Raw genomic sequence first — 215,639 nt, 5'->3', positions numbered from 1 at the left:
GATCCTTTCTCTTACATTTAAATTTCAATTTAGTCATATCATATATCTATGACTCACATCTTAAATTTCAATTTAGGCGTGGTTGAAAAATACATTTGAAATTTTTTTATTTTACTTTAGATTAATATGTTTTTGATGTTTTTAAATCATTTTAATATGCTAATATTAAAAATAATTTTTAAAAAATAAAAAAATATTATTTTAATGTATTTTGAAATGAAAAACACTTTGAAAAATAATCGTTACCACACTCCCAAACACCGCTATTACATTTCCAAACATCATTTTGTGTGCAATGAAAGGTTACGAAACTGAGAACGAGAGAAGAGAAAACAGGTCGCCGACACAAAATCCAATATATTTTAGCTAAATGCACCATCCAAGAATGAAAGAGATGCCGTGAGGATTAATATGTCATCGTGAAAGCTGAAGTTTGACTGATTTTCACCTACAACTCACTTTTAAAAATTAAATAACATTTTATATATATCAAAATACTAAATTGTCTTTGATCAAATTCAATAATAACAAAAAAAAAAAACCATATTGAAGAACAATAAAAAAACACCCTTGACCCAAAGTTAAAGATTATTCGATTTTAAAATCTTTGTGGTTATTTTATTTTGCATTCAATATAGAAAAACTAAAAATGCCTCTACCCACCAGTTCATTAATCTTTATTTAAAAGGGTGTATTAATTATTTTACTGAATAAAAAAAGCAAAGAGTCAATTATACCCTCACATCCAAGGATAAATGTGTTTTGTCGATAAAAGTCCCAATAAATAAAAAAGGTTATCCTTTTAGTTTCTTTTGATCCTAGCAAGTTGACCCACAGAAGAACATCCACTAGCCAACTGGGACAATCTTTAATCCAAGCTTGGCGGGACTTGAAGAAGAAATCTAGCTACGGAGCCCCATATTATATGCAGAAAGCCATTCTCTACCAATCATAAACCACCTGCTATTCACCAGCTTGACGCGCACAATGGGTGGCAACTTTTCTCCAATTTGCAGTACATAAATCCTAACATCATTAGCTTAATCTTCAGGACTTGACAATGAACTTGGCCAGGCATGAAATTTGGCTGGCATACTAGCTTCCTAAACCGCCCAGGTCATGAAACAGAAGAGGATAAAGGAAGAAGTTGGCAAAATTATTAGGAACAAGCATTTGAAGATGACATTGATGCCATCCTGCAGATAAAAGATGGTAACAAAATGATCTGGATCTTTAATTTCTTTCTGTAGCCAAGTGTGAAACTACTTCGAAGACTCGAAAGTCTTGAACTACATCGATCCCTTTTCTTAAAGATCTCATCGCCCAGGCACATGACTTGCTCGGATGAAGAAAGCCAACTACATTGAGAGGATGGCCAGCAGAACTAAAAAACGTAAGTAGGAACAGAATAATAGATTTTTAATCGACAAAAACTGGAGTTACATATCGCATCAAGTACCAACAGCTTAAACTTCCTTGGATCTAAGATACAAAACAACATTGTCTAAAGCAACAAACAAAATCAGACACTACGCAAAAAGTTACGGATCTTTGGAGCTCAGGATCACTCCTTGGACTTCTTAGTTCCCCTGCAAACAAACAACAAAGGGAACAGTTAACATATTGTGTTAAAACAAGAATATTTAGTCAAAGTATATACTATTGTAACATATATACTCACTCTGCTGCTTGAGAAGTAGCAGGAGGAGCCGCTACTGGTTTTTCGGTCACAGGGCCCTGTAAAAAATCACAATGAACAACATAAACATCCCATTTTATACAAAACTACCCGGTATCTATGCTAAATTATGGCTAAACGCAGACTTGGTCCAATCTCATATGACACAGAGTATCCTTAAAGCCCTGTTCTGTGGCCGTAAGGACATCCAGGCACCAAACCAGCTTGAGGCACACACCAAACTGACATGGTTCGAAGGACAAGGACAAGAGGTCTAAAGTTTCATCTTACACAATTTATAACGTGGGAGAGTTGCCACTGCTAATCTCTATTTTGCAGCCTGAGCCTTATTCCACGTCAATCTCCGAAATGAGTTGACAACTATGACCAAAGGTCCTTGATTGTTTTAGCACCGATACCAGGACCTTCCAGTATTTTCTGATTTCCACCTAAGAAAGTCTAGCACCAATGCCATTATCATTCTATATCTAACTATTGGATTCAATGTAAACTTGCTTGAAAAAAACAAATTGTGTTGGAAAACGTTATTGCTAGTTGAGATATATAATTGCCATATCTGACAGAGACAAATCAAGGGTTCATTTTCCTTTCAACATAAAGGCATTGCCTTGTATGTCTTTGGAAAAATCCCATGCCACCAAATGCACAGCGGTGGTGGTGACTCTTGTGATCATATTTTTTGAACATCCGGTTGGAGGCCATGAGAGATGTTCTATTGGTGCCTCTGAATTGGAAGGAATTCAAAGACAAAGGAGAAATGATCTTAGAAGAATATCACCTCAATATTCAAAGAAAGTACAGCTTGTTAAACACAAAGCATAAACACACTAAAGATGGATGAACATGGAAAATTAAGGAAAGCCAAACCACAAGATAAGTAAATAACAGACAAGGACTTTCCTCGAAGAAGACTGATGCCGAATGAAATTGTGCATCCAATAAGCCCTATCAAAGGCAAGAGCCCATATTTCCTGCACATAAAAAGGGAAATCATTACCATTACAGTATTGCGGCCTGACACTAATTTAATCCTACACAGGGGGAAGTCTAGAGTGTCAGCATCGTCCCAAAGCCGATGCTGGTTAGATCATTGGTTAAAAGGTATTACCAACGTCAAATCCAATGCTGTTAAAGGCATGACGCAGGCAACGTAGCAATCCCATATATGTGACATGTGGGTATAAAATTCATCAGAATATGCGCACATGCATTGACGGACTGAAATTGATCAGTTAATAACTTATGCGAATCTTGAATGTGACCTACCAATGCGATTTTCACATATTTATGTTTAGGATTTAAGCACATATGACTGGAATTGATTAAAAAAAATTCTACTTTTATCTAAATTTTCAATCAAGACAGAACAAGGTAATCACTGAGAGCAAGAGAGAAAGGGAACAAACCCAATAGTGAGACGGTTTTTAGGGTCCCCAGTGGCATAGCCAGTGAAATAGAAAAACCGAGTGACAGTATAAATGGATCCAAGAGCAACACAAGCACAAGGATGCCTTATCCCTCCTAACACCATCAGTAAAAAGAACACTGGCATCAGTTCCAGGGAATTCTGATGCCCTCTCTGCACCACAGAACCAAAAAAAAAAAAAAAGAGAGGTTAAAATCCAAATTTCAGGAAACAGAAACAAGAAAAGAAAAGCAAGGGCAAGAGGACCTGAATACAGTTGAAGAGGTTGGCATCTTTGTTTTCTGATTCGATAGCATAAAGGGCTGGATATGGGACGTTGTATTTCTTGCGAGCTTTGCCAACCTGGAATCCCATCCAGAAATTGAGAAAGCAATAAGCAACAAGAACAAAAGCTACATTGCCAAATCCTCTAGGGAACATTTCTACTCCTGCCATGATGTCTGGTTTTGGAACTGAAAGAAACGGAACCCACTTCTCTTATACTCTAGTTCTGAGCTGTCGAGGTTGACGTTTTGAGTTTGTGTTTGTGGCTTTGTCGGTTTTTCTGAACTGTTCCTGCCTTTTTCTTCTAGGGAAGCCCACAAGAATAAGCTACGCCATCATAATCTTTTTGAATAATTTGTCAAAACAGTTAACAGGCCAGTTCTGTCCTGGTTTCGAAGCTGTGACACCCCTTTTGTCAAGCACATTGTTTTAAATCCCAAGTATTTTCCCTTTTCATATAATTTTTTTTAATCCGAGGTTTGTTTCTTTCTCAAGTTTTGCAAGTTTATCTAGAATTTTTTTTTGAAAACAAAATTCACTAGTAACTTTTTCTTTCATCTCTTTCTAATTTAAAACCAGGTGGTATTTTCACCAAATCGTAAACTAAACTCACCTTCCAATGGATTGAAGGCAGATAAGTCATAGAATTCGTAAAAGATGGTATTCTAAAGACTTGATCCTAGCAACTTGACCCACAGAGAACATCCACTAGCCAACTGGGACAGTCGTCAAGGACCAAATTAATCAAAGCTTGGCGGCACTCTACAGTACGATCGCTACTGATACGTTTTAAAAATATGTTTAGTATACAAAAGCATTAAATATTAAATAGATATTTTATTTAGACTTGTGACTTGATGTTAAAAATAAAGAAAGTTGAAAAAACATTATATTAACATATTTTAAAGCAAAAATAACTCTTGCACCCACTGTACAAATCATGCAGGCTAAGGATCCTCGTTTCATACAAAAGCCATTCGAAAACAACATGCTGTCCACCAGCTCGCCGTAGGATGGCTGATAACTTTTCTCCAAGTGGGAGTGCAAATTTTAACATCATTAGTGTAATTTTCAAGACATGACAGGAAACTTGGCCAGAAATGAAATTGAGCTGACATACGAGCTTCCCGAACCGTCTAGGTCATGAACCAGAAGAGGAGAAAGGATGAACCTGGCAAAACCATTAGGAACAAGCAATTGCAGATAATATTGATGCCATCTGGTAGACAGAAGACCGTAACAAAAATAATCTGGATACTATTCTGAAGGCGATCTTTAATTTATTTCTATAACCAGGTGTGAAACTACTTCGAAGACTTAAAAATCTCAACTACACTGATACATTTTCTCAAAGATCGATGAGCACACCACCTTCTCGGGGCGAGAAAGCCAAAGAACATGTTCATCGAGTAAACTTAATTTGAAGAAAGAAACACGAAAAATAAAATTCATGATCCTAGAAACAGCTACACCTAGAATTTTTATCTATCTCCTTCTTCAAAGAAAAGCTCTAAGAAATAACGAATAACATAAATTACTCTTTTGGCATCATAAAATTACTCAAAAGCCAACACAGCCTCATATCATCTAAGAAGATAAAAAGGATAAAAAATACATGCCACAGAGAGCTCAACATGGTTGCAGGATATAGGATTTTAATGGCTCATGAAAGAAAAAAAAATATTGATAGGAAGAGGCTCAGCAGAAATAACGAACATCAAAACCGTGGTAAGAACAAAATAATAGATTTTTAATCGACAAAAACAGGAGTTACATATCGCATCAAGTACCAACAGCTTAAACTTCCTTCGATCTAAGATATAAAACAACATTGTCTAAAGCAACAAACAAAATCAGACACTAAGCAAAAAGTTACAAATCGTTGGAGCTCAGGATCACTTCTTGGACTTCTTAGTTCCCCTGCAAACAAAACAACATATGGAACAGTTAACATATTGGATTGAAACAAGAATACTTAGTCAGAGACTCAGAAGTATATACTATTGTAATACATATACTCACTCTGTTGGTTGAGAAGCAGCAGGTGGTGCAGCTACTGGTTTTTCAGCCCCAGGTCCCTGTAAAATAATTACAATGAACACCATCAGCATCCCATTTTACTCAAAATTTCCTGACATCTATGTTAAACTCTGGCTAAAAGCATACTTAGACCAATCTAATATAACAGTATTATTAAAGTCCTGTTCTGTGACTCTATGGACATCCAAGTGCCACACCAGGCTTGAGGCACACACCAAATTGACATGGACATGAAAGACAAGGACAGAAGGTCAAAAGTTTCAACATACACAATTTACAACACCTACTACGTAATTTATAGTTTTAGATGCCGGTTGATAGTGGATAATAATTGCTTTTCATTATGTATTTTTCTTGAAAATGCATCGAAATAATATATTTTTTTATTTTTTAAAATTCATTTTTGATACAAGAATATCAAAACAATCTAAAAATACAATTTTTTTTTCAAAAACACTTTTAAAACACAGAGCTCATCATTATTGAAACTTGATTGATGAGCCGAGAAATTCCACATCATCAACCAACAACAATCAGCTTTTCAAATAAATAATTCAACAATGAAGTGTTCATTAGCAGCAAGCGACTACAAATCTTACCATGGCCAAACGTTCTTCCCTCCTGGCAAATTTCCTCTCCCTGCTAGCCTTGTTCTTTGCCCTCTTGGCCTCAAATTGGTCAGCCAGGGTCTTTTCCCTAGCTTTCTCAGCCTTCGATTTGTGGATGCTCTCCATTAGAACCCTCTTGTTCTTGAACACATTACCCTTCACCTTCATGTACATGTCATGGTACATATGCTTGTCAATCTTTTTAGACTCACGATACTTGCGGAGCAGACGCCTTAGAACACGCATCCTCCTCATCCAGAGAACCTTTGTTGGCAGCCTAGCTTCCCTGGTACCCTTGCGCTTACCTAGAGTGGTTCAAACAGCTTGAAATTTAACGCTTTCTTGGACATAAACAAAATTACATGGAATTAACTACCAGTTCATCCAATTACTCTTGCAAAAACAAAAACAAAAGTGCCCGAGCACAAGTAAACTTGAAAATCGTTCATTCGTAAAATATAGTAATATACCATAGCCAGAGTGTCGTCCCTTCCTCTTTGCTTCATTCATTCGTCGAGCACGAGACCGAGAGTGAATCTTGGTTGGCTTCCTGATAATGAAGCCATCCTTGACAAGCTTCCTTATGTTCTGGCCTGAATTATTGCAAATACCATCAACACAAACTAAATCACTACAACAAAAAAATCAATCACTAACAAATTTTCGAAAACTATTTTCTTTCTATTTTTATTGTTCTTTTTAACAAAATTCCATTTCATAAGAACATCAAAACAGAACTAAACAGAAACACCAAACTAATTATCAAAACTTAAACTTCAAAACCTTCATTTACTACAACTAAAATAAACCAGGACAATTGATACATACTTCAACTTCCATAAGAAAATAGCTTGGAACCTTTTTTTTTTTTTTTGCATAAAAGGGTCCTCAAACACACAAACAACTGACAGCCTTGCATTTCAATTTCATAAAAAAAATTAATAAAACCCCCCAAAAGAATTTGCTAAATTTATATTAAATTTACAACTCATTTTAACATCGCATGAAAAAAAAAACAACCCCACTAAAAACTAAGCAAAATCCAGCAAGAAAAGAACAAAAAAACAAGACGAAATGATAACAGAGAGAAAGGTTATTGTTTTGATTACGTGAATTTGCCATGGAGATCTCATTGCCTTCATTTGGGTCAAGCCAAACTTTGCCTTTGCCACACTTGAGGACACTAGCAGCTAGCCGCTTTTGGAGTTTGAGGGAAACCATCTCCGCGTCTTCTTCGAGAGCTGTTGTGGGAGAGCGGATGAGGGCAGCGCGTGTTTATGTCGGTATTTATACCATGGGAGTTTCTTCTTCTAGGGTTTGCGGGTTGGGCTTTCGGGCTATGCTGGGTTATGGGCTGTGTGTTTGCTGAGACCATAGTCATTAAACCGGTCCGGTTAAAAAAAAAATCAACCCAAAATCAACTTAGTTTATTAAACAACATCGAGTAGTTTAATTTCAATTAAAATGTGATTTAATTTAAAATTTTTAAAATAATATTATTCTGAAATAACATTATTTTAAATTAACCTACATTAATTAATCTGAGTTAAATAGTTTAATCCATGACATATGACTTTAACATGAGTTTAAGACAGTAATATTTTTATCTTTTATACTCATAAAATATTTCAAGTTTTTTTTTTATCATAAAATATTTATATTCATCAAATTTTCTCAAATAAAAAAATAAATAAATAAATGAAACGTAAAATATCAAAGAGATTATTTTACAAAAACATTGTTTACATAAAACAAAAAAACAAACATGAATAAACCATAGCATGCATCATTGGATGGAATGGATAAACATAAACTGTGTTTAAGTTGAAAACATAAAATGAATGATTTGGTCTTTATTTACAGATCAAACTTATCCACCAAGTACTTTAATCTGAATATATATATACCACAGCACAATTCAATTTTTCTTTTTTCTTTTTTACTTTTTACTGAGGAAGAGTGAAAAATCAAAATGAAACAAGAAAGAAAGAAAGAAAAACTGGAAATAAAAATGGTTAATTTGTGAAAGCTGGGGAATGGTTTGGACACTCTGCTGCTTCCTCTTCACATTCATGTGGGTTCAGAATTCACACTTGAAATTGCAGCTTAAGGTTATTTCGGGTGAGGGAATTGTGTACACCTGGGGATGGGACAGAAAATTAGAGGATCATCGTAAAGTACGCAAGCATTCCTGCCCATTCCTCTCCTTCGGTATTTGTCACAATAAAGGAAAATATATTTTTCATATGAATATTTTTAGGTTGTTTAGAAGCGTGGTTGTGGTTGTAGTTGTGGTTGTTTTTTAAAATATTTTTTATTTATAAATACATTAAAATAATATATATTTTTTAAAAAATTATTTTTAATATTAGTGTATTAAAATGATCTGAAAACACTAAAAAAATATTAATTTAAAGTAAAGAAAAAATAAAAATTTTTAATTTTTTTTAAAAGCACTTTTGAAATGCAAAAACAAACAAGATCTTTATCTTACTATTCACAACTAGGAAAAGCAATTTGGCCTCCTAGTATGAAAGCTCCCTTTTCAATTTTCTTATGCTATAAAGGAACACGAGGACTAGTTGACGTATTGAGCCCCCTAAGATTGGGAGGCTCATTACCTCAATTAAGATAATGAAAAACCATTTCATCTTTTTAGTTGGAACTTTAGGCGGTTCTTGAAAAAAGATAGGGAAAAAAATTATTCCTAGAGTCGATACTAAGAGGAATGTATAAACTAATGCTTCTATAGATTTGTTTGTGGTTTACAATTATAGCTTCCATATCTATTTATTTAGAGCGTTCCCAGTTAAAAAAAAAGAGCAAGAGTCAAGACAAAGAAAAGACGACGATTCAAATTAAGATGTCCTCAGTACCCTATGTCAAATTACAAAAAGAAAATAGAGATAACAAATCAGAGATCAATGTTGTATCAAACTACTTGTCTTCTTGTAGTTGGATCTCCAAGTTTTTGGAATGCTTCAAATTCCACCTGAGTGTCTAAATCTGGATCAATACCAGTAAAAACATCTATGAACAAGGTTTGAGAGCCATGCCAAATGTGTCCGAAGAAGAAGAGCAAGGCAAACGAAGCATGTTCAAAAGTAAACCAACCCTTTGAACTACTAAGAAAAACACCATCGGATTTCAAAGTAGCATGATCTAACTCAAAAATTTCACCCAATTATGCGTGTCTAGTATATTTTTTCACAATAGCAGGATCACTATAACTAACTCCATTTAGTTCACCACTATAGAACTCAACAGTTACACCTACTTGTTCAACACTATACTTCAATTCTGCCCTTTGAAAAGGAACATCAGCTCTAACAATTCCATCTCCGTCTACCAAAACAACCGGAAATGTTTTACGAAAAGTAGGCATACGACATACAAAAAGCTCACGCCCTTTTTTATCTTTAAATATAGGATGTCCTAACCACCTAATAGCTATTCCATCCTTGTTATCCGTTAAACCTGCTCTGAACAATCAACCCTTTGCACGACTATTTCCGATGTAATCATAAAAAGCTAATTTTTCAGGAATTTTAGACCAAACTTCGGATAAGCTTTGATTTTCAGCCAGCCCTATACCAACTCTTCGATATATTTCTTGCTAGAAGTATCCTTGATCCCATTGATAACGAGTGGGACCAAATAATTCAATGGGGGTAGTTGCTGAACCATACCACATAGTTCCAGCAACAACAAAAGCTGCAAAAAAAGACAACAGCGATACTACTGAAAAGCACAGTTTCAATATTTCCCATACATAATCCTTTGTATAGACGTTGGGGTGGGCAGACACTAAGATGGAATAGGCTCACCAATATGCCCAATGTCCTTGCTGTAATATGATGAGAAGCTATTCCTTCCGGAATAAAAGGATCAAAACCTTCCACACCCCTACACTAGATTTACAGACTGTACTTTTCTGGTTAGCCTATAAGGATCAGACACCCATATTATAGGACCATACAATCCTGTTACATGTAAAGCACCAAACCCAAAACAAGCCACTTCTGAGAGAAATAAATGAATTCCAAAGATCTTGGGCAAATCTAAAAAAGGTTTTCCTGTATGTTCATCACAAAAGATTTCTAGATCCCAATACACCTAATGCTAGATAGCGGCCAAGAAGCGCAAACTAGAAAACACAATATGTGCCCCAATCACACCTTCATAACTCCAAATACCCGGATTTGTTATAGTTCCTCTTGTAATACTCCAACCACCCCATGAATTGGTTATTCCTAAACGAGTCATTAAGGGTATAATGAACATACAATATCTCCAAATTGGATCGAGAACGGGATCAGAAGGATAAAAAACTGCTAATTTATATAGAGCCATCAGGCCGACCCAACCAGCAACCAAAGTTGTATGCATTATATGGACAACCAGCTAACGACCGGGATCATTCAATATGATGGTATGAATACGATACCAAGGCAAACCCATGGAATACTCCCTTATCAACGAAAGATAGACACTATGTAACTTTATTGCACTCGAAAAAATTATGTTATGGACCTCTCTTTTTCAATGGATTATCTCGGAGAAAGGATTCCAATTTTTTTTTTTTGTATTTTAGTAAGAATGTCACAATTCTATTTATAGGAACAAAGAAAAGCAGATCTATTCTATACAAGAAAAGTACAAATACGCAATGAGAGGTTGACTCCATTTTAGATAGCAAATGCATACGGATTTGTTCATCATTCAAAGAGCCTATTCGTAAGAATTTTACTTTATTTATTTTGTTTTTTTTTTATGTTATGAACTTATCAAATCTGCACAAATAACAAAAAAATAAAAAAAAGAAAATAAAAAAAAATAAAAGCCAATATCCAATATAATATTATTAAGACAATAAATTCATATAATATTATTAAGAAATAAATTCATGAAGTGATTTCTTTGCTGGCAAAGCTTTCGAGTGGCTGGCGGCAATATCCTGAAGAGAGAAACATCGTTGTCCGACATGGAACTTCTTCTGTACAGTTAGAACAATACAGAGTCAATGACCAGCTTCATCTGATTTGGACAGTGGATATAATCGAGGAAAACTCAAACCACACACAAATTCTCAAGGTGTGGGATGTTTTACCATTACCTGATTTACCAAAACTAGCAAGGCATCTCGATGATGTCTTTGGGAATTATACAGTTGATAAGATGAATCGCTGCAAGCACAGATGTATAGAAGGGTATGCATTTCTCTATTTTCATTCTTCTAGATTCTGGTATTATACATCAACGGTTGCTTGAGTTGACTTGATCAGCAGTAGGAATCCATTGACAAACCTCAGATTTTTTTCTGTTTTATGCAACCAGGGCAGGTCTCAAACCTGACCCGAGACCTCTCCCCTTCTTGCTCTGCAAGAAAGAATACCATTAGGCCAAACATCCATTGCTATGGGTAATGATGCTTGAATGAGAAGGGGTATTCTCTACTATACTTGCTCTGTTGGCCTGAATAAAAAAAAAATCAATTATCATTGCATTGTCTTTTTTGAATTGCAGGAATTTGGTTGTTCCAATGAGATGGCCAATGGATTTCGTTGGTGCTGCCGCGCGTAGCATCCCTGAAATTGATCATGTAAAACTTCCGTCACAACCTTTGTCTTCACTTCTGGTGCGGACACCACAAGTGAAGACACAAGGTCCATACCGCAGATTATCCGAATATATAGAAAAAGACGACAAAAGAAATCTCCGCATATCACTTTTTGGATGGGAGCTCATATGCGTCTATTTCATTGTTTTTATTTTGATTATTTGTGTTATTCGGTTTGAATTAATGGAATGAGCATAATAATTGGATGTTTTAGGGCTATGTTATTTTTATATATATATTTTTTCAGTTTGAAAGACAATTTTGATAAATTAATAAAATAACAAACTATTCATCCTCTGAATTTCTTTTTCTTTCTATTTTTTTTCTCAACTTCGAATTCTTAGCTTTTGTCTTTCTTTCTTTGTTTTTAGTTTTCTTTAGTTTTTTGTTTTGCAGAAACATGCTTGATTTATATATATTTTTTTAAAATGTTGTTATATATTTTTTTAAAAACTTTAAAATAATATTATTTTAAATTCACTTGTATCTATATAAGTTAAATGCGTGATATGTGACCCAATATAGATGGTTGAATAACTTTGATTGAGACCATGTTTTTCATAGTACCATATTTTATTAAATTTCACAATCAAGTGTCATTGTTTACAATTTAATTGGATTTTAAAAATAAACACGGGCTCCATGTTGAATGTAAGAATTTATATGCAATTGTTTATGTCTGAATTTATATGATTTTAATAGTGTTGCGGTAATAAAATCGTAATGTAATTTTCAAGTAATTTATATATAATTATTTATGTCTGAACTTATATAATTTTTTTCAAATCATAATCACAAAAATTATTACAATTCCAAATATATCCATATAGTTAAACAACATCAAGAGGTCAATTTCATTTAAAATGTGATTTGATTTAAATTTTTTAAAATAATATTATTTTGAAATACTATTATTTTAAATTGACTTGTATTAATAGGAGTTAAGTAGTTTAATCCATGACATATGACTTTAACATAGCTGAGTTTAAGACAATAATAAATGTTTTTAATATTACAATACTTTATTAAATTTCACAATCAAGTGTCATTGTTTACAATTTAATTGGATTTTAAAAATGATTGGACTCCATGTTGAATATAAGAATTTATATGCAAATGTTTATGTCTGAATTTATATGATTTTAATAGTGTTTGCTAATAAAATTCATGCATGTGGGTTCAGAATTCACACTTGAAATTACACCATAAGGATATAAAACCTTAGTATTTCGGGTGCATGGGACGGGACAGAAAATTAGAGCATCATCGTAAAGTACGCAAGCATTCCTGCTCCTTCCTCTCCTTCGGTATTTGTCACAATAAAGGAAAAATCGTTGGAATATGAACACTTTGTCTTGCTATTCACAACCAGGAAAAGTCCTTTGGCCTCCTCGTGTGGAAGCTCCCTCTCCTTTTTCCTTATGCTATAAATTGAAGTAATGTGCAACTGATGAAGTATGAGACATCTTGATCTTTAATCTTGCTTTAAAAAGTTTGGGGAAAGCAGAATCTACAGTGGGAAACAATTAACAGTACCAAAGCAAACAGGTACACAACAGGAGTCATTCATGTATTTTCCATACAAACCAGCAAGACTTGCAGCAGTGCTTGCTTTAATTACTTTTGATTTACTTGTAGTCAACGTGCGCTTTCCACTTCATTCTTGATTCTTCAGGAATCTCTGGCCCATTTTCATCAAATCATCTGTACGTCCATTTATTTTCATTTATTGGGGTTTTTGGTAGCTATTTAAAAAAGAAGCATTAATTGTCACAAGGTAAATATCTGTAGTGGTCTTACTGTTGGGTTTCTTCACTCATAAGAAATCTGTTGTTGCATCGTTTCTTCATATGTTCAAGACTTTTATTTTCATCTCATTATTGGCTTTGTCAACTGATTTTACAGAAGCTAACTAGAGAGGAGAAATGATGGAGAAGACTACAGCGAAAACTGAAGAAGAAGTTGCTGGTAGAAGCTTATTAGACTTGGTGTTCTCTTGGTCTATCACGGATGTACTTAACAGAGATCTTTACAAAAATCAGGTTTGCATGAATGCCATTTTGTCATGTTTATGTGTACGATCCACTTATGATATGTTTTTTTTTTCCCGGTTAAAATCTGTACAAGTTACATTTCTACTGATTAAATTTGGCAAGTTGAAATCATTTAGAGACTTCTCCTTGCACGACATTAATATTTTGCTGAAACAAGATCAATCTGGCATGAACTTAGACTTGATCCCTCTACTTTTCTTTGGAAAGGCTTAGACCAGTAAGCTGAGCATCCAATGGTTAGCAAAGCAGAACATAAGTTCTTTGAAGATCATTTATAGTAGCAGTTTCTTTTCATGTTTTTGGAATTTTCAGAATTGACGTACGTAAGATTAATTGACAGCAACTGTAAATGCAGTTGACCGATTTCTATTTTCTTGCATTTGATGTCGGTGGCACTAAATTGCTCACTAACAGGTGAAGAAGATACCAGAGACATTCACGTCAACGTCACATTACATGAAGTCATTCATTCCTGCTCTAATCGAGGAAACTCGTGCAGATTTGTGCTCAAACATGATGAAGGTCTCCCAAGCACCTACAAGGGAGATCTTTTCAATTGAAAGATCAAAAGAGTATAAACCTCCCAAAGACGTATTTTATAAGATATGGTTGAATAGAATGAGTAAAACTGGAAATGGGAAAGGAATATACGAGCCCGAGGTTGGACATCTCATTGCTTTGACAGATGCAAGGCCGAAAGACATTGCTGATTTGAACAGTCCTGGGATAAACTATCTTCTTGCTTATGTTCATGAGGTATCTAATGGGCTGGATGATGACAATAATCATGAAACGTTATCAATTCTCACATCCAAACCCATTCAATTTGAACTAGAAAACAAGCAGAATAAAAGGGAGTCTGTCATTGCTGGACAAGAGATTCAAAAGAAAAGCAGAGCCACTGTCTTCGTTGTTTACCTAGCAAACATGACGACGAATGCCCGCATATGGAGATCATTGAACTCAGATCTGCAAGGAGGGAACACGAACGTTATCCAGAATGTGCTTGAAACTAGTTCACCTGTAAGAAGGAGAAATCATTGTTCTTTATGTGTATGGAAGTTCTAGTTCTACTGTAATTATTCAGCTGCTTAACTGACAGTTGCTGTGTCTTCTCCTGCAGGATAGCCAAGATTGTTCTCACTGCTTATCTGAAGTGAATAGAAGTGCTGCACTTTCTGGTATGGAAGAAACCATAATCAGCTCTTCTTATTTAAATGACTCACAGGAAGATGCAATTGTAAGCTGCATTGGTCTGAGTGAATGCCAGCATCAAAGCACTGTCAAACTAATTTGGGGTCCTCCAGGGACTGGAAAGACAAAGACAGTTGGTTTATTACTGTTTTCTCTACTTAAACTGAAGTGCAGGACACTTACATGTGCTCCAACCAATATTGCTGTGTTGCAAGTGACATCGGGACTCCTAAAGCTAGTTACAGACTCTCTTGAATATGACACCTATGGACTTGGAGATATAGTTCTCTTTGGGAATGGGGAGCGAATGAAGATTTCTGAGAATGATGATCTCGAAGATATATTTCTTGACCATCGGGTTGAAGTGCTTTATCATTGCTTTGCCCCGTCAACCGGGTGGAAGCACACTGTAGATTCAATGATAAATTTGCTTGAAGATCCTGGGCATCAGTACCGCAGGTACTTGGAAAACATGAAAAAAGAGAACGAGGGAGGGGATCGGCATGATGGAATGATTGAATTTCAAGAGATGAACAGCAACAAAGAGAAGGATGAAGTGGTCGGTGATCAAAACCAGAAGGGCAGGAACAGCAGGAAAGTTCTGAAGAAAATTCTTTTACAGGCATTGAAAGACAACAAGAAAACTGAAAAAAAGAAACAGAAGGTTTCTTATCATCAAGATAAGCTTCCAAGGTGTTTGGGAAAGGGAGATCAATATGGAAAGGAAAACAAGGAAGATAATATTCTCCCGTTCGAGGAATTTGTAAAGAAAAGGTTCAAAATCCTTAGTGAGAAGCTGGACTTTTTAATTGTAGGTTTGTATACGCATTTGCCAACGTCTGTCATTTCATTAGAAGTTGTGAAGAACATGATAAAAGCTCTTGATTCACTCAGCGGCCTCAAAACATTGTTGAATGGTGTTAGCATAGGAGATGGAGGTTTAGAGCTAGACATCAATGATTTTGAAAACGAAGAAAGCAGTGCCTGTCAATATTCAAGATTGGCCACTAAAAGAAAGGATTGCATTCAGATACTGAATTCACTTCCTCGATCATTTGACGTGCCCAATATTTTTGAAAGGTATCAAGTGAGAAACTTTTGCTTGGAAAATGCATGTCTGATTTTCTGTACCGCTTCAAGCTCTGCCATGTTGCACACAGAAGGAATGAAACCGATAAAATTGTTGGTTGTTGATGAAGCTGCGCAGCTTAAAGAATGTGAATCCACCATTCCATTGCAGCTTTCTGGTCTTCGCCATGCCGTTCTTATAGGTGACGAGCGCCAACTTCCTGCCATGGTTCAGAGTCAGGTGATGAGGTTAAACTTTTTTGCATTCCATTTACTGAGTAATTTATAAGATTTAAGTTCTAATGTTTTGCACATAACTTCATCAGATTTCCGAGAAAGCTGAATTCGGGAGGAGCTTGTTCGAGAGATTGGTCATACTGGGACACGAGAAACACCTACTGAATATGCAGTACAGGATGCATCCATCTATAAGCCTATTCCCAAATAAAGAGTTCTATGGTGGGCTAATTCAGGATGCTTCAACTGTCAAAGAAAGAAACTATCAGAAACAATTTCTTCAAGGCAATATGTATGGGCCTTACTCATTTATTAATGTAGCCAGTGGGAAAGAAGAATTCAATAACGGTGGCAGCAAGAAAAATTTGGTGGAGGTTGCTGTAGTTTCAGAGCTAGTTGCAAGCCTTTTTAAAGGTATGCATTTTAGAAATGGTGTTAGGGAAATCATATATATGACAGAGCTATTGGTTTCAATTACTTTTTTGTTGGCAAGTGGGAAAGCTAAAGCCTTCGTTTTCTTTCCATTGCAGAATTTACAAGGGCAAGAAAGAGGATGAGCGTAGGAGTCATATCACCGTACAACGCTCAAGTTTATGCAATTCAAGAAAAAATTGGAAAGACTTACAGTGCACATAGTGATTTTGCAGTAAATATTCGGTCTGTCGATGGATTTCAAGGAGGCGAGGAGGATGTTATAATTATCTCTACTGTCAGATGTAATGCAAATGGAAAAATAGGTTTCCTTGCCGATCGCCAAAGGGTGAACGTGGCATTGACCCGTGCAAGGTATCATTTCCAAATACCAGAAGTCAGCCACTAGCATTGCAAGTTTTTGCAAGTTAATGTGTGTGTATGCATCATGTACTGATGATTTTGAATAACAATTTTGATGTACTGTCTAATGAAGGCACTGCCTCTGGATATTGGGAAATGGAGCAACTCTTGTCAACAGCGATTCTATTTGGAAGAAATTAGTTACTGATGCCAAGGAACGGGGGTGTTTCTATAATGTCGAAGAGGATAAAGGCTTGTGTAAGGCTATTACGGATGCCTTATTAGAATCGGACCAACTTGATGCTCTGCTGAATGTGAATTCTCCACTGTTCAGAAATGCAAGATGGAAGGTATGTGTGTTTATTTTTCTTGTTTCTTGATTTTTTTGTTAGTTCTTATTGTTCTGTCTCAAACTGAATACTACTCGGTGGACTCATCACCTCAATCCTTTTTCCCATTAAAGTTTTGCTTCAGTAACGATTTTCGGAAATCCATTCTGAAAGTGAGAAATGAGGCTCGTCAGGAAGTGTTTTCTTTGTTGTCAAAGCTTTCGAGTGGCTGGCGGGAATCTCCTGAAGAGAGAATCATCGTTGTCCGACATGGAACTTCTTCTGAACTGTTAGAACATTACAGAGTCAATGATCAGCTTCATCTGATTTGGACAGTGGATATAATCAAGGAAAACTCAAACCACACACAAATTCTCAAGGTGTGGGATGTTTTACCATTACCTGATATACCAAAACTAGCAAGGCATCTCGATGATGTCTTTGGGAATTATACAGTTGATAAGATGAATCGCTGCAAGCACAAATGTATAGAAGGGTAAGCATTTTTCTATTTTCATTCTTCTAGATTCTGGTATTATACATCAACGGTTGCTTGAGTTGACTTGATCAGCAGTAGGAATCCATTGACAAACCTCAGATTTTTTCTGTTTTATGTAACAAGGGCAGGTCTCAAACCTGGCCTGAGACCTCTCCCTTTCTTGCTCTGCAAGAAAGAATACCATTAGGCTAAACATCCATTGCTGTGTTAATGATGCTTGAATGAGAAGGGGTATTCTCTACTATACCTGCTCTGCTGGCCTGAAGCAAAAAAATAAAAAATCAATTATCATTGCATTGTCTTTTTTGAATTGCAGGAATTTGGTTGTTCCAATGAGATGGCCACTGTATTTCGATGGTGCTGCCGAGCGTAGGATCCCTGAAATTGATCCTGTAGAACTTCTGTCGCAACCTTCGGCTTCACTTATGGCGCGGACACCAAAAGCGAAGACACCAAATCCACAACCCAGATTACCCAAGTATACGAAGAAAGACAACAAAAAATATCGCAGCACATCACTTTTTGGATGGGATAATGAACCCATATGGGTCTATTTCATCATTTTTATTTTGATTATTTTGATTATTTATGTTATTCAATTTTAATTGATGGATTAAACCTAATAATTAAATGTTTTAAGATTATATTATTTATATGCTTTTTTTTTTCCAGAGATAATTTTAATGAATTAATAAAATAACAAACTATTCGTCCTCTTAATTTCCTTTTCTTTCGATTTTCTTTCTTTACTTTTAATTCTCTTATCTTTCTTTTTTTTTTGTTGCTTTTAGTTTTTTGTTTTGCATCAACTTTGATATTAGAAACATGTTTGATTTATATATATTTGTTTTAAAATGATGTTGTTATAATTTTTTTTAAAAATTAAAATAATATTATTTTAAATTAATTTGCATAAATATAAGTTAAAATAGTTAAATTCATGATATGTTACCTCAATTGAGTTGAGTAACTTTGATTGAGACCATGTTTTTAATAGTATAATATTTTATTAAATTTCACAATCAAGTGTCATTGTTTACAATTTAATTTAATTTAAAAAAAGAACATTGGACTCCATGTTGAATGTAAGAATTCATATGCAATTGTTTATGTCTGAATTTATATAATTTTAATAGTGTTGCGGTAATAAAATCGTACTGTAATTTTCAAGTAATTTTTGTTCTCCTATATTAATTTTGTTTTGTGTAAAATAACTTGTTTTTGAGAAATGCCTTACATGTAATATATTATTTTTTGCTTGAGCCTGTTAAAAAAATGCTTAAAATAAATTATTTGGGGTTTGATATATAGAAAACAAGTGTTAATAAAAGTAATTAATTAGTGGTGCGTCCATAATTTAAAGAGGAATATAGTTTTGTAAAATATTTTTATCATTTAAAAATTGCAAGTAATTTTTTTTTGTTTCAAGTTTTTTTTATCATAAAATATTTATATTCATCAAGTTTTCTCAAATGAATCAGACGTAAAATATTGAAGAGATTATTTTACAAAAACATCGTGTGCATAAAACAAATAAAAGAAACGTAGATAAACCATGGATAAATTATGTTTAAATTGAAAACATAAAATGAATGATTTGGCTTTATTTATATTTCAAACTTATTTAGGGATGAATAAAAAAATCAAAAAACTGATTAAATTGAGAAAATTAGAAAAAAAATTAACTGAAAAAATTGAACTGTGAAAAAAACAGATTAAAATTTTGAAAAAACAGACCAGTTTGGTTTTAGTTTTATAAGCCTGAAACCGAAAAAACCAAACCGAACCCAAACCGAAAAAAACCAGAAAAAAACGAGCCAAAACAGAAAAAAATTAAGCCAAATCTGAAAAAACCGAGTCAAACTGGTTTGAACTGGTTTTTATCCAAAAAAACTAAATCGAACCGAAACCGGCCGATTGAACCAGTTTCAATTTTTTCTTTTAAAAATTCAATTTAATTATTTTTTAATAAAAACCAAACCAAACAAAAATTAATCAACCTTAAACTTATCCACCAAGTACTTTAATCTTAATATATACCACAGCACAATTCAATTTTTCTTTTTACTTTTTACCGAGGAAGAGTGCGAAATCGAAATGAAACAAGAAAGAAAGAAAAAGGGTCCCACCACCACCCCTTTTTTGACGGGCGTGCTGTAATTTCTCGCGGGAAGTGTTGGTCGTTCTTTCGTTATCTAAGGATATTCGGTACATGTAACAAGCATATCAAGTGTTTTTTTTTAAAACATTGTTATTATTATTTTTTAATATTCTTGATTATTTATTTTAATGTATTAATATAAAAATAAAATTTAAAAAATAAAAAAATTTATTTTTATACATTTTAAAAAAAATTCACAACCACACTCAAATATACTTTGTATTTTTAAGTTTTGAAGGGTGAATTAATGGAGGCGAGAAATTGACCAGGAGACGAGAGATTGTGGTCATCACTTCCCTTGGATCCTCATTTTTATGGTGAAGACTGAAGAGTGTTCCGCTCTCGTGTCTGGTAGTTGAACAGGTGGCTGTTCCTTCTGTCCCTGTTCCCACTTCCCAGATGAAAAAATAAAGTAAAAATCAGCACAACTCATGTCATGGAGAATCCAACATTGAAGCCTAATGTGGCAAGTGTTTCAATTCCTTTTCAGCAATTTTGGAAATTAGGGTGATATCTTGATGAAGATGGCGGTAATAAAGATGGTTAATTAATTTGTAGTTGTTATACGTGAAAACTGGGAAATGCTTTGGACGCTCTGCTTCCTGTTCACATCCATGGGGGCTCAGAATTCAAACTTGAAATTACAGCTTAAGGTTGTAAAACCTTAGAATTTCGGGTGCTTGGGATTTTCTCGTGGGAAGTCTGTGCCTGGAGATGGGACAGAAAATTAAAGCTTCATCGTAACGTACGCAAGCATTCCTGTCCTTATCTCTCCTTCGGTATTTGTCACAATAAAGGAAAATACATAGGAATATGAACAGGAAAAGTCCTTCGGCCTCCTCGCATGAAAGCTCCCTCTCCTTTTTCCATAATAACTTTAAGTAATGCAACTCATTGAAGGAAGAGATATCTTGATCCTTGCGGGAAACAATTAACACTACTAAAGCAAACAGGTATAAAACAGGAGCCATTCATGTATTTTCCATACAAACCAGCAAGACTAGCAACAGTGCTTGCTTTAATTACTTTTGATTTACTTCTAGTCAACGTGCTCTTTCCACTTCATTCTTCAGGAATCTCTGTCCCATTTTCATTAAATCATCTGTACGTCCATTTCTTTTCGTTTATTGGGGTTTTTGGTAGCTATTAAAAAAAGAAGCTTTGTCACAAGGTAAATATCTGTACTGGTCTTGCTGTTGGGTTTCTTCACTCATAAGAAATCTGCTGTTGCATCGTTTCTTCATACGGTCAAGACTTTTATTTTCATCTCATTATTGGCTTTGTCAACTGATTTTACAGAAGCTAACTAGAGAGGAGAAATGATGGAGAAGACTACAGCGAAAACTCAAGAAGAAGTTGCTGGTAGAAGCTTATTAGACTTGGTGTTCTCCTGGTCTATCACGGATGTACTTAACAGAGATCTTTACAAAAATCAGGTTTGCATGAATGCCATTTTGTCATGTTTATGTGTACGATCCACTTATGATATGATTTTTTTTTCCGGTTAAAATCTGTTGAATTTACATTTCTACTGATTAAATTTGGCAAGTTGAAATCATTTAGAGACTTCTCCTTGCACGACCTTAAGATTTTGCTGAAACCAGATCAATCTGGCATGAACTTAGACTTGATCCCTCTACTTTTCTTTGGAAAGGCTTAGACCAGTAAGCTAAGAATCCAATGGTTAGTAAAGCAGAACATAAGTTCTTTGAAGATCATTTGTAGTAGCGGTTTCTTTTCATGTTTTTGGAATTTTCAGAATTGACGTAAGATTAATTGACAGCAACTGTAAATGCAGTTGACCGATTTCTATTTTCTTGCATTTGATGTCTGTGGCACTAAATTACTCACCAACAGGTGAAGAAGATACCAGAGACATTCACGTCAACGTCAAATTACATGAAGTCATTCATTCCTGCTCTAATCGAGGAAACTCGTGCAGATTTGTGCTCAAACATGATGAAGGTCTCCCAAGCACCTACAAGGGAGATCTTTTCAATTGAAAGATCAAAAGAGTATAAACCTCCCAAAGACTTGTTTTATAAGATGTGGTTGAATAGAATGAGAAAAACTGGAAATGTGAAAGGAATATACGAGCCTGAGGTTGGAGATCTCATTGCTTTGACAGATGCAAGACCCAAAGACATTGCTGATTTGAACAGGCCTGGGATAAACTATCTTCTTGCTTATGTTCATAGGCTATCTAATGGGCTGGATGATGACGATAATCATGAAACGTTATGGCTGGATGATGACGATAATAATGAAACGTTATCAATTCTCACATCCAAACCCATTCAATTTGAACTAGAAAACAAGCACAATAAAAGGGAGTCTGTCTTTGCTGGACAAGAGATTCAAAAGAAAAGGAGAGCCACTTTCTTCGTTGTTTACCTAGCAAACATGACGACAAATGTCCGTATATGGAGATCATTGAACTCAGATCTGCAAGGAGGGAACACGAACGTTATCCAGAATGTGCTTGAAACTAGTTCAACTGTAAGAAGGAGAAATCATTCTTCTTTATGTGTATGGAAGTTCTAGTTCTACTGTAATTATTCAGCTGCTTAACTGACAGTTGCTGTGTCTTCTCCTGCAGGATAGCCAAGATTGTTCTCACTGCTTATCTGAAGTGAATAGAAGTGCTGCACTTTCTGTTATGCAAGAAACCATAATCAGCTCTTCTAATTTAAATGACTCACAGGAAGATGCAATTGTAAGCTGCATTGGTCTGAGTGAATGCCAGCATCAAAGCACTGTCAAACTAATTTGGGGTCCTCCAGGGACTGGAAAGACAAAGACAGGTGGTTTATTACTGTTTTCTCTACTTAAATTGAAGTGCAGGACACTTACATGTGCTCCAACCAATATTGCTGTGTTGCAAGTGACATCGGGACTCCTAAAGCTAGTTACAGACTCTCTTGAATATGACACCTATGGACTTGGAGATATAGTTCTCTTTGGGAATGGGGAGCGAATGAAGATTTCTGAGAATGATGATCTCGAAGATATATTTCTTGACCATCGGGTTGAAGTGCTTTATCATTGCTTTGCCCCGTCAACCGGGTGGAAGCACACTGTAGATTCAATGATAAATTTGCTTGAAGATCCTGGGCATCAGTACCGCAGGTACTTGGAAAACATGAAAAAAGAGAACGAGGGAGGGGATCGGGATGATGGAATGACTGAATTTCAAGAGATGAACAGCAACAAAGAGAAGGATGAAGTGGTCGGTGATCAAAACCAGAAGGGCAGGAACAGCAGGAAAGTTCTGAAGAAAATTCTTTTACAGGCATTGAAAGACAACAAGAAAACTGAAAAAAAGAAACAGAAGGTTTCTTATCATCAAGATAAGCTTCCAAGGTGTTTGGGAAAGGGAGATCAATATGGAAAGGAAAACAAGGAAGATAATATTCTCCCGTTCGAGGAATTTGTAAAGAAAAGGTTCAAAATCCTTAGTGAGAAGCTGGACGTTTTAATTGTAGGTTTGTATACGCATTTGCCAACGTCTGTCATTTCATTAGAAGTTGTGAAGAACATGATAAAAGCTCTTGATTCACTCAGCGGCCTCAAAACATTGTTGAATGGTGTTAGCATAGGAGATGGAGGTTTAGAGCTAGACATCAATGATTTTGAAAACGAAGAAAGCAGTGCCTGTCAATATTCAAGATTGGCCACTAAAAGAAAGGATTGCATTCAGATACTGAATTCACTTCCTCGATCATTTGACGTGCCCAATATTTTTGAAAGGTATCAAGTGAGAAACTTTTGCTTGGAAAATGCATGTCTGATTTTCTGTACCGCTTCAAGCTCTGCCATGTTGCACACAGAAGGAATGAAACCGATAAAATTGTTGGTTGTTGATGAAGCTGCGCAGCTTAAAGAATGTGAATCGACCATTCCATTGCAGCTTTCTGGTCTTCGCCATGCCGTTCTTATAGGTGACGAGCGCCAACTTCCTGCCATGGTTCAGAGTCAGGTGATGAGGTTAAACTTTTTTGCATTCCATTTACTGAGTAATTTATAAGATTTAAGTTCTAATGTTTTGCACATAACTTCATCAGATTTCCGAGAAAGCTGAATTCGGGAGGAGCTTGTTCGAGAGATTGGTCATACTGGGACACGAGAAACACCTACTGAATATGCAGTACAGGATGCATCAAGAGAAAGCTGAATTCGGGAGGAGCTTGTTCGAGAGATTGGCCTTACTCATTTATTAATGTAGCCAGTGGGAAAGAAGAATTCGATAACGGTGGCAGCAAGAAAAATTTGGTGGAGGTTGCTGTAGTTTCAGAGCTAGTTGCAAGCCTTTTTAAAGGTATGCATTTTAGAAATGGTGTTAGGGAAATCATATATATGACAGAGCTATTGGTTTCAATTACTTTTTTGTTGGCTAGTGGGAAAGCTAAAGCCTTCCTTTTCTTTCCATTGCAGAATTTACAAGGGCAAGAAAGAGGATGAGCGTAGGAGTCATATCACCGTACAACGCTCAAGTTTATGCAATTCAAGAAAAAATTGGAAAGACTTACAGTGCACATAGTGATTTTGCAGTAAATATTCGGTCTGTCGATGGATTTCAAGGAGGCGAGGAGGATGTTATAATTATCTCTACTGTCAGATGTAATGCAAATGGAAAAATAGGTTTCCTTGCCAATCGCCAAAGGGTGAACGTGGCATTGACCCGTGCAAGGTATCATTTCCAAATACCAGAAGTCAGCCACTAGCATTGCAAGTTTTTGCAAGTTAATGTGTGTGTATGCATCATGTACTGATGATTTTGAATAACAATTTTGATGTACTTTCTAATGAAGGCACTGCCTCTGGATATTGGGAAATGGAGCAACTCTTGTCAACAGCGATTCTATTTGGAAGAAATTAGTTACTGATGCCAAGGAACGGGGTTGTTTCTATAATGCCGAAGAGGATAAAAGCTTGTCTAAGGCTATTACGGATGCCTTCTTAGAATCGGACCAACTTGATGCTCTGCTGAATGTGAATTCTCCACTGTTCAGAAATGCAAGATGGAAGGTATGTGTGTTTATTTTTCTTGTTTCTCGATTTTTTTGTTAGTTCTGATTGTGCTGTCTCAAGCTGAATACTACTCGGTGGACTCATCACCTCAATCCTTTTTCCATTAAAGTTTTGCTTCAGTAACGATTTTCGGAAATCCATTCTGAAAGTTAGAAATGAAGCTCGTCAGGAAGTGTTTTCTTTGTTGTCAAAGCTTTCGAGTGGCTGGCGGGAATCTCCTGAAGAGAGAATCATCGTTGTCCGACATGGAACTTCTTCTGAACTGTTAGAACATTACAGAGTCAATGATCAGCTTCATCTGATTTGGACAGTGGATATAATCAAGGAAAACTCAAACCACACACAAATTCTCAAGGTGTGGGATGTTTTACCATTACCTGATTTACCAAAACTAGCAAGGCATCTCGATGATGTCTTTGGGAATTATACAGTTGATAAGATGAATCGCTGCAAGCACAAATGTATAGAAGGGTAAGCATTTTTCTATTTTCATTCTTCTAGATTCTGGTATTATACATCAACGGTTGCTTGAGTTGACTTGATCAGCAGTAGGAATCCATTGACAAACCTCGGATTTTTTCTGTTTTATGCAACAAGGGCAGGTCTCAAACCTGACCTGAGACCTCTCCCTTTCTTGCTCTGCAAGAAAGAATACCATTGGGCTAAACATCCATTGCTGTGGTAATGATGCTTGAATGAGAAGGGGTATTCTCCACTATACTTGCTCTGCTGGCCTGAAGCAAAAAAATAAAAAATCAATTTTCATTGCATTGTCTTTTTTGAATTGCAGGAATTTGGTTGTTCCAATGAGATGGCCACTGTATTTCGATGGTGCTGCCGAGCGTAGCATCCCTGAAATTGATCCTGTAGAGCTTCTGTCGCAACCTTCGGCTTCACTTATGGCGCGGACACCAAAAGCAAAGACACCAAATCCACATCGCAGATTACCTAAGTACATGAATGAAGAGAACAAGAAATATCGCAGCACATCACTTTTTGGATGGGATAATGAACCTATATGGGTCTATTTCATTGTTTTTATTTTGATTATTTTGATTATTTGTGTTATTCAATTTTAATTAATGGATTAAACCCAATAGATACATGTTTTAAGATTATATTATTTATATACTTTTTTTTTTATTTCCAGTTTGAGAGATAATTTTAATGAATTGATAAAATAACAAACTATTCCTCATTTTAATTTCGTTTTCTTTTTATTTTTTTTCTTTATTTTTAATTCTTATCTTTTTATTTAGTTTTTTTTTGTTTTTTGTTTTGCATCAACTTTGATATTAGAAACATGTTTGATTTATATATATATTTTTAAATTAAAATAACATGATTTTAAATTAATTTGCATTAATATAAGTTAAGTAGTTAAATCTATGATATGTGAACTCAATTGAGTTGAATAACTTTGTTTGAGATCATGTTTTTAATAGTACAATATTTTATTAAATTTCAGGATCAAGTGTCATTGTTTATAATTTAATTAGATTTTAATAATAAGCATTAGACTCCATGTTGAATGTAAGAATTTATATGCAATTATTTATGTTTTAGTTTATATGATTTTAATAGTGTTGCGATAGTAAAATCATACTGTAATTTTCAAGTAAATTGTTTTCTTGTATATTAATTTTTTTTGTGTGTAAAATATTTTGTTTTTGAGAAATGCCTTACATGTAATATTTTTTTTTTCTTGAGCGTGTTAAAAAATGCTTAAAATAAATTATTTGGGGTTTGATATATAGAAAACAAGTGTTAATAAAAGTAATTAATTAGTGGTGCGTCCATAATTTAAAGAGGAATATAGTTTTGTAAAATGTTTTTATCTTTCAAAAATTGCAAGTAATTATTTTTCTTGTTTCAATTTTTTTTTCATAATATATTTATATTCATCAAGTTTTCTCAAATGAATCAGACGTAAAATATTAAAGAAATTATTTTACAAAAACATTGCGTACATAAAACAAATGTAGATAAACCATGGATAAAACATAATTATATATCAAAACTATCCAGCAAGTATTTTAATCTTAATATTTACCACAGCACAATTCAATGTTTCTTTTTTCTTTTTTACTTTTTACCGAGGAAGAGTGAAAAATCAAAATGAAACAAGAAAGAAAAAAAGGGTCCCACCACCACCCCTTTTTTAACGGGCATGCTGTAATTTCTCGCGGGAAGTGTCGGTCGTTGGCTACATGGAACAAATATATCAAGTTTATTGTTTATTTTTTTAATAGTCTTGAGTTTTTTTAATGTATTAATATAAAAAATAAATTTTAAAAAATAAAAAAATTATTATTATCATACCTTTTTTAAAAAAAATTAAAAAGTATTCAAAACCACAGTTCCGAACATTTAACTTTTGAGTTTTGAAGGGTGAAAGGAGGAGAGAGATTGTGGTCATCACTTCCCTTGGATCCTCATTTTTAAGGTGAAGACTGAAGAGTGTTCCACTCTCGTGTCTGGTAGTTGAACAGGTGGCTGTTCCTTCTGTCCCTGTTCCCACTTCCCAGATGAAAAAATAAAGTAAAAATCAGCACAACTCATGTCATGGAGAATCCAACATTGAAGCCTAATGTGGCAAGTGTTTCAATTCCTTTTCAGCAATTTTGGAAATTAGGGTGATATCTTGATGAAGATGGCGGTAATAAAGATGGTTAATTAATTTGTAGTTGTTATACGTGAAAACTGGGAAATGCTTTGGACGCTCTGCTTCCTGTTCACATCCATGGGGGCTCAGAATTCAAACTTGAAATTACAGCTTAAGGTTGTAAAACCTTAGTATTTCGGGTGCTTGGGATTTTCTCGTGGGAAGTCTGTGCCTGGGGATGGGACAGAAAATTAAAGCTTCATCGTAACGTACGCAAGCATTCCTGTCCTTTCGAGAGATTGGCCTTACTCATTTATTAATGTAGCCAGTGGGAAAGAAGAATTCGATAACGGTGGCAGCAAGAAAAATTTGGTGGAGGTTGCTGTAGTTTCAGAGCTAGTTGCAAGCCTTTTTAAAGGTATGCATTTTAGAAATGGTGTTAGGGAAATCATATATATGACATAGCTATTGGTTTCAATTACTTTTTTGTTGGCTAGTGGGAAAGCTAAAGCCTTCCTTTTCTTTCCGTTGCAGAATTTACAAGGGCAAGAAAGAGGATGAGCGTAGGAGTCATATCACCGTACAACGCTCAAGTTTATGCAATTCAAGAAAAAATTGGAAAGACTTACAGTGCACATAGTGATTTTGCAGTAAATATTCGGTCTGTCGATGGATTTCAAGGAGGCGAGGAGGATGTTATAATTATCTCTACTGTCAGATGTAATGCAAATGGAAAAATAGGTTTCCTTGCCAATCGCCAAAGGGTGAACGTGGCATTGACCCGTGCAAGGTATCATTTCCAAATACCAGAAGTCAGCCACTAGCATTGCAAGTTTTTGCAAGTTAATGTGTGTGTATGCATCATGTACTGATGATTTTGAATAACAATTTTGATGTACTGTCTAATGAAGGCACTGCCTCTGGATATTGGGAAATGGAGCAACTCTTGTCAACAGCGATTCTATTTGGAAGAAATTAGTTACTGATGCCAAGGAACGGGGTTGTTTCTATAATGCCGAAGAGGATAAAAGCTTGTCTAAGGCTATTACGGATGCCTTCTTAGAATCGGACCAACTTGATGCTCTGCTGAATGTGAATTCTCCACTGTTCAGAAATGCAAGATGGAAGGTATGTGTGTTTATTTTTCTTGTTTTTCGATTTTTTTGTTAGTTCTGATTGTCATGTCTCAAGCTGAATACTACTCGGTGGACTTATCACCTCAATTCTTTTTCCCATTAAAGTTTTGCTTCAGTAACGATTTTCGGAAATCCATTGTGAAAGTGAGAAATGAGGCTCGTCAGGAAGTGATTTCTTTGCTGGCAAAGCTTTCGAGTGGCTGGCGGGAATCTCCTGAAGAGAGAATCATCGTTTTCCGACATGGAACTTCTTCTGAACTGTTAGAACAATACAGAGTCAATGATCAGCTTAAACTGATGTGGACAGTGGATGTAATCAAGGAAAACTCAAACCACACACAAATTCTCAAGGTGTGGGGTGTTTTACCATTGCCTGATTTACCAAAACTAGCAAGGCATCTCGATGATGTCTTTGGGAATTATACAGTTGATAAGATGAATCGCTGCAAGCACAGATGTATAGAAGGGTATGCATTTCTCTATTTTCATTTTACTAGTTTCTGGTATTATACACCAACAGTTGCTTGAGTTGACTTCAGCAGTAGGAATCTATTGACAAACCTCAGATTTTTTTTCTTTTTTATGCAACCAGGGCAGGTATCAAACCTGACCTGGGATCTCTCCCCTCCTATACTATGACGCTAAACATCCATTGCTGTGTGTAATGATGCTTGAATGAGAAGGGGTATTCTCTACTATACTTGCTGCTGGCCTGAAGCAAAAAAAAATCAATTATCATTGCATTGTCCTTTATGAATTGCAGGAATTTGGTTGTTCCAATGAGATGGCCACTGGGTTTCGGTGGTGCTGCCGAGAGTAGTAACCCTGAAAGTGATCCTGCAGAACTTCTGTCACAACCATTGGCTTCACTTGTTATTAGGGATGAATCAGAAGCATCAGTAACAAGTAGTAGGTACGCAAAACTAAATTTCTGAACAAGTCTCACTATAGTATATCCTCCGAAAGAACAAAAAGAGAAAGATCAATTCTATGTTGTCTTTATGAGCTTCAAATTCTGTCATTGATTCTTGTATGATATCTTGAAATATCAGACAGGCGCCCTGGAGGAACAGGAACAGGAAATATGGATATAGCAGTGGTGGAATGGATTCAAAGCCTAGGTGGTGAAGTGCAAGTACTAATAACTATTGTGGTAAGGACATCTTTACTATAGTCAAATTGATCTTAAAATAAAATCTCTTGTTCTAACGTGTTAAAAAGAAATAAAATTAAGATAGCAACTTGATCACTCCTCAGGCTGTTCAACAAGTTCTTGAATGGAGATTGCAGCCCTCTGACTGAAGGAGGAGGTCATATCCTTGCACGTTGCCTAGCTATATATTTGTTTGACCATGTCAACCTATTCTAAATTTACTACTTGTGTTGCAAAAAGGTTGTCAAAATTAATGATATGATGTTTTTCCTTTCTTGTATCGTCAATTTATTTAATGTTAATGTTTATATTTTATAAATATGAAATGGAATTATGGAATCAAAGATGATCATATCCTTCGGATCATTTTTGTAGCTAAATTATTTGTTATTGAAACGCCTGATTTTTTGCCTGAACTGTTTATTTTTGTGTTTTAAAAATATTTTAAAAAAAATTTAAATTTTTTTTATTTTTTTATTTGCTTCAAATTAATTTTTTTTGGTCTTCTTAGATTATTTTGATATGTTAATATCAAAAATAATTTTTAAAAAATAAAAAAAATATTATTTAAATATATTTCTAAATAAAAAATATTTTAAAAAACAACCATAATTATATTCTTAATTTTTATTTGGGTTGATCAATATACATAAAACAAGTCTACTGGTAATTGAAGCTGAGACAAGCAAGAATATTTGCTACTGCAAAAAGCGCAATAAACAGGGATCAGATCCTAGCCCTTTGCATGTGCTTAATGCTAATGCTAATTTTATCAAATTAATAATCAATTGAGTGATGAAATATTCCTCCATGTATGAAAACAAATTAAATTATCATGATTAATTTTAAATATATAAAAAATTAAAAATTTAAATAAAAAACAAATTGAAGAATCAAAATAAAAAAATAAAACAAAAAAAGCTTTTATTGTGAAAATCCGTAATGAAAGCTGTTGACTTGAATTAAAACAGTGAATCCTTTAAAAAAAATTTTAATTTTAATTAAATGGCTAAGAGATGAAGAAACACCTGTCGAGCATTTATTTTCACTGTCATCTCACTTTCTTAGATATAAGCTTTTCGATGTATAATAAGAACCTGTTTGGTGACGTGGTAGCGTCCACGTTCTGAGCGTTTCTAATTTACAAGCTGTTTGGTTAACAGCTGACCATAATTTTAATTGCCTGGGTCCCACACAAATATGCGTTCGTAATGCAGGAGTAACAAAAGCAACTCTGCCTTACTTTTGCCGTGGCTGATATTCAAAAAACACTGCAAACAATAATATTCATTACCAAAAAAATTAATTAGCTCTTTTTGTTGCCGTGTTCTCCTCTCTCTCACCGACACTGCATAATTTTAATTAACATTGCAAAAATTTCCCGTTGGAGAGCCCATCTTCCTCTCTGTTCCCAATTTGTTCTGATTTCTTTTGCCTCGACGGCGATTCTGTTGAACACCTTATCCTCATCCAAGATCCTTTCCAAACAATTCAAATGGTCTGAGTTCACCATGCGCAATGGGTCCTTTGATTCCATTGGATCCTTTCCAAAAGTTTCCTCTGGTTTTTCTTTTAGCTCGTCGATGCTAAGGAGGCAAACATCTTTTTTTGCCCATTATTCAGTAGCCATCTTTTAATCAACAACAGGTGTGCTCTCTCCTCCAAGTTCTAAGACAACTGCTGTGAGATGCTTTGTTGCACTGGTAATCACATCCTAATCTTGTTTTGTTTTTAGGCCGAGGGAGAAAGAAACAAATGGGAAACTTTAGGGAAGAGAGGATTTGGTGCTCTACGTGGTGGCGGCTGGTTCTGAAAATTTACAGATTTTTATCCGTGATTGAAAATGATGCCCTTTAAAAACAAGTATAAATACAAATTAAACATGCTTGGTTTTCATTGGTTGGTGAAAATTCAAACAAGTTTTAATGTAATAATGGCAACAAAACATATATTACTTATGCTATTATAATTTATTTGTATAAAGTTTTTTTATTGGTTATATTTAGAGGTAATTTGTGTTAGAGAAAAAAAAATATGTTTATTTAAAAAAATTAAATATGTGGATGTTTAGTTGTATCAATGACACTATATAATTATATTAAAAGAAGATCGCAAGATAATGAGGTTTTTTCCGAGTATGGTTGCAATTCTAATTTCATTTCAGATGGTTTTTTACCTGATATTGTACCTCGCTCAGCTATTCAAGGATCGTAGAAGCCTTCACATATTTGTACGCGATAGAATTGCAAATAGTTTGCCATGATATGTGTGTGTGTGTGTGTGTGTGTGTGTGTGTTCTTTTAGGTAATTTTACAATCAAATCTCATACAAAAAGCATATTAACCAAACACAAGAAACTGTTTTTTTTCAATCACAATTTCAACCATAATTTTAACCAAACACATCAAAATTTAAAATGAACCTCACAAAAAACACTTTTTATTAAACTGCTCTTTAAAACCACAACCACAAAAACAACCACAATACCAAACAGACTTTAAATGCATAATGAAAGACTGTTCTTCGTTGGACATAATGATGGAAGGCTTTGGGCTATAAAACCCATGGTTATATGAACAGTGGAAATCCTTGAATAAAGAATTAAGGAAACTATTTAGAATTATACATAAAACTAATTATCCTCAGAGTTTTATTCTGTACGTGAACAGTGCAATTCACAGTACACTAATCATTTTACCCTTCAAAAACCAAATGATTGAACACATACTCAAGGATAAAATAGTATTTTCACACCTTTATTGCATAGTGTAATTACACCCGTACTCTTAAAAACAAACAAGACAACTAATGTCTTAGTGGTGTTTTTAAATTTTCATATTTTTTATATAATAAAATTATCAAAGAGCTGTTAGGATCAACTTTGTTTTATTTTTTTTTACTTAAGGTTAAGGCGTATTTTTGATTTTTTGACATCAATTTTTTTTTTGAAATTATCAAGTGGTATCAAGAGTGTTTTGGTCTTGTTATATATAAAAAAAACGATGGTGCTAGCAAGTGGAAGACACTTGCGTCTTTTGGATGGAGTGTGTGGTGCCTCCTGGTTATCATTGGTCCCTTTCCAGGGTGGCATCCAAAGCATCGCTCCACCCTTTACATGGTGGGTTGGCATGTCATCCACCATGGCATGATGAAGCCCCGATAACAATTTTTCTCCTCCCTTTTTTTTTTCTCTTCCATCTCAAAAGATGTGTTGGCCTTGCAAAATTTCAAAGTGATCCTCAATCTTTTAATTATATCGAATTTGATTTATTTATTTTTTAATTTCATCTATTGACATTTGATTTTTTATGTTTTTTAATCAAATTTAATCTTTATTTTTTTTATTTCTATTTATTTTGCTTTTAATCTTTTTTTTTGTTTTTTTATTTTATTCCTAATTATTTGATTTTAATTTCTTTTGCTGTTGATTTTGATCCTCATTCTTATGATTGTAATTCTTTTTATTTTGAGTTCTCTTCTTGATTACTTTTTTTGGCAATTTCATCCCTCGTTGTTTAATTTTAATGAATTTTCACATTATATTTAATGCTTATTTTTATCATGGCGCTTATGAAACCTGGCATGATAGTCAACCCCCGTCATGTCTTGAGTCACGAGTTGACTAGATTTTTTATTGTACAGGAAAAAAAAAATATTATTTTGATAAAAAATAATAATAAAAAATACTGTTAAAAAATAAAATCAACGGGTTTTTCCTCTTTCAATTCCAAATAGTTATCTACTCGTATACTTTCATATTCTTGCTATGGAACTTGTTCTTCAAAGTTCAAGAAAGTTAACATCTTAAATGAATTGTAGAAAAATGATGTAGCCTGAACTATAAAAATTAAATTTTAAAGGTAAATCGTAAAGGGTAAAAACGGAAAGAATTTGAGAAAGCCTTAAATGTTGTCGCATCCCTAAAATAGTCCACAAGCTGAGCTTAAATAGATGAAAAATTCGGGCTGAAGCGTAGAATCTCTGCAGATATATTTTGGGCTGAAGCGTTCAACTATCTGCCATTGAAGAAAAAAATTCTAACGTCATTCTTGTTTATGTTCATACTTAACCACATTATTATCATCTGCTCTTGTAGTGAAAATAGTGGTGTTTCCTCTTCAGAGCATAAGGGACATATTACCATCTTTTAGTTGAAATGACTCGCAAGAAGCTGCAGGTTTAAGCTGCATTACCAGAACTGGATGCTGTCATCAGAATTGAGAATACTGTCAAATTAATATGGGATCTTCCAGGAACTGGGAAAACAAAGACTCTTGGTTTCTTGTTATATACTCTACTAAGAATGAAATGCAGGACACTTACATGTTCTCTAACCAACATGTCAGCTTGGAAGTGGCAGCCTGTGTCCTGAGATCAGCTGTCGAATTATATGGATATGAACATTTTGAGATATGTTCGTATCTGGGAATCGGGAGAGAATGGAGATTGATGGTCCAAATGAGCTTCTTCACATATTTCTCGGCCGTCATGCTAACAAACTAGTGGAGTGTTTTGGCCCTTCCGGTTGGGTAGCTTCCATGGCATGGTTGCTCGAATATATGAAATAACTTTCACATTTGCTCAAGAAACCAAACCAAAGATCAACAACGAGAGAGCAAACTTCGTGATCAGCAAATAAACTGAATGCAGGTAACATCAAGAACAAATGCGGGAATATCGTAAGCAATAGGCCAGGGCACAAGAATTGGAAATCGTAGCAACAACAAATAATTTACTAGCAGGAACTCCGAGGAAAGCACATAGATAATCGAAATTAATCTCCAGAAAACGTTCTTCATCTTTATTGAAACAAACTAAATTATCAGCAACAACACCGGATACATTGAAGTCTCCGAATGACCATCAGCAAAAACACCAGTGAAAGCTGAAAAATATCAGACATGCATGCACAGAATTTAATAATGATGTAGCAGATTGCTGAATGAATTAGTTAGCTTTTAATTAGAATGCAATATCATGACATACCCTGTCTTGTTCTTTTGCTCTGGGTAAAGCTAAAGGAGTTCCATGTGAATCTCACCCTCCAAAACAAAAGAGGTTTGTGAAATTAATTAGAACAAACATGGCGTTCTTTCTTTTATCCGAAGCTAATATTGTTTCTAGGGAAAATAATTTAAACGAAAAAAGAAATTGAAGAATGGATAGAAATATGAAACAAAATATCAAATTCTCATAATCCTCACCTAATTAGCTGTCATCAAGGTCAACCTCGATTCTAGGGATATGAGCGATCTTCTGCCAATCTTCTCCCGTTCCCCTTTGACACCTTTTGCTTAACCTTGGACAATGTCTGATCTGTAGTTTTTGAAGTTTCTTTAAATTGCTGACGCACTCTGGCAATTCTATAATGCTTGGACAATCTCCGATGATAAATGTTTGTAAGGAGTCCTTAGATCCTTCAAGAAGCTGTTTTGGTAGTGTAATTGTTGTTGTTAACCATCCAAAAAATACAATCCGAAGGGAAAGTGGTTGAATTTTTTTTTCTTTCTCTTCCTCTGTCATCATTAAATTAAGCTTTTCACAATCGCAAATATACAATTCCTCCAGTGCAGTTAGGGATTTCATGCTTTGCGGCAAAGAAATTAGACTTTCACATCCAGCAATAACCAATTTACGAAGACTTCTAAGACCTTGCATATCGTCGCACAAAAATTCTAGATTTTTACATCGAACAATGAATAAAGTTTGAAGACACTCCAAGCACCCAATCCCACCTTCTAGGAACCGCTTCTGATTAGTGACCAGAAATAAGAATCTAAGGTTGATCATGTACCTGATATCTTTGGGCAGCTCTTCTAATCCTTTTGCACCTACAAGCAGAGCTTGCAAATTTTGTAATTTGAAAATGGATTTTGGGAGTCTTTTCATTTTTGAATACCCGGCAAAACTTAGATATCTCAAATGTTTCAAGGCACCAATCTTCTCCGGCAAAGATTCAAATTCAGAACCATCCATCAATTCCAAAGACCGCAAATGCTTAAATTCCGACAAGCACTTCTCAAAGTCTGTTTTGCATCTAGGAGCCTCTAGGCTAGTTGCAAAGAGTATTGACCGCACATGAGGTAATTTATTTGTGAACTTAGGAAGAGTTTGATGAAAAAATGAATCAGAGTCGAGAATTGACAAATGACGGGTGGTTTTGGAAATTTGGTGGTTTTGAGAGCTTATGATTGAATACTCATTTTGAGCCAACGATGATGCAAGATCATGCATTAAATCATGCATTTTAAATAAAGCTCCAAAAATCCAATCCTCGTAATCTTGGAAGAAACATTTTGAGATCAACTCACGCACATAACGCAAGCCAACATCTTCCAAGTTCTCATTTGGATTTGATGATTGAATGAGTCCATGCGCCATCCAAAATTGAACCAATTCAAGATCCGAGAAGAGATGATCTTTTGGAAAAATGGAAGAATAAAGAAAGCATCTTTTCAAGTGAGTCGGCAGTCGTTGATAACTTATCTTCAAAGCAGGTAAAATACCATCTCCCTTCTCCTCCCACTTGTCACTATCTCTCACCGATTCCCACTCTTTTTCATCAGTTTTACCATACAGTTGAGTCCCCAAGTTAATCACTGCCAAAGGAATTTGCTTGCATTTTCCCACTATATCTTTCCCAATTTCAACTAAATTTGGATACAACTCCATTTGCCTTTCCTTGAATGCACACTTGTAAAACAACGACAAACAATCCCTTTGACCCAGAAGAGTTAGGTTGTATGGAGTAACTGTACCCATAATCTCAACAACACGTTGACTGCGGGTGGTTACTAAGATTTTACTTCCAAACGCACCTTTTGATAACAGAGGCTTCAACAACAACCATTTTTGAGGATCTTCATTCCAAACATCATCTAAGACAAGCAAGTATTTCCTACCATCCAAAACTGTTACAAGTTTTTGTCTTAGTTCACCCTCATCCAGATTTGCACATATTTCCCCAGTTGCAGATTTAATGATTTTTGGTATCACTAGTTTTAAGGAAAAACTATCGGAAACGCATGCCTCCATTTTCAGTTCGAAATGAGCTTTTACAATTTCATTATCATACACCGATTTGGCAAGAGCAGTCTTCCCCAAGCCTCCCATTCCAACCATCGGAAGGACAAGGGGATGTGCATCACCATCTCTTAAAGGTTCTACTAAAAGGTTGATGACGCGTTCTGTGTCTCCATCTCTTCCAATAAGACCGAAAAAGCTCTCAAAGGATCGGTTCATCACTATTTCCTCATGCAGGACACTACTATAATCATTAGGATGCTCGTGGAGGTTGAAGTCAGACTTAAGAGATGAAATCTCAGATAGTCTTTCTATGATGCTCTTTATCTTATGACCCATTCTTAAACGGAATGCAATCATATTAGAACTTAGACCAAGAGAGCGTCGTACCTTACTGCTGGTGCTGCCCGTAGTTTTCACCACCTGCCTTCGCAAAGTCTCGCACTCAAATTCATCCAGCACGTCCTCCGCATCATACAAGACTTCTCTGAGCGTTTGGAGCCAGAGCCGAATCTTGTCGTTCCTTGATTGTTGCTTCTCCGCATCAGACAGCACTGCGTTGATGGCTGACAATCTCTCTTCAAGACGTGCAAGGTCAGCTTCAAGTCCCCATGCCAAACAAAATTCCTGGACAGCCAAAGAGCCTAACTTCCCTAAAAGGGATTTTGCAATCTCGGCTGCAAAAGATTCTGCCATGTTTTTTTTGTCAGTGAAGAGAATTGAGTGATAGGAGAATTGATGGGAAGAAAAGAGATTGAGATGAGAGTGAATTCATGTTATACTATATTGAACATTCATGAGAAGTCGACGCCAACTAGCTAATTTTAACTGTAATTATGTTAATACTATATATTTTAGGGCCCATGGGATATATAAAATTACCAAGCTGTCTTGGTTATCATGGTAGTGCAAATTCTAGGTAGTTTCCTTAATTTGGATTCTTAAATTTCCATCGTTCATATCGACGTTGGCTTTGGTACCCCCAAAGTCTTCCATCATTGTGTTCAAACGAATAACACTCTATAACGGTAGGAGATGGAGGAGAGTGTTTCGGCTCACCAGATTTCCGTTGAAAAATGGGTGGCTTGATTGGTGGCGGCGGCGCATGTTATCTTTGACTTGTGACGCTGTTTCCTTCATCATATAGAATATCTTGTCTGCTTCTTAATACTTTTTTTTAGCAGTTCTCTTTTTAGCTGAATGGCTTCTGAAGGTAAGAAGAACTTAAATCTATACCATTACAAAAAATGGAGTACTTGATATGTTATTTGGTGTTGTTTCATATAATTTGTGTTAAGATCTCATGGATTTACACTTAGAAAAAGGAGAATTTGGGGACGCAATTGAAAATTTAGTTTAATTGGTAACGTTATTTGGCGTTATACCAACTGTATTTGAGTTTAGATCTCATTAGTATTGCATTACAAAAAAAAAAAAAAAAATTAGTGTCATTCTTATTTATGTTAATAGTTTTTTTTTCTCTTTTTTTGATAGTATATTTATGTTCATAGTTGATCACCACATTCTTGTACTTTCATGATTAGCATTCAAATCCAGCCCCTGTTTGTGTGTCCTAATTCTTTCTATAATGAGCTCGACCTCATTTGCAACCAATATCTTCTATTTTCTTCATACAACATGGAGAGAATCGTACTATTTACTAATGAAATATCAGACAGCCCCTGGAGGAACATGAAATATGGATTTAGTAATGGAAGAATGGGATCAAAGCCTAGGTGGTGAAGGCCAGTTACTTGACATAATGTGGGAAGAACTTGACCTCTCAGGTTGCTCTACAAGTCGTTGAATGGATGCTGCAGCTGTCCGACTGAAGAAGGAAGGCATCCTTGCATGTTGCATAACTAGCTATATATTTGGTTGACCATGTCAACCTATGCTAAATCTACTGCTTGTGTTGAAGAATGGTAGTCAAAATTAATGATATGATGTTTTTCCTTTCTCGTATCTTGAATCAACTTGTTGTTGAAGCTTGTATTTCAGAAAATATGGAATGGAACCGAAGATGATCATATTCCTCTGATGATTTTTCTAGCTAATTTCATTGTGTTATTGCAATGCCTGATTTTGTACCAGTATTAGAACAAGCATGAGGTGATAACAACTAGATGTTAATCAATTTATTAATGAAAGAAATTATCACAGACAGCTTGCTGAGGAAATCAAGGCAGGAGGAATTAAACAAGGTAGATCAGTCTAGCCTCAGGCTGGTTTTTGCAAGCAACTAAACTGTTTGTAAAAGATCTGAGCTGACGGGACCCTGGTGACAAGAAACCACACCAAAGATCAACAAGAAGAGAGAAAAATTGAAGAATCAAATAAAAATATGAAACTAAATATGATAATATTAAATTCTCATAATTCTTACCTGATTCGACGTTTCTTCTTCGATGTCATCATCGTCAATCTCGATTTTAGGGATATGAGCGATCTTTGGCCAATCTTCTCCTGTTTCCTTTTGGCACCTTTTGCTCAACCTTGGACAATCTATGATCCGAAGATTTTGAAGTTTCTTTAAATTGCCAAAGCACTCTGAAATTACTCTAATGTTTGGACAGTTTCTGATAATAAATATTCGCAAAGAGTTCGTTGATCCTTGAAGAAACTGTGTTGGTAATGCTAGTGTTGCTGGTAATCCTGCCAACAGTACAGTTTGAAGGGAAAGTGTTTGGATCTCTTCCTCTTTCCCTTCTTCTATTGTCATCAAATCAAGGTTTTCACAACCGATAATAAGCAATTTCTCCAATGCGGTTAGGCATTTCATGCTTCGTGGTAAGGAAATCAAGTTATTACATCCGGAAATAAACAATTTTCGAAGACTTTTAAGACCTTGCATATCTTCACAAAAATATTCTAGATTTTCACACAAGACAATGATCAAAGTTTGAAGACACTCCAAGCAACCAATCCCTCCTTGTGGCAACCGATTCTGCTTAGTAAATAGAAATAAAAATCTAAGGCTGATCATGTACCTCACATCTCTGGGCAGCTCTTCTAATCCTTCCCCTACAATCAAAGCTTGCAAATTTTGCAATTTGAAAATAGATTTTGGGAGTCTTTTTATTTTTGTGTTCTTATCGAAACTCAGATATCTCAAATGCTTCAAGGTACCAATCATCTCTGGGAAAGCCTCAAATTCAGAATCATCTAGTAATTCCAAAGACCGCAAATGCTTAGATTTTGACAAACATTTCTCAAAGTCTGTCTTGCATGTAGGCCCCTCTAGACTATCTGCAAAGAGTATTGACTTTATCTGGGAAGTTAGGAAGAGTTGGATGAAAAAAAGACTTGGAGTCAAGAACTGACAGATGACGACTAGATTTGGAAATTTGGTGGTTTTGAGAGCTTATGATTGAAAACTCATTTTGAGCCAATGATGATGCAAGATCATGCATTTTAAAGGTAGCCAAGAAAATTGCTTCCTCATGATCTTGGAAGAAACATCTTGAGATCAACTCGTGCACATAACTCAAGCCAACATCTTCGAAGTTTTCGTTTGGATTTGATGATTGAATGAGTCCATGCGCCATCCAAAATTGCACCAATACGAGATCCGTGAACTGGTAATCTTTTGGAAAAATGGAAGAATAAAGAAAGCATCTTTTCAAGTGAGCCGACAGTCGTTGATAACGTATTTTCAAGGCAGGTAAAATACCATCTCCCTTCTCCTCCCACTTCTCACTATCTCTCACCGATTCCCACTCTTTTTCATCAACTTTACCATACAGTTGAGTCCCCAAATTAATCACCGCCAAAGGAATTTGCTTGCATTTTGCCACTATTTCTTTCCCAATTCCAACCAAATCTGGATACAACTCCATTTGCCTTTCCTTGAATGCACACTTGTAAAACAACGACAGGCAGTGCTCTTGACCAAGAATACTCAAGTTGTATGCAGAAACAGTACCCATAATCTCAGCAACACGTTGACTACGGGTAGTTACTATAACTTTACTTCCAAAAGCACCTTTTGATAATGAAGGCTTCAACAACAACCATTTTTGAGCATCTTCATTCCAAACATCATCCAAAAGAAGCAAGTATTTCCTGCCGTTCAAAATTGCTTCAAGTTTTTTCTTTAGTTCGCCCTCATCCAAATCTGCACATCTATCCCCAGTTGCAGATTTAAGAATTTTTTGTATCACTTGTTTTAAACCAAAACCATCTGAAACACATGCCTCTATTTTCATTTCAAAATTAGTTTTTACAATCTCATCATCATGCACCGATTTGGCAAGAGCAGTCTTCCCCAATCCTCCCATTCCAACTATCGAAAAGACAAGGGGATGAGCATCACCAACCTTAAAAGGTTCTACTAAAAGGTTGATGATGCGTTCTTTGTCTTTATCTCTTCCGATAAGTCCGGAAAAGCTCTCAAAGGATCGGTTCATCACTGTTTCCTCATGTAAGACATGACTATCGATAGTCTGCTCGCTGAGGTTAAACTGAGACTTAAGAGACTCGATTCTAGCAAGTCTCCCGATGATGTTCTTTATTTTATGACCCATTCTTAAACGAAATGCAATCATGTTAGACCTTGAAAAGAAGCGTTGTACCTTTCTGCTGGTGCTCCCTGTAGTTTTCACCACCTTCCTTCGCAAAGTCTCGCACTCAACTTCGTCTAGCACGTCCTCTGCATCGTACAAGACTTCTCGGAGCTTCTGAAGCCACAACCGGATCTTGTCATTTTGTTCCTGTTGCTTCTCGGCATCGTGCAACACTGCATTGATGGCTGACAATATCTCTTCAAGATGGTCTAGGTCAGCATCAAGTCCCCATGCCAAACAAAATTCTTCAGAGGCAAAAGAGCTTAACTTCCCTAAAAGGGATTTTGCGATTTCGGTTGCAAAAGCTTCTTCCATTGTCTTTTTGAGTAGAGAGGAGAAGTGTCTGCTAAGAAAAGTGATTGAGTTGAGAGTGAAGTTATGTTTTTAGGAATGAAAACCTCTTGATCTCTAGCCATGAGTATGCATTAATATTTAACATTCATGTAAAGGCAATGCAAACGCCTGTAATTTTTGTTTGTGACTTTCCCCTATTCTTTCCTTCGCTGGCAATTAATTTATCTCTTACTTTGGAAACAAATTTCCTAAGAATCTATCATTTACTTGGAACTCCCTAAGAAGTAAGCACAATAGTATAGACAACCTTAATTTGTAGAAAAGAAAGTCATGCCTATCTCAGAATCTGAAGTGCATTTGATCAAAGATATTGATCATGGCCTGCACGCGGAAACATGCTGATTTGTTTACTGTAGAGAGATTTCTTCCATTATAAGCTCGAGTTCCCTTTTAAACTCTGAAATTTCGCCTGACAGGTAGAGAAAATACCAGAATAATTCGTGTCAACAAGTCATTACATGAAGTCATTCATTTCCCCTCTACACGCGGAAACATGTCAACAAGTATAGAATCTCTGCAAATATCTTTTGGGCTGAAGTGTTGAACTATCTGCCATTGAAGAAAAAATCTGATGTCATTCTTGTTTATCTTCATACTTCACGACATCATTGTACTTTCATTAGCATCCAAATCCAGCCTCAATTTGTGTGTCATAATTGTTTCTATATTGAGCCCAACCTCATTTGCTACCAATGTATCCTATTTTCTTCTGGCAGCATGAAAAGAATCGTACTATTTGTGAAAATAGTGGTGTTTCCTCTTGAGAAAACAAGAAAGAAGCACAAGAGGTGGTTTGAAAGATGACTTGAAGACAGAGCTCAAATCCAATACTTCATTTGAAAATGCGCTGGTACAAAAGCTGTGGATTCTTACATACAATTAACTGGCATGTGCTTGAATCTTTTAGCTTTTTTTTAAAAAAAAAACATACTGCATCATCAACCAAACATCACTTTCACATAGTACAACTAAAAATTCCCAGTTCATCTTTATTTACTTCAAAAGCTCCAATTCTGCCATGGTTAAATACTCGTAAAAGACCAACCTATAGATGGTTTGACTTCACCCAACTCTTCGTGAACTCCTGTGATGTTACGGTTCTGAAACAAAAGGAAAACACTGTATCATGCATAAAACGAAAGGAATAAAAGATTAATCAATTAGTTCTGGAATGGATGTTGCAGCTGTGTGATAGAAGAAGGAAGTCATCCTTGCATGTTGCATAGCTAGCTATATATATTGTTTGACCATGTCAACCAATGCTAAATCTACTACTCATGTTGAAGAATGCTATAATAGTTAATTTTTTAGTTTTAGAATACATGCACTTCATTAAAAATTGAAGGTTCTCATCATCCAAGAATTCATCAAATTCCTCCAAATTAATTATTTGCAAGGCTGAGGAAGGGATGAAGTGCTGTGGATAGCAGGAATAGGCGGCGGCTTTCATGTACTCATCATTGTAAAGCACCAGTGAGGTGCATGGAATCCTGAAAATTGAAGATTGAAAAGAAGTTAACAAATTTAGTTATATGGAAAGCGTTGAGCTTGGAACTAGAAGGGAAGAACACGAAAATTATTAACAAAAGGCTGCAAAGTGATCTCACTATAAGAATTATGATTCTTGTTTTTTGATCAGCATCTCGTATTTGCAATTCCAGCTTTGAAGATGGAAAATTTGTACACTGTGTTCATCTAGTTTTAAAGGATGATGGAAACTGTACTATCTGCTCTTCTAGTGAAAATAGCGGTGCTGTCTTTGCTTGCAATAGGGAAACATTAAAGTCCTCTAATTTAAACAACTCACAAGAAGCTGCGGTTTCAAGTTGTTTTGATACAGAGCATGGCAGACAGATTTTGGATGCATCAAACGTCAAAGGAACGGGCTAGAGGAGACGGTTACGTTTGAATCCTGCCCTTTCATAAATATATCCTGTGGAAATTAAAGAGGATCTGGTTGAACAACAGGGTTTCAAAAATACGTTTGAGACTGCTGCTGTTGCTGATATTCTTGGAATTAATTTTGAACTCTACATTGAAAGTGTTCTTTTGGTTCTTCTAGGTGCATGTATAATTATTAAAGATATGTATATCCTTTCAAGTCTCTTGAATTATCCCTAAACTAGTATAAATATTTGTATTGGGAACAGAGTAATCCAAGTCTAAGTCCCTGGGACTTCCTCTCCTGGGGGAGTAGTATGATGTGAAAGAGTTTTGTCTTCCACCATACTTCCCTTCTCCCTTCAATTATTTCCAATAGATATAGTCGGGGGAGCCTTTTCAAAGGTTGGTTCTAAGAAATATCAGAAGTTTCTGGCATAACATTTGATTTATGGGATTCTTTTCACTTCATTTTGATGTTACAGAAATTAATGGTACTAAGGAGAAGGTTAGCATGCGTATCACCATATCACCATACCAGGCTCAAGTTCATGTAATTCAAGAGAAGATTGGGAAATTCATTTCAAATTCTGACAGAGCCTTTTCTGCAAGTGTTGGCACGGTTGACGGTTTTCAGGGTGGAGAGAGGAGGATTTTATATTTATCTCCACTATTCGAAGCAATGAGAAAGGATCAGTGGGTTTTGTTTCGAATCTTCAACGAGCAAATGTGGCGCTGGCTCGAGCATGGCACTAAATAAGAATTAACATAACATCAGCAGCTCCGAAGTTTTTTTTTTTTATATGTTTTTGTCTCCATTCCTAAATTTTGTGCTGGCACGGTTGACGATTTAATGCACTATCAGCTACAGCTTACTTCCTGTTTTATCATTGTTAAGAAAATGGGGCTGAGCTGCTGAGGTTTTATCAAAATATCAAACAGCAGTGGAGGTTCAGGAAGTATGGTAGGGGACCTGGCGGTGGAGCGACGAGATTAAAAGCAAGGTGGTGGCTAGGACTGGCCATGCAATACATAAAATTTATGTGCCAACAAATATATATATATATATATATATATAGAAAAAATAAATGTAAGATTAATATAGAACAGGAGATCACTTTATTAGCATATATATAGTAATGAAAATTCAAGGTGCCATCATATATGATTATTCAAAACTAAAAGCGTTCTTTCGTATTCATCAAACTGCTACTAATGTCTGCCGCCGGTAGGGGATCACTCCTGCATCATTCCTCTTCAAACAAAGAGGAAATAAAGTTCTTAAGATATAATAATGAAAACTCAACGTGGATATACTGAATGTGTTTCCTTTTTACCTAAACTGCTACTAATCCATCCATTAGCTCCATGACCTCCATTCAAGGCGCCGGTGGGGGGGCGCTCCTGCATCGGAACTCTTTTTCACAACTTCTGCGCCATGGATTCTCAGGCGGGTGTTGACATATGGCAGGATCCTTTTTTGGGTCACATATTTGACTACCACCTTCCCCCATAGTTGGAGGACTAATGTATGTTTCCAATATGCCAAGGCTTTTGTAGGGAAACTTCACTACAGCACTTGTATCATCTCTTAATTCTCTTGCCAGAAAGGGGTTCATCGTCATTAAGAGCATGGAAATCCAAAACCCTAAAATAGCCAGCCTTCTGATCAAGGCCATCGTAAATATTGATGGTAAATCAGAAGGAAAGAATCGTCAAATTTAGATGGAAGATCAGAAGGAAAGGAAGTTTGGCCATACGATATTGAATTGTTTGCTATATATATATATATATAAAAGATGGCATAACCATACTAGGTCAAAGGTTTAAATAGAATCGTAATTAAGGAGTAATTAAAGAATTAAATGATTTTATTTGTATTTCCGTTTTTAAATCATACCGCGACTACCAATGTAATTAAAAACTTAAATGATTTTATTTTTATTTCCATTTGTAAATCATACCACGAGTACCGATCGTTGAATAAATTAATTAAATAATTAGATTTTTAATTATAATTCTTGAGTTCTATAACTTAAAACGGTTGAATCTTGAAAATCTCTTCTGATAAAATCACAAATCATTCTCAGTGAGTGGATTCGAAAATTAAACGGTTGAAATTTTTCGAGTAATTAATCCCATTCTTTCGAGTAATTAATAGTATTAATTTCTACTTTAAATTGATGGATATGACAATTCCATGTGAAACATTTTTTCATAGAAATTATAGCTTGAAATTTAGCTTAATCTTGAAATATCAAAATTCATAGCTTGAAATATTATTAATATTGTGAAATTAATATTAATATCTTGAAATATATTATATGATATTTATAATTGTTCCATCATCTTTTTATTTTGAAATAACATTAATAGCTTGGAATATTATTAATATTTAAAACATCGTTAATATCATTGATATTAATTTTATAATTAATATTATGAAATGTCATTAATTAATATTTCAGAATATTAATGATATTTCAAAATACGGGACAGGTTAATTGCCATATTAGTCATGAATTCCATATATGCATTCAAACATGTTTTCCATACACAAAAAATATATATATATAATAACCAGTCTTTTTTTCTTTCGTTTTTTGCAAGGGCACTAGTGATAACATAACCCGTCAAGTAGAATTTGTTTTTTAATAATTAAAGTATATATATTCATTATTGCTATTAAAAAATTATTTCAGCTTAATAGTTTAAATTCTTAGGTAAAATCTCAAGATATAATTTATATTATTCTCTAATACATCACGTTAATTATTTGTACAAACTCACACTACTTTGTGCTTAATTTTTATCAAATAAATAAGGATACATTGTGAGATTTGAACTCGTGATTACTTAATCATCAAAACTCTAATACCATGTCAAAAAATCATCTCAACCCAATAATTTAAATTATTAAGTGAGATCTAAAATATAATTTATATTATTCTCTAATATTTTTTTTATTAAAAGGGCAAAAGAAAAATTGCATCCAAATGCAAAATTAAGCTATTAATATTAATTCAAGATTAGACATGTTTTTCATATATAAAAAATAAAAATAATAATTTTACAACATATATATATTACTCATTCTCTCCTAAAATCAAGAAAAAAGCTCAACAAAATCCTGAGATGTGGTTTAATTGGTCAGACCTTAGATTTGTTTTTTAATGGCCACAAGTTCGAGTCCTCTCATAGTCATTGAAGACTTACATAATTATTAACTTCATGACCCATAAAATTAATCAAGGTACGCATAAACTGGTTCAAAAATCCACATTAATCTAAAAAAGAAAAGAAAAGAAAGCTCAACAAATATCCATTATAAAGAGTTTGAATTCAATATCATCATCATCATTGTTAAGAAAAAGAAAACGGGTTAAATTATTTTTGAGGATTTTTTACTGCATGAAAAACTATAGGATCACAATCACTGTTACATTTTCGAAGAATAAATAAATAAAACAAGGTTCGGTCGTGCATGTTGGTGTTATAATGTATCTAATCTCTTGCTCACTTTTGAGGTGGTGGCTTTTCATGAAAAAAGAGAGGGTGAGATGGTAGGCTTTGATTCGACGAGAATGAGTTAGTTAAAGTGAGTTATACAGTGTGTTTATTTTTATATTTTAAAAATATTTTTATATTTATATTATTTTGATGTAGTAATATTATATATTATTTTAATATATTAAAAAATAATATAAATTATATGTAACCTAAAAACTTAAATTATTGAATTAAAATGATTCTTTAACATTGTATCAGAGTCCAGCGATCATGAATTTAAATCTTATATATTATATATACATTATGCTATTTGAGAATAAAAATATTTTAAGTTGGAAAGATTGTTTTGGATTAATTTATATTTTTAAAATAAAAAAAATATGAAAACATATCTTTATTTACTCTGTATTTTATATTCCAAAACAATAACTAAATACAATTTTAATCTTTATTTTTGAATTAATAACAATAAAAAGACAGGAATATATTCCTTTGTAATATTAAATCTGTAAATGAGCAACCCTCAGCTTTGATTTGATTTTTCAGTCACATATATGCTTGAAGATGTCCTGCGACCAGACAATACCAAGAATCCAAGGAAACCATCCTAAATAAAGATGTTTCCCATTTTGCCCATACTTTATTTTTGTTTTCCAAAAAAGGGCCTCCTTTTCATCCTTAGCCTTTAACAAAGTCTCCATGTGCAATTCAGTACTCAATGAATAAAAAGGTGAACACTTGCCCTTTTTCTTTTTATTATTATATCTTTTATAAATGTAAAGGTAACTCATCTTCTGTGTACTTATAAATGAAATAAAAAGGAGAAAAACCTGAATTTTATTACTAATACTCAATTTCCTCTCAAACTAATTGAGTTTATTGATTTTTTGCTATCAAATATTTCTCAACTAGATCTTTTCAATCAAGATTATTGTAGTTTTTAACCCAAAAAACACGTAAGTTATTTTTAAAATTGCATTGCTTCATCTATTGTTATGAAACTTGATCTAGTCGTGATTTGATAACTATTGAACTCAATTTTTTTATTAAAATAATGTTGTTTTAATTGATTTTTTTTCAATGAAATTTTATTTAAAAAAGAAACTATTTACTAGGATTAATCCATTAGACCTATTACCTAAACTTTAAACTAAATGTTTGTTTAGTAATATGATGTTGAATGTTTTTGCAAAAATATTTTTTAATTGAAAATATATTAAAATAATATTTTTTTAATTATTTTATATATACACATCAAAATTATTGAAAAACACCTAAAAATATTTGTTACTTTTCAAGTAAAAATCAATTTAGAAAGCATTTTGTAAAACAAATTGAACCACCAAAACATTCTAAATTTCTAGCCGAACCAAGTATCTTAACTCTGACTTCATCAAATAAATAACAAAAAATAAAAACTAAGATAAACAAATATCTTATACATTAAATTCCCAGTTGTTAAAGTTTTAATTTATAAAGATTCTTGGATTTGAATTCAACAAATGATTTATATCATCTTATATCCAAATTCAATTATTCAACTTAGAATATGTTTGAGAATTATATTGGCCACACGTTTTCAAGAATTTTAAATTTTATTAATTACTTTTTTATATTTTAAATTTTTTTAATAAAAAATTAATTTTAAAAAATAAAAAATATTAATTAGATATATTTTTAAATAAAAAACAAATATCACGAAATTAACTGCACTTAACGGTATATTTCTACACTCACCCAATTTCAAATAAAAGATAGATCTTCTTGGGGGCATAAATGTAACAAAAGCAAAAGGAAACTATAGCAGTTAAAGCACACTTCAAGTTTCCACTACTTCTGTAATAAAGGAACAGAGACAAAGACAACCTCAACATCATCAAAGCTTACTCAACAAATCCTTCTCTTTCATGTTCTCCCATAAAAAAGACAACAAGATGCCACCGCCATTACTTCAAGGCCCTATTCACACTCTCCTGAAACCTCTCCTCCTCCTCCTCCTCCTCCTCACTCTCCCCCCCACCACCACCTCCCACACCTCTTCCACCACCACCCCTCCACCTCTGTCCACTTACCTATCCCAATGGCAACCCGCACGCGCTACTTACTACGCAGCATCCGATCCCCGGGACACAGTAGGAGGCGCGTGTGGATATGGGGACTTGGTTAAGGCGGGATATGGAATGTCAACTGTAGCATTGAGTGAATCAATGTTTGAACGTGGACAGATCTGTGGCGCGTGTTTTCAAATCAGATGTGTTGATGATTTGAGGTGGTGTATTCCTGGGACTTCTATTATTGTTTCTGTTACTAATTTTTGTGCTCCAAATTATGGGTTCCCTTCTGATGCTGGTGGAAAATGTAATACTCCAAATAAGCACTTTGTGCTGCCCATTGAATCTTTTGAAAAGATTGCCATTTGGAAGGCTGCTAATATGCCTATTCAGTACAGAAGGTAAAATCCTGAAAACCCTTTTGGATTCTGTTGTTTTGTAAGTTGAGGTTAAGGTTTCATCCTAGCATAGTTAGGCATGCAGTTTGGAACACATTTAGTGCTTTAAAAGTTTGAGTTACGCGAGAGAGGATTTTTTGTTTTTTTGAAGAAATTTTGATGATTTGCTTGCCTAATTCTTTCAAGATTAGAAATTTGAGTGTCTAGTTTGTTAGTTTTCAATGACTTTGTCTGCTTTTACTTCTTTCTTTCTTGCTTAACATGCGTTTAGCCATTGAAAGGAAGAGTGCCAATGGGCTAGATTTAGCAATTCCATGTTAATTGGTTTGTCTTTGTTAGTCTATTTCTTCTTTCAAAACTTGTTTCTCTCAGCCTCGGTTCCTTTGAGGATGAACTAGACTGACCATTTTGAGTTTATTGTATTTAGGTTCATTTTTTACAGCTTCCATTGAAAGATTAAACATTAGAAGTTGTTAATTGTAATTTTAGAAACAGGAAGGTTTCTTGTCATATCAAAAGAAGAACTTGGTGTAATCTTAGTAACTAAGCAAGTAGACTAGGGATGGACAATCTAAATTTATTGCTTTGTGTGTCCTAATCAGTGCTAATGTGCACCCGGTCTCCTGCAAACTTAGTCATGGCATCACTTGTGGGGATTTAATCAAGAGCACCTGTTTTGGCTTTGAAAATTCAAAGGGGTATTTACCCAACACTTTTGGTTAATTACTTGATGGAAGATAAATAAATGCATAATGGGAGACAACCTAATGGTTTGTATCAATCCTGCATCAAAAGAAGTAAAATTTTCACTAACCATAGTATATGTTTTCTTTTGTATATGATACTGACAATTCCTTTGCCAAAACCCCTTTGTAAGTGTCTGAAAGCTTACAGTTAATTGGCATTAACTTAGAAAATATTTCTGTTCTTTTAATTGCTAGAGCAAAAGTAAGCTCAAGAACACAGCATTTATATATACTTGAATTATTCCAGAAATAAGTAGCCTTTACTTTCTTTTACTGATGGTACCGGATATATATCATTTAATCTGAAATCTAAATAAAGGTTCTTGAAGTTTGCTATTGTTGTTTTCAAATAATATTTTTTTCCCTTATCCTTAACTTGGTTGCGTTTGAACAGGATTAAGTGCAGAAAGGAAGGAGGGATTCGGTTTACAATCTCTGGGTCCGGTATCTTCCTTTCTGTGCTGATCAGCAATGTTGCAGGTGCTGGAGACGTAACTTCAGTGAGGATTAAAGGTTCAAGAACGGGTTGGCTTGATATGGGTAGGAACTGGGGCCAAAACTGGCATGTTAATGCTAATTTACAGAATCAAGCTCTCTCATTTGAGGTCACCAGTAGTGATAAGATGACTGTTCTTTCTTACACCGTTGCTCCCAAAGATTGGAGATTTGGACAAACCTTTGAAGGCAAGCAATTTGAGACTTGATGTACTGGCAAGAAAATAAAATGATAAATAGATAAGACCATTCTTTTCTTTTTCTATTTCTATGTTGTGCTCTCCTGGTTGGGGGTGAAGGTGTATGGAGTGAGGGGTTATGTCAATTTTGGTGGAAGATGCATGAATCAGTGGGTTGTCTATGGTCCAAAGGACATAGTTTGAGATGATACTACATTGTTGTATGGTGGGTACACTAGACCCGAGAAACTGTGCACTCATGTGTATGATCGAAGATGATGAAGGATGACCCAACCTGGGTTTAAGTCTATGTTCTTGGACTTAGTTTCAGAAGATACTATGTTGTTGTAACCTGCAACTTAAAACAATGTTAAATGATAAAAGTCTGCTGCTTTCTGCTACTCTGACCAACCCTGCCTATTTCTAGAATTATTTTGTCATTGTGATGGATTTGCCTTTTTATCTTGCTGAATTGGGTTTTATGGAGTAACAAATGGCGAGGTATGGCTAGAATTTGGGGTCTGGTGGGCTGGAAAAGGCCTTGACTTGTAGTGATCAACACTGCGAGGGTGGAGAGCCGAAGACCAGTAGTTTGGTGATGATGCTATTGCAAGTTGGATGACATGTGGTTTGGGTTTGCCTGGGTTGAATAGAAAAAGCTTATGTTATTAAAGGCAAATCTATCTTCTGGTTCCTATGTTTTTAGCAAATAGTTGTCTTACCTCAATGTGTCTTAGATTTGGTCAATTGGCATCAAAATTGAGAAAATGAGTTTACATTTAGACTCTTGATATCCCAGATGAGTTTCATGACTCGTTAGAGCTCTAGGCTTGTGTTTTATGTGGGCGTTGCCTAAAATTATATGACAGGAACCATGTAGTCGAGTGTGTAGACCCCGACCCATCATATGCCAATTTATTTCCTTAAAAAATTTCTTATGGTGTAAGAACATATACTATTTAATAGGAGAATGGTCCTCTTCCCAGATGGGAAAAGAAGGAAGATCGTGGCAGTTGTCACATATCTTTATTGTTAGCAATGCCAGAGCCAGATGATGTTTCTCAAGGTTAGGTGGTTAACGTTACTGCCAATTTTCTTGTGTTTGATGGAATTCTTGATAGATATTTGGTCGTCCAACGTGTATATATGTCCTGGATCAAGAGTTCAATATTTCATAATTTCCCATTTAAAATATTTAGTAACATATCTTTGTATTAAGATGCATATCAGATAGACCAGCGATTTCCTAAGACGAAGATGGAATGGGGATTCATTGAATCTCTTTCCCATGACGCTTTTCGTGACCCTTCGAATGGCTTCCTGGTCAATGATCTTTGCATATTCACAGTGGAGGTTTTTGCTATCAAAAGCTCTGGTAGTGTTGAGTCATTTATTCGTCAACGAACCAGAAACTGGTCTATACACTTAAGAGTGATAACTTTTCAGCTTTGGATAAACATGCCTACTACTCTGAGGTTATTACTGTTGAAGGAAGAAACTGGTACATATCGGACCAGTCATAAGACCTTAGGTAATGGGTCAACTGTGTTCCGCCAGCCTAAAACCTAGATGAGGTCGAGTCAGTAGAAAAGACAGGCTTTTTTTAAAAAAAAATTGTTGATTTGGTTTTTTGAAGAGCTTAGATAAACCTAGTTCATCCACCGAACTCTCTATCTATTTCCTGGACCGGTCACTGCTAGCCTGATCTTTTAACTATGTGTAAGACTACTGTAATCCTAAAGCACTATTCTCTTGCTTAGATCCGTCGTATCTGTCTCCCCTCTCCCTCTAATTTCATACTGAACTTCACCAGGAAGCTGCAGTTATCCCTAGGGAGATTCAAATGCATCAGGGACACACCTTTCTGTTTATCTCAGCTTGGATGATTCAGAAACTCTTCGAAACAGGAGAAACCGTACACTAAATGTTTGCTTGCAGACAATTAAGGATTAAACAAACCGCTATCACAATGAAACAACAGATTTCTGGCAATGGTATATTAACTCACACATTTTCATTTAACTTTCATGCAGTTGGGAATGAAAATTGGTTTAGTTCCAAACGCAAGGGGTGGGCTATCTAGTCAATGACTGTAAGATTATCGAAACAAAGCGCAATCTTGCATATGTGATAAAAGATTTCTCTATATATATATAAAAAAAATGATCTGCATCAACAGAAGTCACCAAGTCCTGTCAAGCTCTGTTAGAAAAATACCGATATGAAGGTTTTAGTGCTTTATGCAATCAAAGCAAATTCCTTTTCTTTGGTGTGGACGCATATGGAGCATTTGAGCTCGTATTTGTTCTGTTTTTCTTATTTCTAGTTTTGTGGCATTGATTTTTGGTTCTATGTAACCTGGTAGAACTTCAGCAGCGTATTAGCACTACCCAGAAAAAAAAATCAGAGATCAAAACTAAAACAAAGGTTGTTCAAATATGGTTCAATGCTTCTTCTTAAAAGAGATGTGTGGTTCGGACTGCAGCAAAACAGAGGCTAGTATAATTTCGAAGAAAAAGTATTTATGTGATGTTGTAACTTCACAAAGTAGATTTCTGGCGTTTTCTACCTGGTTTATAACTTCAGAGGCTAACATATTCCAGTTTCAGCAAATGGGACCATATCATTCATGAAGGAACAGGAGATTGAACCTTTCTTCTACAAGCTCATCACTACTACTCTATCATTGAACTACGAACACTCATGCACATGCATTGAAATTTAAACTTAAACGCCCAGGTAAACACACTCATCAATTGGGCTAAATCTAAGCTTGAGTTGTAGCAACTCTGCCAAATAGAAATACCTTAACCAGAATAATTCAAGGTATAGGTTGTGAGTTTTAGTGAAACAACAAAACAAAGACAGATCGATATAGAGGATAACCTACATCAAGCATATGCTCCGCTAGGAATGCAAAACCCGATTAAACCATATTCAGAACAACCAATAAATGGAGAAGATAGAAGATGGATGCATCAAGCATAGACTTGGCTAAGATTGCCAAACAAGATCAACAATAAATTGGAGCAATAAATAATATAATTGTAACAATTAAGTGTTTTGTTTAAACGGTTTTCTTAATAGCAATCGAGAGAGTAAAATGCTTTAGGTTGAAATCCGACCCTGAAACAGTTAGGTCTGGCTGTTGAATTCAAATAAGTTATAGAGAGGTTGAATTTAAATAGGTAGGCAATCCAAATCACATATTTGGGAGCTGGAATGGGACAAAACAAGTGAACAAAGTGTAGACTACAAAGCTATACAACAACATTTGTTTATTTATTTTTAGTCACTGCAGACATAGCAGTAACCAGTAAAAACTAGGCTCGCATTTGAGTGACCAGATAGGCATTCTTGTAAACTGAAAGCAACTAGTATCTTCTTGTTCTAATTTTAAGAACATTGTCAACTTGTAACGATAAAAATGCAACACAAGGGGGCATTTAGAAAGCCAGCATAAAAGGTTTCTCCAGATAATTGGTAAATGAATAATAAGGGAAAGGAAGAATACCAAATACGTTTATAAGATAGCTCTGAAACCATGTACACAACATACAACTCCATTACTAAGAAAAGCACACTCAAATCAAAGAAGAGTCGGTTAACAGAGCTTTAATTGCTGGTAGAGCCAAAAAAACCATCTATTTACTTTCCATACAAATCTTTCATGTCTGTAATGGCCATAGAATACATGAATTGTGAGTATTCAATATTCATTCACCTTAAAAAGAGAAATAACAAAAAATGAATCTCAACATGTAAGTAATAGTACAAAAACTTACTCCTGAGTTAATCTAAAGGCAAAAGATACAAACCTGGGACAGATTAAAGATGCAATACGAGAAGAAAAATCAGCCTCCTGTGTTTGTTGATCTACTACTTTAGATTAGTTCCGTAAAGTCTTTTTGTCTTTCCAGTGTGGGCTGTTCAGTTTTATTCAAATTCAAAACTATGAAGATCCAAGCTTCTGATGAGATTCAATAAGCAATGCATTTAACAGAATATGAACAGCAGCTTCATAAACAGTTCCATCATAATGCATCCCATCAATTGTACACCGCGGTCCACAATTCCAACTCAACGATTGAATATCCAACAACAGAAGAGGACCACCATATCTGCGCAAGAGCCTACTATTATGCAGTGCACTATCATAAGCACGACACATTTCATCATTCATCTTCTCCCTCTTCTCCTCTGTATTCAACATCCCATTTATCAAAATTGGCATCCCAAGCCAAAACAGATGAGGAGATCTAACAGACACAGAACCTGTCACAGGCCCATCCGTATCCAATTCTGGTGAAAACGGTAACAAGGAAACCACTGAGCTCCTCAAATTCTCCAATGCAACATCATAATCCAATGCGTTATTCACATGAAGCATATGCCACAACCCTGCTCCCATCACCAAAACATCAGGGTAAGTTCTATTCTGCTTAAACCCCATCATCAAACTCGTTAAATTATCAACATACGGAGCCCAAACAAAATCCAATTTCATACCAATCTCATCCACAACAATCTCATAATCACTATGCTTCTTATACAAATCCCCCTTAATCATTCCCATCCTTTTCTCATCTAAAATCAAACTTAACAAAGATTGCACAGTCAACCGCGCTTGCGAATCCCCTGCCACAACAACCCATGACCCATTAAGCAAATCCTTAACATCTCCCCTCCCCAACTTCTCAAAATCACAACCTTTCACCTTCCCATTTTTAGACCAATCCCATATCTTGTCATAATCAACAGTACCATCACCACTACTACTAATAAGACGAGGTTTAACATCCCAAACAACTTCATTAACTAAATTAATACAAGAATCCTCACGATTATCATAAACAACAACAGATTTAACTGAACTAACAAAATCAGAAACAGAAGGAAAATAAGGAGTCAAATGAACACCTACCGCAAGTGTAATGAAAAGGGCACCACTGAAAAACAACATCCTGTTTCTGCTTAAATGATAACCTGCCATTCCCATTGGCACAAATAACACCACACAAGCTGCCAATACTCCAATTTGTATACCACCTAACATAATTAGCATAAAATTTTGGTCTTTTTACTCTCTCTCTCTCTCTCTCTCTCTCTTTCCTCTCAGATCATTGATTCCATGGTTTGCTAAGGATTCTTGAATGGAAAAGGAAATGGAGAAGTGGGTTTTTTCTTTATTGTTTAATGGGTTTGTTTGGGTTTTTGTTGCCGTTGTTGGTGCCTTGGTGGTAAAGACCAAGTGGTTTGGTGTGGGAAGGTTTGTGAATGGTTAATGAAGGGAAAAGCAATGTTTTCTGGTTTCTTGATGTGAATGGGACACCAACAGTCTTATTTAGTTTTTCAGAAAATTTACTTTGGTTGTTATTGATTTTTTTAGTTATTGAATGTGAAGAAGGAATGGTTTATTATTTTAAAAATATTAAATTTCTAAAATATTCACAAAAAAAATTATTTTATTTCTTTATTTATATCTTTTTGAACCAAATATCATACTTGAAACAAATTTATTTTATATTTTTTAAATTAAAAATATTTATAATTTTTCTATGTAGTCAAGAACATTATCCAAACAAGTTAGGGGATTAAGTTAATAGGGGCAAGAAAATCATAATGGGCATTCTTATAATTCAATGACTATATTTTATCCAAATTCATTAATCCTTAATTATGGGAATAATTAGTGTATTTTTTTAATTTAAAAAAGGAAATTCATTGTACCAACTAATTTAATTATACTGGTCAACATCAACAAATTAATGTGTATTTAACAATTAATGAGTGCCCTAGGCTCTTTTTTTTTTGGATTTATCAATAATTATATTTTCTTTTAAAAATTATCTCCAATAATTTAAGAATATCAAATGCCTTGCATTTCATTCACTTATTGAATCACATGTATTAATTAAAAATTAGACTCAATAGCAATACATTGATCTAATTAAAAATAATTTAGTTTAGATTAGGCTAAAATTACCCATAAAAAAAAAATTCTCCTGTAATAATTAAAAAATTATTAAAAACTTGTAATCATACCTTAATAATTACTAAATAACAACAACATCAATTATTCATACTTATAATTATAAATTACAGTTTTATTTTATTTTTATATTAGCATAAAAATAATTTTATAATTTTTATATAGTATAGTTGGTAGATCTAATATAAAACTTAACTCGATTTAAAACTTGAATAATTAGATTATTAAGTTAATATAATTTTATTTTTTTTATAAAAAAAACTATAATTAGTTTATTTTGACTGATAAGATTTGATAAGGTAATGTAATCAATTGGTTGAGTTTGATCCGATCTCATCTGATAAATGTAAAAAATAGTTTAAAATAAATTTTGCATCTTAGATTATTATATTTTTATAAAGTCCAAAATTCGACAGGCCTCGTGATGTAAAAATAAAATAAAATTATATGGCCAAGTTGGGCCTTCAAATAGTTTGGGATAAGAGACGGGCTTTCAAGTTTCAGATAGTTGAAACTTGAAAGAGAAGAACTCGAGTCAGACTCAGAACAACCAAGGAAGCAAGCAGAAACCGAGATGATGGAGGCACAGAAATACGTATGGGAAGGAGCAATTCCATTACAAATTCATCTCCATGAATCAGAAATAACAAGCCTTCCACCACCATCTCCAGCATTAATCTTAGCACCTAGAATTGGTTACTTACCTCTGCTTCTTCCTCTTATTAAGCCTTACTTCTCTTCTACTCTCCCTCCTGGACAAGACACTATTTGGTTTGATTACAAAGGATTGCCTCTAAAATGGTAATTATTATAAGGATTTTGTGTGTTCTTCATTGTTTTTTTTGCTTTTTTCGAGTTGATTGAAGGGTGATAATTGATAAAGAGACCCTTTTGAGAGAAAATGTTTTTTTTTTAATTTAGTTAATATTAGCTCTAACCCATTATTTTGTTTGCTTCTTTTGTTGATTTAAGTGAAATAAAGAGCCCCTTTTGTGAGAAGTTGGTTTTTTTATTGTAGAGATTATTGTAGCTAATGGGTTTGGGAATTGTTCATTGGACTGAAATAAGGAAACTCAATTGGCAGAAAGTTGGTATCTTTTGATTGATTTGGCTAATGGGTGTTTGTGAAATTTTTGCAGGTATATACCAACTGGGGTGCTTTTTGATCTTCTGTGTGCACAACCTGAAAGGCCTTGGAATTTGACGGTATTAGTCTTTTTTTTGTCTTTTTATTTTACTGTTAGTTTGAGTGGGAAATTAGTATTAGTTTGATTGGATTGGCTTTTGTGCTGTTCGAGTTTTAGAAAGTGTGGAACTTTGAAGTTGGGAGAAGTAACTCATTGGTTATTAGCTTGTTTATGAAGAAAATTGTGGTTGATTGAGTTGAGTATTATTGATGGACAATGGGATTTCAACTGTAGTACTTTCACTCAAAGGTTTGAAGTCCTTGGGAAAAAAATAATTAATCTTGCAATTGATTTTCATATATAAATACGTGTTGTTTAGGATTCAGCTTTAGGACCTGCATTGCATTTAGGGGGTTTCAATTATTCTTTGCAATGTGGCCATCCCATGCTGATTCCTGTGTGTTTTTGCCCCTTGCTGTCTCTACTATGATTGAATTTTGAAAACTATTTTTTGTTGAGATGCACTGTGTTTGGTCAGCATGGCTTTGTTAAGGGGATCACATCATCAACTTGTTGCTTCATAGTTTCTTGCCTTGCTTTGGTGTATTTTATTGCTTGGATTTCTATAAAAAAGATGTTCCTCATTATGTGTCTGCCCTTTGCCTCTCTTCATTTTGCTGCAATCTGGCTTCTTTTTTAACAAATTTGGTTTTCTATTTTCCTTTCAAGTGCCACATTTTTGGTCCATGTATCAAATTGTCTGTACATCGTTGGTTGCTTTTGAAGACTTCTTTTGCTGTCATTGGCCCTGATGACTGGTTTAGAATTTATACTGTGGTCTGTTTGGAAGTAGTTTCCTATTGCTAATTGTCTTTGCTATCATAGTTTGGTGTGTGACTAACCATTCTCTCTTTGACCATTTAGTTCTTGTACTGATTTTCTTAATTAATAAAAATGATGATTTTATTCATCAAATAAAAAGAAAAGGTTGCTCGTTTTCCTTTTGTTGTGCGATTATTTTATGAATTATTAATTTTCATTATTTGGTTCTATTTCTGCAGGTACATTTTAGAGGTTATCCTAGTAATTTGTTGATTCCTTGCGAAGGTGAAGAGTCTGTAAAGTGGAGCTTTATTAATTCACTGAAAGAGGTTAGTATACCACTCCGGTATAATGATTTATTTATGAAGCCTGCTATCTATTCATGCAAGTTGCAGTGCCTTCTTCCAAGAAAACAATCGTCATTGGTCACTGAGCGCCAATCACATTTCGTTTCACTAGTTTTTAAATTTTTGAAATTTGAAACTACCTTATAGTTCGGTTTTTAGCTGCTGCTTTTTTGGGATCTGTACTATTAATTAAAACCAAATTGAGTCTATGTCCCTTGTTTGTGTTGAACTAGATACTTCCTCAGATCCTTTTTGTCAAGGTACAGCCATGTTTAAGCTTGGTTTGGTGTCTTCAGAAACTAGTGGAGCTAAACTTATAGACAGGGAAAGCTATAGATTTTTAATAATTATTTTTTATCACTATAATTTGATTCACATGGCCACCAACCATTGTTCGTGGAGTGCCAAGTGTAAATTGTGTTTTGAACTCTTTATTAACCAAAAGATGAGTAGTGTAAATTAACATGTAACCAAGCAAAAAAATCAGAAAAGAAAAGGATTGTATTATTTGTTATTACATCTGTACTGATTTCTGCATGCACAAGAATATATCCATCTTCTTTATTAAGTCGAAGACAAGTTATTATCAAGAAGAAAAGATTTGCAAAAGAAACCACTAGTTTTTTAATCTAGCATATCATCTCTATAAAACCTGAGCTGTATTTAGAATCCTCCTTATTGGATGTATATCTGGTAATGTTTTATATATTTTAATTCATGTTCTTTTTTCTTTGATCATAACTGGTAATATTGTTAGATTTAGGGTCTAGAAGTAAAATTCCTCAACTGTATTTGGTTATGCTACAGGCAGATTACATTATCAATGGAAATTGCAAGAATGTTATGCACATGTCTCAATCTGATCAAGTGGAGCTGTGGCGTTCTGTCATGGATGGTATGTCGGTCTGTTAAGCAGTATGTCTTATACTTTGTAATGCTCTGTCAAGTGGAGTTGTGGCACTCTGTTATGCAATGTGTCTTATACTTTGTAATGGAACAAAGTGGACTTTCTATAAGTTCTTTGGGTTCCTATTAGCTTCATTCTTTCACATTAGTCCTTGTTTATCAATCTTTTGGCCATTGATTACCAGGGCTGCAATTTCAAGTAGTTATAGCCTTTTGTGTTCTTATCTGAAAGCTGCACTTCTTTGCAGGTAATTTGGAGAAATATATGCGTGCATCTTCAAAGCTTAAACTTGGAACAGTCACCACTGATGAGGTAGATATGGTTGGGCAAGTGAAGGCAGGTTAGCAAAATCAATACTTAATTTACAGAGTTCAATGTAGGTATCTGAATTGAGTGGAACTAAGAATATGTAAATAAGCTCTTGATTGTTTTTCATTATTAAGCTTGTGGATAAAGGTGCATTGGGAAGTGGATGGGAATATGAATATCTTCTTGCATACATTATTCTGAGAATTATCTTATCAATTCATCACTTAAACGTAGTGTGCTCTGAAGGCATCGCACCTTGACCATGGCAATTTACTCACATGTAAAATATTTGTATGTTAAAACTTAAAAGAAATGTATTTACAGTCTATTAAACTTACCAGAAAGAAATCAAGCCAAACAATTTTAAGATATGAGAATAAATGGGGAAGGCAATAACTCATTTGTTATGGATGCTGCAAAAGAATTTGCACATCCATCCATGCGTCACATGCATTCCTGGTTTTGAATTCCTGTTTAACTTCAAATCTTGAGACATTTTATAGATGTCGGACAGCAGTCTTGATAATTTTTTTTTTAAGATTTCTTTTTTAACCTCTGATTTCACATTATTGGGTTAAAAAGGTTAAAATTTTACTTTTGAGTTATGCAAATATATTTCTTGTTTCTCTTGCCACTATTGAATTTTGATTGTGTTATTGTCATAACTATTTTCAGGTAAAGTTCCAGTTAGATTGTATGTTTGGAGTGTTAATGAGGATTTTGAAGATCTGGAAGATGCACCAGAAGTTGATAACTGGGATCAAATTTCTTATATAAATCGTCCTCTCGAAATTCACAAAGAAGGTAAGCCATGCTCCCTCGTCTGTTCTGATGATTCTGCTAATTTTGAATTTAATGACTTCTGCTGATTTGTCAGACCTCTTTCCTACTGCATCACAGGATACAACAAGCGTAGAAATATGATGATAGTTAAAAATGATTGATGTCCTTGAACAGTAAGCCTAAACATACAATGAATCTGCAAGAATCAAGCATATGTTAACAGTTCGTCTACATTAACTCCCAGATTATTTTGAGCCCTTATAATTCCATGACTCACTTTCTTGGTTAGTCAACAGCTGAAATAATTTCCAAGAACTGTCATTGTTGATTGAAATGATCAGAAATGACCCCTCTTATAGTGGTCCCTGTATTTCTATGTGATCACTGTTTCCATATGTGTGGCGGGGAGACATTTCTGAGGTCTAAGAATTTCCTGTGAACCATATTAATGTTTAGAAGCTTCAAGCTTGTAAATCCAACTGCACTGTGTCACTCTGTTGCCATGGTTGCTTATTTTTACAATGACCTTGAATCTTCTATTTCATGTGCTGCAAAGAGATGGTGACTTTCAGTGTCTTCTAGACTACATTTTTTTCATTTTTCTTGCACTGCAGGAAAACATTTCACCCTTCACGATGCACTGAAAAATCTCCTGCCAGAATTTTTTGGGGGCAAATCCTTGATCAATGATGAACCATGCATAGAAGAAGGTGAAGATGCACAGAAGGTTTCATCAGAAGATGTAGGCAGCAGCACAGGAGCTGAAGAGGGGAAAGAAATCTTTAACCAACCCGTGGAGTCTTGCTGCAACGATGCTGAAATCAAACTCGTCCGCATCCAAGGGATTGAACCAAAGATGGAAATACCTTTCTCTTGGGTGGTGAACAGCCTAAAGAATCCTGAGCACTTTCTTCATATCTGTGTTTGTGTCAAAGTTCCAAATGTAAATGCTGCATGATAAGAATCCTTGTTTTTCCATTGAACATTTTTATAGCTTGCAATTTGAGCGAGCTCTACTCTTCTAAATTCAACCTCCAAAGAATGCAGTTGTATATAATTGTACAGGCAGTCACATTGGTAAATACGTTATGTCACATTTGCAATTCTTCTTTTAATTCTGTTCTTCATTTCTTTCAAAATTCAATGTCATCGTGGGAGATAAAATCAGAGCTGTGATATATGACAACACAAAGAGAAGAATTAATCAAGAGAGAGAGAGAGAGAGAGAGATTATGGAAGGGGGTAGTGTCACATATCAGGTCCCTGAGAAAGTTTAAATCGATCTCTATCTTTCCACACACCAGATCCCTGAGAAATAAGTTTTTTAACTAATCAGGCAACAAAAACAATCAATTCTAACATGGCCTTGTAAACTAAAATCTAAATGTGACGAAAAAATATGACTATTTCTGCACCCAGTATGAGTAACTATTAAACGATACATGATAACGGTGCACGCTAGAAAATGCAGGTGAATCCGTCAAATGAGAGGAGACAGTTATGGTAATCAATGCCATGGGCATCGTTTGGGGGTTTGGACATGGAAACAACATAATTTTTGTAAGGATTTGGATGAGCTAATCCTAGGAATACCTCTGAGGAAAAGATCGATATCAATGGAGGAAACTTCAATTCAATGGGCACATGGAACCAATAAAAATTGTTTGAGGACCTTCAATCAGCCTTAGCAAAACCTGCTTGGACAAGATGCAAGGACAAGATTGAAGAACCTGGAAAAAAAAAGGCGTCGTTTTCAGGTGTGTTTCTAAAAAATGTTAGAAAACCATCACTCTCATTTTTCTCCCGGGAAAAGAAAGCAGCACCACCAACCACAACCAATGATTATGAACTCAAGACTAATCCATTGCCAACTTTGGAGACCATCCCCTTCGACCCCACAGCATTCACCAACTAAACCTGAACTCATCAGTGAGGTCTGAGTTTAAAACATACATTGACGCAGCCTGAACTTGATAATTAAGATTTAAAGGTAAAAATTAGAAAGACAGAAAAGGAAAAGGGTCTGAGAAACCCTAAACGCTGTCATAAATCTCATTTAAAGAGAACTCATCAGCGAGTTCTGAGTTTAATATATAATTTCGCAGGGCAGGAACAGTAGGTATATTGGCCGCATAACAAAACGGAGTCCTTTGTCCCACTCCAGGCAAAGAGCTGTACATAACCCCAACCTGAGATAATTGTAAACAGCATCTGTGCATTTCACTGCCAAACAATTCCCTTCTGCGCTCCCCCTAGGGTGTGGCAGAGACTCTGCTCAAATATCCTAGCATTGAGGAGAAAAATGGTGGGCAAATAAGTAGTGCTGCGTGCTAATGTTCTTTCCATCTAAAACAAGATGTAGAATAACAATAAACAAAAAAAGGTACCAACAAGGATCGAGCAGAAATACATTGTCAGGCTTGAATTTACAAACAACAAGCCTGTATAGAGCTCTAGTATCATGTTTCGTCACTCTAACACAGATGGAAACAACAGAAAAAAAAGTAACCAATATAAATAACGTTATAAATTTGTTAAGAAGTATCTCAAAAATTTACGGAATTAAATATTTTTTAGTAATATAATATCCCATGTAGCCCAATTCTTGTAATAGACATTTTTTTCTCTCTATATTCTCTGATTTCAACTCTTTTGATAGACTGCAAAATATCCTCTGGTAGAGGGAGATAATTGGCATCAAATGGAATAATGGATGATCAAAGTTGGACAGAGTCATATCAAGTGACAAGTATGAACGAGAGTGATGGTTTTTATTGACATCTGAAAGCAATTTTTTCAACGTAATGTTACGGAGTCAAGTAGCATTCACTGGTGATAGATTAGTCCTTAAAGCAACTAAATTTGGCTTGGTTAGGGAGGAGATGGTGATCCAGCTTGACGACGTCCACATTTGGTTGACCAACTGTATCTATCCATATGTCATCTCTTCCTTACATGCTAGGAGCCTGGACTCATTAGAGGAAAGCACTCAGTGCCAGAATGAATTGTCACGTTCAAAGTATAAAGGGATCTAGCTAGGGCTGCTAGTATATATCAGGGGCCAGATAAAATCATGCCATTTATTGAAGAGACAAGCTCCTGGCAATGGTACCCACCATGGAAGTACCCTTCCAAGATTTCTGAGATTTGAGATTAATGGAGGCGTGTATGGTTGAGGATGAAGCAACTTCATTCGTAGCCTGCCTATACCTGTTCGTCAGGAAGAGCAATGCGATGTTTTGTAGCATCTTCCATTGGCATGTGGACGTGAAGCTTTTGAAGGATATATCGTCCCTTCTCCTTCACATGCCCATTCTATCTATGATCTTAGGGTTGTGAGAAGTTCCATCGGAGAGACCCACATGTCCCTAGCTAGTTGTCCCCTACTCCAACGTTAAAAAAAGTCTCCTCCGTTTCTCACAGAGAGATCATTCGCTTGGTCCAATATTAAATTATTCAAAGACCAATCCAAAGGTTTTAGGATTATGTCCATCCTGCCCAAATGGGCGAACCCCATGACATATTGATTCGTACAAGTCAAGACTTAATTATGTTGTGATAGGGAAACTCTATTTCTAAAAATTTTAATTTTATTTTATTTAAAATAATTTTTTTATATATTTAGATCGTTTTGATATGCTGGTATCAAAAATAATTTTAAAAAAATAAAAAAAAATTATTTTGATGTATTTCTAAGTAAAAAATAATTTAAACCTCCACCGCTATCACAATCTCAAACAGGTCATTAGATGGTATTTGAGAATATAATAAGCAAGCAAGAATTATTGTTTTTTAAAGTATTTTTCGTTCAAAAATATATTAAAATATTAACTAAATACAATTTCAAGCAAAATCCAATCTCGATCACAAGATAAAATTACTGTATAAGAATCTTTCCAACCAAATGCATAAAACAATAAAGAGAGAGAAGGAGGAGCACTAGTACAAGAACTAGAAGACAAGTGTTCATGTGAAGTTGGAAATTAAGGATAACTTTAGCAATCCACGCATGGATCATAATAATAATCTCGACTGGACATGTTCGGTTCTTGTCATGGTGGACGAGCAGCTAATATATATGTTGGTTGGTGTCTAGCTTCCATACACTAACACTCAATAATTGAGCGAGATAATGCTTACTTAACAGTAATTAATTAATCCTTATAATTAGCGTTAAGTGCCCAAATTAAGACGTGGCTTTCCATCTTTATAGTTGTTGGAACCTCGCATCACTTTGTTAGGTGAATACAGCACCAAGCAATTTGAGAAACATATAGAATAAAGCTACTAGATTTGGTTTACTCCATGTCTCGTGACAAGATTTAGATCACGAGTTGGGTAAATTAATTGTTATTTTAATATTTATTTTTTAAAATTAAATTAAAATAATATTACTTTTAAAAAATCAAATGAAATTTTGACTAGATTATAATTAGATCTACTTTTATCAAACTTAATTTAAAACCTTACATGATCTAGGTCCTAAAACGACAAGTTGACTTTTTATATCAAGTTTAATAATAAAAACTATTAAATAGTAATAACTTAATTGGTTAGGTATTGAATTTATTTCATAATAATCATGAGGTTGAGTATTTTCAGAACTATTAGAGGTTTCCATGGTTGTTAACTTTAAGATTCGTGAAATTAGTTGAGATACATATAAGCTAGCCAAACATTCATATTAATAATAATAAAAAAAAACCATTGAATATTATATTAGATCAATCATGAGAATTAATAAAAGAAAAAAAAAAGGAGGAATAATCACCTCACTCTATCCAATGTGAACTGTGAAGAACAGACAGACAGAGGAAGAAAGAACACAAGATTGACAACTGGGAATTGAGGAGGGGAAGACCCTCAGCCATGTATCCCATGATCCATCCGCCTCCCATGGAGGACTAAAGACAAAATGGTAGACAGAGGCCAAGCAGTAGCTCTTGTTTCTCAAGTTTGCTTATCAATGAAGGGTACACAGCCAATTACTTGGGCCTACATCACTTTACTACTCAGATTTCTAAACCTTTTGAGATATTCAATAAAGCCCATCTCCTCCATCATTGCCCTCCTGTGCTCCAATACACTCTTCCTTTTTTACCCTGACCTCAAAGTAGACCCAAAAAGGGGGGAAATAGGAAATAAAAAATAAAAAATAAAAAATAAAAAATAAAAAAACTCCCCTTTAACCATTCTCATAGATAGTCATAGATTCAATGCTTGCTTTGGGCAGGACTTTTGCTGCCAGTACATGACACTCGAATCATAGATTGTAGAAAGATTGTGGCCTCATAGAATTTATAGGGTAATTGTGTTTGTACTTGGCATGGACTTGGCTGAATATAGACTAAAGTCTTTCATCTGTAAAATAGAACGAGACTATTGAAAATAATCAATCAAGTTAAGGGGAAAAAATAATTTTTTTTATTTTTTAATATTAATACATTAAAATTATAAAAAAAAACACTGAAAAAAAAATGACATTTTGATACTTTTGAAGCCAAATATATTTTTAAAATGTACCCAGATATAATTTCAAATGTAAAAACAAACGATGTCTTAGGTTTTTAAACAATAAAATAATGTTTGATTATTTTTATGATAAAATAAATGAAGATAATAAAGACAGAAAAAACATATTTTTTTAGTTTTTTTTAAGAAGAAATTCATTCCAAGGGTTAGAGAATAGTATAAATTATATCCCAGGACCCCACCTAACAGTTTAAGCTATTGGGTTGAGGTGGTTCTTTGACATGGTATTAGAGTCTTGATGACCAAACGGTCACGAGTTCGAATCTCATCATCCTCATTTATTTGATAAAAATTAAGCACAAGGTACTATGAGTTTGTGCAAGTTTCAAGCCCAAAAATCTTTCACTTGAGAAGGTGTGGTAAAGAATAATTTAAATCATTTATTGGGACCTTACCTAACAGTTTAAGCTATCGGGTTGAAATGGTTCTTTGACATGGTATCAGAACTTTGATGGCCAAGTGGTCACGAGTTTGAATCTCATCATTTCTATTTATTTGATAAAAAAAATTAAGTATAAGGTAAAATAAGTATGTACAAGTTTCAAGTTCAAAAGACTTTCACTTGAGGAGGTGTGTTAGAGAATAATATAAATCATATCCCGAAATCTCACCTAATAATTTAAGCTATTGGATTGAAATGGTTTTTTACATAAAAAAATTAATTTATATATTTATCTCTAATACTTTAACGAAATAGTTTTTACCCTTTTACATCTATTCGTTGTTTTATTGGAAGACATTAACCCGACATAATCTAGAGGATTTTGTTTGATTGCATAAGCATACATGTGTACATTAAAAAACTAAATCATAGTTAAATAAATTGACCTCATTTAATCCCACTTTAAATTTGACATCCCATCACCAATCTCTTCTTGATTGAAATGATTAAACCCAGGTGCTCTTTGACTGTTGAGAAGCTAAATTGTCATTATTTTCTAGTAATATAATCTTGGACGCTTGTTTTAGGTTAGACCCACAAACATTTTTAGGGTAAAATCACAGCATGGAAAGGCTAATCATCCATTTTTTTATGTTAATTATTATAACTAAAAGCCAACTAACTTTGATCGGACATAAAAGGTCTCCTTCTTACCGAACTAACTTCATCTACATGTTTGGAATGAAATCCTTAAGATTCTTGTTGACCATGCTATATATGAAAGCATCCAAAGCTCAAATGTACATCGTCTGCATGTATGTGAAATATATTTATAGGATTTATTCTATTTAGAATATGAAATTTACAAAAAAAAATAATAATTTTATATCGATTTTAGAGATGGTGATGTCTGTAATGTCAAAAATATCGGTAACTTTTTAAAGTATTTTTCACTTAAAAAATATATCAAAATAATTTTTAATATTAATATATCAAAACCATTCAAAAATACAAAAAAATTAATCTAAATTATTAAAAAAAAAACTCAAATTGAAACGTTCCCATAGACCCCTTAATATCCTTAGACATCAAGGTGTAATTACTGTTAAAAAATAATATAAATCATGTTTTAAGACCTTACTTAAAAGTTGAAGTTTTTGGGTTGAATTGGTTCTTTGACATGATATCAGAGTTTTGATGATCAAGCGGTCACGAGTTTGAATCTCACCATTCTCATTTATTTGATAAAAATTAAACACAGAGTAGTGTAAGTGTATGCAAGTTTTAAGCTAAAAAATCTTTCACTTGAAGAGATATATTAAAGAATAATATAAATTATATCTTGAAATTTTATTTAAAAATTTAAATTGAATTAATTCTTTAACAATTATAAAGTCATTGCAAGCACTTGCACTGAGATTGAATTTTTAATGTCTTTAGAAATATTAGAAATCCCTTACCATTGAAAGATCAAGTTCACATTTAGGTATGTAAAGGTCCTTACATCGGTAAAGAAAGTGATGGATTTGAGAAAGAAAATTGAAAAAAATAATAATTCTGGGGCTATTTTCTCTAATTTTTTTTAAAAGAAAATACCATTTTTCAAAAAAACTCCAAACCATTTATGTTATAAAAAATGAGTTTTTATTTTTCGAAGAGGCAGGAGAGTATCTACCAGGTGGAATCTCAAAGACTTATTGTCTTCTCTGGATCGAGAAAATACTAAAGTGAACAGTGAGTTAAAAGAAGAAAAAAAAAACATCTGCTTTTGATGAGACGAAATGATTTAACTTCACATGGCAGTGCTTTAGGTTCACCAATATCAAGAAACTTCTTTTTATAGAAGCTTTAGCTGTGTCTATTTCTATGCGTAGCAGCAGACGAATGGCTGCTGCTGCTGCTACTGCTTCTGCTGCTGCGTTTTGCAGCTTTCCTTCGAATTATTTCTGTCCTCAACCCTCGGTAGTTCAAACGTAAGAAGGCAGTGTTTCCTCAAAGTGATGAAATTCGATCCACAGGAGCCATTCGAACTTCTCAGTGCTCTCTCTTTCATCGAGAGCTATGCCATGAGGCTCTAAATGTAGCCATGGAAAGGACATATCTGGGGTTTGATACCTTATCACTTTGAATTGAATGCTAACTTTTGTTTCAAATATTTCGAGGAGGGAATTTCTGCTGCAGATTGTTTTCTTTATGAGAGGTTTTATTTAAGTAGTAGTAATAATAATAATAATAATATAGACACCAATCAATCCCTTTTACTATCCTGTTGCCATTTTATATAAATAATTAGGAAAAGCTAATTATGAGCAAGTAATTTGGTTTAACTATTTGTGTTTGATAGATTCATGAAACGAAACAAAATCTAAATTTAATCATTGAGATTTCTTAGTTAAAATTTATGTAATGGGGTAAGATTAATTCTTATTACACATATAAATCAAGATTCGTTAAGCTTTTTATTAAATAATAATTTAAATACTCAATAAAACCGTTTTATTTTATTTTAATAGTGGAGATATTTTTTTTTAATCTTCACATATAAAAATCAAATTCTTTTTTACTCGTAATTTTCTAATAAAAATTCCTAGAGAAAAATGTCCATAATAAGACTTGGAAATGTCACGTGGGGAATTAGAGGTTTTGGAAAGATCCTTCGATTTAATTATCATAAATAGAGTATTGATAAACAATATTAATGTTGTTTTATTTATTTATCTATTACAAAACTATCTCAAAATTGTTTGTTTTAATATTTAGATTTTTTTTATTTTTATGTTTGAACTATGTTTTAAAAGTGAGTAGCTTCAAAAAATATCAATTTAATATATTAATAATTTTTTAATGTGTTGATATAAAAAATTTAAAATAATTATTTTATTATATCTTCTAATGAAAAACACTTTACACTAATTAAAAATCCTAATAAACAAAAGAGAATAGAGCCATGTTTCATAGCCTTTAATTTTTATTTTATTTTCATCGAAGCCTTTAATTTATTTGGAAACATGCGTATGTAGCAAACCTCTTGCGAGTCATTTCCATGGCAGTTGGTGTTACGCACTTGTAAGCAATACAATAATATGATGTGCTAGGCACATGCAATTTCTCATAAAGTTTGCATTATTAAATTGATAAACCCTAACCCCTAGGTGCAAAGCGTAACATCGACTATATATACTATAGTTTGATTAATTATTTTGGCCTATATACTCAGCCCACAATCTTAATTAATATATAAATAGAAACTACTCCCAATCGTGGAGGTGTGATTATTTTTAATTTCTTCATATATTAAATGTCACATTGTGGGTTATAGCCTATAGATTAAGTTATTTTTTTTTGTAGTGCTCTCCACTCCCCCTCTTTTTATTTAATTGTTAATGCAGATATTGTCTGCTATAACCTATACGATGCTTAATCATGTTGATTGTCATTGGAATATTGGTTTGGATAACTTATATTAAATTATCCCTGGAACAAACATAATTATATTAAATTTCACGCCAATTTAATTAGTAAATACACAAAAAGTAAAAAAATATTTTTTTAAAAATACTTCAAAACTATTATTTTTATCTTCACGATCTCTGTTTCTTCTGGCTTGAAACAATAACTAAATGTTATCTTGATATTTATTTATTTATTTTTATTAATGGAGATGCAATCAACTATATATTCCTCTACAATTGATGGGAAAAAAAACTCTAAATATTTACTTTTTCCTATTGATATTAATCTCCACAGGCATTGGTTAAAAACAATGTCTCTTTCATGTATTTTTTTTCCTGCTGCAAACAAAATATCACAAAATGAGAGAGATGCTTTCTCCAGGCATGTATGATTATCTTATTATTATTGTCTGTGTCCAGAGTGAGTCTCAAATGACACTCTCCCAACTTTTCGGTGCCTATTTTCATAGGGCATTATTCCCGTGGTCTTCTGGAGATCGATCTGAAGGTGGAAAAGTTCAGAGATTCATTTCGAGAAAACGAGAGGCTTTCAAGTAGGTAGGGGCCGTAAGGGCTGCCTCTATTGTTCAAGTGACAATTAATTATATGTTTGCCGTTTTCTTTGAAAATCAAACGGGGCAGGGAGGGAGGAAGACCATGCATGTGCGGTGCTGCATTGTTTTGAAAGAAGCAAACAAAACAAATAAGTAAAACTCAGGCCACTGTGTTAGGTAGTGTTGCAATTGGCATCTTCTGATAGAACTAGTGGCTCAGGGCTCCAAGCTGTTGCAGAACCATAGATAATTTGTTTATGTAATTTTACCTTACCTTTGCTTTTTTTTTTTTTACTTTTTTTTCTTCTTACCTATGAACAGAGCTTTTACCATTTGGTGCCGCCAATTTCTTTGCTAGTCATTCAATTTTTGTTGAAATAGTTTTATCGAATTAATTTTCTGAATAATACAAATATAGTGAAAAGATACAGCATTAAATTAACCCGACCAATATTTGATAGTATCAATACTAGAAGAACCTTAAAATGAACACTCTTGTGTGCTGAAAGCACTTGTTCGTAGCTCATTCAGTGAGATTTTGGGGACCAATTTCTTAGTAAACATTGAATTGGATCAAGAAGAGCACAAAGAGTAAAGCAGCAGTAGATGGTCCTACGTACATTGAAGTTACAACACAGGCGTCAGAGTGCCCAGAGAATAGCTGACTTTTCTTTGTACAACAAACTTTGAAAGTCAGGGAAGGGGAAAACAGGAAGAGTACACAGTTGTTTTTCTTCAGAGATCCCGTAGTGAATACGTTGACATCACAAGCAAATCCCTGGTTTCTCTCTACTTGGGCTGTCTGTCTCTCTACCCTCAGCAACAATGGCTGCCTGCCTGCCTTGCACACAGCCTTTCTCCAGCAAATTTTGGTGCCTATCTCTCCAGTCTCCATGTGACACTGTGCTAGCTGGGGACTTCATGTGTATATTCTCAACGCTTTCATTAATTATGATGGAAATGATGGGAATAATAAAGATTTTACCTCTTTAAACGCTACATTGAATGGCAATTAACCAGAACATAATTTCATGTTAAATCGAAATTTGACCAAAACCAATGCAATTTCCATAAAAAGTAGATAAAGAATTGTTCTTCGTCTTCTTTTTTTCCTTTTCCTTTCTTTTCACCGCTTGGTTTGCAGACTCCTAGTCCTAAAGAGGACATGAAATGTTCAATGTATCTTTTGTTTTTAAAAAATAAATTTAATTTATATTTATATTACTCTAATTAAACACGGTTATATCATTTTCGTAGCTATTTGTTTTTTATATAGTAAGATACCGATCAAAGACAGAGCATACTCCATCATTACTTCGAATTTAGGATTTAATTAAAAGACAAATAAAAATAATTAAGAATTTACAAAGCAAAAAGAGCAACAAGGGAAGAAAGAAAATAGAAAGTGCAAGGGTTACGGTGTACACGTGCAATTAGCATATATATTAAGATATTAAGACCCCATCTCTCTCTCTCTCTCTCTCTGTGTCTCTGTTTCTGTCTCTCTGCACGACTTACAAAGTGAACAAAAACAGTAATGGAAGAAAGAAACAACTGATTGACAGACACTGTAACAAAGCAAAGCAAACTACACTATTATTATTATTTTTATTATTATTTTCTGCTACAGAACAAGAACATCCTTGTAGCATTATCTCTTTGTATATGTCTCTCTTCTTACATTTTCTTACACACACAGAGAGAAGCATTCCTCCTTCCCTTCTTTCTTTTTATAGTAGTTTAAGTTGCTGACTGTGGTGTCTGTGAGTGCAGGCCAGCCAGCTAGTGTTATAGGGACATTCTTCTTCTTGTTCACCCTGTAGTATCTGCTACTTCTTGCTCTTGTCTCTCACTCTGCTTCTCCTGTCTCTTTCTTGATTATTATTCATTCTCTCCGTGTGTTTCTGTGGTTTACTAGTGCATGAAATTCTCTGCCTGAAAATGGGGGAAGAATCCTTAACTACTGTCCCTTTTGACAGAACTGTTGAGCAGGTCTCTCTCTTCTCTATCTATCTTTCTAGGTTTTGTTTGGTTTGGTTACATTTTCTTGATTTTATGTTTCATGTATTTTCTGTTACATTCTATGGTGATTTCCTGAATGGGGTATCATAAAGGAGGCTATTTATGTGTAATTCTTCTGTTATAGATGGAAAGGAGACTAATTTTTGCCTATTTGGCATTCATTTCATTTTTTCTTCTCCTCCTCTTTCTTTGTGTTAGTCACTGTAAAATTTTAAGCAGACACATTGTTTAGATACAAATATTTTTGCAGTTTCTGCAGTGTTTGGCCTTAAGGCTCTCAATGGATTTTGATTATTCACCCTCATTTTCTTTTTTCCACTCAATTCTTGATTTTTTTTTTAATGTGGAGTAGGTGATAGCTTATAATCAATCACCTCGCTATAAAGTTTCAATATTTGTTTTAATTTCGCTCTTTATCAGTGCAAGATTTAGAATTTAGAATCATATATTTCTTTGAATTCACCAAATTATGCAAAAAGGGTGATACCAAAATAATTTTTTAAAAGATTTCCGATACATTATTGAACCGTGTAATTATGAATTTGATAGACACTGACTCGGACTGTAGTGGTTGGTTTCATCCTTTTCCTTTATTTTTTTTGTAACTTTCCTTTCTTTCTTTCTTTCTTTTCTTTTCTTTTCTTTTTTCATTTTTTATTGGGATTCAAGATCGTTAATGATTCTATGCAATGACGTGCAGGCAATCCTGGTTATGAAGAAGGGTGCACATCTCCTGAAGTGTGGAAGAAGAGGGAAGCTCAAATTCTGTCCGTTCAGGCTTTCCACGGTATGTAAGTTTTATGTGGAATAAAGTTGGCAATTAGTGGGAGAATTTGATCAGCTGTATGGATGCATAAATCCAGCGTAATTTGTTATTTTTAATGAATAATTTTGGTTCACTGGATCTCTCTACTTGATCAAACAAATATTCCTCCTTCCTAGCGTTAGAATCACCAATATTCGATTATTATTTCGTTACATGTTGAGGTGCATTGCTGTTTCTGCTCTGGTTTTATGATAAAATGATCGAAAGAATTGTTTTGATTTTGCGTTTCAGGACGAGAAGTATTTGATTTGGTATTCTGGACAGGAGGAGAAACAATTGAGATTAAGCTTAGTTGTAAAGATTGTTACTGGGCAGAGGACTGTACGTATCCAAGGATGCTCTCTGATATCAAGCTGTATCCCTTTATCTGTATCTAGTTGAAGTTGATGCCCTTTTACTGTTTCTATGGATGGTGATTTCACTTCTCACATTTCTATTTTCAGAGGCAGCTTCAACCAGATAAGGAGAATCAATCATTTTCACTTATCTATACAAATGGTGATCGCGCATGCTCGCTTGATCTGGTAACTCCTGAGTTTGAGTTTTGTTATGAACAGATCACTTCTGGTTAAGATTCATGGGTTCATTAATTGTTTTTATCCATTATTTTTCACATAGATATGTAAGGACAAAGCGCAGGCTGATTCTTGGTTTATAGGCTTAAGGGCAGTGATATCCAGGTGTCACCGTTCTAGGCCTATTTGTGTCCTGAAGAACCACAGAGGAGCACAAAGTTGTGTAAATAGCCCAGCTGGGTTTATCAGAAGAAAGCACAATCTAGGAATTCTGGAGGATGACACTGAATTGTCACAGGTTTTAACATCCCTTTTTCTTGTGGTTTCTTACACAAATAAAAGAGCTTTTATATCTTCCAAAATGTTGGTTTCATGAAAATGTCACTAGTGCTCAGAGGATATTGACGATGTTAAATTGCCTAATCAACTGAGCTTCTGTTCTGAAATGTAAGAAAGTTGCAGTGGCCTATGCTGTTGTTTTGGGGTAATTAATGAAAACAAAACTCTCAATGTGAAACAATTGAGATTTGAACATAGACTAGTAATTCTCTGAAGTATTTGATTACTTTTGTCTGTTGGTGGTAATTACTTTGCTTATTGTGTGTTAACCTGTTCTTGTGTCCCCTGCAGTTTCCAAACTCCAAATTTATCATGATATAAAAACCTAATTATGATGCTAATTATATGGTGCTGAAAATTGATTTGGTTTATCCTATTATGAAGGCTAAATACTGCTCTTTCTTTGGAGAAGTTTCATACTCTCATTTTCCTCCTCGTTACAATTGCAACTGAAAATATGAAGATATTACAGTCTTTACTGATAAGTTTCATTTTTGCTCGTGTTTTATGTAAAAAATATTGCAGGTGCGTAGCTTAAGCGGAAGTCCTACGCAGTCACTTTCAGATAGGGGTATTTCCGATGGATTGTCTCTTTCTTCTGATAGCCTTTTTTTCTCAGGATCAAGTCTTCCCCAGATGCAAAATGTGGAGGATTTGTTAGTTTCGTACATACCAAATGTTGAACCACAAAGTCTCAAGAAGAATGGATCTGACACTGCTTTCTCAGAGTTCCAAAAGAATACATGTCATGGACTTACTGGTTTGAATCATGGATCTCCACGAACAGAGAAAAAAGACATCCTAAAGGATGTTCTAATATGGGGAGAAGGAGTAGAAGTAGGAAATATAGGGTGTGTGGACAACCAGTTTGGTTACCACAATACAAAGCAAGTGGATGCTTTATTGCCAAAATTGTTGGAATCCACCGTGATGTTAGACGTAACAAATATATCTTTAGGAAGGAAACATGCTGCCTTAATCACCAAACGAGGGGAAGTTTTCTGCTGGGGTGAAGGAAGTCGCGGGAAGCTTGGGCATAAAGTTGACATGGATGTGAGCTCTCCAAAAATGGTTGAATCCTTAGATGGTGTCCATGTGAAATCTGTTGCTTGTGGTGAATATCAAACTTGTGCTTTGACAGATTCTGGTGAACTGTATGCATGGGGTGAGAATAAATATGGTGCAAATTTGGGGTGCGAGGAGAGAAGTAGAAGCCAGTGGTTACCACGTCGAATTTCAGGTCCTTTGACTGGTGTCTGTATACTGAATGTTGCTTGTGGGGACTGGCATACAGCGATTGTGTCCTCATCAGGGCAGTTATTTACATATGGGGATGGATCTTTTGGGGTTCTTGGTCATGGGAATCTTCTAAGTGTTTCTCAACCCAAAGAAGTTGAATCTCTTAAAGGTTTGTTGGTAAAATCCGTTGCATGTGGATCATGGCACACTGCTGCTATTGTGGACATCATTGTTGACCGGTTCAAGTTTAATGGTGTTGGTGGGAAATTATTTACGTGGGGAGATGGTGATAAAGGGAGGCTGGGGCATGCTGACCTCGAGAAAAAGCTTCTACCAACATGTGTCGCGCAGCTTGTGGAACTTGATTTTGCTCAAGTTTCTTGTGGAAGAATGCTGACCGTTGCACTTACCAATACAGGGAAGGTCTATACAATGGGAAGCTCAGTGCATGGACAGTTGGGGAATCCACAGGCCAAGGATAAATCGATTGCAATTGTTGAAGGAAAGCTTAAAGAGGAGTTTGTTAAGGAGATATCATCAGGGTCATACCATGTTGCTGCATTGACATCGAGTGGAAGTTTATATACATGGGGGAAGGGGACAAATGGACAATTAGGATTAGGCAATGTAGAAGATAGAAACTTTCCAACTTTGGTTGAGGCTCTGAGAGATATGCAGGTTCAAAGCATAGCTTGTGGGTCAAATTTAACTGCCGCAATCTGCTTGCACAAATCTATCTCTGTTAGTGATCAATCAGCCTGTAAGGGCTGTAGAATGCCCTTTGGTTTCACAAGGAAGAAGCATAACTGTTATAATTGTGGTCTTCTGTTCTGCCGAGCATGTAGTAGCAAGAAGGTCATGAATGCATCTTTGGCACCTAACAAAAGCAAGCCTTCTAGAGTCTGTGATTCATGTTTTTACAGTATGCAGAATATCACACATCCAGGTGGAGTGTCAAAACTAGAAAATCTTGGTTCCAAGAAGCTGCTGTCCCAACAGAAGAAGGCCTTATCAGATGAAAAGGAAGAAAGGGGCAGAGCAACCCCTCCAGGGCATCGCTTACAGTTAATGAGCCAGCCATCTCTGGAAATCCGACCTGGTGAAAGGAACACCCCGAGAAACCAAGGGGAAAAGCAGCAACATTTAGAAACTGCCTTTTCTATTTCAGCTGGATTGCCACCATGGGGACAAGTGTCATGTCCTGCTATATTTGAATCATGCTACATAAAGAATTCTGAACTTCCTCTGGAATCAAAATCTTCCATTTCCAGTTCCTTGAATCTAGAAGAAGAATTGAGTGATTCAAAAAAGATGCTAATTGAAGAAGTTAAGAGGCTAAGAGCACAGGTAATGACTGCATTTTAGCTTTAAAATTTAATTGCTTATCTTGATGATGTTTTTTTGCCTTTCATTAGGCCACACTAACTTTCTTCATCACACACATGCATGGAAGCACTTGCGCTTCAACTGGTCTACACATCATTGGATGTGATTGAACTGTTAAGCAAAAATGTTAGCCTTTGCCATCAGCATTACTCCAATTCTTCTTTCCTTGCTGACTGTTTTTGTTTCAGTTAGCAAATGCCTTGAGTTTCTTATCACTTTTTCATGTAAGCATTACCTGTGGTGTGTATCAATATTCGATGTATATATGAATTATGTTAGGAGCTTTCCTTCGTACTCGAGAGTGCTATGCTGCTTTTGTTCTCAATGTCATGATGGCTAAACTGATTTTATTGGTGAAGCAAAAGACTTTTCTGTACGGTCATTTCTATATGCGAACTTCCATAGCATCGATCTTATTAAGAATTAAAACGCTGTCAAAATTGCCTCTACTTCAGTACCATACCTGTGACGTGGGACTCATCAAATGCTTAAGCATTTGTTCCTACTTACAGTAAAAACGATTTTTTGGGGCTTCTCTATGGATTTTGAGAGAGAAGAGGTTAGGGGAGAAGCAATTACAATTGAATCGTTTTGTTTTCTGTCATGAGCAAACCAGAAGCAGCATTGTTTTAGCAGAATTCCATATATAACTTGAGCTGATTCTGTAAAATGCTTTTGGCTTGAATATACCATGTTCATCTCTTCAGAGCTCTTTTGTTTTTAATAGGCTAGGAGCCTCGAGATGCAATGTCAAACTGGAAGCCAGAAGATTGAAGAATGTCAACTAACTATAGAGAAAACTTGGTTACTGGCCAGGGAGGAAGCAGCTAAGCGTAAAGCAGCAAATGAGATAATAAAAGCTTTGGCATTAAGGGTAATTCTCTTTAAGTTTGGCTGGTCCCTTTTAAGTGTTAAACTAAACAAATGAATGATAATTATTGGTGCAGCTTCATGCAATGTCAGATAAAGTCTCAGTTAGGAAAGAAGCAAAAGATGGAGTGGATTCGTATCAGCCTCAGACTAGACCTGACTATACTGATACCCCTACACTTTCTGGTGGATTTGCCGTGTTTCCATCAACTCATTTGCCTCTCGAAGTTAGATTTCCAAAAGACAGCAAGATAGACAGCTTATCTAACTCTCCTATTGTGTTTTCCAATACGTTAAAGTCCATGGATGGAAGAGAGTTGTGCCATGAAGATAGCAGACCAGAGGAAGATTTACATGACACGACGACTGATCCTCGACGAAATGGAACTAAAGCGTCTAAGCATGAATGGGTCGAACAATATGAACCTGGTGTATATATAACATTTACAATTTTGCCGAGTGGACTGAAGGGTCTGAAGCGAGTCAGGTTTAGGTGATTTTTCTATCAACTTCATCATTAACAACATCACCATTGATCAGATGCAAGATTTCTTACTAATCATTTATGCTTGATCGTGTTTTGCAGCCGTAAACGTTTTGCAGAGAAAGAAGCAGAACGATGGTGGGAGGAGAATCAAGCTATTGTATACCAGAAATACGGCATTGAAGGATACAATAAATCAAACCAAAATCTGACAAAGAGCTAATCTTTGCTTACTCTTTATTATATGTTTACTCTATATTGGTCCTCACAATGAAAAGGGCAGAACTTGTAAGATTTCGCCAAGGATCCTTCTCTGTGAGCTCTGTACAGATCCCAGATTGGGTATGTTGTCAAGTTATTTTGCAAGATGAAGTTTTTGCACAAGAGGTGGAAATTTTCATGTAGTTAAAGCTCCATATAGTCTCTAAGCACTCTCTTGTCTAAGCCATCCTCTGTACAGTCGTCAATAAAAAGCTTCTCTCACATTTCTATAGGGATGTTGGTACAAGCTTGATCTTTAGGTTGCATTTTCTTAGTGTTTCAGAACTCAAAAAACAAAGATAAAAGGGTAAGAAACATGCATTTTTAAAGTGAATTTTTATCTTAATCTAGTTGTCTTTTAATTAAATATTAATTTATTTAATTAGATACATGAATAAGTATTTTAATTTGTGATTATAATCTTTTTATATCCAAGAACACATTGAAAAAATCTAAATATTTAATTTTTTTGATGAAAAAAATTATCAAACCCGTAACAAAACACGAGTTAACTTTACTGATAATGCTAAAGTTCACTGTTCATTAATGTTGAGGGTGGTATAAAGAGGAATGCTTAATTTTTTCTTATAATTCTTAAAATCAAATCTTGTAACCAACATTTCGGGAAATTTAACAATTTCTTTTTTTAAAATCGTTCGAAAGAGAATGCAAACAATTTCATATTAATTATACAAAATACTTATAAGATCTTTTTTTCTAAATCTTAATTTAATACAATTCATTAGAAAGATTTATCGAGCTAAATTAATGATTAGAATGTCTAAATAAACAAGACCAAAGTTTACCTAATATGGCCTACCAAAAATTTAATTCAACCGAAAAGATTTGAATGTTTGAATAAATAAGAATTTTAGTCTAATAAAAATGTTATTCCTTTTTTTTCTTTTTTCTTCTTTAGGAGATTGGTCCAAGAAACAAGAGATTGCTTTCCCACTTGAGAAATAAACACATATAATATATTAAATAATTTATTTTTTCTTTTCCACTTTCCGGCTCTTGATTCATGTGAAGTGAGAGAGAACGAGAGACCGAAAGAGAGAACATGGTGATGTTTCCTTTCGGCAATGGTAATTTATTACAGAATTCATTTTATTTTTTTAAATTGAATTAATTATAAAAGAAATTAATTATTTATGGACCATTTCTTCTTTAGCAATAGAAATTAATTATTCGTTTTTTTCATAGACGAATCCAACATTTCTTGCCACCCAATGATTGTTCAATTAAAAATATTTCAAAATTCAATTTATTATAATAACTATAACCAGCTTCTATGGAAGAAAAGAATAAAAAATAATCAGGTAATAAATTCATCAAGTCTTGAGATATTTGGACTCATGCATGTTCTTTTTCTCTCCGTCTCTTTTCCTCTTTCTTTACTCAGCTTTGATGGAAGAGCTACCCGATATTGACTCCTTTTTTAAGAGCTTGACTGAACATATATTTCTGTAGGCTGATTGATTGTGTTGATTTAATTGTTTTTTTTTTTTAAATTTATTAGATGATTTAGTGACTCTTGGGTCGTCTTTCCTTAATTTGTATTTTCTAATGCTAAATTAAGGAAAAAAAAACTAAATCCTTCTGTTATTAATTTTTCTTTTAATTTTCTTTTTCTTTATAAAAAAAATTAATGAAATACAAATTAAGGAAAAAAAACTAAATCCTTCTGTTATTAATTTTTCTTTTAATTTTCTTTTCTCTTTATAAAAAAAATTAATAAAAAAAAAACTTATTTTTGAAGAAGAAACACGTAAATGAAAAGGACAAGGAAGAAGAGGAAAGCATAAATAATTAAAGCCCAGAAAGGAGGAAAAGAACCAAAAGAATGATTGGTGTGAAGGAAAAGCATGCATGGGAGAGGAGAATCATTCGTCAACACTTGCAAAAAAGAATCAAGCAGGCTACAAGTGATCCCATTTTGCCACGTGGATACTTTTCTTCACGTGGCAAAGGCTGGCCCCACATGACCCCTTCTGGACCCCAGCCTATCGATCATGTGGGACCAGTCCAAATTTTCTTCAAGCTTGGCAGCTAGGGAATGGCCTGCAGGTGGTAAAGTAATTCCAGCTTCGATCCTCAAGCTAATTCTTCAGAAATCTCATTCATTGAATAATATTTTAAATGGGATCCACTTGTTTAATTTATTACGTCTTTCAAACAAAAAAAAAAGGAGATTCAAGAAAAATCTTTTGTTAAAATTTGTATCTCTTTGTTGATCAATTTAATTGATCCCTAGTAGCACCTTTAACCATGTTAATCACACTGAAAACAAAATTTTTTAAAAAATTACATATTTAAGTTGTGCTTATTTATTATTTTGAGATAAAAAAAAGATGAAGATAATTAAAAGATAGAAAGAATATATTTTGATAATATTTTTACTTTAAAATGATAAAAATTTATTTTAAAACTGTTTCAAAAATAAATTTATTTTTATATTTTTAACCAAACATATTTCAACTTTTTTAATATATCTCTTTAGTTATAAGATATCAATCGAACACAATCTTAAAATAAAGATAGTAGGAGTAGATAGCATGCTCGGTCTAATTATAGGCCTTTTCATTTATTATGATTAAATCATTTCAATCTACTTGATTAATTATTTTTTTTCTTAAATAAATGCTATTTATTGATATATAGTCATTGTTGTGATTTTTCAATTTGATTGATGCGTGTACTCTAATTAAACATAATGCATTATCTAATGTAGAATGTAGGGTTGTTAAAAAAAAATCAGAGTATCAATAAAATTTATATTATTCAACCTAACCCAACTTATTAAAACTAGTTAATATACATATTATAAATGATGATGAGTAAAAAAAAATTAATAAATTAATATCACAAGTTAAGTTGTGCGTGTAGATTAAAATATTTAAAATTCATTTAACCTAACTTAACTCATATAACTTATTAAAAATAGCACTAGAAAGTTCTTTATATAAATAGCATTTTCTTCGGTAGCTAGCTAAAAATATTAATAAGAAAGTAAAGAAGTTTGCTGTGATTTTAGGAATTAATTTTATTTTTTCTTTCATATATGTATAATACCCATAAGAATTTTATTCCATTAACCCACTTGAATACAAATTTTTTTTTGGAATAAGTCATGTTGATAATTTATAAAATATTAGAAGTTGAATCAATTAAAATTATGAATTTAAACCCTACCCTATATATATATCCATGAAATTAAACACGTACTGTGAAAGTGGTATTATATTCAAGAGGGTCTCTCGAACGAATAATTACTTGTAAGATGTGTTATTAATTTTGAAGGTGCAGGAGACCAGCAGATTGAAGCCATCTCCCATTTTTTAAAAACACTCACAGTAAAAATAAAATAAAAACACATCTTACATATATAGAGATACACCTCGAATAACAAAAAAAAACAAACATAAAAGTGTATTTAACTCGGGAGTATTTTTAAGCTCACTCGCATCACGCAGCGGTAATGGAAGCAAGGATTTTGTGTTGGGTGTTAATTTCGCAGTGGAGAAGATCAGAAAGAGGATGAAGAGATAGAAAAGAAAGAGAGGAGATAGCTAGTTGCTGTAGGTAAATTATTGAAACCAGTTACCAATACCAAGCTTTGGCTTGTAAGTTATTGAAACCTTTTTCAATAGATAAATATTCAGTTGATAATTCATTGAAAACTTTTAACAAAGAGATGTTTTAGATGCTACTTGGCCCGTAATCTTTCTCTTTCAAAGGTTTTCTAGGTAGTGTTTCATATTATTATTTTTTTAAAAAAAAAAACAGTAAAAATAAAAAACATGTTTGATTGAAGAGATAGAAAATAAATGTTTATCAAATAACTTTAAAATAATTTTTATATCTTTAAAGCAAGAAATATAGAACATGTGTCTTCTTTTTTTATTATTATCTCGAGATATTAATCAAAATCCACTCTATAAATTAACAATAGCCTAATTTATTTGCTAGAGCATTGGTTTAATTGGTTGCTAGTCTTTTAAAAATAAATACCAATCGATTTAATTACAAGTAAATGTAAGTTTGCCACAAATTAATTAATACTCTTCCTTCCTTACAGATCAGAGTTGGTCCGAAAAGGGAACGTGGATGAACAAGTTGCATGTCTACTTATATATGAATCCACCTCGTCAAGATCAGTGTCTTAAATCTCCATTGAAAGAGTAATATCTTCTTCGTTTATTTGTGTTGTGGGTTTGATCTTGTACAACAATCTGAATGGAGAAAGACAGAAAGAGGAGAAACCCCACCATGCATGTCCCTTTTCACAAGGGAGATTACATCACAAACTTTAACACAACTTTTGGGCGACAAGAATTGATTCTAACAATTTACGAAGCACATTGGATCATGAAGAAGTTTAAAGAGGTAATACAGCATGGCATTTTACGAGGACCTAACAAGGAAATTAATAAGCATGTGAAACCCCAGACAACATTTTCAGTTACGAAATGTAGCCGAAATTCGATTGGGACAGTTTTTCGTTAAGGTATAACAGTAGATACTTAATCCAACATGAAACGGGTGGCAATGCATCAAACTATAGGTATACTGTCATGTGGAGTTGAGATTCCAAGAAAGGACAGGGACGAAGCATGGGATAATTGGAGAGATTGAGAGAGTAGAATTAGCTTGAATTGAAAGATAACAAGAATCATTTGATAGGAAAAAACAATTGAAAAGGGTTTGGTGTGACAAAACAGCACCTCCTTTTGCTTTTTCTTCTCCTCTTTTTGTTCTTATATCAAAACCCCATCCAGCTCCCTCATTTTCGCTCTCCCTCCAGCTTGTGGTGATCTTAATTAGCTCTCTAGCTAGATAGCTAGCCATCTTCTCTTGCTTGCCTTTAATTAGGTCTTCTTCTGCCTAGTTAAGGTCACATCACCCTGCCTCCCATGTGTGTCTTGATCATGCACAATACTTTAGAGTACATGATCATGACATCTAAATTAACGATCCTCGATTTTTCTTCCATTGCATGTTCAATTGTTTACTTAAGAGTAGATATCAAGACTAACTCTGTGTCTTACATTTGATTGCTTGCGTGCAGAGACTTGCTGTACAGTTGTTGATTATATTTCCAACAAGGGCTGGTCTCATTTTTTGAGAAGGAGACTAGTAGTATTTTTCACATCCATATAGATATTTCTTAATCAAGGTCAGAAGAAGTTTTAAAGGAAATCAAAGAGAGATGGCTCCTGTTTTGCCTCCCGGTTTTCGTTTCCACCCTACCGACGAAGAACTTGTTGCTTACTACCTCAAAAGAAAGATCAATGGACACAAGATTGAATTAGAGATCATCCCTGAAGTTGATCTCTACAAGTGTGAGCCATGGGATTTACCAGGTATTATATCCTCCCCTCTCCATCTCATCACTCGTTTTCTTGCATCACACTTCCATATAATTTGAGTCCTCAAAAACACACACATACAAAAAAAAACCCTAGCTCCCTCATTAGCTAGGTTGCTTCTTCATGAATTTGAGAGTTTCAAAGAATGATCCATTAATTACATGAACCAAATAAAGATTGAGTGAACAGAAGGGTAAAGAATATTGAGAGAAAAGAAAATATATAAACAGTAGTTTTTTTTTATCTCTTTCTTTGTATGGTAACCTTGGCACATATATATGAGTACTGTTGTAACTCTTTATTGTCTTTGATTGCTACTAGGGCAGACCATTATGAAAACATCCTAGTTTAATTTTCAGGCTTTCTTGAACTTACCTAATTCCATGTCGGAAAAAAAAACCCAGTAATTTGGATAGTATGAGAATCAAGGTTGTTGATCTTTCATCCATCAAAACATACTGATTTTTTCATGCAAGGAAAAGATATAGTGAGTGCAAGAAGCTAGCCCAAATACCTTTTCCAAAGGAAGAGACAGGGAATGAGTTCAAACACTTTTTAGGGATGCTTCTTCTTCTTTTTGTATGTTTATAAATCCATTGATCATGCTTTATTGGTAAAAGTATTTTATTAACATAAAATATACACGAAACAAATATATATTTTTAGTAGGAAAAGGAAGTGTACTTGGGACTATAAGCCATATGGTCCCTCCATCTTTAGGGTTCGTATTGTGAACAGGAAGCTGTTTAATTTACCAAAAGATTTCCAAGTCAAAAAGCTCTTGAAGAAAGGAACATAATGCATTGGCAAGAGATATTTCTAAGTTTCCAAGCATGTAATGCTTTGTTTGCATTACTTTAAAGGAATATTTCCTAGTTTTCTACCATTATCGCATCTAGATGCTTATATCAATAAAAAGAAAATGTGTTTTAACATGTGTGTAAGTAGAACATGTTTAAATAGTATATTCAACATGCTTAATCCTTCGGTAATTATTGTTCACTTGACATAATTTCCATCTAAATGTGATGAATTTAACTTGAGTATTGAAACAAATCGTAGGAAAATCATTGTTACCTAGCAAAGATCTAGAGTGGTACTTCTTTAGTCCTCGAGACCGCAAGTATCCGAATGGATCAAGGACTAATCGAGCTACTAAAGCTGGGTACTGGAAGGCCACAGGTAAGGATAGAAAAGTGAACTCCCAAATGCGTGCTGTAGGCATGAAGAAAACCCTAGTTTACTACAGAGGTAGAGCCCCCCATGGAGCTCGAACAGGTTGGGTTATGCACGAATATCGCCTGGACGAACGCGAATGCGAAACTAATTCCGGCTTGCAGGTGCACCTCATCTCCTCATCACCCTTCTCTTCATTTTTTTTTTATTTTTTTATATTTAAATGGAATGAAAATCGGAATATGATTTGATTGGTGAACTTCTCCTATTATAACTTATGCAGGATGCATATGCGCTTTGTCGTGTGTCGAAAAAGACGACAACCATCCCAAAGATTGGAGAGCATTATGTGTCTACTTCATACAGAATGCCTTGTGAATATTCTTCTAGCGTTGAGCTATATTCTGATCATGGAAGATCCGAAGAATTTGAGAGCTCAAATTATCCTATGCATAAAAATGTAGATACTTGTTCAACCAGCTATCGTGCCATTGGATCCCCTCTTGACATCAGTGAATCAAGGAATGGAAAATGGGCACCATCCATGGATGGATTTGGCATGTCACCTTCACAGTTTCCAAGTCATTCAACAATTCCTTACCCACCATCAAAGGTAAGAAATTATTCAATGTGATTTTCATAGACATAAACTAGCAAAATTGGCAGATGGACCATGGTGAAAAAATGTTAAAATGTGCTGCAAAGATTTAATCTTTTTTCCCTTTAGAGTAGTTTAAAAGAAATCAAAATTTTCTCTCTTATCTTGCTGTGTTTACGTGCATTTCATTGGTTTTGGCAGGTTAATATGGCACTAGAATGTGCAAGGTTGCAACATAGATTCACATTGCCTCCATTGGAAGTGGAGGATTTCCCTCAAGTTGGACTTGCGGACATAAAAGTGATGCAACAACCTTTCATGCCAGAAAGCACAAGCACCCATCAGACTGATCATATTTTGCAAGAAATTCGTTCAGTAGCTCATGCATCCCAAGAATTGATAAATCAGTCTAGTTTCCAAGACACATGGGGTGGAAACTACGCCACTACCGATCATGATTTCACTTTCATGGATGGGAAGAATGTTCAACATAATATGTTGAGTGACATGATGATGAACTCTATTAGATGTGCAGGAAAATATTGGATTGACCCCAATACAAGCAGCAGGTCTATAGAGATTAGTAACCTAGATGAAACTTTCAAGACAGAGAGGATGGTAGAAAACTTGAGATGGGTTGGAATTTCAAACAATGACCAGGAGAAGGTATGTAATTTTTTATCTTTGCACAAAATTAGCTTAGCATTTTCACTCCTAGCTAAAGAAATATGACTCAGTCCTTCTCTCCATCTTGGACAGAGTTTTATGGAGGAAACCAAGATTGTGCCAATAGAAAATATTTCAAGTTTCAGAAGTAGGGAAGAGCATGAAGTCCAAGGTAATTTTCCCATGCCCTTAATCCAATCATTGCTCTACTTAATTTTTAGTTTTTGTCCTTATAATCTTACTGATCTTTTTTTTTATAACTTTCTTTACTTGCAGGAGAAAATGAACATGCTGATGACTGCATGGGATTCAATGATAGTGAGGATTTTTCACTTGGATTCATCAATGATGAGCCTAATGATGATACCTTCATAGATGAGAGTAATGTGGATGATTTGACTAGTTCAATACCGAGCTTTGAGGTTGTGGAGGATATCAAAGTTAATCATGGTCTTTTCGTTTCAACTCGCCAAGCAACTGAGACATTTTTCCACCAATTAGTCCCTTCAGAGACTGTTAAGATCTACCTGAATCCAGCGGTGGTGACCAGTAACTTCTCCATAGAGAAAGCAGACAGTACAAAAAGTTATGGCAAAGAAACAACAATCAGTACTGCAAAGGAAAACTTCGTTGGAAGCAAATCATCAGTTCAATATCCTTGGAGGAACTTAGCTAGAAATGTTGTTTGTTTGATTGTCATTATCTTGATACATTGTTCCTACCTAGGAGAAAATGTGGAAAATGGGAAATTAATGGATGGCTTCATGGGAAGTGGACGTGTAGGAGATGAAGGTTGTTGCCCTAGCAAAAATATCAAGCCAATGATGAAGCCTGCAGGAAAACTACTCAAGTGGGATGACAATAAGAAGGAAAAAGATTTGCTGGTTACCATAAGAGGTGGTGGAGAGAGTAAATTTGGTGTGTTTCTGAAGAAGCTAGGGCTATTTCTAACCATTTCTTTTGCTCTTTGTACCATATTGGTAAACCATTCCATGGCCCCTTGACTTGATTCCTGATCTTATTTTACCATCTAACAGTTGTTGATTTGGGTAAGGCATTAAATTTTGCCTTCTCTAATGGTGGAGTCTAATGTATTCTATATAATACATAAATATATACACATATACCTTTGTATTCTATAATCTATACTTAAACTTATAGCTAGTGATTGAACAATTGTAACTGAATTTAGATTAATGGAAAATTTCTAATCTTTTCTGTCAAGTTTGATCTTATGTATGTCATCTCTATAGTTACTTTTGGTTAATGCTCCAAAAACGTAGATAAATTTGTCTTTCAAGAATGAATCTCTATATTTTCAAACTTTCAAAACATGAGATATAAAATGACATCTATTCTTTTTCTTTATTGTTTCAATTTTTTTCTGTCTTGAAACTGTAAGCACCAGCAAACAATGTTGCAGCTAATTCTTAGCTTATACTTCTGCAATATTCCTCTTTATGTCAAATTTGGCCTGTAATATGAAATTTGGATGCACTCATTTCACTTTCTTATGCGACTGGAATCTTTAGGACTATCAAACATTAAGGACAAAAGAAATTAAAAGTAAAAAAATGTTAAATCTGCAGAGACTGTTTCTTCAATTGACAGGAAAAAAAAGACTCATCTCATTGTTTAATTTGTTCAAGAAAATGAGAACTTTGTCGCTGGATCAGTGCAATGGAAAATCAAGATACATAAATGAAACACTTCTACACTGCCCTTGGTGATCACATCGATGGAGCATTCAAAACCAATAAATTAACCTGTCCCGTGTATGAAGCACATGACAAAGTCATCTTGACAAGACACAAGAAGTCAGAGAGAGAAAAAAGAGAGGAGAGGTTCATGCTTGTGAATGAGTGGGAGCGAACTGTGTACGGAGCCAGATAATATTCTAACAATATAACCCTTTTTTAAGAGAGATCATGGTAGTTCCACCTCCCCTGAATTTTGCTTTCTTTTTTATAAATTATACACATACAAAAAGAAAAGAAATGTAACCTGTGAGCATACAGTTGGATTGAACCATAAAAATGTTAAAGTATTAATATCCATAGCCATCTGTTTTTCATATTATTATACTTGGTCCAACTCGGCAAATTTATCCGATAATCTACCGATATTTAAAAAATTAATCTGATCAAGCTTGGATGAGATTAGATTGAGTTAATTTCAATTATTATTTTAAAATATTATCAAAAACAAAGTTGTTTCAGCTTCTTAACTTTTTTGTCCGAGACAACAGGATTAACTTATCAATATTTAATAGATTTACTCGACCAATCTATACCCAAGTCTTGAATAGAAAAAACTAAGAAAGCAAGTAGTAATGTCACATTCCTGTATGCGGGGCTGGAGGCCTTCGACTATAATTAATCTATTTGATCCTTCCCATTTATGGCACCATAGCTAGCTATGGTGACCTTAGCTCATTTCAGCATCAATTATTCAATCTTACATGCCATGAGAGACCCCAACAAGCTTTGAATTTGAGTGTTAAGTGGTGGTGAACCGTAGATGGTGTTTTTCTTTTCTTTTGGGATCGGAGATGCAAGTGGTGGTGGACAGCACATGGGAAGGGAACGGATCATGTCAAGATAGAAAGAGCCCACAAGTTACAAAGCAGAAGGCTTGAAAACAAGATGACAAATAGCCAAATAAGGCGAAATGGGTTCACGGGGTGACCGACTGTTTGTATATCTAATTAATAAAGAATAATCTATTCTTTTGTCCCTAGGCTTTAAACATTACTATAACTCAGTCCTTCATGTTTGAAAATATATAATCTGGTCCCTTCACTCCTTTCTATTGTCCTCTTGTTAAACCTTATGTTGGTTTTTTATTAACCCTGTATATATAGTTATAAAATTTGACTCAATCTGATTAGTCAACCCAATAATTCGATGATTTAGAGCTTGATTAAAGCTAGGTTTCATGCCAAATCAATTTATTATATTAAAATCATATTATTTTAGCATTTTTTTTAATAAAAAAATCTTGAAGCTACATCATTAATTTCAAGTGTATTTTGAAATTAAAAACTAGGTCACCTTTCAATTCAAGTTTCTAACTAGATCAGAAACCGAGAAATCGAGATAATAATTACATGAAAAAAAATGTATCTACCATTTGTAAATTTAGACCATTTGAGGAAAAACCAACATAGTGACAGTTTATAGAAAAAACAATTCAACACGTGTTTTAAAAAAGATGGCTGTCAACAAGAGTCGAGGAACTGGCTTATAGGTTTTCAAACATGAAGGACTAAGTTATAACTTCATTCAAAAACCAAGGACTAATAATTCACTGCTAGCAAGTAGCAAATCCACTCAACCGCACAAGCCAATAATTTACCTCCTATGTTCAACTCTACTGTCTCCCCCACAACCATTAGCCCCGTGCCATTCCAAAAGCTGCAAAACTTCTCTCTCACACAGACACAGACACCTAGGTCTGGTACATAGCCCACAATACATTATTTTTCTAAAAGCTAATATACTACGAGCTAGAGCTCAACTGTTGTAGATAGAAACAGGGTTTTGTTTCTTCTTCACTGATCAATCACATCATGTTGTCTTCTTCTTCGTCTTCTTCTTCTTCTTTCAGGGTCCAAATTATCTCTGCGTTGTTCCTTTGTGGATATCTTCAAGGTGCAAATGCAGCAAGCTCCACAGTCAGTGTAAGGAACATATCAAAGACAGAGGATGCTGTGAACTTCCATATATATTATGGACAGACCTTCAAAGTCATCAAGAATGTTGTTGATGGCAAGAGCTACCTTCTCATTCAGGTAAATATATAATTAACGTGTAATCATATTTTTTCTGTTCCTCCATTAGTAACTACGTAAAATTCCAAGCTGCTTTTGTTGGTAAGATATATTGCTGAAGCAGCTCTTGCCACAAGTTCTTCTTAGGATTCAAATATTGGTAAAATGTTCTTTGAGTTTTTCAAATTATGTAAGGTAGGATATGCAGGGGAAAGAAAGATTAAGAACTTGTAAATTTACAGGAAGGCATAAATTCTTGTGTATAACTTAGATAATTTAAGGGGTATATTCTTGATATTGCAATGTTATGTCTTGGTAAGTATTGATTTATCCATTTGAAAAATAAAATGTTATATGAATATTCATATGATCATGATCATGGTTGTTAAACTTGTCCGGGTCTAACCCTAAAAAATTATTGATTTTTAAGAGAAATTCTTTTTTTTTCCACAAAATAACATGATTTTTTTTAAAAAAATTAGATTAATATACTTAATTTATGAATTAGCACAGGTAATCTGTTTATAAACATTCAAAAGGATGTTTAATTAATGGGGTAATAGCAATCCTAATTCTTAGAGCAAGTATTATGAGCTAGTTATCCCATTTCTGGTGAGTGATTCATAGGTAGGTTAATTAAACCCTAATCAAATAGTACTTTCAGATTGGTTATTGCAAAATAAAATATTGGTTAGTAGCTAATTTAATTAATTAATTTAGCTAGTATGAATACCAAACAGGGACTTTAGTGTGGACCTAATTAATAAGATATAACCCTAGATTAGCTAGTTAGGTTCAAATTAAGCCTTTTTTTTTTCTTCAGGTCCACTAAAAGGCTGCTGCAACTAACCCTCCAAAAGGACAAGACCCCCTAGGCCTCACTGAAATAAAACATGCAATAAAATAAAATAAAATATGTGCCCTAAAAATTTAATTATAGTAAAACTATATTTATGTTCTTATTTTTGGAGTCACATGGCTCCTCCACCCTTTTTTTCCAAGTGAAAAAAGCACATTTAATCATTTTTAGTAATATATAACTAGCATTTGATTATTATTTTAGTATAGAAAAAAAAGAAGACAAATAAAATAAGTAGGACATGTTCCATACCCTTTTTGTTTTAAAAAAACAAAAATTCATTTTATAGATGTCTTGAAGACCATTTATTTTTATGTCCCAGTGTTTGTTCATCCTCCTAAACACATTTTGGTTATATATATATATATTCTTGTTTTATAATATTAATTAAACACAATCATTTTAATAATAAAAATTTGTTTAAAAGTGTGATAGAAATTGAGTTTTAAAATGTTTTTAGTTCAGAAATATATTAAAATAATATTTTTTAAAAAATTATTTTTAATATTAATACATTAAAACAATTCAAAAATATTAAACTAAATTAAATTTTAAGCAAATAATATTTTATTCATACTGCGAAACACCTTTTAAATTCTGCCCGTAAACAATTACATGTCATTTGATTTTATTAAGCTTTTAGCTTGTTATTGATCAAAAAATAAAAACAAGAATATTTTAGCCTATAATAAAAAAAAATATAGTAGATGATGATATGGTTTCATGCAAATCCCTAATCCCTTACTTTCAATTGCAATTAACAGAATAATTCAAGGATGGCAACAAGAACAAAATATTGCACCCCAAGGATCGAATCATTTGTCATCCCTTTGTCAAATTATTCAGCTGATACCTACTCCTTTCCAGGTACATTCTGTTATATATTTAAAAGCAAAAGCTAGAACAGCAAGAAAAGTGAAGAAATATACTTGGTATATTTTTTTCATTTTTTATGCTATATATTCAGCTCATTTCTCTTCTCATGCAACTTCTTTTTTCCTGGTTTACAGTGTCCTTCTTGGAGGTGAGGATCATTGGCTTCTGTAAGTTGTAATTATCTCATGTTCTTGATTAGGAGTTCCATAACAAGAGCTGGATATATATATATATATATATATATATATATATATATATATATATATCAAGTTGTGTTTCGTCGGTGTCCATGACAGGAGACATAAACGTGTTTGATTGAAGGGATAGAGATAAAGATATAAAATAAATGTATCTCTGTCTTCATTATTTTTTTTTTTTTTTTTTTGTCGAAATAATAATTAAGCACTGTTTTATTGAGTGTCCGGCCAAAAATCTAGCGGAAAATTGGCAATAATTTTGTGTTTTTTATTTTGCTATTTTTTTTTTAATCTTTCAACAGCTGCTAGGCTTACTAGGGAGTATGAAGGGCATTACATCAGATTCCATGGCTTCTGAATGTGCATTAAAGTTGTACGAAACAGGAGAAATAGAGATGATGAACAGGAGTGAGCCTCAACAATTCTCAGAATTTGGTGCTCATTTTATCAGTGTAACAGACCAACCACAAGCATGCAATTTTGCCAACTTTGTTCCTTTAGTAGAGGATTACCCTCTCCAGGTAATAAATGCATAATGCCTCTTCTGAGAAATGTTTCATTTATACAAGTAAATTTCATTCAAGCCATTCCAAATTTTGAACCAAAGACTCACACATTATAATTCTCAAATTCAATTACTGCGGAAATTTTTTCGGTATTGAATGCTTATCAAGGCAAAGTTTGTATCGAAACTGCTGATCTAATACTTGTACTATACACGGCAGAGAGCAGAGTGGATAAAGTTCTTGGGAGTTTTTGTAAACCTTGAGACAAGAGCCAACAAAGTATATGATGCAGTGAGTATGGCAGACCACCATTATTTTATTGATGGGAGAAAAGTATTATTGCTTCTTTTATATTTGATTTGATGAGTAAATTTTTTTTCCCTCTGCAGATAAAAGAGAATTACTTGTGCCTGACTAAGGTTGCAGCAAGCAAAAATGGTTCCTTTAAACCCATTGTAGCTTGGATGCAGTATGATAGTGTTAGTATAGCGCAAGACCTGAACATGCATTTCTTTTTGTATTTTTGAGTCAATTGTGGAGGTTGTGTTTGGTAATTGTTTTATATATAAAAGACAGGATAAAAAGGAACAAAAACGTACTTGATTTGAGAGATGAAAACATGAATCTTTCTTGATCAATTTTAGAGTACTTTGTTTTCATTTCAAAACACAAGAAGGTACAAGAAGACACGCCCTTTATCTCTATTTTTTCAAGACAATAACCAAATACTATTTCAAGGTTTCTTCGGTTATGATTGACTTGACCCTAATGAAATTGTTTTCTCTTGTTTTTCAGGGCATATGGTCTTTTACAAAGGAAACAAGCAAGTTGAAGGTAACAGAGAACACAAAAATAATTCACCATTTCATGCTTTTTAATGTGGATGAGATGTATTAAATTTGAAAACAGTATGTGGAGGATGCAGGTGGAGAAAATATTGACAACTCTATCAATAAGATCACTTACAACACCTCAAATCCTGATGACTCTGAAGAATTACATGCAATTCTGTGTGTAAGTTCTTCTTCTTGCTAAAAATTATATTTTCTGCTGGTTTCTAGTACTTATCAAGTCTTTCTAATTTGTCTCTAACAAGTTTTCCAAATCTTCATTTTCTTGTAGACTGTGGATGTAGTGATTGATGAAACATATACTCTTGACCCTGCCGGCTACAATCAGTCAAGTTTCCTTCAAAACATTGGTGTTGATGACAATTCTTGTTTTGCTTTTATAGCAAATCAAAGCTTGTGGAGATATGATAAAAGAGTCCAAAACTTGACCACTCTTGGTAAGATTTAGTACTACATTTTTACTTCTTCCTGTACTGTATATGTGTTTTGACTGCCCCATCTGAGCCATCTGTTGCCCACCTTGATGAATTATCAATATGAAGACTGGAATGATGGAGCAGTGTCCCAACCTCAATTGGTTTTGGCAGATCTCATTGAAGTTTTGTTCCCTGATGGAAATTATTCAACAACATACTTTAGGAACATTGCAAAGGTAATATACTTCTTTCACTATGAAACATACAAAAGCTGCACAAGAGTTTTATAATTCTGTATCAACAATTTTACTCTCGACATGCAGGGAGAAGGGGTTGTAAGCATTGATGCCAATATGTGTGAAAGAGATATCTCCACTCCCTTGGAGCCCACGATACTTTCTTGCTGATGCCTAATGCCCACAACAGCACGCAAGACATTGATTCACTCTTTCACAATATTTGTAACAAGCATTAAATGCTACTGATAATCTTTTTATAGCTCAGCAAATAATGTTATTTAACTTGATGATTATTATGAAAGCAGAAGAAAGGTGTGGGAAAGAGCTTAAACAGTGTTTGGCACTGCGTATTTTTTAAAAAAAAAAATTATTTTTATTTTTACTTTAAATTAATATATTTTTTATGCTTTTAAATTATTTTAATATACTAATTTCAAAAATAATTTTTAAAAAATAAAAAAATATTATCTTAATATATTTTAGAATAAAAAACAACTAACACCACACTCCTACACACCCTCTTAATCTACTATATAAAATGGATTTATCAAACCAGTGTCTCATCTCAATGTCAAAAGACCAAGCAAAAGGACAAAATGCAACAACGAAAATCAGCCTAACATATAATAATTTAACAGCGTTATGTTGTTGCATTTATCAGAAAACGAGGCTCTAGATTCCTGCATGGAACTGTTAATTTGAGGCGAGGGAAATGAAACCGGTGCAGGAGAATGGCAAGGAAGTGTTTCGATGAACTTGTGAATGGACAGAACATGGTTTAACCGTTTAAGGTTTTAATTCGTTGGTCCTGATGGATTCCTGTTCCAAGATAAGTAGGATGGATCACCAAGGGGCCTGCATAAAGCACATAAACCACATCTCAAACACTCAGGATGAATATTTCCATCAAAGCTAGAAATATTTACTGTTGTTGGCACAGAAAAAATCGAGCAATTAATAGGATTTTAGAACCATTCTCACCTTGGCTTGAACACATATACAAATACAAAGCATACTGCCAAGAACAAGCACAAGCCTCCAATAGCAATATAAGCTCTGCCCAGGAAACTATTTTTTCCACCTATCCAACTCGTGGTTGAAAGAACCAGCTTCTTTTTGCCTCCAAAACTGTAAGTGTTATAATTATTCTCAATGGTAACCGTAATTGTAGTGTTAGCTTGAAGGTCCTTCTCTATCTTTCCATAAAGTTTTCTGAAGTTTGGCAGCGCTGCAGTACGCATCCATACAATAAGATCTACTTGTTCACTCAACTGTTTCAAGAAAAACCAGCAACTAGATCGATTTAGAAAGGGGAGAAGGAAAAGAATTACTTATGGAATGAAAAAAAAAAGAAGGAAGGGGAAAACCAAGTATAATTTAATTGACAAACTATACAAAAAGACTCCAACATGCAGGAAGAAGAGGGAGATACTTACAGGTATGCTTGGATTGAGTTTTCCACCTCCAATCAAGCTTCCACTCTGGAAATTTTTAGGATAGACATCGGAACCAAATTTATGCTCCTGGTCACTTTTCCAAGCGATGTTCTTTTTGCTGATATCTAAAACCTCTTTTTTTACCGAAAACCTGTATGTATCATTGAACAAACTCCATGCAACAAGGCCACAAGGAACAATTGGTTGCCCATTTGATGTGACAGCTTCCGGTTTGCAGGTTTCTGTGACACCTTCACTGGCCTTGCTTCGTAACTGTTTATCACTTCGACTTTTTACATATCTGTCAGCAAAATTTTCACATTTCAAATTGCAGAAGCATGTCAAAAGAACCCTAGCACAAGAAGATTCCTAAGCAGTACATTAATTACATGTGAAAAGCAAATTCAACTGTGAGAAGGTTTCCACAATTAATGCAAAAATATCAGTAACCTGAAAATTTTCTTCAGGAAAAAAATTCATATCAAAGCAAAGTCAGAAAACCCAATATGTTTCAAAATTTCCAAGTGAAACTTTAATTCAAACTCCTACGAGTTGCATATTACCAAATATGGAAATGGGACTATGGGCATAGATCAACAGAACAATCCAGACTCTCAAATGAAAAGAAGCAACCATTATAATGGTACAACTACTTTTTTATCGTAAAATGGTCTACTTATGTACAAGTACAACATCACTTGAAATGCAACCCATATAAACATAGTTTAATTGCAACTCCAACTTTTACCTTGATGATTTTTCCACTTTCCTTGCCATTCTGACGAATACAAATTCTGGGTTCTGGGATTTGTCTAAAAGAAATTTTCTGAGGTGATTTACCATATAGCAAATTTCTAGCACCAAATTGAGGACTGAGATCTACCTTTTATAGAGAATAGCGAATGAAGGATCAAGCAGAAAAAAATATAATCAAAGAGTGGTCTGTATTACTGGCAGACCATATCAACTACTGAGCTAAATTCAAATTTCAAAATCCATAAACAGCACAAGTGTGATTTGCAGGGAAATTCTTTGTGCATTCCATGTGCCAGCCTAGAAACAGACGAAAAATGGAAAAAGCATTTGGTTAGCAACCTTAGTTATGCTTTTGTACTTTTATTATCTTTTCTAAGTTGAGCAATCAATGGAACACTTTTGCTCTTACAAACTCCCAGTTTCATCATCCGACGTGACAATCCGCACTTTTAACGGTTTTGTATTTTTTGTTCTTTTCATAACTCAAGCCTAGATAGCAGCACCAAATGTTAATAGAACATGCCAAATGGAGAAAATTAAAGACCACAACAGGTAGCTGCTCTTCAATGAAAAGCCTTGGTGATATCATGAATGACAATAGTCTATATAGATACATATTTATGATCACAATGAAGTCAATTTTCTAAAGGTGTTAAAAGCATGTACCACATTTGAAGGTCTTAAAGGTCCAAATCAGACAAAAAATTAATTCAACATATATGCAATTAGCAGTTGTAACATCATATTTTCTGAGAATCACAATTTGCTAAGAAAAAAGAGGAAAATAACATTTAAAAATATAATCCCTTAATTGAATAAGAAAAGTTATTGCCAAACATATACCTCACACCTTATAAGGATACACAAAAACCACACAGCAGTAAATATTTCTTCTACTCACCGACGGTGGTTCTGGTAAAAGTTATCAAGCTCGTAATAGATGAAAACAGGACTTTTCATGTGCTTTGGAACCTGAAATAATCTTCAGTCAAGGCATCTTTGAAAAACAATGCAGCTTAGATTAAAAGAAGACAGACACAAATAAAAGAAAGAAGCCAAATTTCTTTAAGCACATCAAGTAAGGAAATTGGACTAACATTAATGGTCATTGTACAAGTCTTGTTAATTTCGCTGGTTTGGATATAATGTAGGCTGTTATTTCTATAATCAGGGGGAATACAATCTTTGTCATATCGCTCCACAATTTCCACCACCTACATGATGCCAGATGGGAAGGAAAAAAAAAAAAAAAAAAGAGCTTCAAGTTAGAGCCATCTACAAAACAAGGCAATTAGCAACATAGTCAAACAAGATTAAAATAGACTTACATGTTCTGATGCATACAAGGAAGCAAGGCCTATAGGGATAAACACAACTCCAACAACAATGAATGATGTAATGACCTGAAAACATTAAAAATAACAGTCCAAGTAATTAAAAAAACAAAGAATAGTACTACACTGAAGCAGAAGTCAAACAGAAATCAGTCGTGAAATATTCTAAACCATACCCATCCCGGCGTTAAAATAGGTTTACAAGCAGGAAGCTCTTGCTGTGTGAATCTAGAATCTGCATCCACCAAGGCCAAACAAACACGTGCTCAGAAAATTCTCCACTCATAAAACTCATTGAATAAAACAACACAATTCAGCCCATAAATTGATATTCAAAATCCAGCACCCCAGATTAAAATTAAAACACCAGCATTTCAACAGGTGAAAACATCAAATTTACCAGATTAAAAAGGCAATGCAGGTAATTATATATGTAAAGGACGAAAATTTTAACAAAAACCATTTGTTATTTACCAAAAAAAAAAACTATTTCCCAGATTTGCCACCAAAAACACAATCATAACCTCCCTAAAGCAATCACCTTAAAATAAACAAACAAAAACCCATTTCAAGAAAATAAAAAAGATTCAGACTTTCCCAAACACCAACAAGATTTACATAAATGGTAGTGATAATTCAAACCAAGTCAATAGAGAAACCAAAAAAATCATAAATTGGAACACATCGAATTATAAAAAAGAAAAGAAAGATGGGTTTCACATACAGTTGGGTTTCTTGTTCTTTTTGGCAGAAACAGCAGCAGGAGAAGCATCCTTGCCTCCACCGCCGGAGCTTGTGGCTTCCCCTATCATGGTTTTGTGTTTTTTTAATCTCACCAAACAAAGCCTCAACGTAAAAATAAAATATCAGTTAATATATTGATTGATATTTTTGACAAAGTGACAGCAAAAGGACATCTTGATATATTTTTTCTTTTTCTTTCTATTTCTCCCCCAATATTTTATGATTAATTATTTTAATTTTTAGCTATTTTTTAAGGTTATTTTAGTTATCTCTTTGCTTTTTATTGGTGAAAAAAAAACAAAATAGAAAAAAAAATCCATCCTCAAAAGGTAAAAAAGAAAGAAAAAGAAAAGGAATAATCCTCTTCTTTCACCAAAAGAAAAGAGTTAGGTGACATGAGTAGAACCACGGTTGGATGACTTTTGGATTTTTGTTGAGTGGGCCAATTGACAGAATATTCAGACTTAGATCCAATCATGAGCCCAAGCCCAAGACCAAGCCCATCAGATGTATTACAATTCATGGAATTCTGTTGAAAATATTGATGCCCAACTCCACCACATACTGGTTTGAATCTAATTTTGAATTCACATGCGTTATTGATTTTTTTAGTGATTTTTTTAATAATTTTAATACATTAATTTCTAAAATTTAAAAAATTTAAAAAATTATTTTAATATATTTTCAAACAAAAAATATGTTTAAAAATCAACTATTTGCAGCATGTGGAAAGACCTCTGCTATCATTTGGTCCCAAAGCTTCCATGAAGCTGAGAGCATTTCCAATCAATGCTTGCAAGGTATTTGGTGATTGAATTACAGTTCTCCTGAATCTGATAACATTCAGAATTAGTCTTCTTTTTTTTAAAATGCAAACCCTTTTCTGCTTCCTGTTTCCTTGTTGCAGGAATTAAGATTATGTTCTCATTTGATTAGTGAATTTGGCTCTGAAAGCTCCACAATGACAACTGATGGTGCTTTTAGCTCAACATGGCTAAACAGTCTGTCAAAATCAATGGATTCACCATTGTTGTCCCATGAGAATGGATCCCGAAACAGTAAGTGTTGATAGATTTAGCTAGCCTGGAAGTAAGCTATCTTGTTTTTTCAAGATGGTGGAAAACTTCTGTAAGATGTTATTGTTAAACTTGGTTCTCTACACCTCTCCTAAATGAAGAGAGAAAAGGGGGCAAAACACAGCCTGTAAGCTTGTTGCACAAGCATGCTCAACGATGAAATGGAAATATTAGACAGGGGACTTGCACATGGTGGACTCTGATTATCCTTTATGAAGGGCCATTGAATTTCTTGACACTGACTTGGTCAATCTTGCAGCGTTCTTTTATTTCCCCTGACATTGATGAACGTGGACATACTTTATCATTTGAATGTATATCCGTAGGTATAGCTTTCGACGAGTAGGTAAACTTCTTGTTTCTGTTAAAGCAATATTATTAATCAATTGAAAACTATCTCACACTGAATTTATTAGTTGTACACATTCCCATTTATTTATTTTCTTTTCAGTGATAGACTGAAGTTGAATTGTGAAAGTAGAGGATTGAACAGAACGAAAAAACATAACAGTTAACAACAATATCAGGTGGCACAGGATGCCTGCTATGCTGATCCATGCTTCCTTATTACAGCTTAAGCTCCGAAAAACCTGAAAGTAGGAAAAAGATGATATGAGTTCCTTTATTGCAGGATCCAAAGAAATTAGCTATTCGGGTTTGTAGTTCATACTTCTGCCATCGCGACTGAGTTCGTTTCATGCTGCATGAGTCAAAATATGCAAGTTAGCTTGCATAAAATGTTAGAAAAGTGAAAAACTTATTTTGTATAATAAAAAAACTATTCAGAAAATAATTGTACTTGTAGAGAATCAACTTCCCTACCTTGCACTGGACTGTGTTCTGGCTGTTGGCTCTGAGACTGGTGTTTGAGCTTCTTCAGTTGGGATAGGCACGCTCTGTACCTGGAAGTTTCACGTGAGGAACAAGTGAAAATTTTCAATAGTTATTATTACTGATTGTAAAGCTGTAAGCAGAGACTAGAGAGTGCTCTCCATGGTGGCATGTAAGTAGAGAGCGCATACCAGTTCCCTGAATTTCAGATTAAAGAACAACTGCATGTATCTCTGCTTTGCTAGTTTCTGCTCCTTGTTGAGCTGCCTCCAGAAACTATACATGTTACCCATGTTCAACAATTTGTTTGCATAGATCTTCCATGTATAGCTACAAAACAAAGTGAATGAGGTTTCGGTTAGTAAACATGAGCGCGCAAGAACACGAGGATGTTATCTGCGACAAGGGTAGTTACCATTCATTTATCCGTTTCAACCCCTCCACTGAATACTTATTCCAGTGTCCGGGATCCACCTTGCACTTCTCAAAGAAATCAGCGATAATGTTGCTCGACTCATCTCCATTTTTTGGATCAATATGAAATCCTGAGATCCCATCGACGATGATTTCAGACGGGCCTCCTTGATTGGTTGCGAAGGTGGGCAATCCGCAGTTCATAGCCTCGATGACGGTGAGTCCAAATGCTTCATAGAGAGCAGGCTGCACGAAAGCTCCCTTTGTATCAGCGATACAACGGTACAGTTCTCCATTGCGCTTCCTATCGGTCTGAGCTGCTATCCATCTGATCTGACCCTTGAGTTGGTACTTCTCTATCAATTCATGCATCTTCTTTATTTCAGCCATTTCTTCTCTGTCTTTAGATTTGTTTGGATCAAAGAATCCACCAACTATAACAAGATTAACTAAACCTCTGAGTCTCTTGTTCTTCCCGTACCACTCGGTTAGTCCAGTAAGGTTCTTCACCGTATCGAGCCTTGCCATTGAGAAGATAATAGGCTTCTTCTTGTCCTCTAGATATCCGCTGTTATTTAAATAAGTTCATATAAGATGCTGGGTAGTTTTAATTGCTCTCAATGACAATCTAAAGTAAATGATTTCTGAGTACTTACATGTGTTCGTCATTGACCACTTTGCTATACAACAATTCTTCAATGTCAGGATTAAACTGCGTGAATCGACTCTGTTTCTCTGTGTGTGGGAAATAGACAGATTGGTCAGCCCCGGGTGCAGCAATGTTAAACTTTGGATCGAAGACATTGACACCGGAAACAACTCTACAGAGCCCTGGCAATGTGAATGCAGCATGGCTCTCATACTGTCCAGTTCTATGTTTGCTGCAATAATGTAACATAGGGTCTCAATACATTTTTATAGGATAGTTTTGCTCTGATATTTAGCGGAAGAAATTTGGAATCACTTGACAAACTATGGTTTAATACAGAATCATTCAGAGAAGTGTAGACAATTTTCTAACCTTCCTGCAATCTCTTGATATGTACTTGCTATGATGAAATCTGTCGCATTCATTGCAACTATATCAGCCATAAACTGGCATGGGAAGTGATACTTAGATTCTAATTCCTTCCATTTGACATCAGAATTTTCGTACTTTGTCTTCTCCAAAGCATGTGCAATAGTTGCCTGAGTTATCCCAAGTTTACCAGCCATGAGAGTTGCTGCTAAATTCCCATCAGTGTAGTTTCCGATGATGAGATCTGGCTTTCCTTCCATGAGGTCTAAGATCTTGGTCGTAACTTCCTGATATAAAAACAGACAAGTACATTCAGTAATAACAGGGGAACCCCCAGAACATAAATGAAGAAAGATTTAAAATGAATCATCAGACGGTTCAAAATATGCCTGGGTAAAGTTCTCGATATAGGGATAGACATCGAAACGTGAAACCCACTGGCGGAGGACCCTATTTTCTACCCTAAATGGCACCCTGAGGATGTTTGAATACTTGGTGCCATCAATTGCTTCGAATTCCAGGTTGCACGTTGTTCCCCGAGCATCAGGAATGAGTCGCGTGGCCTGTTTAGGCAAGAACATGATTAGACAGACTCCTGCAACCCTGATTGGATTAGTCACTCCTTGAGGGCTGGTGAACTTACCACAACAATTTGAGGTTTCACATTTAGGCCTTGTTGCTTAATCCTAAGAAGCAATTCCTCTTCCAAGGCTTTCACTTGATCTAGAATGTAGACCACCTGTTTAGAGTATTTGCACAGGTTTGTGATCAAGAATATCAAGTACCAGTAAACTTGTTTTGCTGCAATAGGGAATTGAAATTCATACCTGTCCGCCTGTATCTGGCAAACCGAGGACATCTGCTTGACCGAAGTAGCCATGAGGAGAGAAAATGACAACATTAAATACTGTTGGCAGCCTGCTAAGAAATTTCTCCATGTTCATTGGATCCGGTGCTTGGAGTACTTCTGAGAGACATCTCATTGTCTCCTTCACTCTTTCTGCAGTATCACCCCACCCCTTCTCGAAGCCCCATTCTTTGAAGCTGTGAAACGAAGAACATCAATTTCCAGGGTCTACATTGTGAAATTTCAGTGTCTGATGGCAAAAATATTCACCTTATCTCAAAATTCTGATATGGGGTGTCCTTGGCAAGTCCTGAGAGGTAGACTTCAGCAATTATCAATGCCATCTGCAGCTTTCCGACGGTGCCAAGGGTCTCATTTATCATAAGTTTCTGCAAATTCAGAGGCATTAGAAAATCAAATATTCATGCATTGCAATCCTGAATAGAAAATGAAATTGTTTCTCTCGTACTTCTCCTTGACGATTCAGAGATAGCAAGTAATCCACCAGAGGCTGAGCATTCTCCAGGCGGCCGCTTAGCTTTGAAGTTACAAACTTTGAAACAAAACCAAGCCCATTTCCAATGGAAGAACTTAAGGTCATGTGAGGCACAGAGAAATCAAATGCACCGAAATCAACTTCCAAAGCATTAGCATCCTTTGCCCTGCAATGACAACAGGTTTTTTAATAGAAATCTACAAGGAAAACCTGGTGTGATACTGACTAGACAGAAGAGTGCATAGCATACCAGTTCTCATCATATATCATTTCTTTGAATTTCAAGTAGTCTGTAACAGTGATGCCCTCTACTGAAAGATTAGCAGAGTTCACCTTCACGTATTCCCAAAATCCGGGGCTTGGTCTAATGGAAAAAGCTACATATGGTGGATTAACAACTGCTTCCTGCAAATTACATGTGATTTCTCTTAGAAAATAAAATTTATGAAGCTGCTGTATAGAGATGAGACTCCAACTCGAGCCCTCACTTTTATTTTACTAGAGTACCAATGAGCTACACGCTACACATAAGTTGAGACAATATAGGAGGATGGATACTGAAACATAAAATAAATTTGTTTTTGAAATAGTTTTAAAGTAAATTTTTATCATTTCAAAACAAGAACATGGAAACATGTCTTCGTTGTCTCTATCTTTTTTTTTATTATTTCTAAACAATAAACAAACTCTACATAAGAATAACATTGTACTAATTTCTTAATTTCAAGGGTAAAAAATGAAACCCATGAAAGTTAAAGGATGAAGTTGTCTCTTACCAAGAAGAAAGGACCAGAGAATACAAACCTGAATGGAAAACCAAATGTCCCCTAGTAAACCTTCCAAGACCCTAGTTCTTTCAACCTGATCATCAATAACATTCTCCATCTCATCAAGTAATTGTTGAAGCTTCATTGTTCTCCTTCCCTTCTCAATGTACTTGGCAAAACATTTCTTCATGTGATACCTGCTTTGTTTCAAGGCTTCTGGCATGTTGTCAGCTATGGAGTCTGACCTCTTCAAGGTTGCCATTTTGTAACAACACTTATTTTTTGTAGCAACACGAAGTTTTGAAGGAAAGAAAATGATCACGAAAGGCTTTTTGATCAACTCCTCTTTAAGACAACCAATTTATAGAGCAATGGTAGGTGCATGAAAATGGGTTGCTTCGGTTGTAATCAAATGGTTGGCTTTGAGACTTACTCTTTTTTTTTTTTTTAACGAAATAGGTCGATGGAGGATAGGTGATAGAAGAGGAAAAGGAACATTCTTAGTAAAGAAAAAAAGAAGGAAAAGAAAGGAATTTTAAGAGTTACATAGAGATTCTTGGTTATAAAAGAGACTAATCAAAGCAATCCTCAATATTCTTTTCTTTTCGAGTTCCTAAGATAGGAACAGGGAAGAATTCATAGAAAAAGAAAGAAGAGAAGGAAGGAAGGAAAGGTAGCCAAGGTCTTTCTTTGTTTTTGTTTTTAATTTTAATATTTAAAAGATTACAGGTCAATTAAAGTTTTTAGTTTATACTTGGTTAATATCTTGGATGAGAAAAAAAAAACATGTAAAAAATACATAAAGAATTAGAAAAAGGAATAATGGATGCATCAGACACAAGTCTTATCATTTGCCAATTGCAATTAACACGTGATAATTTATTGGGACATAATGTTGGAAAACAATGGGGTTTGGTCTGTTTTTTTTTTTTTTTTTTGGTGGGGATTTTGCTATAAATTAAGCAAAAGCAATGGTAACTGAGAGAAAAATAAAATAAAATGAAAAAGTTTGGTTTTAGCAAGCATATTGGTTAATTTTTCCCTTTTTCTTCTGCTTTTGTTATTGATAAGAAAAGTATATTAATTCTTAAAAAAAAAAAGGAGAGATAAACATATGAATTTTGATTATGGATTATGGATGAAGCATTATCACCATTAAAGAGCTAGATCAAAATGACTGGGCTGTGAGAAACATGGAAGGGTAAAAAATAAAAATAAAAATGAATTGAAAAAGATAAGGTGTTTCTGCCGCATAGAATGCCTCTTGTTTCTGGACCTATCTTCTCTTCTTCCTTGTAGTATTGTTCCTCTTTCTTCCAGTCCAATTCCTCCTGGAAAACTCCCTCTGGTTGCTGACTTATGGGTGCTGGAATAACCAATCCATATAGATTATTATTTTTGGAAAACTTGGAAATATATTTTTGGAAGATACATCCACCAATTCTGACCCAATGCAGCAGTAAAGAGAATCAGAGGTAGATTGCAAACATCAAATGGGTAATCCCTGTAGATTATAAAAATCTGGACTTCAACTTATCATCGTTGATTCTGCAAATTATAACTAGTGTATCATCTCATCTATATAGATCATGAAAAGTAGAACAAGGCAACCATATTGCAGCATTTTTCCCATGTAGAATCGCATAAAGGCTTACATCATGAACTTTCAATGTAACTACTGTGGAGTGAACCTCGTCATATTCCGAAATCCAAAAAGCCAACCACTCTAATCTTCATGTCTGCAGAGATCATTGGATTACTTTCTGCAGGTTGATATCAGTGAAAGGATGTAAGCTATCTTTGGCCAGTCCTCTCCTCTCTCTTCCTTATTCCTCCTCTTCAGATATGGACACCCCCTTATTCTCAACTCTGAGCATACTGGGATTCTGTACTTGTTCTGGCAGAGACATCGATTTAGGACAGTCCCAAATCAACAACGGTAAAAGGGAGGTGAGATGTCCAATCTCATTTGGTAGAGAACGTAAGGCCCTGCAATCCAGAATAATAAGATATTGGAGAGAAGTGAGATATTGGATGCTCTTCGGCAACGAAATCAGCTCTGGACATGCTTCCAGATACAATTTCTCAAGTGATGTCAGGTATTGCACTCCTCAGGTAGAGATGCAGATTTATTAGAATACTGAAAGGTGCAAGTTCCGAAGAGAAGATAGGTTGTCTAACATCTGATACGACTGGGACTGCAGATTTTCAAAACCATGTGAGTGCTCAAGGAGTGCAAGGTTTTGCAACCAGTCATCATTAAGAAGCATCGAATCCGGAATCATTTTAATTTCAAGGAAGGTAGGAGAAGTGTAATTCCTAGCTGACCTCAATAATGTAGCACTGCCTTCCATGATTTTCAATGTGCTGATGGAGTTCATAATTGGTGGCATTTCGACTATATAGAGCAATTCGACTTCGCCGAGAAGCCGAGGAAAACCGTCTTCAGTAACTGGTGCCCATTGCTCTAAGCTCTTCAGGGAATCAAGATGCAGACTTTCCAAGGATGTGAAAGGATTTTCCTCATGATCTCTATACACAAAATTGCCAATATTGCACTTCGCACCAGACATTCCATCCAAAGAAAGATGCTAAAGGAACTCTAGTTTCGATCCCAAATGGTGGAAGTTGTTCAGAATTGCCGCCACACCATTCCATTCCAGCAAGATCTCCATTAGATTTCGTTGCATCAAGTGCATGTTCATCATCCAATTTGGAAATTTTGAACCTCCATATCCAACTATCGTCAACTTCTTCGGGTTTGAATGGGGTTGAAGCCCGTCAGGATCTTCTCAATATTTTTCTGGATAACACTGCTTTTGGCACTCTTTGCATCTGCAACATTGCCAATACTTGCTATGCTCAATTCGTCGCCAAGATCATTCAACTTCTCCAGCTCCCGCGCATGATGGACGGAAATACATTACTTGAAGTATAAAGTTTTTTTTTCTTTTCTCATCGTTAAATTATACTCAAATTTAATTTAAATATCTAAATTATTGTGTTAAATACAAGGATTAAGATACATTACTGGAGATAATCAATTATTTTTATTAATCACAATGAATATTTTTGCTAGGTAATAAATTAATTTAAATTAAAATTTTTTTACAGGATAATATCTAGATTTTATGTCAATAATAATAAAATACTCATATCCATTATTTATCTATGTAATACTTATTTATGCATTTAACTATCTGGATTTACAAATTAAAAATTTACTTTAAAATTAAACAAAATTCTAATAAACAAATTCTCCTCCCCCAAAGATTCATTCGTTTCCATGGTTATAAAATCTAATGCGACCACAAATATTTTTTTTAAAAAAAAAACTAACTCAATTCATTTGATAAGTGAGTTTCTAATCTAGTTAACTTGATTTAAATTTAATTTAGTAATTTAAAAAAAATAGAATAATATTATTTGATTTTTAAAATATTAAAATGAATCAATTAATTTGATAAGTGAGTTTGTAATCTAGTTAACCTCATCAGAATTCAATTTAATATATTTTAAAAAAATTAAAATAATATTATTTTATTTTTAAAAAAATTAATCAACTTGAATTTATTTATCCAACACATCCAAGATTCAAGTCTTAAACAGGTCGAATAACTTCTCCTTGGGCCATTCTTCTTTGGTGTGATAAGAGGCCACACGGCCCAAATTCTACTCTGTCAGTACACATGGCAAAAGCCCACTTGCTCTAGGGTTTTAGCAACCGCAGCAAACCCTCCCTTCCTTCGTCTTTATAAACCACTCTTTCCTGATCTCAATTATCATTGCGCTCTCGTCTACCCCATACCACTCTCTGCAGCACCCATAATTTATTCAACTTCTCTCGCCCTTGTGGGTTTTTGAATTTCTTTACCTTTCATTAACTATCAAGAAATCTAATTTTTCCTTGCGTCATATACTGATTACCAGCGTTTTTTATAGAGTAAACGTTGTGTATGAGCTGACGCCATATCTAATTTTCCGTTTCTGCAAAATCCCAATTAGGAGTTGATTAGATCCTTACACCACACTCTCTGTTTGATGCAGATTTGGATATATTTTTGTGTCTTTGTTAGATCTTTATTTTGTTCTTTTGTGGAAGGGGTTTTTTTAAAATGAAGGCGAAGATGGAGGTGATGATTATTTCCCCAGATGATCGAAGCTGAACAAACTGAGCGATTTTTCTCTTTCGAGAGATCCAAGCCAGATTTCTGATCCATCTTCAACTTGATTTTATAAAATATTTTTTGAAAATTTTATTTTTTATGTTAAATTATTGCGATTTGTAGGATTAATTAATGATAAATAATGGGATTGAAGGGATGGAGATGATGATTATTTCCCCAAATGATCGAAGCTGAATAAACTGAGCGATTTTTCTCTTTTGAGAACCAAGCCAGGATTCTGATCCATCTTAAATTTCCTGATTTATATTTTTCAAAGTTTCTGGACTTTGAAAAGTTCATTACTTTTCTTACTATTGTTTTTCTTTTGGATAAGAAAATTCAACGCTTTCTCAGCATCTACCAACAAAAATTCCCTTTTTTTTTCAATTCCGCAGCAATTATTTTCCTGTTGTTTGAAGCTGAATTTGAGAAATATAGCCATGGATTGTTAGATTGAAATAAAATCAAAAATGAATGATAGAGTTCAAATTGAATGTAGGCTAGGTAAAAATAATTCAGACAAGAATAATGAAAGCTGTGATGGAGGAGAAATGGATTGCCTTTGTAAACAAATTCTTTGAATGATCCTCCGAAATCTCCTTGTGATAGCTACATAGAAGATGAATGATAGAGCTCTTTATGCTCTTTCTGTCATCCAAATTCTTTGATCCAAAACCAAATTACACGTTATTCAATTGGTATTTGACCTGAGAGATTTGATAATCTGGCATGTTTTAAGTGTTCAGGAAATTAGATATGGTGATGGTATTTTTGTGCTAAGCAAGCTACAGCAAAAGAAGTATAAACCTTTCGACATAATAGGAATATCAAGGAATAAATTTGCTAAGATATTTAATATATCTGATATTTATCCTTTCAAGTCGAGTTTTTATAAAATTTTAGTTATCGTCCCTATTTGTCAATGCCACTGAGTCAATTTCCATTGGATAAGGAATTCGACGAGGAGTCCATAAAGGTTCAGTATTGAATATATGCAATATGCAAAAAGGACCTGATAAGGAACAAAATCTTTTGTTGTTTGTAATCAGTGGCTATTTCTCTGATTATTTTTCTTGTAATCGTGTCTGAATTCTTGCTTTCGTAGCAGGATAAGCTCCTACTTGTATCCTTTGGATCAATGAAACTTCTTCATTCATTAATTTAAAAATAGTCAGAGCTTGTCCGGCATTTAAGTTTAAGTTTTTGCCTTAAGCTCCTACATAATATCTGCCGTTTAAGTTTTTGCCTTTTCGCCATTTAATTTGTTTTTGTCCGGCAACAAGACACGCCATTTAATCTACAGGTACCTTGGATGATCACGGCCACCTTGGCCTCGAGATTAGAACAACATCTTCTGCAATAGTTGTGTGAACATATTCAGTGACTCAAGCATGCCTATTGCCTCCAAGACCATCCAATGCTTGCAACGAAGCCCTGTGCTTTTTCCCTTTAAGGTGACTTTGCTTGCCATGTACACTGCTTACATTGCAGATTGTACAAAACCAATGAGAACCTATCATCTCAATACATCGACTTTTTCCTTGAAGATGTGAGTTAACATCTGTCTGATTCTTGACATTTAGCTGTTCACGAGTGGCCTTGTGTCTCTTCCCATGGAGATGTGAAATTAGAGCTGTCTCACTTTGGGCTGTTACTTGACATATAACACAAGTCCATACCTTTCGGACTTTCTCGGGAGGTAGAATCCCACAAAGATGTCCGCCTCCTACTGTTGTTGTTGCAGTGTTTATGCATTCCAGAGGTGGAAATGTTCTGTTTTCTGTCTGGTTGACGTTGGATTCTGCCTGTCTAGCCTGCAAATGCAGTAAAATAGATGTTGGAGGATGTATAAAGAATGCACATGGTAAACATTGAATGGTCAAGAGAACATTGACTAACAAGAAACCAATAAAGAAATTACAGGGGGGAGGATGGGAAGGGAATTTGTGGTACTCATGAAGGGAATTTTTGAAAATCTTATCAAAGAATACAACTTCTAGAGAGAAGTTTTGGATTGTTTGGGTTGAAGCACATGAAGCCAAATTTCATCTGCTGAATAAAATAACCTGCGTGGTCGATGCAACTTCTTGCTTCTCTATTACTTCCACAGCATCACCATCTTTGAATCGAACCGGAAGCTTAGGCTGTTCCAGCGACAGCAGCGTGAATCAAGAGAGATTCAAATTTCTCATCAGGCAGTAACATTTCGCAGTTCATAATATTATTTCCAAAAGCACAGGTAGACTTCTCCTTTAAGGGTGCCCAAATTTCCAACCGTTGAATAAAATTACCTGCTTGGTTGATGCAACTTCTATCTTCTCTGTTGTCTCCACATCATTACTGTCTTTGAATCGAACCGGAAGTTGGTCGAACTTCAGCTGCATGAATCAAAAGCTTGATCAGCTGAAATAAAACCCTGTGCAGCATCACACTTAATTACCACTATTCTACAAGAGCACTGAATTACTTCATAAGTAGGACTTCTTTTCAAAAAAAAGAAAAAAAACAATCAACAATAAGGAAACATGAGTTATGTCACATAAAGAGCCATAAACAATATGCAACTGAAATTAGCGACCTTACCAAATTCTCTGCTTCAACCGCCCTGATCTCCTTCACATCAACATCAGGCTTTGCACTCTTTTTCTGGAAGAAAGAGAGGTGTTTGGGAGGGAAGCAATGGTGAGAAAGCATACTTTATGCACATGATAAGAACGTCAAATTTAGATTAATTCAATTGATTTCAGGCAAATATCAAAAGATTTCCATAGACTTGTTGCCACGAAGAAGCATATATACCGTGGAAGCAATGAGATCCTCCAAAGCATCAGAGCCATTTTCCTTCATATACCTCCTCATCTCAACAAGAAAATAATCTTTCTTGAAAAACAACTCCTGCTTGTTGAACTGGCAGGTGATAATTGCAGAGCTCATGGATAGACACGGATTAATAAGGTGTTTATAGACATACAGAGAACCATCGAAGTAAGGCAGAACCAAGTAGCCGACGATCATTAGCTTAATGTATGGCCAGAAGGCTAGCCTGCATATAGAGAGATGGAAAATAGAGATTGACTTGAGAGATTCAACAGTCCTCTTGTCCTGATCAAATAGCTCACAGCATATTTCCTACCAACAATTTGAACAGATGTCCAAACTCATCTTGAAGACATCAATTTTCATTAACTGATCATTGATTCATTGTCAAGGGTAATTACAGAATAAAATAAAATAAAATACCCTAGATCGGAAACGCCTGAAATTGTTTGGACTCCCAGAAGATCATGTTTATATTTGTTTCAATTGGCTACAAAATCAGAGCTGCATAATCGCACTTTGTTTTTTTATTTTTTCAAAAGGTTTCTTCAACGCCTAAAAAAGTTTACAGGTATTGTCAATGCGTTATGTACTATCAAGAATAATTTTAATAATAAACTAAAAAGTTAATGAGCATGATTAATAAAATAAATCAAAAATTATATATGTTAATAAATATTAAAAAAAATATTAATACTAACTAGCTATTCAATAGAAAGCTAAGAGAAAAATATAAATTTAATTTCATACAGTGAGAAACTTTATTATAAGGAAATAGTTTTTTTATAAAACGGGTAATAATTTAAATTCAATTAAAACATAATAATTCTCTACTAGAATTTCTCCTTTTTCTTATTAATTATTTTTAAAAATTAGCTTTTTGAGTCATGCTGTTCAATTAATAAAAATTGAAAGAAATCAGAATAAACAAAAAAAAATGAACAATTTAAAATAAGAATAAAAAAAAGTATTTCTTTAATTAAAACTCCTTCATCTTGTTAATGCGTTTTTTTTATATATATATTTCTTTATAAAAATAGTTTTTTTTGTAAGTAATAGCTTATTTGAAGCATAAAAGAAAGTTTTCATAAAAAAAAAAATAATGTTTTGATAATTTTGATGCGAATAAATTTAAAAGAAAAATAATATAATGCTCACATGGAAAATTGGAATTGGAGTTAAGTAAAATATCCCAAATATACATCTAATTTATCTGTTTTAATAAACTTCAATTTAAATTTAATAACCTTGAATGGGTTAAATTTGTTTTTAAAATATATTTCTTATTCAATTACTGGAATAAAAAATTAACACTTGGAAAAAAAATCATTAAGTAGTGTAGAAAAAGAGCATTAGCTAATATTATAAACAAAATACTATAATCTTATTCCAAAAAAGAGTCAAAACCAAATAGTAATTAATAAAACAATACCCCAAATATATTTCTAATTAATCTATTTTAATGAATTTAAATTTAGTTACAAGAGAAAAAAAAATAAAGATAAAAAAAGAGAGGAGGCGTTTGGGCTTCTTTTACTATTTGCAGCAGGAAGAATGCATAACATATCATATACCCCTTGACCAGTGAAAAATGCAGCAGGAAAACGCCACGCATTTTAGTTTCTCTTAAATTTAATTTCATTTAATTACCATTCAAGCTGAAACGAATGTTCAAGGAGCAAGACCACAGTAATGGAGACCCAGTATGAGATCAGCTTCTGGGTGTCTGAGTTCGAATTAGTCTCGATCGCTTGAATGGAAGCACATCTGTTAGTCACTCATAAACAAGCACGAGTAATTAGTAATGATTCATCACTTCTTGGCTAAACAAACACCGACTTGACATTCCGAATAACATAATCTAAACCCCATGAGAGCTGATTGTCAAGTCATTAACATGAACAAACACGCTCAAAGTAAAACAAAGAGAGGAGACTTACAGAGGATAACCCAAACCAAAAACAGGCCTGCAACCATGGAACAGAAACAGCTGATCATCACAGTCATTGAAACACAAAGCAAAGGAAAACACGAAGTAAAGTTACACACAGACATTATGCATACCATGCAAGAACACCGAGGCATTTCACTGCAAATCTTAAAAGAAACACGAAACCCATCATGAACTCAGGCCTCTTTGAAATTAATCGCCACCAAGCTTACTTTTGCTCAGATTTTATCTAAAATAAAGAACCATTGTGAAAGCTAGGAGTGGAAGCTGGAAGGACGTTTCAAAGGAAAGTGAAAGTGACGTGCCAGTAGATTTACGGAATGACAAATATGTCCTTACTTTGTGTGCTGTAGTCAGTCGCTTGAGTAGGTAAGACCTCTATACTCGACTTATGTAACTGCAACGTGTCCTTTGATAAAATATTCCGATTGATTTTGGCGAGTACATGTAAATGATTACTCGCAGCGGGACCTATAAGATTCCTCGAAGCATATCTACGCATGTTAAGCTACTACACTGCAGTACAAACGCATTCGTGCACACTTTTACGTCCGGAAGTCAGGGACGAGCAAATTTATTTAACTATCCGGAATATCGGTAAAAAACCGATCTGAAATTTATTGAAATAAATTGATCTTTTTTAATTCTATTTGGAAAAATTTAGCTAATATTTTTTTAAAAAAATAATTGAATTCAATATAATCTCAGATTTTAAAAAGCAAACTAATGGATTTGAGTTTTTCATAACTGATGTATCGCTGACGTGTCCAGGCGAAACATTTCATGTTTTCTTAGCAAGCAAGTCTTTTATGTAGATAAAGGAATTCTTAATGTTTAAGTCAATAAAATGAGAAGAGAGAGTGTGAGTGAGAAAATAAAACAACAATTCTAACATTAATCGAAATGTTAGATAAAAAAAATTAAAATATTTTTTAAAACTTTATTATTTTTAATATATATCCATATAAATTATTTTTTAATTTTTTTTATAAAATATTAAATATTTTTTTAATTTAATCCAGATTGATCCTGTAACCCGCGAATTAATTTTTTAGCCGGGTTAGATAAAAAAAGATTTTCATTGTTGTAGTGTTGTAGTATTAGAAAATACATTATTTGGCACGCCATTCCTTTTCTGCCTGGTTAGGCCTTGGGATGGAGTCTGTATTTGGTTGGGCTTTCAGGCCTGACAAGTTGCTCGGTTGCCAAGTTAGACTAGGCCCAAAGTTGTGGATAGACAATAGCTGTCCAATCTTTGTTGTTTAGGTTGTGGCCCAACAACGATGATTGGAAAACAATTGTCCAATCTTGGTTGTGGCTTAATAGTTGTGAATGGACGACAGTTGTCCGCCGGTTGTTCTTGGTTGTTTGGGTTGCGGCCCAACAGTAAATAAAAAACTATTTACTGTACAAATTTGAACACTAATATCTACGGCTGGCCTATTTATATAATTAATTGTTTTTTAAAATATTAAAATAATATTTTTTATATTTTTAAAATTATTTTTAAAATCAACATATTAAAATGATACAAAATATATAAAAAAGATAATTTTCAGTAAAATAAATTTTAAATTTTTTAAAACACATGTTCGACGTTTCAAAATGCTCATAAAAAATTATTTTAATAAAATAATTAAAACGACTGCATTTTAAAATTTAATTATAACGCTAAAGGTGGCGGGCTACGTGTCTAAGAGAATACCTCTAACCCCATGAAACAATAAGGGTGGACACGTCCACAAATTCCAACAATTGTGGTCTTCATGTCCCACAAACAGTTTTCTTTTCCCTCACAACAAGACAAAACCTACTTAGGTTGTCTCCCATGATTTTTTGTTTTTAATTTTAAATGTTTTTTAAAAATACTTTTAACTTCAAAAAATATTAAATTAATATTTAAAAGAAAACGAAGAAATAATTTCAACCAACCCCATTTTCATTGCTGCTATTTGTTTTTTTAATTAATATGAGTATTTATGTCAATTTACGTGTAAATTTATTAATTTTAAAATTAATAATTTTTTAAATTTTTTATTATTAAAGAGTAAATTCAAGAGTGAGGAGTTAAGTTACCTTTAAAATTATTATTATTACTATTATTTTATTTTAAGTAGTGGTAGGTATGTATAATAATATCCTCAAAGGATCTTAGGGCTCCTTTAATTGTTCATTCATCGTTCGCCACGTGTACAGCTGCCCCCCACGGCGTTTTCTGCCACCCTTTTGATAACGTTATCTTCCATTGACTGGTGGGTGTGTCTACGTGTCAATCTCATTTAGATTTCATTGCTCTTTTTAGAGCACCTTTTTTGACCCACCAAAAAAAAAATGTCCAAATTCAAAGTTGGGTTATTAATTTATTGGGTCAATCGGGTCAATGGTCCTCCACCCACAGCAGTAAACATCACTAAAAGCTCTATATCAAGTCAAACAGGCGTCCGCATTAGTTAAGAGTATTTTGATTATCTTGTAATTAAAACTTTGATTTTTTTTTAAAATATTATGATCCGACGAGATATGAATGTCTCCTTTCCAAATCAAACCAGATACAGATTATATTATAATATTAGCACGTGTTTTTTTTTTTTTTTTGTAAGAACCCTTCCTGTTATTTTTTTCCCTTCAAGCGTAATCAAATTTAATTATAATTAAATAAATAAAAAAATTTTTGAGACGATACGAGTTAATCTATAAACTTGTGATATTTATTTGAGACTATAATAACTTAATAAAATATAAACTAAAATAAATTATAAAAATTAATTTAAAATCAATTAAATATCTAAAAATGAAAATGAAATGAAAAACAATAAAAGAATTTAATAAAAACCTAACATTGTAGATAGAAATTGAAAATTAAAAAAACTTAAAAAGAGAACAAGTTCCTAAACACGAATAATTATTGTTTTTTTATTCATAATTTATTTTTATAAACTCGCATAAATAATGCTTAGGACATCACCTGTATAAACAAAAAGAATGAACATGCATCCAGGTTCGTGACCTAGCGGTCATGGTAGAAAATTCTCTCTCTCTGCATTTTAGGTTTGAATCTTTATGTGTATGTCTGTCATCTCCGTGGTATTTTGCCTGCTTGCTAGACTTATAGGGTGTTCAGTGAATCTGAAAATTAATCATGATGCGCATAAACTGGTCCGGATACCTCTGGTTATAAAAATAAAAAAAAGGAATGGACATATCATAAAATAAGCGAGTCTTTCTCTATTAATTCAAAACCTTTGTTGTCACTCGATATTGATAGATTAGGTACCTGTTTTATATTGTAGAGGATTCGACAAACATTAGGGTTCGAACGTGAGGGGGAAGCTCAAGAAATTTTAAATCCATTATTTTAACCACTCAAAACACATCGCACTTGGTTAGTCAAACTTTTATTTTAAACATATTCATTTATTTTTGTAGAGAAAAATTAGCCCCCGCAACGGTTGAAAAGGACATATCGTTTATTTTTTTTTGAATCTAGTCATTACTGGTAACTGAAAATCAGGAAAAATGATTTTTAAATCTAAAAATATATTTTTAATTATTTTTACTAAAAAAATAAACTAAACAATACTATCAAACTCTTTCTAAACCACTTGATAACTCTTAAACATCCAAAAATAAATCAAAAAACAGAAATTCAACCCGAATTAAAAAAATACTTTTCAAGTTCAAATATATCATCTCATGCAATTTTACAAATAAAAACAATGATTATCAAACTTATCTTGTTGAATGGAATGAATCGACACCAATAACAATAATTTTCATAACTAGAGCCTGATCAAATTGACAAATATCTCTCTTCTTATTATTTTGAGTGATTTTTTTTATCATCTCTTTAACTCAGGGATCAAAATATAATAAAAATAATAAGCTTTCATAGTAAATTAAATTTTTGAGGATTAAAAAGAACTTTTCAAAAGAATTTTATTGACCAAATAATTATAATAAGTTTATTGTATTTATAAAGAAGTCATGTATTAATAATCCATGTCTAGAATATTTAAGTTTAAAAAATACTCATTTATAATAAAAAAAATATCATAAAAAATTATTATTTCGTAGAATTGAAAGTGTCGTGCATGATAATATAACTCTCATAATCCGTTAAAGATTAACTAAGACTTACTGTTTATTGTCTGATGAAAAAGACAACAATGAGGTATGTATATACATAGCAGTAGCAAAGTTGAAGAAGAAATACTTCCTTGATCACACCCTAATACAACCAGCAAGTTACGTACCTTGTCCATGGCCATGTATATTCTACGGGAAAAATACAGGCATTCAAGAAAACGAATTAAGAGGATGAAAATAGTAATTAAAAAAAGGTGGTGGGCTACGTGTCTAAGAGAATACCATGAAGAACAAGTGTGGACACATCCACAAGTTACATCAGTCGTGGTCTACACGTCACACAATTAGTTTACTTTTCCTTCACAACAAAACAAAAACCTAATTAGGGGTGTTCGATGCAGATTCTGTTTTTATTTTTGGATGTTTTTTAAAATAATTTTTGGTTTGAAAACAACATTAAAGTGATGTTTGTTTTAATGTTTTTTTTTATGTGTTGAAGTAAAGAATAATAATAAAAATAAAAATTTAATACATTATAATTTTAAAAAAGTAATATAAATTATATTTTAGAATATTACTTAACAGTTTAAGTTTTTTAGTGATAATAAAGTAGTATGAATCTTAATATTTTTATTTATTTGATAAAAATTAAGTATAAAATAATATATAAATTTATTCATATTTGAAGTTTAAAAACTTTTATTTAAGATATTATATTAAAAAATAATATAAATTATATTTTAAAATCTCATTTAATAATTTAAATTAAATTGATTTTACTTTTTTTTTTTTTTTGGTACATGAAAACTTCTGGAAAGAAGAGAAAAGAAAACAATAAGAAAATGAAAGAAAAAAGAAAGAAAGAATTTCGACCTACCCCATTTCCATTGCTGGAGAAGCTGCCCCCCACCAATCTATCCTTTTTCTTTCTTTGTAGGAGCACTGGTATCTGTAATAATATCCTCAAAGGATCTTCTTAGGGCTACTTTAACTGTTCATTCATCGTTCGCCACGTGTACATCTGCCCCCCCATGGCCCAGGCCTTTTCTGCCACCCTTTTGATAACGTTATCCTCCATTGATTGGTGGATACGTCGACGTGTCCATCTCATTTAGATTTCATTCCTCTTTTCATAATTCCCTTTTTTGACCCACCAAAAAAAATGTCCAAGTTCAAAGTTGGGTCAATGCTCCACCCGCAGCAGTAAACATCACTCAAATCTTTATATACATTAGTTCTTTGTTGCTTATGAAATTGCGATAAATTAGACTTATGTGATGTTATTTTTTCTTCATTTAATGGAGTTTTTGACAAGTCCATCCTTAATTGAACATATATTTTTTTAAAGAAATTCAAATCTGATATAATATTACAGGCGACAAATACACTGCGCTTTCAAACTCAAAAGGTTTGGGTCACCAGCTTGAAACCAAATCCGGATACAAACGGGTTTATAGCCGGACAAGAACAAGAACAAAACAAAAACGTTGTCATTTTTTGTAGGAGCCTCTGGAAGGGTGGAGAGATTGTTTAGTGGGCCGTTGTTAGTTTTCCAATTCATGTGAGGTCGGTACTTGTAAAAGAGTTGTTGTCTTAATTTATTGGAGAAAGTTCTTTGTTGTCAAGGGAGTGGTGCAAAAAAAAAACAGCAAAAGAGGTTAGCTTTTTATCATCAGTTTATCATCACATAACATAATCTTTATCATCCTCGTTTTATATAGTTTATGGCTATGATTTCTTTTTTAATGTTTCAATTACAGATAAGCTTAAACAAAGCTTCAATTGCTGCTGGTCTATAATGGGCTCATTTTGAAAAAGTTGGTTTGCTTTTCTTGTGTGAGGGAAGTCAGCTAGCTACTTTTTATGAACCTTGCTTGTAAAGTTGAAGTGGGTTTTTCTTGAAAAGAAGAAAACTTGTGTGTTTTGAGTGAATTGGGATTGTTGAAGGAGGTTCCCAGGAGAGTTTGGTAACAAAAAGACTAGTTTTTGAAATGACTGTAGCATTGTTTTGGGTTGGTAGTGCCAATCCAAGCACAGAGGTTTCCAATTGTCTTCGATTCCTGGATTCTGTCAAGGTTCTGGATACAACGAAGTTTGGTAATTCTAGAGATCGGAGTTTGTTTTTTAAGCTTGGAGAAAAAAAGGGTAGGAAACAGAAATGGAAGTCATGCTCTGTCAATCCAGATTTGGGGTATTTAGGTGGTAGAAGTAATGGAAGCAAATTGCCTGTGATATCAAGCATGGTAGCAAGCCATGCTGGAGAAATGGCTGTTTTGTCATCCGAGGAGATGGTTTATAATGTGGTGCTGAAGCAGGCAGCTCTGGTTAAGAAAGAACTGAAGTCCAGAGGTGATCTGGATGTGAAACCAGATGTCGTTCTTCCAGGGACTTTGAGCTTGTTGAGTGAAGCTTATGATCGGTGTGGAGAAGTTTGTGCTGAGTATGCCAAGACTTTTTACCTGGGTTAGCTTCCTGTTGTTCAGTTAATGGAATTTTGATTTTAGGCTCTTGCTGGCTTTTGAATCTGTTATACGTTGTACTTGTGATTGGTTTTCTCATTTGCCTTTTGCTTTCTCAGGAACTCTGCTCATGACCCCTGAACGGAGAAGGGCTATTTGGGCCATATATGGTGAGTGATTTTCTCTGTTCACCTTGGAATATTCAGAGAATTTAGAAGTTGGAGGAGAGTGATTTCAATCCTATACAGCATACATGTGTTCTGATGGGATTTGATAATCAAATGAGGAGCAAAGTATTCTGAAATAAAAAGAGATGTTATTTTTGGGAGCTTATGAAATCATGGTGCTAATTTTGCAGCTAATTGTATATTATGTGAACCATAAGAACTTATCTTTTCCTGTCTAGGATATATGTGAAGCCTTAAGTGCCCTTTTCATGGAATTTATTTGAAAATGTGATAATCATGTACTTGGAATTTTGAAGACAATATCTCTCGAAGAGAAATCAAGCATGCTGTGAACTGGTTACACTATCTAACACCAGATGCTTACCCTTAATATTATTCTTCCGATTCATGATTGAAATCAGGTTTGATCAGTTCTATTTGGTATATATGATATTCGAAGGTTATTGTCTATGAATGTAAGAGATGATGACTCTCAAGACAGAGAATGAACCTTTTCCTTTCTTTCTTACAATGTTTTCTGCACATGTAGTGTGGTGTAGGAGGACCGATGAGCTTGTTGATGGGCCTAATGCTTCACACATTACACCAACAGCTTTAGATAGGTGGGAGGCAAGGTTGGAAGATCTTTTCCAAGGGCGTCCATTTGATATGATGGATGCTGCTCTAGCAGACACAGTTGGAAAATTTCCTGTTGATATTCAGGTTAGGCAGTACTTTCAAAATCAAAGTACTTCTCAATTGAAATATAGTTACTCTGTTACCAATCAAAAATATTTTTGGCATTGCAACATATTGTGCTAGTTGGCGACTTTAGTTTATTTCTATATGCAATGTGCAAGTAGTTGTTCTGGGTACTCTGAGCAGTCATACTTTTCCGGCTTGTTCTAGTAGCTACTGGAAACTGTTTTTTTTTTTTTTTGAAATCTGCAGTCATGCCCAAAAACTAGAATCTTAATTTTTTTTCACTTCACATGAAGTCCATTACTATTTGATGCTAGTCACTTTAATGCAATGATATTGTAAAAGCATTACCAGTGATGTTGTGTCTAAGCAAGATTCATGTCTGATTTTTTCGTATGATACCTTGTTTCAGCCATTCAAAGATATGATTCAAGGAATGAGGATGGACTTGAGGAAATCAAGATACCAAAACTTTGATGAGCTCTATCTTTACTGTTATTATGTTGCTGGGACTGTTGGACTGATGAGTGTTCCAGTTATGGGCATTGCACCTGAATCACAGGCTTCGACCGAGAGTGTTTATAATGCTGCCTTGGCATTGGGGATAGCCAATCAACTCACTAACATACTCAGGGATGTTGGAGAAGAGTAAGTGCAGAGTGTTTTATGCTGCAAACTTGAAGCCACAATAAAAAAATACTTTGCACAAGCTGTCTAGAGTTTTCACTTTCTTTTTAGGGAGTCAATTTAGCAATAATCTAGAATTATATGCTGCATCGAATAGTATCTTATGAACAAATTCTCATCATTTAATTTTTTTTCGCCTATTTTTCTTTGGTATGGTGAGTTGTCTTTTTGTATATGCAGTTTTTTATCCTTAGCTTTTCCTTTTCTGTTGACTTTGTTTGCAGTGCAAGAAGAGGAAGGGTTTATCTACCACAAGATGAGCTGGCACAGGCAGGGCTTTCAGATGATGACATATTTGCTGGAAAGGTGACAGATAAGTGGAGAAACTTTATGAAGAATCAAATTAAGAGAGCAAGGATGTTCTTTGATGAGGCTGAGAAAGGAGTGACAGAATTGAGTGCTGCAAGTCGATGGCCGGTAAACAATCAAGAACTTCTATTGATATCTCAATAGCAAAATAATGAACCTTAACCTTTAGTGAACAATGGAAAAATGAGTTAAAAATTAAAAAAAGAAATGGAAATCATGAAACTAATTAAAGATCTAAAATCGTCATATGAATGGCTTTGAACACGTGCACGGTCCACCCTAATTGACACAAAACCAGCTGTTTTCTGGTCTTACGTTGGCAATCACACACAAGAGAAGCCTGGCCAGGGAAGGCCATGACTATTGTCCTCAGTTATGGTTTTGCCCTTTTGTTTTCTTTTTGATATTTCTGTTGCGGTAAATAGGACCATGCTAAGCTTTATCCTACAATGTTCTCATGATTACCAAGATCAGAAATTCATCTTTTCAGCAATTGAATGATTGAGCATTGTCATCACGCCAAACTAACAAAAGGATTAGCATTTCCGACTGAGAAATTTAGAATCATAGCTAGGATGTTCTTTCGATAAGTCCGCCTACTTTTGCTTATGATTGCACAATGTTTTCGGATGTTGCAGGTTTGGGCATCCTTGCTGCTATATCGCCAAATACTAGACGAGATAGAGGCTAACGATTACAACAGCTTCACAAAGAGGGCATATGTGAGAAAAGCCAAGAAGATAGTTGCTTTGCCAGTTGCATATGCAAAATCCCTCATTAGTCCATCATCGAGAGTGCCATCTCCTTTGGCAAAAACATAAACTGCAATATGAACTTGAAACTCAAATATTTTATACCTAGTGGATAAAATGGTTTAAATATTGTAATGTATATCAGCATGCAAGCATACATCCATACAGCAAGTATTCATTGAATGTTAGAATGAAATTCAATTACATTTGGAAGGCTTGAACTCTACAGGGAATTGCAAAGAGCGAAACAAAATCATGTGGTTAGGCATTTTGCATTTCTATCAACAGATTGGATGGCCTTCCTTTTGTGTCTCCAGAGTAATGTGGCCTTTGCTTTTAGGTCCATGTAGAGCTAACAAGATTTGAAGATCAGCACTAGACAAGTCACCAAGTGAAAGAACAAGAGAAGAAGAAGAAGAAGAAGAGTGTAGAATATAACATTACCAAATTCTAAATGGTTGATCCACACAGTATCCCCCCCCCCCCCCCCTGTAGACTCCACTTTTGAAACAAACGCCAAGAAATGGATTCGGGAATGTTCATCAGAAATTACTTGAATGTAATGAAGGTAAGATAATCATTCGAGATGAAAGAATTGTAATATATGTTGTGTCCAAATCAGGGAAAAGACCTTGCGTATTGCAACGCTTACTGAAAGAGACTTCAGGTGACCTTTGACCTCTGGCTATGTTTCTAGATTTTTTTTTAAAATAAAATATTACCTAATAATTTTAATTTATTAATATTAAAAATAAAAATAAATTTTTTTTAAAAAGTAGCTTGTATTTATAATCTTAAACACATATACCATGTAAAATATAAATGAAATCAAAATTAAAATTATTATAAATTTAATTACATGGATATGGATTAAATATGTTAATTCAGGTTTAACTATATCAACTTAAAATATTATTATTTAATTTTTTAATTTAGATTAAGTCATGGGTTGATATGTTTAAAAATTTTATTATAAAAAATATATTTTAAAACCTAATCAAATTTAAACACTGAATCAAATATATTTTGTAATTTAAAGAATTGAGATCTGCACTTTGATTCCCATTGTTTCTCAAAATATATTTAGGTTGAAAAGACATAAATTTAGTAAAAAAAAAGTATTTTATATGTTTTTTTTTATAATCTTGAACTAAGGATAATTAAAATCATTAAAAAATACATTTTCATCTTTAAAAGAAAAACAATTTTACTCACGTTATAATACTTATATAAAGTAGGTGTGATATCGTTTAGTAGACGATAATTTTCAAAATATATTTGGATATAAAAAAGCCATCGATTTACTCTCTTTCTTGTGTGTTTTCGATACAATAATGATTAAAAAAAACACCCTTAATATTTTTATTTTAAAAAAAACCTTTCAACTATATACTATACATTAATACGGATAATGTATAATATTCATCCACTTGAACCCAAATAATTTAAAGTTCCCAAAGTTTGGCCTCCACCCACCGGTTGTTCTTGCATGTGACAACCCCCATAACCATAAAATGGGAAGAATTCATTCGATGTTGCTTTGACTTGCATGGCAAGCCTGGAGTTCTTGTGGCAGAGCTCACGTGACAACCCCCGGCTTATAACCAACGATATTCTGCTATAAATATGACCATATTGGGATCTGAACTGCAAATTAGCTAGGTTGGATCCTCCTTTGGGCAAGCTCAAGATTCTCTTTGTTTTATTTAGTGAGTGGTAAGTTACAGAGAATTCATCGATCATGGTTGTTAAAGTGTATGGTCCAGCCGTGGCTGTTTGCCCACAAAGGGTCATGGCTTGCCTCTTAGAGAAAGGAGTGGAATTTGATCTTGTACATGTTGATCTTGATTCCGGTGAGCAGAAGCTACCTGAATTCCTCCTCAAACAGGTAGAGAGAACGTTATTGCAAGCTACTCTGGCTTGCCTCTCTCTCATGATTATTTTTTTATGAAACGATATCTTTTTATAAAAATATTTATTTATAAAAAATGGTTAAAGATATCTTCGAACCAACTCATATGGAACGAAGTTTTGTTTCATGATGGTATCATATAAAAATAAGGTTATTAATTTGTTGTATTTTTAAAATTGAGAGAAAGGGAGGAGATCAATATTGAAAAAGAATGATTCTGATTATTGTTTTATGGGAAATTCGCAATGATTATTAGTTTTGTTTGTATGCTGAAATAATTAAATCATGAAAACTGTATAACTCTGGTTTTTAGAGCACATATAACTCTTTATTCGATGAATTATTGATGTAATTATTTGCATATTTTCTTTTCCAGCCTTTTGGGCAAGTTCCTGTTGTTGAAGATGGTGATTTCAAGCTTTTTGGTAAGAGTACTGACGGTATCATCCTTTTGTTTTTATTCTCATAAAATAATCTTTTTTTTTTCATCTCTAGTTTTTTATTTATTTTAAAAATACTTTTTATGGGAATTAAGTAAACAAGTTTATTAAATATATATATATATATATATATATATATATATATATATTAAAAAGGCCATTAATTCTTTACTTTAATTTAAAATTATATAGAAGGAATATTACTATCACGTGAATAAAAAAAATCCTTATTTTTAAATGAAGAACTTGAAAAGAAAAGAAAAGAAAAAACTAATTTGGTATTCTTTTAGTTTTCTAGAAAAAGTATAAAACACGTGTTTTGAATAAAACAATTTTCATTTTCAATTAATAAATATTTTTTAATGTTTTGTTTCTTAGAATAACTTTCTGAAAAGCTGAATGATTTTCCAATTTATTTTTTCATAATTGGCAAACAACATTTAATGAATCTATAATCTTTTTTTTTTTCTGTGGGTGTTTTCTCAAATTTTCCTTCAGAGTCCAGAGCAATCATAAGATACTATGCAGCAAAGTATGAAGACCGTGGACCGAATCTACTCGGAAATACACTAGAAGAGAAAGCTCTGGTAGATCAATGGCTAGAAATTGAAGCCCAAAACTTCAATGATCTGGTGTTCAATATAGTCTTCCAAGTTGTAATCCTGCCAAGAATTGGGCAGCAAGGTGACTCCGAGCTGGTCAGGACTTACGAGGAAAAGCTAGAGAAGGTGTTGGATGTGTATGAGAAAAGGTTGTCAAAGAGCAAATATTTAGCTGGAGATAGCTTCACTCTTGCTGATTTAAGCCATCTGCCTGCCACCAGATACCTAGTCAACGAAGCTGGATTAGGGCACTTGGTGAAGGACAGAAAGAAATTGAATGCTTGGTGGGAGGACATTTCAAGCAGGCCTGCTTGGAAGAAACTGATGAATCTTGCTGGCTTCTAGCGACCAACTTGTCGACGTTTGTTGTGCAATTTGCTTATATAATGTGTTTTTCTTTTTCTTTTTCTTTCTTTGTCCTGCTTTGGTGTGAATAAAGTCAGCATGCAAACGATGCAAGTATCGACAAAGTAACCTTCTTTAGTGACGACGTCCAAGAATTATACTAGGCATCAACCGACGTCATTGAAAGGATTTTGGGCCCCTAATATATCACATAAAATATAAGAAATATTGGCAAAATGAAGCTCACCTCTTCCTTCTAGGCATTGTCAATTTATTTTTATTTGTTTTTTGAGTTGTGCATGCAGTTGCCTTGGCCTGTTATCGATATCATCTAATGCAAGTACACGCACCTGAAACCTGCCATGTTTTTCTACCCTGTATCCTGTTCCTGGCTATAAATAATCTTACAAGCTATCACCATGACTGACTCCTGCGTAGGTGAAGAGAGTATTCTCTTAAAAAACCACTGACGTCCACGCCATTTCACACAACATTCGCCATTTTTTATTGTTCAAGATGACAGGCAAGTGACAGTGCCACGACTGCCTGCTAGAAGAGCCCACTGGTCAGTTGAGCTAGTCCTTTCTCATTATAAGCTACTTGTCAGGCAAATCATGTGATATGCTGTACACGAAGAAAATAAATATCCCTATCACCCTTACCACGATTTACATATCACTACAGCATCGATCTCCCTTACCATTTTATTAGACTCTCTCTGCGCTTCTTTTGGTTGATCCTTCTCGTTCATTATGCTAACTTAACTACTGAAATGTCCTCTAAGAACATACGAGGGCTTGCTTTGCAGGTAACCCTCAGCTCATTAATCCATTATCAGTCGGGGAAATGGCCATATATCCACTTGAACTTTCCTGCAGCTTCATTAACTATAAAGCATAACAGCAATACAGTGGCCAGTTGAATTGAAATCTGCCTAAAAAGAGGTCACTGGTTGAGGGTGGGGTCAAGAACATGTGCTCATGCAATCAAAGGACACGAGTAGTGCCCCTAAGAAGAGCCCACTGGTAGACCGTAGACGGTGGCCGGCCCTAGTTCTTGTGGTAGAAGTGTCCTTTTTTAGACTAATATATATCTATATATATAACCAAAGATATTTTACTATAAATTAGATAGGCTAGGCTTGCCTTCTAAAGAAAGGAGTGGAATTTGATCATGAACATGTTGATATCTTGATTCTGGCGAGCAGAAGCTACCTGAATTCCTCCTCAAACAGGTAGAGAGTAAGTTAGTGCAAGAATGAATACCTATACATGTAAAAGAATTATATTTATTTAATTGGTAAAGATATATTTGAACCAACTTACATGCATGTCAATTGCAACGAAATCAAGGAAATTTAATTTCATAATTATGTTATATAAAAAATAAGATCATTTGATATATTTTAAGAGAGAAAAAAAAGGAGTAAAAAATGAAAAGGAATGATTTTAATTCTTGTTTTACAGGTAATCTTTAATGATTGCTTGTGATTGTACAGTGAAATAATTAAATCATGAAAGTTATTGGAATTGTCACAATGTTTTCTTCTTGTTAGGGTGGTGTGTGGTGTTAGCAGTGAGATAGTTTGTCGCCAAGGGTGTTTTTTTTCTAGTTTTTTTTCTTTTCTTTCTCATCCTTTTAAAATTCATGCTGGTCATTCAACATTTCAGAGTTATTTTTTTATTTATTGAGATTTTAATTTTAATTCTTATTCTTTTGATTTTTAATTTTTGTTCTTGGGCTTTTTATTAATTTCAGTCTATTTTTGATTTCATCATTCAATCCTAATTTATTGCATATTATTTTTTCTAATTTGATCTTTATTTTTTTTACTGTTTTTTGTCCTTTTGTTAAAAAATTATTAGTTTTCTCTAATTTGTTTTTTTATTTCAATTTTAATCCTTATTCTTTTAATAACTATTTTTGTTAGGAATCTTTTTGTAAATTTGATTTTTTCCTCTCATTTCTTCCTTCAATACCTGATTGGTTGGAAATTAGGTTTCATGGTTTTTCCAGTCTAACGATCTGAGTTACAGGTTTGAAAAGTTGACATGGATTGATATTTTATTATTATTATTAACTTTTTTTTATTTCATCATTTGGCATTGTTTTTTTTTAAATAGGCTTTATGATTTTTTTTTATTTTTTTTCTATCGAGTTATTCTGATTTCATGATCTAAGCCACATGTTTGGTGAATTAACTCAAGTTGGCTTGACTCTGTTTATGGGAACACTTCTTTTTCAAAGAAATTTTCATCTTCTTTTGGTTTCATCCTTCAAAATTTAGTTCTTTTTTAAATTAATCTTCATTATTTTTCTTGTTTAGGCTTTTATTGGTTATCTCATTAACATAATCCAGGTAATGGGGTTTGGTAATCTTACCTAGTTTTGATTGTTTTTTTTAGATCCTTTTTGTTTGTTGATTTTTTTTTCCGGTTTCATCCTTCTATAATTGATTTGTTGGGAATTAAGTTTTATGATTTTTTTTCTATTCTTTTTATATATTGGGTTAATTATCCCGCCCTTATTACCCGAGCTACAATTTTGTTAAGTTAACTCAGGTTGACTCAAGTTATTTTTTATTTTTTTAATTCATTTTTGTTCTTCCATATTTATTTAGCTAGGAATTAAGTTACATTGTTTTTTTCTTTTTGAATTTTTTTCATGTTATAGTGATCACTTTTTTTATTTGATTAATTTGTTGTAATTATTTTTTTATATAATCTAATTAAAATAAAATCAATCTATTCGATCCAATCGGATCTATAACTCGAGTCACAATTTTTTTTTCTTTCTTCTTAACATCATTTATTTATTTTTTAGAAACAAAATAATTCGGCCTCCTGGAGCATGGTTCCACGGATCTAGTAAGATTCTAGGCAACCAAGTATGCAGACCGTGGTCCAAATCTACTTGGAACTACACTAGAAGAGAAAGCTCTGGTAGATCAATGGCTAGAGGTTGAAGCCCACAATTTCAATGATCTGGTCTTTAAAGTTGTGATCCTCCCAAGAAGGGGGCCGAAAGGTGACTCCAAGCTGGCCGAAACTTACCAAGAGGAAAAGCCAGAGAAAGTTTTGGATGTGTATGAGCAAAGGTTGTCTAGAGAGCAAATATTTAGCTGGAGAAAACTTCAGGCTTGCTGATTTAAGCCGTCTTCCTGCCACTAGATACCTAGTCAGTGAAGCTGGATTAGGGCACTTGGTGAAAGAGAGAGAGAAAGTGAATGCTTGATGAGAAGACATTTCAAGCAGGCCTGCATGGAAGAAATTGATTAAACTTGCTGGCTTCTAGCCTCCTACTAATACAAGTTTGTTAGGCAATTTGCTTATGTATAATGTGTTTTTCTTTTTCTTTCTCTTTCTTGGTCCTGCAATGGGTCGAATAATGTCGGAAACGATGCAAATACTGACGAAGTACCTTCTTCAGTGTCTCCCGAGACATTATAAAAGGCGTCAACCGGCAACGAAGGGATGTTTAGACCCTAATCTATCACAGGAAACATTAGAAAATCATGTCCAATTATTGGCAAAATGAAGTGTTTTTTTTTATTATGATTTTTTAAACTGTGCTGTTGCCTGTTATCGGTCATCCAACGCAAGTTCACATGCTAAATCTGAAACTTGCCATGTTTTTCTATCTTCTATATCATGGCCTGCGAATGAATTTCACCATTGGAGCTTCTCTGCCCTTCTTCTACAATAAAGCATAACAGCAACAGAGTGGTTGAATTGAAATCTACCTCAGAAGAGGTCACTGGTAGACGATGGGGTCAAGAACATGTGCTCACGCACCAAGGACACGAGCAATGCCCCTAATCCAGGCACAGAAGAGACATACTACTTGCATAGAAAGACGTACAGGATGTATGCATAAAGTTTGCTCAGCCCCACATGCTCGTTTGGGTTCAAAAGGCACCATTCATGGTCCCAACCAAAAAAGCCAGGTCAAAATCAATGCATATGATCCAGACAATCTTGACTTTCGAACTCACTCTTTTTCGGACTAGTATAAATGTTATCACGAGAAGGTTGTGCTTCTGAGATGTAAAAGAATCTTCTTCATCTCTGTTGAGGATTTATGAACTTAATAAAATTGACCAGGACCACGAAGTTGGAGATGCCAGTGGAAGATTAATATGGTCACGGATTAGGGATACAAATACTGCTGCCAAAGGTTGGTTCCAGAGTTGTTCCTCCACCTCCCCAGAAGCTCACTGACACTAATGTGTTTGCGGTAGTTTTTACATTTATGGTTTGAAAAAATAAATTTTTAAAAAATAATACATTGTAATTTATTGTTATCAAGGTTTCGAGAGAGTTTACCTATATAAAATTATGATACGTGTTGATTAACCAAATTCTTTAAAAAACCATGATCAGAACAAAAAACAGTTTCAAACACATCAGCAACCTCAAGATGTAACATACTCCTAATTTTGAGCTTGAAGGGATTCACTTTCTATCTCCTTGTGGTTATAAATAAATAAATCTACTGAATTGCTGCATAGTTACTGAAATAATCCAGAACCAGAACATTCAAGGCATTTTAGGAGATAGCCTGTATGGATCAGTTAAAGGTACTGGGTGTCTACATCTCCAGCTGCAGTGGAAGACTAATTTTGGGGCGGCATGATCATAGCTTGAGGAGGACATTAAGGACAAGTGCTATCTTAGCTCTATGATTTTTGAAGGAAACTTATCTTTTGGGATCAGTTGGTACTAAGAGCAGTTTCAACACAGAATCTTAATAGGCAAGACAGTGAAACAGAGCAGGCATAGCAATGGCATCGGTGTAGTACTGGAGAACTTGCTCCATTTCCCCTAAAGATCATTAAACCTTTTTGATGATATTAGAGAGAAATGGAGACATACCATGCAGGTGAATCTAGAATTCCTAAACTATGCAGGTGAATCTTCATTTGATTTGATTTGCACACGCATAATCCAAGCATAATCCAAGCAGGTGAATCTAGAGGCTAGAAGAATCTAGAATTCCTAAACTATGCAGGTGAATCTTCATTTGATTTGATTTGCACACGCATAATCCAAGCATTGCAAAATCATGCAAGGTGAAAATGAAAACTTTTAAGTTCATTGAACAATAAATATCAGAAATCTTGGGACATCAAGAAACAACAGATCTGATCATACTGATCATGGATAGAACGCTTCTCAGATATGCAGACATATCAATTTCTCACGATTTGGCAAAATATTAGCGTAAAAGACAACCACTTACACAAAAAAAAATTCAACAAATACATGAAAATAGAATATAGAATATAGGCCATCCCTTATGTCACATGAACATAGCAACATCTTCAATGATTAAGAAAAAAAGCTTTCCCAGTAGAAACATTCTACAAATGACAGATCAATTCAGAAGTTTTGCAGGGGGGAAATGAGAAATTTCCTAGGCTACATAGAAGGTACGGTACTGATGCCTCATGTAATGTACATAATTATCCAATAATCAAGCACAATGACGAGGAGCATACCAAAGTCTTCCAAAACATAGCATGAATGCAAAGATGCCAATATGCTACTATTTTTCTTCACAAGGATAAAATTTTTTTGTTCTTCTTGTTCTGCCTATGCTACTCCTTGTAATCAGGATCTGGTTTGCCAAAGATCAGTGGGAATTCATCGTATTGATCAAAGAAACCATGTTTCTCAGCCAAACCCTTCAGAGACTCATAGACTTGGTACATTGAAGGCCTGTCCTTGGGCCTGGAAACAACACAGCTCCAAGCAACCCTCAAGAACTGCATAATCTCATCATCATGACCTTTCCCAGTTAGAGCTTTATCAATGGCATCCTTGCTTCGACCAGTGCTCACCAATTGATTAACCCAATCCACCAAATTCCCTTTGAATCCTTCCTCTTCATTATTGACATCTAAAGCTTTCTGTCCAGTTACCAACTCCAAAAGCACAACACCAAAGCCATAAACATCACCTTTCAATGAGGCAACCATTGTGCTGGAATACTCAGGAGCAATATACCCAAACTCCCCAAGATCTCCATTAACATAAGAACTATCATTAGAATCAGGAGAACTAATCAACCTTGCCAACCCAAAATCAGTAATCCTTGCATCAAAATCATCATCAAGAAGTATCACGTTGGAACTAATATACTGGTGAATATAAGGTGGATCGCACCCATGGTGAAGCCAAGCAAGTCCTCTTGTTGCGCCAACACCAACCCTCACCCTCGTAGGCCAATCCAAAACACTAGACTGACTAATACCAAATCCACTTCCATGCAATTGAGAATACAAAGTCCCATTAGGCATATGCTTATACACCAAGAGCTTTTCCACTTCAACAGCACAATAACCTAACAATGGCACCAAATTCGGATGCCTAAGCTCCCCTAACCTATTCATCTCACCCCTAAATTGCTTCTCACCAAGTTTGCAAGCATTAAGCCTCTTAATAGCGAGACTAGATCCATCAGGCAAATCCGCCTTATACGAATCCCCAGTTCTCGTTGAAATCACAATATTTTCAAAATCAAAACTATTAGTAGCAGCCAAAATATCAGCCAGCTTGATCTTAACAATAGGTTTTTGAAACAACGTCACTTGTACTAGCTTATGTGACCTAAGCAACTCAATCCAACTAGGATCATCACCATTACCGCCGCCGCCACCAGAACCTCTCTTTGTCTTACCTCCCCTAACAAACAGCCACCACCAAATTACAAACCCCAAAATCAATGACCCACCAGCCCCAACAACCCCAGCAACAATGATAATGCCAAGACTCTTACTACTCAACCCACCACACTTCCCTAGCGGCTTACCGCACAACCCATCATTCCCATCAAAAGAATCCTTCGAAAAAGCCCCCAATTCATCCGGTATCGAACCAGACAGTTCATTAGAAGCCACTGAAAACGTTTTCAACCGATCAAGGCGACCAAGACCAAAAGGAATCGAACCAGTCAACTGATTTCCACTCAAAATCAAATTATTCAAGAACTTACAATTCACAATCTCCGGCGGGATCGGACCGGAAAACTTGTTCCCGGAGAGATCAAGAGAGACTATATAAGGCAACCAGTTACAAATCTCAGGTGGGATCGGCCCTGAAAGATCATTTCTTGAAAGATCCAGTGTTGTTAAGCTATGACAGTACTTGAGAGACTCCGGTAACTTGCCTGAAAGCTGAAAAGACGATAGCTGAAGACTGATGATTCGGTTCTCCTTCTCGTTCCAGCAAGAAACACCATTGAGTTTACAAACGAAAGCAACTGAGTTGTTGTTGAAAGTCCAGGAAGTGAGTCGACCCAGTGGGTCAGTAAAGGACTTCTTGACCCCTTCAAGACAGGTGATATCATCTTCTATGGAGAAAGATAAGGCGAAGAGGGAGAGTAGTAGAGAGAGGGAAATGAGGGTCTTCTTCTTCATTTCTTAAAAGTAGAGATCTTGAGGTGTTTGTAGAGAGAGAGTTAGGGCTCGTTAGTGAGAGAAGGAAGAGGAGAGAAATGGATGGCCATTGATTGAGTTGGAGGGGGGTTCCTATGGACATGGTGTTTGCTTTTTTACAAGACAACCTAAGCTGTTAAAAAAGGGGGAGACTGCAAGTAATCACATGAAATTGTTTTTTGTATTGAGTCACTAAAGTCCTTGTAGTTTGACAATTAGTCTAACTTAGTCCTTTTTATTAAAAAACCTATAACATAGTCCTTTGACTCGTGTTTCCCATTCTGTTTTTAGATTATGAATAAGGGGGCCGCGGCGTGATGCGGTCTATATTTTGCTCTAAATATAAATTTAAAAGTATTTTATTAATTAACATATATCAATTTTAGTTAGAGGTACCTAATTAGAGAAAAATTTTCAGGAGAAGACAAAATTTATAATTTTCTAGTTTTAGGATTAAAATTAAAAATTATTAAAAGGGGTTGAAATTTTTTTTTCTTACCGCCGAGGACCTTGCCAATCCTCTAGTTTGCATGGATTCTACTAAAAAACACTCTCTTAAAATCTTAATTAAAAAAATTATATTTATTTTTTATATTATTTTTTTAAATTACAACTATAAAAATATTACAATGTTGAATGAAGTCAATTTTTGAATACTAATATCAAGTCAACCTTTCAAATTCAGCAAAAACAATCTACTTATTTTAAAACCGGATAAATTCGTAAAACGTGATTTAAAATTTAAATTATAAGAACTAAATATGAAATATATCACTTTGAATATCAAGAAAATCTCTTCTTAAAATTTGACCATTTTATTTTATTAAATTTCTCTTCTAATTTTGATGTTTCACTAGAAAGTTAATTCATCAAAATGATGCGTGCGGGGGTTAAGTGAAAGAACCAACAAATATTATATAAAGATAATGGTAATAAGAAATCAAGGGATCAAGTATAGATTTTCGAAACTGAAGGACCAAAGTTATAATCAAGTTTCCGCTAAGAAAACAAATAAAGTTAAAATCTAGGGTCTAAAGAATAATTTATCATTTTATTTTATCCATAGTACCATAATGTCATGACTTGTAGACAAAGTGATCACAACCACCTCTATTCAATTATTAGATAATGGATTAAACAAATTAATTCAATTCAAGTTGACATGAATAAATTTAAAATAATATTATTACTTTTAAAAGAAATTAATTAGATTTTGATTGGGTTACTAATTTATCTTTTTTATTTATTAAGTTTTACTAAGTTAATTTTACACAGTTTGATTTTAAATTTAATTTAAATTAAATCTAGAATTAATGAATATATCATGATGATATGTGAGATGAGGTTAATTTGTATATTTTTTTTAAATCAAGTTTGTGTTTAGAAAATAAATAAAGTTAAAATCAAGGGTTTAAATAATAATTTATCATTTTTAAATCCATAATACTAACTATAGCATCATGACTTCTAGATTGACTAGGCTATCCATGATTTTGAAGTAAAAAACAAATCGAATAAAGCTAAAAACTTTAGCTTGATTTGAAAGAGTCCACTTACCAGCCAATAGAATCAAATGCAATTTTTTCACAAATTTAAAAAAAATAAAAGAAGTATATTTTGACTTTTTATATGAATAGATAATTTTACTTTATCAAATTTAGTTTGATATAAAACCTCGATTACAATCAAGTAAATTAAATTAAGTCAATTTTTTTATTTTAAAAAAATCAAAATAGTGTTTTTATTTAAAAAAATCAATAAATTTTTTATTAAATTATGAATTGACTAGTCAAATCAACTAATCAAATAAAATTAATTTCAAATCATATTCAATTCAGAATAAATAATAAATCCTTGATGTATCATTTATTTATTTATTTCATGATGCAAAATAACTTCATTTTGGCTTATATATCAACAAAGACATGTTGGTTTTTTATATATATATATAATCTTAAAATCATATGATTTCCTAAATAGAATAACTTCATAAAATCTTTTGCTCATCCAATTTAACCTCACCACCTCCTCTCCCCGTGTGTAACAACATTAATGATCACAACTCTATACGATGATCATAAAATCAATGCACCACATATAACAAACACAGCCTTAGTTCATGGCAAGTGGGAATCTCCAGACAAATAAATTAATTTCTACATCAAACAGTTGAGGTTGTGGCTCAGATAAAAAATTGATTTTAGGGGAGGTCTGTGGACTTTAAAAAGGGAAGACTTGGTGTGGGCTCAACGGTCTTCGTCGTCGACATGGAGTATGGCATACGGAGGAGGAAGAAATGGCTGCCATTTTTTCTGGTTATTTCCTAATTTGGTTATTTCATTGCATTGCATTGATGATGAAATGAGCTATATGCTGACTTGACCAATTCAGATTAAAACTGAAATCGAGTAAACTCCCTGATGTTAAGTTGACTCAAAGTTTTGTTGCAGGTGTGCTCGACGACATTGTTGCTGATACAAGTTCTATTGATCATACTTTTATAACCTAATCCTAAAACTTAATAGCCCTGAATCGTGTGCTCGTCTTCAACCCATCAGGGCTTTGCAGTGTTGTTTTCAAAACTATTTCTAAAACTATTGCAAATAGACTTGAAACCATCAATTCTTCATAAAATTATCCATGTGCATGCTTTTACTCGTGGCCGGTTAATTACTGATAATCCCTTGCTTTTGAGTTATTTCATTATAAGAAGATAAAACCACTGGGAATCAAGTTTATTTGGGTTAGTCTTGAATCTCTACTTTCTCCTGTTCTATCATCATTAATGGCGAGCCTGGTCAACCCGTCTTCTCCAGGGTATCTTTATCTTTTTAAATGCTATGTTCAGAAGGCCTCCTTCGAAAAGTAGAAATGGAGGGTATCCATGGCTTAGTGCAAACGAATTGCTTTAGCACACGCCTTTACTCCCAATTTCTGTGTAGATACACGCGCATGATTTTTTCCATCACACAAACTTATTTTCTACGCGAAGACACGACACCACGTTTTTACACAAATGGTGCATGCCACGTTACGCCATGCCGTCGTTTCCACCAATGGTGCTTGCCACCATGGTTAACCAGTAGATTATCAGCTCCACAATTAATGTTCATCGCCTATTTCTCTGCTAATTGTATGTCTAAAGGCATACAGTCACCAAGCAAGATGGCGGAGAGACGAAGGCCATACAATCACACAGACACAAACACACAGATCACATTCTAGCATAGAGCCACAAAGGCATACAGAACCACACAGATACACATTCTCTAGACCCTCATTTTATTTTTCTTCCAATTCATCATTCCCTCTATATCTACTGATTTAAGCGATGAAGTTCAACTAATCTAGGAATAGAGCTCTTGAGTTAAATAATTGGTTAATCAATTAATCCTAATAATCTCGTTCATTCTCTTCATTCTCTCTAGGTAAGGTAGTTGATAACTTCGTGCTTGGCAGTCCAATATGACTTGTGGCTAGTACCTACAGAAGGTTTCTTTTAATCGAGGTGGGGACTCTCTAATGCTTAAATAAGTATTTTTTTAAAGAGAGAAAATACAAGAATATTCTAGAGAGAGATACTTTAAAAATATATATACAATAGAGAATGAAGATTGTGAATCTTTGTTCTGAAGGTCTCATTATGTTTTTATATTCCATGAGTCTTGTTTTTTTTGTAAAAAGAAGGGTCTAAAATGTAATCTTATTCTGATAACATTTAATAAAGGATAAATATCTCTTACACCTGTTTTAATGTTTGATGAAAATATAGTGGGTCCTTTAAGGGTTTTTATACACCTAAAAGATGTAGAAAAATTAAGGTTCTAGACGTCAAATATAGCTAAGTCCATGGAAGTTGAGTTTTTCCCTGAAGTTAGACCTGAAGGAGGTTGGTCATTCTCTTGGGTGTGCCAAGGAAAAATAGTCGTTACCTTATATATACTTGATTAATTGTCAACTCTCAGTGTCTTGGAACTAACATGTTTGTTAGACACACATTACTTTAGATTTGGCTAATTATCAAGTTCAAGTACTTTGAGTTTAACATGTTTTTTGAATTCATGTTATCTTGGACTTGACTAACTGCGAAGTTCAAGTGCACAATGAAATTGGTTAACTGCCAAGTTCAAATACCCTGGGTTTGATATATTTGTCAGACTAACATTATCTCATTTTCTTGGAGAGGATTGTCATTCCCTTGGGCTTTCCAAAGAGGGATGCACGTTTTCATATACGCGTTAGTGGCATGACACACTGCTAAGTCCCTTAGTGTATGGGTTTGGTTGACGCCAAACCTAGCATGTTGGAGCTTGACACACTGTTAAACCTAATCGTGATTGAGTCTGACTAGCGCTAGACCTAACATTTCTAGAGCTTGGCACAATATCAATCCTTTTCTTGAAGCATGCTCATTCCCTTAAGTGTATCTAAAGAAAGAGGGTTATAAGAATTTTTTAAGCTCGTTAAAAATAGGTTTATCACCATGTTTTCAAAGGAGACTGGTTTTCAAGAATAACTCAACATGCATTCAGTCGGGGAATCAAATTTTTATTAGTTTTTTTACGAGTCGATCAATAACCTTCTCTTTGCTTGTGCTTAGATTGCGGAGGCCAATGGATTGATTCGAGTCATTGAGGATTATGAGAATGCATCAGCTCAAAGAATCAACCTAGATAAATTAGAGTTCTTTTTTAGCCAAAGTATGCAAACTTACCTTCGGAATCAGCTCCAACAGGAGATGGGTGTTAAATCAGTTGAGAGACATGAGAAACATCTAGGTCTTCCCTGCATGTTGGGTAGATAAGAGAAAGTATTTTCAGCTCAATTTGGGAAGGATGAGCAAGAAACTTAATGGTTGGAAGGAAAAGTGTTAAGCTGCAGTGGGTAAAGAAATCCTCGTCAAGTCGGTAGTGCAATCCATTCCAACATGCACCGCGAGTTGTTTCCTCCTTCTATGGCAGTTCGCAATGAGATTGATTCTTTAACAAGAAAGTTTTGGTGGAGTAACTCTGGTGAAAGCTGTGGCATTCCATGCTTAGCTTGGGATAAGGTATGTATGGGCAAGAAAAAAGGTGGATTAGGATTTCGAAGCATCCCTCAGTTCAATGTTGCTTTACTTGCTAAACAAGGATGAAGATTGGTGACTAGACTAGATATTCTCTCATATCACAAGTCTACCGAGCTAAATATTTCCTTACCACTGACTTCTGGCATGCATCGTTGGGGTCCGAGCTACACATGGTGAAGTATTTTGGCAGCCAAAGAACTTCTAAAAAGAATTTGGAGATGGGTTATCAATAATGGGAGTCCGGTTAACATTTGGATTAAGCCATTGGGTATATCTCGAGATCTGGTTAGTGATCTCATTGATGTGGAGAGATGCTGTTGGCTCACTGATACCCTACAAAGCCAGTTCAATTAGTTTGCTGATTTTCATATCCTATCTATCCTTTTGAGTTCTCAATTTCCAGAGGATAAAATGGTTTGTCATTTGTTTAAGAATGTCGAGTATACTATTCATTCTGAATATCACATTTTAATGAGGCACCACTCAATCTCACTGGAACTCTGTCCTACCTAGTTTCAGGCTATGGTTGTTTTTCTAATGCACCGCAAAAACAAATAGGCTCGATGGTCTGAGTTATGGCAGCTTCTTATCCCTCTGAAAGTTAAGAATTTTTCCTGGCTTGCTGTTCATGACATTCTGCCTACCCGTTCGAGCCTACAAAGATAGTGTATGGGTGTGTTGAAGATTAATGTTGATGCAGCAATAGGAGTTAATGCTGGCGTTGGGTTAGGAATTGTCATTTGTGATAGTCTATACCAAGATATGCTCTTTGCTTCGATTTCCCACAACGCTCTTTAAATCTTGAAGCCGATGATATTCATGCAGGATTAGTCCCAGCTAAGGACATGGGTTACCAAAAAATCACAGTGGAATCTGATAGTTTGAATGTGATTAATGCTTTTAGTTCATTGGAGAATGCTGGCACAGCTCTTATATTTGGATTTTCCGTCACTTTTATGTATCATATTTGTTAAAAGAGATGGGAATGTTGCTGCTCATGCTCTAAGATTGATAGCCAATCCTTGTATTTTTCTTAGAATTTGTGTGGATGATGTCCCTGACTCTGTTTTCATCGCTTATACGACTGGATTCTCCTTTAGTTTAATGTTGTGCTGTATTCCAAAAACAGATAAATGTAGAATGCAAAATATAATTAGGGACAAGGATGGTTGTTCACACTTGGATTTTAGTACCACTTGTGCTCATGCTTGTGTTTGATAAAAATCCAAGTCTTTGGAGGAATCTTTTGTTAAAAAGAATTTGTGTCCATGGTAATTGAGTTTGATGTTTTATATTGGAAAGTTCCATTGTTTTCTTGATTGATTTTGAATGGTTCAATCAAATATAAGAATATTTATTTTTTAAAAAAATTATTTTAGAAATTCTAGAGAAATTTTAAATAAAAAATTACAGTTCAGTAAGTATATCAACTGAGTTTGATTTGAAACTAAATAAAGATCATGAAAGAAAAAAATATCGATGACACACTTTACAAGCAAAACATAAAGAGTTTGATGAATTTGATAACAATAAAGATAAATATAATGTATTTAATAAGTCTTGTTAGTAGATATATGAAGAATGCAATAGAATTTTATTTTTTAACTGCTAAAAAAATACTTTATTGCTTGAAATGTACTATAGTTACCGAAAGATATTATAGAGTGCGAATATATGAAAGATCAAGATAATAATAAAAAAAACACTTATGAAAATGTTTTTAATGCTTCGTTCAAGATCTATTTTATGGTATTAAAAAAAAAATCAAGTATAGCTTTATTTCCGATGAAAATTGAATTTATAATCGCAACTTCATATAAATGTTAAGCGATATAGTTGAAGAAAATTCTTGAAAAACTTGATTTCAAGAGACAAGGCTCTAAAGTAATTTTTTTGTAACAATAATAATTAAACTCCCTAAGAATCCATATCCATATTTATATGGTAAAAATATTCATATTTATTTGAAGTTTCACTTTTTAAAAGATCTCACATAGGATAAGGTCATTGAGATTATTTATTGCAAAAATAAAGATCAAGTTGTTGATATATTCATAAAATTTTTCAAATTAGAATCATATGTGAAGCTAGGAGATTATTTGGTATATGCATTCAAAAAGAAAGAGTGTTCTTTATTGTTAAACTGAGTGTTAAAAATATCAATTTAAGAGAGAAATTGTTAGATAGAAATCTTAGCTTAAGTAAGAATTTTTTATAAAAAAAAGATCTGTGTTAGAGTAATTTTTTAGAATTTTTATTTAATTAGATAATAAAATTCCAAATTAAATTATGATAGTTAAAGATATAATTTTCTTATAAATGTACACTAAGTACCATTGTAAGATAAATTTAAAAGAGTGAGAATTAATTAATAAAGCTTGGAGGCCGATTCAAATCATTCGATTTTTCTATATCTACCAATTTGAACTAAAAACTTTTAAATGCCCAAGAAAATGAAAACCACACACTGATACAAGAACCGGACTTGGTACGAGGAAGAAGAAACGACGAGTCCCATCGTCGAAGAAGAAACATTTTTTTCTGATCAAATCGCATCCACGGTTTGCCTGGTATGCACTGATCTTATTCAGCTTCAAAAATTACAATTTGTTTTTTGCAATCTGAACTGTACTAGAGAGACACGCACATGTGTTTAGCTGATGGGGTTTCTGTTATCTTAAGAATTTTTTTTTATTGATACAGAGATTTTTGCAATGCAAGTTGACAGTTTTGAATTTTTTGAATTATGATGTTTAGCTGACCTGTCTGTGATAATCAATGACAAATAATGCTGCTTTCTCAATGTTTTGTTGTGTTTCGAGGGAGATTTTGGTGGTGATATGCACAATTTTGAGGATTTTTTTTTATGATTTGGGTGTAAGTTTTGGAAGATATTTGGTCAATGGGCTTGGTTTTTGATCATAAAGATCTTTGCTTTTATATTTGTTGAGATGATTTTGGAGAAATGGCAAAATGGGTTTTGTTTGTTTCTTGGTTTTGTGTAGGAGTTTTGGTTTTGTTTGAGGATTTTGTTCCTTTTGAATTTTGCAAAGTGAACTGTAATAGAAGATTTTGAGACATTTTTAGCTGATCACTATCTGTAATTCACAATTCAAGGAGATTTTTTTTTCTTTTATATTTGTTTTGTTTATATAATTTTATTCGGTTGAATTTGGATGTGAGGTTTTGTTTCTGCTAATTAAAGATCATTGCTGTTATACTTGTTTTGTTGTTTTTGAGAGAATTTTGGAGGAATGGCCAAGCGGGTCATGGTTATATCTTGGTTTGTGAAGTGGGTTTGATTTCATTTGAAGATTTACGAAGGTCAAGGCTAATAAGAACTCGGTGTGTTGGGGAATTATTGATTTAAGATTGACTCATGGGCGTAACTGTTGTGTCTGTTTCATTTGTGCATATATTACAGGGAATAAAAGGAATTAGATCGTTCAATCATCGAGAAAGAGAATTGCAGGGTGGTTTTGCATCTGAGAAATGGATCCTGGTCGCTATGGCCTTCAGCAAGGATGGGATAATAACAGCGTAATTGTGGTTTCCTCCTTAAAAATACTGATAAAAATGCAAGAATTTTTTAGGATTGTCCATTAGTTTTTGGGCATGATCTATCTCATCCTTAAAAGAAAAATAAGAGAAAGCTGTTGGGGGCAGTGAGGATGTGGAATGGGTTTGCCTAATCTCCTGCTATCTTGATTGGTATTTGTTGCTGACATAAGCCTATTCTCTTGAATCCACAGGCTCTGGAGGGGTATGGTGCTGTCCATGAGCCTAACTACCGGTAAGTACTGCCTGATGCTTCCTGTCAGGGCATTCATGGTAAAACATTTTATTTGAAAATTTATGCAATATTTTCCTTTGAGTTTCATTGGTTATGATATTATTTCATGCAAGACCTTTCAAAGGCCTCTTATGCTTGATATTTTCTAATTGTCTCCTTTGTTGTGGTTACTGTAATCTTATTGTCATTTATTTCTTTTTCAAGCTTTGGCTCATGATGCTATTTTCATGTCTATTCTTCCATTGAATTATTTTATTTTAGCAGGGTTGGTGGTTCATATAATAATAGGAGGTTTATCAATGACCGGTATTCAAGGGATAATGTCTACCCAAGAAATGCCTTCCACAGGGACATTCTAGAGAGGGAGAATTACCCCCCTCCTGCTGTTGATGTTTGGCCCCAATCAAGAAGGAGAAGTTATGAAGAAGAAAACCCCATCGAGAAGGAGTCTAGGAGACATGAGAGACCGAACTTTGATTCTTATCATGATATGGATGCTGTTCATGATCGGGATAGCTACCATAGCATCGACAACTACCGTGATCATAAATTTGACGGGGCTTCTAGGTTTGGGGAACATGACCGTGATGATTATGCATATGATGATTATGACTATAAGTCACGTACTTCCTATCAGAAACGGGGGGATAGCCGTGAGAGGGATTATGAATATGGTCGCCATAGCTATGATTCTGATTATGAAAGAGGCAGCAGGAGAGATGGCAATTGGAGGAGGCGTGAATCCCATGATCGAGAATGTGATAAGAGAGCTTTGAGTCAGGAAAAATCTCAGAGTCCACATAGATGGCATGAACGATCTCAGTCTCGTGGATATGATGATCGTCCTAGATCCAGGTCCCCTCGAAGTCGAAGTCATAGCCGAAGTCAACGGGAGGACAGCTATGATGATGGCAGACATGAGAGGAATGAAAGGAGGAGGGACCGTGAAGACAAGCGTCACCCTGGTCATTATGACATGGTATGTTTCATACAGTCTTCATGATTATTGTTTTTTACTGCCTGGTTTCATCTGTGTTGAGTGACTGGGCTTTAACAAGAACTGTCTCCCATAGGCTCCATCCGCAACCGTTGTTGTGAAAGGTCTCTCACAGAAGACGACTGATGAAGATCTTTACCAGATACTTGTAATGCTTTACTTTGCATTCTTTATCTGAAACTGTTGATTTTCCTCATTAGATATTTTCCTAATGTTTAATTGATTTTTTTTTTGTGGCCATCAGGCTGAGTGGGGGCCACTTCGCCATGTTCGCGTGATCAAAGAGAGGAATTCTGGCGTCTCCCGTGGATTTGCCTTTATTGATTTTCCTTCTGTGGTATCTGTCCACCTAATCTGACAATTTTGCATTTGCTTTCATAAATGGCATTCCAGTATTGTTTTTGTTCTGAAACAGGGAGCAGCATGTGCAATGATGGATAGGATTGGGGATGATGGTCTTGTTGTTGATGACAGAAAGCTTTTCTTTGAGTACAGGTATTTCTCTTTCCTTACTACCATGATTGTGGTACCATTATAATCAATTGTGATTTTTTATTCCATGCTATTATCTGTGTTGTACATTGAGCTAGTATGTTTGGTCTCACATACTGGTGAAATCCAGATAAACTCTTACTTTGGCTGTCACTGGCTTCCTTAAAACTATTCTCCATCAATATCTGACTGATTGTAGCATTTTTTGATGAAAAGGCTATTCTAATGCCTTTGTACATATATATGGTGGTCCTGTTGTTTATTTTTGACTTCAAGCATAACCATTTTCACTTTGGATTCTGTTTTCTTTCAGCAGTAAGCCAACTGGGGGGGCAGGTGGACCTTTTGGTCAAGATAAATCTGGTCAGCACAGAAAAATCACAGTGCCATCTGATTGGATGTGCACCATTTGTGGCTGTATCAATTTTGCAAGGCGTACATCCTGCTTTCAGGTTTGTTTTTCCACCTCTTTTCCATTTGATTTTTGATAAGTTGAGAGATTATAAAGTTCTATGAATACACAATCCACTGGCTATTAGTTTGATTTGTAAGCACTACTACAGCAAGAACAATGCCCCTCAGGTGCTGAGCATGCATGTGAAGTGTTGAAATGACAAACATTATTATTTCTTGTGCTGTTTTGGAGGTTAACATGTATGTTGGGAGTCACATTGGCAGCTTTGACATGCTGCTACTTTTTGGTTTGCCTTAGTTAAATAGTGTGGACTTGTAGTTCTTTTCTGTAGAGTTTTTGATCAATGATTTTTCAGCAAATGGAAAAGAAAAAAATTTACCCAGGTATACTGGTGGACTCTATAATGGTTTAAGAAATAAGATCCATTAGAACAGATCATTGAATGGCTGCTTTAATTCTATGTTGCAGTGCAATGAGCCACGAGCTGATGATGCACCACCAGCAGATATAGCTTTATCAAATCCACCATCCTTAGGAAAGAAAGGATTTGAGGCAGGTTGGTTTGAGATGTTACTTTTTTCCTGACTAGTTTTAATATATATATATATATATATATATAGCTACACCTTGCTAATTTCAACTTTATCAGGTCCAACTCATGTTTTGGTAGTTCGTGGATTGGATGATAATGCGGATGAGGAGATGCTTCGCTATGAATTTTCCAAACATGCTCCAATAAAGGTACAAAATGCAATAAAATTCAATTGGTTTTATTAGAGAATTTCTCCCTTTTCAGGAATCTTCAGATTTTTAATTGATCTTAATTTTCAGGATCTTCGACTGGTTAGAGATAAGTTTACTCATGTTTCAAGGGGATTTGCGTTTGTACATTTCCATTCGGTAAATCAATGTCATTGGTGATTGGATTTATTGACTATTTTATTCCTCTTATTTTGCTTTCCAGTTTTTCATGGTCCGAGAAATCTTTGATGGTTGTTGTGCAATTCAAATGATGAAGTACAAATTATTTTAAGCAATACATAATGACATATATATGTAAGCTTTATTAGGAGTTTTGTAAACTTATTAACAATGATTCAGGAGTATCTTGTAACAAAACTATGGAGAAAAATTATACAGCAAACTGTGATTTGGTGGTGCTGTTTTTCTTTCCACCTTCTAGTCTAAGCTATCAAAATTAACCAAATTTAGTGGTACCATGGAGACTCTCAAAATTTGTATGTTGCTGATATCAACGGCTTAGCTACCTAATGAATTCCCATTTCAAGCACTTTATGCTCCTTCAAGCTTTTCTTTTTGAGAATTTAGCTGTTTGGCCTTTGTGCCCTGCAAGACCCCTGTTATCCTTATGGAGGATTTTATTTGCCTTTATAGAATTAGAGAAGCAATAGAAAAGAGCTGCATGAAGAAATAATAGATGCAATCTTTGTAATAATATGGTTCTTGTCTTGTAGGTTGAGGATGCTACTAAAGCCCTTGATGCGACCATTGGAACCACTCTTGAGAAGAATGGGCAGATCTTACGAGTGGCTTATGCAAAGAGCATTCTTGGCCCAGGGGCATCAGGACCGTCACAGTCAAGCAGCTTAGCAGCAGCTGCAATTGAGGCAGCGGCATTTTCCCAACAGGTATTTCATGAACCTTTCCTTCAATTATTGCAACTTCTTTTTGGTTAAGAACTTTAATTATTGACATACTTTCAGACTTCAGAATTTGAAGGAGCAGGGAAAATCTACTCTTTTTTTTTTTAGCAAGAAAATCTACACTGCCCGTAAACTACTTTAATATTTTGTTATTTGACGTCACTGAAAGCTTTTTGTGAAGTGATTGTTGGTGGGAAAGTAGGAGAAAGTTGACATTGCTCTTGTGTTTTGTACCTTAGAAATGCAATAGATACCCCAAAGACAAGGGCCTCACTCTTCTTGGAGAAATGGTTTTGTATAGTGAATGTTGATGAGCAGAACAGGGGAAAATGATATTCTGATATGATACATCCATTTCATACCTCAGATTAACTAGTTTAGGCATTTTTTGTAATCTTTGAGGCCATAGGCATTTCTTTTGATCGAAGAATAAATCTCAGTCAGATTATCAACATGCAATTTGTCATGGCAATCAGGCGTTGACAAGGAATCAACTCCATGAACTTCAGATGAATGTGGTTGGGTGTTTGTCAAGGTCCTACTTCCACCTTAATGGATTTGTGCTCAAACCTTTTGATGTTGATCTTTATGCGATTTCATTCATGCATTAGACAGAGCAGGTTTTGCTATGGTTCGTTGAATGGAGAAATACCTCCTGAGGATTCTTTTCTTGTCCCTACCAATTCTATTTGTCACTTGGAATATTACTAACTATAACTTAATATTGCTATATTTTTAGTAGCATTATTACCACCCTTTATCTTAATTCCATGTGCTTCCTTTCTGGTTTATGAATATGCTGATTTTATACATGATGATAGAATTTTTAAAATTTTATCTTTTCATATTCTAGTATGATGCTGCTGGATGGGCACCCAAGGAATATAACCCAGATGACAATCAATCTGCTGGTGGGCAGGAGCAAGCCGGTGGGGAGATTACAGTTCAAAAGGATGGTTCTGCACCACAATCTGGTTTTTTGTGGGATGAAGCATCTGGTTATTACTATGATGCTGCTTCAGGCTTCTACTTTGATGGAAATACAGGTTCCTTCTACATTTCTTGTTTGGTTTGTATCAAGTGGAAGTGAAAGATAACATTTTGTACGTGTTGTGGATCTGAGCTGTTGTTACAATGCATGTATTCAGTTGTAATTTGATCTAGGTCTCAATAACATGATGACAAGTTTATAATCATTGTCTTTATGTTAAAAGAATTCCTGGAAAGGCAATGCTGTTTTCATTTTTTTAGTATAATTGGATAGGTAGTTGGCTCATTGCAAATGCTTTGTTACAGGTTCTCTCCGGTACAAGCTGACATATATTTCCTCTATGAAGTATTATAAATATATATTTTCATTTAATTCCTACGAACAAGTTTAATCTGATGATACAGTTATATAGAGAAAGAGGTGGGAACAACATTCCTGTGTGGAACTTGGAAATCACGTTCATGGTTAACTGTCTTTCTGGGCATTTCAGCCTTTTTGGTAATTCAAAAGTAACAAGTTATAAGTTAGTCTCTGAGATTGTGAGAGAAAATGTACATAGTACTTCCTGCAGATCTTGCACAAGTGCTTACCATGAAGAATACTTTGGGAACAGATGGCCTGCTTTTCTGTTGTGTTATTATTGTTATAGTTAGTGGAGGATTTTGATTTCTATTTTAATCTGGGAGCTTGAAGTCCGTTGCCACTTCTAATAACTGCTGAATGATTATTTGTATACTTTGTGAATAATGTATTAGGAAAATCATTCATGTGAGTTTTAGGAAAAAGAATAAGGTATCTCTCTGCATATATGGTGCATGTGCTTGTAATTTACTTCATTGCCTTGAATTGACTGGAGTTGCTTATCTGTAAGCCTGTGTTTACTCTCATGGCTCTCAATTGTGCAATTCATTTAAATTTCTCTTAGGAATCATTTTGATCCTCCGCTTTCATTTTTCTGAATATTCAATTTTTGCTTGTTTCCTTGGCAAAGTTAGGGATTTGGCTCCTTATCAAGGAGAATTGTGATGAAAATTAAAAACTCTGCTATTGTTGCTTGAGAACCCGTTCAAAAGGTTATGTAGGAAGAAATTATTTTGCTGTGGTGGAGTGGTTGTCTTCTAGGAAATTTTTTATGGTTGTTGCTGTGAACTAACAACGTACAATATGCACATGGACCAAGAACTTCTGAACTTAGAATAGTTGTAACTAGCATTCTACATTTGTCGTCTTTAGAGCTTAATCTAAAGTCATAATTCCTTTTCAAGTTGGTTCTTTGATTGCGTGATATGCTCCTGTTCTGTGCAGGTCTTTATTATGATGGCAATCAAGGGGTTTGGTACTCTTATGACCAGCAAACTCAGCAGTACATCCCTTTCACAGATAACAATGACAATAAAGCATCTAGTAATCAGTCTGAGAATTCCAAGTCATCTGACGGTTCCAGTAACAGAAAAGTAGTAATTTCTGCTCCAGCTGCTACAATTACATCCACAGAGAAGGCTGCCACATTACCTGATGCTGTCCAGGCTGCTGCTTCAGCAGCATTAGCTGCAGAGAAAAAAGAGAAGGAGAAAGCAAAAGAGATAAAACTTGCTTCAAAGAGCAGTATTTTGGCTAACAAGAAGAAAATGAACAATGTATTATCAATGTGGAAGCAAAGGAGTCATGAAGGACAGACTACCCGTGTGGCTCTTGATGATAGTCATCCATCTACTCCAGCTGATGACAGGTCGTTTTCAGTTGGGCAATCCACAAAGAGCAAGTTTAAATCTGATACAACAACCACAAAGAAGAGCTTTATGTCCAGTTCAGAAGTAGTCACAGCTCCATCTGCCCAAACTAATGGTTTGGAGTCTTCAGTCAAGCCAAGACCTGTGAGCAACAGCTCAGGAGGGACTTTGATGGGGGTTATAAGGGGTTCTGGACGAGGTGTTGTGAAGTCTGATACTTCATATTCTGGACCATCTGCTGGTGTTTCTACATCCAATGCTGCTGTACCTCTAACCATGGCAGGTTCATCCACAAATGCAGATACATCTTCTTTTGCAACTCCTTTTAGGACAGATGTATCTGCATTGGGCTCTTACACACCACCTGTGGCTGCTGGGAGTGGCAAGAGGAGATTTTCTGAAATGCCTCTAGCTTCTGCTGCTACTCACAAGGAGCAACCACAAAATTCCTACAGGGATCGTGCAGCTGAAAGGAGGAGCTTGTATGGTTCTTCTTCTGTTGGAGACGATTTGCCTGATGCGGATCCTCGTAAGCTTTAACAATATGTTTTCCAGTATACCTTTACTCTATTTTTACAAGGTCATATCTTGTTAGGTAAATTGAACTTGGTGCCTTTGACATCTGCCTGTTAACCCCTGGATGTCTATCAGATCTTAGTTTTCCCAAACTTCTCAGTGATTCGAGTGAATGGGTTCCCATGTTTTACTTAATAGAAATATTAACTTGTGAGGAATCCTTTGTGTTTGCCATTCATGATCTCTTAAAGATCGGGATTCTGCATTCAAAAGGAGTACTTTGGATCCAATGCCTTTCCCCCCTGGTGTTGGAGGAGGACGTGTGATTGGAGATGCTCAGAGTTATGAGGTGATTACAGCAGACAAGGCACTTGGCGAGAGCAATGTAGGCAATCGAATGCTTCGCAGTATGGGCTGGCAAGAAGGCTCGGTATCATTTCCTTCTCTTGCACATGTAGTTTTAACTGTGCTAATTTATGGTCCCCTGTTCATAGCTATGCTGATTATCTTTTTGAAATGGGTTCGTGGCTAGTAAATCATCAGTTACTGCTGATAACTATGCTGATTATCCTTCTGAAATGGGTTTTAGTTAGTACAGCCCTTTCTTTTGTCTAAAAAATGCTCAAAAAAACTTTATATATCATTAGAGTTTTGCTAATATATGAAATAATTACTTCAATGGTATGATGTTCCTCTCATCTCTTTTCTGTTACATGCTTGTGCTAGAGTCCAATCGTATATACTAGTTATCTAAGCTTTTGCAGTGATCACTAGATTCTAACTTGTATCCATTGTGGGGATTGTCTTCTCTGGTTTTTGTTATGAATTGCAGGGACTGGGGAAGGATGGCGGTGGAATGATTGAACCAGTTCAAGCACAAGCCATAGATAGGAGAGCAGGACTTGGGAGTCAGCAGAAGAAGTTGGATCCTAGTCTTGAGGTGCAGGCTGGGGATAGTTACAAAACACTGATTCAAAAGAAGGCTCTTGCTAGGTTCCGGGAGATGTAGATTAGGGCTTAAGCTACGAGGCTGTGGTTGTAGATAAGGGCAATAAGCAATGACGCTGAGGGTGGAAATGTGGTATTTGGGCGGGGCAAGGCAAGTGCTTTTAAGTGATTTACTGCAAACTCAAATCTCTTCTGCAATAGCAAGTCTATGTAGATTTGTAAAAATTCATTCATAGAAGCTCCGGAATTTTGTCTAAATTGTTTCCTTTTCTTCCCCAATGACCAGAGTTGCAGTCCTACACCTGCTGTGAAGATGCTACAATATCAAATATCAACATACCATTGTAATGATCAAGGGAAAAACCAGTAAATTTTATGTTCAAGTTAAAAAGAATTTAGTGTGCGCTATTTCCCTTATTGAATTGACCTCTGTTAATGAATGGCTTTCAACAACAGGTTGCTATAATATGGGCATAGTCCTCTGCAAAATGACTCCATTCGAATAATCACTTTTAGTTTGATAAAAGATATTGGAGTTTGTTGGATGCAATCAACCTTAAGAATTAAGGTAGTGTTTCGAGAATGAAGAAATATACATGTTTTTTTATTTTTATTTTTATTTTTGTGAAGGTAAAATTTCATTTCAAAATTATTATCTTCAATCAAATCAAACATAATTTTCATAATTTTGTACCTTTTTATTTAAGGTTTGATTTTCATAATTTTGTACTTTTTTATTTAAGGTTCTTTGTTTTTGTTTTTGTTTTTATTGTTGGAAAATATTTTTGTAAAAAAATAATTTTTCTTTGCTTTAAATTAATTTTTTAAGGTGTTTTTAAATTGTTTTAACATGTTAATATTATTTTGATAGATTTATAGAAAAAATATACTTTAAAAATAAAATGTTCATAATACATTATCTAAACGCAACTTAAAAAACTATGAAGCAGTGTTTGGAAACATAGTTGAAATCATGTTTTCTAAAAATTTAAATTTTTGTTTGATTAAAATTATTTTTTAATTTTTAGATTGTTTTGATACGCTGATATTAAAAATAAAAAAAATATTATTTTAATATATTTTCGATTGAAAAAATACTTTGAATCGCAATTACTACCCTCATTCCCAAATACCTCATAAATTAGATTTTCACCGGATTTTTGGGTTTTTCCCCCCTGAATCTCTTCAGTCTTCAACTACTATTATCCTTCGTGGCTTAGTTTTCTAGATCAAGCATTCACATTTCTACTTGTTTTTAAAATATATCAGTTTCAAGTCTCTCCCTTGAAGGAAAAAAAAATAAAAAAGGTTTTAGGGTTTGCGAAATTGAGTGCTCTTTGTCAGGCTTCCAGTCTAAGATAACCAAGTATTTTATTTTTCTTTATAAATATGTAAGCTTTTCTTCCTTGCAAGTTCCTTCTCCATTTGCTTGGTTCTTCCTCCTCAATTTCCATATCTGACTCCCCAAACCTAAACCATTCCATTGTTAACTTGTTGCAAGAGCAAAACGATTCCGTTTAAACTTTAAAGTCTACCTTGACTTTCATGAAAATATAAACAAAAATAATATCCATGTTTTTGTTGGTATTCATCGACACGGAAAGTCTTTGTTTGTAGATATCGAGAGGGTTATAGGTGAAAATCAATGAATAAAAAAAAACTAAATATTAATTGTATTTATCAACCCTTAACACATTAATTAATATGTAAATTAAATCTTCAAAACAAATAACAGTATAGCCTACTAATTCGATCAATACGAAAGACTTTATCTCAAAAAAATTCCTTGCTATTAGAAAATTATCAATTACAAACAAAAATGAAAATATTGACAAAACATAATATTCATGTTTTTGTTGGTATTTATCGATGAAAAGTCTTACGGTAGATATCAAGAGGGTTATAGGTGGAAATCAATGAATAAAATAAAGAACTAAATATTAATTGCATTTATCAACCCTTTAACACATTAATTAATACCTAAATTAAATCTTCAAAACAATAACATTAAAGCCTACTAATTCTATCAATACGAAGACTTTATCTCAAAAAAAAAAAAAAAAACAACCAATTAAGTAAGCTGTCTACAGCATGCATGGCGTTTTGCATTGTGATTTTATTAATTACAACAGTAAAGTCAACATATATATCATCTTCAAGAAAACTCATCTACTCGTTCGATGCACCAAACCTAAAACTCACACAATTATCAGCAATTAAGTTAATTTTTTAAAAACAAATGACACTTAATATATATAAAAAAACCTTTTTTGATTAATTCCAAGTAGAAACTCATCTACTTTGGATGATAGTTCACCATGCAATATCTGCTTAGAGTCTGTAGAACACAAGAATTTAATTATAGCATGGAGATCACATGAAGCTCTTTTTTTTTTGTTTCTGTAGTATATATCATAGTTATGTAGTTTTTCTTGGTTCAATATATCTGCAGGCCATAGATTTTTGAAATTCATTTTTGTTTCTTTTTCGCCTCTTTTTGGTGTTTTAATATAATTTAGGTAAGCAAGCAAATATGCCTAACTTTCTTCATTTTTACAAGTTACCTGCATATTTAAATTAATGACCACTGAATAAATCGGTAGTTTGTCAAACTAGTAACAAATATGCAATTTATTGATTAGCAATCCATCCAAACTTACTGGAAAATGTAATATACTAATGCAAGTGAGCTGGTAGCTGAACCACGAATAACCAAGTGATAATGAGTCAACTAGGAAGAGATAACATTTTTGGTTTGAATATTATCACTTATATTTTTCAATTCACATGTAAATATATAATCGTCGAGGACTTTAAGTTGGCGGACTTTTCTTGTGATTTATTTCTTGAAAATAACCATTCACTGGTTTATTTATTTTATTTATTTGAATAAAGACGAGTATGAAAGGATTTTTATTTTTATAAAAAAACATGTAAAAATACTCGACTTATGAAGTATGGAAGGATCATCAATTCTATGACTCGATGACCTCTATATCAGAATTAATTTATATATAAAAATAATTTATTATGTTTATAATTCCTAAATGTGTACTAAAATAATTTATATAGTTTTTTTAAAAAAATATTTTGATTAAGTTTTTTTTTTATAAATATCAAGTATTTTAATTTTTTATGTTCTTTTTACTATATTTAGTAAAAAATTAATCATGAAAAAAGAACTATATATATAAACCTCTAAGAATTTGCATCTCATATAAATTAAGACAACTATATATAGAGGTATATATTTTGTAGGTTCTTTACCTACTTGAATTAAAAGTATTCTGTATTTCTAAGTTGAGCACTGAGTTTTGGTATTGAGATTTTTTTTCATAGAATTGTTCTTGATTTGATTACAATTACGAAAATCCTAAAAAAAAAAAAACATTGATACGAATATTGAGGTTTTTAAGGAGGCTATCGCCTACTGCTTATAGCTTAATTAAATTGCATAGTAATTGTTGTTTGGTCGGGTTGTTGCTGTCGTGTGGTTAGGTATCAAAAAGTCGTCTTTCCACGATTTAAACGGGTAGCTGGATTGAGAGGACAAGGTTTCGGGGATGATCTAAGCGTACTTTGTTAAATTAATAGTAAAATAATTTTTATTAATTTATTTATTTTAAAGTGTTTGAATTAATAAGATTAGATATAAATTAAACTGAAAATATTATTTTAATTACTACACCAAACACGATTTAAATGCTGAGTTTTTGTAACTAAATAATAGTATTCAAGAAAAAAATATCAAGCAATGAACTTTCATAGATTAAATCAGAAAATCTTAATCCTTAGTTATATTCTCCGGTTGTTGATGTATCTTTGAATCTATAAGAGCTCTGACAATAAGGAAATTAGTGGGCTAATTACGTTACTTCTCATTTTATTTTCTCAATATTGGAAGATAGAATTAGTAAAAACTAACATTTACTAAAATAAAAATTAAATGAACTCAAGACAATCAAGTAAACTTGTGATGTAACTTATGCATGTTATTAGAATCAATAAAAAAATTTTATCCTAAAAATTATTTTTATTTCATTTTACAACAATAAAGCACATGATAATTATTTATATTAAATATTTTTTCTAGAAGTAAAAACACTGTGATAGGCATGTGGTGCCAAGATAGTAATAGTATATAATTGATAACAAATGGTGAATTTATATTCTTTTAGGTTTAAATTTAATAAAAAAATAGATCATCAATAACAAATGATGAAATTATATATTTTTTTAATTGAGGGACACAAAAAACATTAAACAAAAAAAGAAAAAAAATAATAGTCCAGATATTATGAATTAACTTGTTAAACTTATGACCCGACTCTTGGACTCAATTGAGTTCAATGGTTTTTTTAATCAATTTTTTAAACCAAATATAAAATAGCAAAAAAACCTAAAAAAAAAAAAACAACTTAGGCACGTGGGCCTAGGCATGAAAAAAAAAACAGCTTAGGCGTGTAAGCCTTCTAGCCTAGCCGAGGCGCCTTGGCTTGTCTTTATTTTTTAAAATTTCTTAAGAGTGCGGATAATATATTATCTACCCTATTTTTTTTTTTTAAAAAAAACAGCAAACATGTAGAATCAAAACACTTGGAAAATAACTTAAACACCTTGATAACCCTGACCTACTAAAAAAATATTCTTATGGCCAGATCTTTCTCCTAAAAGCAAGTAGAAGGAAACAAAACATCCAAGTAAAACTACCATTATAAAATGAAACCCATTGACACTGATTTTAATTTTTTTAGTGACCGAAATTATCGTCAATGATCACTTTTTCTTTCTACGCTGGATTCTAGCATCCTCTCTCTCTACTTTAAAGCAAAGGACTGAAAAATAAAAAAAATGAGCTTTGATATCAAAATTGATTTTTTAATAACTAAAAGGACCGATCATCTATAAAAAAAAAAGGATTAAGTATCAAAATAAGTTTTTTGTATGAAGTTCAAATCCATTGCCTATTTTACTTGTCATTTTCACATAGTGGTCCTTTGACTTTTAATTCAGCCCTTTCTTCATAAATTATTTTTATCAAATGAGTGCTAATTTGGGCTCTAGCTCATTCGAGAGATAATGATACCCTTGATCGTGTTAACTGTAAAAACTAAAAATCATTGATAAGAAAAAGAAAAAAAACCGAGGACCTTTTTTGCAAAGCAAAGATAGGTCAAGAACTCCAAGGCTAAAATAGAGAGTCCCAACTCTAGCAATGACATTAAAATTCTTTTAAAACTAGGATTTAATGGGTCAACTTGAGATTTGATTACTTTAAAGTTTGTACCGGTGGGTCTAATTAAAGAAAAAATAAAAATAAAAATAAAACTAATTCATTTGAACTAAACATTTATCCATCCCATTTTCTTGGGCACAGTAGGTACTGATTTTTATTTTATTATTATTATTATTAAATAGCAATACATTTCTAAATCAGAGAGATTTTAGTTATTGTACCAGATCAAAAAAAAGATAAAAATATTAAGAACATAAATTATTTGATTGGAGATTCAAAACAAACATATAAAAATAAATTTATTGTTAAAATAATTTTAGAATATATTTTTATACTTAAAAAATATATTTAAATAGAAAAGTGCATATATCTGACACATCATTAATAATAATATATATTCTTATATCTTGTATATTATTATCAAAGATAATATATCTTTATATTTTTAATTATTTTTATCTAAAAATAGTAAGGAAACGCTACATATTAATTAAATGTTATCAACCTACTCCCTTTTCTTTTCCTATATGTGCACATAAGATACTTATTAATGTATTTGATTAATAATGCAGGGGTTGGTATGAAAATAGTTTTTTTAATATTTAGTTAAATATATAAATATGGTAAGATTTTCTAAATGTATATGAGTGCATAACAAATAATTAATAACATGTGAGCATGTTTTAAAACTCAATCCAACCAAAAATTGAAATATTCTCCACCTAATATATTTTGTTTTTACAAAAAAAAAAAAAACTCGAAATTCTAATATTTTATAACTGAATTTCTTAAACTATTTCTTTTACCAGGTTCGTAACTGCATATATCAACACCCAATGTTTTTGATTAAAAAGAGGATTAAATATTAGCATCAAATCCATATAATAATTTCAATCTCCAAAGCCACCGGCTACCTTCATGTTCGAGTCCTTGCTAATTTAAACCCCCCACTCGCACATCTTCAAGTCCATCAAAAACTCCACAAAACACTCTCCTCCTCTCTTCCAATATCTTCGAGCAAGACTATCCAAATACTCCCAGCTCCAACAATGGATCAACTACTAAAATGTGATGCAAATTATGTTCCTCTTACCCCCATAACTTTCTTGAAGAGAGCTAATGCTGTTTATGCCAACCGCACCTCTGTTATCTATGAGGGCACCCGCTTCACATGGAGTCAAACATATGAACGTTGCTGCCGCCTTGCCGATTCCCTCCGGTCCCTTAACGTCGGAAAAAACGATGTCGTACGTTCACCAAGCTTTATTCTTTGAATTCTTTCTCCAGTTTTAGATGTATCAAACGTATCATCATTTTTTAATTTTTTCTCCTGCTTATGTAGGTGTCTGTGTTGGCTCCAAACATTCCTGCAGTGTATGAGATGCATTTTGCTGTGCCTATGGCTGGAGCAGTTCTTAATACTATCAACATAAGGCTAGATGCTAGGAATATAGCCACCATTCTTAGCCATTCAGGGGCTAAGGTTTTCTTTGTGGATTACCAATACAAGGAGTTAGCAAGTACGGCCCTTAGTTTCCTGGATGGCGCTGTACCATCAATTATTGCTTGTATTGACGACATCGACACACCTACCGGTGTCCAGTTCGGCCAGCTGGAGTATGAACAGCTTGTCCAGAGGGGCAATCCAGGATACACTGCTGAGCTAGTTCAAGATGAATGGGATCCTATAGCCTTGAATTATACATCAGGAACAACATCTGCTCCGAAAGGAGTTGTGTATAGTCACAGAGGTGCTTATCTTAGCTCTCTTAGCCTAATTCTTGGATGGGAAATGGGAAATGCACCTGTTTATCTATGGTCTCTCCCTATGTTCCATTGCAATGGCTGGACATTCACTTGGGGTGTCGCGGCACGAGGCGGAACCAACGTTTGCCTACGCAACACCAGTGCTAAAGACATGTACCATAACATTGCCGAACATGCGGTGACTCACATGTGCTGTGCACCAATTGTTTTCAACATTCTGCTTGAGGCCAGGCCTCATGAGCGCCGCGAAATCACTTCCCCGGTTGAAATACTCACAGGAGGCGCACCCCCACCAGCCTCGTTGCTCCTAAAGATCGAACGTCTCGGATTCCACGTGACGCATGCCTATGGTCTTACCGAGGCTACTGGTCCAGCACTTGTGTGTGAATGGCAGAAAAAGTGGAACAAGCTTCCACAGCAGGATCAGGCAAAACTCAAGGCGAGGCAAGGGATTAGCATACTGACTCTCGCTGATGCAGACGTCAAGGAGTTGGACACCATGGTTAGCGTGCCGCGTGATGGAAATACAATGGGGGAGATTGTCCTGAGAGGAAGCAGCATCATGAAAGGTTACTTCAAGGATCCTGAGGCAACTTCCAAGGCCTTCAGGAATGGATGGTTAGCTACTGGAGATGTTGGTGTCATTCATCCTGATGGTTACCTGGAAATCAAGGACAGGTCGAAAGATGTGATAATTTCTGGTGGTGAAAATATCAGCAGTGTAGAATTGGAGTCTGTACTCTACAGACATCCAAGAGTCCTGGAAGCAGCTGTGGTGGCCATGCCACATCCTAGATGGGGAGAAAGTCCTTGTGCATTCATCTCAGTGAAAAAGAACTCCAGCGGAGACACGAACGATGTTAAAGAATCTGAGATTATCGCTTACTGCAAGAAAAACCTTCCCCGTTTTACGGTTCCAAAGAGAGTGGAATTCATGGCTGAGTTACCAAAAACCTCAACAGGAAAAGTTCAGAAGATCCAGTTAAGGGCTTTGGCGCAGAATTTTGTTGTCAATGCATGAGATATTGCCAAGCAAGAAAATTACTGGACTCAGCCAACCTTCAGCTTCCGGTCAAGTCAATACATGGTAACAGGATATGCTCAGGGCCATGAACAAGTTCTTGCTCTATCTCGTCTTTGAACTTCGAATTCCATATTTAATTAAAAATTGAAAAATGATGTGCACTGGGTGATTTAATACGTAATTTTATTAAGCTTAATGAACGCAATTTCTATTTATCCTTTTCCAATGAAAAATAAAATATAACAACTACGTACGAGACTTCTCTTGTATTAATATTTTGTTTTCATTTTAATATTGGTGTTTGTTTTAAAGTTCATTTATATTTTGAGAGAGAGAGGCGATCTATTTAAAACCATAGTTTATTACTTCCCGATGTCTCACAATATATAATTTTTGTTTACTGTTAATTATTACCTATAATTTTACTATATTAATTATTAGTCATCAATATTATATGAAATAAACAATTTTAATTAGATTCAATCTCAAATTTGAGTTGAATAAAATTAACGCCATGTGAGTCAAGGAAACACCAAACTAGTGGCACTAAAATATATTAATTATGAATCCCATGTTTAATTAAAAAGTTGTATGAAAAAGAGAAATATTTTATGAAGCTGACACAAACCATCGTTCGTACGTACTTGCATGGTTGTATCATATATGAAGATCAAATCTGCTTGTTCAACCCTAGCTCTGGCTTTCTCTTGATGCATGCTGACAGTCATTAGAGACATATCAAACTCAAAAATTTTTTTTTCCATAAAAAAAGAGGAGAGAAATAGAACCTATGTTCTTGTTTGAGCTAGGCAGGGCATGCTTCCTCTTCTGCAGCTCATAAGAATCCAATTGCAATTCTTGGAAGGTTAATTGGTCGAGAGAAATTCTGTATTTTTTGTCATTAAATTCATGTCCCATGAAATTCTGAGCTAGGCAGGGCTGCTGTTCTTCTTTACTGTTCAGTATTTTAGGGCACATTGCAATTCACTCGCATGGAAATCTGTTTAAGAGTGAGTTACTCCTGCGTAGTATTCTATAATGTAGGTTAGCTTTCTAAATGCATCGCCTCTGTTAGTGTTATTTAGGCTTCCGTCCATGAAAATTGACAAGAAATTATGATGCGGATCCACGTAAGGATGATAATTATACCTGTTTCTATTTATTTTATTAATTTATTTGAATAAAGACGAGTATGAAAGGATTTTTATCTTTATAAAAACGTGTAAAAATACTCGACTTATTAAGTATGGAAGTGTCATTAATTCTATGACTCGATGACCTCTATATCAGAATTAATTTATATATAAAAATAATTTATTATGTTTATAATTCCTAAATGTATACTAAAATAATTTATATAGTTTTTTTAAAAAAAATATTTTGATTAAGTTTTTTTTATAAATATAAAGTATTTTAATTTGTTATGTTCTTTTTGCTATATTTAATAAAAATTAATAATGAAAAAAAAACTATATAAACCTCCAATGAAAATTAAGAATTTGCATCTCATATAAATTAATACAACCATAGAGGTATTTTGTATTTTTTTTCATGGCTTTTTCTTGATTTGATCATAATTACAAAAATCCTTAAAAAAAAAAACATTGATATGAATATTGAGGTTTTTAAGGTTCGGTTATTGCATGATGGCAAATGGTTTGAAATCTGCATAGCAGGTCTTGAGTTCGAGTCAGAGCGTGCATTTCTTGTAAGAGCTTAGGATAGCTGATGTTTTACTCGCTCACCTGAGTCTATAAAATATATTTTTTGAATGGTAGAATTTTCTCGAATTTGAAAAATAAAAAAAAAACCCTATCGCCTACTGCTTATAGCTTAATTAAATTGCATAGTAATTTGTTGTCTGGTCGAATTGTTGCTGTCGTGTGGTTATCTATCAAAAAGTCGTCTTTTCACGATTTAAACGGGTAGCTGGATTGATAGGACAAGGTTTCGAGGAAACTCTCCTATGAACTCCCGAAATTGAGGATGGTCCAAGTGAATTTTGTTAAATTAATCTGTCAATTTTTTTTTTGTTTTTTGTTTTTAAAAGTGAAGCCCCAGTAGCCTTCTGAGACAATATTTTATGTGAGTTCATTTCTGAAAATACCAATTGATTAATATATATTAATAGATTCCTTTTCAAGCAGTAGTAATAAACAAACTAATACCAGCTGTGCAGCACGATTAGTGTTTTACTTGAATTATATATTTAAAATTATTTTATTAATTAATAAAAACTTTAAAATATTAATTAATAAAAAATCATAATTTATATATTTTTTAAAATGTAATCATATAAACCAACGGAATACGAAACAGTACTTGGATTTTATCTACTAATTTATTTTGTGGATAAGTGTATCATTGTATTTATTCATTCTTTTTTACCACACTTTTTAGACGCGGTCACTGTATTTGCTACAATTAGAATAAACAACTAGGTAGTTTAGTTTCCGTGTGTTGTCTTGGGTTACTTTTAGAAACGTGTATTATTTTTAATTGTAAGACAATTGAAGAATAAAAAGCTTTTTAAACATAATAATTATATGATATATAAAAAAACTTACTTAAATTATTTTAAATTTCATATAAAAATTAAATTGTAAAATGTAAATGGACATTAATATAACATAAACGTTGTTTGAATAACTCAAAACAAAATATGACATGATGAAAAAAAAGAGTATGAAATCCCAGTTTTAAATGAGAAGTGAAGTCCAAACAATTATTAGCAAATAAATAGTAATAAATGTTTGTCAACTTCTTATTACTACAAGCACTTGAATAACTTAGTTACATATCTACAAAAATATTTTATATGTCTGGATCCGGTCTAAAAGTTGGGTTATACATATTAATTTATATGTCTGAAAAAATTAAAAAAAATATTTAAAATTTTAATATTTCATATGAAAAATTAAGAAAAAATCCATGTAAATATAGGTTATACATATTATAAATAATGAAGTTTAAAATAATATTTAGAAAGTTTTTTTATCCCACATTAAAAATATAATATGTTAAACTTTTAAGTTGAAGTATTTAAACCAATTTTTTTTTATCCCACATTGAAAAAATAACTTTTTTCTTGGAAATATAAAATATATATACTAATAGATTTCAAATTTGATATTGAAAAAACATAATTCTTTTTGGAAAACGTAGAGTATATATACAAAAGAACTTTAAATCCCATATTGAAAAGATATTATGTTATCATTTTAAGTTGAAGTATTTAAACTAAATTTTTTTTATCCCATATTAAAAAAACATAACTTTTTTCTTGAGAACATATAGTATATATACCAATGAGTTTCAAATCCCATATTGAAAACAATAAATTTTTTTTTTCAAACATAGAGTATATATACGAAAGGGCTTCAAATCTCACATTGAAAAGATACTATGTTATCCTTTTAAGTTGAAGTATTTAAACCAAAAAGTTTTTTATCTCACATTGAAAAAACATTATTTTTTCTTAGGAACATAAAGTATATATACTAATGGGTTTTAAATTTTATATTGAAAAAACATAAATGTTTTTTGAAAATATAGAGTATATATACAAAAAGATTTCAAATTACATATTGAAAAGATATTATGTTATCTAAGTTGAAGTATTTAAATTAAAATATATTTTTTATTACATATTATAAATAAATTTTTTTAAGAATATAAAGTATATATACAGTAATGGGTTGAGGATGCTACTGAAGCCCTTGATGCGACCAATGGAACCACTCTCGAGAAGAATGGGCAGATCTTACGAGTGGCTTATGCAAAGAGCATTCTTGGCCCAGGGGCATCAGGACCGTCACAGTCAAGCAGCTTTTTGTGAAAAATTAAAATATTAAAATTTTAATATTTTATATGAAAAATTAAGAAAAAATTCATGTAAATATAGGTTATATATATTATAAATAATAAAATTTAAAATAATATTTTAAAATTTGTTTTTATCCCACATTAAACATATCATATATCCGTAAACTACTTTGATATTCTGTTATTTGAAGTCACTAAAAGCTTTTTGTGAAGTGATTGTTGGTGGGAAAGTAGGAGAACGTTGACATTGCTCTTGTGTTTTGTACCTTAGAAATGCAACAGATACCCCAAAGACAAGGGCATCACTCTTCTTGGAGAAATGGTTTTGTAAAGTGAATGTTGATGAGCAGAACAGAGGAAAATGATATTCTGATATCATACATCCATTTCATACCTCAGATTAACCAGTTTAGGCATTTTGTCTTTTGATCTTTGAGGCCATAGGCATTTCTTTTGATCAAAGAATAAATCTCAGTCAGATTATCAACATGCATTTTGTCATGGCAGTCAGGCATTGACAAGGAATCCACTCCATGAACTTCAGATGAATGTGGTTGGGTGTTTGTCAAGGTCCTACTTCCACCTTAATGGATTTGTGCTCAAACCTTTTGATGTTGATCTTTATGTGATTTCATTCATGCATTAGACAGAGCAGGTTTTGCTATGGTTCGTTGAATGTAGAAATACCTCCTGAGGATTCTTTTCTTGTCCCTACCAATTCTATTTGTCACTTGGAATATTACTAACTATAACTTAATATTGCTATATTTTTAGTTGCATTACTACTTGTACCCTTTATCTTAATTCCATGTGCTTCCTTTTTGGTTTATGAATATGCTGATTTTATACATGATCATTGAATTTTTAAAATTTTATCCTTTCATATTCTAGTATGATGCTGTTGGACGGGCACCCAAGGAATATAGCCTAGATGACAATCAATCTGCTGGTGGGCAGCAGCAAGCAGGTGGGGAGATTACAGTTCAAAAGGATGGTTCTGCACCACAATCTGGTTTTGTGTGGGATGAAGCATCTGGTTATTACTATGATGCTGCTTCGGGCTTCTACTTTGATGGAAATACAGGTTCCTTCTACATTTCTTGTTTGGTTTGTATCAAGTGGAAGTGAAAGATAGCATTTTGTAGGTGTTGGGGATCGATCTGAGCTGTTGTTAAAATGCATGTATTCAGTTGCAATTTGATCTAGGTCTCAATAACATGATGACAAGTTTATAATCGTCGTCTTTATGTTAAAAGAATTCCTGGAAAGGCAATGCTGTTTTCATTTTTTTAGTATAATTGGATAGGTAGTTGGCTCATTGCAAATGCTTTGTTACAGGTTCTCTCCGGTACAAGCTGACATATATTTCCTCTACGAAGTATTATAAATATATATTTTCATTTAATTCCTACGAACAAGTTTTATCTGATGATACAGTTACATAGAGAGAGGTGGGAGCAACATTCCTGTGTGGAACTTGGAAATCACGTTCATGGTTAACTGTCTTTCTGGGCATTTCAGCCTTTTTGGTAATTCAAAAGTAACAAGTTATAGGTTAGTCTCTGAGATTGTGAGAGAAAATGTACTTAGTACTTCCTGCAGATCTTGCACAAGTGCTTACCATGAAGAATACTTTGGGAACAGATGGCCTGCTTTTCTGTAGTGTTATTATTGTTATAGTTAGTGGAGGCTTTTGACTTCTATTTTAATCTGGGAGCTCGAAGTCCGTTACCACTTCTAATAACTGCTGAATGATTATTTGTATACTTTGTGAATAATGTATTAGGAAAATCATTCATGTGAGTTTTAGGAAAAAGAATAAGGTATCTCTCTGCATATATGGTGCATGTGCTTGTAATTTACTTCGTTGCCTTGAATTGACTGGAGTTGCTTATCTGTAAGCCTGTGTTTACTCTCATGGCTCTCAATTGTGCAATCCATAACCTCATCACTTAAATTTCTCTTAGGAATCATTTTGATCCTCCGGTTTCATTTTTCTGAAGATTCAATTTTTGCTTGTTTCCTTGGCAAAGTTAGGGATTTGGCTCCTTATCAAGGAGAATTGTGATGAAAATTAAAAACTCTGCTATTGTTGCTTGAGAACCCGTTCAAAAGGTTATGTAGGAAGAAATTATTTTGCTGTGGTGGAGTGGTTGTCTTCTAGGAAATTTTTTATGGTTGTTGCTGTGAACTAACAACGTACAATATGCACATGGACCAAGAACTTCTGAACTTAGAATAGTTGTAACTAGCATTCTACATGTGTCGTCTTTAGAGCTTAATCTAAAGTCATAATTCCTTTTCAAGTTGGTTCTTTGATTGCGTGATATGCTCCTGTTCTGTGCAGGTCTTTATTATGATGGCAATCAAGGGGTTTGGTACTCTTATGACCAGCAAACTCAGCAGTACATCCCTTTCACAGATAACAATGACAATAAAGCATCTAGTAATCAGTCTGAGAATTCCAAGTCATCTGACGGTTCCAGTAACAGAAAAGTAGTAATTTCTGCTCCAGCTGCTACAATTACATCCACAGAGAAGGCTGCCTCATTACCTGATGCTGTCCAGGCTGCTGCTTCAGCAGCATTAGCTGCAGAGAAAAAAGAGAAGGAGAAAGCAAAAGAGATAAAACTAGCTTCAAAGAGCAGTATTTTGGCTACCAAGAAGAAAATGAACAATGTAGATTAGGGCTTAAGCTACGAGGCTGTGGTTGTAGATAAGGGCAATAAGCAATGACGCTGGGGGTTAAAATGTGGTATTTGGGCGGGGCAAGGCAAGTGCTTTTAAGTGATTTACTGCAAACTCAAATCTCTTCTGCAATAGCAAGTCTATGTAGATTTGTAAAAATTCATTCATAGAAGCTCCGGAATTTTGTCTAAATTAATTTTTTAAGGTGTTTTTAAATTGGTTTAATGTGTTAATATTATTTTGATAGATTTATAGAGAAAATGTACTTTAAAAATAAAATGCTCATAATACACTACCTAAACGCAACTTAAAGGACTATGAAGCCGTGTTTGGGACCATAGTTAAAATTATGTTTTCTAAAAATTTAATTTTTTGTTTGATTAAAATTATTTTTTAATTTTTAGATCGTTTTGATATGTTGATATCAAAAAACTTTTTTTAAAATAAAAAAATATTATTTTAATATATTTTCGATCGAAAAAATACTTTGAATTACAATTACTACCCTCATTCCCAAATACCTCATAAATTAGATTTTCACCGGATTTTTGGGTTTTTTTCCCTGAATCTCTTCAGTCTTCAACAACTAGTGTCCTTCGTGGCTTAGTTTTCTAGATCAAGCAGTATTCACATTTCTACTTGTTTTTAAAATATATCAGTTTCAAGTCTCTCCCTTGAAGGAAAAAAAATAAAAAGGGTTTTAGGGTTTGCAAAATTGAGTGCTCTTTGTCAGGCTTACAGTCTAAGATAACCAAGTATTTTATTTTTCTCTATAAATATGTAAGCTTTTCTTCCTTGCAGGTTCCTTCTCCATTTGCTTGGTTCTTCCTCCTCAATTTCCATATCTGACTCCTCAAATCTAAACCATTCCATTGTCAACTTGTTGCAAGAGCAAAACGATTCCGTTTAAACTTTAAAGTCTGCCTTGACTTCTTCCTTAAGAAGAGGTAGATAATGGACAATTGGCATGACAAATAGAATGGTGGTTACAATATTTCTTAATTCAGTAGTGGGACGACAACAAGTTTGATGATAGGTATTTCCAAATAAACAAGAAAGTTAATTCATTTAAACTATAAAATTATTAATTACAAATGGAAATATCGACGGAAAATAATGTTCATGTTTTCGTTGGTCTCTCTCTATAGATATTAAAAGAATTATAGGTGAAAATCAATGAATAAAAAAGAACTGATATTAATTGCATTTATCAACCTTTTTTTGATAAATTCCAAGTAGAAACTCATCTACTTTGGATGATAGCTGACCATGTAATATCCGCTTAGAGTCTCTAGAACACAAGAATTTATATCATGGCGACATGAAGGTGTGTGTGTGTGTATTTGTTTCTGTAGTATCCTAGCTATGTAGTTTAATTTTCTTGGTTCAATTTATAGCATGGATCGAGACATGAAGCCATAGATTTTGGAAATTCATTTTTGTTTCTTTTTCGCCTCTTTTTGGTGTTTTAATATAATTTAGGTAAGCTAGCAAATATGCCTAACTTTCTTCATTTTCACAAGTTACCTGCATATTTAAATTAATGACCACTGAATAAATCGGCAGTTTGTCAAACTAGTAACAATGCAATTTATTAATTAGTAATCCATCCAAACTTATTGTAAATGTAATATACTAATGCAAGTGAGCTAGCTAGCAGCTAGAAGCTCAATTAACAATATTTGAGTGATAATAAGTCAACTAGAAAGAGATGACATCTCTGGTTCGAATCTTAGTGTTTATCCCTTCTAATTCACATGTAAATAAATGATCGTTGGGGACCTCAAGTTGGCAGGCTCTTTCCTGTGGTTTAACTCTTGAAAGTGACCATTTACAATATCAAAAATAAAAATAATAATAATAATATACTAATGAATATTACAAAACAACCACAAAATTTAATCACTAATTCCTGATGAATATATAGACACTCCCACTTTGAATTCAGATTAATAGCCTATGATCTAAAGAGTAGAAGAGTAGCTGTGGGGGTCAAGATCATCTCCATGTAAACTTGAAAGAGGTAAATGAAGCCTTCCCGTCAGTTTTTGATGATGTCTAAGGATGATAATTATACATGTTTCTATTTATCTTATTTATTTGAATAAAGACGAGTATGAAATTAAGGATTTTTATCTTTATAAAAACATGTAAAAATATATACTCGACTTATTAAGTATATGGAAGGGTCATTAATTAATTCTATGACTCGATGACCTCTATATCAGAATTAATTTATATATAAAAATAATTTATTATGTTTATAATTCCTAAATGTATACTAAAATAATTTATATAGTTTTTTTTAAAAATATTTTGATTAAGTTTTTTTTATATATAAATATGAAGTATTTTAATTTTTTATGTTCTTTTCACTATATTTAATAAAAATTAATCATGAAAAAAAAATTTATATAGTGAATTTTGTTAAATTAATCTAGATTAATACAAAAACAAATATGAACATAAAAAAAAAGGGTTGTAATTTTTATTAATCTGTTTATTCTAAAGTGTTTGAATTAATCTAAATACAAAGAATTATATGTAGATTAAACTAAAAATTTTATTCTATTTTTAATAAATAAAATAAAATATATTATTTAACAGAATTGACAGCACTATTCTAGGTGGTAGCTAGCACCAACAAGATTTAATTTAATTTCGTTACCACTATCATATTTTTAGATTTCAGTACTATTTGGAAATGCGGCCTAACTCGTGTTTTTTAAAATTTTAAATTTATTTTACTTAAAATTAATAATTTTTTAATATTTTTAAATTATTTTAATACGCTGATATCAAAAATAATTTTTAAAAATAAAAAAATATTAGTTTGATGTATTTCTTAAATGAAAAATATTTTAAACATTAATTATAACCACGTCCTTAAATACACCCGAAAAATACATGCTTAGCAGGGGAAGGGCTGGCATCTTGATTGAATTTTCAGTATCAATAGACGATAGCTTGTAATTTATCAAGATTGAGTATCAAAATAAGTTTTTTTTTGTATGAAATTCGAATCCACCTCCTATTTTATTTGTTATTTTTACTTTGTGGTCCTTTGACTTTTAATTCAGCCCTTTCTTCACAAATTGTTTTTATCAAATGAGTGCTAATTTGGGTTCTAAATGGCTCAATTGTGAAGAAAATAAATTCATGAACCAAATTAAATCTTTTAAAAATCTCAACTATCCCAATCCATCGTAATTTATGAAATGATGAATATTTTTTTAAAGCTACATTGTTTTGGCCACAAGGCATAGTCTCTGTTAATATTTTGCTCAGATTGTACCACAAGTTTTTACTTGTGGTAAGATTCTTGGAAGACTGAGAATAAAGAATTTTCCCAAGCGTATAAACAATGAACGAGGATTTGCTACCTGCAAATAGTTCATTCAAAAGACCATGATACCCTTGCCTTGATCGTGTTAACCGTAAAATAAGTAAGTAAAAACCATTGATAAGAAAAATAAAAAAAAACCAGGGACCTTTTTTGCAAAACAAAGATAGGTCAAGGACTCTAAAGCTAAAATAGAGAGTCCCAACTCTAGCAATGGTATTAACATTATTTTAAAACTCCAAATACTAATCTAATGGATCAACTTAAAGTTTGTACCAGTTTGAGTTGAAAAAAAAATAAAATAAAAAATTTGACTGACTAATCAACTTGGGATTAACCAATTGAAACTATATATTAAAACTCGATGCTAAATTTTTTTATTGAATTTATTTTTATAAAAATTATATCATTTTAATTCTTAAAAAAAAAAAATTTGTTTTATTTTCAATGGACTTTTAAAACTAAGAATAAATGAAAGCAATATACATAACCAAAAGGAAACATGAACAGAAGAGGGCTTCATCAATTGATGCTTCATTGTAATTAAACATGGGCCATTAAGGCCACCGCCGAAACTCTCTCTCTTTTCTTGAATGCGAATGACGTCGTTCACACATTTCTTCTTCTTGCCCTCCATCAATTGCCATGGCCAACAACCTCCACACACATCACATGCATGGAGTCCATTGATGGAATAAGAAGATCTGGAAAAAAAAATAAAAATAATAAAAATTCATTGTACAAGACTATGAAAAAGACAACGTTGAAAAAGATAACCAAGTGGTAGCTTTCCTTCCAACACCTTTGAAAGCAGTATAGTTGAAAATCAGAAGCAAAATCTCCTAGAAATTTACTCTCAAGATCAGAAATATATTAGCTTGGCAACTTCTAAGCTCTTTCTCTTTGATGAAACCATTTTAGGAGTGCGAAATTTTCTTTTTGGACACAGATATTTTTGCCAATTTTATCTTTTAATTTTTTTTAAAAAAATTCAAGTAAGTCTTTCGATAATAATCCAATAATTGAAGGGCAATTTTCAGGTTTTTTCCTTTTTTTAGCAGCAATAATAATTTTATTGTCTTCGTTTTTCACAAATTTTTTGGACTTTTGCCGTCTCATATGTCAAAGAATCATTATTATGTAGCAGTGCACTTGAGGCATCAAACACTATTTTGTCCTATATATTTCAACAACTTTATAGGAGGAATGAACATTAAAAAAATAAATGTTGAATTCAGAAACATAGAGAATATAATTTACCTTTCCTTGCCCTATTCTAAGTCTGTGGTCATCAAACGCTGGAAATATGTCTGCGTCCTCTACTTTCTCCTAGCAAGACTTCGAACCTAGTTGACTCTTCAACAAATATTGTTTTGTCCCATCTGATTTTGTTAACCCTAACTTCTTCAATTTTTACAGAAATATATAGGTGTATAAATTACTGCAACTTTTCACATCCACAAGCTTGAAGTTAAGGACTAATCATGCATAGAATTATCATCAGAAATGCCAAACAATTACATAAAATGGATGATATTCTTGACTTATTTGTGTTTATTTGTGTTTGTCATCATGTTGAGAATGCTTTTTAAAAATATTTTTTATTTAAAAATAATTTAAATATATCAATGTATTTAAATTATTAAAAAATATTTATTAAATCACATGAAAGCTAACTCAAATATCCACGATTATATAAAAAAAAGATTAACAACTAATCATGCATATAATTATCATCATAAAGGCCAAATAATGACATAAAATCGGTGATATTCTTGATTTATTTGTGTTTGTCACCGTGGTGAGATACCTTAAGTTGATTTTGGATAATATTTTTTAAAAAAATAATTAAAACAAAAATATTAGACAGTAAATTAATCCGTTTGATTATTTAAGTCAAATAAAATTAATGTTATATTAATTTTTTAAAATACATAATTCAGACTAGAAAGTTAATTAACCGAATATTCTCAAATTAACTAATAATCAATCGGGTTTCAAATCAATTCATCAGTTGAGAAAGCTGGTTTAATGAAAACAATTAATGTTCAATTAATGGTATGTGCTCAAATTAATGTGAGTAATATCTTAGTAATTTTCCCTCTAGTTTCCGCACAACTCATCAAAACTCATTTAGTGGTAACCCACCCAAGTTTCACAAGATTAGGTGATCGTTTAGTATTAGATTATTTTAAATTAAATTAATATTATTATTAGAAGCGGCGAAGACAGCATTTGTTTCTAGTCATTTGAATTTTGAACTCAACATTTGTCCCGTTTTCTTTGGAACAGTAGATACTGATTTATTATTATTATTATTATTATTATTATTATTATTATTAAATAGCAATACATGAATTGAAGTAGTCAACATTTCTCCCATTCTAAATCAGGGAGTTTTTAGTTATTGTACCAGATTAAAAAAAAAAGATAAAAATATTGAGAACATAAATTGTTTGATTGGAGATTCAAAATGAAAATATAAAAATAAATATATTTTTAAAATAATTTTAGAATGCATTTTTATATTTTCAAAATATATATAAATAGAAAATACGAATCTCTAACACATGTCTTTAACAACATTAATATATATATATTCTTACATCTTGGATATTATTATTAAGGATAATATATCTTCATCTTTTTAAATATTTTTATCCAAAAATAGTAATAAAACGCTTCGTATTAATAATCTATACTTGAAAATTGTTTTTAATTTTACAATCTATACTTGAAATCAAATTTAATAACCAATCTTTTTCTTAGAGGAAATGATCAATCAATCCTTATTTCTAAAACAAAATCAATCATCAAAACTTAGACATAGAGAAAATAATATATCAAAAAACTATATATCATGAATTTCTTATGTTATATATCTTAAAATTCAGTTAAATATATAAATATGATAAGATTTTTTTGGGAATAAGTTGATATATTGAAAGGATTAACTCGAATATAATAAAAAACAAGAAACACAAAGGAAAAATATACAGTAAGATTTGGTAAATATATTTGAGTGCATAATAAATAATAACATGTGATCATGTAACACTGTTTTAAAACTCCATCCGACCACAGATTGAAATATTCTCCACCTAATATATGCCTAATATATGGTACTATATTTTGTTTAAAAAAAAAAACTCGAAATTCTAATATTTTATAATTGAGTTTCTTGAACTATTTCTTTTACCAGGTTCGTAATTGCTTATATAAACACCCAATGTTTTTTTTATTAAAAAAGAGGATAAAATATTATCATCAAATCCATATAATAATTTCTCCAAAACCACCGGCTACCTTCATGTTCAAGTCCTTGCTATTTAAACCCCCCACTCGCACATCTTCAAGTCCATCAAAAACTCCACAAAACACTCTCCTCCTCTCTTCCCATATCTTCGAGCAAGACTATCCAAATACTCCCAGCTCCAACAATGGATCAACTACTAAAATGCGATGCAAATTATGTTCCTCTCACCCCCATAACTTTCTTGAAGAGAGCTAATGCTGTTTATGCCAACCGTACCTCTGTTATCTATGAGGGCACCCGCTTCACATGGAGTCAAACATATGAACGTTGCTGCCGCCTTGCCGATTCCCTCCGGTCCCTTAACGTCGGAAAAAACGATGTCGTACGTTCACCAAGCTTTATTCTTTGAATTCTTTCTCCAGTTTTAGATGTATCAAACGTATCATCATTTTTTAATTTTTTCTCCTGCTTATGTAGGTGTCTGTGTTGGCTCCAAACATTCCTGCAGTGTATGAGATGCATTTTGCTGTGCCTATGGCTGGAGCAGTTCTTAATACTATCAACATGAGGCTAGATGCTAAGAATATAGCCACCATTCTTAGCCATTCAGGGGCTAAGGTTTTCTTTGTGGATTACCAATACAAGGAGTTAGCAAGTAAGGCCCTTAGTTTCCTGGATGGCGCTGTACCATCAATTATTGCTTTTATTGACGACATCGACACACCTACCGGTGTCCAGTTCGGCCAGCTGGAGTATGAACAGCTTGTCCAGAGGGGCAATCCAGGATACACTGGTGAGCTAGTTCAAGATGAATGGGATCCTATAGCCTTGAATTATACATCAGGAACAACATCTGCTCCGAAAGGAGTTGTGTATAGTCACAGAGGTGCTTATCTTAGCTCTCTTAGCCTAATTCTTGGATGGGAAATGGGAAATGCACCTGTTTATCTATGGTCTCTCCCTATGTTCCATTGCAATGGCTGGACATTCACTTGGGGTGTCGCGGCACGAGGCGGAACCAACGTTTGCATACGCAACACCAGTGCTAAAGACATGTACCATAACATTGCCGAACATGCGGTGACTCACATGTGCTGTGCACCAATTGTTTTCAACGTTCTGCTTGAGGCCAGGCCTCATGAGCGCCGCGAAATCACTTCCCCGGTTGAAATACTCACAGGAGGCGCACCCCCACCAGCCTCGTTGCTCCAACAGATCGAACGTCTCGGATTCCACGTGACGCATGCCTATGGTCTTACCGAGGCTACTGGGCCAGCACTTGTGTGTGAATGGCAGAAAAAGTGGAACAAGCTTCCACAGCAGGATCAGGCAAAACTCAAGGCGAGGCAAGGGATTAGCATACTGACTCTTGCTGATGCAGACGTCAAGGACTTGGACACCATGGTTAGCGTGCCGCGTGATGGAAAGACAATGGGGGAGATTGTCCTGAGAGGAAGCAGCATCATGAAAGGTTACTTCAAGGATCCTGAGGCAACTTCCAAGGCCTTCAGGAATGGATGGTTTGCTACTGGAGATGTTGGTGTCATTCATCCTGATGGTTACCTGGAAATCAAGGACAGGTCGAAAGATGTGATAATTTCTGGTGGTGAAAATATCAGCAGTGTAGAATTGGAGTCTGTACTCTACAGACATCCAAGAGTCCTGGAAGCAGCTGTGGTGGCCATGCCACATCCTAAATGGGGAGAAAGTCCTTGTGCATTCATCTCAGTGAAAAAGAACTCCAACGGAGACACGAAAGATGTCAAAGAATCTGATATTATCGCTTACTGCAAGAAAAACCTTCCCCATTTTACGGTTCCAAAGAGAGTGGAATTCATGGCGGAGTTACCAAAAACCTCAACAGGAAAAATTCAGAAGTTCCAGTTAAGGGCTTTGGCGCAGAATTTTGTTGTCAATGAGATATTGCCAAGCAAGAAAATTACTGGACACAGCCAACCTTCAGCTTCCGGTCGAGTCAATACAGAAGTAACAGGATATGGTCAGGGCCATGAACAAGTTCTTGCTCTATCTCGTCTTTGAACTTCGAATTCCATATTTAATTAAAAAATGAAAAATGATGTGCACAGGGTGATTTAATACGTAATTTTATTAAGCTTAATGAACGTAATTTCTTCTATTTATCCTTTTCCAATGAAAAATAAAATATAACAACTACGTACGAGGCTTCTCTTATATTAATATTTTGTTTTCATTTTAATATTGGTGTTTCTTTTAAAGTTCATTTATATTTTGAGAGAGAGAGGCGATCTATTTAAAACCATAGTTTATTACTTCCCGATGTCTCACAATATATAATTTTTGTTTACTTTACCTCTAATTTTACCATATTAATTATTAGTCATTCATATTATATGAATTAAAATAAACAATTTTAATTAGACTCAATCTCAAGATTTGAGTTGAATAAATAGCTAATTAACGCCATGTGAGTCAAGGAAAGACCAAACTAGTGGCACTAAAATATATTAATTATGAATCCCATGTTTAATTAAAAAGTTGTATGAGAAGTCAATGAATAATATTTAATAAATACTATAGTTTAAAAATAAAACAAAGGAAACAAGAAATATTTTATGAAGCTGACACAAACCATCGTTCGTACGTACTTGCATGGTTGTATCATATATGAAGATCAAATCTGCTTAACAACCCTAGCTTTGGCTTTCTCTTGATGCATGCTGACAGTCATTAGAGACATATCAAACTCAGAATTGTTTATTTTCCCATAAAAAAAGAAGAAAGAAATAGAACCTATGTTCTTGTTTGAGCTAGGCAGGGCAATGCTTGCTCTTCTGCAGCTCATAAGGATCCAATTGCAATTCTTAGAAGGTTAATTGGTCGAGAGACATTCTGTATTTTTTGTCATTAAATTCAAATGTTATGATTTATTTATTGGTCTAGTGTTATTTAGGCTTCCGTCCATGAAAATTGACAAGAAATTATCACGCTAGTATATTACAATTATTCAAAAATATAAAAAAATATATATTATATGTGTTAGTATTATTAAGTACCAAATAATACATGATGCATGAATCAATGAAGTATTGATCTAATGGTTAAAATATCGTTATAACCTTACAAGGACGAGAATACAAAGTTTAATTTTTGAAAAGCATACTTGTTGGGAGGGGTAGTCACGGATCCCGAACAAGACTAGCTTCACCTTTTAAAAAAGATGTGGGTATATCCAAGTAAGCACAAAAAAAAAAAAAAATACATGATGAAAGTTAGACAGTTGATATGATTTTTTGAAATACATAATATAAACTCATTTAAAAAATAACAAACATATAACTAAACACCATATGGTTTTTAAACATAAAAGTTATCTTGAATTATACATAAATAAATCGTACTAATAATTATAAATGATTTACTACCAAGTATAGGCCATCACTAATGTATTTTATGTATAATTTTATATTTTTATACATGATTTTAATTAAAAAAAATAAGATTATCGGTCAAATATGTGAAATTCTTTGTACAAATTTACCAGGATATGATTATGTGAGGTGCTACAAGATATTGAAAGAGATATTTCTTTCAAAATGCTTTATTCTTCAAACCTTTTAAACTTTTTGGTCAGCTGAAAAAAGCAAGTGACCATTCAAAGTAAATCCACAGCAACAGGGAAGCATGGGACACGAACTGAGTCCACAGACATGGACCTGTGTGGGATCAATAAAGTCCTGTGCCATTTTCTTTCTTTTCTTCTTCTTTTTTAATGAAATCGAAGGCCTATTTCATAAAGCCGAAGAAAACAATATCAAGGTGTTGGGGAATTCCGGCACCCCATGCGCGGACCGGTGGTGTTCTGATAGTTGCTCAAAGGAGAGTAAGCACACTGAGACACAATATTTTAACGTGGTTCGGCAAAACGCCTATATCCACGGGAGAGTCTATATTATTAGAGATATATAAAGAAAGATTTACAACATACATGGAGGAGCTGCTCTTTGCTGCACTTGCAGCTGCTGCAATGGCAGCAAGGCTGCTGCCATTGCAGCCCCTCTTTCTCTCTTGATCTCTCTACTGCACTCACCACACTCTCTACATTTTGCTCTCACATAATGCCTCTATTTATAGGCATTTCATGGCAGCTCTTCTTGCTTTGTTGTCAACATTGGTGGCTGCCAAACTCCAGCTCATTCAACAACGATGGCTGCACCTAGCAGCCCTCTTTGACAATGGTAATGGCAGCCATCCTCTTCTAGAAGATAGGCTACAGATGCTCTATGATTGCTGCACATAATGGCAACAATCCTAACAATCACCCCCTTTGCCATTTATATAGGCAATTGTTCTCTTGCTTCTTCAGCACATGCTTGCATTCTGCAGCTCTTTCAAGCTTACCATTCCGAGAGCGTCTTTGGTCAAGTTTCCAGGTACTTGCCAAACCTTTCAATCACCAGAGTCACCAAAGCACACCTTTTCTCACACAAAAGGATCACTACAACCAGATGGTTTGCCACTTCACATCTGAAGAGTGTTAATGCTTGTCTCTAGAACACAACATTCCCCTTCGAGCGTATCAACCATGCTCAGTCCGGAATGATTCATCAAGCCTTACATCAAGGCTTACAACACCCCCTCAAACGGAAATTTCTATTTCCAAGTGCGACAGTCATTATCTGAGTATCTCAATATGATCACGAGCTCACCACTCTTCCAAGAGTCTACTCATCCAGGAGTTGCGTCTGCCCTCTGTTCCACCCTAGGAACCACGACTTACTTCTCCGTGAGTCTCTCGCTCTTAGTTGTAAGAGTCCAGGTAGCTCTCCACCTTTAACCATGGGGGCAGCCCATTAAAGGTTGATCCATATCTGTCTTCATACTCTGAGTATTATAATGCCATTACCGAGCTCACTACCTTGACAAGAGTCAACTCGTTCCCGGAACCTGAGCATGCCCTTCTGCTTCTTCATAGCAGCCGCGTCTTAGTGCTCCACAAGTCACACACTTATTATCCAAGGCAAATGTCTTCTAGCTCATTGATCTTTAGCATGAGGGCAATATCCATGAAAGTCAATCCTGCATTTATCTCCATACTCATCATAGCCACTTCATTGGCTATACACCTGTCCACTCATGTCTAGCCATCACATTGGCTCTGGGGCGTTCTGAACTGGGCTTACATCGTGGCCCACACACCTTCTCCTTCGGTGTTTCCGCTCGTCGTCATGCGGCGGTCTGAATTGGGGCTCCTATCATGGCCCTCACACCTTCTCTAAGGTGTCTTCGCCTGTTGTCATGAGGCGGTCTGAACTGGGGCTTCTATCATGGCCCTCACACACCTTCCATCTAAGGTGTCTTCACCTTTCATAGGTGGTCGCATCCTCCTTCAGCTGAGATGCTTCAAAGTGGCTCCAGAATTCTCTACCACCATGTGCACTATGGGAGAGATAACTGCCACTAATCACATAGAAAGAGAAACTTGCGGTATACTCCTCGCAATCCTCCACCTCGATTTCTATGTTTGGAGCTTCTATGCCTTTCTGCTTGATAGCTCCACCTACACCAACTCTCTTTGGTGTCTTCGCCTTTCATCATAAGCGGTCGCCTTTTATCACAGGTGTTTGCACCCCCTCAATTAGGTGCCTTTACAACAGCTCTCTTTCCATCCTTGCATGCATTGAAAGGTCTTCGCATATTGTCTTCATCAAGAGCATAAAAGACTTTCTGTTGTACAAACTTTAACAGTCTCTGCTCTGAGCTTCATCTGGGAACACTTCTTCTCCTTGCACCTGTTGTCTCATTACAGTACCTTGTTGGATCCTACGGGTACTCCAGCACAATCTCCGTGTGCAATCGTGCAATTTCTGTTCTCCAGGTTTCTCCCTATTCCTTGCTTATGTTTGACAGCAGCTCATCCTGTCACAACATCTGTCCAAGTCAAAATAAGGTGTCAATCTTTATCCCCTTGCTGTATTTCTCTTCCATTATCAGGGTCTTCATCAATTCTCCCTCGAGAAATCACAGTCACCGAATCTAACTTCATTGGAGAAATCACCACTTCATCAGATCCTTGAACATACGGAACCCAACTGTTCCTTTGTGCCGTCATCTTGCTAGTCTTCAACCGTTTCATTACAAACTGCTATATATACGAAAATAGTACTGTATGGATAATCCTTCCACTAAGCAAGTTCCCAGGAAAGATTGGAGGGGTCACACTGGTCCCGCTTAAAACCCAATCTCCTAGACAGAACTTCTTAGGCCATATCTATCCATCGTACTGTCTTTCTATATATACAACCATTTGCTAGCTTTGTTGCGGCTTTCCTTTACAAGTGATCTGGAATATACTGGTTTAATACATGATTTCTCAACATCTGGCGAGACTACCAGTTCTTAGATTCGTCAAGATTGGTCTTCGTCAATTTTCACTCTTCACCTCAAATTGTCCACATAACTGGGTGTCCAGAGTGTCCCAATTTTGCCTTCCCTCAAGGCAATTAAAATTCTCCCCACTTAGCAGTTCAGCACATGCAATTGGGTAAACATGTACGATTTCTTCTTCTTCATCATCTCCAACGTCCACCATGAAGACCATTGGATGCCTCCTGATCGGGCAATCTCTTTTGTTAATTCACCACCACCACTACTTTCAGTCTCAAATCTCAACGATCGAACCGTACCATTGCATCCGGAACGTTCAAATTAGCTGGAAATAAGTCTGAAATCGCCCAAATCGCATTTCAGACAGCTAAGATTTGATCAAAACAATTCTGACCTGATGAACGACCCAAATTCAATCTCAGATCCGGTTGCACGTAGACTCTGCTGCACAAAATCTTATCCCTCGGCTCGCAGCTCGGCTCGCGGCTGATGACGTGTCAGGTGGGTCCCGCGATGATGACATGGCAGATGACTGGTCGCTGACATGACATGCCAACTGTGCATACTAACATCACAATTACATCATGCTGATGTCATCCTTTGCATGCTTACTGTAGACTGCCACCTCGTTGGAGCGTGGGGGCACGTGCGGGCATGTTTGACGTCCGTTTTTGATGCCGTTTTCACCAGTGGCTTCGTCTCGGCCTCCTCTACACAGTGGTATGGTCAAAACACCATTTTGAGAACTTTTATTTTTGAGCAAAAATCAAACACCCCTTTAAACCATGAGCTCTGATACCAATTGTTGGGAATTCCGACCGGTGATGTACTGATATTTGCTCATAGGAGGCTTAAGCACACTGAGACACAATATTTTAACGTGGTTCGGCAAAACGCCTACATCCACGGGAGAGTCTATATTATTAGAGATATATAAAGAAAGATTTACAACATACATGGAGGAGCTGCTCTTTGCTGCACTTGCAGCTGCTGCCATTGCAGCCCCTCTTTCTCTCTTGATCTCTCTACTGCACTCACCACACTCTCTACATTTTGCTCTCACATAATGCCTCTATTTATAGGCATTTCATGGCAGCTCTTCTTGCTTTGTTGTCAACATTGGTGGCTGCCAAACTCCAGCTCATTCAACAACGGTGGCTGCACCTAGCAGCCCTCTTTGACAATGGTAATGGCAGCCATCCTCTTCTAGAAGATAGGCTGCAGATGCTCTATGATTGCTGCACATAATGGCAACAATCCTAGCACAAGGTTGTTGAGACTTGAGAATGCACTGACGATTCTTTAAATTTTGGAGTAATTGAAGAAGACAGCTTTTTCTATGATTTTTTTCCCAGTTCCAAACCCACAGCATGTGGCTTCTTAATTATGTCATATTGGGCTGCCACACTTTGCATTTTCGAATTCTTTTTGTCCTAGAAAAGTGAAACTAGGGGAGGGGGAGAGGTCTTTTCTGTTCTTGTTGAAGAAAATTAATCATGGAATATAAAATGTGAGATGGCCATCTCATACTTGAGTTCTGATTTCCCAAGAAACATTATCTAAACGTTTTTCATGAACGTAGTACTTGAATTTAGCAAAAAGTTCTCTTTGAAATGAATTTAATTTCATATATATCATCGTCAAAACCATAATATTATTTGCTAAAAACAAGGGTTGATCAATTGTATATCAATTATATAATAGTTATTAAACTCGGCAGGGAAACCCAACAACCCAATAATAAAAAACTTGACTAATCAATATGTCAAATTTTTATATGATTCCGTAGATTTGTTTCTCACCTCGGAAAAAGGAGCAAATTGAACACTCATATTCAAATAATAAATGTGTTCCCATCATATGATGTTGATCAACAGCTTCCAGCCATAAAAAATTCAGGATTCATTCACGAGAATGGATTTTCCATTTGTATGTTGACCGAAAACAAACAAAATCCTTGTGCCCTACAGGCTTTTCCTTGGAATATATGGGTGGCTTCCATGGTGTCCAAAATAATTCCTTACTTATATATAATTTAATTGGAAGACTACCTCTATAGATCCCATCCAGGAATTCTTTTCTTGCTGGAGTATACTTCTATCCCAACCATGGGAGATTAGAAGGTTAATGCGATTAATAACTCAATATGCATCATAATTTTTTTTTGTGTTGAGTGACCGATAAATAATATTTTTAATTATTTATCCAAAAAAACTCAATGATCTCTTCAAATCTATGACATTTGAACAAAAAAAATAAAAGAGGAAAAAAATCAAGTCAGCTCGAACAGAGCATGTTATTTGAGAACAGAGGCTTTCAAAACGGATGTCTAGATATCCGTTCAAGGTAAACTAAACTAAGTTTTACAATATTAGGTTGACTGAAGTCAAAATCTAAAATAATGTTATATTTTAGAATTTATAAAAAACATAAATTTAAGTTGACTTAAGTCAACCTACCTTATTTATGATTCAAATCCAAGATCCACCATTTTATCGACGAAAGTTTATTGCTTGATATTGTTCTCTGGGACCTCCTTCACGCATGCTATTATTGAGTCACAAAAACTCAACATGTTTCATGGCTACTCATTTTCTAGCTCTGTGTGAAGTGTGAACACGTGAAATACGAGGCATTCATGCGTCAATCCTGCCAAGCCAACACACAAAGTCAAAGATAATTAAATCTTTTTTTTTCCCGAAGATTCCAGCCCTTCCCCTAGTGACCATGAATGCTTCATCTGTAAAATATGAAAATGGTGCTCACGACATTAAATTAAATTAAATTCTGATGGTGTTATTTACCAGCGAGAATAGGGCTGTCAAATCAATCCAAATGAACGACAGAAATTTGGATGGCATGATTTATTGTCGTGAGCACCATTTTCATATTTTACAGATGGTGGACACAAGGAATACAAATACTGTTGCTGGGCACACCTGAGGAACACAAATACTGATACAAGGAGAACACAGAGGAGATATTGAGCGATTCAATCGTTCCCACAACTGGCAAAGCTGTACTGAAAGTCGTATCAACTTTTCCATATTCTGTCACAAATACAGTGAGAAAAGGCTACACTGGAGACCTCTACAGAACCAAATGAAACATGAATATGTGGAAAGGCATGCTTTTTTTGCAGAGATGCAGTTCACAACAAATCTTAAACTTAGTTAAGTCAAGTAACTCCTTAAATACTCAGAACCATTACTGGAATTGTGTTTTCATTTAATAACTCGATGAAAAACTCCCGTGGATGCAAAATTAAGGCAATTATCCACCCTTCAATTCCCAGGGCTACAAGATGAAAGATCATGTGAAATGTATATGATACAATGAAGCAGGGCTTCTTGCGTGCACAAGAATCACAATTTGCTACAAAGATAAGAAACTCCCAGCAGTGCCATAAGCAGCCAAAAGAGATTACTGCACTGAACAAACTGAAACCAGCTTTATATGTTGCCTGAAACATAGAACTCTACATGGGTGAAAATATACTATGCGCAGCTAGCCTCGTCCCCTGGTAAGCTCACAACATAAGGATACTGGAAGCAGGAAAATTGAGACCTATAGCCATTCAATTCAGGACCTCCAGCAAAGCTACTTTGGAAAATCATATCAAACCTGAAACACTCCTATCTCATGCTCCTCTGAATAAGTACTGCCAGAGAGAGACTACATTTAAGTTTGGATACGTGAAGCTACTAAATCAATCCCTGCCAGCAACAAACTGTAAGAAAACCAATAAAATCTTGATAAATAATGCCAGAAGGTCCTACATTGACCATCATCAATAAAAGGTGATTAATCTCTACACCTAGAGCTATCCCGTTAGACCCACTTGGCAAGGTTATGCTGGAATTTGCTTCCAGCCTTGTTCATAATCTTCAATATACATGCTATTCATGTCAAACTTAATGAAGAACAGGCCACAAAACTAGTTTTTTACATGGGGCTACATGTGAATGCCAAGGATGGATATCACAAACCCGGATAAGTGATGTATGTTCACAGATATTGGGAACCATACAGCTCGATCCCATTAAAAAATCTTCCAGATTGTCAGCAGAAGAAATACTGCAATTGCCCCTCCCTCAGATCCCAGGATGTCCAGATAAAAAAATCCCACACAAGGCACCCAGTCTGCTGCTTATAACGCTAAAGCGGGGTATGCTTTTGTGTTGGACAGGCATTGTGAGAGACTAAAAGCAATAAACTTTCAGCACTACGTACTGTGTGCACAATGGACAACCACATCCATGCATTCACATAGAAGAGAATAGCCGATTCAAGGTAACAAGCCACCCAGACAGTCACTTCAGGAACATTCAAATTTTGGGTTACAATTTAGAAACAAAAACAAAAGGCAACAACAGAAGGTAAAATTTATTCCTAGCTTTAAATTACACTCAAAATCTACCAGCAAAATAGCATTAAACCATAATACTCCAATTCCTTAATCCACTTTAAACATATTACCAAATGGAAACTACACTAGAGACCTAGAGCTTTTCAATCATGCACTCAGCAAAGCTATGCTGATTATTTTTTCGCTTAAGCTCAGTGTCATTAACCCAATTTATTAACAGCTAAGTAGTGTATTCAATCTAAAAATTTATTTCTTTTTGTCAGTGGTAAGAACTAATAACAAGTGTATTCAACCTATCATATCAATATACTAGTTAATAAATCTATTAATATGATATATAAACTGTTTAAGAAAATAATATATACTAAAATCATATTTTTTCTGGGCTGGGAGTCTGAGTCCAATATCATGCGTAGTTCAAATCCACTGGAGAATTCTAGGAAAGTAGACGCCTAGACGGAGGAAGCGAAACGGCAACAAAATCCCTCAATTTGTAACTTGAAACGCACAACTGTCTTCTTTACGAGCAGTAGAATATAAAAAGTTAAAGAGGGGAATTAGAAACATCCTTCTCCTTCTAAAGACCTAAAATACCCTTTCAATCTCAACTCGTCAAGATTCCAACTTGATTTGGTAAATCAATCTTACTCTCCATTTTGAGCAAAACCCATGTATTTCTTTCCAATGAAAAACTCAAATTTTAATCAATTTTGATTTTTTTTTTCAGGGTTCTCTTTGCTGTATTTAAATTTTGCTTCAAGAAAGCAGTGGAAATTGAGAAATCAACCACTACTATAAGGTGCCTTTCTGTCTCCATTTATGTTTTTGTATGAAAATTGTAGTTCCTTTTTTTTTATTAAGTTTTAGTTATTTTTTTTTGTTGATGGTTATTTTGTTGATTGATTTTATGTTTTTTTTTTCAATTATTGATTTCATGCGATGTGCCCTTTATTTAAGTTAAGGGATTTTCTTAATTGGATTGTAATATTATTTTGAATTTGAAATCTGTTGATTTTTTTTTGTTTGCTGATAAACCCTTTTTGTTTATGGCTTTGGTTGTGCATGGTGACACTTTTGATTTGTGGGATAGTAGCAGATTTTGTTTTGGCAAAGAAGAGTTGAAGATGGAGGATTGGGGTAAGAGATTTTATCGGTTTCTAGTCTTGTTTAGCTCTTCTATCCGTTTGAATTTGATTGGTCTAGTGTGGTTTTGAGGTTTGAAAGATACTGTTATAACTTGTAGTTGCTGGATCCAAATTAGTGTGTGGGGGTTGGTTTGGGTTCGTCAGATTGAACTAGATATCAGTGTATGTTTGTGCTTGGTAGAATATTCAACTGTGTATAGCGTGGGGTGATTGTTAGGACTGCTGGTCCAGATTATGGCTGTATTTGCCCCATCTTAGAGTCAGAGCTTAGTTTTTTGTTTTGTAAGCACATGCCATTGCACAATTTGGGTTTTGTGAGGCCTTCAAGTGACTTATATACATACTTCTTGAATATAGTTTGTTAATTATAAATTAAGATGACTTGATGTTTGTTAATTATAAACTGAGGGTAATGTTTCAGAAATATTTCCCCATGGTACGTACATGAGAAAGAAAGAAAAAGCTGGTAAACTAATCAAGAATTAACTTGTGTAAATGCAAGAACTCACCTGATGTGTGTTGGCTTCATATACAAACTTCTTGAATATAGTCCCTGCATATAAGATGACTTGATGCGTGTCCGTTATAGATCGAGGGCAGTTTTTTGGAAATATTTTTCTAAGCTACATGAGAAGAAAGACAAAGCTGTTAGACTAATTAAAGGTGATTGTGTAAATTTAAGAATTCACCTGATGTGGCGGGGCTTTACTGAAACTGCATTTGTTTCTAGAATCAAGTGGCACATTGAAACATTTTGTCGCACGTGTGCGGCGTCACGATGATCGTCCACCATCCCGGAGAAAAAATATGGTATATTGTCTATCTCTGGCAAATGTGGAGAGACAAGGAATTCTTCTATCTTATCAGTGGAAAATTTGAATTGGAGTCGCCACTTAGTATTCTGGTCATTAAAAACCTTAACTGATCTCAGAGATTGAGTACGAAGACTGGTTGCGTAAAGGGAAGATATTAGCACTCCAAATACACCCTAACTAAGGTAGACTGCATTGTTTTGTCTGATAAAATCTAAGTCGTTTTATGGTTGTGATTGTTGGTCTGGTCTAGGGTTCAAGACAAGCTCTCATTTAGAAGGAGGTTCCTATCTTAATGCGATAAAATCTAACCGTTCTATTGTTCAAAAAAATAATTAAATATCCAGAATACGCATTACGTGTAATGTCGTACCCTAGATACTAAATAAAATAAAATTTTTGTTGTTTTTGAAATTTTGATCAATGTTCTCTTGACTTTAATAAACTGGTTATTAAAGGCAAAATGCATGCTAAAACATTATTTTTTTGGTGTATGAAAAACACTGATTTTTTAGCTTTGAGACACTTGGCCGTATGCAAAAAATATTTTTTCTTTTTTAAAATTTTTTTTGTATTTTGAAAATCTTGACGACAACTGGATATTTTAATACCGAATTTATATTTTTACAACGTAAAAAATACTGCCCAATATTAATCAAAATGACATAAAAATTGCGCGGGAAAATTGTAAAATCTCCAAAAAATACTCTTTTTTGAATTTTTTCTTTTGAAAAAAAATGGGTCGATCATGCCTAAATACACGGGTTGGGCTCAGCCCAGCCCGTGTAAATAGTGGGTCTCTCCACTGTTCACATGTAACGTGAACAATAGAGAGAAAGGAGAAGAAGCAGTGGACGAAGAAGAGGGAGGAGGAGAGGGAAGAAGGCTGACCTGCGGTGGCTCACGGTGCTTCTGGCGACTGTGGCGGTGGCAACGGTGATGCTAGTGGTGGCTGGGGCACGGTGGCACGCGATGACTCTATTGTTTTCTTCTCTCTCTCTCCTCTATTTTTTATTATTATTTTTGCTTCTTATCTTTTTTTTTCTTGTTTTTTTTCTCTATTATGCTCTTTCTCTTCTCTTCTCCTCTCTCGTTCAATTCTCTCTCTCGGGCTCCTCCTTCTCTCTTGGTCTCCTATTTTTTTTTCTCCTTTTTTTCATCTTCGTTTCCCCTGTATTTATAGAAAAACAGGGGAAAGACATGGCTGGGGCGGCCCCTGTGCTGCCGCCCATCCAACACGTGGAAAGCTTTTTGGGCAAGTGGGTGTCCTTTGTTGGCGTCTTTTTGATGCTTTTTAGAGGAAGAAAGTCGGTGAAAACAAGGGGAAACAGTGCCGTCAAAACGACATTGTTTTGGGCTTCCCTTCTTCTTTTTTTAAATGAACGGTATATGAAACGACGCTGTTTTGGACAAAACGCACCGTTTCATTTAAAAGGAAAAGGCAGCAAAACATGATAGAGTTCACATTGGTCCTCAATTTGTGATTTGTTCAATCGAGTCTTCAATTGCAATTTTGATTGTAAAAATCAATTCAATTGCATCCCTGCCAAAAATCTAACAGCGCCCCTGAAATTATCTGCCTTTTTCACTTTGATCCTTGGTTTTGAATTAGTTCAATTTGACCCTCAATAGAGCAATAAACTTCTAATTTCTTTAGGCCCCTGATCTGGTTTTAATTAAACCCCTCTATTTACACGCCTTTTCCATTTTGGTCCTTGGTTTTTTATTTCTTCAATTAAGTCCCTAATTGGCCATCAAACTTTAATATTTATGCAATTAAGCCCCTGATTTGCCCAAAATAACTTTCAAAAATTATAATTTGACCTCAGAACTTTCATTTCTTCTAATTAAAGCCCAAATTAACTCCAAAATCAATTTTTCTTGCAATCAAAACCTCCATAAATTCAATTAAACCCTCAATAAAATTTAATTGAGTCCATAAACATTTGATTTTGGACTTTTCTTTCTCAAATTGAATTTTCTTTGTCAACATGGCTATCATTAGTCAACAAAATATTGTCAAATTTTAATTTTTATATTTTTAAACCTCCTCAACCAATTTTTGATCATTTTCTGAGCGTTCTGGCATCCTTTTTTCACTGTTATTATTTTTTATATAATATTTTCTTGATTTTTTTTGTATTTTATTATTATTATTATTATTTGTATTTTTATTATTTTTTATGCGGGATCAAAAATGGGTTTCAACACATTTCATGAGGATGTGAAACTTATAGGTTTCACTTTGTGCACTGTGGTTTTTCCCGGACCATGTAATTAGAACCAAACGTTGCTTCCTAGGAACCTCATCCATTGCCTGCGGTTTTTTATTGAAGATGTTGAAAAGAAAATAACAGAGATGGTAGTTTTGGTTCTATATACCTGAAGGCTATGGAAAGAACCTAATATTTTGACTTCTTCCTGACCAAGAGGTAGAGAATGCACAATTGGCATAACAACAAGAATGGTGGTTAGTGGTTACAACATTTCTTAATCCAGTAGTGGGACGACACCAAGTTTGATGATAGGCATTTCCACGTAAACAAGAGCGCTAATTCCTCGCAACCAGAAAATTATCAATTACAAATAAAGATATCAACAAAAAATAATATCCATGTTTTTATTGGTATCCATCAATAAAAAGTTTCTGTATATAAATATCGAGAGAATTATAAATGAAAATCAATGATTAAGAAAAAAGACTAGATATTAATTGCATTTATCAACCCTTAACACATTAATTGATATCTACTCCTTCGATGCACCAAACTTAAAACTTGCATAATAATTATCAACAATTAAGTTGATTTTTAAAAAAGCAAATGATCACACTTAATAAAACAAAAACCTTTTTTGATTAATTCCAAGTAGAAACTCATTTCCTTTGGATGATAGTTGACCATGTAATATCTGCTTAGAGTCTCTAGAACACAACAATTTATAGCATGGAGATCACATGAAGCTTTTTTTTTTTTTTTTTGTTTCTGTAGTATCCTGGTTATATATATATGTAGTTTTTCTTGGTTCAATATATCTGCAGGCCATAGATTTTGGAAATTCATTTTTGTTTCTTTATCTCCTCTTTTTGGTGTTTTAATATAATTTAGGTAAGCAAATATGCCTAACTTTCTTCATTTTCACAAGTTACCTCCATATTTAAATTAGTGACCACTGAATAAATCGGTAGTTTATCAAATTAGTAACAAATGCAATTTATTGATTAGTAATCCATCCAAACTTATTGTAAACGTGATTAACTAATGCAAGTAAGCTAGCAGCTCAACTAACAATAATCAAGTGGTAATGAGTCGATTAGGGAGAGATGACATTTCTGATTTGAATCTTACTGTATATATTTCTTAATCCACATGTAAAAATATGATCACTGGGAACGTCAAGTTGACGGACTCATTTCTATGGTTTAGCTCTTGGAAGTGATGACTCACTTATGGATTGTGTCACGGAGTGTATCCTGATATCAAAAAAAGAAGTAATATACTAATGAATATTACAAAAAAACCACAAAATTTAATCACTAATTCCTGTTGATTATATAGAGTCCCACTTCGAATTCAGATTAATAGCCTATGATCTAAAGAGTAGAGGAGTAGCTGTGGTGGTCATGATCTCCATGTAAACATAAAAGAGGTAAATGAAGCCTTCCCGTCAGTTTTTGATGATGTCTAGGAATGATAATTATACCTGTTTCTATTTATTTTATTTATTTGAATAAAGACGAGTATGAAAGGATTTTTATCTTTATAAAAACATGTAAAAATACTCAACTTATTAAGTATGGAAGTGTCATTAATTCTATGACTCGATGACCTTTATCAGAATTTATATATAAAAATAATTTATTATGTTTATAATTCCTAAATGTATACTAAAATAATTTATATAGTTTTTTTTAAAAAAAATTTGATTAAGTTTTTTTGATAAATATAAAATATTTTAATTTTTTTATGTTCTTTTTACTAGATTTAATAAAAATTAACCGTGAAAAAAAATTATATAAACCTCTAATGAAGATTAAGAATTTGCATCTCATATAAATTAATACAACTATAGAGGTATTTTGTAGGTTTTTTATCTACTTCAATTAAGAGTATTCTGTATTTCTAAGTTGAGTTAAGTTTTGGTATAATGGATAGAAAATGTCCTAATTAATTTGGACTTTTATGATGCTTAATAATGAGTTAATCTAGCTTATGATGCTTAATAATGAGTTAATCTAGCATTGAGATTTTTTTTCATAGATTTGTTTATGATTACAACCACGAATTGAAAATCCTTTAAAAAAAAACGTGGATGAATATTGAGGTTTTCAAGGAACCGGCCTCCTAGCCGAAATCTTACGAGATTACAAATTTATTTGATAAATTAGTTTTGAAAATCTTGTAAATTTAGTTGAATTGTATAATAACTGTTGTTGTTGTTTTGTTGCTGTCGTGCGTCTATCTTGTATCCGTCGAATTGTTATTTCCGAAATTTTTTGATTGACAACTCAAACAGTACTAAGATAAAATGTTTGGTTGTTTGTTTAGAATTATGGTTGTGATTGGTTTTTAAAATATTTTTTATTTATAAATATGTTAAAATTATTTTTATTTATTTTTTAAAATTTATTTTTAATATTAGTGTATCAAATTAATTTGAAAATTAAAAAAAATATTAATTTGAAGTAAAGAAAAAAATAAAAAATTTTAAATTTTTTTAAAAGCGTTTTTGAAATGCAAAAACAAACAGCATTTTATGAAACTCAGTTAAAGAAACATGTAAAAACTGTTTCATAAAAACTGCGTTTCAAACTTAATTTTTTAATAGGTCCTATGGTATAAAACGTAGTTTGATGTGTTACCAAACATCTTACTGTATTTTTTATATCACAAACACAAAAATTAAAAGTAAATAAACGCACCCTAAGTGGATTTGACAGACCATGTTAATATCGGTTTGTTTTTTTTATATTGTAAAAGTGTTTTTGAAAAAAATATTTTTTTTATATTTTTTTATTTTAAATTAATTTTTTTTGATATTTTTAAATCATTTTGATGCACTAATATAAAAAAATTAAAAAATTAAAAATATTATTTTTATATAAAATATTTTAAAAAATAAATATGAGGACGCTGTCAAAATCACTGCTGAGAAAGAGAAGACAATGATTTAATTTCCTTTGACTTTGTGTGTTGGCTTCAGCAAGAAGACCACATGCATTCATCGTATTTCACTTATACACGCACAGCTATAAATGCATGTCTTCTTCTTTTAAAAATATCTTTTGAATTGCATATTAAATTAATGCTATAAAAATCCTAAAATAATCTTATTTTAATATATTTTTAATTTACTTTACATCACTGTACTCAACACGATTTAAATACGGAGTTTTTGTAACTAAATAAATAGTTTTCAGGGAAAAAAATCAAGCAATGAATAAATTAGAAAATCTTAATCCTTAGTTATATTAGGATATTTTTAAAAGCAGAGTACTTCATTTGAAGTATTGTTTTTATTTGAGATTTGATTTTAAAAAATATTTTAAAAATATGTGCTGATGATATCATATTCTCTCTGATCCCCCGATTATCCAAGTCTCAAGTATGTTTTTTTGACATCCGCACCTAAAGATTTGGATAATGAAACTTTCAGATTATTCATAATCAGAAAAAAAAAAGTTGAGCTCTGACAATAAAGAAATTAGTGAGGTAATTACTTTAGTTCTCTTTTTATTTGGTCAATATTAAAAGATAATATTAGTAAAAAATAGCATTTACTAAAAAAAAACACTAAGTGAACTTGAGTCAACCAAACAAATTCGTGAAAGAAGTTATGCACGTCATTAAAATAAAAAAAAAACTAAAAGAAAAGTAGTTGAGGCGCGTGGGCCTGGGCCTAGCCAAGGTGCTTGGGTTTGTCTTTATTTTTTAAAATTTTTTAAAGGGACAAATAACATATCATCCGTTCTATTTTTTTTAAAAGGCAACAAATGATATATAATCAAAACACTTAGACAACACCTCAAACACCCTAATAAACATATTTATGACCTCAAAAAATCAAAATCAACCTAAACAAAAAAATATTTTTATGGTCAGATCTTTCTCCTAAAGACAAGGAAAAGGAAACAAAACACCCAAGTAAAATTACCATTATAAAATGGAATCCATTAACATTGATTTCAACTTTTTTAATGGTCGAAATCATCATCAACGACTACTTTTTCTCTTTACGCTGAAATCTACCATCCCCTCTCTTTTTCTTTACTCTCAAACAAAGGACTGGAAAATAAAGGAAATGATCTTTGATATCAAAATTGAATTTTTAACAACTAAAGGAACTGATCACCTATAAACAAAAAAAAATCGAGTATCAAAATAAGTTTTTTAATTGAAATCTGAATCCACCATCTATTTTACTTGTTATTTTCACTTTGATTCTTTAACATTTAATTTAGCCCTTTCTTCAAGAAAAAAATAATCAAATGGGTGCTAATATAGGCTCTAAATAGCTCAATTGCAAAAAAATAAAATTCATGAACTTTAAAATCCTAACTTGCTACCTACAAATAGTTCATTCAAAAGATCATGGTACCCTTGATTTGTATTAATCGTAAAATAAGTAAAAACCATTGATAAGAAAAGAAAAAAAACTAGGGACCTTTTTTGCAAAGCAAAGATAGGTAAAGGACTCCAAGGCTGAAATAGAGAGCCCCAACTCTAGCAATGGCATTAACATTGTTTTAAAACTCGGAGTGACCTAAATATTCACATAAAGATTTAATCACCTTAAATTTGTATTGGTTTGAGTTGGAAAAAAAAAATAGCCACCGATCAACTTAGGATTGACCAATTAAAACCCGGTGTCCATCAATTGCCATGGCCAACCACACACATCACATGCATGGAGTCCATTAATGGAATAAGAAGATTTGAAAAAAAAAAAAATTCATTGTACAAGACTATGAAAAAGACAACCAACGTTGAAAAAGATAGCCGAGTGGTAGCTTTCCTTCCAACATCTTTGAAAGCAGTATAGTTGAAAATAAGAAGCAAAATCTCCTAGAAATTTACTCTCAAGATCAGAAATATATTAGCTTGGCAACTTCTAAGCTCTTTCTCTTTGATGAAACCATTTTAGGAGTGCGAAATTTTCTTTTAATTTGGGCACAAATATTTTTACCAATTCCATCCTTTATTATTATTTTTTAAAATTCAATTATGTCTTTCTATTCATATAATAATAATAATAATAATAATCCAATAATTGAAGGGCAATTTTCAGGTTTTTTCCTTTTTTTTTATAAATAAAATTACAGCATTCCCAAACACTCGATCCATCCACATTAACCATACCCAACTTCTAAATTATTTGATCCTACAACATGTTTTTGCCGCCATAAGATTTATCTTGTGCGTGTTACATCTTCATCAAACATGCATCAGTCCTCTTCCAATTTGACAGAGAGGCATAATTATGGACCTGTTTGCCACTGAATATTGTGGACCACAGTACGTATAATTACGTGTAAGATCACAGCCACACACAGATGTGAATATGATCACATTCAAGAGAAAATTGAAAACATCACATTGGTTAGTCGATAGCATAATATTTATTAAACCTCAATTGTACGTGAATCTGATGCAAGGCATGAAACATGGGTAAAATATATTAATTTGGCTCAATATTTTTTTAATAAATAAAAATAGTTAAAATAAAATCGTTTTTTTTTTAAATCAACTAAGTCTTAACTAGATCGCAGGTTATAACTTGATGAAATTAGATCAATGTTTTTTTTTAGATACTTAGTGATCTAGACAACAATGTTCACGAAGGTTTAGTTAATGACAATAATGTTCAATGGTCTGTGTTCAAATTAATGTGATTAATATCTTAGTAATTTTCCCTCTAGTTAGTTTCCACCCAAGTTTCACAAGATTAGGTGATCAGTGTCTATAAAATAGTATTTGGGATACTTATTAGATCATTTTAAATTAAATTAATATTATTATTAGAAGCGGCGAAGACAGCATTTGTTTCTACTCATTTGAACTCAACATTTGTCCCGTTTTCTTTGGCACAGTAGATACTGATTTTATTATTATTATTATTATTATTATTAATAAATAGCATGCAATGCATGAATTGAAGTAGTCAACAACATTTCTCCCATTCTAAATCACATTCTAAATCAGGGAGTTTTTAGTTATTATACCATGTGGTAATATATAATATGTAGTGATAATAACTTATGGTGGCAAGTAATTAGATGATGAATTATTTTTTCTAATAACATATAGTTATTATTAGAGGAAAATTGTTTTTAATTTTACAATCTATACTTGAAATCAAATTTAATAATCAATCCTTTTCTTAGAGGAAATGATCGATCAATCCTTATTTCTAAAACAAAATCAATCATCAAAACTTAGACATAGAGAAAATAATCTAAAAAAAAACTATATATTGTGAATTTTTTATGTTATATATCTTAAAATTCAGTTAAGTATATAGATATGGTAAGATTTTCTAAATGTATTTGCGTGCATAACAAATAATTAATAACATGTGAGCATGTGACACTGTTTTAAAACTCAATCCAACCAAAAATTGAAATATTCTCCACCTAATATATGGCACTATATTTTGTTTTCACAAAAAAAAAAAAACTCGAAATTCTAATATTTTATAATTGAGTTTCTTAAACTATTTCTTTTACCAGGTTCGTAATTGCTTATATCAACACCCAATGTTTCTGATTAAAAAAGAGGATAAAATATTAGCATCAAATCCATATAATAATTTCAATCTCCAAAGCCACCGGCCACCTTCATGTTCGAGTCCTTGCTAATTTAAACCCCCCACTCGCACATCTTCAAGTCCATCAAAAACTCCACAAAACACTCTCCTCCTCTCTTCCCATATCTTCGAGCAAGACTATCCAAATACTCCCAGCTCCAACAATGGATCAACTACTAAAATGCGATGCAAATTATGTTCCTCTCACCCCCATAACTTTCTTGAAGAGAGCTAATGCTGTTTATGCCAACCGTACCTCTGTTATCTATGAGGGCACCCGCTTCACATGGACTCAAACACATGAACGTTGCTGCCGCCTTGCCGATTCCCTCCGGTCCCTTAACGTCCGGAAAAACGATGTCGTACGTTCACCAAGCTTTATTCTTTGAATTCTTTCTCCAGTTTTAGATGTATCAAACGTATCATCATTTTTAATTTTTTCTCCTGCTTATGTAGGTGTCTGTGTTGGCTCCAAACATTCCTGCAGTGTATGAGATGCATTTTGCTGTGCCTATGGCTGGAGCAGTTCTTAATACTATCAACACAAGGCTAGATGCTAGGAATATAGCCACCATTCTTAGCCATTCAGGGGCTAAGGTGTTCTTTGTGGATTACCAATACAAGGAATTAGCAAGTAAGGCCCTTAGTTTCCTGGATGGTGCTGTACCATCAATTATTGCTTGTATTGACGACATCGACACACCTACCGGTGTCCAGTTCGGCCAGCTGGAGTATGAACAGCTTGTCCAGAGGGGCAATCCAGGATACACTGGTGAGCTAGTTCAAGATGAATGGGATCCTATAGCCTTGAATTATACATCAGGAACAACATCTGCTCCGAAAGGAGTTGTGTATAGTCACAGAGGTGCTTATCTTAGCTCTCTTAGCCTAATTCTTGGATGGGAAATGGGAAATGCACCTGTTTATCTATGGTCTCTCCCTATGTTCCATTGCAATGGCTGGACATTCACTTGGGGTGTCGCGGCACGAGGCGGAACCAACGTTTGCATACGCAACACCAGTGCTAAAGACATGTACCATAACATTGCCGAACATGCGGTGACTCACATGTGCTGTGCACCAATTGTTTTCAACGTTCTGCTTGAGGCCAGGCCTCATGAGCGCCGCGAAATCACTTCCCCGGTTGAAATACTCACTGGAGGCGCACCCCCACCAGCCTCGTTGCTCCAAGAGATCGAACGTCTAGGATTCCACGTGACGCATGCCTATGGTCTTACCGAGGCTACTGGTCCAGCACCTGTGTGTGAATGGCAGAAAAAGTGGAACAAGCTTCCACAGCAGGATCAGGCAAAACTCAAGGCGAGGCAAGGGATTAGCATACTGACTCTTGCTGATGCAGACGTCAAGGACTTGGACACCATGGTTAGCGTGCCGCGTGATGGAAAGACAATGGGGGAGATTGTCCTGAGAGGAAGCAGCATCATGAAAGGTTACTTCAAGGATCCCGAGGCAACTTCCAAGGCCTTCAGGAATGGATGGTTTGCTACTGGAGATGTTGGTGTCATTCATCCTGATGGTTACCTGGAAATCAAGGACAGGTCGAAAGATGTGATAATTTCTGGTGGTGAAAATATCAGCAGTGTAGAATTGGAGTCTGTACTCTACAGACATCCAAGAGTCCTGGAAGCAGCTGTGGTGGCCATGCCACATCCTAAATGGGGAGAAAGTCCTTGTGCATTCATCTCAGTGAAAAAGAACTCCAACGGAGACACGAACGATGTCAAAGAATCTGATATTATCGCTTACTGCAAGAAAAACCTTCCCCATTTTACGGTTCCAAAGAGAGTGGAATTCATGGCTGAGTTACCAAAAACCTCAACAGGAAAAATTCAGAAGTTCCAGTTAAGGGCTTTGGCGCAGAATTTTGTTGTCAATGAGATATTGCCAAGCAAGAAAATTACTGGACCCAGCCAACCTTCAGCTTCCGGTCGAGTCAATACAGAAGTAACAGGATATGGTCAGGGCCATGAACAAGTTCTTGCTCTATCTCGTCTTTGAACTTCGAATTCCATATTTAATTAAAAAATGAAAAATGATGTGCACAGGGTGATTTAATACGTAATTTTATTAAGCTTAATGAACGTAATTTCTTCTATTTATCCTTTTCCAATGAAAAATAAAATATAACAACTACGTACGAGGCTTCTCTTATATTAATATTTTGTTTTCATTTTAATATTGGTCTTTTTTTTTTAAAGTTCATTTATATTTTGAGAGAGAGGCGATCTATTTAAAACCATAGTTATTACTTCCCGATGTCTCACAATAAATAATTTTTGTTTACTTTTAATTATTACCTCTAATTTTACCATATTAATTATTATTCATCAATATTATATGAAATAAACAATTTTAATTAGACTCAATCTCAAGATTTGAGTTGAATAAATAGCTAATTAACGCCATGTGAGTCAAGGAAAGACCAAACTAGTGGCACTAAAATATATTAATTATGAATCCCATGTTTAATTAAGAAGTTGTATGAGAGGTCAATGAATAATATTTAATAACTACTATAGTTTAAAAATAAAACAAAGGAAACAAGAAATATTTTATGAAGCTGACAGTACCAACCATCGTTCGTACGTACTTGCATGGTTGTATCATATATGAAGATCAAATCTGCTTAACAACCCTAGCTTTGGCTTTCTCTTGATGCAAGCTGACAGTCATTAGAGACATATCAAACTCAGAATTGTTTTTTTTTTCATAAAAAAAAGAAGAAAGAAATAGAACCTATGTTCTTGTTTGAGCTAGGCAGGGCAATGCTTGCTCTTTTGCAGCTCATAAGGATCCAATTGCAATTCTTAGAAGGTTAATTGGTCGAGAGACATTCTGTATTTTTCGTCATTAAATTCAAATGAAGTGATTTTATTTATTGGTATAGCGTTATTGAGGCTTCCGTCGATGAAAATTGACAAGAAATTATCACGCTAGTATATTACAATTATTCAAAAATATAAAAAATATATATTATGTGTGTTAGTATTATTAAGTACCAAATAATACATGATGCTTGAACCAATAAAATATTAGTCTAGTGATTAAAACATTATTATATCCCTGCAAGGGTGAGAAAACAAAGTTCAATTTTAAAAAAACGTACTTGTTGAGAGGGGTAGTCACGGATCCTGAACAAGACTAATCTCACCTTTTAAAAAAGATGTGGGGATATTCAGGTAAGCGCAAAAAAAAAAAAATACATTATGAAAGTTAGACAGTTGATATGATTTTTTGAAATACATAATATAAACTCATTTAAAAAATAATAAACATATAACTAAACACCATATGGTTTTTAAACATAAAAGTTATCTTGAATTATACATAAATAAATCGTACTAATAATTATAAATGATGTACTACCAAGTATAGGCCGTCACTAATGTATTTTATGTATAATTTTATATTTTTATACATGATTTTAATTAAAAAAAAATAAGATTATCGGTCAAATATGTGAGATTCTTTGCACAAATTTACGAGGATATATGATTGTGCTAGGCGCTACAAGAAATTGAAAGATATATTTCTTTCAAAATGCTTTCTCCCTCGAACCTTTTAAACTTTTTGGTCAGCTGAAAAAGCAAGCGACCATTCAAAGTAAATCCACAGCAACAGGGAAGCATGGGACACGAACTGAGTCCACAGACATGGACCTGTGTAGGATCAATAAAGTCCTGTGCCATTTTCTTTCTTTTCTTCTTCTTTTTTAATGAAATCGAAGGCCTATTTCATAAAGCCGAAGAAAACAATATCAAGGTTGTTGAGACTTGAGAATGTACTGACGATTCTTTAAATTTTGGAGTAATTGAAGAAGACAGCTTTTTCTATGGTTTTTTTACCCAGTTCCAAACCCACAGCATGTGACTTCTTAATTATGTTATATTGGGCTGCCACACTTTGCATTTTCGAATTCTTTTTGTCCTAGAAAAGTGAAACTAGGGGAGGGGGAGAGGTCTTTTCTGTTCTTGTTGAAGAAAATTAATCATGGAATATAAAATGTGAGATGGCCATCTCATACTTGAGTTCTGATTTCCCAAGAAACATTATCTAAACGTTTTTCATGAACGTAGTACTTGAATTTAGCCAAAAATTCTCTTTGAAATGAATTTAATTTCATATATATGATCTTCAAAACCATAATATTATTTGCTAAAGACAAGGGTTGATCAATTATATATCAATTATACAATAGTTATTAAACCCGGCAGGTCAACCTAACAATCTATTAATAAAGAACTTGACGAATCAATATGTCAAATTCATAACTTAGATTTTATATTATTTGGTAGATTTGTTTCTCACCTTGGAAAAAAGAGCAAATTGAACACTCATAGTCAAATAATAAATGTGTTCCCATCATATGATGTTGATCAACAGCTTCCAGCCATAAAAAATTCAGGATTCATTCACGAGAATGGATTTTCCATTTGTATGTTGACCGAAAACAAACAAAATCCTTGTGCCCTACAGGCTTTTCCTTGGAATATATGGGTGGCTTCCATGGTGTCCAAAATAATTCCTTACTTATATATAATTTAATTTGAAGACTACTTCTATATATCCCATCCAGGAACTCTTTTCTTGCTGGAGTCTACTTCTATCCCAACCATGGGAGATTAGAAGGTTAATGCGCCTAGTAACTCAATATGCATCATAATTTTTTTTTGTGTTGAGTGACTGATAAATAATATTTTTAATTATTTATAAAAAAAAACTCAATGATCTCTTCAAAATCTATGACATTTGAACAAAAAAAAAAGGAAAAAATTTAAGTTGACTTAAGTCAACCTACCTTATTTATGATTCAAATCCAAGATCCACCATTTTATCGACGAAAGTTTATTGCTTGATATTGTTCTCTGGGACCTCCTTCACGCATGCTATTATTTAGTCACAAAAACTCAACGTGTTTCATGGCTACTCATTTTCTAGCTCTGTGTGAACACGTGAAATACGAGGCATTCAGGCGTCAATCCTGCCAAGCCAACACACAAAGTCAAAGATAATTAAATCTTTTTTTTTCCCGAAGATTCCAGCCCTTCCCCTAGTAACCATGGATGCTTCATCTGTAAAATATGAAAATGGTGCTCAAGACATTAAATTAAATTAAATTCTGATGGTGTTATTTACCAGCGAGAATAGGGCTGTCAAATCAATCCGAATGAACAACAGAAATTTGGATGGCATGATTTATTGTCGTGAGCACCATTTTCATATTTTACAGATGGTTGACACAAGGAACACAAATACTGTTGCTGGGCACACCTGAGGAACACAAATACTGATACAAGGAGAACACAGAGGAGATATTGAGCGATTCAATCGTTCCCACAATTGGCAAAGCTGTACTGAAAGTCGTATCAACTTTTCCATATTCTGTCACAAATACAGTGAGAAAAGGCTACACTGGAGACCTCTACAGAACCAAATGAAACATGAATATGTGGAAAGGCATGCTTTTTTGCAGAGATGCAGTTCACAACAAATCTTAAACCTAGTTAAGTCAAGTAACTCCCTAAATACTCAGAACCATTGCTGGAATTGTGTTTTCATTTAATAACTCGATGAAAAACTCCCGTGGATGCAAAATTAAGGCAATTATCCACCCTTCAATTCCCAGGGCTACAAGATGAAAGATCATGTGAAATGTATATGATACAATGAAGCAGGGCTTCTTGCGTGCACAAGAATCACAATTTGCTACAAAGATAAGAAACTCCCAGCAGTGCCATAAGCAGCCAAAAGAGATTACTGCACTAAACAAACTGAGACCGGCTTTATATGTTGCCTGAAACATATATAGAACTCTGCCTGGGTGAAAATACTATGCGCAGCCTCGTCCCCTGGTAAGCTCACAACATAAGGATACTGGAAGCAGGAAAATTGAGACCTATAGCCATTCAATTCAGGTCCTCCAGCAAAGCTACTTTGGAAAATCATATCAAACCTGAAACACTCCTATCTCATGCTCCTCTGAATAAGTACTGCCAGAGAGAGACTACATTTAAGTTTGGATACGTGAAGCTACTAAATCAATCCCTGCCAGCAACAAACTGTAAGAAAACCAATAAAATCTTGATAAATAATGCCAGAAGGTCCTACATTGACCATCATCAATAAAAGGTGATTAATCTCTACACCTAGAGCTATCCAGTTAGATCCACTTGGCAAGGCTATGCTGGAATTCGCATCCAGCCTTGTTCATAATCTTCACTAGACATGCTATTCATGTCAAACTTAATGAAGAACAGACCACAAAACTAGTTTTTTACATGGGGCTACATGTGGATGCCAAGGATGGATATCACAAACCCGGATAAGTGATGTATGTTCACAGATATTGGGAACCATACAGCTCGATCCCATTAAAAAATCTTCCAAATTGTCAGCAGAAGAAATACTGCAATTGCCCCTCCCTCAGATCCCAGGATGTCCAGATAAAAAATCCCACAGAGGCACTCAACTCAGCCTGTTGCTTATACGCTAAAGCGGGGTATGCTTTTGTGTTGGACAGGCATGTGAGAGAGTAAAAGCAATAAACTTTCAGCACTACTGTGTGCACATTGGACACCATGAACTGAACAAATTAGTTGCATACAAGTACAAGGTTAAAAGCTGACGACAACCACATCCATGCATTCACATAGAACAGAATAGTCGATTCAAGGTAACAAGCCACCCAGACAGGAACATTCAAATTTAGGGTTACAATTTAGAAACAAAACAAAAGGCAACAACAGAAGGTAAAATTTATTCCTAGCTTCAAATTACACTCAAAATCTACCAGCAAAATAGCATTAAACCATAATACTCCAATTCCTTGATCCACTTTATACGTATTACCAAATGGAGACTACATTAGAGACCTAGAGGTTTTCAATCATGCACTCAGCAAAGCTATGCTGATTATTTTTTCGCTTAAGCTCAGTGTAATTAACTAATTTATTAACACTAAGAAGAGCATTCAATCTAAAAATTTATTTCTTTTTGTTAATGGTAAGAACTAATAAGTGTATTCAACCTCTCATATCACATTAATAAACCATCTAGGTGCCAAGTGATAAGAATTTAAGATAAAAAAAGTTTGTTTTTTTATGATTTAGTCTTGTACTTGCTAATATGATGGTCATTGAAGATTTATATAGTCGTTAATTTTAGGATCCGTGTAATTAATCAACGTGCGCGCAAGCTGACCCAGACATTCACGTTAATAAAAAAATATATAAAAGTTAATAAATCTAGTAATATGATATAAAAATTGTTTTAAAAAATAATACTAAAATCATATTTTTTTCTGGGCTGGGTTTTAAGTAAAGTCTGAGTCCAATATCATGCGTAGTTCAAATCCACTGGAGAATTCTAGGAAAGTAAACGGAGGAAGCGAAACGGCAACAAAATCCCTCAATTTGCAACTTGAAACGCACAACTGTCTTCTTTATGAGCAGTAGAATATAAAAAGCTAAAAAGGGGAATTAGAAACATCCTTCTCCTTCTAAAGACCTAAAATACCCTTTCAATCTTAACTCGTCAAGATTCCAACTTGATTTGGTAAATCAATCTCTCTCCATTTTAAGCAAAACCCATGTATTTTTTTCCAATGAAAAACTCAAAAATTTTAATCAATTTTGATCTTTTTTTATCAGGGTTCTCTTTGCTGTATTTAAATTTTGCTTCAAGAAAGCAGTGGACATTGAGAAATCAACCACTACTATAAGGTGCCTTTCTGTCTCCATTTATGTTTTTGTAAGAAAATTGTAGTTCTTTTGTTTGTGGGTATTCTAGAATTGAAATTAGTATAGAGGAATCAAATATAAGGTCTGGATTTTCCTCTTTTTTTTATTAAGTTTTTTTTATTTTATTTTTGTTGATGGTTATTTTGTTGATTGATTTTATATTTTTTTCAATTATTTATTTTATGCGATGTGCCCTTTATTTAAGTAAAGGGATTTGTTAATTGGATTGTAATATTATTTTGAGTTTGAAATCTGTTGAGTTTTTTTTTTTTTTGGCTGATAAACCCTTATTTGTTTATGGCTTTGGTTGTGCAGGGTGGCACTTTTGATTTGTGGGATAGTAGCAGATTTTGTTTTGGCAAAGAAGAGTTGAAGATGGAGGATTGGGGTAAGAGATTTTATCGGTTTCTAGTCTTGTTTAGCTCTTCTATCCGTTTGAATTTGATTGGTCTAGTGTGGTTTTGAGGTTTGAAAGATACTGTGATAACTTCTAGTTGCTGGATCCAAATTAGTGTGTGGGGGTTAGTTTGGGTTCGTCAGATTGAACTAGATATCAGTGTATATTTGTGCTTGGTAGAATATTCAACTGTGTATAGCGTTTCCAGTTGGGTGATCGTTAGGACTGCTGGTCCAGAATATGGCTGTATTTGCCCCAACTTGAAGTCAGAGCTTAGTTTTTTGTTTTGTAAGCACAAGCCATTGCACAATTTGGGTTTTGTGAGGCCTTCAAGTGACTTATATACATACTTCTTGAATATAGTTTGTTAATTATAAATTAAGATGACTTGATGTTTGTTAATTATAAACTGAGAGTAATGTTTCAGAAATATTTCCCCATGGTACATGAGAAAGAAAGAAAAAACTGGTAAACTAATCAAGAATTAACTTGTGTAAATGCAAGAACTCACCTCATGTGTGTTGGCTTCATATACAACCTTCTTGAATATAGTCCCTGCATATAAGATGACTTGATGTTTGTCCGTTATAGATTGAGGGCAGTTTTTTGGAAATATTTTTCTAAGCTACATGAGAAGAAAGACAAAGCTGTTAGACTAACTAAAGGTGATTGTGTCAATTTAAGAATTCACCTGATGTGCTAGGGCCTTACTTAAACTGCATTTGTTTCTAGAATCAAGTGGCACATTGAAACATTTCATGAGGATGTGTAACTTTTAGGTTTCACTTTGTGCACTATGGCTTTTCCCAGACCATGTAATTAGAACCAAACGTTGCTTCCTAGCAACCTCATCCATTGCCTGCGGTTTTTTATTGAAGATGTTGAAAAGAAAATAACAGAGATGGTAGTTTGGGTTCTATATACCTGAAGGTTATGAAAAGAATCTAATATTTTGCTCTTTCTCCATGTAAATTTTTTCTATCTTAAATTGCTAGATGAAGTTCTCTCTATGTTCATGTTTTTTATTTTGCTGATTTAGTCGGCACATCTTTTTTTCAGAGGATGTGCAAGTTCCACCTCTCCTTTCAAAAGAGCAGCCTAAAAATAAATGGGATGATGAAGATGTGGATGAAGATGATGTGAAAGAATCGTGGGAGGATGAAGATGAACCAGCTCCGGTATGATTGATAATGTAATCTTGATCTCACATTATTTTATACTTTATCTATCACTTTCAAATTTCAACCAAAGTCACCTAAAATGTTGGATGCTATTATAGGTCCGGGAACAACATACACAGCTATTTATGGAAAATGGTATGATAGGGATAGGCTTCTTTGACATTTAATGCATATTTAATTTGCGTTAAATGTTCATCTAATTTTGTTTCCTCTTGCTGTGATTGGGGAAAAATTGTTATAAGAACTTATGAATGATGCGTCAAACTACAATCGTATAAAATTTTTTCTTCCAAGTAAAGGTATGTAGGTAGCTTTCATTAGAAAAGAAATGCTCGGAATTTATGATTCGGAAGGAGCTTTTATGCAATCTGGAAAAACATGTGCATATCTCTTGGAGCTTTAGATTTTGTTCAAGCGGAGTGGGAGCTTGGGAAGGGATGGAAGAGAATATTTTTGTGGGCACGGGTTCATTAAGAAAAGTGTACAGAAATGTGATGCTGACATATGGCATGCAGATGTATATTATACCTTAGCTTATTTTATGCACTTATAAACTTTTTTATTTGAGTCCCACTGTTACAGAAATATGAAATGCTGCATTCCATGTTTATATATGGTGGTGCTTGATCTGTAATTATTGTATTTCTTTATGGAATTGGATCAGGCACCTGTAGTGAAACCTCCTCCTGAAAAGGTTCCTAAGAAGTCCGCAGCAAAGTCTACCGAAAAGAAGGGAAAAACTGTTCAGGTGCTGAAGGAAGAGAAACTAGATCCACTAGCTGAGAAACTTCGCCAGCAAAGGTACTCAATATGCAGCTTTTTTCTCTGCTAATAATTTGAAGTATGAACAATTCATAATAATTTTATACATCGCATCTAGCCTATGTGTCCTTGATTTTCTGTTTCATAATTGCTACATGTGGCAATGACTTCTGAAAAATAATCCAAGTACAATTTGATAATTTTTTTCCACCTGTACCAAATTGGATGCAACTGAAGGGAAAAAAAAGTTGCTAAACTGGAATAGATGGAAGACGAATTGAAGTTGAGGATTTGCTAGGAAACACATTATTCTGTTTTTCTTTTTCATGCTTCTTTACTTATTTTTGGGAAATTAAAATACCTGTTCTGGAAACAACCTAACAAGATTTTTATGACAAGGTTATTAATATTTCTTGTAGGAAATGAATTCTAATCTAATCATAGCTTTACTTATAAATGTTAATCAAAACATAAATGAAGCATCTGGATGTGGGAATAAAAGTTAAAAACTCCAGTGTCATGCTACTCCATGAATGATCTACCTAGCTCCTTGGAAGGGAAACCGTGTTAGATCTTCTGCTGCAATTTAGAGACTTCAAATTGTAGAAGTTTATGATTTTGCAATGGGGAAACAATATAGTAAGCTTTTATGATGATAAAGTATATTTAATTGTTCATGTTTATCTGAGCATTTTTACAACTTTAATGTGAGGAATGTCAGGACTAAGCTATTGCTGCTGTTTCTTTTGTATAAGATTTTCACCTTCCTTGAGTTGCCTCTTTTAATTGTTCTATACTGAGGGTTGGCTGCCTATGTCTTTTTGCTGCTTTACAAATATATGAAAAAAGAAAATTTTCTCAGTGCTTAACCATTTAGATGATGATTTTTTTTTATTAATATGATAGTATGATTTCTTAACAAAACCTGTTTCAGCTAATAGTGTCCTTGAGGTTTTGTTCTGATCATGTTGGGTTTGGTTAAATGTTGTTTGGCAGCATGATTTTAATTATGTTGATTTGTAGTTCTATGTGCTGAAACTTTTCAGGCAATTTAGTTACGAGTCTTGTGAAATTTTGCAGTACGCATGTTTTGTTTTGACTTGTTTCAATTTATAAGTTTTTTGTTTGCCTTTTCCTTTAAGCAATGGTTTCGTAAAGATTTACTCAATTATAGGCTGGTGGAAGAAGCTGATTTCAGATCCACTACAGAACTGTTTGCTAAGAAAGGTGATGTGAAATCGCTTGATAGTTTCATACCAAAATCTGAAAGTGACTTCTTGGAATATGCAGAACTTATTTCACATAAGCTTCGCTCATTTGAGGTGTGTTGAATTAGCTTTAGTATGTTGATAGTAAAAGGTTGGTGCAGTTTTTGACCTGGCCAAAAAAAAAAAACATTCTCTAATGCAGAAAAGTTACCATTATATCGGTTTACTTAAGGCAATAATGAGACTGTCCATGACTGCCATGAAAGCTGCAGATGCAAAAGAAGTTTCGGCCTCTGTTAGTGCAATTGCAAATGAAAAGATAAAAGCTGAGAAAGAAGCCACCGTTAGCAAAAAGAAGCAAGGTACATGATTCCACTTATTTTTCATACTAAGCATCAGTAAGATTCTTAGACATTTTGAAACTTTATGTTTCTTTTGAGTCATGGATTTTGAAAAGCTAGTTAAATGGAATTCATTGGTTCAGAAAAGGGAAAAATTTTCAGTACTCCTGTTGTACGTGCGCCTTCTGCTAAGATTTCATTACTCTTTTTGAGGAAACCCATATGCAACCACCAGATACTGAATTCTCACCGGTTGTACTGAAGATATTACAATTTAGAATGTTGATGAATATAACACCTTGCTTTTTATTCGTTCCTTGCAGCTGGGAAGAAAAAACAGCTTCATGTTGATAAGCCCGACGATGATTTGGTGGTTAATCCCTATGATGCTCTTGATGATGTTGATTTTATGTAATCTGTTTTGGTAATAGGCATTACATTGTTGGGCTCATTGCGTTTCATCAGAATCACATTTACACCATGATTGATGAGTGAGTGGATGATGTATACAATGTTGTTAGAAGAAAACTTTGCATTTTTGCCTTTGTTTTCAGCTGTTTAGTTAAAACCCTTGAAAGACAAGGACTGAATGTCTTTATACTCGTTTGTATGGAGGTAAAAGTAAAGTTGAAATAAGTAAAGACACTGCATGGTTCTCACATTCATAATGGAATCCTTTTTACCATCTTTCCTTAACTCTAGGGTTATATTATTCGACACAGAATGCAGAATCATAAGGCAAGCAAACAAAGCAATAACATCAGTTGCTGCTTCAAATACAAAGGGAAACAAACTGAAAGATATCCATCCTGATGACAGAGATCTTTCTATGGTTCCTTGGACAGACTACTAAAAACAATATTTCATATGAGGGGTTGGTTGATGTTCTCTTGGCATCCGAAGGATGGTGGTTTCTGCAATCATGGAAGTCACAACATATGGATCCATGTTTGAAGCATGCCTTCTGTCCTCAAAGCACCCCTTTCCTTCCTTCTGTGTTGCGGCAAACATGAAAGGCAGCCTGCGATTAGCTAGCAACACCCTGTCAATCGCACATGATGACTTCATAGCCTATTTCATTTCTCATTGACGTAGTACTGAAAATGTGAAGAATTTTCAAGTACAGGACAAAAATAATAATCAAGAGGGTGGAATAAAGTAGTGTTGCTTCCCATCGACAATTTCTAATTCCATGCCTGATAATAGATATAAAGACTCGATATAGCAGTATAAATTAATATTAAATGATAAAATTAAAAAGAATAATTTTAAAAAAAGTAATATAAAAAAATGCCCCGAATCAATTTGGATTAACTTGATTAACTTATCATCCACAATATAAGATTGGGATAAAAGAAATTATATTTTATTTGAGAACCAATTTTTGATAAAGAAATAAAATGTTGAGGGTTAAAAATAATAATAAAAATAAATAAATCAAAATGATAAGAAAACAGAAATCAAAAGAACGAGGATTAAACTTGAATAAAAAAAATTAAAGGAAATAAAATAATGAGGGAAGAAACAAAAAAAAGGTAAAACAAAAAAAAAACAATCAAAAGAATGAGAATCAAATTGGATACAAAAACTAAATAAAACAAAATGTCTAGGTATGAATTTAAAAAAAAAACTTTAAAAAGTATTGAAAGCAAAACAATTAATAAAAAAAACAAGAATTAAAATGGATAGAATAGAAACTAGAGGACACAATTAATATTTGGAAGGACTGACTTAAATTTCTAAGTTAAGAGAAAAAAAGAGAAAGGAAAAGAAAAAAAAGCTCATTAGAGCTCAATAGCACCTCTACCATTAACACACATCTCGCCAATACGAAGCGGACAATGCGCCACTCCAAACATCATCGTAGATGACTGATTTTGGTCACCGGACAACCTTGCATGTGCTAACACGTGAGTTGCACACGTCAACTTTCCTGTGTTTGTTTGCCATTATAAAAGTTGGTCAACGGAAAACACTTTTCAGTCAAAGGAAAATTTGGTTTGGTTTCAGGAAAGTGTTTCCCTGAAAAATTTGGGCGGAAAACACTTTCCGAAAGTTGTGAAAAATTTAAAAATATCATTATTTTCTAATTATATCAAATTTGATCCTCAAACTTTTGATTACTATATATAATTTGTTTTGAATATTTATTTTTCAATTTCATCTCTTAAAATTTAATCTTTACATTAATTTTGGTCCTTATTTTTATAATTGCTATTTGCTTTTTCCTTATCATTTTTTTATTGAAATTTTTTATCTATCAAATTTGGTCCTCATTCTTTTGATTGTTACTTATTTTATTTGAAATAATTTATGAAATGTTAATTATTATTATTTTAATTTCTTCATCTTTCATTTTTTTAAATTTTTTAGATTTGATCTCTATTATTTTGATTATTTTTTTTTTAGATAATTTATGAAATTATATTTTTTTTTCAATTTCATTCTCATTCAACCTTTTAATTTGTAAGATTTGTTCTTCATTATTTTAATAAACTTGAAAAAAATAAAACATTAATAAGTTATTTTCCAGCTCATTTTCCATGATATAACCAAACATTGGAAAGTGTTTTCCAACTTATTTTCCATTATACTACCAAATATCGGAAAATACTTTCCCGAAATTCATTTAAAAAAAAAACTACTTTCCAGCAAACAAGCGGGGCCTAAAGGGATTCGGAACTTGAATTTCCTTAGCTTTAATTAGTTCACCACCTATCAATTGATGAACAGCACTTTTAAAAATTTATTTTAAAAGCTTTAATTTAATATTTTTTAGTATTTTTTATTAATTTTATTTGTTAATATAAAAAATATTATTTTAATATATTTTCAAGAAAAAAAAACTTTAAAAAATAATATACACCACAATTTTAACCACCCCAATACCTGAAACTAAATATCTTTTTCAATTAGGTTACTAAAGTGCCCAGCATTCTTTAATTGATTTATTATCCAAAATATAATTTCTGTTTTTTTTTTATTTTACAGAAATCTTGCCCAAAACAACAACATTTTATTAAATAAAAATTGTATTAAGGATGAAGTTTTTTCCTATTATTTTTTATCCAATAGAAGTTCCATCAAGTTTTACATTATAACCTTTTCTTCAAAAAATAAAAACAAAATAAAATAAAGCTTTTCTAAAACAAATTCAGAATATATCCTCATTAAACTTGCGGCTAGAACTTTTAGAACATGGATGGGTAATGGGTGGCCCACTAGAATCATTTCCTATTGCGAGCTTTCGATCATGTGGCTGAAAAGTTTAAAAAATGATATAAATAATATTTTAAAGTATTATATAATGGTATAAATTTTTTTGTTTAGATAATTATTTAATATTGACTTAATACTTTAATGTTCAAGAATGAGATTTAAATCTCATTATTTTTATTTGCTATTTTAATTAAAAATAATTAATTATAAAAAATATATTTTAAAAAATAATATAAATTATATTTTAAAATTTCATATAACAATTTAAATTTTTAAATTAAAATATTTTTTTTTTTACAAACACGCAGTTTTCATTGTGGGGAAAGATCAAAATATATTTCCATGGAAATAAGATAAGTTTCCTTTTGCAATATATTTTTATGTTTTTTTTTCAATTATTGATTTGATGTGATGTGCCCTTTATTTAAGTTAAGGGATTTTGTTAATTGGATTGTAATATTATTTTGAGTTTGAAATCTGTTGAGTTTTTTTTTTTTTGCTGATAAACCCTTATTTGTTCACGGCGATCTTGAATGACAAAACACGCAAAATATTATTAGTTTCAATTAATTACGTCTTCATAAAAGGCTAAAAGGATGTTTATGAGATTTTGATATTTTCTTATACAAGTTTTTGTTTTCAAGTAACAAAAAATACTTAATTGACAAAAAAAAAACAAGTTTCAATTAAAACAAATAATGCACCAATCTTTTTTACACATTTATATATGAACAATCAATTTGAGAAAATTATTTAAACAATCACAACAAATTAAAACTACGAAAAAAATATATTTTATTCTCATTACAAATTTTGCATATCAATTTTAATGGATACTAATCTTAGGAATGTGAGCTATCTTAGGCCAGTCCTCTCCTAAATCTTTCTCACACCTTTTCTTCAAATTTGGACACTCCACAATGGATAGAGATTGGAGAGAAGTGAGATGTTGGATACTCTCTGGCAATGAATTCAGCTCTGGACATCCAGTAAGCCTCAAATCCTCAAGTACCGTCAGATGCCGCACTCCCTCTGATAGAGATGTGAATTTATCACATCCCATAACAGATAACCTGCGAAGAGAAGATAAGCCACGCAGCCCATCCATTGGCAGACAATTTAATCTTCCACAAAACTCTATGCGTAAGACCTCCAAGGAATTGAGGTTACGAAGACCTTCCTCTGGCAAGCTTTCAAGTTTCCCGCAAAACGAAATCTCCAAGCTTTTAAGAGCAGAAAGGTTATCTAATACCCTATTTGACAAAGACTCCAGATCTGGCATCCAACCAATTTGTAAGCTTTCAAGGAGGGTATGATTTTGCAAAAACCCATCGGGAAGCTCCCTCACATTTGGAATCTGTCCTATATAAAGGGAGGTGATGGAAGTGAGATTCCTAACTGCCCTCAGTAATGAATCCTTACCTCCCCGGATGTGTACTGATTTGACGGAGGGTATAATTGGTATTTCGTTCAACACAGGGCACCAGACTATCTTCAATCCTCGAAGGCGAGGAAAAGTACACGCAGCCCATTGCACTAATCCCCCCATTGAAGAGAAAGTCAGCGTCTCCAAAGATGGGAATGGATTCTGCCCATCTCCATCCACATTGCTGTCAATACTCTTCACACCATCCATTCCACGCAATACAAGACTCTTGAGGAACTGCAATTTCCCCAATGGTGGAAGTTGTTCACAGTGGTCACATGCTGATAGCTCCATCTCTACCAGATTGGGTAGCGTCATGTTCAAGTTCATCATCCAATTAGGAAATCTTGAACCTTCATATCCCCATATCCTCAACTTCTTCAGATTTGAATGAGGTTGAAGCCCTTCAAGGACCTCCTCGTTATTTTCCTGAATAACACTCTTTTTTTCTTGTGGTGGCACAAATGACCAAGGGTTAAAAAGGTAAGACCCATTCCCATGCCAAGATAAAGTCAGTAATAAAAGAGCTGTCTTCAACTTCAAATTGGCACATTTGGCATCATTTAAATTCTTAACATTCACAAGATCTGCGATACTCAATTCACCAGCAAGATTATTCAGCCCTTCCAGCTCACTTATGCCACGACCATTATCCCCACCCACAATGAACAGGGTAAGTTTTCGCAGGCATATCAATTGCCCCATTCCAGCTGGCATAAATCGAAGTGAAGAACAACCCGTTATGTTAAGATAGACAAGACTTTTCATGTGCTTCATACCTTTTGGTAATTGGATGAGTTTATCGCAACGTCTCAGATCTAGTGTCTGGAGGTTTTGGAGAGAGTTTATACTTTCTGGCAGTGTTCTGATCGAGGAGCCTGACACATCTAGATACCTTAGATGTTTCAAATCACAAATTGACTTCGGCAATTTCTTCACCCGGACATTTCTTAAACTCAAGGCTCGATGTTTTCGACCAGGAATCTTTCCCAATCCATACCTATACTGTTTATTCCTCAAAAGAAGTGAGCGAAGTGATAGGACCTTGAGAACTTCAGAAGACGAAGCTACTGATTTGTTATAAAAAGCAACATGACGGGCAGTTTTAGGAATTTCCAACTCCCCATCGCCTTCTGTCGTATAGCATTCTTGTGCTGCGATGGATTGTGCAAGATCATGCATAAGATCATGCATTTTACATGTTATGTTGCCAAATCCATCATCCTCGACCTCTTGCAGAAATGACCTTCCCACTAGTTCGTTGAATATCTCAATGCCCATAATGTGCAAATCTATTTCTCTTCTGCAAGAAATAAAGCCATTTGCCATCCACAAAGCAATCAGCTCCTCCCTCCTCATCACCTGATCTTTTGGAAATATAGCGCAATACGCAAAGCATTGCTTCAAATGTGGTGATAGATTAGTGTAACTCAACCTCAAAGCAGGTAAAATCTTGCTTGCTTCTTCTCTTAGATCCCAAATCTCACTTTCTTTGACAGCTATCCACTGATCTTCATCATCTTTTAGCCGCATTAGGTTCCCGAGTGCCTTTATAGCTAAAGGAACACCACCACACTTCTTCACTATTGATACTCCAATGGCTTCCAGTTGCGCCCGCTCCTCTGTCCTTCTCATCCCAAATGCAAGCCGTTGAAACAAATGCCAAGAATCTTCTTCAGACAATCTCCCCATGGGCTGGACAAAAGTTGCTGCCATTCTACGAGTAACCATCACATTACGCGTAGTTACTATTACAGCACTACCTTTAGCTCCGGACCTTAATACCTCTTTCAATTTAGTCCACCTATCATCATAATCATCCCACACATCATCTAGTACAAGCAAAAACTTCTTTCCAGTTAACTTTTGTTGGAGGCGTTGTTGCAAGTCATCCAATTTTTGAAGATCACATGAGGCACCATCAATGGACTCTATGATGTCTTTTGTTATTCTTCTTACATCGAAATCAGTAGAGACACACACCCAGATCCTCGAACCGAATTGTTGCTTAACCCTTTCTTCATTGTAGGCCATTTGAGCAAGTGTTGTTTTCCCGAGCCCCCCCATTCCGCATATAGCATAAACAGGGAGATCGTCTGCATTAGCGAGCAGGATGTTGATTAGTTCCTCTTTCTCCTTGCCTCTTCCGTAAATTTCTGATTCATTCACGACTGAGCTTGATTCATTCAGGATGTTGCTTGTATGCCGCCCGTCGTAGGTATCTACTGCTACGTCCCCAACTCGTGTTGTTAGCTCGAACTTTTTGTTCTCATTGGCAATGACATCCAGTTTCTCTCTCACATTTTTCAACTTATGTGCCATTTTCAATCCAAAAACAAGTGGATTATGATCAAGAGAAAAGAAGGATCGTAGTCGATTTTTTAGATCTTTTTGCAGCCGATGCCTTTGAGCTTCAATTGCATAGGCATCCAGCACATCATCAACATCATAAGCTGCATCCTTGAGGCTTCTTAGCCAAATTTTTATAGCCTCGTTGTTCCATTGCTTCTTCTCTGCATCCTGGAGCACAGCTTGAACCATTGTGAAGGTGCGCTTGAGATTCTCAAGCTCGGTGTCTAGGCCACAAGCAAGCCTAACCTCTTTGAGAGCCTGCAAGCTCAAGTTCTCCAGGATTGGACTCACAAGAGCAGAAACAATTGCATCAGCCATGGCCTGTTTTGCTTTGGAAAATCTGGGTCTTGGTAACAACTGAAATCGCAAGATTGGTTATGGAGATGAGAATGGAAATTTTAACGGAAACACAAGATTGTTAATGGAAAAGAGAAGTGCAGAAGGGCTTTAAATATGATCAGGAAATTTTAAAGGAAACACGAGACTGGTTATGGAAAAGAGAATTGCAGGAGGACTTTGAAAGCGAGCTGGAAATTTTTATGGAAACACAAGATTGGTTATGGAAAATAGAAATACAGAAGGACCAAACAATTTCTCACTCTTTGGAATTAATCTAACTTGGACTTGAAGTTTGAACAGAGAAGGCAAGAATTTGTTCCTGGCCCATTCTCTTTAAAATTCTAGCTGTCCAGCATTTGGAGTTTCACAAGGCAAAAGATTCTTATCTTGTCATCTTTTCCTTTAAACAATGACTTCTCAAAGCAAAAAGCAGCACTCCGGAATTTCACCCTTATAATATTGTTTCTGGCATTTTGCCTTTTTATGAAAAGCAAATCGTAAAATAGTTGGAACATGAAGCAAGTTCAAAGCATTGTTTCCCTCCGTTATCATGGATCAAACCAACAATTTCTTCATTTTTGTTTGGGATTTAACTACGATTCAATCATGTTATTGTCATTAACATGCAGCTACTGTCTCCTTCCACATGAGAGTTTTGATCTTACTCACAAAAAACAAAACAAAAGGAAGCACTGTAACAAGAGCTAGAGTTTGGTAAATACACATCTTAACTCATCACTTTCATCAGAACCTCCTTTCCGAGGTGACTTTTACCTCCGTCAGAAATCAGAATAGCTTTATCTCTACTTCCATCCACAGACAAGAATCTTGACCCATTCTCTTTATTACAGGTTTTCCCTATTAAATAAAATAAATAATATATTAAGGTAATATTTAACGGTTTAAATTTTTAAATTTAAATAGTTTTTTAATATATTATTAAAATTTTAATAATATTTAACGGTTTAAATTTTTAAATTTAAATAGTTTTTTAGACAAGAATGGATTCACAAGAAACAAGCAAGTCATTTCACTCACCCTCTTTCCACATAAGAAAGATGGAAATATATTTCCCCTTTAATAAAGAGCTAAAAGGGCACGGTAGAAATTGCCTCAACATATTGCTCAGGATAACTGTGGTAGTCAAGATTATTGCAGGTTCAGAATCTAATAAACACTCTCTGCTTGAAACACTTCTATCCTTTTCTAACGAGAATTTGAAGAAAAAAAACAAAATAAAATGGAATGGATTTAGTTTCCCAATGAATAACTTGAACTTCTGAACATAGATTAAGGATCAGAATCTGACGAGGGAAACTTGAACTTGATATAATTCATAATTTAACAAATGAATCTAGTAACATATATAGTTGAGCCTTGAAAATTTTATTGAACAGACTATCAATTTTTTAACTTTAATTAGTTCACCAACTATCAATTGATGAACAAAATTTTTTAAAAATTTTAAATTTATTTTAAGAGTTTTAATTTAATATCTTTTTAGTATTTTTTTATTATTTTAATGTTCTGATATAATTTTTTTAAAAAAATATTATTTTAATATATTTTCAAATATAAAAATATTTTGAAAAACAACACCACAATCTTAAACACTTTTGAATATGAGAGTTAAATTTAAGGTTGTTACAATAATGATTAAATTTAAATAAAAAAGTTAAAAAAATAAAATGATAAAAGAAAAAATAAATCAAGAAAAGAGTAAATTATATTAAAAAAAAACATTCAACAACAAAAGAAGAATTAAATTAGATACCAAAACTAAATAAAATAACTGACTGGGCTGTACACAGTGCAGACTTTGACTAGCTATGCCAATTGAAGTTTCAGAGAAGTAACATGGCTATGATTCGAAGACAACATTTATCAACTTGAATTAGCTTGTCGGTTAGTATATGTCTGTGTCCCGCACTGGCCAATCCGCGTGGGTCTCACACGCCAGGCATGAAAGAGAAGAATGCCTCAATCAGATGAATGAACATAAAAGATGGAAGAAAAGAAAAGACGGTGGGGTTGCTTTTGTATACTCCCCAAAGTCAAGAACGTCCTTTAGGTGGGTCTCCACGAAGAAATTTTGCAACCAAGAGGCAATGTACCCTTCACTTTCATATCCAAAGATCGCAAAAGATCTGATCAAAACTGTGGTGCAATTTTTTATGACTCTTTTATCTTTTATTTTTTATTTTTTTTTATTTGAGGAAACCCATTTTTTAGAAAGTGTATTTTATAGTTTAGATAAGTGAATAAAATTCTAGCCGTCCCAGACTCCCCTCTTTCATTCTTCGTTTCATCCTATGCTTGGTTTCAAAACTGTGGTGCAATTTTGCCCGTGTGAGATGTAGGAACTTCCCGGAGGAGGGAGGGTTTTTAAGCGAGTTATTAGTAGGGGAATAAGGCTTGGTTTCATTGCTATGGAGGAACTTCCCGGATTCCTGCCACAAGCCTGTGTTTGCACCTTGTCCTTGTGGGTGTGAGTTGTGACTTTTGCTTGCAACATATGGATTGTGCTTTCAAATTTCTCTTTGTTCATTGGTGTACAATCAAAAGAAAATCCCAAAGTGATAATGCAGCATCCAAAAGTTCAGCCCACGATCCCTTGACCTGACATGGCCCTATGTACAGAGAAATATAACGAGCTTACGATTAAATTGACCCCAGAAATGAAAAGCTTGGGCGAAGGTACAACCCTGGAAAACTCATGAGAACTTACTACAATCTAATAGATGAATTAAGATTCATACAATTAAGTAGTTTAGAGGTGATTTTACTGGCAGGATGTCCAACCCCCCATAGTAAAATGAACACTACAAAAGAGCTACCGAACCTATATAACTTCCATGCAAAACCCAGCATTAACAAAGACAACAAGGATACAACAGATTATAGTGTTGAGAAAGCACGATATTTGCAAGGAAAATCTGTAAAATGCTCTTTCAGCATAATGGACAGTCATACGAATCTTCCGCTGATGTAACCTCAGAATCTTCTTCCTCTTCATCATATTCAGCATCCTAATGGTTGCATTGACAGTCATCTTGGTCAGGGCAGCAGTCCTGCTAGCCATCTGTGATCAGCTGCCTATAGTGGGAGGAGCAGGCTGCACAGCAGTGGTTGGTGAGTCTTCTTAATCAGAAGAGTTTGTGCCTAGCGATCTTCTAGAACGAGATGGTCTAGTTGATTGCGGTGGGGCTGGTGTTTGTAGCATTGTAGCAGGGCTATCAACATCAAAGTTGACATTGATTTCCAAAGTCCCTGCAATAGATGATAGAAGTTAGCTAGGGAAAAGAAGAGGAAGAAGACTGAAAAATCAATGCTACTTCTAAAACTAAATTGGTGATTATGCTCCATCAAGTATTAGCCACTAAATCAATCTACATCCTGAAAACTTTCTAGTGTCTAATGAAATAATTTTTCAATTTGCCTAGAATCCTCAATATCTGATTTGTTATTGATACCAGAAATATTGTAACGAGCATAGACAGATCATTGTAATTTAGTAAATAAATACAGTCTTATATTTCAGCTTCTCAGCATTTCTTTGATTGACATTTTTTTTTTTGTGATTTGTGACTAACATATCTAGCGAACTGCCATTAAAGACGCAGATCTTTCAGGAATTTCCCAGGAAAAGAAGAAATTTAACTAAAATAAATCTTGATTGATCATCCAATAGCTCCTCTTCTGGTTGCTTGTCCACTGACTTGAATCGTTCAGCCATCTGTTTCAACTCCTTTACAAAGGTCTTTCTCTAGTGATACAGTTTCAGCCGCCTGATTCAAGAGTTTTCTCATTAATTTTATCACACCTTATTCTGATACCCGAAAATGGAGCATGCCAAGTATTCTACAAAGTGCTGAGACATATGACCTCTCAGCTGGTGTCTTCTTCATTGTGAAGCTTGCAGCCTGCAAGAAGCACCAAGTAAAGTAACAAATAAGAAGTTTGTTATACAAGAAAAGGTTTGAAAAGAAATATTCAATAAAAAAGAATGTCAACAGTAGTGAGCAGATCACCTAAGCAAACTACTGAACCTGGAATCAAGAAACACGTAACCAAG

The 215,639-nt window shown here is 34.0% G+C and overlaps 25 protein-coding genes, 3 long non-coding RNA genes, 2 other non-coding genes and 2 pseudogenes across 44 annotated transcripts; 20 read left to right on the top strand and 12 right to left on the bottom strand.

Moving 5' to 3' along the window:
• Positions 1–1,398: 1,398 nt before the first annotated feature.
• LOC133671045 (uncharacterized) lies at positions 1,399–3,726 on the bottom strand. Its single transcript, XM_062091665.1, has 5 exons — positions 3,372–3,726; positions 3,106–3,278; positions 2,602–2,670; positions 1,682–1,739; positions 1,399–1,589 (listed from the first exon to the last, which is right to left on the bottom strand). The coding sequence occupies exons 1-5, from the start codon at positions 3,558–3,560 to the stop codon at positions 1,581–1,583; spliced, it is 498 nt and encodes a 165-aa protein (XP_061947649.1). The 5' UTR covers positions 3,561–3,726; the 3' UTR covers positions 1,399–1,580.
• Positions 3,727–5,118: 1,392 nt separating this feature from the next.
• LOC133670537 (large ribosomal subunit protein eL19y) lies at positions 5,119–7,314 on the bottom strand. The gene is made up of 5 exons (XM_062091045.1): positions 7,147–7,314; positions 6,508–6,630; positions 6,029–6,342; positions 5,412–5,467; positions 5,119–5,309 (listed from the first exon to the last, which is right to left on the bottom strand). Exons 1-5 carry the CDS (start codon positions 7,256–7,258, stop codon positions 5,285–5,287), a joined length of 630 nt encoding a protein of 209 aa, XP_061947029.1. The 5' UTR covers positions 7,259–7,314; the 3' UTR covers positions 5,119–5,284.
• A 3,633-nt stretch (positions 7,315–10,947) lies between these two features.
• On the top strand, positions 10,948–11,870 carry LOC133670484 (uncharacterized). Its single transcript, XM_062090985.1, has 2 exons — positions 10,948–11,247; positions 11,564–11,870. The coding sequence occupies exons 1-2, from the start codon at positions 11,216–11,218 to the stop codon at positions 11,847–11,849; spliced, it is 318 nt and encodes a 105-aa protein (XP_061946969.1). The 5' UTR covers positions 10,948–11,215; the 3' UTR covers positions 11,850–11,870.
• Positions 11,871–13,458: 1,588 nt separating this feature from the next.
• On the top strand, positions 13,459–18,465 carry LOC133671004 (uncharacterized). Of its 2 annotated transcripts, XM_062091622.1 has the most exons (9): positions 13,571–13,699; positions 13,919–14,030; positions 14,126–14,734; positions 14,835–16,214; positions 16,300–16,624; positions 16,741–16,996; positions 17,118–17,334; positions 17,448–17,809; positions 18,129–18,465. In XM_062091622.1, the coding sequence occupies exons 3-9, from the start codon at positions 14,168–14,170 to the stop codon at positions 18,415–18,417; spliced, it is 3,396 nt and encodes a 1,131-aa protein (XP_061947606.1). In that variant the 5' UTR covers positions 13,571–13,699; positions 13,919–14,030; positions 14,126–14,167; the 3' UTR covers positions 18,418–18,465. The 2 variants fall into 2 exon arrangements, with proteins under 2 accessions (XP_061947605.1, XP_061947606.1); XM_062091621.1 differs by lacking the exon at positions 13,919–14,030 and having other exon boundaries at positions 13,459–13,699.
• A 2,473-nt stretch (positions 18,466–20,938) lies between these two features.
• On the top strand, positions 20,939–30,178 carry LOC133670850 (uncharacterized). The gene is made up of 19 exons (XM_062091445.1): positions 20,939–21,144; positions 21,273–21,409; positions 21,831–22,472; positions 22,573–23,952; positions 24,038–24,175; positions 24,252–24,291; positions 24,408–24,663; positions 24,785–25,001; positions 25,114–25,475; positions 25,602–25,685; positions 25,795–26,026; positions 27,395–27,450; positions 27,867–28,027; positions 28,144–28,399; positions 28,521–28,737; positions 28,851–29,212; positions 29,509–29,658; positions 29,798–29,898; positions 30,003–30,178. Exons 2-18 carry the CDS (start codon positions 21,293–21,295, stop codon positions 29,871–29,873), a joined length of 4,746 nt encoding a protein of 1,581 aa, XP_061947429.1. The 5' UTR covers positions 20,939–21,144; positions 21,273–21,292; the 3' UTR covers positions 29,874–29,898; positions 30,003–30,178.
• LOC133670737 (probable helicase MAGATAMA 3) lies at positions 24,408–25,098 on the top strand. Its single transcript, XM_062091328.1, has 2 exons — positions 24,408–24,663; positions 24,785–25,098. The coding sequence occupies exons 1-2, from the start codon at positions 24,431–24,433 to the stop codon at positions 25,041–25,043; spliced, it is 492 nt and encodes a 163-aa protein (XP_061947312.1). The 5' UTR covers positions 24,408–24,430; the 3' UTR covers positions 25,044–25,098.
• Positions 30,179–35,103: 4,925 nt separating the features above from the next.
• On the bottom strand, positions 35,104–37,694 carry LOC133670459 (disease resistance protein RGA2-like). The gene has a single exon (XM_062090956.1). It carries the CDS (start codon positions 37,615–37,617, stop codon positions 35,107–35,109), a length of 2,511 nt encoding a protein of 836 aa, XP_061946940.1. The 5' UTR covers positions 37,618–37,694; the 3' UTR covers positions 35,104–35,106.
• Positions 37,695–39,034: 1,340 nt separating this feature from the next.
• On the bottom strand, positions 39,035–41,801 carry LOC133670849 (putative disease resistance protein RGA3). The gene is made up of 3 exons (XM_062091444.1): positions 40,595–41,801; positions 39,308–40,284; positions 39,035–39,199 (listed from the first exon to the last, which is right to left on the bottom strand). Exons 1-3 carry the CDS (start codon positions 41,799–41,801, stop codon positions 39,164–39,166), a joined length of 2,220 nt encoding a protein of 739 aa, XP_061947428.1. The 3' UTR covers positions 39,035–39,163.
• A 7,261-nt stretch (positions 41,802–49,062) lies between these two features.
• LOC133671575 (expansin-A13-like) lies at positions 49,063–51,501 on the top strand. The gene is made up of 2 exons (XM_062092358.1): positions 49,063–49,683; positions 50,821–51,501. Exons 1-2 carry the CDS (start codon positions 49,139–49,141, stop codon positions 51,128–51,130), a joined length of 855 nt encoding a protein of 284 aa, XP_061948342.1. The 5' UTR covers positions 49,063–49,138; the 3' UTR covers positions 51,131–51,501.
• A 3,213-nt stretch (positions 51,502–54,714) lies between these two features.
• Positions 54,715–56,457, bottom strand: LOC133670577 (protein ALTERED XYLOGLUCAN 9-like). Its single transcript, XM_062091098.1, has one exon. The coding sequence runs from the start codon at positions 56,163–56,165 to the stop codon at positions 55,053–55,055; it is 1,113 nt and encodes a 370-aa protein (XP_061947082.1). The 5' UTR covers positions 56,166–56,457; the 3' UTR covers positions 54,715–55,052.
• Positions 56,458–57,579: 1,122 nt separating this feature from the next.
• Positions 57,580–62,502, top strand: LOC133670645 (autophagy protein 5). The gene is made up of 7 exons (XM_062091201.1): positions 57,580–57,893; positions 58,232–58,298; positions 59,281–59,370; positions 60,196–60,283; positions 60,543–60,635; positions 61,280–61,408; positions 62,002–62,502. The coding sequence occupies exons 1-7, from the start codon at positions 57,667–57,669 to the stop codon at positions 62,343–62,345; spliced, it is 1,038 nt and encodes a 345-aa protein (XP_061947185.1). The 5' UTR covers positions 57,580–57,666; the 3' UTR covers positions 62,346–62,502.
• Positions 62,503–63,226: 724 nt separating this feature from the next.
• Positions 63,227–64,225, bottom strand: LOC133670646 (uncharacterized). Its single transcript, XR_009834117.1, has 2 exons — positions 63,775–64,225; positions 63,227–63,671 (listed from the first exon to the last, which is right to left on the bottom strand). It is a non-coding gene; the product is annotated as an uncharacterized LOC133670646 (long non-coding RNA).
• Positions 64,226–72,808: 8,583 nt separating this feature from the next.
• LOC133670528 (PH, RCC1 and FYVE domains-containing protein 1-like) lies at positions 72,809–79,481 on the top strand. 2 transcript variants are annotated; one of them, XM_062091036.1, is made up of 9 exons: positions 72,809–73,299; positions 74,030–74,116; positions 74,387–74,476; positions 74,599–74,679; positions 74,774–74,968; positions 75,535–77,595; positions 78,362–78,508; positions 78,582–78,997; positions 79,091–79,481. In XM_062091036.1, the coding sequence occupies exons 1-9, from the start codon at positions 73,249–73,251 to the stop codon at positions 79,209–79,211; spliced, it is 3,249 nt and encodes a 1,082-aa protein (XP_061947020.1). In that variant the 5' UTR covers positions 72,809–73,248; the 3' UTR covers positions 79,212–79,481. The 2 variants fall into 2 exon arrangements, with proteins under 2 accessions (XP_061947020.1, XP_061947021.1); XM_062091037.1 differs by lacking the exons at positions 72,809–73,299; positions 74,030–74,116; positions 74,387–74,476; positions 74,599–74,679 and having other exon boundaries at positions 74,837–74,968; positions 75,629–77,595.
• Positions 79,482–84,003: 4,522 nt separating this feature from the next.
• LOC133671022 (NAC domain-containing protein 86-like) lies at positions 84,004–88,285 on the top strand. Of its 2 annotated transcripts, none has more exons than XM_062091638.1 (7): positions 84,004–84,145; positions 84,321–84,615; positions 85,684–85,961; positions 86,081–86,410; positions 86,597–87,061; positions 87,155–87,233; positions 87,338–88,285. In XM_062091638.1, the coding sequence occupies exons 2-7, from the start codon at positions 84,462–84,464 to the stop codon at positions 88,063–88,065; spliced, it is 2,034 nt and encodes a 677-aa protein (XP_061947622.1). In that variant the 5' UTR covers positions 84,004–84,145; positions 84,321–84,461; the 3' UTR covers positions 88,066–88,285. The 2 variants fall into 2 exon arrangements, with proteins under 2 accessions (XP_061947622.1, XP_061947623.1); XM_062091639.1 differs by having other exon boundaries at positions 84,018–84,139.
• Positions 88,286–90,440: 2,155 nt separating this feature from the next.
• LOC133671309 (uncharacterized) lies at positions 90,441–95,108 on the top strand. Of its 2 annotated transcripts, XM_062092027.1 has the most exons (12): positions 90,442–90,520; positions 90,671–90,854; positions 92,457–92,559; positions 92,703–92,716; positions 93,068–93,286; positions 93,491–93,562; positions 93,661–93,750; positions 94,067–94,105; positions 94,181–94,285; positions 94,394–94,559; positions 94,665–94,774; positions 94,862–95,108. In XM_062092027.1, exons 3-12 carry the CDS (start codon positions 92,469–92,471, stop codon positions 94,943–94,945), a joined length of 990 nt encoding a protein of 329 aa, XP_061948011.1. In that variant the 5' UTR covers positions 90,442–90,520; positions 90,671–90,854; positions 92,457–92,468; the 3' UTR covers positions 94,946–95,108. The 2 variants fall into 2 exon arrangements, with proteins under 2 accessions (XP_061948010.1, XP_061948011.1); XM_062092026.1 differs by having other exon boundaries at positions 90,441–90,854.
• A 190-nt stretch (positions 95,109–95,298) lies between these two features.
• Positions 95,299–99,236, bottom strand: LOC133671310 (ALA-interacting subunit 3-like). Its single transcript, XM_062092029.1, has 8 exons — positions 99,028–99,236; positions 98,480–98,538; positions 98,298–98,372; positions 98,067–98,183; positions 97,871–97,941; positions 96,214–96,514; positions 95,759–96,048; positions 95,299–95,632 (listed from the first exon to the last, which is right to left on the bottom strand). Exons 1-8 carry the CDS (start codon positions 99,113–99,115, stop codon positions 95,572–95,574), a joined length of 1,062 nt encoding a protein of 353 aa, XP_061948013.1. The 5' UTR covers positions 99,116–99,236; the 3' UTR covers positions 95,299–95,571.
• Positions 99,237–100,531: 1,295 nt separating this feature from the next.
• On the bottom strand, positions 100,532–104,842 carry LOC133670605 (sucrose synthase 5-like). Its single transcript, XM_062091135.1, has 14 exons — positions 104,534–104,842; positions 103,980–104,134; positions 103,703–103,895; positions 103,504–103,622; positions 103,214–103,430; positions 103,030–103,125; positions 102,776–102,949; positions 102,390–102,673; positions 102,025–102,249; positions 101,370–101,936; positions 101,146–101,284; positions 100,946–101,025; positions 100,794–100,823; positions 100,532–100,713 (listed from the first exon to the last, which is right to left on the bottom strand). The coding sequence occupies exons 1-14, from the start codon at positions 104,756–104,758 to the stop codon at positions 100,698–100,700; spliced, it is 2,520 nt and encodes an 839-aa protein (XP_061947119.1). The 5' UTR covers positions 104,759–104,842; the 3' UTR covers positions 100,532–100,697.
• Positions 104,843–108,623: 3,781 nt separating this feature from the next.
• LOC133672214 (small nucleolar RNA Z103) lies at positions 108,624–108,716 on the top strand. Its single transcript, XR_009834804.1, has one exon. It is a non-coding gene; the product is annotated as a small nucleolar RNA Z103 (small nucleolar RNA).
• Positions 108,717–108,818: 102 nt separating this feature from the next.
• LOC133672215 (small nucleolar RNA Z103) lies at positions 108,819–108,909 on the top strand. The gene has a single exon (XR_009834805.1). It is a non-coding gene; the product is annotated as a small nucleolar RNA Z103 (small nucleolar RNA).
• Positions 108,910–109,791: 882 nt separating this feature from the next.
• LOC133670579 (uncharacterized) lies at positions 109,792–113,698 on the bottom strand. 2 transcript variants are annotated; one of them, XM_062091100.1, is made up of 8 exons: positions 113,544–113,698; positions 113,420–113,446; positions 113,130–113,246; positions 111,462–111,705; positions 111,246–111,308; positions 110,954–111,040; positions 110,729–110,806; positions 109,792–110,476 (listed from the first exon to the last, which is right to left on the bottom strand). In XM_062091100.1, the coding sequence occupies exons 1-8, from the start codon at positions 113,600–113,602 to the stop codon at positions 110,048–110,050; spliced, it is 1,104 nt and encodes a 367-aa protein (XP_061947084.1). In that variant the 5' UTR covers positions 113,603–113,698; the 3' UTR covers positions 109,792–110,047. The 2 variants fall into 2 exon arrangements, with proteins under 2 accessions (XP_061947084.1, XP_061947085.1); XM_062091101.1 differs by lacking the exon at positions 110,729–110,806.
• Positions 113,699–117,513: 3,815 nt separating this feature from the next.
• LOC133671335 (uncharacterized) lies at positions 117,514–118,463 on the bottom strand. Its single transcript, XR_009834283.1, has 3 exons — positions 118,394–118,463; positions 117,799–117,874; positions 117,514–117,705 (listed from the first exon to the last, which is right to left on the bottom strand). It is a non-coding gene; the product is annotated as an uncharacterized LOC133671335 (long non-coding RNA).
• A 314-nt stretch (positions 118,464–118,777) lies between these two features.
• LOC133671334 (phytoene synthase 2, chloroplastic) lies at positions 118,778–122,731 on the top strand. Its single transcript, XM_062092057.1, has 7 exons — positions 118,778–119,173; positions 119,277–119,979; positions 120,095–120,145; positions 120,693–120,865; positions 121,257–121,492; positions 121,756–121,948; positions 122,479–122,731. The coding sequence occupies exons 2-7, from the start codon at positions 119,508–119,510 to the stop codon at positions 122,659–122,661; spliced, it is 1,308 nt and encodes a 435-aa protein (XP_061948041.1). The 5' UTR covers positions 118,778–119,173; positions 119,277–119,507; the 3' UTR covers positions 122,662–122,731.
• Positions 122,732–124,235: 1,504 nt separating this feature from the next.
• On the top strand, positions 124,236–126,150 carry LOC133671683 (glutathione S-transferase F12-like). The gene is made up of 3 exons (XM_062092508.1): positions 124,236–124,480; positions 124,881–124,929; positions 125,443–126,150. Exons 1-3 carry the CDS (start codon positions 124,334–124,336, stop codon positions 125,889–125,891), a joined length of 645 nt encoding a protein of 214 aa, XP_061948492.1. The 5' UTR covers positions 124,236–124,333; the 3' UTR covers positions 125,892–126,150.
• Positions 126,151–126,663: 513 nt separating this feature from the next.
• Positions 126,664–129,185, top strand: LOC133670848 (glutathione S-transferase F11-like; annotated as a pseudogene).
• Positions 129,186–131,143: 1,958 nt separating this feature from the next.
• LOC133671189 (probable inactive receptor kinase At1g27190) lies at positions 131,144–133,457 on the bottom strand. Its single transcript, XM_062091850.1, has one exon. The coding sequence runs from the start codon at positions 133,309–133,311 to the stop codon at positions 131,491–131,493; it is 1,821 nt and encodes a 606-aa protein (XP_061947834.1). The 5' UTR covers positions 133,312–133,457; the 3' UTR covers positions 131,144–131,490.
• Positions 133,458–140,749: 7,292 nt separating this feature from the next.
• On the top strand, positions 140,750–150,351 carry LOC133670749 (SUPPRESSOR OF ABI3-5-like). 4 transcript variants are annotated; one of them, XR_009834155.1, is made up of 17 exons: positions 140,750–140,967; positions 141,822–141,937; positions 142,150–142,190; positions 142,452–143,169; positions 143,264–143,335; positions 143,432–143,524; positions 143,603–143,682; positions 143,993–144,131; positions 144,563–144,650; positions 144,744–144,835; positions 144,926–144,994; positions 145,570–145,743; positions 146,612–146,804; positions 148,055–149,008; positions 149,247–149,425; positions 149,828–150,094; positions 150,230–150,351. XR_009834155.1 is itself a non-coding variant. In XM_062091344.1 (16 exons), exons 2-16 carry the CDS (start codon positions 141,890–141,892, stop codon positions 150,002–150,004), a joined length of 3,114 nt encoding a protein of 1,037 aa, XP_061947328.1. In that variant the 5' UTR covers positions 140,750–140,967; positions 141,822–141,889; the 3' UTR covers positions 150,005–150,351. The 4 variants fall into 4 exon arrangements, 3 of the variants coding, with proteins under 3 accessions (XP_061947328.1, XP_061947327.1, XP_061947326.1); XM_062091344.1 differs by having other exon boundaries at positions 142,455–143,169; positions 149,828–150,351; XM_062091343.1 differs by having other exon boundaries at positions 143,996–144,131; positions 149,828–150,351.
• A 5,797-nt stretch (positions 150,352–156,148) lies between these two features.
• On the top strand, positions 156,149–158,173 carry LOC133670387 (trans-cinnamate:CoA ligase, peroxisomal-like; annotated as a pseudogene).
• Positions 158,174–162,718: 4,545 nt separating this feature from the next.
• Positions 162,719–164,675, top strand: LOC133671664 (uncharacterized). Its single transcript, XR_009834332.1, has 2 exons — positions 162,719–162,879; positions 164,143–164,675. It is a non-coding gene; the product is annotated as an uncharacterized LOC133671664 (long non-coding RNA).
• Positions 164,676–171,152: 6,477 nt separating this feature from the next.
• On the top strand, positions 171,153–173,223 carry LOC133671019 (trans-cinnamate:CoA ligase, peroxisomal-like). The gene is made up of 2 exons (XM_062091634.1): positions 171,153–171,464; positions 171,560–173,223. Exons 1-2 carry the CDS (start codon positions 171,267–171,269, stop codon positions 173,120–173,122), a joined length of 1,761 nt encoding a protein of 586 aa, XP_061947618.1. The 5' UTR covers positions 171,153–171,266; the 3' UTR covers positions 173,123–173,223.
• Positions 173,224–182,376: 9,153 nt separating this feature from the next.
• LOC133671719 (uncharacterized) lies at positions 182,377–204,889 on the top strand. Of its 7 annotated transcripts, none has more exons than XM_062092570.1 (9): positions 200,002–200,154; positions 200,250–200,321; positions 200,655–200,727; positions 201,776–201,914; positions 202,016–202,052; positions 202,582–202,718; positions 203,854–204,001; positions 204,090–204,249; positions 204,552–204,889. In XM_062092570.1, the coding sequence occupies exons 4-9, from the start codon at positions 201,895–201,897 to the stop codon at positions 204,641–204,643; spliced, it is 594 nt and encodes a 197-aa protein (XP_061948554.1). In that variant the 5' UTR covers positions 200,002–200,154; positions 200,250–200,321; positions 200,655–200,727; positions 201,776–201,894; the 3' UTR covers positions 204,644–204,889. The 7 variants fall into 7 exon arrangements, with proteins under 7 accessions (XP_061948552.1, XP_061948551.1, XP_061948554.1 ...); XM_062092569.1 differs by having other exon boundaries at positions 200,003–200,154; positions 201,796–201,914; XM_062092568.1 differs by lacking the exons at positions 200,002–200,154; positions 200,250–200,321; positions 202,016–202,052 and adding exons at positions 182,377–182,450; positions 182,545–182,616 and having other exon boundaries at positions 201,796–201,914.
• On the top strand, positions 192,585–194,699 carry LOC133671054 (trans-cinnamate:CoA ligase, peroxisomal-like). Its single transcript, XM_062091673.1, has 2 exons — positions 192,585–192,941; positions 193,036–194,699. The coding sequence occupies exons 1-2, from the start codon at positions 192,744–192,746 to the stop codon at positions 194,596–194,598; spliced, it is 1,761 nt and encodes a 586-aa protein (XP_061947657.1). The 5' UTR covers positions 192,585–192,743; the 3' UTR covers positions 194,599–194,699.
• Positions 204,890–208,133: 3,244 nt separating the features above from the next.
• Positions 208,134–212,109, bottom strand: LOC133671373 (putative disease resistance protein RGA1). Its single transcript, XM_062092121.1, has one exon. The coding sequence runs from the start codon at positions 211,541–211,543 to the stop codon at positions 208,274–208,276; it is 3,270 nt and encodes a 1,089-aa protein (XP_061948105.1). The 5' UTR covers positions 211,544–212,109; the 3' UTR covers positions 208,134–208,273.
• Positions 212,110–215,639: the final 3,530 nt, after the last annotated feature.

Source organism: Populus nigra, chromosome 13 (assembly GCF_951802175.1).
Source record: "Populus nigra chromosome 13, ddPopNigr1.1, whole genome shotgun sequence".
Taxonomy (NCBI): Eukaryota; Viridiplantae; Streptophyta; class Magnoliopsida; order Malpighiales; family Salicaceae; genus Populus; species Populus nigra.
This window is presented reverse-complemented; position numbering and strand designations above follow the sequence as displayed.

Bases quoted from the DNA above. Each gene is read 5' to 3' on its own strand.
- LOC133671045 (XM_062091665.1), bottom strand. From the start codon at position 3,560: ATGGCAGGAGTAGAAATGTTCCCTAGAGGATTTGGCAATGTAGCTTTT. The intron at 3,279-3,371 runs GTCCTCTTGCCC...TCTGTGGTGCAG, and splicing joins ACCTCTTCAACTGTATTCAG to AGAGGGCATCAGAATTCCCT. The intron at 2,671-3,105 runs GTTTGTTCCCTT...TTTTATGTGCAG, and splicing joins AAAAACCGTCTCACTATTGG to GAAATATGGGCTCTTGCCTT.
- LOC133670537 (XM_062091045.1), bottom strand. From the start codon at position 7,258: ATGGTTTCCCTCAAACTCCAAAAGCGGCTAGCTGCTAGTGTCCTCAAG. The intron at 6,343-6,507 runs GTATATTACTAT...GAACCACTCTAG, and splicing joins GGGACGACACTCTGGCTATG to GTAAGCGCAAGGGTACCAGG. The intron at 5,468-6,028 runs GTAAGATTTGTA...ATTATTTTACAG, and splicing joins GGGAAGAACGTTTGGCCATG to GGACCTGGGGCTGAAAAACC.
- LOC133670484 (XM_062090985.1), top strand. From the start codon at position 11,216: ATGAATCGCTGCAAGCACAGATGTATAGAAGG. The intron at 11,248-11,563 runs GTATGCATTTCT...TTTGAATTGCAG, and splicing joins AAGCACAGATGTATAGAAGG to GAATTTGGTTGTTCCAATGA.
- LOC133671004 (XM_062091621.1), top strand. From the start codon at position 13,583: ATGATGGAGAAGACTACAGCGAAAACTGAAGAAGAAGTTGCTGGTAGA. The intron at 16,215-16,299 runs GTGATGAGGTTA...TAACTTCATCAG, and splicing joins CTGCCATGGTTCAGAGTCAG to ATTTCCGAGAAAGCTGAATT. The intron at 16,997-17,117 runs GTATCATTTCCA...TGTCTAATGAAG, and splicing joins GTGGCATTGACCCGTGCAAG to GCACTGCCTCTGGATATTGG.
- LOC133670850 (XM_062091445.1), top strand. From the start codon at position 21,293: ATGATGGAGAAGACTACAGCGAAAACTCAAGAAGAAGTTGCTGGTAGA. The intron at 21,410-21,830 runs GTTTGCATGAAT...ACTCACCAACAG, and splicing joins GAGATCTTTACAAAAATCAG to GTGAAGAAGATACCAGAGAC. The intron at 25,686-25,794 runs GTAATGATGCTT...TTTGAATTGCAG, and splicing joins GCTAAACATCCATTGCTGTG to GAATTTGGTTGTTCCAATGA.
- LOC133670737 (XM_062091328.1), top strand. From the start codon at position 24,431: ATGAGCGTAGGAGTCATATCACCGTACAACGCTCAAGTTTATGCAATT. The intron at 24,664-24,784 runs GTATCATTTCCA...TTTCTAATGAAG, and splicing joins GTGGCATTGACCCGTGCAAG to GCACTGCCTCTGGATATTGG.
- LOC133670459 (XM_062090956.1), bottom strand. From the start codon at position 37,617: ATGGCAGAATCTTTTGCAGCCGAGATTGCAAAATCCCTTTTAGGGAAG.
- LOC133670849 (XM_062091444.1), bottom strand. From the start codon at position 41,801: ATGGAAGAAGCTTTTGCAACCGAAATCGCAAAATCCCTTTTAGGGAAG. The intron at 40,285-40,594 runs GTATTTTACCTG...TTCAATCATAAG, and splicing joins GTGGGAGGAGAAGGGAGATG to CTCTCAAAACCACCAAATTT. The intron at 39,200-39,307 runs GTAAGAATTATG...TCTTGTCACCAG, and splicing joins AAGAAGAAACGTCGAATCAG to GGTCCCGTCAGCTCAGATCT.
- LOC133671575 (XM_062092358.1), top strand. From the start codon at position 49,139: ATGTTCTCCCATAAAAAAGACAACAAGATGCCACCGCCATTACTTCAA. The intron at 49,684-50,820 runs GTAAAATCCTGA...GCGTTTGAACAG, and splicing joins ATGCCTATTCAGTACAGAAG to GATTAAGTGCAGAAAGGAAG.
- LOC133670577 (XM_062091098.1), bottom strand. From the start codon at position 56,165: ATGCTAATTATGTTAGGTGGTATACAAATTGGAGTATTGGCAGCTTGT.
- LOC133670645 (XM_062091201.1), top strand. From the start codon at position 57,667: ATGATGGAGGCACAGAAATACGTATGGGAAGGAGCAATTCCATTACAA. The intron at 58,299-59,280 runs GTATTAGTCTTT...CTATTTCTGCAG, and splicing joins AAAGGCCTTGGAATTTGACG to GTACATTTTAGAGGTTATCC. The intron at 60,284-60,542 runs GTATGTCGGTCT...ACTTCTTTGCAG, and splicing joins GTGGCGTTCTGTCATGGATG to GTAATTTGGAGAAATATATG.
- LOC133670528 (XM_062091036.1), top strand. From the start codon at position 73,249: ATGGGGGAAGAATCCTTAACTACTGTCCCTTTTGACAGAACTGTTGAG. The intron at 74,477-74,598 runs GTACGTATCCAA...TTCTATTTTCAG, and splicing joins TTGTTACTGGGCAGAGGACT to AGGCAGCTTCAACCAGATAA. The intron at 78,998-79,090 runs GTGATTTTTCTA...CGTGTTTTGCAG, and splicing joins CTGAAGCGAGTCAGGTTTAG to CCGTAAACGTTTTGCAGAGA.
- LOC133671022 (XM_062091638.1), top strand. From the start codon at position 84,462: ATGGCTCCTGTTTTGCCTCCCGGTTTTCGTTTCCACCCTACCGACGAA. The intron at 84,616-85,683 runs GTATTATATCCT...AACAAATCGTAG, and splicing joins TGAGCCATGGGATTTACCAG to GAAAATCATTGTTACCTAGC. The intron at 86,411-86,596 runs GTAAGAAATTAT...TGGTTTTGGCAG, and splicing joins TTCCTTACCCACCATCAAAG to GTTAATATGGCACTAGAATG.
- LOC133671309 (XM_062092026.1), top strand. From the start codon at position 90,633: ATGTTGTCTTCTTCTTCGTCTTCTTCTTCTTCTTTCAGGGTCCAAATT. The intron at 93,287-93,490 runs GTAATAAATGCA...TATACACGGCAG, and splicing joins TAGAGGATTACCCTCTCCAG to AGAGCAGAGTGGATAAAGTT. The intron at 94,775-94,861 runs GTAATATACTTC...CTCGACATGCAG, and splicing joins ACTTTAGGAACATTGCAAAG to GGAGAAGGGGTTGTAAGCAT.
- LOC133671310 (XM_062092029.1), bottom strand. From the start codon at position 99,115: ATGATAGGGGAAGCCACAAGCTCCGGCGGTGGAGGCAAGGATGCTTCT. The intron at 97,942-98,066 runs GTTAGTCCAATT...AGATTATTTCAG, and splicing joins CTTGTACAATGACCATTAAT to GTTCCAAAGCACATGAAAAG. The intron at 96,515-97,870 runs GTGAGTAGAAGA...TTTTGCTGACAG, and splicing joins TTTTACCAGAACCACCGTCG to ATATGTAAAAAGTCGAAGTG.
- LOC133670605 (XM_062091135.1), bottom strand. From the start codon at position 104,758: ATGGCAACCTTGAAGAGGTCAGACTCCATAGCTGACAACATGCCAGAA. The intron at 102,674-102,775 runs GCATATTTTGAA...TTTTTATATCAG, and splicing joins ATATCGAGAACTTTACCCAG to GAAGTTACGACCAAGATCTT. The intron at 101,285-101,369 runs GTAACTACCCTT...TTTGTTTTGTAG, and splicing joins TTGAAACGGATAAATGAATG to CTATACATGGAAGATCTATG.
- LOC133670579 (XM_062091100.1), bottom strand. From the start codon at position 113,602: ATGATGGGTTTCGTGTTTCTTTTAAGATTTGCAGTGAAATGCCTCGGT. The intron at 113,247-113,419 runs GTAAGTCTCCTC...AGTGACTAACAG, and splicing joins TTTGGTTTGGGTTATCCTCT to ATGTGCTTCCATTCAAGCGA. The intron at 111,041-111,245 runs GTAAGGTCGCTA...TGATTCATGCAG, and splicing joins CGGTTGAAGCAGAGAATTTG to CTGAAGTTCGACCAACTTCC.
- LOC133671334 (XM_062092057.1), top strand. From the start codon at position 119,508: ATGACTGTAGCATTGTTTTGGGTTGGTAGTGCCAATCCAAGCACAGAG. The intron at 119,980-120,094 runs GTTAGCTTCCTG...TTGCTTTCTCAG, and splicing joins TGCCAAGACTTTTTACCTGG to GAACTCTGCTCATGACCCCT. The intron at 120,146-120,692 runs GTGAGTGATTTT...CTGCACATGTAG, and splicing joins GGCTATTTGGGCCATATATG to TGTGGTGTAGGAGGACCGAT.
- LOC133671683 (XM_062092508.1), top strand. From the start codon at position 124,334: ATGGTTGTTAAAGTGTATGGTCCAGCCGTGGCTGTTTGCCCACAAAGG. The intron at 124,481-124,880 runs GTAGAGAGAACG...TTTCTTTTCCAG, and splicing joins CTGAATTCCTCCTCAAACAG to CCTTTTGGGCAAGTTCCTGT. The intron at 124,930-125,442 runs GTAAGAGTACTG...ATTTTCCTTCAG, and splicing joins TGGTGATTTCAAGCTTTTTG to AGTCCAGAGCAATCATAAGA.
- LOC133671189 (XM_062091850.1), bottom strand. From the start codon at position 133,311: ATGAAGAAGAAGACCCTCATTTCCCTCTCTCTACTACTCTCCCTCTTC.
- LOC133670749 (XM_062091342.1), top strand. From the start codon at position 141,890: ATGGATCCTGGTCGCTATGGCCTTCAGCAAGGATGGGATAATAACAGC. The intron at 143,525-143,602 runs GTATCTGTCCAC...GTTCTGAAACAG, and splicing joins TTATTGATTTTCCTTCTGTG to GGAGCAGCATGTGCAATGAT. The intron at 144,995-145,569 runs GTAAATCAATGT...CTTGTCTTGTAG, and splicing joins CGTTTGTACATTTCCATTCG to GTTGAGGATGCTACTAAAGC.
- LOC133671019 (XM_062091634.1), top strand. From the start codon at position 171,267: ATGGATCAACTACTAAAATGCGATGCAAATTATGTTCCTCTCACCCCC. The intron at 171,465-171,559 runs GTACGTTCACCA...CTGCTTATGTAG, and splicing joins ACGTCGGAAAAAACGATGTC to GTGTCTGTGTTGGCTCCAAA.
- LOC133671054 (XM_062091673.1), top strand. From the start codon at position 192,744: ATGGATCAACTACTAAAATGCGATGCAAATTATGTTCCTCTCACCCCC. The intron at 192,942-193,035 runs GTACGTTCACCA...CTGCTTATGTAG, and splicing joins ACGTCCGGAAAAACGATGTC to GTGTCTGTGTTGGCTCCAAA.
- LOC133671719 (XM_062092568.1), top strand. The intron at 201,915-202,581 runs GTATGATTGATA...GAATTGGATCAG, and splicing joins ATGAAGATGAACCAGCTCCG to GCACCTGTAGTGAAACCTCC. The intron at 202,719-203,853 runs GTACTCAATATG...ACTCAATTATAG, and splicing joins GAGAAACTTCGCCAGCAAAG to GCTGGTGGAAGAAGCTGATT.
- LOC133671373 (XM_062092121.1), bottom strand. From the start codon at position 211,543: ATGGCTGATGCAATTGTTTCTGCTCTTGTGAGTCCAATCCTGGAGAAC.